Below are 206,612 nucleotides of genomic sequence, written 5' to 3'. Positions count from 1 at the left end.
CACACACACACACACACACACACACAAATGTATATAAAATTTATATAAAATGAATATGCATGTTCCTCTTGTTAATCTGCCCTCTGTCATGAGTGGCCCGGTTGGGAACTTAGAAAGTTAGAAAGAAAATCTATCTTTCAAGTCAGGCATGAGGTATACACCTGTAGTCTCAGCACTTGGGAAACTGAGGCAGAAGAATTATGAGCCAGCCTGAGATTCAGAGTGAGACTCTGTCTTAAGATGCCAAAATAAGGCCAGGCATGGTGGGACATGTCTTTAGTCCTAGGATGGGGTGCAGGATGTGGAAGTTGGGGGCAGAGGTGAGTTCCAGGCCAGCCTGGTCTACATAGCAAATTCCAGCCAACCAGGACTGCATAGTAAGATTCTGTCTGAAAGGGAAACAAAACAATAACAATAAAAAACCCAAGGGGAACAGAAAGGGAGCAGGGGAGATGGCTCAGTGTTAGCTTCAGCTGTCAACAGGACACAAACCCAAATATACACCTGGGAAGAGGGAATCTCACTGAGGAATTGCCTCCATCCGAGTGACCCGTGGGCATGTCTTGATTACTAGTTGATGTGGGGGTCCACAGCCCATTGTGGGGTACTATCTTTGGACAGGTGGACCTGGGCAGGCTGAATAAGAGTTAGCCAGTAAACAGTGTTATTCCATCACTTCTGCTTCTGTTCTTGACCTTGTTCCTACCCTGTGTTCCTGTCCTAGCTCTCTCAGTGATGGACTGTGATATGGAAATGGAATCCAGATAAACCCTTTCTTCCCAAATCGCTTTTGGTCACCACACAGTAGAAACGAGGAGCAGCCCATACAGAACTCACTGTGCCAGTGTGGTGGTCTGAATAAGAATGGGCGCCATGGACTCATATGTTTGAATGTTTGGTCTTCAGGAAGTGGCACTATTTGAGAGGAATTAGGGGATGTGGTCTTGCCTTGCTGGAGGAATTGTGTCTCTGGGTATGGGTTGTGGGGTTTCAAAAGCCCAAGCCAGTTCCAGTGTCTCCTTCTGCTGCCTTTGGATCCAGACGTAGAACTATCAGCTGCTTCCCCAGCACGTTGTCTGCCTGAGTGCCACCATGCTCCTCACTGTGACAATAGACTAAACACTGACACTCTGACACTGTAAGCCAGTCCCTGTTAAATGTTTTATAAAAGTTGCCATGGCCACACTGTCTTTTCACAACAGTGAAACAGACAGAATACTGACAAAAATGCCAAGCACGAGGAACTGAGTCTACATCACAACACCCACTTAATATCCAGGCAAGGTAGCACACATCTTGTGTTGGGGACATCTTAGTTACTTTCCTATTTTTGTGATAAAGCACTATGGCCAAGACAACTTACAAAGGAAGTAAGTTCCACTGGACTTTTGGTTGGGGGGGGGGTAGTGTCCATGATTGACAGCATGCTGTTGGCTAGAGCAGCAGAGAGTTCACATCTTCATCTAAAAGTAGGAGGCAGAGTGAGGGTGAAGGAGAGAGAGAGAGAGAGAGAGAGAGAGAGAGAGAGAGATCACTATAATTTAGTGAGTCTTTTGAAGTCTCAGAGCTTATTTACCTCCAGTGACACACCTCCTCCAACAAGGACACACCTCCTAATCCTTCCCAAATTGTTCCCAACTGAGCAGCAGGTACTCAAGTCAAACCACCACATGGGGTAGAGACTGGCATATCCAAAGGGCTCACTGAGCAGTCAGTCTAGCTGAAATAGTCTTCTACATATTCAGTGAGAGACCTTGTCTCAAAAAAATAAGATGGCAAGCTGAGAAGATGGCTCAGTGGCTAAGTTACTTGCCCTGTGTGAGGACTGGGGTTTGGATTTCCAGAACAGCCGTAAATGCTGGGGAAGGTGGAAGCTTAGTCTGTGATCCCAGCACTCAGGTGGAGGTGAAATCCCTGGAGCAAGCCAGACTGACTGTGTCAGCTGCTCTGGGTCCAATTGAAAGACTTTGCCTCAATTACTAAAGCAGTAAGAATCGAGGAAGACTTCTGATGTCAGCCTTGATCCTCCACATGCACGCACACACATGTGCTCACATATTCGTACACACCCCTCCCACCCTCAATATACACCACACACACACACACACACACACACACACACACACACACACACACAAAACCAAGGGGAGGAATGTGTCTCATGGTACAACAATTGCTTACTATAGACTTGGGTTAGTTCCTCAGTGTTATAAAATATATTTTTCCTCATCTACGGTACTGGCTGGTTTTGTGTGTCAACTTGACACAAGCTAGAATCATCAGAGAAGAAGGAGCCTTGCTTGAGGAAATGCCTCCATGAGATCCAGCTGTAAGGCAATTTCTTAATTAGTGACCAATGGAGGAGGGCCCAGCCAATGATGGGTAGTGCCATCCCTGGCCTGGTGGTCCTGGGTTCTATACGAAAGCAGGCTGAGCAAGCCATGGGAAGCAAACCAGGAAGTAACATCCCTCCATGGCCTCTGCATCAGCTCCTGCTTCCCAACCTGCTTGAGTTCCAGTCCTGACTTCCTTTGGTGATCAACAGCAATGTGGAAAGTGTAAGCTGAATAAACCCTTTCCTCCCCAACTTGCTTTTTGGTCATGGTGTTTTGTTGAAGCAATAGAAACCCTAACTAAGCAATTTGGTATCAAGGGTATTGCTGTGACTGGCCTGACCATGCTTTTGTTTGGAGGAATGTGGCATTCGGGATTTTGGATCAAAAAAGCAGTCAAATGCTTTAAGTGGGGCTTAAAGGGCCAGCCTAGTAGGAACATGGAAGACAGTGATGCTGAGGGTGATTTGAACTGTGGGGTCCTGGCTCAAGAAGTTTCAGAGAAAAGGAATCTTAGTATTCTAGAGACTGTTCTTGTGATATTTTGGTGAAGAATGTGGCTGTTTTTGCCCTTGATTGAAAAAGTCCCCCTGAGGCTAAATTGAAGAGTTTTGGATTAATTGCACTGGCAACGGAAATCTCAAAACAGCCTAGTATAGACTCTGTCCTGTGATTACTAGTGTTCTCTTCTATGAAGAGCTAGAATAACGAGGAGCAAGCTGAACAAAAATACAAAAACCTACAGATTGCAGAGAAAAGAAGCACTAGGAAGTGGAACGGAGCTAAATCCTGTGTTCAAGGAGATGAACAGATTAAAGAAAAGCCTTGTGTTAAATGAAATAAAGGGAGTGGTGACCTCTCACCCAGCTAAACTTCCAACTTGTGAAAAAGGAATTAAAGAAGAGTTTAGGTCCAGGTGTGGTGGTTCTTGCCTTTAATCCCAGCACTCAGGAGACAGAGGGAAGCAGATTCTCTGCATTCAAGGCCAGCTTGGTCTACAGGGCGAGTTCCAAGACAGCCAAGCTTAGGCAATGAAGGAAACCACTGAAAACAGAAAGCTGGTAAAGATGTCATGGAACGAGGGGCCGTGTCCCAGCCCCAGCAAGCAGAACTTTGCAGCTTCAGTCACGTGGCTCTAGCTTTAGAGTCAAAAAGAAGAGAAAGAAGCTACCTCAGCTAAGAAAAGCTGGTCAGACATGTGTCTGGGTGTCCATGTGCAGCAGAGGCCACTGTGTGAAGCTTCGAAGGTGAAGCCTGGATTGCCTCGCAGACCTCAAAGTGTTGGAGGTGCCAGAGCCCTGGATACCTGTTGAGAAGACTGCTCACAGTGAGGGGACCAGCCCAAGAAAAAGAAGTGTGTTGCAGTCAACGAAGCTGACAAGAGTTGGAGATCTGACGTCAGACATGGAGATGCAGAATTTGGAGTTTGCCCAATTGGCTTTCAGTCCAGTATCTCCTCACTGTGCACCCTTTCCTCCCTTATGGAACTGTAATATGTATCCTGTGCCACTGTATGTTGGGAGTATGTGATCTACTTTTTTACTTGGATTTTATACAGAACTACAGTTAAGAAATGGCATGAATCTCAGAGGAGACTTTGAACTTTGGACTGTTTAAACATTGTTGAGACTGTGATAGACCATGAGGAGTTTTGGATTTGGGCTGAATGCATTTCTGCATTATGATATGGCTACAAACCTACAAGGGCCAGGGTGTGGACTGTGGTGGTTTGAATAGGAACGGCCCCCATAGATTCGAGTGTTTGAATACTTGGTCCATAGAGACTGCCCCTGTTAGGAGGTGTGGCCGTTTTGGAGTGGGTATAGCCTTACTGGAGGAAGTGTGTCACTGTGGGAGCAGGTTTTCAGGTCTTAGATACTCAAGCCCTTGCTCCGAAGGCTCACAGTTCTCTTATGCTGCCTGTGGATCAAGATGTAGAACTCTTGGCTCCTTCTCCAGCACCATGTCTGCTGGCACGTCACCGTCACCATGCCTCCCATCATGGTGGTCGTGGATTGAACCTCTGATACTCTGATCCAGTCACAATTAAGTGTTTTCCTTTGTAAGAGCTGTCATGGTCAACTCTTTTCAGCAATGACAGCCTAACTAATACACCTAACATACACACTTACCTAAGATACACACACACACACAGGTATATTATTCAGCCTTAGGGAAACACAGCATTCTAATGTGGACAAACCTTTGGAATGAGGCAAACAGATTAGTAAATATTGCATGATTTCATTCACATGAGGTACCCAGAGTTGTCATATTTGTAGGCATAGATGCTGCCCTTATTAAGCATAATTCTTTTGTTTCCTTGTTTGCATAAAGCCTCAGGATATAACAGGGCTGGCTTCTAACTCACAGTCTTCCTGCCTTGCTCCAAGGGCTGAGATTACAGGCCTGTGCCCCAGGCCTGCCTTGATTCAGACCTGGACACATGGAACCCAGTGTTTTACTGAACAACTGGGTCACAGCCATACTCAGACCTGGAAGGGACCATTCATCACTAGCTCTTTGGGCGTTTTAACATACACAAGTCTCTGGGCCTCTTGGCTCCTTGTAAGGAAAGGCTCTAAAGCTGTTTCTGCACAGCGGGAGGGGAAAACCCTCTTAAGAGTGGCTCAGGCCTGGGCTGGGTCCTAGACTCCAGTTTTGCAGCTATGACCTCGGTCTTTGCATTAAGCACTTCCTGCCTTGGCGGTGGAATGTTCACACCACAGGGTAGGGGGACGCCCCCATCCCCCAGAGGCTTAGAGAAGATGCTCGGACCAACTTCAACCCTGCAGTCTTTGTTCAAACTAAAAGTTATCTCTCTACTTACTTCCCGACTTGCAGGCTTCCCGCTGTTCTCTAGTCTCTGCCTTCATTCCTTGATTTTAAACCAGGGGCCAAGTCTCTTATCTAAACTTTTGGGCTCGGACAGGGAGTTTCCCCTGATTCCACCAGGGGGCGCGCGTGAGCCTTGCAAAAACCGCACAAGAATCTCAGGGAAGAGTCTGAAGTGCAGGTAACCAGAGAGGCAGGAAAGCCTGGGACTGTAATGAGGGTCCCAAGGATGAGGCCCTGGTCCTGGAAGGTGTCTTGTCCCTCGGTTTGCTGGTCTAGAAAATGGGAGGAGGGCTACTAAGGCAAAGCTTCTCAACTTTTTTTTTTAATTAACATGATTTATTCTATTTTACAAATGTAATATTTTATTTTTCGAGAATTTCATGCAGGAGTCACTTGGACATCTTTTCTGAAAGCAGGCTTTGAGTCAGGGTCTGAGTATGGCCTGACCCATTTCTGATAGGCTCCCATGTGGTGTGCTTGCCTATGGCCCTGGGAATCATCTCCAGGGGATCTTCCAGGCCTAACCACAGATGAATTTCTGAGCTGGGCAGGAAGACCCTCTGGTCCTGAACAGCCCATCCATCTCCCTTGCCAGACACCTGTAATTCTAGAACGTAGGAGGCAGAGGCAAGATGACTATGTGAAGCTGGAGGCCAGCCTGGTCTACAAGTGAGTTCTAGGTTAGCCTAAGCTACATAGCAGGCTCTGTTTTAAAACAGAAACCAACCAGCTGGGTAGTGGCCCATGCTTTCAATCCCAGCATTGGGGAGGCAGAGGCAGGCAAATCTCTGTGAGTTCAAGCCTGGTCTACAGAGTGAGTTCCAGGACAGCCAAGAGAAACCTTGTCTTGAAAACCCAAAAACCAAACCAAACAAAACCAAAACAAACCAACCAGCCAGCCAGCCAGCCAAACAAAACCCCCAACACTCCTGCAAAGTGGCCTCCTGTGTGCGTGTGAGAGCGTGCGCGCACGCGCGCACACACACACACACAAACACGCATGCACACGCGAGCGCACGGATAAAGAAACAGGGAGAGTGGTGGTGAGCAAGCCTTCTATCAGGCAGACCCCAGCAACAGACCCTCTGCTGAAGCAGGCTATGAAAGAGGAAAGCCCTGCTAAACATAGACCAGGGAGGAATTGATTTATCAAGTAGATACAATTCTAAATTTGCACAAAACTAATAACATAGCCTCAAAGTATATAAAGCAAAAAAAAAAAAAATCATAATCAAGGGAACTAAAAGAAGAAACGAATATACCGTTCTTCCTCTGGGGGATGGGGGCGTCCCCCTACCCGGTGGTGTGAACATTCTACTGTGGGTGGTATCTGCTGGCAGCAGCCCAGATGAAAAGGAGCATGGGAGAAGAAGATTATGAGCTCTTTGCTCCCTCTCCCTCCTGCTGTCCAGTGAATTTGCCCTCCTCACAGCAGCCCCCACTTCCTGTGTCCTTCACTGATATCAGGCCAGTGTTTCCCTAGCTGATTAGGGGCCAGTGGCTCTCCAGGCTGTATTGGAACTCTGACTTGTGGAGTGAGCAACTACTGCCAGAGTCCCCAGTGAGAGTCACTGTGGGAGTCCCCCAGCTGCCGAGCAGAGCGAGGGAGACACCCAACATCAAGGACTGAGCCCCTGCTGGGCACTCGGCCTCTCAGCTAAGATTCAACAATTGTTGGCATTTCAATATAACTGACTTAATAATTTCTGTAGGGGCTGGTGAGATGGCTCAGTGGGTAAGAGCACCCGACTGCTCTTCCGAAGGTCCAGAGTTCAAGTCCCAGCAACCACATGGTGGCTCACAACCATCCGTAACGAGATCTGGCGCCCCTGGAGCGTCTGAAGACAGCTACAGTGTACTTACATATAATACATAAATATATCTTTTAAAAAAATAATTTCTGTAATATATACAAGGATGTATTCATCCCATTGTTTCTGGACCTCTAAAGAACCCTGGCGTTCCAATGATGCCCGTAAAGATATGTGAGATTTTATCACTATTTAATGTGAGAGTGGCCAGTGGAAGAACGGTATATTCATTTCTTCTTTTAGTTCCCTTGATTTTTTTTTTTTTTTGCTTTATATACTTTGAGGCTATGTTACTAGTTTTGTGCAAATTTAGAATTGTATCTACTTGATAAATCAATTCTTCCCTGGTCTATGTTTAGCAGGGCTTTCATAGCCTGCTTCAGCAGAGGGTCTGTGGCTGGGGTCTGCCTGATAGAAGGCTTGCTCACCACCACTCTCCCTGTTTCTTTATCCGCATGCTTATTACACCTCCACTATAAGCATCACATATTGTTGCTGCTTTTAACCTAATAAGACGGTGTTTGTCTTTCTAGCATAGTATTTAGTCTGCTTACATGTAATGCAGTTGCTCGTTCGTGCATTTGGCTTTGTGTCTCCGCTATTTTTCTCTTTCTCTTTCTTAACACCCTGGAATAATATAGCTGCATAAAGAAAGTGCCTTTCCAAAAGTGTTGGAGATGTGGCTCAGTTGGTAAAGTACCTGACCCACAAGGACAAGGACATGAGTTTGTATCGCCAGCATGCAAGTATGAAGGCTGCGTGCATGCGGTCACAAATCTCTGCAACCTGAGTGCTGGGTGGATCCTCAGAGCCCACAGGCCAATCAGTCTAGTCAAGATCGGTGAGTACCCAGAGCCTCCCCGCCCCCAATCAGTCTAGCCAATCAGTGAGTGCTGTGTGGATCCCCAGAGCCTGCAAGCCAATCAGTCTAGCCAATCGATGAGTGCTGGCTAGATGGAGAACTGAAGCCTTCTGATGGTGACCTCTGACCTCATCCTCCTACAGACACGCACTCACATACACTGCACACATGTGCATACGTACAAAATGGAAAGCGAAGGTGAAATACAGACCTTTCATTCAAATAACAAATGTGTCTCTAGCACAGCGCCACAATTAGCGATGAGCTGGGCTGAGAAACGGTTCCAGCCAGGACCGTGGAGATAAGAAAGGAATAAACGTCAGTGAGGAAAATATCTGGTTAATTTAAACAAATTTGTCTGTACAAAACAATAATAATAACAATGCCATGTGGAGATTGATATATAGAAAGAACTCAAATACCAGATGGTTCCAGATGACACCAGAACATGAATCAGGTGGGGTAAATAGGGTTTTCAATGGCCCGAGGTCCCTCATACCTGCATCAGTGGTGAGGATGACTGTATTCATTAATGTTAGACTTGGACGAGTCAAGGTGCACTGTGCTGCACTGGCTTTAGGACTGCCACATATAGAAAGGGACACTAACAATTAATAACACAGTGATATGATCAATATAAATACCGAACCCAAATGAAGTTTTAAGAGCATGTGTATGTGTGTGTAGAATACATTTTGACCTTTAAAATATGAAGCATAAGGAAATAATTTTTTAAAATGCTAATAAAAATCTCTTCAATTGGGACTGGAGAGGTGGCTCAGTGGTTAAGAGCACTGGCTGCTCTTCCAGAGGTCCTGTGTTCAATTTCCCAGCAACCACATGGTGGCTCACAACCATCTGTAATGAGATCTGACACCCTCTTCTGGTGTGTCTGAGGAGAACAACAGTGTACTTATATATAAAATAAATAAATAAATAAATAAATAAATAAATAAATAAATAAATAAATAAATCTTTGTTAAAAAAGTCACTTCAGTTGTTGGGTGTAAAGGGGGCTCAGTGGATAAAGCCCCTGCTTGTTAGTGTGAGGGCGCTGCTCAAACCCTCAGAGCCTCGGAGATGCCAGGTGGGCCTGGTGGTCTGCCTGTGATCCTAGGGCTCCAAGGGTGGATACAGGGGATTGCTGGGTCAAGCTGCCTAAACGAACTACCATATGGCCAAGCTGTGGGTTCACCTATAGATAAATACTCCCATATATGGGAACACGCACACACAAACACACCTGCCTGCATACCACACACCCAAACACATACATTTTTTTTTTCTGAGACAGGGATTTTGTCTGTAGGCCTTGCCACTCTGAAGACCAGGATAGCCTCAAACTCAGACATCTGCCTGCCTCTGTCTCACAGAGACAGAGGATTAAAGTGTTGAGATTAAAGGTGTGTGCCACTGCCTGACCCACACATACATTTTTTAAATTTACTTAAATTAGACAGTAAGCACACAACATTCTATTCAACATGATTCACATATGTCTACATATGCCAAATATTCTTTAGTTTCTGCTCCACAGTTAGCAAAGACAAATTTAAAGAGAAAAAATTCAGAATATAAGGCATGCATGATATGGTCTCATTTGTGTATACACACAAACACACACATGCATACTACATCATACCACACACACACATGCATACTACATCATACCACACACACACACACACACACACACACACACACACATGAGTACCACATCGTACCACACACACACACCACATTATACCATGTGCACACACACACACACTACACACACTATACACATGCACACACCACATCACACCTCACACACACACATGCATACTACATCATACCACACACACACACACACCCCACATCATAACAAACACACACACACACATGAGTACCACATCGTAACACACACACACACACACACACACACACCACATCATAACAAGCACACACACACACACAAACACACACCACACCATACCACACACACACATACCACATTATACCATGTGCACACATACACACACACTACACACACACTACACACACCACACACACACACCACATCACACACCACACATTCTGTAGGAAAAGCGCTGAAGCTTACTTGACAAAGTGCAATCCATGTTTAACTTGGCAGGATAAGAGGTGATAATTCTGAAAAAAAAAAACTGTCTATTTTTGTCGCATATGGAATCCATGTCATTTACACATTTTCATTAGATATCTATTACCTTGTAATTGCCAATCGCCAACAGATCAATGATGTTGTTGAAGAAGTAAATTGAAAATACATCATGAAAGTCTGTATATAATCAAGTGTCCTTAGCTAGGCCTGGTGGTACAGGCCTAAAACCCCAGCTACTCCAAAGGCTGAAACCGGAGGATTTTGAGTTCAAGGCCGGCCTGTGCTACAGAGTGAGTTCAAATCTAGCCTAGGCAACTTAAGGAAACTTTGTCTCAAAAAAATTTTTTTTCAATAAAAAGGAAAAGGAAAGTGAAAAGAGGGCTGAGAATGGAGCCCAGGGCTTAGAGCATGTTCCTGGTTGGGACAGCCAGCCAAACAAACAAACAAACAAACAAACAAACGTTATTCCTGGCTCCAAGTGGAACTGCCTTGTTGTGCTGGCCCACGTCTGTCACACGGTGGCGCTGCTAGTCTGCCGGCTGCTTCCAGCCCCTGGACCTTGGCAGGAAAGGGGTGGGATGTCTTAGTGAACAGATTTATGTCCTCAGCATCCTGCCGGCAGCCTCACTAGGTGGTATCTGGAGTACAGACTCAGTAAGTCAACCGTCCCCATGGGTAGCTCCCGCTGCTGTGAGTCGAATGGCTTCACATCTCCCCATGACCAGCCTGGATACCCAGGTCAAGCCTGTATGGCCTTCAGGATCTGCTCTAGAGGTACAGAGTTTAACGTCCAGCAGGAGCCCATTCCGTCGTGGCCCGTCTCACCTGTCACGGGAGTTAGCTGTAAGAGAAGGGGGTCTGTGGTGAGGTGGTTGGTCATGGCTCTCTGCCCTGACCTCAGTCTCTGAGCGAGTGGTGTCTGCTCAGGGGCTTCCACAGCTCCCTACCACCCTCAGTCAAGTTCCAATGTGCTTCTGGCAATCAGCCCATGCTCCACCCCCTCGGACCCCTTTCCTCCCTTCTGCCTGTCACTGTCCTCATTGTTTCCATTCTTGCAAACGCTCTTTCACTTCCTGTAGCATAAATACTGCGTCCTTCTAGAATTCTCTCCAGCTCCCTCCCTTCCCAACACTACACTTGATTCGGGCCATATGTTGGGCAGGGCCCCATGGGAACCCAGAGCCTGTCTGCCTGGATCATCTCCTCTCTCCTGTGCCAGGACCTGGGGCACCCAGCAGGCACTCACATGTCCCTGCACTGTGTAAGAAGGCTGGAGAGCAGTCACTGGCGGCTGCGGTTGGAATGGGGGGCATAGGGGGGAGGCTGGGGGAGCTGGGGGTGGAAGCTGGAGGACTGGGGGGGTTAGGTGGGTGGGGGGAGGGGTCCTTTAGGGAAACGAGAAGACATGATAAAGGTACTGCCAGGGCCCCTGGCAAACAGCTCTAGCTGGACCAGATTGAAGTCAACACATGAGATAGGTCCCCATCAGCCTGGTCTCTTTCTGTCACACGCTACTGTCCTCCAGACCCCGCATGTAGTCCTCCTGACTCACTGGGTGATAGCTTCCAGAAAATGTCCCTGCATTCTGTCACCTGACTTTGTATCTTTTCTCCACCCGTGTCTCCACGGTCTATCTATCTCAGGGTGGACTCCATCACCCACCTGCCATCAAGGGCTTGGTGACTCCTAGGATCCTGTGAGGTAATTCATTCCCTGTTGCTCCTTGTCAGTTCCTCAAATGACATGCTGCAGCCGTTCTTCCTGTCCCGAGTTCATTTTGCTCCCCAAGCCTGGGCAAGCCCCTCTGTTTCTAGGGGATGAGTGTAAACTCCTTCAGTTTCTGTTTATACCACCTTTCTTCCAGGAAGCCCTCTCTGATTTGGTGTCACTCCTTGGGGTTCCTGCAATCAGCTGAACCTCTTTGTCTTTGTCCTGTTGACACTATGTGGCCCTTGCTCATGGCCTGCCTTTTGATGGAAGATGGCATTTAGTCCTTGTTCTATGGCCTCTTGCCACCCCCTAGCCCCAAGTGCACTATCTTTATTGAATCCCCCAGCTTTGGGGGGTTCCCATCTCCAGCCACATGCTGGCTTACTCCCCTTCTTGGGCAATTCTTTCTCATTCCCATCTTCTAAGGCCGGACTTTCATCCTTAGACTTTCCTCCTTCTGTCTCCTGGCACTTCCTCTAGGCACCTGTATCTCAATCCCATCCGTCCCTGAAGGGCGTGAACCTGTCCCCAACCCATGGCTCAGCCTTATACCAGCTACCAGCCTCTCTACTGTAGCCCAACTGTCAGAGTACAAAGCCAGCCTGAAGCTCAGCCACTCTTCTGCTCCTCGCCGTAGACCACATCCTTTGCCCTGGGAAACAGGAACCTTGGTGTCCATTTCCCTTCCTCTTACCATCCCACAGCCAACCCATCAGGAAAGCCCGTGGCTATCTGCAGAACATGTCAGAGTCCCGCAACTTCTCACATCCCCATGGGGACTACCTAGTCCTAGATCTCTTGTTAGGTCAAGTTCAATTCCCTTCTCCCATTCTCCTGACATCCACTCTGCCCCTCTGAGGCCTGTTCTCAATGGGGAAGCCACCTGTGAGTGAGACCATGAGCCTCTCTGTTCTAGGCCTCCCCTGGGCCATCTCCCTACCTAGAATATACTGGGTCCCTCTTGGACTGCTAGATGCTCAGGAGCTGGCCTGGTCTCTACTGTTCCGTAGACAACCTTAGGGTCGTGAATGGGCCTCCCCTTGGCTTCTGACCATGTCCCCATGTCTGTAAAGATCCTGTTCCTTTCCCCTCCACCTTCCCTCACCTCTTCCTTTTAGATCATTGTTCAGTGAGGTCTCCCCGGATTAATTTAGCTACAAAGCCACTCCCCAGCACTTTCCATCTCCTCCCCGGCTCACTCATCGCCTCTGACACACTGCCCTTGTCTATGTGTTCATTATCTGTCTCCTCGCCCAGACTCTAAGTCTGGGAAGGCAGGGATTTTCTCCCCTATTGTGCTCTTCTGTGTTGGAGTCTCGGTGCTTAGAACAATATCTGACAGATGCCAGACTCTCAATAAACAGTAGCCAAACGAATAGATAACCAAATCCGCTTTCACCAGGCAGTGAAGAACAGGACGGCAGGGGCATGCCTGTGCTTACCGCCATGGCCTAGGACTCAAGTCGTAAGAAATGCTCAGTAAATATTAGTTAACTACATGCATGAGTGACTGGATAAATGGGCCAGGACACTGACTGTCGCCAAGGGCTGCCACTGGGCAAGTGTTCTGGCCTGAGCATGCAAGAGTAGACAGGCCTATCCTCTCTGGAGATGCTTGCTTCCCTGGACCAGTCAGGTGCTCTGCGATAGCAGTCCTTCAGTATGTCTCTGGTAGGATCCTCCCAGGGCTCTGGAGAATTGCTTTGCCTCTTCCCAGCAATGTAGAGAATGGCTCCAGGTAGCATGTTAACCCACACTCTGAGCTTCCAGGCCTTAGTCTGCTTCTGAGACTCCCCAGCAGACAACCTAGTGCCAGGTGTGAAGGGACATGTGGGACTCCATGGTGTTGTGTGTCATCATGTAGAGGGGACCAGTAAGGTATGTGACAGCAAGGAGGCAAAGGTCAAAAAGGAAGATGCTGCTAAACGGCTCAGTGACGAAACCTCATCGCAGGAAAGCACGGGACTAAACCACAAGCCATGAGAATGCTGAGCCTTGGATGGGAGGTGCATCTATGGGTCTATAGCTGTGTGCACTGGTAGCCTGCTGGACTCACACTTAGCCACCCCTTAATGGTGGTGACCCCATGAGAATGCTGAGCCTTGGATGGGAGGGTGCATCTATGGGTCTATAGCTGTGTGCACTGGTAGCCTGCTGGACTCACACTTAGCCACCCCTTAATGGTGGTGACCCCATGAGAATGCTGAGCCTTGGATGGGAGGTGCATCTATGGGTCTATAGCTGTGTGCACTGGTAGCCTGCTGGACTCACACTTAGCCACCCCTTAATGGTGGTGACCCCATGAGAATGCTGAGCCTTGGATGGGAGGTGCATCTATGGGTCTATAGCTGTGTGCACTGGTAGCCCGCTGGACTCACACTTAGCCACCCCTTAATGGTGGTGACCCCATGAGAATGCTGAGCCTTGGATGGGAGGTGCACCTATGGGTCTATAGCTGTGTGCACTGGTAGCCTGCTGGACTCACACTTAGCCACCCCTTAATGGTGGTGACCCCATGAGAATGCTGAGCCTTGGATGGGAGGGTGCATCTATGGGTCTATAGCTGTGTGCACTGGTAGCCTGCTGGACTCACACTTAGCCACCCCTTAATGGTGGTGACCCCATGAGAATGCTGAGCCTTGGATGGGAGGTGTATCTATGGGTCTATAGCTGTGTGCACTGGTAGCCTGCTGGACTCACACTTAGCCACCCCTTAATGGTGGTGACCCCATGAGAATGCTGAGCCTTGGATGGGAGGTGCATCTATGGGTCTATAGCTGTGTGCACTGGTAGCCCGCTGGACTCACACTTAGCCACCCCTTAATGGTGGTGACCCCATGAGAATGCTGAGCCTTGGATGGGAGGGTGTATCTATGGGTCTATAGCTGTGTGCACTGGTAGCCTGCTGGACTCACACTTAGCCATCCCTTAATGGTGGTGACCCCAGAGTGGGGAGTGAGCTTAAAGGAAAACTCATGTTGCTCAGCTTGGCAGAGCATACCTTCAATCTTAGAACCCCAGAGGCAGAGGCAGGTAGATCTCTGTGAGTTCAAGGCCAGCATGGTCCACACCTAGTGAATTCTAGGACAGCCAGGGCTACAAGACCCTGTCTTAAGCAAGCAATCAAGCAAGCAAATACACACACACACACACACACACACACACACACACACACACACACACACACACTCAAAACCAAAGAAAGAAAACTACGTTCTTCTTTTGACCTAACTTTTTTTTTAAGTTTTCATCTTTAGCCCTCTCTATGGAAGTCCCCAAATTCATAGTAATGCTCCTGCCTCAGCTTTTCTAGTTCTGGGATTACACACATGAGCCATAATAATGTTTTTAAAAATTGTCCCCATGACTATGCCAGGGCTTGGTCTCCACACATTGCTCCTGAGCTTTGAGGTGGGCAATGGTTTGGTCCTCAGGGCAAAGAAAGGAGAGCAGATCAAATGGATGGTAGCTGATTCACCAGCTGAGCGGTGAATGCCATCGGTTCTCAACCTCCAACCCCCATTGACCCAAAAGCCTCACTCTGACATTGAAGGCTCTTGTCCTCTCAAGGCTAACCAGTCTCCCAGCATCCCCACACAGACACAGGTCAGCAAACTACAACCCATGTGATCCTCACAGCTTCAACTGGTTGAAGAGAAACTCCAAAAATGTTTACTATTTTATGGCTAGATAAGAAAATAAGAAAGTCCACTTTTGGTGTCAAGTAATGGTTTGTATGTTTATTTATTTATTTGTGTGTGTGTATGTGTGTGTGTCTACATGCCTGTGTAAGGGTGACTTAAAGGCTAGAAGATGATATTGTATACCTTCCTTTTCCTTTGAGGCAGTTCTCTCACTGAACCTGGGGCTCACAGGTTCTCAGCTAAGCTGGAGGAAGCCAGCATGCCCCAGCAACCGTCCTACTTCCACTTACCTCGCACTGGAGTCACAGGCACCTGCGGGCATCTAGGGATGCCCTCTTTACTAGACGGGTGAAGGGCTGTGTGTCTGCTTCATCGCTGGGGTGCCAGAGAGCTGCTGGCAAGCAGCTCAGGGGAGACAGAACGCAATCTGAGGATCTCTGATCTAGACAGAAAGGTTCCAAGGGGCTTTAGACTGGCTGGAATGGCCAAAGTGTTGGAGCTCTCCAAAGGGAGGCTCATGCAGCGTCAGGGTCTCTCCCACTACCATCATCTCAGCGCCAAGGTGGGGAGTGGTTGTGACTAACAACGAAGGGCAGCTGGTAGCCGCAGCAGCAAGCAGGCGTGTGAGTCCAGCCTGCTAGGCAGATCCGAGGTCCAGCAATGAATGCTTCAGGAGAGAAAACTCTCCCCCAGAGTCTTACAGCTCAATAAAACAGCCACTCTCAGACAATTCTCAGTGAAATAACTTGTGTACTTCATCCACATGGATAGGAATAAACATATACATTTCAAGGATCAGGCGGGGTCCAGAGTTCGATGCTTCGCGCTGGCTCAGTCTGGGATGTTAGGCATGCTCTATTTGCATGGAAAGGACGTCAGGTGTTGTCCCTATGTGATTGATAGTTGTGGTCCTCTCAATGGGGTGTCACGCTTACCTGTTCCAGGACAGGAAGAGCTTGGCAGGAAGCTGTTTCCAAGCCTGCTGTTCTCAATGCTAAGACTCCCTGGGGTTTTAAACCTGCTCAACCTTACTAGTTCTTCTGTCTGCTGGCATGGTCCACTTGTCCCACAGACAGTGCTGGGATCTGCTGCTCGTCATTTCACATCAAACGCTCTTAACTGCTGAGCCATCCTGCCCCCAAGAGTTCTGTTTGATTGGTCCACAGTCACATCCACTCATTGGGGAGCTGCCCAAAGTTGTTCTCCAGTTACAAATGCAGAGCTGAGCAGAGTTACAAAGTCTGAAATATTTACTGCGTGGCCCCTCCAGCGTGTAACTTGCCTGCCCTGCAATGGGTCAGCTATGTGGTCTGACACTCGGAACTTTCTTTTCCGTGTGTCCAGTCTTCCAAAGGGCCACAGTAAAAGAGCATTTTAAGTCTCTCGCAACGGTGAGCAGACTCCCCACCTGGTAACACTTTGAGAGCCTCTCTCCTATGGCTGGTGATGCCCATGGCCAGTACTCTGGCTGACTCATCCCTGGGTCATTCCTTTGGCATAGTCTTCAGGCAGCATTTGCTGAATCGCACAGACGGCTACTGTTGCTCATCTGGAAACATAGCAGGCTTCTTGTGGGTTTTCCTGACTGGCTTCGGCGTGACTGCCCAGCACCACCTAGAAGAGAGCAGAGTTCTTGTTCTGGCAGGTAATCCAGCTATGTGTGGGACAGTGTGCCGTGGAGACTGCTAGCTCATGGGATTATGTCCTGGAGGGGGTCTCCAGGGGTTGCTAATCTGGGGACACCTATGACTGTCTTGGGTGGTGACCTTGATGCTTGGTGGATGAGAAAAAGGACCTTCACATTTGCACCATCCTTGCGCTGACCTATGTACAGGTTCACTGTCACTGATTATGCTGGGGTTTCCTTTCCAGGACACAAGTCCAGCTGGATCCTGGGACCTCAAGGCAGGCCTCCTGGTTCACTGTGATTTGGGGGATCTTTGAGGACCCCAGACTACCATTCTGAGCCCCTTACCCTGGAAAATACTTAAAGCCCCTAACTCTAGCTATTCCTCTCTAGCCAGCTTTTCTGGAAGGACTTGGGACTTTCCACACAGCTCTGTGGCTGAGGGCGTTCACACTGCTCTGTGGCTGAGAGTGTTCACACTGCTCTGTGGCTGAGAATGTTCACACTGCTAAGTGGCTGAGAGTGTTCACACTGCTCTGGGATTGAGAGTGTTCACACTGCTCTGGGATTGAGAGTGTTCACACTGCTCTGTGGCCAAGAGCCAGCCCTGGGATCAGCTAGTTGGGAAGGTTGGTGACTCGTCCTCCTCAGCAGCACCCCAATGACTGATTTCTTTCTTTGAGAAAATGTTGTTTTGCATGTGTATGTGCGAGTGCACACATGTATGCATGCTCGTGTGCACAGGCGCATGAAAGCCTCAGGCTGGCGGATGTCACCTGTCTCCCTCAATCAGTCTTTCCACCTTTTCTTAACTTCCTAGTTTCTTATTTAGCACAAACATCTTACTAACCCTAGAGATTTTACCATGTGGTGAGCCAGCTTGTTCCAAGGATCCTCTGTCTTTGTCCCTGGGTCCTGGGATTATAGGCAAGTCGCCTTGCCTACCTGGTTTTTCACTTAGGTTCTAAGAAGCTGAACTCCTATCCTCGTGCTTGTGTGATAAGAACCTTACCAGCTGAGCCATCTGCCTGCACAGGACTGGGGCGTCTGGGGTCCAAATTGGACCAAACTCTTCCCGCTTCACTCCTGGAGGCAGTGTCTTGCCTCTTCTGTCCTGATCCCTGGTTTTATGGGACAGTGTGGTGGGATTCCCTGAGACTGCTAACTCACAGGCCCTGCACAGGCAGCCATGGGAGCCATTGTCCTCTGAAGGAACTCACGATCTGCTCGTGACGTTTCCTTGCTTTTCTACCATCAGGGACAGGGTAGCCTGGTGTGGCTCGGGACTTGTTAGATGGTACTGGCCATGAGACTTGGGGCCTTTAAAAGAAACTCCATAATCTAGGAACAGGACGACGTGGCTCAGAGGGCTTCCAGATGTGAACTCTTGGGAATCAGAGCAGAGGCTGGTGGGACAGCTGATCATCCAGATGATTCTATCCGTCTCCACACCTTTCTACTGCCCACACCAGACAACCTCCTTTCCATGAGGCCACTGGAGAGGCGAGGGTTCAAATCCCAGCTTGACCACTTCTCAGTCGCTGAGTTGGGGCAAGGGGATGTTGGAGTTCTTATCTGTGTGGCCCTGTGTTCAGAGTCCTACTGAGAATAGAAGACCCAAGAAGAGTCAGGGAAACGAGAGATACCTGTCACAGACAGGATACTCCAGGGACGCTGTCTCAGGTCCAAGGATTCACTGCATTGTGTGCCCAATAAATCGAGGAGGAGAAAAAGGACAGCTGAGCTTCCCCCATCGTGGGCTTTGTTGGGGTTTGCTAGGGGCTCCTCTGGATGCTCTGAGCACAGGATGGACCTGCATTGAGGGTGGGGACTGGCAGAGTATGCACCATTTGGAGGTCTGCGGAGGAAATCACTGTGGGGTCGGGTGGGGTGAACAGGATGGCTCTGGAACGCAGTCTGCGGCCCTGGGGTGGGAGGGGGAGTGCCAAAGTCCATGTTGGCACACACCTGTGATCCCCACACTGCAGAAGCTGAGGCAGGAGGATGCTAAGTTCCAGCATGGCCACATAGCAATATCCTCTTCTAAACCAAAACAAAGCCCGAGAGGCTGCCGTGTGGCTGGGGTGGGAGGGTGTGGTGATTTGAATGAGGATGCCCTCATAGCACATATACGCACATGCTCAGCCCCTGAGCTGTCTGGGAAGGATTCGGAAGTATGGCCTTGTTGTGTCACTGAGAGTGGGTTTAAGATTTCAAAAGCCCACACCAGGCCAAGTCTCTCTCTCTCTCTCTCTCTCTCTCTCTCTCTCTCTGTCTGTCTCTCTCTCTCTCTCTCTCTCTCTCCTTCTGTCTCTCTTTGTCTGTCTCTGTCTCTCTCCTTCTGTCTCTTTTTGTCTGTCTCTCTCTGTCTCTGTCTGTCTCTGTCTCTTTCCTTCTGTCTCTGTCTCTGTCTCTGTCTGTCTCTGTCTCTCTCCTTCTGTCTCTCTTTGTCTCTGTCTGTCTCTGTCTCTGTCTGTCTCTGTCTCTCCTCTGTCTCTCTCTTTCTGTCTCTGTCTCTCTGTCTCAGTCTGTCTCTGTATGTCTCTGTCTTTCTCTCTCGGTCTGCCTGCTTGCCAGTGAATCAGATTGTAGCCCTCAGCCCTGTGCTTACCTACCTGCAGGCATGCTGCCTGCCGTGATGATGATAGGTTAACCCCCTGAAACTGTAAGCAAGCCCCCAATTAAATACTTCCTTTGATAAGAGTTGTCTTGGTCATAATGTCTCTTCACAAAACAGAACAGTTACTAAGACAGAGGGGGAAAGAAGTGGGGAGAGAGGGAAGGGGAAGACATAAAGAGAATGTGGGGACGAAGCCATGTTGGGCCAATTGCACACACTCCTGAGGGCTGTGCTATGGTCTTGAGAGGACAGGGTGTCCTCACTGCCCAATTTATGAATTACCCAGCAGCCCTCCAGGGCTTACCCTCACACTCCAGAGGCACTAAAGAGGAAACTGAGTCACTGAAAAGGGAGCTTGAGTGCTGAGGGTCGCTTCAGCCGGTGCGATGGAGTGGGCTTTGGACCAAGGCGGGTAGGTTGGCACCTGGTCTTGAGCTCTGCCACCTGTGCCCAGGCAGTGTCTAGACAGCAATAAGCCTGGCCAGACACCACAGCACTTGGCTCAGTGGGAGCAGGGCATCTGGGCTCCTCCTGGCCTCCCTTTGGCCTTAGGAAAGTTCAAGCAGAAAATCTGGGGCATAGAGACAACTGGAAGGATGTGGAAGCACACTATCTCAGTGTACGCATTCCCACGCCTCCTGCTTCCGGTCCTGTGAACTCCTCTTCATCCGTCACAGTCCTACCTGGCCAGCCCTGCTCCCCATGCTTTCTTGAATCTGCCGGAGCTGACCACTAGCCCTCATGTCCCTACTTCACTCTCATCTTGCTCTCAGATCGCTGAGCTCTGCGTCTTCCTTTGGGCATCTGGATTTCCTGCTGGGCCAGGCTCAGGACCTGACAGAGGCAGTACTATTTCTATGCTGGGCTGGTAGTTTGACCTTTGCAGAGGCAAGCAATGATCAAGCTTGGTGCCAGGCACATATCCTTTCTCCCTCATGCCTCCTGCAGGGCTCCCATCCCCTCACTACTCTGATTGAAGTCTCACTCCACTCTTTTCTTCCTTTACTTTTTCTTCTCCCTTCCTTTCTACCCACTTTTTTTGGGGGGGGGCGGGGTCTCATGTAATCCAGATTGGCTTCCAGTGTACCAGAGGGTGACTTTGAACTTCTGATCCTCCTGTCTCCATCTCTAAGTGCTAGGATCACCATGCTCTGTTTATAATGCAGTGCTAGGGATGGAAGCAGGACTTCTTGCAGGCTAGCTGGGCGCCCTACCAACTAAGCTACACCCACAGCCCCTATTTAACTCCTTTCTGTGCCTAAGGCAACTGTGACTGGAGCAAGATCTCTTGCTGGGCTGGCCTAACAGGCTTCATAGGGAGCTGTGGGTCTCAGACCCACATCACATGCTACCCCAACCCATCCTTCCTGCCGCTCTGAGCTCTCTGACATCTCTGTGTATCTATCTGCCTGTATTCCTCCAACATCACACGCTACAGCAGAGCTCCCTGTGCCCCGCCCAAGCCCTCTTCCTCTCCCTGCAGCAGACCAACTGCCTTCAGGTCATCCTGGACTCCCCCCCCCTTCTCTGCTGGCCTTGCAATGGCACTCAAGATCCCCTCAGGTGTCCTGAATCTATGCACTTTCCGTCAACCCCCACCCCCTGCTGGAGTTCCCAGGGTTTTTACCTTCAGTAATAGCAATGTCCTAGGTGGCGTCTCTGAGTTCACTTGTGGCAGCAGCCAAGGAGCCTCTTGGACCCATCCCTTGCCATGGGCTCCATACTTCCCGGCCCATAGAGCTCTCCATGATGCTGCTTCTGATCTTCCTCTCTTCTCCCGAGCCATCCTCTCACTTGTCCACCCACTCTAACACCCTGGCCATCATCTTGAACCTTCTACCCATCAGCCTTTGAGGTGGCTCTGCTCACTCATGCTTGATGGCCCCTTGGACTTTGCACAGCAGGACCCATCAATCCATTGCTCAGATCCGATTCCTCTGGGCCTCTATTTGCTTTCTCAATAGCATCTATCTTTGATGGAAGAGTGTGTTTCCCCTCAGCTAGATTATAAACCCACAACAGTGGGAATGCTGGCTACACCAGGCCTCGTACCAGAGCTAGGCCAAAGTCAGCACTTGTAGAATGTTGAGCCTGCAGGCCTTTCTGCTCCACCAACTGTGGTTTTACAGTTTAACCTACAGAAGTCATCAGATGGATACGAGTAGGGTACATGAAGACATTCCTCACAGTGTTGGGGATGTAGCTCAGGCAGCAGAGTGTTCACCTAGAATGCATGCAATCTTGGATTCAGTGCCTGGCGCTGAGGTGAAAACCATCGTGGTACCACGTGCCTGTGCATCCAGTACTCAAGGGGTGGAAGCCAGAAGAGGAGACATTCAAGGCCACCCTCAGTGTCACAGTGAGTTCTTCATCAGCTGGGGAGCCACATGAGATCATGTCTTTATTTTATTTATTTATTTATTTATTTATTTATTTAATGCATGAGTACACCACCATTGCTCTCTTGAGACACACCAGAAAAGGGCACCAGACCCCACAACAGATGGTTGTGAGCCACCATGTGGTTGCTGGGAATTGAACTCAGGACCTCTGCAAGAGCAGTCGGTGCTCTTAACCACTGAGCCATCTCTCCAGCCCAATCCTGTCTTTAAAAGAAGGAAGGACACTGATTGTAAGGTTGCTTGATTGCATGACAACTGGAAGTAATGCTAAGCAAGTCCAACAGTCACAGCCAAGAGCACTGATGTCACCAAAGAAAGGGAGTGTGTGGTGGCGACTCAGTTATTGCAAAGGAGCCCTGGAGAGCAAGGACTCTGGGTGCATCTGTAAACATGTCTACTTATGGGTGGAGAAAGTGCCAGAGAGTCAAGCTTTGTTCCTTGTCTGGAAAAGGAAAAGGAGCTGGGGAGGGTAGCAGCCCATGATGGAGGCACAGACACCAAGACTCACTTCCTGCCCTGGACTTCATTGTGAAAAGCTTTGTCAAGTCCTTCAGCTTCCTTGGCTAGAGAACGGGCCTCTGCTCTCCCCACTGGCTGCACCAATCTCTGGAGAGGGTCAGAGCTGGAGAGAGGGAGAAGTCATACCTTCTACTGACTGTGAGAGATGGGCCGGGCCCTAGGCTGTCTTCTCCTTCTAGCCTAATGTTAGCCCTGAAGGATGGCTGAGTTACTCCAGTCATCCAGCGGCTAAGGGCATAGTCTAGTTATGAGCTAAGGGGACTACCCTTTTAAAAAACAAACAAACAAACAAACAAACAGACATATTTTTGTTGATTATTTAGGAATTCCACATAATGCACTCTGATCATTTTTTTTTTTAAATAAGAGCTCTAATAGCCTAACTTGGCCTTGAACTCATTCTGTAGCTGAGGAGGACCTTGAACTTCCGATTCTCCTGCCTCTGTCTCCCAATTGTAGGCATTACCACCACACCTGGTTAACGTGCTGATGGGGATTGAATGTAGAACACACACACACACACACACACACACACACACACTCGTGGTCTACAAGCATGGAGAGGTCAAAGTACAAATTTCAGTTGTTTCTTTCTGCTGTGATTTCCGCAAATCAAACTCAGGTTGTCGGGCTTAGGTAGCAAGTGCTTTTTACCAAAACACTAAGCTAGCTATCTTGTTGCCAGTCTGCCCCAGTCCATTTTAGATTCCCACTAATGTGGTTAAGGCTGGCTTTGAACTCACTACCCTTCTACCTCAGTCTCCCCAGTGTTTGCTGAGCTGTAGTGAGTCCTAGAGCATCCAGGATGCCCCAGGACCGGAGAGAACTCACCTACTTGCTGGGGAAACATGGTCCCATTCCCTATACTTAACTCCCCCACCCCCTGCAGTATCCCTTCCCCAGGCACCCTTAATGAGGAGATCCAGGGAGCCTGGTGCCCACAGTAGGCTTGGGTAGGGCCTGGCCTCCCTGTAATTAAGGCAGCAGGAGGCTGGGAGCCGGGATCCTGTCATCCAAAGTGGGGAGGAGGGGAGAAGGAGCAGGAGGAACCTCCCTGTGGCCAGGCTGACCACGTCAGCAGCCACTGGCTCTCTGGGAGCCGCTAGGTAGCAGCTGGGATAGACTCAGTATGGATGCCGCTAGCTCAGCATCACCCTGGTCCAAGCCAGTGCAGGCCCATACCATGGACTTAGGGCAGAAAAAACTTGATCTGAGTCCTGTAGATGCATGTCCCCTATCCCTCTCCTCTTGATCTCTCTACCCAACTCCACAGCCATTCCTCCAAAAAAGCAGGCCAATGACGGCTCAGATCTCAGCGTTCAGCTAGGCAGAGGGCCAATGGTATCTCTTCTTCAGCAGGCAGCACTGTGTGTTGGGGAGATTGGGAAAGGGCTGCTCAAAGGGACACCCAGGCATCCCTTGGAAAGGAGGTCAGCCTCTGAACAGATGCTTCCTGCAGCCCCTGGAGCAAGCCTGCACTCCAGTTGTCCCTCTGATCCTCTGAGCTCTATCTCTGTGCTCATCTCACTGGAACCTTCTCTAGTCACGTGACAATCTGTCTGCTCCCCACCAGATACTCCCCTGTCAGCACAGGTCTCTGCTCCTGCCTCTGCATCAGCTTGGACATGGTTCACTCTACTTGCATTTCCCCTCCTGGACTCCTTGCACTGGTTTGGGCCAGGGTGATGCCAAGCTAATGAAAGCCTCTTTGTCCTTCCACTCCCTGGTGCCAAGGCTGTGACCTCTCTGGAACCCAGACCTGCCCAGGTGGTCACTCATAAGCTGTGGCCTGGACACATCTCTAAGCTGCATTGTATTTGTCTATGAAATGGGTTTCTAGCTGAAGCCACCCTTGGGAGACTTTCCTGGGAAACAGGTGGGTAAACACTCCAAAAGGTACCACAGTGGGTGGGCTTAACAACTTGTCCCCGTGTGACCACAGCTGCTCTTGTGGAAGCTATAGGCATGCTCTGCCCATCCCTGCCCCACCCTTAACACAATGGCCAGAGAGGCCTTCTTAAGGCAACTGGAATCATGTCACCAACCAGATGTCCAACTCCAGCTTCTCTGGACTCCCTCTCCCCCTCTTGCTCAGCTCTATCTATTCGTTCTAACCACTAGAACAAATCTGACGACCACCCAATGTCTCATATGCATGCCTTTCATCCTTCTCTACCCGGCTAACTGCTATGTGCCTTCTCCCCCAGGGAGCACCCATGACCATCTCTCTCATTCCAGGGAGCCCCCATTCTCTGTGCTCCAGGGGTGCGATCCTGCACGCTCCATTGCAGTAACTAGCACAGCTGGGTGCCGATGCCCCTGCAGTGGGCCAGACATTTCACCTTGCTCTCTGCTGCAGACCCAGCACAGCACGGTGTCTGGCAAGGACTGGATTCTCAAAAAAAAAATATTTAGTGACTGGATGGATGGATGAGTCAATTTCTGCATCCCACACTGCAGGAAATGTCTGAGAACAGATTTGAGTGGGAGGTTCCTGCAAGGCCTGGGAGAAGCCCCTGGGCTTTGGGGTGCTAGGCGGTGAACAGCAGACACCCTTATCCCCTCCCACGAGGAGGTCAGCCTCCCCATCCATTCGCACGGGTTTCTGAGGTCCCAGAACCAGCTTCCAGATGTTAAGCTCCGTGTCAGCCTTACCTTCTAGCTTTTCCATCTGCACAGCCGGACCAGATCCCTGCAGCCAGCAACACGGGCAGCCAGGCCAGCCGTCCCCAGCGTCTTCCTATTTTAGACATCTCGCCGCCTCGGTCCCTTCTAATGTTTCCAGGCAGGCTGCGGGGGGAGGAAAAAAAGGTTACTGCTACTTTAAATGTACTGTATGAAGGCGAGGGCTGGAAAGGGGCCTGCTTGCAGGAATACCCAGTCATCTAGTTGGAGAAGCCGCCAGATGGAATACAAAAGGAGAAGCGCAGGCGCTCATGGAGACGGCCTCGGTTCATAAATCAGGTGGGGCCACGGCCCAGGGGCCCACACGCCATGGAGCCCGACTCCCTCCTGGACCCAGGCGACTCCTACGGTAGGTGAGCCGCGCCAGCTAAGTGGCTAAGTGGCAGAGTTTGGGATTTTAGCCCACTGCTCCAGCAGACTTTGCATAGCTTTGGGAATCAGAGTTGAAATGGGTCGGGGGAGGCAGGCATCTGGGTGCCACCTGGTCTCTGGGCTTAGGGCAGGCATGGGTGCCCTGGGCCTTGGGTCATGGGGCTGAAGGGTCCCCTTAAACGTGGCACTGGCATGGTCCGGTAACCGGATAGAGTTTCTTGGCTTCTTGTACTTTGCTCTTGGCCAAGCAGGAAAGGAAGTAAGTTTATAGCCCCCTGCTCCTTGGTCTCTCAGTCCCCTAGGTCTGCCTGCTGCTGTGGCAAATTCAATTAGTGAGGTCTGCAGAGAAGCAGAAGTGAGCAGGCAACTGAATGTACCTTGTAATTAAAGGCCAGGGCTAAGCTGAGAGCTCCCAGCTTTCCTCTCTGGTACACAAGGCCCCCAGGCTGCTGCCATTGGGGAGCTATCCTTCTCAGCTCCCCTTGGGGTCCTGGGAGCCCTAAGCAAAATGCTGGAGAAAAGTTGCTGTGGTCAGCGCCCAGGCAGAGTGGGATTGCGGTCTGGAAACCACAGAATGGTTCTTCTAGGGGGGCTTCAGGAGGCTTGGGACCCCAGGGACACAGGTATTCAAGCTTACTGGCTACTTGGCTGGCCAGGCTACTGCTCATTTGGCTAGGATGCTGGCATATGGTGGCTGTCTCCCAGCAACAGAGAGAAGCAGGAGGGCAGGAGTAAAGATGAGAGGAGGAGGTGGAGGGTACAGGATGAAGGGTTTACTGGGGAGACAGGGCCCTAGGTAAGGTAAGGTACTGTAAGCCAAGGAGGTTTTCCATGGCAAACGACTTAGGCAAGTCTTCTCAGGGTTGTGGCCCTTTGGAGACCACACACTCCACTAAAATGAGATAGCTCTTCTCTCTCCAGACTCCCTTGTTCCAGCCAGGCCTGGCTGCCTGGCCCAGAGTCAAGGCCAAATTCCCTTCCTCCTACAGCAGCCCAGCTCTGTCTAGAGAGAGAAGGATTTTGCCATGCTTCAAGCTGCATCCCCCAGGGGGGCTGAGCCAGGCCCTACTGTGAACCTGGTGTCTTCAGACAGTAAGGCGACAGGGCACTGTACCCTGTGTGATCTGTGGGACACTTCATCCATGTAACAATCCGTCCTTGGAGAGGAGGGGAGGAGGAGGGAGGAGGGAGGAGGGAGGAGGGAGGAGGGAGGAGGGAGGAATACAGCTCCTGTTCTGGAAGAAATTTTGGTCTGGGACGGGAGGCCACCCATGAATCCCCAGACCTGCTTTGGAGGGATATGTTCCTGGAGGGTAGCCTGGGGACACACAGTCTGGGCTGTAAGATAGATAGGCTTGGCATTTCCAGAATTGTCCATCTCAAGCATGGCATGGCCTGGGCATGACCCATAAAGGTTCCTTCATGTTGTTCCAGGAAGGCACAGATCCGATCCAACCTGGAGAATTGTGGATGTGCGGAGTGGTTACAGGGATCAACATGGCTGGGCAGAGCCCTGGAGTTCCCTGGAGCCCCTTCCCATCCAGAGGTATCTCGGGAGCCCCTGTCTCAGTGCCCTGTGTTTGCCAACAGCAACCTCTGGGCAGGACGAGGCTGGAAACTGAACCAGTTTTTTTTATCTCAGTGGTGTGCAACCTGACCCCTGTCTTAGCCTGTTGATTTCCTGGATTCTGCTATGGCAGGGAAGTGTGTGTCTTGGATCAAGGAAAGAGGCATTGGGACAGAGGAGACTCCAGGCAAGGCCAGGAAGGGCAGAGGAAGAGCCCTTATTCTCTCTGGGATTGTTTTCAGTAGAGCTGAGCAGGGACTGACTTCCCACCAAGTCAGCCTCAGAAGTCTACAGCTGAAACTTGTTCCGGGCCAGGACAAGAAAGGAAGCCCCCTCTCCAGCTCTTGCCATACATCTGTTTATTCATTTGTCCACACTACCTCAGGTCATGAGCCGGGGTGTGGTAGGAGGATTGGGGCAAGAAGCCCAACTTTGCTGCTGCCTTTATGCAGTTCCCAGGTTAGTACAAAGCCCAGTTAGGCCTCCAAGGAAGAAGCCCGGACACCATGGAACCCCTTCCCCCGTGTCAAGGAGGGCTTTCTGAAAGAGGCAGCTCCGTGCCATTGATAGCCCCTGTGAGTGAGGATGGCCACGACACAATGCTGTAGGCGGGCCAGAAATGACAGTGGAAATCACGTCCTCACCGACCCAGAAGCTGGAAGACTAAGACCACTTCCAGGTGATCTGGTTTCTGGTTTCTGCTGAGGGCCCTTCTCCTAGCCTGTGGATGGTTCCCTTCTGTTGAGTCCACGTGGTCTTGCCTCAGTCTGGGCATATGGAGAGAAAAGACAAGTCTGGTTTTCTTCCCGTAGCGATAGTGATGCTACTGGATCAGGGAGCCTTGGTTTCTTCCTGGGAGGCTCTATGACCAAGCAGGTCGCTCAGATCCTCCATGACTCCCTCCTTGAATCATTTCTTTCCCCTGGCTTCTGGGAAAGCCACCACCCATGCCTTCCTCCTGTTTCTTGACCCTTCCCCCCTAGTACACATATGGCTTGCCTTTTAGGTCTGAGCCACAGACCTATACTTCTGTCCCTTTCCCCTGCACCAGCTCTGCTGGCCTGACCCACCTCAGGGCCTTTGCACAGGCTGTTCCTTCTGTCTGGGGCATCCCCCCTCCATCTCTTCAGTCATTTAACTCTAATTTTTTTTTGTCCTGGCTCCTGGAAAGTTGTCTTTTCTGAGAAGCCTTCATGTTTCCTGAGTTCGTTGAAACAGACCTCACTGTCTTGCTGTCTCTTGTCCAGTCTGTTCTGCTTTGTGGATTTCGTCGGTATGGGATTAACTGTGCAGCTCTCTCTAATCTCTAAGCTCTCTGAATCCCCAGAGCACATCTCTCTGCTTGGCCTTAGTGGGTGTCCAAATATGCTGTTGTGTGAGCAATGAGCTGAGTGGATGCAGCTCACCTGGGGAAAGAAGCAAAGAAAAGCATTCCAGACAGACAGAAGGGCGGTGCAAAGGTCTGAGGCGGAGGCACTCTGGAAGGTTCTCTCCTTGCAGTGATATTCTCAGCAAGCTTCTTGAAGGGTCCTGGGAACCTGATGGGAACAAAGCTGGATGTATCCAAGCTGGCTGGAACTCTAGGCTCTCCTTTCTTGAAGTTGTGTAAGACTCCCTCCCATCTGGAAGGCAGACAATGCTGAACATTGCTTCCATTCATGTTCAGGGGCTTGGTCCCTGGGCAGTGGAATCATAGCCATCAGTACTGATGTGCACAGAGGAAACAGCAGAGGTTGAGAAGTGAACCTAAGCCCGGTGTGGTGGCACATACCTTTAAGTCCCAGCACTCAGGAGGCAGAGGCAGGTGGATCTCCATGAATTTGAGGCTAGCTTAGTCCACATACTAAGTTTCAGGACAACTAGTCTCCAAATAAATACATAGATAGACTGATTAATTGATTAATAAAAACAAAAATGTGAGAGTTGCCTAGGTCTAGGTCAAGGGCAAGGATGGCTGGGGATAAGGGCAAGTCAAAGAGCTATTAGAGGCAGGAAGACCAGAGGAAGAAGAGAGCTTAGAAGCTGTGCACGGCCTGCCACCAGTGCACTGTTTTCATGGGCCTCAGTTTTTCATTTGTAAATGGGAACAAGTATCAGCCAAGGTCTATCCTTCAAAACAGCAAGTCTTTCTGGTAGTCCTCATGAGTGTCAAAGATAGGGACGAAAGAGAGGTTGTGGGCATCAGTGAGGGAAGCCCCTCCCCCTGCCACCTCTTTTTCTGGGATTCTCATGGTTCTGTTATCTCTCCCACCACACCCTGCTCTGGGCTCTCAGTGTCCCCTCAAGACACTGGTCACTACCCTGACTCCTATCTGGGATCATAGGATGTTGAGGACAGAGCCTGTCTTGCTTGCACTGTTTCCTTGTAATTTTGTGTTAGCAGCACTTCCCGAGGGCATTGTGTTCACATCACTGAATGAATGAATGAATGAATGAATGGGAGCAGCTGGACCTCTTGTTGGCCCATTGTACCCAGACATCCTCCCCTTCTTTGTTTGGTAACAGTCACTTATGGAAGTTGGTCTCCACGGTAGAATGTTCCAGTTCTAACCATCTAGATACAAATCGGCATTCTGGGTGGCCAGGCATTCCAGAACCAGTCCTTACTACTGGTTCAGCCTCAGTTTCTTGAGCAGACAAATTGGCAAGTCCAGTCCTGCTCTGTGAATTGACTTCCCAGTTGCCCGTGTACTCCCAACACAAAGTGAACATGAGTGCAGCAGGGGCCCCCTGTGGCTCTATGGCTCACACAGGTGAGTAGGACATGTGAATGTCCTGGGAGGCATCAGTTGCTTTGTGCCTCCTGGGGGTGGGACACAGGCTTATACCCCGGTTCCTCTGGTCACCAGTAATTGCTTTTGCCCAGGTCACTGAGATCCCTGTGGTGAGGAGACAGCTATGCCTCTGCTGGGTTCTGAGGATTAAAGATGAAGTAGCCACAACACATTCCCCCCAGTACTGGAGATCAAACCCTGAGCCTCAAACACACCAGACAAGCCCTCTACCACAGACAGGCCTATACCCTTAGTCACCCACCCCTTTTCCCTTTTGAGACAGGGTCTTTCTTACATTGCCTTGGTTGGCTTGGAACTAACTAGCTATGTAGACTAGGCTTTTGAACTCATGGAGATCCACCTGCCTCTGCCTCCCAAGTGCTGGGATTCTAGGTGTGTACCCACCCACTCCCAGCTTCTTTTTGTTTTTTTATTTTGGAACAGGGACTCTATAACTTATTTGTCCAGGCTTGCACTGTACTCCTTCAGTAGCTCAGGCAGGACTCAAACTTAACAATCCTCCTGCCTCAGCTTCCCAGGCAACTGGAACTGCAGGTCTGTACCACCAGGCTCAACTAACAGCACTATTTTTGGAGTACTTGCTCCGAGTCGGGTATCAGGAACAGTCTCCGCTGTGCCTGGTCTACTTGAATCCTCATAACCAACCTGCAGGCTGTTATTAGCCTATTTTATAGAAGGGGAAACTGAGGCTCAAGGGAGTTGAGGGCACACATGAAGAGCAGTAACCAAACCCAGGGAGATGGGTGTGCAGTCTGGGACTTTTCTCTGGCTGCACTGTCTGAGAGCCATTGCTGGGCTCAAGCTGCCAACCATGGGCTCTTCCATTCGCTATGGAAAATCTCCCCTTCTGGGAACTGTTTGCTGAGCCAGTTCAGGACTGAGTGTGACTATGTGACATGGCAAGAACCTGTGTCAGCTCACACAGGGGACAGCAAAAGGCAGGCACAGCTGTGACAGGATTGGACTGGTCTAAAGACAGAGCTATTTTGGGCTCAAAGCTGTCAGAAGTCTGAGGTCATGATGCCCTGGTCCCTTCTTCTGAGTCAGAGAGACTGTAGATGCTGTCCAGGGCTAGCCAAGAGTGAGGCTAATGTTAAGATCACAGATGTGCCCAGCCACCCCCCTCTGTTCATCACCTCGTTTTCTCTCAACCCTCACGCTGGAGATGAGAGGGCTTCTCAGAGAGGCTGAGCAATCTGCCTAAAGACACAAAGCTGGTACAGTCAAACCAAGAGCCATATATCTTTGTCTCTGAAACTGGGCCTATGCGGTCCTTTTCCCTGGTTGAATCTGCCACTTCAGGCTTAGGAGGCTCTAATGAAGCCTGCTCTGCCTCTCAGGTCGTTTCCTGATTCTGATACTCAACAGGCCCTGGGCTGAGACCTGGGAATCCTCAAGCCTCTTTGTCCTGATCTGTGGTAAAGCAACAATGTAGCCTCGTGTACCTGAATCAGGGAAGGGAATGCACAGTCAGCTCCTCCCGTGTGTGTGTGTGTGTGTGTGTGTGTGTGTGTGTGTGTGTGTGTATCTATTTGTCTCTTTGTGTATGTTTGTGTGCCTGTGCATGTGCGCCATGCTGTACACATGAAGGTCAAAGGATGACTTTTGTGGAGTCAGTTTTCTCCTCCTATCTTTTTTTGTTTGTTTTTTTCGAGACAGGGTTTCTCTGTGTAGCCCTGGCTGTCCTGGAACGCACTCTGTAGACCAGGCTGGCTTCGAACTCAGAAATTCACCTGCCTCTGCCTCCCAAGTGCTGGGATTAAAGGCATGCGCCACCACTGCCCGGCATTCTCTTCCTATCTTTACATGGGTTCTAGGAATCACACTCAGGTTGTCATACTTGAACTGCAAGCATCTTTATCCCCTGAGCCATCTCTCTGGCCCCAGATCCTTCCATTTCTAGGCTCAGTCTGTAAGCGGGCTTGTGGGGAATGACATGTCCCTGGGGAGGCAGGGAGGCAGAGCTGGTCCCTTTGACACAGAAAAGCACCAGGCTGTGTCCTGCATACTCAAGGATAGAACCCTTGACTTCCAATCGAGCAGTGGGGAACCCCTGACTATGGTCAGAATGATCTTTAGGCTCCAAAGGGTCCCAAGGTACACAGCTACAGATGGGACTTGTAACTCAAACCTAGGACTCCTAGACGCCGTAACAGTTTTATCAATGTGTAGAATTTCCGGGGAGGAGAGTCTTAGTGAGAGATTACCTAGACTCAGTTGGTCTGTGGGGAGACTGTCTCCATTATGTAACTGGTGAGGGTAGCCCAGCCTCAAAGTGGGTGGCACCATTCCCTGGGTTCAGGTCCTGAACTGTATCAAAGGGGGGAATGCATGTGTCCTGCCCTTGACTGTGGATGGGGCTAACTGCATCAAGTTCCTGCTATGTGGCCTCCCATAACAATAGACTCTTACCTGCTCTCTTCCCTTTTCAGCTGCTGTTAACCCTGGGTCTCCTAGCCTCTGATCCACTTTGCTCTCTCCGTTGCCCAGGAAGCCTCAGGCCAGCCTTACTGTGGCCTCTGGTCTTCCCAGCAGGGCAGGCAGACAGCAATGCTACTTGTCCTACCCACCTGTCCTGCCCACCTGACTTACTCACCTGTCCTACCCACCTGTCTTGCCCACCTGTTCTACCCACCTGTCTTGCCCACCTGTTCTACCCACCTGTCCTGCCCACCTGTCCTACCCACCTGTCCTGCCCACCTGTCCTACCCACCTGTCCTGCCCACCTGTCCTACCCACCTATCCTGCCCACCTGTCCTACCCACCTGTCCTACCCACCTGTCTTGCCCACCTGACTTACCCACCTGTCCTGCCCACCTGTCTTGCCCACCTGACTTACCCACCTGTCCTGCCCACCTGTCCTACCCACCTGTCTTGCCCACCTGTTCTACCCACCTGTCCTGCCCACCTGTCCTACCCACCTGTCCTGCCCACCTGTCCTACCCACCTATCCTGCCCACCTGTCTTACCCACTTGTCCTGCTCACCTGTCCTACCCCTCACACCTGCTATCCTCTGTGGTGCTATCAGGAAGGAAGATCAGTAAGGAAAAGAAGCCAACAACATTCTAGCACTGCCCTACAAGGGACAAGTTCTGATTCCCACCCAGGCCCTCCTTTCTGACTGGCCTCTCTAGGCCGTGAGTCCAGCCTTTCCCCACTGTCTGACCTCATTGTTTCTGCTTCCTGGATAAAGCTGTGGGCCAGCCTACCCTAGACCTTCTGAAGCCACAGTTGTGCCTTAATCTTTGAGACTGCTCTCGAGAAGTCACCCTTGGAAGCCCAGTGAGTCTGGAGTAGGTGGTAAACAGCCCTAGGAGTGTGGAAACCCAAAGGAAAGATCTGCTAAGAGCTTCCTGACAGGCATGCTGTATGATGGGAATATGGAAGCTGGGGAAGGACAAAACAGATCCATTGAAACCTCTGCCTGCTTTATAAAGGTTCAGAGAGCTACCCTGCCTCTCCCTCTTTAGCCCCACCTCACTTTAACCTTGGACACCTAGGCAGCTGCCTCCCTCCCTTCTTGGGCTCCTTCGTGTCTTCAGCTCTATGTACAGCTGGTCTGCCGTGGTGGTAGTATAAAAATCTAAACACACCGACAGGGCTCAAGGTGGGCCAGGGACTGACCCTAAGATGACACCTGACTCTGGCCTCAGTGCCACACACTCTCCCTTGCTGGTGCCACCATAATTACTCCATGTGTCCTCCTCTCCTTCGCTCTGGGTGGTCTCCATCTCAGCTCTCCCCGCTCACCTTGACTCTGGTCTGTCCCACCCGTGTGTGGACACCTCCTCCGGGAAGGCTTTCTGACGATGCCGCTTGGCTACCCTGGGCTTCCTGCTATTCTTCTAATGCTGATGAGTCTAGCTGCCACTCTGTCAGGTGCCACCTCTGGGCTGCGAGCTGCCTGGCCAGCCAGACTAAAAGCTTTGAGTCTGAGATATTGGAGTGAGAAAGAGCCGGAAGGGCCCAAACCTCTGGCCTGGTGGCAGGGGATGCTGAGAAGCGGGACACAGTGGTAAAGCAGATTCTGAATGGAAGTGGAGATGATGTCTGTGTCTTCAGGGCCTTGTGGTGGCTTTTTATGGGGTGTTTGTGATAATTCTTTCAGATGAGACCCCTATTTCAGCATGGAGGGATGGGGCTCTCATGTGTCATTCATAGTTTACGCTCCTCCCCTGGGAAGCCAGCCCAACCAACTATGGTCATAGCTTTCCTCTCGTTCTGGGATATCCCTTGGGCTATGTCTGAAAATGCTTGCAGGCAGATAGATTGCTTCATCTTTTGAAGAGGCTACCTTGTCCAGTAGAGGGACAATTTTACAGAGAAGAGGCCAATGACTAGGTTTGCCTTGCCCTCACTTGGGCAGCAGGGTGGTCTGGGTCACACTGACCCAGGAGAGCGGGGCAAAGGGGGTGGAGGGATGCTCATCCAATCTGATGGCTGTGCGGGGCAGCTGGATCACCACAAGCCAGACTTCCTGCCTGTGACCTACATTCCCCTAGCTCCTCCACGTGCAGACAGATGGGAGCAGGGCCTGTGGGAGAGGGATGGTGTCCCAGCAAAGAGGACTCTGTGGCTGCAGAAACCTTCACGTGAGCATGGGAAGGAGTATAAGAGTCTTTCTGCTTACCTCAGCCCCCGCAGGCTAATGGCAGGTCTGTCCAGAATGGCCAGACCAAGGCACCGTGGCTGCTGTAAAGGCCGAGGCACTTGTCTCCAGAGCACCCCAGGACTCACACACTGCGTGGTCTCATGTTGCCCTTTGCTATGGTGGCATCCTAGGCATGGAGCGGTATGCCTCCCTCAACACTACACAGAGGCAGTTCCTTGTTGAAGACCTACTGTGTGAAGCAACAGTAGCACAGTGGGGCATAAGTCTATTCTCACAACTGTTCATTCCTGGTACCCAGTTCTGCTTTTGGGCTCTGTGCTCTCTGCCTGGGGAACCTATGTCAGTCTTCCCCTTGAAGTCCCCCCATCCCATCCCCCCACCCCTGTGTCTCTGCCAGCCTCCATTGGGGTCCTTATCCCCCAGATCCTGCCCTAGACCAAAGGGCCTTTCTACTGTGTGATCTTACATGCCTCAGCCCCATCTCCCTCACGTGTTCTGCTCAGGGATCAAGGCCACCCTGCCATGCTCTGTGGCCTTTGCCTGCTGCTCACACCTTGGAGCCTCAACTCTCTGGCAGAGCACTTTTCCTTGAATGTGTATTGAGTAAATAGTGGATGGCTGAAAGACTTAATGCAATGAAAAGGACTTTGCAAGCTCTAAAGGGCTGCATGTGGGCCTCTTCTGATAAGCTAGCACATGGGGCGGTACTAAGCAGCCTTTGGAGCCTTCATAGAGAGAATTTAGCTTCATCCGACAGAAGTGAGGCCCACCTCAATGGTTAGAAGAAACCTGGGCTCCACAGCAAGAGAGGCTGGAGGGAGCCCTGGTGAGGAGAAGCTTCAGCCTGGAGCAGAAGCCTTTAACCTTCAACGGGTGTTCATGGTAACTGTTGGAGTCGGGTGGTGCTGACCTGTGAATTACAGACTACTTTGTTGAGTCCAGCTGGACAAAGATGTCCCCAGTCATGGCCAAATTAAGTACCCCTGTCACCAGGTGGTGGTGCTTATCAGTATCCCAACACTCAGGTGGCTATAGGACCAGGAGAGGGGCTCATGAATTACGGGATAGGTACAGAGAGGGAAGGGAAAGAGGGAGGGGGAGGAGGGAGAGAGAGAGAGAGAGAGAGAGAGAGAGAGAGAGAGAGAGCACACCACCCTCACTGTCCTAGAGTAGAAAGGGCTACAGACAGGAAGTTTGAGCAGGGAAGGACAGGGTACCAAGCTGTAGCCAGCAACAGTCTAATGGAGCTGCCTCATCCTTCAGTTGACCCTGGGCTCATTAAGATCAAGCTACGGCTGAGGGCCAAGCAAGCTGCCTGGTGAACAAAAGAGCTTGTATTTGGAGAGAGGACCATTAGCCAGGACCAAGGGAGGGTTGCAGGGCTGAGGAATGGCTGTGAGGAGCAGAAGCAAGATAAGGAACTGAGCTGGGGGGGGGGGGGGCGCGGGGGGGGGCAGAGCAGTGTCTCAGACTTCCAACCACAGCTCTACCCAGTGGAGACGGTGTTGATGTCCTGCCCTAAGGTGAGAGATGAGAGGCCACAGACCACATTCCAGGCTGGGACCAATCAGCATAGAAAGGACAAGGCAGGCTGGAGCCCCCTAACCCATGTCCATGTGCTGTGTCTCAGAAGGAACCAGGCTGTCTAGTCTGTGTGTGAGAGGGAGACTGGGAGGAGAGATGGGGTCACGAAGCTCACAGGCCCCTAGTCTGTGTATGGTCAGATGAGCTGCCAAATGCAGGTCTTGCCCATCACCCCACCTAAGACCTTCACTGGCTTTCCAGAGTCCTCAAGATTCATCTCCAGATCTTAAACAGATCTTGAATAGTCCCTAAAGGTCCTTGACAAGTCTGGGTAGCTACTTCCTCTACCTGCAAGGGTCACCAAGTCCAAGCCAGGTTTCAGTCAGGCTGAGTGGCTGACAGCTCCTTAAACAGCTCCTCCAATAATTCCTGCCTATCAATTCTGGGCCTAAAACACCTGCTTCCAGGCTGGGTGTAGTGGTGTGCGCCTTTAAACAGCACTCAGGAGGCAGAGGCAGGCGGATCCTTGAGTTTGAAGTCAGCCTGGTTGACAAAGTGAGTTCCAGGACAGCCAGGGCTATACAGAGAAACCCTGTCTCAAAACACACACACACACACACACACACACACACACACACACACACACACACACACACACAGAGAGAGACAGAGAGACAGAGAGAGACAGAGAGACAGAGAGAGACAGAGACAGAAACAGAGACACACACAGACGCAGAGAGACACAGAGAGCCTGCTTCCTCTTCACACGCAGTGCCTAACCCCACTAGCTCCTACTCTGAGTTGGTGTCCTTTTAGTACCCATATCCTCTGGGAAGCTTTCTCAGCTTAGTATCAATAGCAAGAGTGTCAATGGTGTCCACCATGTCAGGAGGCAGCTGTCCAGGGGGAGGGGTGTCTACTATGAGGCAACAGAAAGTGGTAACTGGGGTCACTGGTTAGGTGGTGAGAAAGGACAGGAGGATTTAAATGACACACAGAGAAGTGGATAAGCAGAGTCAAGGCACAGCCCGTCCTGGCCACCCGGCATGTGCAGGGCACACTGAATTTCTGTTGGCGCTTGGGAACAGACACTACCAGACAGGTCACGTGGCAACCAGATCCAGCTGGCTTTGCTGAGGTTCCTCTTAGACTGCCACAGGGACAGTCAGGTGTTCGTAGGTGGGACCCAGGGAGGCACAGCTTAGTTCACACAGGTCTCATCGGCCTTCACTGTCTGAGGAGACATGCGGAGATGTGAGATGGAGAGAGACCTCTTTTACTAACCCACCTCCCAGCAGATCAGCTTCCTTCCAACTGATGGTTTTCTTTTTTTTTTTCTTTTTTTTTTTTTAAAGATTTATTTATTTATTATATGTAAGTTCACTGTAGCTATCTTCAGACACTCCAGAAGAGGGCACCAGATCTCGGTTACGGATGGTTGTGAGCCACCATGTGGTTGCTGGGATTTGAACTCTGGACCTTCGGAAGAGCAGTCGGGTGCTCTTACCCACTGAGCCATCTCACCAGCCCGATGGTTTTCTTTTGACATGGGAGTTCTGAGCTGAATACAGTGGTGATGATCCCAGCCCTTTAGAGGCAGAAGCTGGGGATCAAGAGTCCAAGGTTTTCCTTGTCTACCTAGTTTGATGCTAGTTTGGGCTGCATAAGACTCTGTGGTAGGTTGAATAAGAATGGCCCCCATAGGTCTATAGATTTGAATGCTTAGTCACCAGGGAGTGGAACTGTTTGAAGAGATTAGAAGGATTAAAAGGTGTGGCCTTGTTGGAGGAAGTGTATCACTGGGAGGAGGCATTTAAAGTTTCAAAAGCCCATGTCAGGCCCAGTCTGTCTGTCTCCCCTCTCTCTCCCCTCCCTCTTTCTGCCTGAAGATCAGGATGTAACCCTTCGCTCTTGTTCCAGTGCTATGTTCCCCACCATGGTGACAATGGACTCACCCTCTGAAACTGTAAACGAGCCCCCACTTAAAAGCTTCCTTTTATAAGAGTTGCCTTGGTCATGGCGTCTCTCCACAGCAATAGAGCAGTGACTAAGGCAGACTCAGGCTCAAAACAAACAGACAATTTCCCACCACATCCTCCCCACAAAATGAGATGAAACAAGAGTTCTGCAGCTTGTCGGTTTAAAGAGTTGGTTTTAAACCCTGGGAATGGGGAATAATCCCAGTGCGGACAGGTCAAGAGGACTGTTGAATTCCAGGCCACGAATTCAATAAGAAAGCCTAATCCTGCTGTTCCTGTAGAGATGGAAAGGCAAACCCTACAGAGGCCTGGGTGTGGCCTCAGTCCCTAGGGAGAATGGTGACAAGCCAGTCCACCTCCTGACCCTTCTTGTGGAACCAGGCCACCCTCTGCCGGAAGGATAGTGTTGGACAAATAAGCATCTCAAAGTAGGTTTTGTTAGCATGCAGGATGACAACAGGAGACGCTGGCTTCTGAATGGGAAGTGGGTGCAGGGAGGAGGCTCTGGGCAGAAGCTGCAAGCAAAGATCAGAGCTGGGCAGCTGGGCAGCTGGGCACGCCTCATTGAGAGCCTGGTACCCAGCCAAGGATGCACTGGGTTTAGAATTAGACTCGTGGTTCTATTCCTGACTTTTCTATCTTCTCACTACATCTACTTTGGCCAAACAGACCTCTTCTGAAAAAAGAAAAAACAGTAGCAATCACTTCTGGTTGATTATAAGGGGTTAAAGTGACTTCAAGATTCTTCTTCCCCCTCCTCTTCTCTCCTTTTTCCTCCTCCTCCTCTTCCTCCTTTTCTTTCATAATGAGACAGGGTCTCTCTCTAAAGCCCTGACTGGCCTGAAACACAGTGTAAACCAGGCTGGCCTTGAACTCTGTCTGCTGTGTCTTCCTCTGCTGTGGGGTGCTGGAGATTACCGGCAGGTGCCACCACGCCTGGTTTAGGATTATTACTGAGTATGAATTCGGGAAGGTGGAGATCCCAGCTAGTCTTCTTATTCACCGTATGACCGGAAGTGAATGCCTCACCCTCTCAGCCTCAGTGTCCCCATTTGCGTACACGGCAGCCGCCACTTCCTCCACAGGATGCGATGTGTGGTAAAGTGTTAAAATAGCTAAAATCGGCTCCCATCTATGACTATCATTAGTTTTACCCACATAACAGCAGAGTCTGGGCTGCCTGAAGAAGGAGGTAATAAGTAGGAGGGAAATTAGGGCTCTCCCAGCAAATACCTGATGGATCAAGTTCCACCCAGCGCTTCCACTTAGCTGGGTGTCCACCCTTGCTTCCTGTGGCCCGGCTGCTCTCAGTACTGTTTTTCAATGCACGGAGGTAGAGTCTGTTTCAACCCTAGATGACTTTGGGTGACAAAGAAGCAACTTCAGGTGCCTTGAATCAAATCCTCTCCAGAAAGTGAAACAAACCTGGAAGTCAGAATTGCTCTGAGGCTGATAATTCTGGGAGGGCACCTCCTGGCATTAAAACTAAATTAGATCACGGTACCTCTGCTATTACTAAATAATTCCCCATGATTACACAAGGCAGCCATGACTCCTGATGGCGGTGAACTTCAGGTGACTTACTCCAAATAACCTCGAAACTTGCAGGCTCATCTGATCGCTTCTCTATAGTGTTGCAGGCAGGTAATTATGCTAATGGGCCTTAAAAAAAATCACCTTTCTAGTCTGGGATTGGAAGAGCTTGAAACAGAAATGTGAGCAGTGTATATTTCCTGCAGCAGAAGCTGGGCGCCATGTCTGATTCCTAAAGGGCCCTTTGTCAAAAGGGAGAGAAACCCCTTCTGCAGTTGGAATTAAAGTGGCTGCACTCTTCCTCTCTTCCGATCTGTATACACACTGTTGGGACTCATCACTCTAAGAAGCAGGCACACAACAGAGGCTCAGGATCTCTTAGCTAATTCAAGCTTACAGGTGTAATGTTCCAGTTTCCAGGCAGGGTTTTGGCCACAGGCTGGGACACTATCAAATTCAAGAATGATTCTGATGCTTCAGGAAAACACCAGAGGGGCAGTGCCGTCCTTGTCAGGCCTATTACTGCATGCACGTGCGAGTACTGCTTAGTGGCTTGGTTCCTGAACTTGATTGACTACAGCCAACCTTATGAAGGCATTTCCTTTTTTAAGGATTTATTTTTATTTTAAGTGCATTGGTGTTTTGCCTGCATATGTCTGTGTGAGGGTTTCAGATCCTCTGTAACTGGAATTAAGACAGTTACGAGCTGTCATGTGGGTGCTGGGAACTGAACCCAGGTTCTCTGGAAGAGCAGCCAGTGTCTTAACCACTGAGTTACCTCTCCAGCCCCATGAAGGCTTCTTGCTTGCTTGCTTTTGTTGTATTCAAGTATACTGTAGACACACCAGAAGAGGTCATTGGATCCCATTATAGATGATCATGAGCTGGGAATTGAACTCGGGACCTCTGGAAGAGTAGTCAGTCCTCTTAACTGCTGAGCCATCTCTCCAGCCTGAAGGCATTTTTCTTAATGAGGCTGCCTCCCCTCATGACTTTGGCTTTTGTGAAGTTGACATAAAACTATGCAGTACACATATCATGCACCTTTTTGTTATTATTTACCATTAGTTTGTTTAGTTCTGAGGCAGGCCTTCAGGTATCCAGGCTGGCTTCAAGCTAGTAAGATCAGATTTTTCTGCCTCCATTTCCTGAGGTCTGGAATTACTGACATGCAACACCAAGTCAAGTTTCCATGGTGCTGGGATGAACCCTAGAGCTTCTTATGTGCTAGGCAACCACTCTATCAACAGAGTCACAGGGGATAAAGTAAGCAATTGAGAATGTCTTAGCATAAGTATATAAAAATATTGCAGAGGACATCCTTACACTAAAAAGCAGTCACCGCTCATATAAACGCTTTAAATCAGGCACCCTGTATTTTGTCTGGCCGTCCTATCCACAGCCCCTCATATCTCCAGCTAGCCATGCCCTCTCCCCAGTTTGACCTCCTCCTATGGGCACATAGCCTGGCAAATTCCTATACACAAGAAGCTCCGCATGCCTCACCCCTGCTGTGCAGATATTTATCATGCACTGTGATAATTGTTTTCTGGTTGTTATTTTATTATTTGCCCTTTTCCTAAGGAGCCAACCTCATTTTCTTCTGGGGGCAAAAGAAAAGTTATGGCCACGGTCTCCTCTGCTTCTTCCTGGCCACATCTCATTCTTAAATTACCTCCAGTTTCTGCGTCTGTCTCAGGCTAACCTACTTCTTCCTCTCTGCCATTTGCATTTTTCTTTTTTCTTTTCTTTATTTCCATTTGAATTTCTGTTTACCTTATGTGTATGAGAGTTTTGTCTGCATGCTTGTCTGTGCACCACGTGCATGCCTGGTACTCCTGGAGGCCAGAAGAGGATGTCAGATTCTCTGAAATTGGAGTTATAGATGGTGGTGAGCTACCAGGTAGGTGCTGGGAATTGAACTTGAGTCCTCTGTAAGAGAATCAGTGCTCAGATCACTGAGCTGTCTCTCTAGCCCGATTTTATCTCTTGAGATGGAATCTCTTACTGAACCTGGAGCTCACAAATTGTCAATACTGACTGTCAGTGAGTTGGGTTCTGTGGATCCGCTTGCGTCTACCTCCCTAGCAACAGGATTACAGGTGCCAGCTTTTTATGTGGATCCTGGGGACTCAAATTCAGGTCTTTATGCTTGCACAGAAATTACTTTACCACCAGATCATTTCCCCAGCCTCAGAGAGAAGTTCTTCATTCTAGAAGAGGGATTGAAACATACCCTCCTGCAGAGTTTTCCCTTCAGTGGGCATCCAAATTGGACCTTTCATTTCTGGCTGAACCTCCTGGGCTGTCTTCACGCCCTGTTCCCTTCCTGGACCATCCCCAGGATAGTCTCTTGCCTTTCCCTTTAAATCTTCTTCCTTCTCCAGATTATAGATCCTCCCTGCCCAGGATCATCAGAGTCAGTGCCTCTCTAAGCAACTCAAGCTGCTGGGCATGGCATTTAGGGTCCTAGGAACCCAGCCTTTCTTCATCTTCCTGCTTGTGGCTGATGCCTGCCCAGGGGTGCTTAACTGGTGATCCTGAGCATATCAGGCTGTAACATGCTTTAGCATGGGCCGTCCCCTCATTGCCTGGTTGTAGCTTCTGCTTTAAGAGGTCACCTCCTTGGAAGGCACCCCCTACTCAGGCTAGCACTAGGGACCACAGCCCCCTCCTCTGTCTCAATAATTACTAGCTTACCAGCTTATGCTCAGTATGTAATGGGAGAGACTCCTGTATGGGCCACAGGGAAGTTTCCTGGTGGCTCTGCTGACACCATAGCCTGCCTCTTTCCCTAGTACCTGGGAGCAACTCACTGGCCTTTTCACCTTTGTCCCCAGCTCTCAGCTCAGAGCCTGCCCAGAGGGGCCCCCATATCATTGACTGAGAGAATACACAAACAGTAGGGAGAAGCTGCAGAGGCCGACTAAACTCCCACAGGATTGCTCCTCTCCAAGCCGGAACTGGCATCACTCAGCCCCTCCTCCATGCCCAGGGACTCACACCAATGTTGAATTCACAGACCCCACCAAGGCAAATGTACATTTCCACTTTATTCCTTCTCCTCCCTGCTTCCCCGTCCCTCCCCACCATGCCTGCCATCTTCCTGTAGGAGTACCGTGAACCTGAGCCTGGGTGAGTATCTGAGAATGCTTTGGACCATGGGTTTTTGCTTGTTTGTCTATTTTTTAAAAAGATTTATTTATTTATTTATTTATTTATTTATTTATTTATTTATTTATTTATTTAATGTATATGAGTAAACTGCAGCTGTACAGATGGTTGTGAGCCTTCATGCCATTGTTGGGAATTGAATTTCTCTGCTCTCTCTGGTCAATCCTGCTCACTCCAGCCCAAAGATTTTTTATTATTATAAATACTGTTAATTATTATTTATTATTATAAACACTGTTGCTGCCTTCAGACACACCAGAATAGGGCGTTTGATCTCATTACGGGTGGTTGTGAGCCACCATGTGGTTGCTAGGATTTGAACTCAGGATCTTCGGAAGAGCAGTCAGTGAGCCATCTCGCCAGCCCTTGTCTATTTTTTTTTTTTTTTTTTGAGACATGTATCCCCAGCTATCCGGGAACTCCCTCTGTAACTCAGGATGATCTTGATTTGACTTACCTGCCTCCACCTCCCAAGTGCTGGGGTCACAAGCATGCACTACTATATCCATCTTATATGATGATGTTGGATATAGAACAAGGCTTTGTGGGTGCTAGGCAAACACTCTCTACCACACCGTGTCTCCACCATACTTTGAATCCCACTTCCACTAGCAAGCATTTGACTCCCCTCCCCCGGAAGAGCCTAAGTCATAAGCTCTTTATTTTATTCAGGTATAGCACACAATACACAGAAAGATGTGGCAGCAGTTATAAGACTTAAATTTAGAACCAAACAGGCTTAGAATACTGGCTCAGCCATTTTCAGGCTGTATGCTCCTGTGCAAGTTGCTCACACTCTCTTAACTTCCATTTCCACGGGCTGGAGAGATGGCTCAGAGGGTAAGAGCACTGTCTGCTCTTCCAGAGGTCCTGAGTTCAAATCCCAGCAACCACATGGTGGCTCATAACCATGTATCATGAGGTCTGGTGCTCACTTCTGGCATGCAGGCAGAACACTGTATAATAAATAAATAAATAAATAAATAAATAAATAAATTACATAATCCAAAATGGAACCTCTTTAGAGCAGGTTGTGAGAACTGAGGGAGAGAATACACAGTCACCTGCCCAGGCATTCAGACTTGTTTGTCTCCAGCCACAGAGAGAAACGGTGGAAATTTTGGTAACCAATACTGTCCTATGATGAGAGTCAGGTTGTGGAGGTGTGCAAGTAGACCTGGGTTCATCCCTTCAGCGAACATTCACTGGGCAATACTATGTGCCAGAGCCCTTGCTGAGGGTCAGCAGTGATGCAATGGTGACCCCTGTACTCAGGATCCCCAAATACCAACCGTGGTCAGTATCGTGAAGGAACAGTGCTAGGTATAGGTGTCGGTTGAAAGCGAGGCGAGGTTGCTCTGAGGGAGTGACATTCAATGACCACTGAAAGAAGCTAATGAAGAAGCTAACCAGGCCAGGAGAGGAAAGGACAGAAGAAAGTGTTCTGAAAGCAAGCGGGAGGTTGGTGTGCAAGGGCCAGGTCTGAGGAAGGACTGCTGTTTATCTGAGAACTTTGAAATTAGCTGGAGTGGAAAAAGAGAAGCAGAGTTGGGAGGCTTCTGACCTCCTGGCTCCCAGGCCAGCCTCAAGGTGCATGCTCTTGTTCAGAAATGGGGACGTCCCTTGGAGGGTTTGCTTTTTTTACCAGCCGCACAAATACAATAGTGTGCAAAGCCCTTGAAAGCTTTTGTAGCAGGGTTAGGAGAGATCTGATTGGATCTGTGTTCTGTCAATCTTTCAAGAGGCACCAATGGGTAGGATCCACAGGGAGAACGGCACAGAGGCAGGGAAGTAGCTTGATGCTCACAGAAACCTGGGCAAAGGACCACAGTACCTGCTGTTTAAGGACAGCAGGTGAAGCCCTAGGTTCCTTCATTGGAACACTATGAGCAATCAGAATGTTATGTTCAGAAAATTAAGGGCAATCAGGTTCTGAGAGTGTTATCATTGATATGGCCAAGGAGTAAGATGGAATAGCCCAGAAAAATTAGGAGAGAAACTGGGGGAATGTGGGGAGTCAGAAGGGACCAGTACTGTCCACAGAATCACAGATTGCTAGAGGTTAGGGGAGATGAAGGCACAAGAACATCCTTTAATGTTGCCAATAGGGAGGTCACTGATGGTCTAGACAGCCATTAGAAAAAATGACAGGGCTGAGGATGTGGGTGTTGGGAGAATGTTGGCTTAACACGCACAGTACCTTAGGTTTGATTCTCAGCATATCCCACAAAGTCACGTATATACCCAAAAAACAAACAGAAAAATGAGCAGGATAGTGCACACTTGTAATCCTAGCGGTTAGCTGGGAAGGAGGCACTGTTAGGAGGGTCACCAATTCAAGGTTGTCCTTAGTCAGAGCAAGTTTGAGGCTAGCCTGTGACACATGAAACCCTTCCTTCAAAAAGAGGGTGGCAGACTATATGTTGTGTGGGATTCCTGCCTTACATAGCCATTTGCATGAGACAAAGGACCAACAGTGACTAATGTGTATGTCATCTTGGGGATATTACATTGTGCGATGGGATTTAAATCAAAGGGACTGGTTTATTAGCTTAGGAAAATCTCTCTCCAGAACCCTTGAAGTGCACAGGGCTGCTCTTTTCCAGTGACCACCCAGCTCTGTCAATGTCATGCTTCTGTCTGGATGTAGAACATGTGACTCTGGCAGACTCATCTTCTAGAGTCTGGACCATGAGCAATTCCCAGTCCTGCATGTTGCCTTGATGGAAGCTCCCAACAGGAGGACATATGTAGACTTTGCATACACAAGTACAGATGATGTATTTGGTAAATCACTTCAGACACGTCCCTGGGGAAGGAACCACGGGCTCTGTCGCCCCTACAGATGGAAGCTGGCAAGGAAAAGACAGGTCCAGATTGAGATCCCTGGGATATATGTGAGAACAGATTGGAGGGGAGCAGAGCGGCTATGGGGAGACAAAGAAGAAGGTCTGCAAGGATGGTGTGCTGTGCAGCTCGGCACCTGGGCACCTGGGAAGTGGAATGCTGGGAGGAGGAACAGGGCAAGGGTACAGAGCAGGCTCTTGACACTTCCGGCTCCCCAGACAGCCTCCAGGTGCATACTTCTGCTCAGAACTGGCTCACACCCTTGTTGTTGTTGTTTTTTAAACCAGCTTTCTACTTGCATAGTGGCCCAACTGGGTTCCTTCCACCCTCCTCTGCAAACATCTTCCTCTTAGCCAACATTCACATAATTGCTGCTTGACCTAAGAAGGGGGCTGTGCATATGGCTTCTGTGGTCTCATAGACTCATCCTAATCTCTCCTTGTGACAGGCCTCACCATATCCTGGCCGTGCAGACCCCAACAGTGAGGTTCGGATGAATGAAATGGTATGGTAGATTACACAGCTAGTAACTGGTTCAGCCCAGACTGATTGCAGCTCTCTTGACCTCAAAGTTCATGTTACTCTCAAGACGATTCATGAAGACCAAGCAGTCCATTGGGCAGGTGATGGGGTTGTTTTCCTTCTGAGAGTCTGGCGTGGTCTCAGAGTTGGATCTGCTCAACATTTATGTTCTTATGTCCTAGTTAAGTCCCTGTGCAGAGGGAGAGCCTGCAGTGGTAACCCAGAAAAGGTGAAATATGAGAAGTTGTACTAGTACTCATCTATAATCTTTGTACTAAGGAGGCTGAGGCAGGAGGATTACAAGCTTGAAACCAGCATGAACTAGAGTAGCAAAACCTTGTCTTTAAAATAAAGTCTGCCTCGAGACAAACCTGAAACTAGGTGCCACCGTCTGTCTTGTGAGAATATGGACAGTGAAGGACAGGTACTAGGGAGCTGCCTCAGGAATAGATGAGGACCCTCCACCTCACCCAGGGTCCCCATGGCAGAACTGTATCACACAAGCGTTGAAGCAGAGACTGGGAGCAGCAAGCCAGGATGACACGCTGCCTGTGCAAATCCCTTGGAGGCCTAGCCTGCACAGTGGGCTGTGTCTAGGCTGAGCAGCGCTTCAGAGGAGATGCTCTAGGAAGCTATTAGTATTCTTTGGGTTTCCTGAGTACCTCATCGCAAGCCAGGCTATGTTCATCCGTCAGCACTTAGACACGATGACATCATTAAAAGAAGGAAAGGAGAGCTAGAGAGATGGATCAGCAGTCAAGAGCACTGACTGCTCTTCCAGAGGTCCTGAGTTCAAATTCCAGCAATCACATAGTGGCTCACAACCATCTGTCATGGGATCTGATGCCCTTTTTTGGGGTATAGTTACAGTGTACTTTCATACATTAAATAAATAAATACATCTTAAAAAAAGAAGTTAGAGGAGGAAGAGGAGGAGGAAGAGGAGGAAGACTAGGAAGAGGAGGAGGGAGAGGAGGAGAAAAGTATCCCTTTGGATCAGGACTGGTTGTTTTTAGGGATTCCCATCAGGCTTTCTTTATGTTTTTTTTTTTTTTTTAAGTCTGGGGTCTAGAGTGATTGTGTAGCATTCACTCACAAGGTCCTAGGTTCAATCTCCCAAAATACCACACACACACACACACACACACACACACACACACACACACACACACACATATGAGACAGACATTTATGCACTTACCACTCCAGTCAAAAAACTAAAACCTTGCCTAAATGGGCAGCCTCTTCCTCCAACCCATCCCTTCACCCTCCGCCTCCTACCCATCCCACCACCCTCCTCCTCCCTGGGGTAAACACTTTACTGAAAGCTGCATTTATCATGCCTCTGCATGCTTCCTGCTTTTGCATCTGTGCATACTCACGTGATATATGGGTATTTGGGTTTTCGTGTTTAAAGAATCCAAATGAATGATATCATGCAATTTGTTCCTCTGCAACTTGCTGTGTCTTCTCTCTCCCTCGGAGACTCGCAGACTCTCTAGCTAGTCCCCCTCACTGCGGCAGAGACCCTCAGAGCATTCTGCAATGGGTCTATGCGGTCTGCAGATGGTCACAGGCTGCCTTGCCTTTTTTTTGGGGGGGGGGGAGACACACATTCATTAGGCGTGTCCCTCAGGGATGACCGGATAGCTGGGTGTTCTTGGTGCTTCCGGGCTGTTTTCCAGAGTGTCTGTAACCACCTTCCCTCCTGGCATGGGTGTTCTGTATCCCACTGTCTCCCCTTTGTTTGGGTGCCAATCTGACAGGAATGATGTGACACTCTCCTGACAGAGGCCTGATTCTGTGTGTCCTTGGTTACAGTAAGGCTTTCTTTGCATCTGTTTAATGGGCATTCATGTTCCTTCTGCCAGGTGCCTGATCGTACACGCTTTGAAGTCTTTTTGTAGCTCAGGATGTCCTTGAACTTCTGCTCTTCCTGCCACCACCTCCCATTTGGCTAGGATTACAGGTTTTAGCCACCACACCTAGTTTATGTGCTTCTGGGGGATCAAACACCAGGCCATCACTTTAGCAACTAAACGACACCCCCAGCCCTCTACCTTCTCTTCTGAAAATCAGTTTGTCAGAGGCCTTTGTACAGCTTGCATTTGACTCCCATACATCTTCTCATGAACCTGGCATTCACAGTTTAATTAAATGCATCCATCTTTATTTTGATGTTCTGTGGGTCTTTAAGAAATCTTGCCCTCCGATAAGTTTGTCTGTTTGCTTACTTAGAGTCAGAGGCTCACTGTGTAGTTCAGGCTCATGGCCTGGAACTATGTAATCCAAGCTGGCCTTAAACTCACCACAGTCCCAGCCTCTCGGTTCCTGGGCTTACTAATGCGAGGCACCATGCCCAGCTTGTTTTCATATTTAATCTTTTGTATACCTGACACTGATGGTGTGGAATTAGGGATTCCATTTTTCTTTTCTAATACAGACAGACATCCAATTGCTCCAGCACCATTTATAGAAGTGTCTACTCTTTCTCCACTGACCTCAAGTACCACTCCTGCCAATATTAAATTTCCATACACGTGTGAGTCTATTTTTGCAACCTCTATTCTAATCCCCCACCCTATTTATTTACCCTTACTTTAACACCACATGCACCTCTTTAGGCTCCTCCCACAACTCCGTGTGTGCAGATCCTGCCTGAGTCTTCACATCTTCATGGAAGGAACATGTAGGTAATAGTTTTGCTCACAAAGGTTTTCTCAGATATTGTCTTGGGGCTTTAAAAACTACCCCCTCCTTTTTTTTTTTTTTTTTTTTTTTTTTTTTTTTTTTTTTTTTTTTGCAAGACGAGGAGATAGATCCAGAATTGAGGTGGTTTGCCAAGGCCACATCATTGAAAAGTGTTGGGCTTTCAAAGCTGCCTGGTCCATCCAGAGCACATTACTGCACTGTATCTGACTTCACTACTTCCTTCATCAAGAAAGTTCAGAGTGATGACTTCGTGCTTTGTTGGGTCTTAGACTCCATTTCGTAGGGCCTCTTCCTAACAAGAAGTGGGGACTCTCAGTAAGGTAGACGTATGCTCCATCTGAGGCGTGTGATGGTGAGGAAAGTCGGGCCATGTTCCGAGGTCAGTTTCAAGAGCCCTCTCGGGGCGTGCACTTGGGCCCAAGGCACAGCTTGAGAGGACGCAGGCTTCCCCCTGGAATTACAGGCGTCCTCCCGCCCTCCCGCCTCGAGAGGCAGGAATGCGCAGGATCAGCTTTCAGCAGGGCCCTGGCCGTCTTTCCGGGGAGCTCCCCGGACAGGCCCTTCTTCAACGGCCGAATTAACTGGTTCTGTCTGTCCGACTGGGAGAGCAGCTCCCACTAAAAATAGCCCCGCTCAGGGCGGCCTGCTCCCCGCCCGGGCCCGCGCTACCGCCGTGGGAGTCAGAGCCGGGACGGCACGAGGAGCCCTGGGGAGCGCCCGCACGCCAGGGTCCGACCCCCGAGGCCCAGGCCGGGTGCGCAGCGCTGGCGCCACAGGTGCCGCGGAGGGAGGCAGGTCCGACGCCTGCCGAGATGGGCGCTGGGCGCTCGGCCGGCCGAGCGCTCGCCTGGGCCTCCCTGCCGCTGCTGGGGCCTCCCGCGGGCGCGCTCTGCGGGGACACGCTCTGCAGCAGAGGTAAGGCCCGGCGCGCGCCATCGCGGGCCTCCGCCTCCTCCGCGATCCTCCCCTCTAGGCTACTCGCAGTCCCCCGGGGCCAGGAGGGGCGGGCCCAGGCATCCACGGGTTTCGGGGATAGGAGCCAAGCGAACTCTTGTCAACTCACCTGCCAAAAGATCACAAAAGCCTTCGCCCCCTTCTGGTCTCAAATGTTTCCATTGCGGAAAATGGGGCGATGAAATCTGTGTGGGCCAAGGAACTTGGGGAACATCGAGCAGAACAGATTGGGATGTCCCGGAGTTTAAGTGGATGGGGGTGCTACGGTCCTTTTCTCAGGCACTGGTACCTGCCTCAAAGCCTGAAGTTGGAGATGGTGCTGGATGTATGGGAAAATTGAAGGGGTCAGCGCGCAGGGAACGATGCTTGCAGGGCGGGGGTAGTTAGAAGGTGACAGGGGAGTAAGGAAAGAGAAGCTTCGGTCATCTCTATGTCCCTGGGCTACAGCAAAGGAGGCAGGGAAGGACCTGGGAGGGCGGGCTGAGACCATGCGCGAGCTGGACCGGGCTAAGCAAGGCCAGAGGAGAGGCGTGTGGCCCCGCCTGGACCCTGGCCAAGGCCGGGCGGGGGCGAGCTCTGGCAGCCGAGGGGTTCGCCCTGCCCAGTCCGGCCCGGCGGGTGGTGGAGATGTGGGGTCGATTGACCAAACAGGTGCGCCCCCGCCCCTCCCCATCCGCCCCCGTTGGGGCCCGTGGGCGGGCAGAGCTGCGGCAGCGGGGCCTGCGATTGGCAGGGAAGGGCAGGCCGGTGGCCGGGGAGCAGAGAGCCGCGGCGCCGCGGGAGGCGGCGGAGCCGGCCGGAGCTCCATCCAGCCCGGCCCGCTCCGCTCGGCCCAGCGGGTCCCACGGAAACTTTCCTACGGCCGAACTGGCAGCCCAGTGCCCTGCGACCCGGAGACTTGGTGACTACGGGACCCTGGCCCTGGGCTTCTCCGACTGCACAGCGCTCAGCGTCCAGGCCGGCACGTAGAGGTAATGGCTGAGGACCACGGGTCAAGTTGAGGGTACCCCAACACCTGCAGTGATCCGAGCAGGGGCTTCTTGAAGACCTTGAGAGCTACAGGGCTGAGGAGGGCGCCTCAGTCTCGCTTTATTTAGTTCTCATTTCGGCTCTCCATCAGGACCTCTGAGCCTGTCAGACCCTTTAAACTTTGCTGTTTTCTGCTTCTATCCCTGTCCGCAGCCTGGTGCAGGGCTGACGCTGTCCTCTGGAAAGAAGAGTGCAGGTGTCACCAGGGAAGCGCCTTCAGCTGGGGCTAGCCATCTACAGGAGTTGGGGTTCAGGGTTCTCCAGTCTATCAATTTCAGAGGCTTCCTGTGACTCCCAAATTTAAGATCCCATCACACACACACACACACACACACACACACACACACACTCCAACTTTGGGATGTTTGTGATTATTGTTAGCCAGTGCTGTTACTAAGGACACAAGTGAACTCAGAGAGGTCTCTCCTCTTCCCTTGGCCTGCTTCCAACCCCACCCTCTACTGACAGAGCACACCTTGAGAGCATGGGGAGAGAGACCCAAGACCCAGCCTGGTGAGCACTGAAAGCTTTTGTTTGCTCAGCTTTCTCCCACCTCCTTCAGCTGCTGAGGTGGCGGCAGGGGAGTGCCCTTTAGTTTCAACTGCCAACGGTCACCAATGTCATCAATGAGAGTGAGTCGTCCTAGGAAACATTGTTCTTCCTCAATCTGAACTTTCCGTGTTCTTGACCTAAAAGACTGTGCCTCAGAATTAACCAGACCCAACACCCCGCTCCAGAATCTAAACACAGGTTCATAGTCAGCTTCCTCTGCTCATTATGAATTCGTAAACCCCCTGAGCGTAAAGGTCTGTACCTGGAGGATCTAGTGAGGCTTTTATGAAGTGAGGCATGCATGGTTCCCGGTTCCCCTCTTCTGAGAAAGGTGCACATACTGTGTTAAGGACAGAAGCAGTAGGTCCCAGATTTCAAATGGCCTCACCACTTCCCTTGTCTGCTTGTGAGTGTGTCAGAGAGTTGTGTCTTTGAAAGTGGAGGTGACAGTTATAAACACTGAGGAACAGAGAAGGACCCAGCCATCCAGCATGCAGGAGAGAAACCTGAGCCCAGCCACGGTGGGGATGCTTCAGACTCCCGGCCTCCAGTGTGCCTTCCCTGGGCTATATCTGTAGCTGGTACACATGCAGTCTCTTCAGCTCAGGTTCTCCAGGACAGGGAACTCTGGAGGCTCTGGCTTTATGACTGGACCTCTCCAGCCAGCTAGAACATTCTTGTTCAGAGTAGAATCTCTGTCCCAATACTTCTACCTACTGGATGTTTGCACAGACCTCCGGGCATCTCTTAATGGCTCAAGTATCCTCTAAGGTCCCCGAGTCTTGGCTTTCAGTGCCTTCCCTTAGGCACTCGGGGCAGGGGAACTGAGTTTGACAGTGACAACAGCACCATTTATTGTTATGTTGTACCAGGTCCTGTGCTGGGGACATTACACGTGTGTCACTGCATTAAGGGAACCCTGTGAGCTGTGTCCTTTCTTATCCTCACTTTGCATATAAAGAAATGGGTTTAGTGTGAAGCAGGGACTTACCAAAGGTCATGCAGGCAGTGATGGGGGTGCACTGCACCCCAAACTCAGCAGCAGCCCATAGAGTGTGTGCTTCTACTTTTTACTTTCTGACCCTCTTTGAATGCCTACTATGATGTGTGTGTGTGTGTGTGTGTGTGTATCCTTGTATGTGCACTTACATCCAGGCCTGTTATGTGTGCCAGGATGCTTTTATCACAAGCACCCAGGTACCTATTGAAATGCAAATTCCTCATCTCCACTCCTGACCTAGGGATCATCTCTGGGACAACTGCCCAGGCCCTCTGTATAGCCCAGCTTGAGAAGCCTCACCCTCAGGTACTCTGAGGAGGACAGAATATGTGGCCAGTGATGGAACTCAGGGGCTAGGAGGCAGGCAAGAGAGAGCAGTCCAGTGACCCTCAAAGTGTGCGTGCATAAGGGCAGACCTTTGATCTCCGCTTTCTTGAAGGATTGGCACACCTTGCTGAGACCCTTGTGCTCAGTTATTTAGTTACAGAGGTAGGGATGCTGGAGAGGTGAGTGTGACCTCTCCCTTCTCCTCATTGCAGTGTGGGTGCTGGGACCTTTCCAGCTAGAAGGTTCTGTGCATGAATCCCTGGAGGAGGGCATGATGTAGTTCTGTTTCTTGTTAAATCGGTCCTCCCTGGAGGGCATCTCTAGGGATTTGTCTCACATGGACCTTTCCAGTGTCACATTTCTGGCCCCCAAGCTCTGTAGCATACCGAGGCTTATTCTGCCTTTTAACCCTTTGATCCCCCTGAAGGCTCCGGGTAAAATTGCATGCATTTTATGGGTGAGGTCCCAGGAGTCCACAAGAGGAAGCGAATATCCAAGGCCCACATTATGGGAAGAATGAGCAGAAAGCGGAAGAACCAAGACTTGAACTCTCATCCTCTAACTATACATTCAGTCTTCTTAAGCACCGTGACTTTTTGTGGTTTTCCTGCCCACCTGGTGGTGGCTTTGATATTAGAGATCTTGTCCAGAAGATGGAGGGCCTGTGGTATAGTTCTTATCTTTAGGCTGGCAGAGTTCTTATCTTTAGGCTCCTCGGATGTCAAGGGGATAGAGGTGGAGCTGTTCAGCTAAATGGCTGTGACCTCTCCTAGCATCTCTGAGGAAGGGTACCACAATGGGTTCAGTGTCCAGTGAGGTTGCTGGCCTCAGAATCTAACAGACTTTCACACAGAGAACACTGCAAGATAGTGACTGTGAAAGTGACTGGGGTTCCTGACTTGGAGCCAAAGGGAGCTTGGGACTGGAACAAACCCAGCTGTAGTCCCCTTCCCAGGGCGAGGTAGCCTGGGCTAAGAGACCTTGGTGGCAGTGTATAGCACCTCTAGTTTCCCTCTCAAGTCATCACCTCTATCTCTTGTCAGCCTTTTCTATTTCTTTCTCTGAGCTGGTGCCCCTGCCCAGTGCTCTGACTGCTTCCATGTGGATGTGATTCCAGGCTCCTTGTACTGTGCCTGGACCGTGTGCCTGGGGTGCCCGCAGCTAGGTTTCTTGAAGCAGCCCTTGTGAGCTTCAGCTTCCTGACTCCATCCTGAATCTTCTTTCCCGTTGATAGTAAGCACCTGTGCCCCACCACAGCACCAGGGCCTAATCCCTGGGCTACAGTGTGTGGCTTTGGGCTTCCTTTCTACTTACTCCCTTCTGCTCTTTAGGCTTCCAGCACCCTGGTCTGTGCCTGAGGCTTTGGGACGATTCTTCCATCTCTATCACTGTTTGACTGCCCAGCCGGGTCTCATCACCTGAGTATGAGCCACTCCTGCTTGGAACTGGCTAACGTCTGTATCCCAGGCCAGCTGCAGGCTCCTGATTCTCCTGCCTCCGCGTCCCAAGCACTGGGATTCTAGGCATGTGCTGTCATACCTTCTGTATGCTGTGCTGAGGCTCGAACTCAGGGTTGCATGCATACGAGGCTTCCCAGCTATGTCCTAGCCCTGGCTTTTGCAGCTCCTATTAGCTTGCAGACTTGCCTGTCTCCCAAGGTGGGCACTGGACTTCTGGAGCTGACAGACCTGTGTACTTCTCATTTGAGTGTCTACAGGACCAGTGAGCTCATCTTGGACCTTTTGATGCCTGGTGACCCTCATCCAGCTTAGCCAGTGCTCTGCCAACATTTCTGGCCCAGAGCATTTTCCTTGCATCCTGTATTTTAGCACAGCCCAGCAGGAGCCTCTGTGTCTGCACATGGGCTGTGCTGACCATTGCTGAAGGACAGACAGATGCTTTGGATTCACTGACAGATGTCTGTCTCTTTATGATTATTCTGGGTCTGTTATACTGTCTCCCCCCCCCCTCCCGTGTGTGTGGTGTACTAGAGATAGAATTTGGGACCTTTCACGTGGTAGGCACATATCTGCCTCTAGACCACTGTCCCCTCCCCCACCCCAGTCCTTAAATGCTTTTCAAAAAAAGTCACTTCTGGCTTTATGGCATCTAAGATGGACAGGTCTTGAAACAGGTCTAGAAGAGCCTTCCTGCACGCTGAACTTCATGTCCCAAATGAGAGTCCAAACCACCTTTAGACTCAAGAGAGCATTTGAGGATTATGAAGGTTCCACTGGGGTTTGGGAGATTATTCTGGAGTCACAGATGTTGTCCTAGGGGCACCAAGCAGGTCACATGACTTTCTAGGGTTGTATAGCCTCCCTAGAAAGGGTTTGTCTTGTTGAAAGAAGGCTGTGGAGCCCTAGAGGCCAAAGCAGAAACAAAGCCGCAGGCAGATTTATGATGAACACAGCATTTGTTTAAACCTCCTGGCTTGTAAGGTCCATTTATCTCATGGGACTGGCTTTACCCAGGTCTCCGTCCATCTCCTGGTGACTTTCTCTGCTAAGGAAGCTGAGGCTCTGAGAAAGGGGACACATGGTTGGCTCACTCAGGCTGATAAAGGAGCCCCTTGATGCCCCACCGCACCATCTCCCCCACTCTCTTGCTTCCCTCCTGGTTCTCAGTGCTCCTCACAGGAGAGGCTGTTTGAAATACTCTGGGAGCACAACCAGAATCTGTCCTTTGAGATACCCCTGGGGGACCATTCTCTTGGCCATTTTCACGATGACGGTGAATGTGAGCAGAGGCACTAGCTGAGGTGAGACTGAGGGGTGGACAGCGCATGACTGAACTTAGAGCAGGGATTGTCGCTGTGAGGTAGAACGCTTGCCTGCATGCATGAAGCCTTGGGAGCCATCCTCCGCAGGAGATACAAAAGAAAGAAGCTGACACCCACGCAGGTGGGCCTGGTGACAAGCAGAGTGTGGCCTGAGGGAGGAAAGTCTCATCTCCTTGTGGTCATGGTGGCTGGTTGCCATGAGAAGCTGTCTTGTGGATACTGGAGGGATAGGGGGCAATGTTCCCCTTATCCCCTTGTGCAGCTAGGAACCCTTGAAGCCTCAAAGCTCTCCATATTTGCTAATGAATGTTCCCTTCGGATGCCTTCCCAGTTTATCTGCCTTTGCTCCCACAGAGCCAGTTCCCTGTGATAGAGGTGCCTCAGCTTTGACCCCCTGGAGGTGAGCTCTAGCCAGGCTCACTTATTTGAGAAGGGCCAGGGCCAGGAGAGGGCACTGGGTGAGGGGATAAGGAGAGGAACAAGTGTGGTCTTTCTCAGCATTTGCTGTGATCACATCTGACTGTCCTGGAAAATACATGACAACCGCGTCCACAAGGAAACCGTTATTTCTGGGAGCTGTGGAGACCCAGCCAGACATAGTGGAAGCTGGCAGTGGTTGGAGCGGAGACCTCAGGGCCTTTCCCGGCAGAGGGACCGCCATCAGCCATCAACACTGGCTGGCGCTACTTCCAGGAGGAGAACATTCTTAAAAGGCCCTGTCACCCCCTGATAGGAATTGGCGGGGTGTGTGAGGGATTTGTTTTTCGGTCAGGATGTGGGGAGTTAAAAATAGTCCTTGTAATCCCTTGGGTTCGAGTCACACTTGAAGCCCTGCAGAGCCCTCTGGCTCCATTATCTCCCTTGAGTGGCTCTGCGGCTGCTGCTGAAGTGGGTGGGGGCTGGGCTGCCTGCTCTCCTGAGTACACAGAGGGAAGGTGCACCCAGTGTCTGGCTGCATCCAGAATCCACGCAAGTCCCCAGCCTCATTTATCTGCGTTCTAAGGAGCCCAGGGCAAGTCACAGACTGAGGAGGGGATGGGGGTCAGGCAGACTTTTCAGCCAAGTGCTAAAGGTAGCAGGAGGGCCAGAGATGAATCTAGGCTCCAGGGGAAAAGGCTGCAGGCTAGAGAACAGCAGAAAGCTGTGTCCTGCTAGGTCAGGGAATGGGGGAGGTGGTGACAAGTCTGAGGCAGAGAAGTGTCATGAGGACCCCAAATTGGGGACCTTCAGTGATGTAATAAGGATTGGGGGTTAGGGGTTGCAAGTTCACACCTGCGACCTCAAAACTCAGGAGGCTGAGGAAAGGCACCATATGAGTCCCAGGCCAGCCTGAGTGAGAGGAGTCCCTTTTTTTAAAACAAAGCAAACCCAGAGGGATTGTGAATATGATTTCATGGACGACGGGGAGCCTTTGAGGGTCACAGAGCATGGCGGTGCCCTGATCTGTAAGGAACACAGTGCTTCTTCTGTCTTTGGTCTAGGCACTCTTCTAAGGTTGACTGTATGAAAGTCTGCTCACATCCCACATCTCCTTACATCAGGAGACCCCGTTTTCTGCTGCCTGTGAAGTCTAGGAAGAGCCAGCTTTGGGGAAAGCCGGCAGAGAAAGTTTCTCGGCTCTTTGTAGTTTTTAAAGTAGGTGGTCTAGGTTGTCCATCTCCACTCTCAGAGGTGAGAGAAGGGAAGCCAGCAGGGATGAGGCTGTATCCAGAGGCTGTTCTCTCCTGGCCTGACTCTGGGGGACCTCTGCAGGACTCTCGTGTGACAGGCTTCCAGTCTCGAAGCCCAGCTTGTTTTACTTCCCCTTCCCGGCTGGCCGCCTTCTCCAGGCTGCCTGCCCAATCCCCTCCTTCAACAGTGGTTTCTACTTCTCAGTACCTGCATGAGCTCAGCATCTTCCAGCTCAGCCGTGGCCACAGATGAGCAGGATCTGAGCGGATGCACCACCAGAAGCAGTTGGTACCCACTTATCCTTACCACTGTGATTAGAGGCCAGGCTAGCCTGAAACTTCACTAAGTTCATGTCTGAACTGGAATTCAACTCCTGCCCTCCAGGCCCCTGTTGGCCCTTGGCTGCAAGGCCTCCCTGCTTGGCAGGACCATCCTAATCTCAGCAACAGGAGCTGGGGATCCCCACCTCTGGAGGCACCTTGGTTTTGCACCGTGCCTCCTTCTGGGGCTAGAAGCCAAGACTCTGGGTTCCCAGAGAGGGCTCCTGGCGTCAGTGTGGCTTAGTCACAGGCATGAGCTCACCGCTCACCTCTGCACTGGGGAAGATGCCAAGGTTTGGGAACTTCCACTGTGAGCCTCTTACTGGTGTGTGTGTGTGTGTGTGTGTGTGTGTGTGTGTGTGTGTGTGTGTAGAACAACAAACCTGTTGGTTGGGACTTTGTACTCAGCCTATGAGCTGCAGGCCTAGGGAACCCACTGAGGCATAATAAATATTTGGGCTATGCTTTCTCATAGCTTCCCTGTAGATGGGCAGGGGCTCTATGTCAAGAAAGGGATTAGATCAGACTTGGAACCCAATGTCAACACTTGGCTGTGCCTCGTGCTGGCTGTCTGAGCCCAGGCAAGGCACCCAACCTCTCTGAGCTATACTACAAATAACTACCAGCGGCTCATACTTTCTGAGCACTTCCTACAGGCCGGACACTATGTTTCCTAAGTATCAGCTCATTGGGTCTCAAACAGACTGAGAGAAGATCTTTGGGACTTGTTCAAGGTCGCCAGGTGGAGAAGTGCCAGGGCAGGATTTGAATACAGGTCTTTGTGACGCCACAGCTTACAGCATAAGGCTGTGTCCTGTTCATCCAACAGCTGTGTGATGGCCTCACGAGGGACCGTGAAAGGAGAAATAGAGGTACCAAGCAGGGCAGGGTGAGCAGGGAGTTCCTTCTCTCAGTAGTCGCTTTCTCTGCTTCCTGCCTCTTGATACTGTCCTTGAGCAGCCAGGGTGGGAACAGAGGAGAGTGGGTCAGCCCCAAGCCCCTCTCTTGTCTGTCAGTAGCTTGCTGGCTCTGGGGACAGTTGGTGTCAATCCCTTACCTGTCTCTGTACCCAGCACTCAGGAAGGTACTGCGTTTTCCATGGACTAAGGTGTTAATTTGAGTTTGGAATGAGGTCTGTGACAGTCCTTGGGTGCTTTTTGTCCCCACAAAGGAGTCTGGGGAGTACTCAAAGGTGCCACCAGGGACTGGGAATGGAAGGTGGTCAGGGTTTGCTCCTGGATTTGCAGCTGGTGCTGACCTCACCCCTCACTTCCCTCCTCAGTAGCCATCTAGAAACTAGGGACAGCATGGCCTATTTGTGGGGTGATTGTTAGGTTCGAAGTAGACATGGAGAGAACACAGAGTACTGTGCACAGTATAAGCATGTGACTGTGATGGACACCAGGACCTCTGTCCCTGCTTGCTCTTCCCCAGGGACGTTTTTATTTTAAAGAAGATGTCTTAGCAGTTATAGGATACTCTAGCCAACGCCTCTTTCCCATACTTCCCCCCCCCCAACTTCAACCCCCAGCAAAGTTCTGGGCAGGACCATCTGAGTTTGAAAGATTTTATTTTTTAATATAATATTCATTTTCTTGTAAAGTTATACATGGGTTGGTTGGGGTAGGGTTAAGTTAGCCCAACAAAATGATCTGTGAATGTGGGTTTTCAAGGAAATGAATTTGGTGCGGAGAGAAGGGGGTTAACAAAGGTTCTTTAAGGTGCTTGAAGTTCGGGAGTCTGTGTCCACCTTTGCCCCTGTCGGCTGTGAGGGAGGGCACCATGTATGTGTGGGTTGAAGACCACCAGCTGCGAGGAAGAGGTGGGCGGAGGTTTGGCTCTCCTCTTTCTCTTTTCCGCTTTATAGAGAGAGCATGCTCTACCTGTAGAGGGCCTTGTGGTTGGTATAGACAGTGGGGCAGGGAGGTCAGGGGGCTTCCCAGAGGATGGCGGCCTTAAGCCATGCCAAGACCTGTGCTAAAACTGCAGCACGTAGGCTTGTCCAAAATCGTTTTTCCCAGTTTGCCTGGACTCAGCCACCCCTCAGCTGTGAGTGTTGGGATAAGGAGACCCCAGGACTGGCCTGACCAGGGAGACCTTGAGGAGCCTTAAATCCTGCCTCATTTTTCTGCTTGACTCCAGTCAGCCAGAGAGCCCACTTTATCTTAGGCACGCTCTGAGGACAGGAGTGGAGGGACAGGAAGGATCCTGCAGGCTCCTATGTGCTCCTGTGTGCCTGCAGGCAGGTCCATTTGACACCTCTACCTCAGTTTCCCTCAAATGGCCCCACTTTCATCACTAAGTTGTTTTGAGGCTTAGGTGAGGTAAGGCTTGCAAAGTGCTTATCAGGGCTGGCCTGGGTAATTATAAACCACCCTGGAGGGGACACACCTCAGCCCCCGCCTCTGCCAGTCCTCCTCTCTCCCGGAGTTCCTGTTTGTTGTTGACATCTGCTTCACCCACGGCTGTGATTTAGAGTATTTATATCCTTGCTGGAATTTCTCTTCGCATTGTCTACTTAATTACCTAATTGAATTAAGGCACATAATTTTGCTTCCTTTCCAGTACAGGGACAGGAAAGGGTCTGGTGACTTCTTCCTTCTAATGGAAGTGACTGTCGGTGTCATATTTGGGATGATAGGGTGCGCCCCCCACCCACCTCCCCAGGTCCGTGTCCATCTACAACAGCACAGTTCCCAGGACCTGTGAATCACAGCAGCCGTGCACCAGCATCAGTCTAGCTGAGAGCGTTGATGGGTTCAGTCACGCGTCTCTTTCAGTGCCAGTTTCCCATTTGGGCTTTCATGCTCATTCATGGATGGATCATAGAGAAGGCGCCTTATAAATACTTAAAACGAGTGACCTATGCAGATATTTGGAAAGTGCTGCTCAGTGGGGACATAAATTAAAAATCAAGCAGGCTTCAAATGGCAAGGGATCGGTGACTCCTGTCCATCCTGATGGTGTTGGTGGCTCTAGCTCCCTCTCTGCATTGTGGCTGGGGGTGGGGGTGGGGGGATGCAGGGGTTAAGTGCATTAGTCTGAAATTGTACTGGAATCCTGAGTCTCTGCTCTGCCACTTAGCACTTGTGAACTGAAGTACCACGTCACTTGGATAGAGAGCAGAGGAGAGAGCTTGAGAGCTGTTTTCCACAATGCCTGGCATGTGGAAAAGAGCCCTACTTGAGACCTTTTTTTAGCCAGGCACTTTGAAAAGTTCCCACCATGTTCTTTACCCCCAGACCCTCTTCCATTCAGCTTTTCTCCTTCTTAGCAGTTGACAGCCACAACCAAGTGAGGTCACACTGCCCCGTGCTGGCCACCCTTTGAGCTACCCTGTGTCTGCCCACAGGTCTCGTCCTTTTCTTAGGAGCGTATGCCATTTTGAAAACTTCCTATGACCCCCTCTAATGCCTTGTTCTGTCCTTGCTGGACCCGGTCCCTGCCATCGTTGTCAGCCTAGTCTGTGTTATGAATGGTTGGCTGGTAAGAAAAAGGCCACGCTGGTAGAGTGCCAATCTGCATTAGTGATTTAAAAGGCTCTGAGAAGTTCTACTGTGGCTGACTTTTGTGTATTCCAGAAATCTCCAAATCCTGACTATAGGACCTTTCCATGGAATGCCAACAAGCAGGCTCTGTAACACTCTTTTTTAAAAAGGATTTATTTTATGTGAGTACACTGTAGCTGTCTTCAGACACACCAGAAGAGGGCATCATATCTCATTACGAATGGTTGTGAGCCACCATGTGGTTGCTGGGAATTGAACTCAGGATCTCTGGAAGAGCAGTTGGTGCTCTTAACTGCTGAGCCATCTCTCCAGGCCCCCCTTCTATAACACTCTTAAAGTGGCACTGTAGGCCACTTTTATTTATATAACAGTTTGATGACATCGCCCCAGTGTGTGTGTGTGTGTGTGTGTGTGTGTGTGTGTGTGTGTGTGCAGCAACTGATTTCAGGTACACAAGGACCTGCTCCTCCATCACCATCTGAGGCCGTGGCAGGTCCTTGTACCATAGTCAGGTGCAGGAAGGGAAGGGAGAACAGGAAAGGTCCTGCTCCAGGAGAGCTTTTGTCCTGAGAGGCTCAGGTCACCTGGAATACAGAGATAAACTGCCACTTGAGCCCAAGACATGAGAATCGAGTGTCCCCTCAGGCCTGAGCACCCTAGAACTGTCCCTACTTCACCCCACCTCAGCCTCATGGGCCCACGGTGACTTTGTGGTGGTTCCCCTACAGAGGAAGGCAGCTAGGAGGGGGGAGTCTGTTTATCCACACGTGTTCTCTTGCTGACTTTCTAGGGGAAAATGCCTTTTTTTCAATTCTGCTTTTATTATTTGAAATTCTCATGGGACCAATTACCCGCCAGTGGGAATTACCTGCCATTTTTATTCTAGTGTCTATCTGCTGGAGTTCTTCCATGGAGTAATTGATTTGGGTAATTCGGTGCTGCCGAACATTGTTTTAGGAAAGAGTGCTGCCACAGAGGCAGGGATCACCTGGCAAGCCATTCTTGGTAAAGGCATTGCTGCTGACAGTTGCTGACAGAGGGGCCCGAATGGAGACCATGGATAATGCGTTTTGTTTTAGACCTGGAATTTGTATGTGGGTTGCACAGCGCTCTCTTACCCAGACCTGGGCAGGTCATCTGTGGGCAATGAGTGAAAGGCAGCTTGTCATCTCCCATGGGCTTCAGGATCATCCCTGCTGGGCACTGGCTCTGGCCTGACCCTGGCCTTGGCCCTCTCCATCTGTCTCCCAGGAGGCCTGGGAGGAGAGCTTTAAGGAAAGCATCTGTCTGGAGGGAACCTGACCTCAGTTCCTGGGCAGACCCACACGCTGGCCTTGGAACTGTGGCTGGAGGCATGGCAGTTCCTTGGAAGGGGAGGGCTGACCATTACATCTGACTCCACAGGGGCTGTGCAGGGCTTGATGCCTGGCTGCCAGTGGAGAGCTCTGGGCTAGAGGGTGCAGTTCCCCTCCAGTCTGTCCCCAGCAAATAGCCCTGCCTCCACTGTTGTTACAGATGTGGGAGGCAGAGCTGGGGTGGAAACTCCTCACTCTGTCCTCTCGAGGTCCCATGAAGGACTCCTGTGGAGGCCTTCTTCTCTCTCCCTGTCTTGCTCACTGAGGAAAAGGAGCTCTCAGGCCCACAGGTCCTGTTCCTTCTCACAGAGAGCATCCTTCCTTATGTGGCTTAGAGGCTGTGACTTTGTTCATGGGCTGTGGCCTGGGCGTGACATGGCATTGGAATACCTACCCTTTTGTTTGCTTTTGCTTTTTAGACAGGGTCCCTCTACAGAGCCCTGGCTGTTCTGGAACTCACTCTGTAAACTAGGCTGGCCTTGAATGCACAGAGATCTTCCTGCCTCTGCTTCCTGAGGGCTGGGGTTAATGGAGTTGGCCACTATGCCCAGCCGGACACCTCTACCTTTTTGATGAGGAAGTGGATAATTTTTGTAGCACAGGAGAGTCCTTTGGGTTTCCTGATGTAGGGTCCCTGCAATCTTCAGTGCTTGGGGAGGGGCAGTTTCTCTGGCTCTGTGTGACTCTCAACTGAAGTTGGCACCACGCCTGGTCACCTGAGTATGTGTCTATTCAGCTTCTGGACTGATATTACTGAACCCACAGAGACCCCTGGGAACTCGGGAATCTTTGTTGCCCTGAGACACTACTCAGTTCAGCTGTCCAACTCAGTGCTTATATGGGGGTCCACGAGGGCCTTCTGCCACTAGAGACCAAAGCCTCCCTCAGATCAGCTGACCAGACTTGACAGCATCCATCTGTCCATCTGTCTGTCTGTCTGCCTGCCTGCCTGTCTACCTCACTGCTTCACTGCTTCACTGCCTCTCTCATCTTGCTTTCACCTTCTCCCAGCTCTGTTTCTTCGTTAAGCTGTGGAGGGAAGGTACCAAACCTACCAGGAAGGGGACAAATAGACCAGATCAGGAGGCCCAGAAACACATTCAGAATAGTGATTAGATCTGGAGTTGGAGCAATGGCTTAGTAGTGAAGAGCACTTGCTGCTCTGGCAGAGGCCGTTTTGTTTTGTTTTGTTTTGTTTTTGGTTGTGGGGACATCTAGCTCAGTCCTGTCTGAACTGTACTATCTTACAAGTGCTTTTAAGCAGGCTCAGGAATGCTGCTCAGTGGGGAAAGGTGTTTACTAACAGCGTGCCAGAGACCTGGACTCCACCCCCAGCACCAGGGGGTGGGGACGTGCTTGTAAGGGCTGAAAACAGTTGAGTCAAAACTAAATAATGTAGAATGATTCTGAGTCTAACCATCGGTCCTGGAAGCCCACTGACCAAATCCTGCCATTCTCCAGATTCAGAACATAATCTGCCTGTCAGGATGGTGCGTGCCCATGTTCCTGGCACTGGGGAGGCAGAGGCAGGAGGATCACTGCAAGTTCAAGCCCAGCTCAGTTTGTGTAGTGAGCTTTACCCCATCAGGGCTTATACGGTGGGCTCTGTTTGTAAAGAGAGAGAAATGACCGGCAGTGCTACTGATGGTGGATGGCTCCCCAAAGGAGTGGCCCTGCCATTCTGAGGAGGCCAGGGGTACCTCTGAGTCCTCAGACTGTGACAGGACAGAGGTGCTATCTGGGATGACACCGCCAGCTTGTGTCCACCGAGTGTCTACTAAATGCTGATGCTATTGTGGCTCAGATCTACAGACTTTCCTGCTGGATCACACAAGGCCACACTTTAGCAAGAAACTGAGGCATTTTTGTTGTTGTTGTTAGTTTGTTTGTCCGCCCCCCCCTTTTTTTCTTAGCAAGGGTTTGCTAAGAATTGACCCGTCTTTACATTCTTTACATTGGGTAGCCTGTGGCATGGTGGTCTTGGTCATGACTTTATGAGCTCTGGTAGTTCATCCTTGGTCTCTGAAATAGTGATTAAATTCTTTGATTTAAACTGAGCCTTTTCCGGCTTAGGTGTGAAGTCCTAATAGGATAATGACTGGTTATCTTATTGACCTCTAAACCTTTGTGGGTTTGAAGTAACTTGATTTTCTCCCATGACAGGGCCCCTAGAAGGCAGGTCCCTGTTGTGTAGGAGGGCAGCTAGAAGGAGCTAAACAGGGGATCAGAATGTGAAATCAAAGTTAGCAGGGCTGTATGTACTGCGCCTGCCCCACCCTGTGTGCCAAATTTAGCATAGTCAAATATTGTAGACATCAAATCCTTTGGCTGGCCATTGTTTTGAACAAAAAACTAAAGGTCCTTCCCGCCCACCCTTGGTCGTAGCCTTCCAGACCCTTCTGCTCAGATGGGAGGCTCCTATTCTGGCTGCCTGGGCCAGCTGCTAGAGGAAGTTGCTGGATCCTGGGCCAGACTCCCCTCCCTCCTACCCTGCCCAGCTGGAGGCCTGGCTGTCACTTTCTGCCTGGTCACCTCTGCCCCCTAGGAGACCTAACAGACCAGTTAGCAAACGCTGGCCACCCCTCCCCACCTGCAGCTCCATTCCAAGGTGTTTAAATGGGTTTGTGGGCTCAGCTGAGTTTGATGCTCTTTGCTGACTTGCCCATCTGTAAGATGGGATGACAGTAGCAGCCTCTTGGCTTCTTGGATGCATGCGTAGCTGGCTAATATGTCTCAGGCCCTTACTACCACCTTCGTGGTATCCGCCATTTTTGCGGGGCAGCCTCTGCAGGCTGAGTACCTACATGGCTCCTGGTGCTTCTTGCTTTTGGAGCGACTGCTCCCATTAGCCTCTCAAGACACCTGTCAGCTCTATCTCCTCACACGGAGGGCCTACTCTGGTGCTCTCTTCTTATTCTCCAGCCCTCATCTGGAAGGTCCGTTCACACCCAGGGTGCCAGAGTCTCTGAACCCAGACTCCTCCCACTCTTGTTTCTAATTCCCTTCTGCTGATCCCTCTGAAGTCAGGTAAAACATGACCAACATGAGGAGGTGACATGATGGCCCCCTGAAGACCACTTCCTCTCTTCTGGACAGCTCCCCTCTTGCAAGTTCCCCTCCTCTCCCTTCCTGCTCCACCTCAGCCAGGGAGTCTCTCTCCTTCCTCCCCTCTGTCCTGGACTGCAAACCAGCCACTTTCCCTTGGGCACCATCTCCCATACCTCTGAGCCTGACCTTAGTGGCCCCTGGCGGATAGCTTAGCCTCAGCCCCTTCTCAGGTTACCAGTGCCCCATCTCCCTCAACAGATCCAAGGGAACTTTGCAAATCTTGTGGGCATCACTTAGGGGGACACCCTGTGTTCATCAGTTGTAGTCCCTACCACTCAGTCAATATTCAAGTGATCCGAGTTCCACTAGGATACCTCCATCCTCAGGTTCTTTCTGTAGTCCCAGGAAGCTGAGTGCCCCCACAGTTTCAGAGTTCCCTTGAAAAGCCAGCAGGGGTGGGGTGAGGGGCAGCAGAAACACAGGGCTTCTCAGTCTAGCCCCTGCCTGCAGCCAGAAGAGCTTGGCTGATCGTATTTCTTACTCCCCCCTTGGCTCCTGGGAGCATTTGCCATTATGTATGGACTCTGTATGATTTATAGTTTGATCCAGGAAGCCGAGCCTGTGTAGTGCCTGGCCTGATGAGGAGAGCGGCGTAGGTACCTCCACAATGGCGGTGACGGTGGCTGTGGTGCTGGTGGCGGTGGTGGTGGGGCTTGAAGCAGGTGGTTATAGGGCCCTATGACCTGATACAGGGCTAAGCTCTGCATTCCCAGGCTCCCATGTGGATGGCCATGTGGGTGTTGTCAGATGGTCTGGGCCTTGTGGCTCAGGGCCCCTTCTGTTTATAGTAGGGGTCTGAAGCCCCGAATCACCTCTCTGCTGGGAGATTATATTTCCCCTTCTTAGGACCAGGACTGTTAGATACATTAAGTAATGTAAATGAAAGCAAAACAGAAGCAGACAAATAATAGAGACCAGCTGCCAGTTGTTAGTGGCTTAGGAAATACCACTGCTCCCCAACTCTAGCCCCCAGGAGGGAAGCCAAATGGTCACTTGACCCCGGAGGAGCGATCATTTCACAGCAAGCATGGGACAGATAGGACTGGGAGAGTGACAGTCCTGTGGATGTGAGGGGGTAGTGGGAGAAGATAATTGCCTTACCAGGAACACTGGTCCCCATTGACTTCAACTCTTAGCGGTCTTCTTGGGGTGAGAACCACCCTGCTTCATCGAGGGCCAGGCAGTTAACTCTTGGTAAACAGGATTATGGGGTGTTCCGGCTTGTCTTCTTTCTCTACCCTGTTCCCTGGATCCCTACCCTCCACTTTATGTCCGATAGCAATTGCACCTTGAATATTCCCTTGGGAAGGCTCCCTGACCATGTGTCAAAAAGACTGACTCAGCCAGGTACACACCTGCAACCCCCCAGTATTTGAGAGGCTAAAGCAGGAGGATCATGAATTGGAAGCCAGCCCAGGCTACAGAAACCCTGTCTGAAAAACAATGGAATAAAATAAATTTAAAGACAGTGATCCTTCTCCATTTAGTCTCTGCATGAAACTTTGATTTTTCCTTGTACCTTGCACACATATATACACACTCATACACATGTCTATAATTGTACATATTTACCTAGAGATATTTCCTTTATTTACAAAACAGTAAACCAAATCCTCATGCAAATATATATATGTATACATTTATGTATATGTGTGTGTATATATATACATATACACACATATGTATATACATATATACATATACATACACATATACATACACACACACACACACACACATATATATATATATATATATATATATATATATATATCCACTACACTATATCATGCATACCATTTCTCCTTGCAGATATAACCTCAGGTTTAGCTACTTTTCCTGATTCAAGTCTAAAGTGAGTTTTCATTTGTATGAACACAGAATGATAAGAAACCCATTCATTACTTTAAAACATTTTCCTCCCCTTAGGGAAAGGAGTAGAGAGCCAGGGTAGGGAATGGGTTGAGCTGGCCATCCCATTGCCATGTATGTAGCTCAGAACTCTATGGCCCACACCAGGCTCCTTTAGTGAACCTCACTGTTATGGAACATCATTCCTTTCTGATTTCCTACAGTTTGTTTATGTGTTTCCCACCGGGATGAAAGCTCTTGAGAGTCTTTCTTTGCCTGGCTTTCTACCTGCCCAATGTCCTTAGTAAACATTCGTCAGGTGAGTTCACCTTCAGAAAGGCTAGCCCCTTGGCTAGGATGACCAGGCCAGGAGGGAGGGGTTCTCAGGACACAGAACTTGGAGTCTCCAAACCAGAAGAATGTCAGTGGGTCTCACCACCCTGCCTTAGGCATAAGTGTCTCTTTTGGGGGCACTGAGGCTGTTTCAAGTGGCATATGCCTTTAATCCCAGTTCGAGACCATCTTGGTCTACATATTGAGTTCCAGGCCTTCCAGGACTACATGAGGAAACTGTCTCAAAAAAGGCTTTGGTGTTGGAGAGATGCTTTGCACCTGGGGCCTGTCTACTTAACTTGAGCTTTGTGTGGTCCTTGCTAGGTGGGTGGCTAGCAGTTCTCAGCCTTGTTTTGCAGATGGTAATGGCTGGGCATGCCCAAGGCCAGCTCCTGATTGTCAAGCCAGAGGCCCCTCCCTGCCGTGCTAGTACACACAAATTAAACGGTGTCTGCTCGGGATTCTGAGCTATCATCCCCCAAACTACCATTGGCCAGAGTCTGGGCTAAATCAGGCATAATGTAGCCCTATGTCATGGGGCTGCGTAGTGTTTGTTTGTTCTCTCTGCTTGTCCTTTGGGGATGGAACCAAAGGTTTCAACCATGCTGGGCAAGTGTTTCTGTCACTCTGATGCACACCCAGCTCTGTTTATTTTTATTTATTAAAAAAAAAACCCGGATGATTAGTGGTGTACACTTTAATCCCAGCACTGGGGAGGAAGAGGCAGGCCTGGTCTACAGAGCAAGTTCCAGGACAGCCAGAGCTACCCAGAGAAAGCCTGTCTCGAAAAGAATTTTTAAAAGTTTTCTGAGTATAGATGTTTTGCCTTCATATATGTCTGTACAGCATGTGTGTGTGTGTGTTTGTGTGTGTGTGTGTACCTGGTTCCTGAAGAGGCCTAGGAAGGAAAGCATTAGATCTGAATTTAACAAATGTGAGCTGCCGTCTATGGTGCTGGGAACTGAACCTGGGTCTGTAGAGCAGCCAGTGGCCTTAACCACTGAGCCCTAAGCCATCTCTCCGGTCTGTTTGCCTGCCTGCCTGCCTGACTCCCCCCTCCCCTTCCCCCTTCTTCACTACGTGGTTGCTGGGAATTGAACTCAGAACCTCTGGAAGAGCTCTTAACTAGTCTTTATTTTTGAGGCAGGGTTTTTGGCATGTCATCTAAGCTTGCATCCAGCTCAAATTCTCACCACACCCTTCCTAATGCTGAATTACTGTCTGACCCTGTTGTTTATCTTCAGTGAGTATTAGTTATCTACATGACAGCAATAAGATCTTGACATTCAAATCTGGCAGTTTCTTTTAAATGGGATTTCCAGCCAGTCTGACGGCCATCAAGGGTTGTATCAGCTGGGCAGGGGTCATACTTCCCATGATTCTGTTCTTCCCTTCCTGACTCATCTCTGCTTTGATGCTTCTGAGCCAAGTGGGCTATGGGATTGGCGACCCACATCACGGTGTAGGCTCAGGAGCTGCAAACGTGGTCGTGGGTATTATAACTCAAGGCCAGATGAGTCGCCCCAGGGAGATGTCTAGATGGGCTTCAGTGGCTTTGAGAGATACTACTGTGAGTTGAAGGGCATCCATTGGCTCTGTGTGTTTAATGAGCCCCTGCCTTGTGCCAGGTGTTGGACAGTTCCAGAGGCTACAGAGAGATCCATGAGCAGGATGCGCCCTGTCCTCAGGCAGTCTGTGCTTCACGGCAGAGGGCTTCTGATCGGAATGGGGTTTGGAGAGAGCAACACCGAACAGCTTCATAGGAATGTGTCTAGCGTGCTATCCCTTGGGTAAACTCTCACAACCATATGTACATGTGTAGGGACGTCTGTGTGCTCCTCTGTATGGTAGCAGGGAAAAATAATGACTAGTATCCAGGTCGCTAATATTGGGATAATTCTTAAGGAGAGGACACTGACCAAAAAGTAAAGATGCATGGAGCCATGTATGCCCCACGGTAGAATGCACACTGTACTTCAGGATATGTGGCATGAACACCAGGCTGGACAGGCCTCAGGATAGGACTTACAGGAAGAAGTTTGGTTTCCAGTTTCTAATTTTTTTCCCAGTTCTGGGGATTAAGTGCCAGGTTCTACGCCTGGTAGGCAAGTGCTCTTTCTACCAGTGCCTACACCCCAGCCTCAGCCTGTACAGTTCAATTTGATTTTAAATAAGTCGTGGAAGATGCTAATTTTCTATACCAGAAACCAGACTTCGATGGGGATGCTGATAGTGGCAGAGGCTATGCATGGGAGGGGCAGAGAAGAGCTGTCTCCATACATATAGCTCATTTTTCTTGGGGACCTAAAATCTTTGTCAAACTAAAATCTATTAAAAGTGAAAAAAAACAGGGGCTGGAGAGATGGCTCAGTGGGTAAGAGCACACTAACTGCTCTTCCAGAGGTCCTGAGTTCAATTCCCAGCAACCACATGGTGGCGCACAACCATGTGTAATGGGATCTGATGCCCTCTTCTGGTGTGTCTGAAGAAAGTGAAAAAAACCCTGGAACTCTTTAGAAATTAAAAACACAGGGCAACACTCTCCTCAAAGTCAGGGCTGCTGGGTTGAACCCCCAAGGGTCTCCACACTTTAGCATTCTTTGGGAAGCCCCAAATTCCAGACTGATTCCAGCTTGGAGAGGAACAGGAAATTGGAATCTTACCTAAAGCTGGAACTGGGGTCCCACTGAGGTCTCCCTGGAAAGCTGTGTCTAGCGTATATTTTCCATTTGTCCTACTGGAATGCCTCACACATTCCTATGAAGCTGTTCGGTGTTGCTCTCTCCAAACCCCATTCCGATCAGAAGCCCTCTGTCATGAAGCACAGACTGCCTGAGGACAGGGCGCATCCTGCTCATGGATCTCTCTGTAGCCTCTGGAACTGTCCAACACCTGGCACAAGGCAGGGGCTCATTAAACACACAGAGCCAATGGATGCCCTTCAACTCACAGTAGTAAAAGAGAAGTAGTAAAAGAAAATTTATAAATTTTCTTCTCTCCCCTTCGGTGTTTTTGAGATGGGGTCTCACAGTGTAGTCCAGACTGACCCCAGACTACTAAGTAATGATCCTCCTGCCCTACCCAGCCTCATGAGTGAGTGTTGGAGTCACAGACTTGCACCAAATGTCCAGTTCTCCGAATAACACGTTTTATGGATCACACTGTGCCTTCTTCTGTGGTTTTTAGTGTATTGCCTGTCTGCCCTCCACAGAAGCTGAAGCTGCTCTTTCCCCTGTGGGTTGTGCAGGGGGGTGCAGCTGGTCCAGGGCTGGACAGGGCCTGGGTGGAGCCTGCAAGCAGAACCCATCCCATGAGAGGCGTTGGAGAAGGTTTCTCCATGTGCTCTCACCATTTCATGGGCATATAAAACCACGAGATAGCTGTGATTCTGTTAAGGTTCCTATTAGATAATAGTCTTCCTGCAGGTTGTACCTTTTCCTCAGTGAGATGTTTTGGAGACCTCTTCCTAATTCAGGCATGGAACTCTCTGTGGCTGTGGCTGTGGCCTAGAGTGTCGGGCAGCCTGAGGTTGATCAGCCTCCTAGTGTCTCAGGGATCTGCCTTCTGGGTCTCATCAGACTCGAGCATCAGTGTCCCACTGTCTGGAAGAGTGGCCACTGCAGGGAACTCACCAGGAATGGCCTTGACCTTAACCCTGCCCTGTGTCTGGAGTAGAAGTTGCTCTTACAACTTGAGCTTGGGCCTTTCCCCACATTATATTAATTTAAAAACAATATTTTGTGTGTGTGTGTGTGCATGCATGTGTGCATGCCATGGCATGCAGTGGGGGTCAGAACAACTTACAGGGATTGGTTCTTTCTCTCTACCATGTCGTTCTGGGGATCAAACTCAGGTTGTCGGGCTTGGCAGCAAGTGATTTACCCTCTGAACCTTTTTCCTGGCCTCGAGCCTTGCCTTTCTGGGCTCTTCTTGAGCCCTGGGAGAGTGCAGAGGAGCTCCAGTGGCAAGATTGAGACTCTGGATTAGGGATGTCCCTGGTGCTGACGGTTTCTGTGGTGCCATTTCTAGGCTCACTTGGCATCAGGGTGGTGCGGTTCGGGTGAAACCCCCATTCCAACAATTTCAAAGCAGATATTAGCTATCAAGAACACTGACTCACCTGCCAGCAAGAACATCCTTTGGCTTGCAGGAACACCTGTAGGTGCTTGGGTCTGACTGTGGGTAAGGAGGGAGATGATGAGGTAAAGTTCGGAGTGCTGGTGACTGCCTGGACGTCTGCTGAAGCCTGGGCAGCTCTGGGATACTGGGTCACATGGAGGTTAAAGAGCAGGGGCATGTGCTGGAGCAGGCAGGACTGGGGCCGTTGGAGGTATAAGTATGAAGGCCCAGGTCTCTAGGTTCCGAGGAGACCCTTAGCAGAGCTGGGTAGAAGGACCTGTGCACTTTCTCTGGACACTCTGGCTGCCTGTGGTTACAAGGGAAGCTCTAATTAGAAGCTGCTAATGGAGAGACTTGAAGCCAGACCAACTGGGCTTAGGCCTTGACTCTGTCACAGGTCAGCTGTGCTGTCTTGGGCCAGTTACATAATATCTCTAGTTCTATTTCTTAAAAATGTAGTAACTGTAGTGTCCTCCTCACGGCTGGTAGGAGGGTTGCTTGAGACACATTTGTGTTAGGCAGTTTTTGTGGAGGTGTTGTGAAGGTAACCTAATTGGGCCTGAGGTGAAGGCTAGGGTGGGCAGTGGGACCTCGGGGGAGCCCGAGATACAGCTCTGGTACAACTCATAGGGCTCAGGACAGGCTCGAGGTGTGTGCCTGGTGAGGGGGAGGGGTGTGTATGTCCCTTCCCTGGGGGAAGCGGTCTGTTGGTAAAGAACATCTGCTTAGAGATATGGGCAGGCCCCCAGGTTGGAAGGTGACCTGCTGGAATCAAGGAGGAGGAGAGCCTGACATCGCAGGGGCCAGGGACACGCTCCCTGTGCAGTGTTTGGACGAGTCCTTATGGCGCCCTTTCTCCCCAGATGATTGATGGTGCATTCCTCTTTCCACAGAGCAGACAGCACTGGGTACAGAGGGATGACTGGGCGGGCGCCGTGCAGACCGTCAGAGCCCACTCCAGCCTTCCTTGGCAATTTATCCCCTGTCAGCCTTGCTTGTTTGGGACATAAAACAAGTTCCCTGAGAAGTGGCAAGGGCTGTCCGGGCAGAGCTTCTCTGAGGGATGGTTTTGCCAGAGTCATTGAGGGGCTTTGGCAACCACGGATCAGCTATACCCATGAGCAGAGGCACAGGTCCTTGGTGCTGGGATTGTGGTAGTAGAGACAGAGACTTGCAGGTCACACAGCCAGAATCTGGTCCAGGACAAGTGCACTCCCACTCCACATGACACCTCAGGGCTCCTATCCCGAGTCCTGGGTCCCAGAGAGTCTCTGCATGGATTCCAGAGCTCTAAGCCCTGGAGCATGAGAAAGAATCCCCACCCCGCCCTCAGCCCTCACTCCCCTAACGTCTCATTACAATTACACGTCGCAATCCCTGCAATTATCCTTGTAGGCGATAAGCCGCCCTAGCATTCCCCATGCAGCGATTCTATAAGAAATCATGGCTTCCGTGTCGTGGGGTAGCTATGGATATCTCCAAATGATACAGGTTTTGCTCATCACACCTCAGAAGATGGCAGTCAAGCTCTAGATCTTGGGATTTCTGACACAAGTCAAAAAGGCGCACATCACTACAGTGTTCTTAGAGAGGGCGTGATAAGCACATTTCAGTGCTGTGTGTGTGTGTGTTTGTGTGTGTGTGGTGAGTATATGAGTGGTGTGAGTATGTGCTTGTTTGTGTTTGTTCATGCCAGGAGTGGTATGGGTACCCACGTGTCCCCGCCCTTGTGTGGGGATTAGAGGATAGCTTCGGGTATGGGTCCTCACCTCTCCTTGGCTGACTTGATGAGCATGTTTCTGGGTCTCTTCACAGTAGGTTAGTAGGCACAGGGGCCTCTGGGCATCCTCCACCTCTTGTCCCATCTCTTCATAGAGGCGCTGGGATTACAGAAGCTTGTGCTTGCATTATTGCACCCCATTCCCATGGCTTCTGGGGACCAGGACGCAGGTTCTTGGTTTTGAACAGCAAATATTTGTATGTGCCGAACCACCCCACAGCCCCCAGTCCCAGTCCCAGTCCCTAGTAGTTTATACCTTTTAAATAGGTTTTTAAATAAAGATGTCCTTAGGCATTATCAGAGGCTAACGTGGTCCACAATAGGGAGAAAGACGAAATCTTCTTCTCTGTGACTAGGGAAGTGTGTCCACAGGCTGGCACAGGCTTCTCTGGTCATCCTTATCATCAGGGACTATGTCTCATTGTCAGGTAGACCACAGTAGGTACCATATAAGCTTGCTTCATGAACCTGATGGCTAAGAGCAACACCATTGTCTTCCAGGAGCTGTGGGGACTGCTGGGGGTGGGATGGTGGTACAGCAGGGGGCCTGCATTCTGCTGACTCTTCAAGGGAGACAGTGAGAACAGGGAGAGGCTCCTCCTCCTGGAGTAACTTGGTTTCTGTCCTGGGAAGGCTTTGTGGAGATTGCATTGCATTTGGATCTTGAGGATTTGGAAATGAGAACATGGGGGTGATAAGCATATTTAATTGAGGAACTAGATCCCAGAAAGCAGCTGGCACAGAGAAGACCATAGAGAAAGCACAGAGGTCACGGGGGCCAGGTGGAGGCCCAGAGCCAGGCAGGGAAGCTTGGATCTGGACTGGCAGTCTGGGGACCAGGCTTTTTGTGTCAAGGTCACACCTTGATCTTGAAAGGACAAGAGGAACTGAGGCAGAAGGCTAGCTGAGAGATCTGGGAGTGGATCTGAGCCCCACTAAAAGTCCTCATGGGGACAAAGGCATCCCAGCTAAAGACTAAGGTGGGAGGTACTCGGGTAGGCTCTGGGTTTGAACCCCAGCTCTGCCATTCTCTGCTTCCTGGCTCAGGTACATCAGTTATTCGTGGGAGGTTTAAAGTGGAAACAGCGTACGACCTGTAGGGTTGTATGCATGCGCAGAGATGGGCACTAGAGCTCAGCGTAGAACCTGGCTCCGAGGATGCTCAGGTTTCCCTCAGCTTAGCTCACTCATTATCTGAGAGAAACAAACATGTGCCGGGTGGCATCAGGAGAGGCGAGGCCAGGCCTGAGGTATCAGACAAACACTGAGGCTGTGGCTGCACGCTTGGCATCTGAGGTCAGATCAGAGTTTTAGCAGCCATCTTCCCCAAAGCCTCCAAGGACTCCAGCTGGGACCCTTCCTGTCGACTACTCAGCTTTACTGTAGTGAGGCCCACGCTGCTCCCCATCCCAGGAAGGGTGGGAATGAAAATTCCCCCTCCTGGTAGGGGGACCTAACCCTGGGCTTCTCCTCCAGGAGGCTCAGGGTCAGGGTGGGAAAATCAGGGGCTCAGATGGGGCATTAGGAACTGCTAGGTGGGATTAGATCCCCGTCTTGCTGTGAGTGGCCCAGAGGGCTTCATGGAGGAGAAATACTGGAGACACTGGCTGTGAGTGATGGACTGTCTTTAAATCCAGGGTGTGACTCTGAGCACTGCTCACACTCTATCCTTCTGGGGTTCTTTCATTTTGGTTTTTGTTTTTGTTTTGAGCTAGGGCCTCATGTAGCCCAGGTTGGCCTCAACCTCTCCGTGTGGCCAAAGATGGCTCTGGCTTATCAGGTACTGGGGGATGGGACCAGGATCGCATGCATGCCAGGCAAGCCCCGTACCAAGTGAGCTACGTCCTCGGCCTGCAGTCCTTTATGCCCTTTTCCCACACAGTTGGCCTCGATTCTGACTTGGGGCCCCCACACCCCACAACTCTCCCTCTTCCCTGGTTGTAGCCTTCCACATTCACTTTGTGGAAGGACCTTTCTGCTGGGGGACGTCTGCCCATGGTGGATGATCAATTCGCCATGCGGAAGCATATTTGGGGGCTTTAATCTTCTTAATAAATTGCTCTCAGATTGTGCATGATTAAACCCCCGGAAAATTCATGAGCACGCTGGGAATAGAGACCTCTCCGGGAAGGTTTGACATGAGCGACACAATAAACACAGCTTCTAAATTGGGTCAGGGAAGCCTCTGAGGTCCAGCGCAGGACGTTCCCGTGGCCCTCCCCAGGCCTATAAATTAATCATGCACACAAAGAGGGCCTTGTCCGTTCTCCTCGGTGCCAGGGGTTGTGTCTCTGCCCACTGACCCCACCCCCACCCCCTTCCTTGCTGTCTGACTGCCCAGTGAGGCATTTCAGCTTCTGGCCTTTGTTATTCCTGTCTCCACAGCAAGGTGGGTGTACATTTCAGCAAGAGAGATGTAGGTTAGATAGGGGGAAGAACTTCCTGGCTGACCGCAGCGTGGTGTGAAATACAGGAATAGGTTGTACAGGTAATTCAAAGACACTCTTTCCTGTAGGAGTTGAAGACCTATCAGGCTCTACCCTATGGTGACACTCTTGGGCTACTGTCTGTGGCAGAGGCAGCCTCGGGACCTGGCCTGAAAATGCCTCTTTCTGGAACAGTTAGCACCCCTGTGGTCTAAGTGATCTGATGAATGAGACCGGACTAGCACCCTTAAACCCAAATCGTCAGTGCAGTCTAGAAGGGGACATTTGCCTGCAGGCTTCTGCAGAACTCAGCTCTGGCTTGGTGAGATGGCTCAGCGGATACAGTGCTTGCCTAGCCTGCATGGGGCGCCGAGATCTATCCAGCACTGCATAACACCAGGCTTAGTGGCATAGACCTATAATCCCAGCATCCAAAGGCTCAAGGTTTTCCTCAGCTACATAATGAATTTAAGGCTAGCTTGGCTAGCTACATAAAAGCCTATTTTTTTAAAAAAAAGAAATCTGGGGCTGGAGAGATGGCTCAGTGGTTAAGAGCACTGACTGCTTTTCCAAAGGTCCTGAGTTCAAATCCTAGCAACCACATGGTGGCTCACAAACATCCGTAATGAGATCTGATGCCCTCTTCTGGTGCATCTGAAGATAGCTACAGTGTACTTAGATACAATAATAATAAATAAATCTTTAAAAAAATCTCAGTATGCTCACCTTATATCCCATGCCCACTGCCTGTCAGAATCCTAGCCAGGTAGCTCACATGCTACCTCCTCTGGGAAGCCTTCTTGGGTTACCACCCCACCCTACCCACCCCACCCCCATGTGAACAGTTGTTAGTTACTTCTTTCTGCTTTTCTGTTTCCTCAGCCTCTGTCCCTGTCTGCCTACACCTGTGGGAACCCTCATATGCCACTAAAGTGTCAGCTTTCTAGGGACAAGCACTATAGTGGACCCCTCTTGGGGACACATAATCTCCCTTCCCAGACCATGTTAGAATTTGCCTGGGTTTTCAAGTACCAGGTCCTGGGGTTGCTCCCCCCCCCCCATTTACTTCAGGGTAGGTACTAAAAGGCTCAGCTTCCCAAGGGCAGTTGTGGGAATCCTGGAGCATTGAGATATGAGGAGAGAGAGAGAGAGGAGAGAGAGAGATCACACATGAGTACAGAAGTATGGGGCAGAGGCTGTGACTGGCCCGACTAGACCTCATTGGGTTTCATGTTGAGGTTTTGCCCCCTCTCTCTGCTAATGCCTGACACTGTAGGTCTTTGCGCGTGGTGGTGGGGGGGCGGCATTCCTTCGGCATAGGAACCCCAAGCTGAGACACTATGGCCTTGGGTAACCCCTGTGCATTGTCACCAGCCACACCTGTCCTAGCACAAGCCTAGGCATGTGTGCCATTTGGAAAGAATAATGTGCAGGTCTGGGCTGGCCGTGAAGTTGGGACTCATGGCCAGCCCCACGGGGAAGGAGGGAGGCCCTACATTGGTGGATGTGGGATGGGGAGACCCAGGAGGAAGGATCCGGGGGCTGCAGCTTTCCAGAAGCTTCTGTCAGCTTACCCTATGGAGGGGCTACCCTCTGCTGTTGCTTATGGGAGCCTCAGAGTGTTGTCCTTCCCTAGAGAGCTTCACACTGGGCTCTGGTGAAGCCATGGGGTGTGCATGTGGATGCATACCCATGCATATGCACGTGAGTGTGAATGCTAGGGTGGGCGGGTGTGTATCCGTGTATGAACATGTGGGTGTGCCTAAGTGGTGTCACGTGCCTGTGAGTGGGAGGGGGCTTGTGTGCAGAGCTGGAGCCAGGCAGAGCCTTGCTCTGGAACTGGCTGCAGACTGGCATCGATGCCTCCGGAGATCAGCAGGTGGAGAGAGAGAGCCACTGAGAGCATGTGGGTCAGGGAGGCCTCTGGGCTGTTCACTAGATGGCCCTGACTCAGTGCCTAAAAATAATACCAGATCCCACATGCTCTAGAGAACATGCCAGGCTCCTTCAGCCCTGTGAACTCACTTCAGCCTCCCGTATCCCATGAGGAAGTGGGTTCCAACTTAGTCTGGATTTATCGCCAGGGATGGTGCGTTCTAGTCGAATGTGGGGAGGCTCAAGGCTGGAGTTGACAGAATGGAGATGGGAATCCTCAGGCTTCTGAGGACCTGCGTACAGTGTGCTGGCTCCTGAAGAGCTCTGGAGATACAGGATGAAGGGAGAAACTGTTAGCCTTGCCTGCTGCAGGGAGGCTGAGAGAGGTCGGGTGGTGAGAGGCAGGCACACCAAGGATAGCTTGGTGTAATAGTGACTTCTGTGAGTGGGGGCTTTAAAGTCTGGCCTTGGTGAAGGGAAGGTGTCCTGACAGGGCAGAGTGTCTCGCGAGTGAAGACACACTACTGGGAGGCCAGTGGGGATGCCTGCAGGGCCTCAGATACATGGCACAATACAGGCTCCTCCGTGAGTCCTCTCCCGGCCGGTCCTCAGGTCAGAGGTCATACCCAGCCCTGCATCTTGCTATGTTTTTTCTCTTGTCCAGACCTCCTGCTCCTCATTCCTCTTCTCCCTTGAGCCCAAGATGTCAAAGTGTAGGAGGAGAGGAAGACAATAAAAATGAGAGGTGGTTGCCACGGAAACTATAAAGTAGAAGCAGAAACTTTACATACAGAGCAGGAGGGGGAGGGGACCAGACCCAGTGACTGACAGGGGGCAGGGACCTGTGCTGAGCAGGGGGTTGGTGGGGAAGATTGCTTGTGGTCTGAGGAGGGGGCTTTACCTTCTCCCCGGGCCTGAGCGTTTGGGTCCTCTGTCACCTGGAGAGGCCAGGGCTTCCCTGCAGGTTTTTCATAATCCTGTCTGGAGTCTGCCGTCCTGACACGCAAAAATGACGTGACCTGGGACTGGACAGTTTACAGGCGGCTTCCCACGTGTTGCCTCATCTAGTCACGTGATTGTTAGTCCTGGGAGGAAGCCTGTCTGTGGAGCAGAGTTGGGAGTCCAGCCAGTGAATCAGGGGACTTGCCCCATATAACACAAAAGGTGAGGTTGCAGCCCTCGGTTGCCAGCCCCTAATCCTTTGGGCTCTCTCTGCCTGCACTGCTCAGCTTGGAGCCTATGCTCCCTGCAACTTCCAGATCTCTTCCCTCCAGTGTGCCTCCACCCCCATCCCCAGGAAGCCACCATCTGCTTGCAGTACAGCCTCAGGGAAGCTGTCTGTCTCCGAGGCATTTCCCTACTGTAGAATGGTTGCAATTGGCCCTTTGGCTTCTAAAGGATTTTGTGAAATTGAAATGAGACCATACATTTGGACACTGGCTCCAAAGCCTTATATCTCTGCCGCATCTGAACCTAGCACTCTGCCTTGGCCTATGTGGGGCTGGTGCAGGAAGAACTGGAGTCAGACTCCTGCCTCAGAGCAAACCTTGAGAGACCCGTGGGCACCAGGACTTCTCAGCAGATAGGTGAAGGCAAGGGGTCTGCAAGACCAGTAGGGCCCTGCCCAGGAAGCCCAAATGAGGGGCTCAAGGTTCAGGTCTGAAGTGAGCCCCTGAGTGACACGTGGCTCCTGGCTTGTGCGGAATGGGAGCCAAGCGTTCGGTTTCTCCTGGGAGAGGAGCAGCGAGCCAAATGCATTATTAAATGGCAGAAAGGCGGCACTCTTGTGAAAGATAATGGGGACGTGTATTTGATGGGTTATGAATCATGGAACGAGAGAAGGAAACGGATAATTTCTGAGCTGGGGTGGTGGTGCAGAGCCTCTGGCCTGGCTTTGCTGAGCGCTCAGGGGGTTCATGATGCCCAGGGCTGAGGGGCTCCAAAGTACACAGACATGTGCACACATGTACTGAGTAGGCCTACTCACCTCCCAATTGTCATCAGTCACATGGCTTTCACCACTGGGGCCTGAAGTTGCCAGGTAGTCAGGGACCTAACCCTCAAGGAGAACCACAGATGTGCAGCAGAGACATATGTAGGATGAGTCTCTCTGTACAGCGCACTGAGGAAGGGAGTGTGCCTGGGAGAAGAGGCTGGTATGGAGCTGGCAAAGGCAGCAGTGGCTTTTGTGGAAAGGAAGGGTGATTGGGATCAGTCAGGCCACTTGAGAGGGATATGCCAGAAAAGATGCCCCAGCAGACCTGGGGTTGGCAAGAGAGTTCGACACACTCGCCCACTCTGCTTGCTGAATGCAGAATAGACTCTAGATGGGGGAGGAGGATGGCTTGTGTGTGGGGAATCACTGAGGGATATGGCAATCTCCAGAGCAAGAAGAGAAAGATGTGGTGCCGCCATGGCCCTGGGTGATTTCTGTGAAAGTGGAGAGGTTAATAGAGCTAGTCAAGATTGCAAGAGTCACATCTAGGAACCTTGCTTGAGTCACAGGGAGACTGCAGGAGAGACTGACTGATGGGGGCTGGGACAGGTGGAAGGAAGCCGTGTGTGGGGAGGCTGGTTGTAGCGATACCCAATGAGCCCTGGCTAGGATCTGACCTGGACACCCTCAGCCTTGTTGCTAAAAGACATGGATTTGCAGGCAGCCCCGCTCTCATCGCCCATGGTAGTCAACAGCTTAGTAACCTGGAGACAAAAGACAAGAGTTATCGGGGCAACACGGAGCTCTAGCAGGAGACAGGCTGTAGAAACCGAATTTCTGTTACTCACCAGCCTCCTGCCTATGACTGAGAGAGTCCTGTGTCCACCCCGGAGGGCCTTATAAGGCTTCGCTGAATAAACACTGCCTGGCAGCGAGTGAGTACTGTACTGGGCTCGTAAGTGCAGACTGTGTGACCCTGCTCATGGCATCCCCACTGGGCCTTGGTTTCTCCTGGCAAGCTTGACCTCCCTTGGGCCAGCTATGTTCATCTCACGAGGAAGGAACCCAGAGTCCATGGCCTGCTTGGCAGTGCTTGTGTGAGCCTGTGCTTCTCCCATCGGAGCTGTAAGGGGATATTTTAATCAGCCCAGGACCTGGTCAAGTCAGGGAACACAGAGACCAAGACAAAGTGGGCCAGTCAGGGTGCTTCCCGGCCTGAGCTGACCTGCTAGGCCCCTCCCTCCAAACCACTTTTGGGGAGCCTGGGGCATCAGTGGGGAGCCCTGCAAACTGTTGCAAGCTTCACTTGGCCCTTCTATGCTGTGAGGTTTAGAAACCTTGCCTGCTTGGCCATACGGGTGCTGAGGTACAGAAAATGCTGTAAATTCATTTCTGCTGAGAGCTCTACACAGAACTTAGACGGCAACAGGTGTGACCTTCAGAAGCTTCCAGGAGCCCATCTCCTCTTGCAGGAGAGTCTAGGACCCTGGGTAGTCCCCAACCCAGCATGGAGGCTTGTGTTTGTACTCTCAGTGACTGAGCAGTGAGGCAGGGTCTCCAGGAGTGTCAGGAAGTTCTCGTTCTGCAGAAGGAGACCTTGTCTAAAAGAAGGGGGAAAAATCAGTCATATTCCTGGACTGGCTAAACCAGACTCTGAGGTGGGCCTGGGCATCTGCGTTCTAACACTCTCCCCTAGGCCACCCTCAAGCCCTAGGACTGAGGAACTCGACAAGGATTTTGTCTTAGGGTGACACACCTGGAAAGGGGCGGGACACACTGACTATGTTCCTGGCTGCTGAGTAGTTGCTGTCCTGGCTGGCCTTTGAAAGAGCTCACGGGTTGCAGAGAAGAGGGGAGACTGTATATGCATAGAACCAGTGTAAGTGGACTCAGAGAGGAACACTCACAGAGCTTAGGTCAGAGGGAGCAGGTTCAGAAAGCTCTGGCATTACCTTCCAGCTTCCCGGGGAAGAGGAAGGGACCAAGGTGTTTAAGGGGCTGTGCTGAGGTGTCTGTAACCCGTATGTCCCTGGTGCAAAGTGCAAAGGGGCTCAGTGGCACTGAGGCTGCTTCAGGGCTCTTGCCTTTGTCTTCTGGGCTTTTAGAGAAGGCTAGCCAGAGGTCAGCTCTCTGCCTCAGCTTTATAGTCAAGAGGGATCTGATGGTGGGTTGGGAGCCCAAACATCTGCCTGTCTCTACCACTGGCTGCCTCCTTGTGGAGCCTGTATCCGTGGCCTGTTGCTGGGAATAGGGAGGACCCTGGGGAGTCCCCAGTCCCATGCCCTGGCTGAAGGGTGGAATAGCCATCGAGTCCCCCAAGACCCTTTTCAGCTTCCAGGTGTGGAACCTTCCCTGGGAGAAGGCGTAGTGAGTCCCTGGACTCTGAAGGTATGGCAGAAGTGGCTGGGCAAGTTGTACCTTCTCTCCTGCCTTGTGGGTGGTCCTGAGCCGTGCTTTCTTCGTGTTCATGTGTGTCAAGCGTTAATCACTAGAAGAGATTCATCTGGGGAAATGTACAAGGCTAGCCATGGGCTTGCTGGTTTCCAGGGTGACCTTGAACTTGTTTTCCTTGGCCCCAGACTTTCTGCTTCTTCCTGTTTAAGCAGGCACTGAAACTGTAGGGCCCGCCCTTCCCCTTACCCCTGGTAGAATTTCCAGGCAAAATGCTGTTCCCAGGGTGGGGGCAGGCCTTCATTGTTCTCACTCTCAAGGGGACTTGAGGGGTGAAGGAGGCAAGAAGCTACATTTAACTCCCTCCTGGTCTTACTGTGCCAGCTGTGAGCTCAGGGGCATCCCCAGGAAACAGTCGTGGTTCCTGTGAAGCTGGCCCCTGCCTCAGCACCTTCAGTGGCTCCTACCTACTTCCCTCAGACTGAACACAGACACTCTTTGTTCACAAGCCCTCAAAGTGTAGCCTGACCAACAAGGAAGCAAGAGCTGTGACCTGGAGATTTGATCAAAGACAAATGGTAAAGGAAAGGCATTCATTCATTCATTCATTCATTCATCCATTCACTAAATGCTGACTTCCAATCAATCTTACAAAGAGTCAGGAATGTACCCTGGCCTAACCAGCCCCAGGCTGCCATGGGAACATAAGCCCTCCAGCGGGACAGCCACATGTCACCTGGAAGAAAGCCTAGGTCCTGAGAAGAGAGGCAAAGTCACTTGCCCCTGGGCCTGCAGCTGCCTTTTGAGAATGCGGGCTTTGAGCCCAGCTTCCTTCTCTTGCCACATTCTTCAGACACTGAGCATTGTCTGCACTGGGAGCTGGCTGTGAAGTGGGGCTAATAAGGCCACAGCCCTTATTAAAGTTTGGAGGGAAGCAATTAGGGAATGCCCAAATACACAGATAAGAGGGTTTCAGAAGGCCCGAAAAGTTGAAGAAAATAAGCGAGCAGAAGCCTATATCCCAGGTGACTGGGCAATCCGACCTGAGCTAAGGCAGTCAGGGATTATGTGCCGGCCAGCCAGCCGAGGCAGAGCACAGTAGCTAGAGAAGATTCATCCTGGTGGGAATGAGCTGGAGGGACCAGTGTATGCCTGGAGTGGACTGAGTTGAGCTGGCCAGTGATTGAAAAAGAGGAATGGCTGGGAATGCGTGCCTATGAGATCTTAACTGCTCAGGACGCTGAGGCAGGAGGATTGTACGTTTGAGGCCAGATTGTGCTGCCTAGCCGGACAGCCTATAATTTTAGTGGGGAAATGAATAGTGGGCTGGAGTTCTTGCTCATTCATAGAGCTCTTAGGCATAGCATGTGCTAGCCCCTCACTTTCCCCCCTCTCACTGCCAAAAAATCCCCTATGATTCAGTGATGCTGGACCCTGGAAGGTATTCCTGAGTGGGCAGCCCCACACCTTCAGGCCTACCTTATGAGAGCCAGCCCTTTCATAGTTGTAGAGGGGGGACCAGAGAGGGCCTGTAATATATCTATGGTAGGCCATCCATCCAATGACAGAACTAAGCCTCAAGGGTGGATGTAATACGTGGGCTCCAGGCAGTGCAGCCTGGCCCCACCCTTATTTGCATACCTCTCCCTGTTTTCTCTCTTGATCACTCCTTCAGATATTCAGGTCTGCCCCCAGTCCCCACCTTATCCTTTGCTCCAGGCTTGGCTCTACACAGGATCCCCATTGGTGTTTCACTGACTCCTCTTCAGGGCTTGTTCCTCATGCTGTTTCCCCCTCCCAGAATACACCCTGCCTGCCGTCTTCCCTGTCAGCTCCTATATAGCCTTCTAGCTCAGTGCATACGACACCTCCCCACGGCCTTCCAGAGTTTCTCCTCATCTCACTTCTCTCTGCTCGGACGTTGAGTCTTACTCTTTACAGGGCTGCCACCATCTCTCCTAACCTTGAGTCTGCTCTGAGGCTGAGATCTGAGCTGGAGGAGCCTACAGATGAATGTGTGGTTCACTGTTCGCTGTGACTCTCCTGAGAAGTCCAGAAAGGTGAAGAACTGCCCTCAGCTCTCCCTCCCAGCAGTGGGTCTCTTATGAGCAGCATGGATAAGCTGACTCCTTATTCCGAAGCCCATGCCCTTGCACCTTCCACTTGGGCTCAGAGTCAACTACAGGGCTGGCTCAGCTGTCCCTTTCCTCGGGGTTTGCAGGGATGCAGTGAGGTCCCTCCCTTGGGAATCCAGCCCTGGTGCCAGTCCTACCAGAGTTCACAGATGATCAAGCAGGCATGCCTGAGGAAGGTGGAGTGCTCTGACCTCACAGAGACCATATGGCGCCTCCTCTGGTGGCCTGGTGGTCTACACCCATCCCTGGACAGGACCAGGAGGAAGAAGCTGGAGCCCTGGAGCCTGGGTCCTTGGTGGGGCTGAGAGGAGAGAGCCTGTGGGCTGAATTAGGGCCTACTTGGAGCTTGGCAGGTTTTTTTTTTTTTTTTTTTTTTTTGGGTCAAGGCAAGGCAGAGAAGGAGGTAGCTTCAGGCTTGGCCATCTGGGCTGACAGGAAGCACAGACTTCAAGGGTTAGGGAGCAGTGAGGGCCAGGGCTTTTGGTGGAGAGTGACTCTTAGCCTCTCTTGGGCCATAGGACTGAAGCCTGAGCTTTGGGGGTGCTTCTGAAGTGGGAGCCTGGCATCACTTGCTAGCATTCTGGTTCTTCCAGAGAATAAAGAGCAACTTGGGTAGCTGAGGGGGGGGGGGGGGTCCCCTGGGAAAGCTCCAGCCCAACGTGGGCAGGTCATTTACTCCACTCAGACTGAAGCCTGTTGCTGTGTGGGCGAACTGAGGGTAGATATCCCTAAGTGACTGGGGATTGGGTGTTGGATTTGGTGCCTGTAGATTAAACAGAGCCTTCCTTTGGGAGCCTCAGCTTCCAGGTCCAATCACCGTGCAGTTGCCTTTTGCCCCTTAGGAGAGGTATACAGTGGGCTGCTGACAGGGATAGGCAGGGATGGAGAGCAGGAGTTTAGGAAGTGGTTTAGAGCCAGGGGAATGTTTTTAGATACCCATAAAGCCTTGGGGGTGTGGATTCACCCTAGCTATGGTTGCTTCCATGAGGCTCAGGGATAGTGACAGAGGCCACACACCCTGTCAGTTTGCTCTGGTTAGACCTAGGGCCTCGTCTAGAACCCCACCCCAGTCAGTGTTGGGCAACTTGTTTGAAAGGCCCTCATATTCCTGAGGCAACCTGTCTGTGTGAGTTCCAAAGTCCAGGCCTAGCTGGTCCCTAGTTCTTTCTATATGGAGAGGGGGAGGGTTGTTCCATCCTGGGACCTTACCTGCTCTGTATCAGCCATTTCCTAGAAAGGAGGCCATTAAGTCTGTGGGTGGCTTTTGGGAGAGAAGTTGGGGGACATAGTGGGTGCTTAGGGTGCTGAAGCAGAGCCTCCTTCGGTGCATAGCCGGTGCCTTCCTACGTGCTGATGGAACCAGGCTCTGCTTCCCCGTCATGTCTCCAGCAGAGTTCTTGTTCCTGGTCCAGCCTCATTCCTGAGTAAACAGTGGATGCAGGAAACCGTCATTGCCTGTTAGATAGACAGCATCCTGAGGGGGAGGTTGTGACCTTAACTGTGAGCAGTCAGGCACCTCTTCCAGACCCTGCCTAGGCTCTGAAGAGTTAGAGGTAGACCCTGGCCTAGGAGACTGATGTATGCAGGGCTGCCTGCCTAGGGACTTCCCCTGGTCAGTGGTGCCTACCCTGGTGTAGACAGGAAACCTGACAGGTCTGAGCTCTCCAGACACCATTGTGTGGGGCCTGGGGTGGGCGCTGTGAGAAACTTGCTTCCTCTGTGCCCAGTTCTGTCCTGGAAAATGCTAGCTCTGAAGGGAAGACCTGGGCTGTTGCGTGCCCTCATGCACATAAGTCTTACTCGGCTGGGTCTTATTCCAGGTCCTGCTGCAAGCCCTGTGACCTCAGGAGCTTACTCTTTGTCTCCAACATTGTTTTGGAAAAACAGCCTGCTAGGGTCACTGGGAAACCAAATGATTGAATGTGTGAGGGATGCTGAGCGCAGGATCTGCTGTGGATGCTAAGGTGGATCAGCTACCACAGTTAGCATTAAATCCAGACTCCATCTTCCAACAGGCCCTGAGCTGTGACCGTGCCTGAGCTGTGACCCTGCAGTTTCTGATCTCCCCTCCATGTATGGTGGAGTGCCTGCATGTCTGTGTACCACATGCATGCCTGGTGTCTGAGGGAACTAGAGTTATAGATGGTTGTGTGGGCTCTCTGGATCAGAGGATACTCTTGATGGCTGGGCAGCGCTCTCCAGCTCCAAAACTTCTTCTTGGTGGCAGGGTTTCCCTCTTTGCAAAATGATCCCCTGTGAAAGCCAGGTCCCTCTGCTGTGTTCAACTGATATACCCAGTGATTTGTCCTAGCATTTCATTGTCCTAGCATTGGCATTATTAAGCTTTTGTTTTTTGGTTTTTTTGGTTTTGTTTTTCAAGACAGAGTTTCTCTGTGTAGCCCTGGCTGTCCTGGAACTCACTCTGTAGACCAGGCTGGCCTCGAACCCAGAAATCTGCCTGCCTCTGCATCCCAAGTGCTGGGATTAAAGGCATGTGCCACCACTGCCCAGCTCATTATTAAGCTTTTTGATGGTAGTTTTGGTCACATGTTCCCCTGCTGTCTCTAGCCTTCAATCTTAATCCTAGTAAGACCCAGGACTGCGAGGGGCTGGCTCCTCTTCAGAGTTGGCCCTGACCTTCTGCTCAGTGTGCTCGCCTTTTAGCTCAGCTCTAAAGCCATTGTCCTTTCTTCTTTGCGGGTGGGGTGCAATTTGCTGTTGGGTTTCTGTCCAGAAAGGAATAGATTCTTCCAGTCCATTCCTCTTAGGGCATCCCCCAAGAGCCTGGTGGCAGTCATTCTATCAGTGGGGCAAGTGGCAAAGAGCCTTTGGAGGCAGGTGGGAGTTGGCAGGTGGGAAGAGGGATGGCTGTTTTGTGATGATGAACTTGGTATTCTAGGAGTGCCTCAGGGGCTCTCCTCTCCTTCCTTTTATGTATATTTATGGTGTGCATAAGTGTGTGTGTGTGTGTGTGTGTGTACCCATGCATACCACTGCAGGTGTGGAAGTCAGAGAACTTGCAGGAGTTGGTTCTATTGCGGGGGTGGGGTAGGGGTGGGGTGGGGGGGTATTTCAGAGATCTAGTTTAGGTCTTCAAGCTTGGCAGCAATAGCCTTTACTCTGAGCCATCTGGTGGGTCTCTTGAGGGAGGGTGAAAAGGGTGGTGCGGCTGTGTGAGATCTGAATTGGGAGTCCTGTTTCCAGCCTGGCACTCACTGAGAGGGCTCATTTCTAGGCTCCATCCACATCTACTCCATGGAGCACCTTATGGAAGGCCTGCATTATTGGCTGGGGGAGTTGGAGACTACAGTCTTGCACTAGCACCCAGTAGATGGAGAGATGTGTGTCATCTCCTCACCCAGGAGTCCCTCTGGAAGCGGGCCAGGGTGGCAGTACAGGGCCAGAGTTTCTTTAGGCATCCAAGCTTCTGGATGGGGGTGGGGGGCTGGGAGGCCTATCATCTATCCATCCTAGGCAGTCCCTGAGGACTTCCCTGCTGGGTGGTGGGAGTCCTCTGCTAGTTCAGGAAACAGTCCCACTAAGGAGGTTGGCAGTTTTCAGGTGCCCTTCCTCCAGTCTGGTCTCTGCCTGTGGGGGCTGTTCTCCTTTGAGGGGAGGAGACCACAGGAGTCCTGCTCACAGGAGGAGGTTGAAGCTGCAGGCTCTGGAGAAGGATTGGTTCCAGATGCTCTTCTGGGATGCAGGAAGCAGCTTTTGTCTGCTTGGTGGTTCCAGGGTTGAGACCAGGAGGGGTGGCAGGCAGCCAGGTTTTTCCCTAGCCTCTGAGCTCCGGCCTGGCTACCAGTTTTTTCTCAACACCCAGCACAAATGTCCCCAGCATCCACCATGACCTGTAGAGGTGCAGGCATGGTGGCAGTTGGTAATGACGACTCCTTTTCCAAGGCTAGGAATTTAGCTTGTGGTTCACCGGATGACTCTGAGCCCGTGGGAGGTTTGTAGTGTTTCCTTGTAGCGGGGAAACTAAGGTATAGGGGAACTGAGAGACTGAGGGGAGATCAGGCTGAACCTTTAGAATTCTGCTGTGTGCATACTGGGGTCCTAAACTTTAGACCTGCTTCTCCATGGCTACCACACACGTCCTGACAGTCCTGATGGCTGCCTGTTGTGGGCCAGGTCAGAGCCTGATCTCCACGGGTCAGCATTGGTCAGCACTGGCCTGGCAGCCTCTGGACTGTAGGCCCCACCACAGGCTCAGAGGGAAGGTAAGTGGGTCAGGTGCATGGACACCAGAACTTTGCAGGTGGAGACTTCAGCTTCTAAAACTAGCAACGATGGCAGTGGAGATTGTTCACCACCATCACCACCCCTGCACCCCCCCCCCCCCGAAATGCTAAGATGTAGCAGGGTGACTCTGCCCACAACTGGGCCTGGAATCTGGTGACTGGGTGCAGATTATTATAGTAGTATCCCAGTAGTCCCCTGGCTGGCAACCCTGTTTCAGCTTCCTGTGGGGCTGGCCTGTGTTATGGGAAGTGGGACCAGAAGACTGGAAAGGCAGTGGACCCTTCTGCTGCTAGGTTTGGAGACCTGCCCTCCCCCTTACCCTCCAAAGTCCCAGGATGGCGCCTGGCCTCCAGCTGTGATCCAGCACCCCCATCCTCTCCACTGACCTGGAGGCCCTCCCTCCTAGACTGAGGAGCCAGGAAGGGGGCTTCCCCTGTGAGGAGAAAAACCTGGCCTGGATTGTTACCTAGGCTACCCTACCCCAATTGAGATTGCCGTAAGTTCCTCCAGTGTCTAGCCTGTCCCATTTTCCTTAAGAGTTCATGCAACAACCGTTGGCCAAGACCATATGCCCTTGTACTTTTTGTGTGATCAAGGCAAGTCACACACACACACACACACTTTAGCTCACATCTTTTAGGGCCTCAGTTTCCCCATCTGAACTTGAACTGGTAGGTGGTGTGGTCTGAATGTTGCTTTGGGGAGTGGGGAGAGAAAGGGAGGTCACCTAGGACCAGGAGGGTAGACCTAAGAGGAGGGGAAAAGGAGGCAGGCAGATTGCTGGCCATTTTAAGAGAAGGACAGAGATGAGAGCCAGCAGCAAGTAGGGTTGAGGGGGGCAATGGGTGGTCGGCGTGAGGCTGCCAGTGATTTGATTTTTGCCAAACTTCTGTTGCTTCAAATACCAAAGAGAGATGGTTGGGTTTGTAGCTATGATGCTCGGGGGAGCCATGGAAGTTTCTGGAACTGCAGAATGACTTGGAGAAAGTCTTTCAGCTTGTGGGAGTAGAGGCAGCTGGTCATTCCTTTCCCAAGCCTCAGTTTCTACTCCCACTGTAGGGTAGAGATCTTTCTGCCTTCAGAAGCTCACTAATGCTACTAAAAATGTCAGAGGGGAGGGAAAATTCAGGCACCTCTGGTGGTTTATGTGGGGGATGGGGCAAAGTGGCTTAGCAAAGCCCTCTGGTTGCACAGGTGTGCCTTGTATACTATGTGCGCTTGAAATGCACACAATAATCCTAATGATATGAAAGTCATATTTTTATCAGATGGAGACTGCCTTCTGTAAAGAGTAGCTAAGTATCTTAGGCAATAGAGACAGGCAGAACTCCGACCTGACTGAGGGGTACGTGCAAAGCTTTGTGCGGCGCTATGGTCTGCCCATGTTTCAGTCCAGTCACCCCCTTCTTCAGACTCTAATTTCAGGTGCCTAGCCTTGGTGTGTATGCATATATACATGCACCACTGCACCTGTGGCGGGATGGGGTGCTCCAGGCACCCCAAGTTGGATATGGAGTTTAGGCATGGCTGTTGGGTATATGCTGTTATTGGGGTTCTTCGGACGGGACAGGGGCACTCTCGGGCCGCTTCGCCCGGACGACTCCAGGCCAGGATTTTGCCCACACTGACTTTCCGGGCGGGTGCCAGCCCAGCCTCCCGGTCCCGGGCCCCCGCCGAGGGGCCGGCTGCTCAGGGCGGGGCGGGGGAGGCGGCGGCGGAGGAGGAGTTGGAGCTACTTTGTAGGGCAGCCTTGGTCTCGCCTGCTGCTGCACCAGAGCGCGGGAGAGAGTGCGGGGCGCCCGCCGGGCGGTCCGGAGCGGCCGATGGGGCCCGTGTGAGCGCCCAGGCCTGGCCCGGTGCCCGGCGGGCGGCAGCATGTCCGCCGGCGGCAACGCCAGGAAGAGCACCGGGAGGCCATCCTACTACTACCGGCTGCTGCGGCGTCCCCGGCTGCAGCGACAGAGGAGCCGCTCCCGCAGCCGGACCCGGCCAGCCAGGGGTAGGCGCCACCCTGACCCCAAACCCTTAGTCCCTCGCAACCCCGCACCACCAACGGATGCTTTTGAGGCTCCTGTGTCAATGGGTGATGGCTCCTTATCCGGAACTACCGTGACTGTCCCATCCCCATAGCCCCAGCTTCTGTAGGGTCCTTCCTCTTGGGGGAAAGCGGGGTCCCTAATGTTTCCCATTGTACCAGGAGCAAAGAGAAAGGGGTCGGTCTGATATGCAGTTCCTCCGTACTTCTGAGTTCCGAATCCCATCCCACTATGTATCAGTTTACTCAGCGCGCAGGCCATAGGAAAGTAGTCGAAGTGGATCCTGACTTGCCTTCACTGTCTGCTACTCAAGCTTAGCGTGCTTCCAGTCCTGTTTTGCTTCCTCGCCTTTTGGATGGAGAGCTGAGTGGGTTTCCTGGGGGGAGAGCCATGTTTGTAGGGGCCTGGAGCCACTCTGAGTGGTCCTTGGAAGGGTACTTCTTTCAAAATAGGGAGGGAGAAATGCAAGCCTTTCTTCGAGCCAGTAATAAGATCTTCAGCTAGAGAGGCCCTCATGTTTCGTGCTGACTTGTGCTGGGCTAGTAAGTAAGTAGGGTCAGGGGCTCCACACAGAGGCTCTGCCGTGGGTTGTGTAAGGTGGCTTAGGCCCACTGAAGGTGTCTGTGATGCAGAAGCTGCCTCAGTTTACATCCTAAGGTTATCTGGGGCATGGGAAGCCTGGCGCCGGCCCAGCCTCACCACAGGCAGAATGTGCCAGGCCTGCCTGGAGAGGTGTTGGTGTGGGAGTTGCCCCTTGTTTATTTTTAGGGTTGGGTCAGTGAAGCAGGCAGGCTTTAGTTTACTTCCCCCCAGAATGGAGAAGACGTTCCCGCCCCAGCGGTAGAGCCAAGCAACAATGTACAGGGTTTATTTAGGAAGTACTGAGTTCCCTGTGCACAGAGTTCAAGTTTAAGCTTTCTGACTCTGCCCACAGGTTTGTGAACTTAGTTTGAGGATTCCCCAAAGCATGTGATATCCCGGCCTTTGCTGAAGTGGCCTCTGGCTAGTTCCTGTGCCTAGTCTAGGGAACCAGAGACCCAGGTTCAAGCATGAATCACCTCATTTCCTGAGCCTTTGTTTTTCTCAGCAGTAAGAGAAGGTGCCATTGTGACAGATTCTTGCTGTGAGGATGGGTTTGGGATGAAGGTTCAGTCGTGGTTTGGCTCCCCCAGGGCCTTTCCTGCACTTCCTGTGCTCTGGCCCCTCAGGTGCCTGGCATGACGGTGCCCTCTTCTGTACCCACTGTAGAGGCTCCAGAGGAGCAGAGCTCTGCTTCCTTGTCAGCTAATGAATGAGGCCAGCGGCGATCAATGCTCAATGGATCAAACTTGCCTGAGCTTGGCTCCCAGCTGCGTCCAGCTCTGTGCTAGCCTGGAAGGAACTCACAGTTTGCTGAAAGTCGGGGGTTAGACCAGCCCTGATGGGAATTCTAGTTGGGGAAAGTAAGGAAGGTTTCAGAGAGGAGCTGACATTGATTGAGAATGTGTCTGCTAAGCTGCTGGGATTTGCTTTGCTGGGAGTGACCTACTCGGCCCTAGGTCCAAGTCCTACTTTGAGAAAACTGTCTTTCTGCCAGCTGTCTCTCTGAGCTTCAGAAATAGTGACAGTGGCAACAGGGTCCTGCCTGGGAAGCCAGAAGCCTGTGCCTGCAGCTCAGACAAGTTAGGTGTGAACTGTTGTCCTTTACCCGGCAGGCAGGAAGGGACAGCCTGTACGTATGCCAGAGAAGGAAAAGGAAAAAGCCCTTGGTGTAGTTCATCCTGTATGGGAGCAGAGGACAGCAATCCTGTAGAGCGAGTTCATCCTGCATGGGGGATAGAGACAGCAGTGTGGACCTAAGAAGGGGCCTTCAGTTGTGACCAGTTGTGGGTGTGGGCAGAGTTTCGGGTCAGGGTGCAGGGGGCCAGGGGCTCCTTGTCCTTCTTCCACTGACCCAGGGGCAGGTTGGACCAGGGAGTGCCTCCTTTTAGGAAACCGCCCTGAGGTATTGAACCATTCCCTTCTGATCTTGGTGTTAGTTTTGGCATGGCTAGGGGTTGGTCCCCTAATGGAAGCCTTACCTACAGGGCTGGTGTCAGTCCCCCAGCTCCATCTGTGCCCCACCTCACTTTTGTCCTCAGCAAGGAGGGGAAAGGAACATAGGCTCTGAGTTCAGAAACAGGAGAGTGCCCGGAGGAGTTGGTAGCTGGTTGTGGAGACCCACAGATGGCCAGGCAAAGGTGTTAGCTAAGCTACCATTCCCTACTGGGGGAGGGCTCACTGCCCTAGAGAGCATCATGTTGTTCTTGGCAAGGCTGTGAGGGACAGACAGTGTCTCCAGGATCCCAGGGTTAGGCACTGTGCGCCACTGAGAAGGATCTTCTCTTCTTGGCTTTGGTATCCTCATCTGAAGGTTGGATGGGGTGGCCCTTGCAGTTGTGTGGAAGCAGTGAGGGATGGAGACATCTAAGAATCATACTGTGCTGTGTGGTTCTGAGGCTGGCTTGTGGATTTGGGTGGCTTATCTACCAGTCAGTGTGCCTCACTTCCCCATTTACTGGCATCAGGGGAAAGAGCAGCTTTCTTAGAGAAATAGAGCTCTCCTCTAAGCTCGGCAAGCCTGTCCTGTCATTCAGGATAGCCAAGCCTCGTCACAGGGCATATGGAACCGAGTGGTGCTTGTTTCCAGACTTAGCAGGAGTGAGTCCTGCTGGCTGGAGAGACCTGGAACCCAGGGCTCTTTTCCCGGACAGTACAGTGGTTAGTGCTTGAGAAGGCTAGTCCTCGGTCTACTTTGTATGAACTGGTTGGTAATATTGGGTCCATTCCAGGCTCATACCTCTTCCCTTCTGTCAAGGGATCCTATTCTGTTGCCTCATAAGCTTGGGCACTCTGGGTGCCCACACTAATGCCCAGGGAGCTCTGGGGTTTTCTGAATGCAAGTCCTGACAGCTGTTCTATGCTAGGCCTTACCAGGTGCCAGATATTTGGCCAATACTTTCTTCTGGCACGACCAGGTTTTTTCTCAGCGTCTACATCCATCTTCACTTTCCTGGAATGCTGCTGTGTGTCCCAGCCCTACTTGGGCCTCTTTGCTTGCAAGGACTCCTAGAGTCCATCTTTGGGGTGTCAGGAGTGGGCTCTCAGGAACCCCTCAATATGCTCTGAAGAATGAAGGTATACTGAGAAGGGCTGGAGCTGACCCCTGGAGTGTGGCTTCTCACACTAAAGCCTAGAGCATAGCATTTGGGTCATCTACCCTTGGAGTCCAGATGGGTGCGCACACCATTGCCGAGCTGGGTGTGTGATTCAGGCTTACCAGCACTCCAGATGGCAGCATGGCAGTGCCTGTGTGGCCTGTCGCATTGGCTTTTCATGGGAGCAGCGGTTAGAGAGGGACCCCATCCTCCACCACTAGGAAGGCTGGGGCTGGGGCACTATGGGAGAAAGCCAAAGCCTGACCTCCAGCTCTGCCTGGCCTTGCAAGGCAGAGACCAGAGTGTGGGGTTGCGAAGAGCTGGGCTCCACCATCTGAGCTGTGTGGCCTTGGGCAGGGCTCTCTGTCTCTGGCCTATAGTTTATTCTGGTGTAAAATGAAGATGATACCAGTATGCAACCTCAGCACTGCTGTGGATCTGATGTGTTTCAGGTGAGCTCTGAGTTCACTGCTGGAGCAGACCAGGCACTCTGCAATCTGAAGCAAAGCACACGGAACACTTTTCATCCGCACCCCATAAAGGGAGTGAGCCCACCAGACCCCAAGATAGAGAAGTTGGGGCCAAAGGCCACCATAGGGTCTGTGTACCTCAGCAGGAACAGAGGGAGGGAGAGAGGATAAAAAACAAATTGGATTTCAGAGGTCTCCCCCAAGACAAGGACCAGAGCATACCATTGGTTCCCAGGGGTACTTCTAAGTACTTGGGGGCCACATGGTCCACCCAGCTCCCAGGCTCCCAGCTGGACTCAGGCATGTCCAGCTTGAAGGTTCAGACTATTGCCCCCAGGGCCTTTCGGCATCTCCTACAAGCCAGAGCCCTGCTGGCATCCGTGTGGAGCCACCATTCCTTCCAGTTGGCTTCTCTTCCTATACAGATTGTACCCACCATTGCTGCCCCTACCTGTCTGACTGGCAGGTCACATGTCTCAAGTCTCAGGACGTCAGCCCAGTTTGCCCTCTAAGTATTTCAGCGGGGATGGCTCAGTGTACAGTGGGAGGTGAGTTCCTCAGAGGCAGGCAGGTATCCTGTGCCCTACTCCATCTTTAGGCAGAGCTCTTTAGGTCCTTGGGGGAAGTCAGAGGCCCTGGCTAATCTGCTGGAATGTCAGCCATCTGGCCTTTGCTCTCCTGCCTGTCCTCATCACCTTCCCTAACTAGGTAGCCTCTTTCACCATCCGAATGTGGGTGCCGTGCTGAGGGTCTCCCCTGCTTATGTCCCATGTCTAACTCCTCAACCCTTCATTAAGGTAGGACATTGTTATTTCCATCTCCAGGCAGGGAGCCTGAACTCTGATGAAGTAAAATATGAAACTGGTGGTGGGGGCACAGAGCTGGAAAGCTCCCCTAGAACCACACCGGAAGCCCCCGCCTCTCCTTGGTTGGTGCGACTGAGCACTGGTCTGACCAGTGTGCTCTTGACCTCTGTGGGTCAGGGTAGAGCTTGAGTCCTGGGCACCTAGTTTGTTAGGTCTTTAGTTACTTCTTTGCCCACTGAGGCCCGCAGCGCACACAGTCAGGAGGAGCCTGCATTGTTCAGTGGCTGCAGGAGCGGCTGGAGCCCTTTACTTAGTTCACTCTCAACTATATCCCCAATAGGGAAACTGAGGCTCCCTCCCCGTGCCGAGGCCACTTACCAAGGTTACCTGCCAGTGTTGATAAGAGCTGCAGTTTAGAACTGGACCCTAGATCTCTTTGCATCTATTCACATGTTAGCTCTGTCTTGCTTTTTCCTGGATTAGCTCATCGCAGGAATCCTGGGCAACTGGGCTCCTTGTTGGGTCTGGTGGAAGAAAAGGGGGTGGAACCCTGTGTCTCGACTCAGACTCCTCCACATCCTGGACCACACGCGTGTTTTGCTCTAGAAATGACCTGAAGCCTTTTGACTGTTTTAAAAAGAAAAGCAGAGGCTGACACTTCTCCAGTGACTTCCTCTGGGGCCACTTGCTTAAATGTCAGGAAAGGGAGAGTATTTCCTGGTCAGGAACATTCAGAGCTTGCTGGGAGCTGAAGTCTTGTTTTCTGTTCAGGAGGTATTTAGGGAGTCAGCCCCCACCCTGCTCTGCTTTGCGGGCCCTGGCCCCGGCCCCTGGGAGGTTTGCGGGGAGGGGGCACTGAGAAGGAGCAGCTGTGATGCCTGCCCAAGTGTCAGGTACCGCTCTCAGAGTGGTGGCTGGCTATTTTTAGCTATTCTCATCCAGTAGAGGCATTTCAGCGTTTGTTCAATATTTAATTATCCATCTGAAATTGGCCCACGTGGCCTTGAGTTTGGAAGTAGGTCTGTGCTGTGATTTCCTCTGATTGCATAAATAAGGAAGCAGGAGAATCTCAACAGCCCTCTAAATAATAATAATGGGGGAAGGAGCTTGGGCCTGGTTCCTCCGTCTAGACGGGCCCTACCCATTTCAGAGGTACCGAGGGTGCCTGTGACACCCTTGGTCTGCTTGTCTGAGCAGCTCACACCTGCAGCAGCTGTGTTTTTCATTTGGGGTGGGTTCTCCTTTTTTTGCGAGCCCCGTGTTCTCTTTGACAGCTGCTGGGTACTGAATGGAAGTTTGGGGATTTTGCCTTTGGAGGTCTTGTTAGCTTTTATTTCTCTCTCCTGACAGACAGGAGAGGGCTGTCAGCACCCGAGCTGTGTGATTTCTTTTTCTGTGGCCCTTGGAGGTGAAGCTTGACATGACTGTGAAATGGAAAAGCCTAGTGAAGGCAGGCAGATGGGACTGAGAGGCTCCGTGCCCGCTCCCCGCTCCCCACTCCGGAGGCAGCAGAGGGGAGGGAGGGAGGGGCTGAGACCCTGAGAAGCTGGCAGGCCAGTGGGACTCCTTAGATTCCTGCTTGCCCCTAGGAGTAGAGGTTCAGAGATTAAAAATCAATAAATTGGCAATCTGGACTTGTTTTAGACATCATTGATTTTCTATTTATTTATACTTCTGTTTTGAGGACACTGGACTTGAATCAGGAGTGTAACTGAGGTGCTGTGTGATCTCAGACAAATCATTGGACATCTTTGGGCTCCAAAGCAGGCCTAACCTAGTTGTGACAACGTAGGATAGATATGTCACAGACTTGAGTGTATGTATTGTCATTAGCACTCGTTTGTCTCAGTCACAACTCTGTCATACTGATGTGTAAGTACAGTGTGACATCTGTGGGGACCGGAATCATCTCCATGATGTCCCCTCTCATCAGGGACTGCTACATGTGTAACCAGCACTATGTGCACATTGTGGGCAGGGGTTGCCTTGGTGATATTGTAGCCCCTGCCCTAATGATGAAGGAGTTGAACTAGGGAGGGCCATGTAACCAGGTCAGCAGATGGTATGGACAGAAAGGTTGGCAGGGCTTTGAGTAGTGAGGCAAGAGGAGTGTCCCTAGCGGCACAGGGAGCCAAGGGAAGGTTTGGAAAAGGACATGTGATGAGAACAGTGGCAGCCTCTATTCTTGAGCATGTGCCCTGTAGCAGGAGTCTATCACTGTGTTCAGTCTTGGGGCTCACAGACCCTGGAGATGAAGAAAACCAAGGCTCAGACTGGCCAAGTACACAGAAGGCCTCCCTATAGTTCTCGGGGCTGTGGTGCAGGAAGATGACTTGAAAGCTGCAGCGGGACTTGAGGGGGTTGGGGGGGGGGAGGAGAAAATGCAGGGAGCAGGAGAAAATGAGTGTCAGTGAGAACAGGCGCCCCTGGTAGCTGTCGGCCAGGAAAGGCTCCACACTGGGCCTGGACTGGCACAGAGAGAAGGATCGGAACAGTCTGGGGAGTGTGGCAACCCCAGGCTTCAAGGAAGTGTAGGGGAGGAGGAGCCAGAGGTGACAAGGGCTTGGAGGCTGGCAGGTCACTCAACCCCTTGTCTTCTAGGGTGCTGCTTGCTGTGAAGGCAGAGTAGGGGGAGATGAGTGGCGGCGCACCCCTTTGTGGAGTAGTGTTGGGCCGGACATGTTGGTCTCTGGTTTGTGAACATTAGTGCCACTATAACAGGGCCACCCTGGCATCTGCTTCTTTATTTCAATGTGTGTGTTAGTGTGTGTATGTGTGTGTGTACATTTGTGTTTTGCTGCATGTGTGTTTGTCCAACACATGTATGCTTGTTGCCTAAGGAGGCCAGAAGAGGGCATCAGATCCCCTAGAGTGCTCCAGGAGTTACAGAAGATTGTGAGTCACCATGTGGGTGCTGGGAATTGAACCTGGATCCTCAGCAAGAGCAGCAAGTGTGCTAAACCTCTGAGCCATCTCTCAGTCTCCAGGCTCTTGTGTTTTGAACTTTGCTCTTAGGAAGTAGGAGATGACAGTCACTGATTTTAGCACTTGGCTGGACAGGGTGAGAGGTCAAAGAGAGGCGAGAACACAACACCAAAGAGCTCCCTTGTTCCCCAAATTCCAAGGATGCAGAGGAGATGGCTATTTTCTTTTCCTGGCAGCCTGGAATGGGCCTTGAGGCTGCAAAGAAGAGACAGGAAGAACCTGTGTAAAGGAGAGGGTGACCTGCAGACTGAAGTGTCCAGAGGTCTTAAGAGATTAGGAAGGAAGACTCAGGGAGTGAGTGTAACACGTTGGGTAGTTAGTTAATCTGGGGAGAGCAGACAGGGTACCCAGAGATTTCTGGAAGCCTGGGAACCTCGTTGGAAGCATGGTACCTTCAGGATGAGGCATAGGCAGAAGCATGTGGTGTCAAAAGCAATTGCTTACTGTCTTGAGGAGGGGAGCATACAGAAGCCTCTGTGGTAGTCTACGGATGCTAACAGTTAGTTGTAGGGTCTCTAGTGAGGCCTGCTGGAGGTCACAGAATGAAACGAGACCCTCGCCTGTCCTGGACAGGCTCTATTCTAGGGTGGACTGTAAGGTGGTATGTCCAGAGCGTCTAAGAACTAGCTACACATATGACTCCTCCTCCTGGCCCACGACTACCCTAGGAACACTTGTGCCACCTGCTGCTCTGTGCTAAGGGTCCCTGGGTGTGATGAGTGCCCTGAACATAGAGTCCTCTACATGTCCCCGTGTCTCCTCCTAGCAGACATCCCACAGCAGAGGACAGAACCCATGCACTCTGAACCACATTTTGAACTTGGAATCAGCTTGAATCCCAATTTCATCTATTTCAAAGATGCTGAAATATCACAGTTAATGAATTACTTTTATGTTGCTGTGACCTAATTAAAATACCTAACAGAAGCAGCATAAAGGAAGGAAGGCTTTATTTTGGCTTATGGTCTCAGATGACTTTCAATCCATCACACACACACACACATACACACACACACACACACACCCTCTGAAGACATTGGCTTGTGATGGTAGGAACCTGTGTAAGCTGTTTACACCCTGGAAGAACAGAAAGTGGAGAAAACAGGCTTGAACCAGAAGTGGGAATAGCCTTCAGAGACCTGCCCCTAGTTGACCTGCTTCCCCTAGCCAAACCCTACCTCCTAAAGTCTTTATTCACACGCTTCAAAATAATGCCACCAACCAGGGCATGAGTCCGGGAGGGACAGTTCAAACCCCGTGTATCCTTCCTTTCCCCAAACCTGATCAGTCTCGCGAACTCGAAATGTGCATTTGAACATGACCAGACTCTTCCCTTTCAGCTGGAAAGTGAATGTCCTGGGAGTGTGGAGAGGGTCCCAACAGGGAGGACACTCTGAGTCTGGGGGGACCAGGACATCCCCCTTCACTTGCCTGCACCTCAGATTCTGGGATCCCTTAGGTGTGTGTCCTGCCTCACTGCCCCTCGCTGCATGGCCATGATCAGACCTGATTTCCCTTTGTTGAAGTCAGAGCGGCACCGCACGGGTACTGCTGCTCTCTGTTTCTTGGAGGCCTGTTTTTATTACATTCAGCCAGCTGGCTGTTCAAGCACTGCTGTTGAGAAAACTTGCCTTCCCCTTGGCCCTTTCTTCAGAAGTCAATTGACCATATGCACATGATCTATTCCTGGACTCCATCCGGATCCATTGATCTATACATCTTATACGTATGCTAATGCCACAGCTTGTTTGCATTAGATATTTCCAGACTCTAAACTGTGTCTTGAAACCCATTAGCAACAGAAGCCCCCAGCTCCTCCCCCGAGTCTTCTAGTTTGATTGGCAGTCTAAGTCCTCGGCTTTGCCATCTGAATGTAACGTTCTGCTTGTTAGAATCTTTGAGGGGCTTCCTTTTGACTAGGATTCCGTTGAATCTCTAGGCCACTTTGGGACAAATGGCACCTGAACAGTATTGGGTTTAGCAGCGTGGCGTTGCTGTTCATTTCTCTTTAGATTAAAAGTTAAAATCTTTCAGCCATGTGTTTTGGTTATTAATCTTGTATGTGTTTTTAAAATATGTATTTGTGTGATTTGTTTGTGTGCATGATGAAGGAGGGAGAGAGAGAGAGAGAGAGAGAGAGAGAGAGAGAGAATGAGTTGTGATTGTCGACATGTTTGAGAGGTATTAAGACCGTTTTCAGGTGTTGGTTCTCCCGCCCTGTTGCAGCAGGGTCTCTGGTTTCTGCTTTGCTGCATACTCTAGTGTAACTGGACCTTGAACTTCTGGGCAATTTTTCTCTCTCTATCTTCCATCTCGCTCGCTGTAAGAGTGCTGTGATTACAGACTCAAGCCACTGTAGCTGTTTTTTTTTTTTTTTTTTTTTTTTTTTTGGTCCTGTGGGGTCCAGCATTGAACTCAGGTTGTCACCACTTCTCCAGTCTATGAGCTAATGTTTTAAAAGATGCATGTGCGTGTCTAAGCATGTGTGTGTGTGTAAGTATGCACATGTGAGTGTGTGCATGCATGTGGGTGTGTGCATGTATGCATGTGTGTATGTTAATCACCTTGCAGGAACTAGGAGTTCACCATACTCGAAGCCTGACAAGTTAGCCTGATGAGTTTCATGAAAGCACAAAACTCCTGAATCTGAACTAGAGGACAGACGCTTGGCCTACCCTGACTTGAACTTTCCTTTCCCAATAATCCCCTTCCATCCAGTGACCAAGAACAGCTTGTAGAAGGACCTATTCTTGAACAAAAGCTGCTCTGCTCTGCGATTTTTCCAGTATAACCTCATGTCCCTAACAGGTTCTGATAAACAATCTATGAGTCAGTTGCTCCTTAGGCTAAAACTTACACAAGGGATTGAGGGTGCAGCCTTGTGATAGGATGACATCATTAAATCAGGACTTGGAGCCAGGTGTGGCAGGTGCCTGAAATCCTAGCTCTTGAGAAGTGTAGCAGGAGGATCAGGAATTTAAGGATATCCTTGGCAAGTATTGAGCTAGCCTGAGCTCTATGAGGCTCTATCTCAAAAGCAAACAAGACAAACAAGAAATTTGGAGATGATTAAAATTGAATTCCAGGTTGCTAAATACAGAAAGGGTAAGAAAGTGTGAACATCGTATAAAAATAGATATCTAGGGGCTGGAGAGATGCCTTAGCTGTTAAGAGCATTTGCTGCTCTTGCAGAGGACCTGAGTTTGACTCCTGGCACTCACAATTGCCTGTAACTCCCGCTCCAGAGGATCAGACACTTTTGGCCTCCATGGGCACCCAAACTCACATGCACTCACTGATACCCACATATACAGAATTAAAAATAAAACCTTCTAAAAATGAATGAACACACTTAGCTTTATGCTTATCTCAGCTTGCTGCGAGAGATAAACCCGCTGTATCGCACAGCCATAGCAATCTCATGTAATGATATAATTTTTAAACAAAGGTGCAAAGCATTACAGAACATTAAGTACCGAGGTGCGATTTTGAGGGAAAGAAAGAAATAGTTTCTAATGAATGAAGTGCAAAGGAGGTGAATTAGTGTTGCTGCCGCCCTTTGGCATGTCTTAATTAGGGACTTCATGCCCTAAAGTTTGCTTGCCAGTAATTTGTTTGTATTATAAGGATGAAATACAAAGAATATTGGGTTGAAGACATAGCTCAGTGGTTAAGAGCACAGGGTGCTTTTCCAGAAGTCCTGAGTTCAATTCTCAGCACACACACATGGCAGCTCACATCCATCTGTAACTCCAGTTCCAGGGACTCTGACGCCCTCTTCTGGCCTTTCAGAGCATGGCATACAAGTGGTGTACATGCCAGCAAAACATCCACACTAATAAAATAATTTTTCAAAATATGAAGGGTGTGGATGAAAAACTTTTTGCATTTAGGTGTGAAGCATGCACCTGTTTTGTGAGTTTCAGATTTTATTTTATGTGTCCCTGGGGATGAGGGTGGGGTGAACGTGTGTTACTGCACGTTATTGTTGAGATGTCTTTATCAGTCACCTCTCATTGAACCCAGAGCTCACTTATTTAGACCCTGGTTTCCGCCACTGCCCCAGTGATGGGGCTGCAGACATGGCCACCGTGCTCAGCTTTTCTGTGAGTGCTGAGGAATGGCTCCCCAGGCCTGCACAGCAAGTACTCTTTCTATTGAGTCATCTCTAGGCCTCACATGTCATTTTCTAACAAATCCACATTTAATTGCCATGCCACTGTGTTGCTGGATGGAAGCCTCTCTCCTTAGGAGGGTAGGGGAATGCACAGCCCTGCATGGGCCAGTGATCCTGGCCTTCCACCTTTTAATGTAGTTAGACTAACCCCAACCTTGACTGGTGGACATGTTGGTACCCGTGGCTGCTGTAACAAAGGGTCACTGCGTCTTAAAGCAACTGATGTGTAATCTGAGGTCTGGAGGTCAGTAGTCTGCAGTCCTTTCAGTGGGCTAATCAGAGGGTCTTTCGGCTGTGATCCTTGAGAGGACAGTGTGTTTCCTTGCCTTTTCAATTTTCTGGAGTCTGCCTACAGTTCCGGGCTCGTTACCTCACCTCTGCCTCACTGTTGCTTCCCTGGTGATGCTGTCTTTCTGTCTTTTCTCACCTTGCTTTCTCCTCTGGCTGGGCATGGTAACACTAGTCCGTAACCTAGCACTCGGGACACTGAGACGGCAGGGCCATGAGTTCAAGGTCATCTTGGGCTACTTAGCAAGATCCTGACTCAATAAACAAATTAGATAAAAAGTAAAGCCTTTGTTGTCACAGTGTGCAGCGTAGTCTTCCCTCTCAGCTCAAGGTCCTTATCATTTCTGAAGAGTTCAGATTGCTACATGGAGAAACACTTTCACAGGCTCCAGGTCTCCGGATGTGGCTTTTTGGGAGCCAGTGTTTGCCTCACAGGGGAGGGGAAGGGCTAGCAACCTCCAAGTAATACTTGACTGTAGATGGGAAGAGCATGCAGTCTGAGGCAGGAGACTAGCAGCTTGTGGTATTTTCACAAATATCTCCAGAGAACAGAACAATGGATTTCATATGCTTCCCTAACACACACAGGCACATGCACACGCACACACACAAACACACACATACCACTTACCACACATCACATATACCATGCATACTGACACCATGATGTACACACCACACATCATGCATACCACATATGTACCACACACGCCTTCCTACACAACACATGGCACAAATACACACACCATGCATATAGATATCACACACACACACACACACACACACACAGAGACCTATAACTCTTCACCCAGGCTCTCTGCTCAGTTCTCGTGCCACGGCCCAGGTGTGTCTAGCACCCACTTGAGAGCCATGCTGTTTGGGGTTTTGCCATGGCCATCTAAGCTGCTGTTAGTCTTTTTGTTTGTTTGTTTGTTTGTTTGTTTGTTTGTTTGTTTGTTTTTTCGAGACAGGGTTTCTCTGTGTAGCCCTGGCTGTCCTAGAACTCACTCTGTAGACCAGGCTGGCCTAGAACTCAGAAATCCGCCTGCCTCTGCCTCCTCGAGTGTTGGGATTAAAGGCGTGCGCCACCACGCCCGGCTCAGCTGCTGTTAGTCTTGATTTGGTCTTTTTTTTATTTTATTTTTCCTCTTCATTTCGTTTCTCTTTAGACAGAAACAGTGGGAATGGTTTGTCAGCTGTATATGTTTTACTGTTAGTGTTTAGAAGACGTCATGCTCTCTCACTGTGTGTCACCTGCCTCTACTCTCAGACCCTTGAATTCTCCAAAGAGAATCGTTCTGCTGTTTCCCTATGTGGCTGTGTGCACGTATGCCCAGGACGGAGATTGTCTTTGTTTTAGTCATGTGGACAGCAAATGCATTTTAGCCTGAAGGATCCACTGCGAGCTTCAGTTTCTGGTCTGAAATGATTTCAGATTTTCGGGCAATTGTTCAAACTATACTGACTGGCCTGGAGCAAACAGCTTCCCCTTGGCTGCTTGCATAATAGTGCTCTGCAGGGATGTCCACCAGGAACATTCTGGAAACAGAGCTACAGTTCTTACTCAAGGTGATGAGGCACACACTGGACACCAGGGTCAGGAAGAACCTTCTTTATGGTCTGGGCTGGCCCTGGGGAGGTGGAGCTAGTGGCTGATTGGCTAGTGGCCTGAAGTCTAGGGAGGTGGGGCTAGTGGCTGATTGGCTAGTGGCCTGAAGTCTAGAAAGGTGGGGCTAGTGGCTGATTGGTTGTTATCACGGAGGAAGACAGGACTAGGTCTCACAAGGCCTCTCTTGTGGTTAATTGAAACAAGATCCCTTGTGTAGCTCAGGCTAGTCCTGAACTTGAGATCCTGCCCCATCCCCACCCCAGGTAACCTATTTCTTGTCTCTTGAGAGAGGCAATTCAGAAGCTGCCAACTCAGGCTGTAATTGATGAAGTAATGCTCCCCCCCTTTTTTTGCTGAGAGGGGGGAACTTGTTGTTTTGTGGATGACTGCTGCCTTGTCTCTGTGGACTGCTTAGACAGGAAACAACCTTGTTTGATGTCACTTTGTTGTCCCGGGGTCACCCTGACAAAGATTGCCATCCTGAGAAGTTGCTTATATCCAGGACAGTAACGTGCTGACCCTCCTGTCTCTACTTCCCACGTGCTGGGATTACAGGTGTGCAGCATCACGCCCAGTTCATGGGGTGCCATGGATTGAACCTAGGGCATTGCACGCCAGGCAAACGCTCTACCAACTGAGCTACAGCCTCTGTCCCTATGTCATACTTTGTGTCAGTGCTGTGGAACTTGATGCTGGCTTTCATTGGTAGCAGGATGCCCTTGAGATCCACCCACATCGAGTGGATCGATCATGCCTTCCTTTTTCATAGCTGACTAGTATTCTGTAGTCCGCACAGTTCCTTCTGCAGTTTCTGTTTGTCCCTGACTCCCTCCCTCCCTGCTCCTAGGCTAAATCTAGAGCCTCACACCTGCTCAGAAGTGTCTACCACTGAACCACACTACTCCTCCAGCCCCAATATTCGACTTTTATTGTTGCTGCACATATTAAAATCTGTCAGAGGTCACACACAGATGCTGTCTTACAGTTTGGATGGAATTCCAGCGCTGGCCTGGCCAGACTCAGTCACGGTGTAGTGGGTTGCCTTCCCTCCTGAAGACCCTAGAGAGAAGAAGCTCACTGTAACCTGTGTCCCAGCATGGGGAGTGGAAGTTCGAGGCCAGCCTAGACTGCACAACAAGGTCCTGTCTCAAAAACAGAAACAAAAGAAACAAAAAGAAATCTGAGCCACGGCCCACTCCTGCTGCACAATGCAGCTCTCTGGGAGTGGTTGTAGGACTAATGCCCTGTCCCTTGTGGATTGCCAGCTCGTCCACTCCGCTCTCTAGATCGTGCCAGCCATGGAGGATGGTGGTCTCTCCTGTCTCTTGCCTCCTGCTGTGGCTCTAGCTCCAGTCCTTGCTCACATTCAAGGGCTCCTGAGGAGGGATTGTCCCCAGGGTAGCCTTCTGCTTCCCACTCTTTGTTCTGGAGCACATAGCCGCAGAGTCCCTCTCTGTCAGAGTGGCTCGTTCACAGGCTACAGGAATCGGATACAGGTTTCTTTGGGGGGTCATTATTCATTTTTTATGAATTATAGTTTGCTTAACCATTCCCCATTGAAGGCTGCTTGGCTGTGTCTACTTGGGGCTATTATAAAGCTTCTTTGAACTCGCTTATGAAAAAATGTTTATAAGAGGGTCACATTCTATCTTCTTTAGCAACTGGTCTTTTTTTTCCCCCACTCAACATCCTGTTCCTGTTTTATTTGTGTTAAATCTATATAAGTTTAGATTTTATGGCATGCCTTTGTGCTCCATGTAGAGTCCACTTGAGCCATGTCCTCTTCTGTGCTGTGTAGTATTCCACTGGATGACTAGTCCAAGATGCACTCATTCATGCCCTATTGCTGGACATTTATACTGTGCCTCTTCTGTGCTACGTGCTGGGCAGCTGCAAATGTCTTTTTGCAGCATATATGGGATGAACCATTTTTCTGGGCTGGACGTGTGTGTGTGTGTGTGTCCGTGTGCGCGTTTGGACTACCTATTGTCTGATCGTCCCCCCCCCCACCCCGAGCCTTTTCATGCCACCAGCAGAGATGAGTGAGCAGCTCTCTATCTCTGCCAGCAGTGGGAGTCACTGCTCATTTTAATTTCAGGACTGGCTCCTTATTAATTTATTTTAATTAGTTTCTTTTCAGCTTTGGACTGGGCTAAAGCCTATCTGAAAAGTGTGAATTGGTATCTGGCAGTTCTGATTTACATTTTTCGAATCACTGTGAGAACCCCCATTACTTCCCCAGAACCCAATCTTTCCACACCTACACCGACCCTGAGTCTCCCGACATCCATGGTCACTGTCGCCACCTCCACCTGCCTCCAACCATTAAGATCTGGACGGTGCAACCCGACAGCTGAAATTACAGGATGTTCCTCCAGCCACTGTTTCCATGGGAACAAGTAACAGTCATCCTTCATGATTAGGTGGTATCCATGGCAACCAAGCCAGCAGCATTTGAATGAAACCGATTTTATTTTATTTATTTTTTTGCGAACTCATGAAGGTTAAGATGCCTGATTCTGACCGTAGCTTCCAAGAGTCCTGGTCTCTGTGCTTAAATAGGGACATTTTCCTTTCAGTGGAGAGATTCAGGGTCCGCTCGCGCCAAGGTTCAGTTCTGTAGACTGGGAGGTTGTGTGGAGGTCATATCAAGTCTGAGATGAAGAAGGACTACTGGGTTGTCCTCTGAGGGAGACTCCAAGGTGATTGGCTCTCCCTTCTCTCAAATGGTTCTTCCTGATACTTTCTCAGTGCTGGGTGATCTTAGTGATTTGGACCTCTCTGGGATCCTGCTTTCCCTACCATGGAAAAAGCTGTGTTGCCAAGTTGGAAGCCAGAGACAGAGGTCCCTGAGCTTAATGTAAAGCTCTGAGCTGAGATCCCCAGATGTAGAGACACTGTTAGGTCCAGGGACGCAGAAGGGATGTCAGCTCCCTGATTGTTTTTCTGGAATAAAATAAAGGTTATTTTGGGGGAGGGCACTGGGAGAGTACTGTCTGCTTTTACTCAACTCACTGAACTGATGTTTAATCATGAGCTCAGAGATGGAAAGGCATTGGGCCCGAGTCACACAGCACAGACAGGATTAAATGGAGACCCCTCCCTCTAATCTCCCTTTCCTGAGGTTCTAAGTGAGAGTTCTTTTGGGGTGCACTGTTTGGAGGGACTTAGTTACCTTTGCATCTTGCAGCCTTAGTCTCCTCATCTGGAAAGGTGTAGATGCCATGGCTGTCCAATCTGTCAACACATGTTCTCAGTAGAATCAATATTGTTGGCAGTATTATATACAAGCTGGCCAAAACTGGGTCCCAAGGAGATGGAAAAATCTTATTATTTTTTATGTGTAGCACCTAAAAGAATCTACCTTTAGTATTGCAATTTTATGTGGGTGCAAGAGAGAATGGAGCCTGAGGAGATCTCTGAGGGGCAGCACACAGCAGCAAAGGCCTGTGTGCCTAGCTTGGTGCTGGCTGACATCTGGCTCCCTGAAGGCTCCCGGGGAAATCACTTGGGGTAAAATGGGAGGTTGGGCAGCCCCAGAGAAGCTTCTAGATCAGGGAAGAAGCAAGGTTCTGGGAGGTTCTGGAGGTCATCAGTCTCAGAGCTGGGTGAGGGTGCAGCCCCCATTCCCATTATCCTTGTTTCACTAGGACAGGTGCTATGTGTGTGTGTGTGAGCGAGCGAGCGAGCGCGCCTGTGTGTACATATGTGTGTGAGCGCACCTGTGTGTAAGTGCACCTCTGTGTATGTGTGTATGTGTATGCCTGTGTATATGTGTGTTCTCTGTGTGTGCATCTCTATGTGGATGTCTGTCTCTGTGTATGTGTCTGTGTGCTTATGTGTATGCCTGTATGTAAATGTGTGTGTGCACCTCTGTGAGTGTCTGTGTATATGTACGTGTGCATGTGCCCTTCCGTGTGTTTCCCACATGTGAACACATGCATCTTTGGAGGCCAGTCATTCTTTGGGGTCCTCAGCCCCTTTTATCGATCCTAGGGATCGTAAGACCTGTAGAGGAGGCTGGCTTTGCCAGCTTTTGGCCCATGGCTGAAGTGGGTGCTCTATATGGGTTAGTAGAGTTGGTGGAGGAAGGATGGTGGTCAGGATCGGGGGGAGTGGGGAGGTGACCCAGAGCTGCTGGATGCCTGGTTCAACAGGACTGGGAACACAGGTGTTCATTCTCCTTCCCACTATGAGAAATAGGGAGAGACTTAGTAGGTCTGCAAGACTCAGTGATGGAGAGTGGGCATGAGTCGTGTCTAAAATAATGGGGTACCCCCAACAGGAACAGTGGCCTCTCAGAACATGACTGTATCCCACAGAAGGCCATGTCGTCTATCACAAGGGGACAGCATGGGTGTAGGAGTGAGGGGGGCATCTCTGCCTCATGGCAAGTATGGCAGAGGCAGCACTCAGGGGTACCATCGAGAAGCACCTTAGGAACCAGGTTAAAGTGTATGTTGTCTTGGGGGAACTGAGTGGGGTAGGAGATAGTTAGCTGGAGTCTGATCACTCCAGGCTTGTGAGCTCCTATTATGACCCTTTCCCCTGTCCTTGGAAAGGTGTCTGATCACAGGAGCCTGCTTTAGCTAAAGTTTGCACCCTGAACTTAGCTCCAAGCGCCATCCATATGTCCAGTCCTTCGGCTGGTCCTGAGGCCCAGGGGCTCAGTATTTCAGGAACTATGGGCTTGGCCCAGATACACCTACTTCCTAGGGATGGGACCTGAGGTTCAGGATCTACTCTGGTGAAGTGGGGCCTCCATTGCCTGCTTGGCCTGACGTAGTGCCTCCCCCAGGACTCAGAGGTGACCGTGGAGTAAACTGTCCCAGAGTTCATAGGACATGTGCCTGATGTGGACAACACATGCCATTAGGAAGCACGTTAGGATCTTCGTCCAGGTGGAGAATGTGTGTGCTGCCACCGAGAATGAACAGGAGCCGGGGCTGGATTGGGGGAAGAGACTTGAAGGCAGACGGTGAGCGTGGGAAGAGATTTCCTAGGGAAACCTCCAGAAAGAGTGGGTGTCTCTCGACTGAGTAGCAGAGCATGGGGCGGGGAAAGTTTTAAGCAGAAACACAGCTAGGAGACATGGAGATGGCTGCCTGCCACCTGACTGGAGGAACTAGTCTGGCAGAGGTGGCCCAGGGCACGGCCTGCTTGCTCCTTGGCAAGGGCTCAGAAATAGACTGATGTAGTAGAGCGAGGGGCTAAGCTCTGTCCTTTCACACTACTGGGAACACCCCAATCAGGAGAGGAGGAAGTAGGTAGTGTGGGTAGGATGTTCCAGACCTTTGAGGCGCCTGAGTCTGTGAGCCCCTATATCCTGTGTCTACATACATCCCCTGTGATATATGTGTGGGAGGATCTATGTGACCGAATTTGTGTACACACATTTGCCAGGGAAGTCTCTTATCCCATGTCCCCGTGTGTCCCATGTGCCAGGGTGATCTTCCCTTTCTTCCTTAGGAGTCAACAGGTTTTTGCTAAACATCACACACACCAGGCTCCTTGTGGGTGCAGGGGCTGTAGAGGTGCAGTGTGGGCATTGGAAGTTGTGCCCCCACAGACACACACAGACACACACACACAGACACACAGACACACACACACACACACACACACACACACACGGCAATAATATTCCCAGACACAGTCATTTCCATAGAGCAGCAGCAAAATGACAGGCAGAGGTGTCACTAGGGAGCTCCTTCATGGCTGTCTGTCTGGTTGGTTAGGCTGGTGGGAGAATCTGGGAGAAGTCCTCTATGGGGGACCATAGAAGAGCAGGCAAAGAGATGGCAACTAAGGTCTGAGGGAGCAGGCAAGACGCAGCTGGGTTGAGCTGACTGAGGTCTTAAGAAGGCGAGTGCAGGCCTGGCTCAAATGTGTTCTCTGCTTTACCCTCAGACTGTCCCCTGAGTGTTACAAATCTGAGTGTTTCTTGACTTAGAAGCCCGGTGTGGTGGCTTTGAATTCCAGCACTTGGGAGGTAGAGACAGGTGGATCTCTGAGTTTCGAGGCAATCCTGGATTACAGAGTGAGTTCCAGGACAACCAGGGCTACACAGAGAAACCCTGTCTTCGGTGAGGAGATGAGAGGATGAGAGCAGGGAGAAGCAGCCATGGAGGCTGTAGACTCACCCCCTTCTCCTCAGCGTTGTGCAGCCACTACCACCTCAGCCCTTTACTGTCTCATCCAGCAGGCCTCCCACTTCTAAAGTGTCTGGAAAGGAAGGCCCAAATTAGAAGACAGAGGTCCCAGATTATCTTAGTTGGTGGGACCGTGGAGGCAGGCTGCCCAGAGTTCCATCAAGTATGACATTCTAGGAAGAGGCTCGTTGATCTGCACACACAACTGCAAGCTTAAGTCCAGACTCCGGAGCCTTTAAAATACACTTGTGAGGGGCTGGAGAGATGGCTCAGTGATTGAGAACAGAGATCCCTGTTTCTGTTCCCAGCACCCACATGGTAGCTTACAATTCCAGTTTGTCTTTAATTCCAGTTCCAGGGGATCCAATGCCTCTCCTGGCCTTGATGGGTGCCGGACACACGTGTGGTACACATACATACAATGCAGGCAAAGCATCTATGACATACAACAAAGATAACGAAATATTTTTTTGAATTGTCATAAAAATCCAGCACTTGGGAGATGGAGAAGGGTCAGGAGTTAAAGGTCATCTTTAGCTTCATGGCAAATTCAAGGTCAGCCAGGGCTACGTGAAATCCTGTCTCAAAATAGAATTGTAGTAAATGCATGCAATTTGCCATTTCTCTCTGTGTCTCTGCCCTTCTGTCCGTCTGTCTATCTGTCTCTCTTGCTCTTCCCTCTTTTGCTCTTTCTCTCTCTGTCCCTTTCTCCCTTCCTCCCCTCCCCCTCGTGTGTGTGTGTGTGTGTGTGTGTGTGTGTGTGTGTGTGTGTGCATGCGTGCGTGCATGTTCTGGTGTCTTCCTTGATCACTTTTGGAGGCCAGGGCTCTCACTGACCTTGGAGCTGGCTATAGCCTGACCAGCAAACTTCTGGGTCCTTCTGTCTTTGCCTTCTCAGCACCAGGATTACAAGGGCACCTGGCATTCTGTGGGCACTGGGGATCTGAACTTAGGTTCTCACGCTTGTGCATCAAGCACACTGCCAACTGAGCATCGCCTCAGCTTCGTTTAAACTCTCTTCAGTGTACAAATGTGCACTCGTTCGGCTTTCCGTCTGTAAACCCTTTCCATCTTCCTCAACAGAAACCCTACACCATGCAGCCCAACCCCCATCTTCCCAACAGTCCTGGGCAGCTCACCTTTGACCCAGTCTCTGGCTATGAATTTGACTATTGTGGGTATTTCTCATTGTTGCACTAGAGGGTCTTTGCCCTTTGGTTTCTGGCTTCTGTCACTTGGCATGATGTTTTCTGGGTTCATCCATATCATGTAAATGATGTTTTAAGGTGTTCATAGATCACCCGGAATGGGCAAATGCACTGTGTGTGCCCTGTGCCTGTTGGGAGTAGCGCTGCTGTCAGCATTTCATACAGATGTAGCATTTCATACAGATGTTTAAATCTGGTCTTCTGATCCTTTTGTGTATATAGTAGTTAACTGCCTGGGTAGTTTAGGGGTACACACTGCTACCCTTCTCCACAGTGACTACAGTGTCTGTTGTGCAGTCCTAGGAAGTGGGTGGTGGCAGAAGCTACAGTCTCTCAGAGCTTTTGAATGTGCTCACCTTCCCTCTCCTTCTTTGACAGAGTCGCCCCAAGAAAGGCCGGGCTCCCGGCGGAGCCTTCCCGGCAGCATGTCAGAGAAAAACCCCAGCATGGAGCCCTCGGCTTCAACCCCGTTCCGGGTCACGGTAACTATCTCTGCGTCACCACCGCCACTGCCACCACCATCACCACCTCGCCCTGCGGGGCTGTTCTGCGACCCCGCACCCCCCTTCCTGGAGCCTCATGGACCGGGAGAACATCCAGCCTCCCTTGCTCTAGGTATCCAATCCCTTGGCAGCTCCCTGCTCCCTGGGGGCCACAGGGGGCCCCATTCTTTGAGGGAGGGGGCAGGTAGAGGAAAGAGCCTAAGGGGCACCAGAGCTGGGAGAGGAGGCTGGATTGGAGCTGTCTGGCATGTGCACACAATGTACCCTCCACCCTTCTTTTGGTATCTTTTATAGAACAGTCTAGGGCATGTCATAATTTGATTCTGTGTTGATGGGAAGGAGAGGAATTCTGTATTCTCCAGGTGATGCTGCCTTAAAATGGACTCACACAGAACACATGTACCATAGCATAGCTGTTCAGTTGAGACAGCCGGCATGCACACCTCTCTCTTTTTTGAAACCTAAATGAGGGCTGGGGAGATGGCTCAGCCAATAAGGTTCTTCCTTTGAAAACATAATAATGTAAGTTCAATCCCTAGATCCTGTGTTTAAAATGAAGTTGCAGGTGCTGTGGCAGGAATGTGTAATCACAGAGATGGGAAAGAGAGACAGGCAGGCCCTGGGGCTCGCTGGCCGGACAGCCTAGTCTACTTTGTGAGATCTGTGTCGGTGGCTGCCTCAAAACATGTGGATGGCACCCTGAAGAATGGCACCTGGAATTGTGCCTCTACACAAGTGCCCACTCCTGTGCATGTGCATCTGTATGCTCATCTATGGACATGTGGGTTTGCGTGCATTTGTGTACCCCAAAACCTAAGTGACTTTGCAGGAGTGGACCTCAGAGACCCCCTTCCTTTCTTTCCTTTTCTCCCTCAGACAGGAGTCCCTGGCTGGTCCCGAACTCATAGAGACCCACCCACCTCTGCCTGTGAGAGCTAGGATTAAAGGTGTGCCCTGCTAGGCGCAGCTCCGTGTATTCTTGTTCTCTGCATTTACACTCAAGCACACATTTGCACAGACCTCCTTACACAGCAGATGTGATGGTTCAGTGCTGTGGCAGGCACCTGGCACTGGGTAAAGCATACATTCTGTGTTCTCCAGGGATCTCCAGTCTGCATCCATTTATCCATCCATCCAGCCAGCCAGCCAGCCAGTCAGCCAGCCAGCCAGCAAGGCTTCCCTTGTGCTTGCTCTGGGCCAGGCACCATTCTAGGGATGGGCAAAGGGTCAGAGTGCCCCAAGCCAGTGTGCGGTGTGCAGACTTCTGAAGAACCCACAGTTTTGAGTTGGTGTCACTAGGGGTGACGTGGTCTCAAGGGGATTTTATTTATTTATTTATTTATTTATTTATTTGATAGGATCACATGTAGCCCAGGCTGACCTCAGATATTATATATCGCAGATAGTGGCCTTGGACTCCTGATTCTTTTGTCTCTACTATCTGAGTGCAAGCATTACAGGTGTGTCCATGACATTTGGGCTTTGAGGTGATGTTTGAGCTAGAGGACAGATGATGAGGTGCCAGCCAGTCTTGTGGCAGGTAGGCAGACAGGCAGAAGGATACTAGGTGGAGGAGAGAGACACGGAAAGAACACAGGCCTGGCTGTCATTATGTGACTCGGGGGCTCCAGGGGAGCTGACTTGAACTGTCCCTAGAGGGTAGGAGAGGTGTCCTAAGCTCAGAAGGGTCAGTGGAAACTGGCTAGGTCGGCAGGAGTGGTGGTAGTGGATGCAGCAAAGGTGTGAATTGACATCGCACTGCTGCTGCTGCGGAGTCTGGTCATAGGGGTTAGAGTAACTGGGTAGGAGGTGAGGCTGGGCCAGGAGGAGCTTTGGCTACCAGACTGAAAGGATAGGGCCTTCCCCAGGGCTACCCATCCTCCTGCTTCTGTGTATGGTATAAAACTAGGTTCTGGGGTCCTTTCAGGATTGCAGGACCTGGGTATGTACATTTTGATACCCTTCCATAAGAGGTCATGCAGAGTGAGGGCTGAGGGTTAGCCTCTGGCAGGGAGGGCCTAGCTAGGGTCATACTCCTAGATGTACCCAGCTGCTTTCTGGGGGGCTCTACAAAGATGAGATCATTACTGTCGTTGGAGCAGAAGGTAGATGTTCCTCTTTGAATACAAAGGCTTCGGTGGGCCGGGAGAATCTCTGGGGGCCTTGGAACAATGATTGGGATTACTGTGGTCCTGCCACTGATGGAGTACACACTGTGTGGCTGGCACTATTCCCGCTGTCCTGAACCACCAGCTTTGTAATACTTCAGGCAGCCCTGTTGTTGATCGCTTCAGTACAGAGGGGGAAACTGAGGCTCGTGGGGTAAGTCATCACTCAAGCTCAGACTGATGAATAGGACCCAGGTGTGTCTGACCCCAGGGCTTGAGTGTGGCTTCCTAGGACTGGGAATGTGACTGTCGTGTGTCCTGCCAGTTCCTCTGTTTGTGGCTCCAGCATGCACACCACCATACCTTCGTGCTGCTGTAATCCGTGGCTTGGTAATTGCCAGCTGGGATTGGCGGTTTTCCTGCTGTGTCTTCACTGTTTCCCTGGGCAGAAGCCACCTGAGGGTGGAAGTCAGTGCCAGCCTGTGAGCCTGCAGCTCCCAGGAATGCACTCAGGCTGCTGCGCTCAGGTGGTTGGCAGGGTGCAGAGCACGTTCCTGAGCCATTTGTCTACCTACCCTCTAGCCACTCTGTGCTGTGTCACTAAGTGTTGCCATTTCACATACTGAGGAAAGCAGGGTTCAGGGTCGGTATCTTTGTCACATAGCCCTTGACTTATCAGGTACTGATAGGGCTGTTGGCCAGGTCAGGGTCTTGTCCTTAGGCACTTTGGTCCTTTGGCTCTGTGTAGCCATTAAAGACAGGGCTGTGAGTGGAGACTCTCTTGGCCTGGGGCTGGATGAACTGAAGTGCTTGGATACAAGAGCTGGATTCAAATCCTAGCACTTCTGAGCTATGATGTGACCGGGTTAGCCACCCAGCCTCTTAGAATCTCTATCAGTAAAGTGTGAACCAACAACCTGGCCCTGCAGCAGGTACTTAGCTGATGGGATGCACTCTGACCAACCACATCCATCCATTGGATCCACAGTCCCAACTGGGTTTCTCTTTCCGACTCTGGATTAGTACTAGGGCACAGAAGATATGGCATTTGGGGTATCGGGAGGAGAGCCTCCTCACCCCATTCCTGAACACTTATTTTCTCCGGCCTTGGCATCCTCAGCTCCAGCTTGCAGCTGCTCCCTGTAGACCCCGAGGGAGCCTGGGGAACATGGTTTTGCCTGGGGGAGGCAGGTGAGATACCACAGGCTGTAATGAACCTGCCACTGTTGCTGCCATTGCAAACCTGGGTGACAGGATGTCACCATCTTTCACAGAAGGTGCCCTGTGGGAGATTGTGTGTCAGAGTCGAAGGTCTCAAGGACTGGCAGAGGACTGGATCTGACAGAGGTCCCACCCAGCTGAGAGTGGATCTCCAGTTTGGGTTGTGTGTCCCCTCCCAGGGTTCTCACTCGTTCTGTGAGGGGCTATCCCCACGGCTGTTTCATAGCACATAGGTGGCTAAGTGGGACATGGGTGATAGCCTCTTAGAGTGTGGGGCTAGAGAGATCCTCGGTCTTTTTCTTTGTGTGAAATGAAGATGATGGCCCTGTGCTTAATATTCTAATGTGGCTTCAAGGTCTGGTGCCAGCTTTGTGACTTGAGCGAGTTGCAGGTCCTCCCTGTTCTCCTACGTGGCTTCCACTCTCAGCTGCAGTGAGCAGGGGCTGTGGCTCCCCAGGGGACCTGGGATAAAGAGCCCATGGGGAAGGGGCTGAGAGTAGGTGACCACAGTGGCCTGTTTCTCTCTGGGAGGTGTTTGGGATTCCCACCCAGGTCTGCCTTTTCTGTACTGGGAAGGGGGAAGACAAAGATGAAAGGCCATGTAGGTGGTGAGGCCTGGATTTGCAGGTGGAGGGTCAACCCAAGCCCTCCTGGGCCACAGTCTCCTAGTGTGTTCCCAGGAATCAGGCTGACCAGAGACAAGGAAATGCTGATAGCTGTGGTTCCCTGGAAGGCCCGTTGGCCATTTCCATCTCTCGGTATGGGCTCAGTCCGTCCTCCTTCCTCTGTCCACCTAGGCATTGACCTTGAGCAGTCAGGCAGGGTTGGGGTGGGAGGTGGCAGAGGGTCTAGGAAACGAAACTTGGCAGCCAGTTGATCCCTCCTTGGGAAGTTGAAAGTGGAGACTTTGAAGGTTCGGCTGAAATTAGATCTCAGGGCTATATTTTGTGAGATAGAGAAGTGTCAGAGAGGAAGGCTGGGGCGGGGCGGGGGGGGGGTGTGCTGCAGAAGCTGCAGATAAACTCAGCACTGTGTTGAGCATGGATGCTTCTAGAAGCAGGTCTTCTTGGTTCACTTTCACTAGTGTTGGGCTGTGCATAAACTGTGTTTCTGATTCAGGGACGGTTCCTGGGGTGCTGTGGGAACCCAGAATGAAGGCTCTCTGGCTGAAAGAAGATGGGAGAATTCTTACAGTGGGGACCTTTATGACTGGGTTTTAAGGGACATGCAGGAGTTTCTCAACAAAAGAGACAATAGTTAGAGGAAGATCGACCCAAACAGGAACAAACCAATGGTCCCCAGTGACGTGCTGGAAGCAGGAAGAAAAAGCTGAGGGAGAAGAAACATGAGGGGCGATAGTGGGAGCACAGAAGCCTTTGTACTTTGTACCCACTTGGGGTACCCACTTGAGGTTTTCAGCTGTTCTGTCCTCTCCCTACCGTAGTCTCCCCATGTGTGAACAGGCGTGTAGAAGGTGGGTGAGGTGGCCGAAGGGTCTACCATTCTGGCCATGTGTGCCTTCTGCAGGAGGAGGCCCTTTTCTAGAGAGGGAATGTTTTAGGTAGGTTTTGGTCAGACCACCAGATGCAGGAGTTGTTCAGGATGTGCAGGTCTAGGGGGCAGCAACAGTCTCCTGGCTGAATGAACAGGGAGCCCAGGACCATGAGGCAGACCAGACTCTTGGGATGTGTGCTCAGGCAGGGAGTTAGGGTGCCATTCAGGATGGGTTAAAGGATCAAGCCAACTGCTACTCTTATCTAAGCCTTGATCCCTGAGCTTACACGTCCTTGTGGGAGTCTGCTTGGTCAGTTACAGGAAGCACTAGCCCAGCCTGGGCAGCTTGGATAGGGACATGGAGAGGAAAGAAAGGAAACAAGCACAGCTCTGCACGCCTTCATTGCAGCTCTAGAACCTTCCAGAGTGTCCCTTGGTCTCTGCTGGGCCCTCCCTTATGACCATGAGGGTGTAAAGACTGCTTCTTGGGCTGTGTCACAGGCTCCTTACATGCTTTTTCATTCGGGGTGGCATTCTGGGTTCAGTGAAGGGGAGGTAGAATGGTGTGAGGCTTTTCCTCTCGACCTGTGCTCCAGGGAGACAGTGCTGATGTCTCCCCACAGAGCACCCGGGAGGGCCACTGCTCCCCTCTGTGGGTAAGTCACCTGTCTCCAGACCTCTTTCTTCATCTCCAAACAGGGCAGCAGTGAGGAGGGCTCCAAAGCCTGCGGGTAGGCCGTTAGCCGGTGTTTAACCCTGCTGCTTGTGTTTCAGGGTCCACCCTTCCCATACTTTGCCCAGAACCCCAGGTAGTGGGGCCTATTTCTCCCCCTTCACACTGTCCCTTACTGCCCCAAAGCAACAGCATCCCTGATAGAGCTCTGAGGTGCAGCTGGGACCAGGAGTTGGAGAGAGGTGAGTGAGTGAGAGGCTTAGGAAACCAGAGCTAGTGTTCTAAGTAGCATGGGTAGAGCTGGCCAGTCTGCAGGCTGTTTTCTCACCAGCGGGGGGCAGCAGAGGGCAGCGAGTGGACATCTGGGTGGCTCTTAGTGAGAGCTGAGGTCTTCGTTTGTACCCCTGACCACAGTGAGCCATTAAGTTATGGAGGCTGCAGGATGATCTGTGGTGACAGTAACACTGGTCAGGGGACATCCGGTTGACCAATGACAGTTGGGGCTGGCTGAGCTGGCTTGGCCCGATTTCTTCAGAGAGCTGGATCTCTACTGTGACCCTTGGGGTCATTGGAGGACCAAGGTTTGGGGCTACAGCAGGCTTGTATCAGGAGAGGCTCAGGGTGAGAGGCTAGTATGTGACCTGACAGGTAGGGTTAGGGCCCTGCAGTCACCAGGCTGGGGCTACTAAATGGTTAGACCCTGCCATACTGAACCGCCTAGAGGTTCCTTGGGCCCCTTGTTAGCTTCTCCACTACTTTGGAAGGGAATACGGGGGCATTCCAGGTGAGGTAGATGGTGGGTCAGGTCCTCTGCACGGGGTTCCAAGCTCAGCATGGCTGACTATACTGACTGTGTGGTAGAGAATCATAAACCTGTTCTTGGCAGGTCCGTGAGGCAGACTGCAGTGGTGTTCATTTCCTCCTTACAGTTCCAGGCCACGCACACTTTGCTTTCTAAGATGACTACATTGAGCAGAGGGAAGGGCCCGCTAAAGCTCCTCCCTCCAGCACTTGGATGTGGAAGGAGTCATGGACCTTAATGGCTTGCCTGTGGCCAGTCTGTGCTAGCCAGTATCATTTTTTAGTGCCCTCCTTATGGATGAGGAATGACAGACTCAGAGAGGGGGCACACTGTGCTGGGTTACACAGTTAGTAAGGGTCGGAGCTGACATCGGAATCCATGCTCCCCTCTCCCACTTTCCCTTGCTCAGCACAGGGGCAGCAGGTGCCTGAGAGATTATTTTTTTGTACCCAACCTGTGGTCCTGCAGGCCCTATCCCCTTCCTGGATCAGGAGCCTGGACAGAGGTAAGGTTCAGATGCTGCCTCCTGTTTCCACTTTCTTGCTCTCTGTGTGTATGTGTTTGTGTGTGTGTGTGCACATGTGTGTATCCATTAGTGTTTGTGTGTGTGCACATGTTGGTTGACTTTGAGGTCCCTTCTCAGCTTCTCTCCCTCTCTCTCCCTCTCTCCCCTCACTTTCTCTCCCTGAGACACAGGCTCTCTCACTATTAGCCTAGAGTTCACTGGTGTCTAGGTTCACTGGCCAATGAGCCCTGGGGATTTCTCTCTCTCTACTTTTCCAGCATGTGCCACTGACTTTTTTTTTTCTTCCTCCCATGGCTCCTAGGGATTAGATTTAGGTTCTCATCCTTGTGGGGCATATACGTTACTGACAGGCGTCTCCCAAGCCCCTTCTTTTTTTTAGACAGACCTTGGGCTCCTGGTCTTCTGCCTCCCCTCTTAAGTGCTAAGAGGACAGGCATACACCATCATGCCTGGCTTATACCATGCTGGGAATCAAGCTTAAGACTGTGTGTAGGCTGGGCCAGCACTGTACCACTGAACCACATCGCCCTCTATCCCTCATTCCCTCACATTTTCCTGCTGTGAAAACAAAGTGATCACATGGCACTGGGGTTGGATTACAGATGTAATTACATGCGAGTTCTTGGGCAGGAATTGTTTCTGAAGCCAGGAGGCCTTCTGTGGAGGTGGCAGATACTGACATCTGTTTCATACACAAGTCTAACATCTCGATGAATAAACTGCCTCTGGATTGCTTAGAGAACATCTTAGGGGAGCCACGCCCCTCCCCCGCCCTAGTGCCTTAGATGGCCTGTAGTGGGAGTGGGTGGCTCCATTTCTCTCTCCAGCCTGGCATCCGGGCATCCAGGGCCTCGCAGGACTGCCTCAGCCTCTGACTTCGGACTGTTTGATCTTTTTGCCACCTTTCCATCCCTTGCTTTGGTCTTCCTGGGCAGACATTCTCTCCCCAGCTCCAGGATGTGTCCTCATGTCCTTCCTCTCTTCCACTCTGTCACTAACGATTCACTACGTGCCTCTCTTCCACCAGCTGATCATGACCTTCTCAAGGGCAGGACTGGCATCTGATTCTTTGGAATCCTCAGCTCCTGCTGTGGGCACCTGCTAGGGGCTGGTGGAGTGAAGGGGAGTTGGGGGGGCATCAGGGAGCAAATTAATTAGATGGGGATGAAGTGAGCCCTTCCTTCTATGTCTGCGGCTACTGTGACTACCAACTCTGAGATGAAAGGTCTAGCTGGCCAACCAGCTCCTAGGAGCCCCAGAAGAACACCAGCCCTTGCCTAGACTTTGTTTCTGCCTCTGATCCTTCTGAGGCCACAACTCCCAGGTCAGTGCAACCTGCAACTGCCAGATTGTGGGAGGACAATTGCCTGTGGTGCCATCTCCAAGTGTGTCTGTTTTCCTAGTGAAAAGGCATGTAGCCACTCGGGGTGCTGCTGCCCTTGCAGTTTGGCTTTCTTGCCGCTCAAGTCAGAGATCCCCTGGGATGTTCCCCATTGGTTAGCACTTCTCCCTGCCTTGCTCCAGGGCTAGCCCAGACTGTTGGGTGTTTGGGAGGCTAGGATTATCTGACCATCTTTGGGTTAGCCACTGCTCTCAAAAGGTCTCTTTCATTTGTTATCACAGCAAATGAATTTCCACTGGTATGGGGGGGGGGGGAGCAAAAGACCTGGTGGAAGCTTCCTGAATTGCCTGTGCGGGTCAGCTCCTGTTATGTGGTTACATGGGTATGAGAATGGGGGGTCCCGCCCACTCTGCTGGGTGACTCTGCCAAGAGCATTTGCTCACCCAGAAGGGGGAAGGACTGTGAGTCCCTAGACCACCAGCCTGGCCATGGGATCTTAGCCCTGAGGCTGGAGGACCAGGTTGAGAGGCTAATGCAAGGGGAGGTACCCTGGTAGGATGGTGTTCCTGAAACTCTAGCCTAGGGTCTGCCTAGAAATGTGGCTCTCAGGCTTCCAAGCCACTTGAATGTTAAAGCCAGTGTCCACAGCTTGGGGCTTTATAGGACAGCGAGTCACTCCCTGACTGCTCTCTGTTGTCATAGCAGTGCCTGACACCTGAGAGAGGCCTGTCTGATTTCTGTACATGGATGTTTGCTCGGGCCTGGGGAGGGGGAGCAGGGGTGGGGTGAGTATCAGAGGGTCATGCTTATGTAGCCTTTCTGAGTCCTGTGTCATCCCCACCCCTTCTCCAGGCTGTTAGGTTTCTTAAGGGACCCTTGCCTTGCATATCCTCATGACATGTCCCTTCTCCAGGGTGGGTTGGTGGTGTGGAACTTGGAGGCCAGGAGGCTCTGCAGCCTTGGCAGGGGTCTATAGGAGCAGGAAGACTCACTGCTGTGCCTGTCCCACACCATATCCTGAGCCCAGAGTCTGCCTGCACTACCATTATGGCTGCTCTCAGTAGACCTGTCTGTATCTCATTGACGTCTCAAAAGCTGTCTCCTCTGGTAAGCCCACCAGAATACCCCTAAGTGGGATTCCTTAAAAAGTCTTCTTTTGTATCACAGATACTAAGTCACTTGCCAGGCTGCTGCGGCCCCTGTTCTGCGGCTTCGGCAGCCCAGTGTGGATAGGAGGCATTTAAACACATTCATTTGTGGGTAGAAGTGTCTACAGAGGAACCTGACTAAGACTTAGGGCATCGGGGAGGCCCAGCCTGGGCGGAGGGACCTAGAAGGAGGAACTGGATTCCCCAAGCAAAAGGGGACTTTAATTTCAGGAAGCCCTTTGAAGTCTTTGCTGGTCAGAGGAAGCAATAAGAGCAGGTCTGGGAAAGTGGTATCGATGGTGAGGACAGTAGGCAATAGTTACTCTCCCCCTTTACTGACCAGGGGGCAGCCATGACAGCCAGCCACTGGCTTAGGCAGTGTAGCTCTTGAAGGGTATTGTGCCCTCCTTGCTTCTTCAGGAAGACGGTGGTGAATGTCGGATGTTCTTGTGGCTGTGCCATGTGGGGACTTCCAAGTGTGCTAAGTTTTAGGACAGAAAGACATGTTTGGGGCAGGGGTTTGTTGCTCTTGACAAAGATGCAAGACCCTGACAGCCATATGTCTAGGGATGATAAAGAAGAATAAACAGGGTGTGCACAGAGACACCTCCAAAGTGAAGCTTCCCACTCAGGGCAGCGGGAAGATGGTGCTGGCAGACTTAACCTTGGGCTTTGGGGTCATTGTCTTTCTTGGCTGTGATTGGCGTTTGTGCCAATTTGTTTGTGGCTGTCTGTTAACAAGCGTGTGTGTGTGTGTGTGTGTGTGTGTGTGTGAGTCTGTGTGAGTGTATATGTGAATGTGAATGTCTGTGTGTGTGTCTGTGTGAGTGTCTGTGTGAATGTGTGTGTGTGCTGGTTGTCAGTGCTTGTGTGTACATACATGTGCATCTGTGAGCCTGGTGCTACTGAGGAGATGTTTTGCTTGCCTTCTTTTGTAGGTGTACCTTTTGTGTGGGCATCGTTGGCATGTCTGTCCTTGAACAGGAATATGGTTTCAGCCTTGTATATTTCTCCATGTGAGAATGTGTTTATGTGCAGTTTTCTGACCAGGATGTTTGTTTGAGACAGGGTCTCATTTCAGTAGCCGAGGCTGGCCTCCACCTCAGGATCCTCTGCACTTCTTCTAGTGTGCCAGTAGTCTTGGACACTCAGTATTTTAAGACAAGAGTTTATCCTTGAATGTCCCAGCCTCTTTTGGGAGACCTCATGGCCTACGGTCCTGTTCTTGTGTGGACTATGAAGGATTTTCATGTTTAAGGGAATACTGTCATGTGTCAGAGGCGGATCTGTGGCATAACGTGGCCCACAAGTGGGTGGCCATCAGAAAGGCACCAACTGTTGATCCCAGCTTAAATGCCTCTTCCTTTTCACCTGCCACCATGCCATCATTTCATTAGTGAGTCACTCCCTAGCTTGGATCACCTTTGATGGTGGAGGAGGACCGGAGGAGTGGCACATCTGAAGGACATGGCAAAGCCAGAACATGCTTTGGTACTTAGTGCCAAGCCTGGGAGAGCCAGGCAACCCAGCCGGTCACTGATCTTAACTTCACAGACTTGGCAGGTGCCAGCCCTGAGAAACGCTCATGCTCACTCCCCCAGCTCCACGTGTTCTCCATGGGAAGACTGAGGCTTGGAAAAGGACAGCCACCGGGGAGAGTCTGGAAGCTTGGTGCTGAAGCTTGGTTATTCTAGACAAGTTTGGCCACCTTCTGGGCCTTGAGTGTCTTGTTTGTAACATGTGGGTCTATTGATCTCACCTATGCACCTAGGAAATAAGTGTCTTGCCATCCCAGCGCCTGTCCCAGCCTGCCTGCCTGCCTGTGTGCCCAGCAACTCTCCTCTCCTGGGGCTGAGAGGTAGCTGTATCTGTCTGGGATCTTCCCCTACCTTATCTGTCTTGCTTACTTAGATGTGTTCTTGGCATTCAGACAGAGCCCAGAAATGGTATTGAGAGAGATGTCTGTGAAAACAGCTTCGCTTCCTGAAGCTTCCCTGTTAGGGTTTGAACTTTTAAAACTGGCATGGGTAGGACATGGGTCCACCCAGTGTGAATCCATGGAGTTCTGCCTGCATCCTGAGCAGTCTTAGTGTCCCAGGGTGAACAGATAAAGGGAGGCAGAGGTCGGCCAGGCCATTTGCACATTTTCAGTGGCCAGTCTGCAGGAGGGGGAGAAGGCGACGAAGGTTGGCCTGGGTGGAAGGTGAATGACTGGATAGATGGATGCTGAGGCTAGGAGAATGTTGCCCTTGACTGAATATTTGCTGTCTATTAGGCCTGGGTCCAGTACTTCACACTGTAGGAGATATAGCAGGTTGGAGTCCCTTGGTGACAAGGAGCTTCCAGGGTGGTGTGGCATGCACACTTGCGGTTCTCCAAAGGACAGTGCATGGGAGGATGGGATGGTCAAGAAGCTCTGAGCCTTCAAGTCACTTGTGAATCCTGCGTGTAGAGCTGTGTATGAGCTGTCTTTATAAGAAAGGAGGGCCCCACTCTGCCCACCCCACATTCCAGAACTCTCCTAGTCCTAGCTCTGCCGCATAACAACCTAGCCACTTGGAGCAAGCATCTTAATCTCTTCTAGCTTCCACTTCCCACTCTGAAACTGAAGCCCACACTCCCCCAAGGACTCTTAGCAGAGGCCTTGAGCTTCCTAGGCTGGCTCCCTCCCTGCTGAGCATTGCGCTCTGCGTTTTCACGGACAGAGCAACTTGGCAAAACAGGAGCTTGCTCAATAACTCATCATTTATCCTCCTCCTCCTCAACACTTGGAATTGATTGAAATGGGTGAATGAAGAAATCACGCATCTGGAATTCTGAAAGGGTCTGAGTGATGCTGGAGAGCTTTCCAGAGAAGAGCAGGGGTGGGCCAGATGTTAAGACAGAATGGCTCCAACTGAGGTAGAGGGTTGGGGGTGGGGGGGTGCCTGACAACTCATCCTTACAGCCAGACCACTCTGGTCTGCCCTGGGTCTTGGCCAGTGGTAAAGTGGGGACCAGCTGGGAGTGGTTATGTCCTTTTAGGTGGGGGGCATTCACAAAGAAGGCAGAGGCAAGAACTAGTAAGCAGCAGCCTGGTATAAAGCCCTGGGGCCTTAGTTGAGCCCAGTGCACAGGCACAGCTGCCTGCTGTGTTAATGGGGCCAGTGCCCCACGGGGTGGAGCCGACTCTGTCCTGGTGTCTGGTGTCTGGTGGTTGGACTGTCAGGCTGCCTGCTGCGCTTTACATTTCAGTCCCTGCTCCCTGGATGAAAGCTCAGGCCTCACCTGAGCAGCCTAGCAGCCCTGTGGCTGCACACTGTGCACATTGGGAGTCTCTGACGTTGCTTCAGAAGAGAGCACTAAAAGGGTTCAAAACTTCTAAACTGGATGTTACTCTGTGGCTCCAGGGTCATATTGCAAGCAGCTTCATTCATGGCCCTGTCCTCACTGCTAGGCAGCCTGCAGACTCCTCAGAGGCCCAGGTAGACTCCTACGTCTATTGGTCACCCACACCTTGGGACAGTTGGCTGTGTACTTGAGCCAGTCTCAGTACTAGTGACAATAAAGCATGTGGTTGCTTAAGTATTTGCTGACTTACCCTAATACCTAGCAACAATCCTTTCCTTCATCTCGTAAAGCAGCTTCCATCGTTAGCCTGTGTTACAGATAGGATACCGAGGCTCAGAAAGGGCGTGACGTTTGTACACAGGTTGTCTGATTTAGGATTGGAATCCAGATCAGACATGGTGTTGCATGCCTATAATCCCAGCACATGGAAGGAGATAAAAGGATTAGGAGTTTTGAGGCCAGCCTGGGCTACATGAAACCATGTCTCATAACCCCCCCCCCCCTTGGGGAAAAAAAACGATCCCAGAAAGTAAGTGTGAAGGTGCTATTCCCGTAATCCTACAGTTCAGGAGGCTGAGGGCCTCCACATGAGTTCAGGGCCAGCTTGGGCTACATGCTGAGACCCTTCTCAGGAAACAAATGAACAAAGAGATTTGAACCCAGGCACTTAGAAAAAGCCTGAGGTGCCCCAGGGGAGGATTAGAAAGGACAGATCCCTTGTGTGTAAGGAGAAAGAACATGTGAGAACGCAGACTCTGTGTGTGTGTGTGTGTGTGTGTGTGTGTGTGTGTGTGTATGGGGGCGGGCAGATAAAGGAGAGATTATGGAGTAGTTATTGAAAGCATGTCTAACCCTCACAGATGAGCTAGCCCTGGCATATGCTATTACAAGCTGCAGATTTTAAAATGAAACCTTTGTATTTGAGTGGGTTCCTTGTGCGGATAAATTTGGCTTTTGTTGGATATTCTGTTCTACACCCCAAACCTAAACTCTGTTCAGCTTTATGTGTCCTATCTAACACTCTCTGCATGTCTCTCCCCAGCTCACTTCACAGTGAGGTGACAAGCCTTGCCCACCAACCCTGAGACTAACTGAGGCCTGGTACAGCTCAGTTTGAGGCCTATGTGTGCCTGCTTGCACCTCTCGGCTCTTAGCCACTGGCTGTCAGTATGCTCCAACACAGCCCAAAAGTGGCTATCAGGAACTCCGTTCTACTGAAAGAAGGAACTGTTGGCTTTTTGAGGCAGGGTCTCACTACATGGCCCTGGTTGGCCAGGGACTCAAAATGTAGATCAGGCTGACCTGAAACTTACAAAGATTTGCTAACTTCTGCCCCTGGAATGTTGGGATCAATGTGCCACAACTTGTAGCTAGAAGGAACAGGAACCTTGTCTGGTGCCACTTGGTTAAAGGTTGGCTTAGGTCTTTGTTTTCTTCTCAATGCTGGCATCAAACTCTGCAGCTATCGCTCTATCCTGAGCCACCTCCCACCCTTTGCCTCGGGTCTAGCATAACTTCCTGGCTTGAAGACCAACCAGCCACTCCTCGTGAATTCTGGCTGTAGCTGATCCCAGGCAGGGACAAGAGACAAGGCTTGTCTCCTTTCATCCAGGGCCAGGGACTAACCACCTGACTCCCTAGCCCTGTGAAGGACAGTAAACTGTGAATCTGGGCAGAGCACAGGGGTGCAGCTTGGGGCCTTTGATCTTGGGAAAACCCCTTTGTCACCCTCGGTAATACAGCTTGTTGGCCATGAGGCCATGGCCTCATCCAGCTAGGATGAGGGGTGTTTATTATATGTGGGACTCTGAGCTGGGATACAAGGTCTGTAGGGCTGATTGTGGTACGGTGGGGATTAACAGGGGTTCTCAATGGTTCCTTGAGGAATCTCCCCATGGCCTCTTGAAAATGTAGACAACACTGGTCGCCCTGTCCTGTCACCCTATAGTGTCCATAGCTGTTGTGGCCCCACTGTCTAGTGTACCAAACTCTTGGAGTACTGATCTCCAAGGTCATTGCAGCTTGGGTCAGGGGAGGTAGCAGGTAGCATTGATTTTCAAAAGGAAGTTACAGATGTCTGTCATCTGGTATTTGAGCCTGGTGAGGAGAAATGCCGGAATGCTGGAAAGTGGCAAGAGTCCAACCCCTTCTTCTAGAGGGAGAATAGTCCTCCTCCTCCTCCTCTTCTTCCTCCTCCTCTTTCTCCTCCTCCTCCCCCTCCTTTACTCAGAAATAGGATCAAACTGACAATATTGCTATGGAATGGGCTCCACAACCTGTGAAATGGGCTATATGGTTCTTTGTACCCTAGAGTGCAATCTGTTCAAAAATCCAAGCCTGCTGGGAGACTCCTCAGGAAGGGCTGAGTTGGGAGAGCCCAGGATTTACATGGAGGTGTAGGCCCCTGCCTGCCTGCTGTCTCCTAGCAGCTTTGACCTCCCTTAGTCTGCATTGCCTTGCCTGTGGATTACACCTTTGGAGAAGGGTCCCTCCAATCTACCCCTTAAATCAAGAGGTTTTATTTTGCTGCACAGCATTTGAAAACCTGGATGTGGCCGGGCGTGGTGTCGCACGCCTTTAATCCCAGCACTCGGGAGGCAGAGGCAGGGGGATTTCTGAGTTCGAGGCCAGCCTGGTCTACAGAGTGAGTTCCAGGACAGCCAGGACTACACAGAGAAATCCTGTCTTGAAACAAAACAAAACAAAACAAAACAGAAAACCTGGATGTGGGTACAGGTGTATTTGGACACTACTACCTGGGAAGGTCTTTGGGTGAGGTGACATTTTAGTTGGCCTAGAAGGACATGTGGAATGCTGACAGGTGACAACAGGAACAGGTCAGCGATGGATGGGAGAGGTTGAGGAGGAAGGAAATGTAGAGGGGAAAGGGCAGGAGGAGGGATAGCTTGGGCATTGTAAAAGAGGGTGTGTCCTGTGGGAACAGCTCTGGCAATAGCTCTCAGAGCTGGGTGTCCTTGGAGGATAACCTCATCTCTCTGCAAATAACGTTTGCAGATAAGGGTTTTCTGGTGTTTTCTCTGTGTGCTGGTGACATAAGAGGATTTATTCAGCCCATTTTTGAGGTTGTCATGTCCAAGAGGTGGTGCTGCAGCACCTGACCTTCTATCAGCCCCACCCCTCCTACGATGGAAAAACTTCGAAATTCAGATCACAATGACACCAATTTCAAAATAAGTTAACACCCCTTTATGTCTGTCCTTGGGTCACCCAGAATCAAGGCCGAGTGGCTGGCTTCCAGCACCCCTTCTGTACAAGCCTTCCTCAGGGAGTTCCAGTTCTCAGCCCTTCTCCCTCAAGGCGCCTGCAGATTCTGAGCCCAGTGTCTTAGAATTCCTAATGCTAGGATTAGGAGAGAGCATGACAAAGTAACATGATGAGGAAAGGGTTTATTCAGTTCACACTTCCATATCTTAGTTCATTATTGGAGGAAGACAGGATAGGAATTCAAACAAGGTGGGAACCTGGAGGCAGGAGCTGATGCAGAAGCCATGGAGGGATGCTGCTTACTGGCTTGATCCCCTTGGCTTGCTCAGCTTGCTTTCTTATAGAACTTGGGACTACCAGCCCAGGAGTGGCCTCACTCACAATAGGTTTGTCCTTACACATCGATCCTTAAATAAGAAAATGCTCTACAGCTGGATCATATGGAGGCATTTTCTTAATTGGGAGTTTTTCCTCTCAAATGACTTACCTGTATCAAGTTTACATAAAACTAGCCAGCTCTCCCAATAAGACTCAGCTGTGGCCCCTTGAGCCCCACATCTACTCATCATCTGTCAAGTGTGTTCTGTCCAACCTGCAGGTACTGAGGCCTGGCTCCTCACCTGCCTCTTCATTAGTCCAGAAGCTCTGAGTGGGGTGAGGTGGTGAGCTGGGAATGGCTGGTGAATCCATGCATGATCTGAGACAGGTGTCCCAAAATTGCACTCAGCAAACCCTTCAACACCTTGGGCCCCTCCTTAAGGGGTCACTAGAAGATCCTGTACCTATGGGGATTATTTTTTTTTGGGGGGGGGGGTGGTTCCAAGTGTTTCAGCCTCCATCCTGACATCCAGCCATTGTCTGTCCGCCTTAGGGGTCTAGATGGTCAGAGTGCTAGTAGGCGCGCTGGCCGTTTGGAGGACCTGCTTTCCCAGCCTTAGTTTCTTTCCTTCATCTGAGTAACCGCTCCTGTCAGTCCCCCGACGGGGCGGGGTGTGAGGAATCCTCCTGGAGGTTGGGGGGTGTGGCCTGGTTGCGGAGGAAGGTGAGGTGAGGGGCTGCTGGTGGAGCAAGCCACTCAACCCGCGCAACCCCCCTCCAGCCTTGCCGCCCTTCCCTCTCAGCGTCGGGGTGGGGGGGAGTGGGGGGTGGTGGGGGGGAGTGGGCTCGGGTATCCTCGGCCACGGTCGGAGGCACTCGGCTGTGTCGCCATGGCAACGGCGGCTTAGGGGCGGGGGCGACGTGGCGGGCTGGGCCGGCCGGCGGGCGGCGCGGGGTGGGCTGGGCCGCGCTGCGCGGGCCCGGCCGTCGGCGCTCGGTCGGCGGGCGGGCGGCGGCGCGGGCCGCGAGCTGCTGGGGCCGAGCCCGGCCCGCCGTGGGCCGCGAGGGTGCGGGTCCCGGCCCGCCGCCGCCGCGCTAACCCCGCCTCCCCTTCCCCCTCTTGTCGCCCCGCGCGCAGGGCTTCCTCAGCCGCCGCCTCAAGGGCTCCATCAAGCGCACCAAGAGCCAGCCCAAACTGGACCGCAACCACAGCTTCCGCCACATCCTGCCGGGGTTCCGGAGCGCATCCGCCGCCGCCGCGGACAATGAGAGGTGAGCCCGTCGCCGCCCCGGCTGCGCCCGGAGGGCGCGGGGACAAAGCCGGAGCCGGGCAGGGCACGCTCCCGCGGGAGTGACGCCTCGCCAGCCTCCGGGAACTCCGGGAACGGGGCCCCCGTCGTGCTGGGGGACCGGGACTGCACCCTTCGTTGCTTTCACCGGCTGCACCTAGGAGGGTGCTGGAGGTCCGGGGTGAGGCCGAGCAGCAAGTGCCCTCTCGGGCATGTGGGGTCCTGCCTCGTCTGGCCGAGGTGGGCATTGTTTTCCGAGCGGTGCTGTGCCTGGAGGTAGGGACGGAAGTGGTGCCTCCACCCTCAGGACCCATCCCCGGCCTACCGAGTCCCTCGCTGTCCGATACAAAAGGCATTTTCGGCTGGGTTTTGCCCAGACCCGGCAGCGCTCGTGGCGCGGAAAAGGGTGAACATCTGGAGGGGAGGAGCAGGGGGCTGGGCCGCTTAGGGGGCACATCTGCGCTAAGTAGGGCACGTGCTCCGCTGGGGGCTGGGGCGAACCGAGCAGGCAGTGGCCAGGCGCTCGGTTGATGGGCATAACCTAAGACCCGGGAAAATGGGCCTTCCCCCTACAGTCTGGGCAGCTGCTCCCCTTCTTTACCTCCCGCTCCCAGGGGTGTCTTCTGTTCCCTGCTTCCTTCTGGGCAAGCTGAGAGCAGGTGTGGAAATTCCAGGGGGAGGTGGCTTGTGGGGCGGAGGGGAGGGGAGGAGGTTGTTGAGCCTGCTTTGGAGTCACTGGCAACGTGCAGGCTTCAGCTCGCAAGGGCAAGCCATCCTGTCCGTGCGGGGGCACTGGGCGGGCACAGCCTCTGGGGCCCTGGTTCGCCTCCTTGAGTCGTGTCAGCCACAGGCACCTTTCCACTTAGGCACAAGCAGTGATGGATTCCTGTGCCAGTTAGAACGTGTCGTGGAGGTGAAGGAGCCAGTAGGCTCCAAGGAGCCTTTTCAGCATTCAGCCCCAACATCTTAGGCTCCTGGCATCTGCCTTCCCAGGTCTGTGTCCCTTTTACCATTGGCGAGTTGGCACTTCTTGTGTGGGAGGCACAGGTTGAATGATAATGTCTTTCCTTTCCTCCTTGGTTCCAGCAAGCAAGGAATCCAAGTTATCCTAACTCCTGCCCAAGGTGGTGTGACGTTTAACTGACACCTAACATCTACCCAGGGCACCCCTCCCACATCCCAATTAGAACCACTAGACCTTCCATCAGCCTAGAGCTGTTCTTCAGTGCATCCCCACCACTGTCTGCACCTGGCTTCCCGCCCCGGCTGCCAAGCCCAGTCTAAGGCAGGACCCCCCACCCCCACCCTTTCACTGATGGCTATGGTGCCCCAGGGGACCAGGCGTTCCCTGGTAGCAAGATGCATCCAGGCCAGAGCTCGGTGCTGGGTGCAGCCACTGCGTCTTTGAAAATCTCCATTCCCATCTTTGTTATTATTGTCTGTCTGGGCGGCAGGCCACCCGGTTTGCTGCCTTCCTCTCCTCTCCGGCCCCCACCTCCGGCTGTCTCCCCCAAAGAACATGCCCTTCTCTGCGCTTTCCCTGGCAGGGGTCCGGACCCTCTGTTCTCGCATGCGGGGGCTTGTGTACGTACCCCATTTTGTGTGCATGTGGCAGTTGTCCGGGAGCAGGAGAGAAAGCAGGCAGCCCGGGTCTCTGAGTGTGTCTGCCCTCTTGAGAGCAAGCGGCATGCATGTCGTGTTTACCTTCCACCGCTGGGAAGCCGGCACCAAAAAGCCAGCAGTTGCTTGGCTAGCAACCCTAGTCAGAGTCGGGGCTTCGCTAGGATGACCTCAGAAACATCCTGTGCAGCCTGGTCTCAGGTTAGCTGTGTTACATGGAGGGGGTAGGGGGAGTCGGGTTTGAGAGAAACTACAAATCCATTTCTGGAAATGTGGACGGCTGCAAGAGGAGCTGAATGTCATTGGCAGTGGTGTGGAATTGTCTTTTTAAAATTTTCTGTAAACAATCTGTCCTAGTGGCCTCTCTGGCACCGGAAGGGAGCCCAGATTTCCCTCGAACAGTCAGGCAGACTGGGTGTGAATCCCTCTACCCAGTCTAGAAGCTGGGTTTTGCCAGGACTGGGGTCTTGTTTTGTTGCTTTGTTCAGGAATTGATCTGCTGGTTACTGTTGGGTGAGTGGGCAGATGTTTCTCTGGGGCAGTTCTGGAGTCATTATTCTTGGGAGTTGAGTGACATCAACTGTGGTGAATCCACCCCCACCCTCTAATTTCATGATCAAACCTGGGTGAGTGGACAGTGCCTCTTCATTCTTGTGGGTGTTGTGCTGCCCAAGTGCAGTAGAAGGAACAGAGCAAGGAGAGGTTGAGCCCCCTCTCCAGGCTCTCCCACTGACTGCCATGCCTCTCCTGGGATAAATACAGAGACACCAAGCAGAGAGTGGGTGGAGGGCAAGGATGGAGAGGGGTTAGGGGCTTCCAGGTTGCTACCCTCCCATGGAGATGAGCAGTTTAGGACTATCTGGTTATTCCTGTGAATGTAACTGGGTGAATCTGTCTGGTTTGTATGACTGCTAAAGAGGTGTTGTTGCATGTTAGACTGTGCGCTCTGTGACTGCTGCGTTGGACAGGTGGTTTTTTTGTTCTGGAATCCTCCACCCAGAGTCTGGAAACCAGGTGGTTCTGTGCTGGAATCTTTGGGAATCTTGGGAAGGAAGTCTGCCCTAGGTGTGGGCTGTTACTGTTTGGTTGTGAGGCTTGGGTCATGCCATCAGGGACTTGAGGGCTCAGGGCTACAGGACAGGTTTGAGCCTTTCTACTTGTTCTACTGAAAATGGCTCCAGGGGAGGGTCCTAACCGGTCTCCGTGACCCCCGGGCCTCTTCTTTGGAGGCTTTGGCCGTGAGCACCAGCGACAGGTAATCATTTCTCCTGGTAGCAGAAATGAGTGCTGGCCAGAGCGCTTTCCAGGTGAGCAGGGTGCTGGCAGAGCGCTTCCTCTTGCAGACTGGAGGTGTTGCTGCTTCATTTACAGGTTGGTTTTAATGTTGGTAAAAGCAATAAAAGATACCATGGCTCTGCCTTCCCAGAATCAAGTCGCTCGCTCATTTATTGATGCTTCTGAGCTAGGAGGTCAGCTGACATCCTTATCCCCCTTTTCTCCTGACACCGTTTCTAGGTTACTCTGGCCCCCTACTCATTCAGTAAGTGTGCCCCCACCCCACCCCCATTTTCTGTCTGTATTCCGGAAGTGGCAGAACCCTCTTCACTTTTGCCAGTAGGCCTAGTGTAGCACATAGCTTGGAAATGCGGGTGGTCAGGAGCAGCTAGGCAAGGCTGGTGTGTGTGCAGTTAGAGCTGCACTGTCCGTTCCAGGGAATTTGCAGAACTCAGTTTCCACATCTGAAAGTTACTCAGGGAGGGATTCCAGGTGTGTAGAACCAGGGAGGGGCGGTAATTGGAAGTTGGGAGTGGGGGTGGTTACAGGGACCTCCCTGGCCCTGAGTAGGCAGATATGAATTCTGTTTCCAGGGGTGAGGTCATCCGTGGAGGAAGAAACAGGAAGCAGGGTGAAGAACAGGTGGAAGACAGAGCCTATGCTGATGCTGGGCCTTTGCAGTCTCAGGGCTGGTATCCAGGCCAGGGCTTGTGCTGGTTCCTGTCCTGCTAAGCACAGGGATGGGAGGTCAGGTCCTTGTCTGCATTCCTTTTGAACTGGTCAGTGAAGAATAGGGACTGCGAGATGCAGTTTAGACAGCTACTAGGTATAATGGGCATATGTGTGTGAGCTTTGGCTTCCAAGCCATCCCTGGAACAAGTCACCCAGGCTTTGGGAGCCTTACTTTATACATCTACAAAATGAGACAATAAAAATTATGATGGAGATACTGGTATCATACATTCAATATTTAATCACACACACACACACTCCTGTCTCATTTCATGAAGTTTCCTTAGCATTTAAGACTGGGTCTCACACATTTCATAAATGTTTCTAAAATTTGATTAAGTTTAAGCATAATGTGTGAAAGAAGTTAGCCTAACTGTAGTATTTCAGCAAGTGTCGACAGGAGGAAGCCATTTTGCTTGGTAGGCCTCAGTTTTCTCATCTGTAGGCTGGACTAATAGTCACTCATGTGGTATCATTCCAGAATTCTAGAGAGCTTGTAGATGCTGCTGTTCCTGGTAGGAGGAGCTTAGTGGTAATGGAGAAGAGGGATGCTGACCTTGAACAAAGCAAAGCCAGAGGCCTGGGAAAGGGGCCTTCTTCCCAGCCATGCCTGGGAGGGAAGATCTTCCCTATGTGGTTTACCAATCTATTCTAAATGCCCATTGTTCCAGCTCCTTCTGAGCCATCCTTATTTTAAACCATCTAGCCTTTAGGTTTACTTTTTCTTTATTAATTTAAAGCCTTGTGCATTCATTTTTGTCCGCATCTCTCTCATCTTCTCTAGGCATAATGTTTTAGAGTTATTAAGCCAAAGAATATGGAGTTTGAAGTTTCTGACACACACACACCCTATATCAAAATCCTCTAATGGCTTATTTCTTGCCAGTGAGCTTTGAGAGTGACCACCTGTTGGCGTTTCTTCATACCCTTTAAGAGATGAGTTGTCTGTCATTAAAATGGACTCTGTTTTTGGAGAGGCAGGAAAAACGACATTTCTTTATTTGCATTAATTTGCTTGTTAGTGGCTGAGTGCTAGCTGCTCTCCTGAGTCAAGTGGCCAGTGGTGCTGTTTCCTCCAGACTCATCTCTTCTGTCCTTGTGTTCTGAATTTCCCACACAGCCCTTTGCAGGACTTTCAGTTGCCCTGTCAGGCCTTCCTTAACACTGGGAGGCCTTGTGTGGGTGAGCCCTCCATGTTATATGAGCTATAACGGGAAATCCATTAACTCCTGGTGAGAAAGGCTCACCTGGCTCTCATCTCTTTCCTCCTCCCCGTCTCCCTCCCCCAACATAAGAGAATCAGATCTAATTCTAAACCAATCATCATTATGAAGAAGCTTATATTTAGGGCATCTGTTCTTCAGCATAGGCAGGCAGAGAAGGGGCTGAAAGGTCCAGGGAAACTGAGGCCAGGCATGTTGTAATCAGATTCCTCCCTGTGCACCGCTTTACCTGGAGCCTCGTGAGCACAACCAGGCCTAACCAGAGCCATGGACGCAATGCTCAGCCTCGTCTCCCGAGGAGAGGGAAGCCACAGACTGCAACCTGGGTGCATGGAACAGCCAATTTATTTTTGCTTTCTCATTTTTATTGCCTTCCTTTTATATCCGCAGCTCCCTTGTGTGCCTTCTAGAGATCTGAGCTGGGTAATATTTTAAGGAATGGTGGAAATTAGCTAGTGATCAGCCCCAGGCTGCCCAGCTGAAGTTTCAGAGGCTGGGGAAGCCTTTCTTTGAACAAGCACACTTACGTCTGCATACTTTATATATTTTGCAAGTATGCACTTGTCCTCATGAAGGTGTATGTGCATGACATGTAAGCATTTTTGTATATGTATTTTAAATAAGCATATATATGTATGTATGTATATATATACACACACACACATATATATATGTATATATATATATGTATAAAACATTTGCAACCTATCAGTTTCGCATCCTGTTGGATTAGACCATCTAAAGTTTTAAGATTTTATAGGTCAAATATAGGCAAATGATTCAGTCTAAATACTACTCAGTAAGTGCTGGCTACTGTATTATCATTGTGTGTTTTCTTCTTGTGTGTTGACATATACTCTGTGGTACCCAGGTATGTAGTCTGTGTTTTCTGAGTGTGTGTGTGTGTGTATGTATGTGTATGCTCCACTGTCCTCTGTGTGTGTGTTTTCTGTGTCTGTGTGCCCATGTGCATGTTCCCGTCCACATGCAGTTCTGTCTGGGCCAGTAAACATGCTGGCTCAATTTGTGAACAAGCTGCCTAACTTCTTGGGGGTAACTTACCAAGCCCCAGCCCTTTGTCTCCCTCTCAGCCTCACTTGCTATGTAAATAGAGCCCAGGTCCTGGTGACAGCCAGCCTGGGGGGGGGGGTACCATGGGACTGCTCTCCCCCAAGTAGCCTTGCCTATTTCTAGTCCCCATATCAGAGGCTATGCAAATCGACTCTTTAATGGAATTCCTTTGCAAAATATTATTTGAACCAGAAAGTTAATTACTGGGCTCTAATTAACGGCTATTTCTGAAGACCACAGAAGCAAAGTGGAGATCATAGAGAGACTGAAAAGGCAAGAAGGGAAGCCGTGTGCCTCCCTGGTTGGCATGGTGCCTTCCCAGGCGGCAGCATAAGCCTCTCCCCAGTCTGAGTTGTCAGCCCTATTCTCTTTGCGAGTGTGAAGGACAAAATGCCCCTTCCCCAGAGGCGCGCTGGTGGTTACAGATTTCTGCTGCCCATGAGTCCAGAAGGGGCCCCCTGAACAACATCCCACTGGGTAAGAGCCTTGTGAGTGGGTGTGAGCAGCAGGCCTGGGTTGAACTGAAGCTATCCCATCCTTCGAGCCCCCGGGTGACATGCCTAACACCTGCCCTCTATGTATTCACTTGAGTTTCTTCAGTGGTACTGTCCCTTTTCCTAGTCATCCCATGCAAGGGGTACTTTCTGTTACCAGAAGCAGAGTCTAGGTAGGTGCCATGGCCAAGCTCCATCAAGAGCTTAGCTTCTTGCCCTCAAACCCCTTCAGTACGAAATTGTGGAGTCACCTGTGTGTGGTCCCGGAGTAAGGTGAGCCTGGACTTGATCATGTGCTATATCATCTGTCCCTTGGATGCTGTAGATGAGATGTCTTCCTCAGTAGCCCTTTTATTACCATCCTATGTGTCTCTTACCTAAGAAAGACTCAGAGGTGACTCTGTGATGCGTGTGACATGGAAGCTTCCCCTCCCAGCCCTGCTGGACCGACTTTCCCATTCCTCCTGAGTTAGAGAGCATCCGAGCTTTGTGGGCATGTGGCTGTCCACCTCATGTGCTGTTCTGCATGTACCCTAAACACTTTTCTTGGAACTTGGGATGCAGGTACTTGTGAAAACCATCACTTATGCACTACAAGTCCTGTCTATGCTAGGCAAGTAGTGGAGTAAGATCCCAGGAGAGGAGGAAGACAGTGTCCAACCGACACCCTTCCTGGGGACTCTGGCTAAGTGATCCCAAAACTGGAGGTGAATCCTGATTCTGGCAGTATGCCAGGAATGCTTTTGCCTGCTCAAGAGGCCTGCGTGCCTCTGGTTTCTGACAATGCTTCTGGGGCATGGGGTGGGGGTTGCTGATGTGAAGCAGCCAAACAGTGCTGTGTCCTGAATGGAAATATTTACTGTTGCCAGTGAGTAACTTGGCACATGCTGAGAGATGGGGCTGTGGACAGCCTCAAGGCCCTGCTCCTTGTGGTGTCCCCCCAAAAGGTAACCTGAGAGGCTTTGCTAACCACCTGCTGGCACTCATGGGTACCTTGGGGCTTGTGGGCAGGGGCTGTGAGTGTCACAGGCATTGGCTGTGAGTGAGTTCAGCTTTCTTATCTCTTGTGGCCCATGGTGAAATAACTGACATCTCCCACTGTTACCTGCAAGGTGAGTTGTTCTAGCATCTCAGTCTCCCTCTTCTTTTATCCAGTGGGAAACTCCCAGTAGGGAGCTGGGGTGCTCTTCATTCAGCCCTTTCTCAGCTGCCCTGGCAACTCCCCCATCTCTGTCAGCCCCTCCTGCCTGCTGTTCTGACTTGTCTTGAACAAGGAGGGTCCTGCTCGATTGTACAGTCAGCCCAGCCTGATTGTAAAAGAACACATTGGGCAGAGATATAGATGATACCAGGGTAGCACACGCCCTAATAAGATGCGACATTGTCTTAGGGAGTTTTCCTGCTGAGGGCAGTGAATTAGTGTAGCATCTCCCTGCGCCCACTGACTAAGGGGAAGTTAATTTCATGCTCTGTCTTTTTGACATTCATAATCAGAGCGTTGTATTGCAGCTGCAGATTGTTAGCACGTGAAGAATGGCCAAGCCTCAACAATTACTGTTTCTGGCTGGGGAGATTTATTAATGGATGGTTCCTGGTCCCACCCCCTGTTCCTGTTCCCTTGATGCCTTCTTTGCAGCCCCACCCCTCCCCCACCCCCAGAAGGTGGTCAGGAAACTCAGTCCCAGAAGTGGCTGGGATGGAGCTTGTCATAGATAGATGCTCCATGCAAAGGAAGAGTCGTCTGCTAAAATACAGGTTCTGGGCCCCACCCGAGTGCTGGATGCTGGATGACACTCTTGAGTTAGTGCATTTCCTCAAAGTTTGAGAACTGTTGCCAAACTTAAGAACCCCTGTAGAGGGGCAGTGATTGTGACCCGACTGTGGCTCATCTGACATGCCTGGTGCTGTTTTTGATTCCTCACAGAAAGGGGGTGGGCGATTGTTTCCCAATTCACAGATGTGTAAAACTAAAGCTCAATGTTTGAGTGGCTTCATGTCACTTTTGAGGGGGGCACCCTGCTCACAAAGTTCATTCCTTGGCCAGAGCCCAGACAGAACCAAGATTTTATTGGCATCTGGTCCTGCCAGTTGCTTTAAGGCAGTAATGCTTTTTGAAAGAATATCCCAAACCATAAGCCCTCTTGTTAGAAATAAGCTCAGGGTCAAAAACAAAACAAAACAAAACAAAAAACGAGACCAGCACTCGTGGAAGTGTCTCCACCAGGCAGACTGTGACTCTTGTCAGGAGGGCGCTTGCTCTTCTGCTGTGGTGACTTTCTCAAACTGGTATTTGCTATTGAACCCTCACTTTGTTTGGAAAGCAGAGTTGTGCCAGTGCTCTGGGCTACCTGGAGGTGCTTGGGTGAGGCCAGGCATTGAGATGCTGGCCAGCCGGTGAGTACGCTCAGAGAGGGGAGAGCAAACCTGGAGCTGTACCTGTCGCTGTCTCCAGGTCCAGTGTTGAGGCCTTGCCAGTCACTGGGCTCACTGCTTACTCCAGCTCTGGTTCTAGGTATGAAGTTGAGGTGTAGAGAAGTGACTTCACTTACCAGGATAAGCGGCAGCCATGTAATTCCAGCCTAGTTCCATTCAGTCAGAAGCTCCTGGGGTAAGATGAGCCAGGGTATTAGGGCTGGAGGGGTGTCCTGCCCTCACCAGGGAGCTCTTTTAGCACAGCCTATGTGGGGGAGTGGGCAGACTGTCCCAGCTCACCCATGAACGGTGGATGAGGGAGAGGGTAAGGGGATCTGCCTTTAGAGGCAGGGTCTTGGAATTTGTGACCCTAGCCGCCTACCTCCGGCTCTAGTCCCTACAGTTCCCACACTACCACTTGCTGAGGAGTCAGGAGCCTTTCTGAGGCCCCAGTGTCACCTGCTGTTTCCCTCCTAGCCTCAAATTCCTTGTTTTAGTAAAGCGCCCTGGCAGGGCCTGCAGTTGAAGTCATTGCTAGGCTTTGGTCGGTCGTGAATCCCCTGGAGCTTGGTGGACCATTGTAGCTGGGCAGGATGCAGATGCCTGGGACCTTGCTGTCTACACAGCAGGCTTTTCTTGGTGTTGGGATGGCCCCACCCACCACCATTGAGTAGCTACTCTAGATTGGCTCTGCTTGGTCTGTTAAGTATGTCTGTGTTTCATCTGTTTGAAGCACATGGATAGGGACCACTGCTATCCCCACCTCACAGTCCTGCTTGTCTGTAACTTCCTGGTTCCTGTCTTCTTAGGATGGCACTGGTTAACAGTAGTGGTTGGGGGTGCTGGGTAATTGGCTTTCACAGTACCCCACTCTCCAAGTCAGAACATGAATGTGACTTTGGTTGCTACCTTGGAAGATCAGGGCAGAGAATATGGTGCTGGTGAATAGTTAGCCTCTTGCTTGTTTTACTGTGGGTCTGCGAGAGGGGTGCAGAGCTGAGGGCTTGCTGAGTGGGCTGCAGGCCACAGGCCTGGTCCAGGTTACCTGAAGTGGTCTCATCTTTGCCCTATAGTCTGGATGTGTAGCTTTGGTGCTCTGAGTAGGAGTCATGAAAACCTACTCCAAGGTATTTCCCAGGCGGTGACTAGCTGCCTGCAGTGGTCTTGGTGAAATATACTGTCTCTTCAGACTAGGAGAAGGACCTGCTCTTCTGTCTGCCATACTTGGAGCCCACTGGAATGTTTCCCAAACTTAGTTCCAAAGACTTCCACATTCTTGCTGGTAGTAATGGGTTGGGGATGGGGTATTTCCTAGCCAAAAGCCATCTGGGGTTGGGGGGATGACCTCAAAATTGGTTCCAGAGGTTCCTAAATATGGGAATACACATTGTCTTCTGCAGGGGGCATTTGTTTCCTTACCTCAAGGTTAGAGCCTTTGAAAGCCCCTGCAGTGAAAACAGCAGTTTGACTTTATTTAATCTTGGGCTTCCTGCCCCCACCCCAGCCCCAGGAGCAGCTGGAGACATCTGCAGGAGTGTTCTGCAGAACATCATTTGGTAAACATTAGCTTGAGGTGTTCCCTCTCATCAGAAGCATGTTTTTAAGACGGAATTTTGGATGCATTCCCTGCCTTCAGGACCTGCAGGAGTGAGCCTTGCATAATGGCGTTGCTGGCTCAAGTGGCAGGGTGACGTGTTGGAAAAAGTTATTATAAGGTCCTCAGAGTTGTTCTTCAAAGCACTTTCCAAGTCTCGTGTGTGTGTGTGTGTGTGTGTGTGTGTGTGTATCTGTCTGTCTGTCTGTCTTCCAAGAGTTAGTGGCTTGACCAGTTCTAATCTCAGCTAGGATATTGGGAGTTGTTGTCCCTTTGTGGGATGAGCAGCTCCCACACACAAAACTGCTCTGGCTCTGGGTCTCCCATCCCCCTCAGGCCCTCTCTGTGGAAGGAAGTAGTTGGGCAGAGGCTGTCCACAGATTTGCATAATTGTACTGTCCTCTGAATAATTAATAAACCACTGTCCTTGCTGGGAGCAGAATCTGCGCCATTATGGATGGGTCTGCCAGGAAGGGTTTGTCAGGAGCTCTTGCAGAGGACCCAGTGAGTGATTCTTGGAGTCCTTGACCTTTCAAGGAGCCCCCTCTATAAGAGAAAAATGGGGACACTGAGTGTTCTGGGGAGTTGCCAGTGTTCTGCCCACATGGCCCTCAGGCCGGCCTTGCTGCTTCTGGGACCCACAATGAGAGCTCTGGCACATATGGGTCATGTGTCTGTGTCGGTCTGGTGTCTCTGTTTCTGTCCAGTCTTCTCAGATGTGTGACCGACCAGCTGTTGTGGGGATCTAGCCCCCTTTTCTGGAAGCTGAAAGGTCATGATGCTTACTAATGGCTAGGACTGAGTTTCCAAGCAGGAGGCAAGGAAGAGAGACATACCTGCGTGGCATCCTCTTCCTGAATTCCAGTCTGGAGCAGATTCCTTTCGAGATTTCCAGTTCTTTTTATTGCCTCTTTATTCCTTCTGGTATGTGATTTCTTCCTTCTTTCCATTTCTTCCCTAGAAATGAAAGTTGAGGCTTTGAACTGCCCTGACACACTCCTGGTCCTTTTTTTGCAAGCCTGGGTACACTTCCCCGACTCCCCATCTTGCAGGTGTTAAAGTGTGCTAGGCTGAGGTAATCCTATTGTGCCAGCAGGCTGGGCAGCATCCAGTGAACCAGAGGAAGGAACTTTCTTTAAGGCACCGACTCCTCAACTTGAAGTGCTAATGTGTGTCTGAATCTGCAAAAGGGAATACAGGCTGCTTTGCCTCTGCCCACATTGACTGCACAGTATCCATCTGCATATCCCTAGAATAGGATACCCTGTTCATAGGGAACAGACCACGCTATCATGCTATAGCTGAATGTGCGAGCCCTGGCACACCCCTACTCCTTTTCTGAGCTTGCAGTGTGTGTGTGTGTGTGTGTGTGTGTGTGTGTGTGTTGGGGTGTGGAAGAGTGTGAGTGTGCATACAGGAACATTCACCTCTTGGCTTTCATACCCCCCCAGGCTGTGGCAGATCAGGAATCATCCCATTTTACAGATGAACTAGAGAGGCCCAGAGAGAGTAATTACCACACCCAAAGGCATAGAGTCTGCACTTCAAATTTACATTCACCAGCTGGGCCTTAGGCTCTTTCCCTTGTAGCTATCAAGAACCATTTGCTCCCTGGATAAATATCAGTCTGTTGGCTAGGGTAGGGACCTGTTGCTTCTCCAGCTGTCTTCTCCACTTGTTTGGAGTATCTAGGGTTGGGAGATTAGCAAAATCTCCGTTTAATAGTTTTCCCACTGTGGGGTTGGCTTTGGCACCTTGTGTCACTGTGAGCACGAGGCTACCAGATGCCCTACTTATCCGGCTGTTCCTGACAATCTACCTTTTTCTTCTTGTTGCCCTGTGTTTTGGATGGGTCAGATATTTTGAAGTATCCTAAAACTATGAGGAATTTGTCTTAGACTATGGTGGTGGGAGGGAAAGGAGGAATGTCCAGCTGGCTTGTCTTCCTTCAGCCCTTTCTGAACCTAGAGGTTGGACAGGCAGCCTGAGGTGGACATGTTCTTGGCTAGGCATGGGGATTGCACCGAGGTGGAGCTATGAGTCAGGATTTGGACCAGCTGTTTCATATATCTGGAACTGGAATGGAATTTCTATCCTCACTTCGTTGAAAACAAGCCATACCAGGCCTCACTGATGAGCAGAATTCTGCTTTGACACATAGACCTGTGTCTGGACCAGACCCCATTTTCTTGTGTGATGAGACAGGTCCCCTGGGGTTTTAAGTTCTACCTGAAATTTCATATGTGATCATTCCGTCATATTGTGTTATCATTCTTTTATCTCATTATGTAGTGGATGGTGTTTGAGACCTCAGAATCCTGACAGTAGATCTGTATCAGCACCCCCAGGGTTTACCCCATCTTGTAGGAAGACATGGCCCAAGACAAGCAGGAAATGATGTTTGTGCTGACATTTCTTCCACTTAGAAAATCAATATTCTGTGGTCTGCCTAATTGCTCTGTTGCTGCTAAATGAGTCATTATGGAAGGAAAATAGCAAACGCATTGTGAGATTAATGGGAGAAAATAGTTGGCAAATGACTTTGGTTTGCTTCCGAAACTCTGAGAAGGTGTTACTATGAGAAATCTGGAGAGTCGTACAAGGCTAAGTTTCAGGCCATGGGGAGACAGCAGCTATTGGGTGGTGAGGTGCTAAAGGTCTGAGATCCCTGCTGGGCAGGACACCTCAGGGACTGGAGCCTTACAGCAGCATAGGCACTTTGATGGTCTGCTCGCGAGGGAAGGGGCACTGTTCAGTTACTTGTCAGGTATCAAGCGAGGCGGGAAGATGAAATGGTAGAAAAACTAACCTCAGCCTCTCCCCTAGCAAGGAGATACGCTGGGGTAAACATGTCTCACAGGCAAATTGCAGTCATACTTCCCAGTGGCAGTGAGTCCAGACCTGCAGAGTTTGATCAGGTGGGACTAGGGTAGAAACAGAGTTTCTAAAACATCCTGGGCAGGTACAAGAGCTTATGCCTCTCCCATGGTCTGACAGCCTAAGAAATATGCTTCTTACAAGTATGGAAACCAAGGCTGAAGACAGCTAATGAATGATACAGCCCTTAAAGACGGGCTGGCTTTAGATCTGGGCTCGTATATCCCCAGGTCCAAGGGGATGCTCCTCTGCTGCAGGAGGCTGGCACTTGCAGGTGTATCTGCAACTAGAGTCAAGAACTTCATTCCTGTAACAGGACTGGCAGTTAGCTGCCTCCGACTGTTGAACTGGGGGTCTGTAGGATGTGCCAGCAAAGTGTTGACCTCAATGTCCCCAAACCAGACTTTTCTTCCTTACTATGTCTTTGCTTCCTCTGTAATGGCAGCCTGACAGTTTTGTGATGTTATAAATTCTGAGTGTATTAAGGAGTCTTGAAAAGGCTCTGTATGTAACATGTCTCTCCCTCCCATGAGGCCTATTGGTTTACTCTCCTTTTGAGTACCCCAGCTCACCTGGGGCTGTCTGTCTGTCTGTAGAGGTGGTGGAGGCGGTGTGGTCAGCTGATCATGGTTGGAGATCTCTGGACTCCCCAGGGTTTCCGAAGTGGCAGGAGCAGATGGGGAAGAATTGACCTTTCCTGTGAGACTGATTAAGAGGCATTGAGGAAACCAGAGGCCATGCTGCCTGCCCTGTCTTTTGGAGATAGTTGAGTGTCTTCATGCTGGAGGAACTGTGCAAAGAACCCTAGCCTGGGAGGTCAGATCCTTGTGTCTGAGGTCCGCTCTGGTGTATGTATCCCCTGTAAGTTCTAAGTACTTCGGGGATCTGCTCAAGCATCAGGGTCCCAGAGAGTAGCCCTGCCTTCCTCCTCCCCCACAGTCCTGGCTTCTGGGGGATGGGGAATGATGGTGTCATATGCTGGTCTGCCTAGATGTCGAATTACCAGTCTGCAGACTAACCCAGTGCTGGGTGTGCTGGGAGCCAGGCCTCAGTGTGCCCCTGTGGGTGCAGGTAGTAGGCCAGAGCCAGGTGGGCTGCTAAGCTTTGGAAGATGTAGGAACTTGCTGGGCACGTTGGTTCCTGCTGCTGGCTAGATGCCAAGTTTCAGCCCAAACTTGGATTTGATTAGCTGTTTTTTGCCCCTTGCCAACCGTGAACTGCAGCCCTCCATGGCTGGAAGCTAAGTGTTTATGTGGTTGGTTAAAGAGCCCAGTCAGGGCTCTGTCCCACTCTCATTTCATTTCCCCCATATTCTCCTTAGTTCTTTGAGTAAACACAAGGCATTCCCTGCGGGGACTGCCCCGCCCTGCCCCGGTGTGCTACTGTGCTGCTGTAAATAGGAGGGGTGCTTAAGGGCTCCCTTCTGGTCTTGCTCCTGCCTCTTTGGAGCCAGGCCTCTCCCTCTCCTGATAAACACTGACCAAAAGCAGCTTTGGGAGGAAGTCATGGCAGGAGCCTGCAAGTGGGATCTAAAGCAGAGGCCATGGAGAATCGGTGCTTACTGGCTTGCTCTCTGGTTCACTCAACTTGCTTTTAATGTAACCAAGGCCCACATGTACCCTGCCAGGGGTGTCACTGCCCACAGAGCAGACTGAACGAGGGAAGCATCATCTTAAGTGAGGCTCCCTCTTCCCAGATGACTCTAGGGCGTCAGGCTGACAATAACTAAGCAGCACAGCCAGCTTGGCATCTCTGTGTGATGCTCTTAAGATCACACAGCAGCTCTGATCTGGGTACCAATCTCGAGTCTCTTCCTAGGCATGTTCTGGCTTTCCATCATGGCAGACAGGCCTGGGCCTGCCAGAACCCAGGAAGATGTGAAGTAGAAGGTACCTGGTCAAGGCTTCACCCAAACCACATATAATATCTCTGTGGCTTCTCTTTTGGACCATGAGAGGATTTGAGATTCTTTCTTCTCAATTTCTGTCCCAGCGAGCAATCCAGACACCGTGCTAATATGTATAGGTCCAAGTAGGCAGTGGGCTGTCCTCAGAGCCTGGTCTCAGGGTGCCCTGAGTAGCTATCTCTCTCTCACTGGCAGGTCAGAGTGGCTGAATTTCTAGTCTCTGAAGATGCCATGAGTAGTAGCAGGAACTCGGCACACAGCGAGGTCAGGGATCCTTGTTGCATTGGTGTCAGGTAGACTGCTGTGGACGCGAGTGTGTGCGCTTGTCTTCTGGAGAGCGCCAAGTGTTCGCTAGTTCATTCCTAGCATGCTGCAGTGTGTTCATAGCAGGGGCCAGAAGCTTCCTTTAAATGACAGTACTCCAGACAGGACCTGAATGCCTTTGGCAGCACTAGTTTGCTGAACTACTTGAAATTGGGGCAGGTTCAGACAGGGTAGTAGCACCTGTGCGGTCAGTGGGAGGCTTCTCGGGAACACTACATCCTTTCTAGTTCACTAAAGAAAACTGTTGTCCCCTCTGGTTGCTACCCCTGCACATGGAGTTCTGGTTTTGAGGGGGATTGTGAGTCTGCCCTTGGGTGGAGTCAGTCCAGGTGCACATGTTTCCCACCGCATTTGGAATTCATCTTCCTGTGTCAGGTTACACTGCATACACAGTCTGCAGCAGTACTCGGGACTCTAACCACCCCACGGGCCAGTCTGGTCTGCCTGGTAGGAACCCGGGTAGGGGCCTGTTTCCCTTCACTCTCTCCTCAGCTCTGCTTCCTCTGTGCCCCAGCACCCCAGCAGAAGGGGCAGGCATCCCATGTGGTCACTAGATTTCTCTGCCTCAGGAGCTTGAGGACAGAGCTGCCATGCCGCTGCTGGCCCTTGTGCTGGTAGCCCAGAGAGAGCATGTGCTGAAGTGCCCTGCCTCTAAAGGCAGACTCTTCAGCCGCCCTGGCAACAGCTCCACGCCAGCCTGTGGTGTGGCCACTGAGCGTGCCTCCTGACTGGCTGCTTTCTCTAGCTTCTCAGCGGCCGCCTCTTTCAGGTTTCAGGCAAATGGTGAAAGAAAGCTAAGGGGCCGGGGTCATCAGACTGTGTGCGGCTGCCTACAATGTGTGTGCTCATGCCCTGGCCAGGACCCCCCCCCCCCGGGGGCTTGCTTCTGTGTACACTAGGGTGCATCTGCAGAGACAACAGCTGGCTTCAGGGGCTTAACAGGCCGCTGGAGCCTCCGGACTCTTCTTGTCCTTGCTGCCCCCCACCTTGTCCCCTGGGCTCCCCTGTTTACTCATGCAGATGAGGGGGGTGTCAAACCCAGCTTTACCATTAGCCAGTAAGATGAGAATGATGGCAGTTCTCAGAGCCTCTAGAGAGGAATAGATGAGATTTACAGCAGGGTGCAGGCTGATGAGACCAGTAGGACACTGTCTTAGTTAGGGTTTTACTGCTGTGAACAGACACCATGACCAAGTTAAGTCTTATGAAAAACAACATTTAATTGGGGCTGGCTTACAGGTTCAGAGGTTCAGTCCATTATCATCAAGGTGGGAGCATGGCAGTATCCAGGCAGGCATGGCGCAGGAGGAGCCAAGAGTTCTATGTCTTCATCCAAAGGCTGCTAGTGGAAGACTGACTTCCAGGCAACTAGGGTGAGGATCTTATACCCACACCCACAGTGACACACCCATTCCAACCAGGTCACACCTATTCCAACAAGGCCACACCTTCAGATGGTGCCACTCCCTGGTCCAAGGATATACAAACCATCACATTCCACTCCCTGGTCCCCATAGACTTCTTCAAAAACATGAGTCTATGGGGGCCATACTTAAACATTGCATAATGCAAAATGCATTTAGTGCAACTTTCAAAGTCCTCATAGTCTATAGCAGTTGCAACAATGTTAAAAGTCCAAAGTTCAAGGTCTCTTCTGAGATTCATTCAACTTAATTAACTGTAATCCCCAAAGCAAGGCAGGAAACCAGCTGGGCAAACTCCAAACTCTGCATCTCCATGGCTGATGTATGTCAAAGTGGTCTTCAGATCTCCATTCCTTTTTCATCTTTTTTGACTGCAACAAACTGCTTCCTCCTGGGCTGGTTCCACTCCCTGTTAGCAGCTTTCCTCTGCATGTATCCCATGGCTCTGGCATCTTTAACATCTTTGAGTCTCCAAGGCAATTTCAATGTTACAGCTTCTTCTTTCAGTGTCTGGGATTCCACTTGATCTTTTGGACTCTTCCTAAGGACTGGCATCACTTCTCCATCTCTGTCCTCTGTAGCACTCTATGCTCAGGTTGATCCACTCCATTACGGCTGCTGTTCTTGGTGATCATCCCATGGTACTGACATCTCCAATACACTGGGGTGTTCCACTCCAACTAGGCTTCACCAATAGCCTCTCATAGGCTCTCTTCAGGGTGCCAAGCCTCAAATCCTTTGCATGACCCCTTCAATCCTGGGCCATCAACTACAGCTGAGGCTTCACCTTTTCCAATGGCCTTCCCTGTCCTCTCACAGTGCTAAGCCTCAGCTTCTCTCCATTATCCCTTCATTCCTTCACAAGCAGTACCACCTGAGTGACTCTTACACATTACCAAGTCCAGCCGCAGCATGAGGTGCAACCTTGGTTATCTCTGGAACACGGCTTCTTTGTGCTCCCAGAAAACAATTTCCAGAAGATTTCACCTCAGTGATGCTGGTCTCTTCTTAATCACTGCTAATTCCTTAGCTCCAGCTAACCAGCATCAATTTTCCCAGTAGTTCCTTCCATTCTTAACTCTAGAGCCAGAGCCACATGGCTGAAGCTGCCGAGTTCTGCTGCATACAGGAACTAGAACATGATCCCCTTGTATTATTACATTATCACCAGCTTTATGTTTACTAAATCCTTCACTGCCTAAGCTTGGCTATCCTGGTTCTTGCTCTGTAGATTGACCTTGAATGTAGAGATCAGCATGCTTGTCTCATGGGATTAAAGGTGTGTACCACCATGCCTGGATCTAATTTAGCTGGGTAGGATCTTGCCCCAAGGTCCCACTCCCTTAATCTTTATCTCCTAGAACACAAGATTTTGCTCCATTTCACTTCCTGGTACTCCTTTAATACTCAAACCATATATTTTATATTTTTCCTTTCTAAGCTTGCTATGCTTGTTCAAACTTTTCTTCATAAGACTTAACCAGAGAACAAAGTCTCTGCTGGGCTTTTTTGAAACTTCTTTTGTCAATGCAATTAATCCAAGTCTCTTTACCTTAGCCTCAGGCAAACTTTTCAGACAAGGGCAAAAAGTAGCCACATTCTTCACCAAAATACCACAAAACCAGTCTTTATGCCACATTCTGAAATTCTTTTCCTTTGAAATCTCTTGGGCCAGGTCAACACAGTTCAAATTACTCCCAGCAACAAAGTCTTCCATATTCCTACTAGGATGACCCATTAAGCCCCATTTAAAGCATTCCACTGCTTTCCAAATCCAAAGTCCCAAAATCCACATTCTTTCAAATAAAAGCATGGTCAGGCCTATCACAGCAATACCCCACTCCCAGTACCAACTTCTGTCTTAGTTAGGGTTTTACTGCTGTGAACAGACACCATGACCAAGTTAAGTCTTATGAAAAACAACATTTAATTGGGGCTGGCTTACAGGTTCAGAGGTTCAGTCCATTATCATCAAGGTGGGAGCATGGCAGTATCCAGGCAGGCATGGCGCAGGAGGAGCCAAGAGTTCTATGTCTTCATCCAAAGGCTGCTAGTGGAAGACTGACTTCCAGGCAACTAGGGTGAGGATCTTATACCCACACCCACAGTGACACACCCATTCCAACCAGGTCACACCTATTCCAACAAGGCCACACCTTCAGATGGTGCCACTCCCTGGTCCAAGGATATACAAACCATCACAGACACCATCATGTTGTGTTCCCCTCCCTTGTGTCCCCTTTATCCAGATGCCTTCTGCTCTACCCATCGTTCAAATCCCAGACCCTTTTACTTAGAGCTTGCTTCCTTGATGCCCCATGCCCAGCCTCTTTAGCTCTTCATTTGAGTCCTCCTCATTGGATCTGCTCCTCAACAGCAGGGCTTCCTCAGGACACTGTGGGAGTGCAGCCAGCCCTACAGAAGGCACTCTGCCCCAGTCTGGATAGCTGAGTTATAGGCTGTAGAGATTAGCTCCACCGAGAGGAGCTCGGGGGCCAAGTGAGGAAGGGACGTGCTCAGTGGGCTAGAGCACCTGGCCTACCGCTTTGTACTGCTCTCTGTGGCACATGTGACAAGCTGTGGCACAGTGTGACAAGTCAGCTCTCAGGAGTCAAGTGTGAGGCAGTGATAGCATTTGAGGTTTGAAAGAAATAAGTCTCTCAGCTGGCAAAGCAGGGACAGTTCACTGAGACAGACAGAGGGAATCCCGTGGGTGAGCAGAGGGCTTCAGAGGTCTAGAGCCCTTCTGTGTTCTTGAACAGGCTGCGGGAGGTGCAGAGGAAACTCAGTACTGGGAGAATGGGAACAGTTCTAAAGGCAGGAGTGGGGATAAGGAGAGGCGAAGAGACTGAGGGAGGAAGAGGATGGACCCATGGCGGGCCTCTTTGTGCCAGGTGCTTTGTTTTTGGAATCAGAAGTCTAAGAGGCAAGCTTGCTTCAGTGCTGGGTAAAGGGTGTAGAGGGCTTGCTGCACTAATCTAAGGTCCTGAGTCTAGTACAAAAGAGGCAGAAGGAACTGCCAGCCTCACAGCCTCTTAAGTCCTCTGGTGGACACAGCCTATTGAGGACTGGCTGGCATCTCCTCTCAGCTGGGTTGGGTAGGCTGTTCTCTTGACCATGGGTAAGAACTACTGAGTGTCCAAGAGGGCATGGCACAAAGAGTCCTGCAGCATCTCTAGGTCCCTGGCACTGATGACACAGATGTGCAAGTGAAGCCTTCATGTGGGCCTGGCCACTGCTGAACTAGGCCAGAGGTAGAGGTTGTTAGACCCAAATCCTTGCCCATGACCATTGTCTCTGTAGCTCCTGAAGGGCAGACCTCCCATAGACAGCCCAAGTGCCAAATACACACATTCATTGAGTACCTACTGCATGCCCATTGAGCACCTACTGCATGCCGTGCACCGTGCCAGGTGCTGGGATAATAACTCTGGCAGGGCACTTCATGCTTCCCACAGCTCCTCTGGATCTCGTTAGGAGGTTGAATCTCTCCAATTGGATATTTATTTTCTTGTTTTCCAAGTAAGGAGACTGAAATAGAGAGGAGAGTGGCTTTGAGGTAACACCCGCAGCCACCAGCAAGGAACCAAGCCCATCCTGAGCCTTGACCTCTCCCTGGGTTGAGGGTATACTCTGGGGACTGGCAGCTGTTTCTTCCCAAAACTACATACTGAGATGGAGTTTCAGGAAGCCAGGCCCACAGAGAATCCGTATCCAGGAGAGCAGGACTCCTGGGGCCACAGGAAGCACCTGCCTGGTCCTTGTCTCCACCCAGCAGGAATTGGTTGTTGGGGACAATTGTCTGTGTTTGGGGCAAGTCTGAGGTAGAAGAACAAAGAGAACCGTCACTGCCAATGCAGCTCTGACCTTGAAAACCCTGTGGAGCTTCATTTATTGGAAAGAAAGAGGGAAGAATTGGTTACCAGCTTCAAAGCAGGGCAGGCCTCCTGCAAGCAGCATCGGTGGAAACCTTGCCTTTGTGAGTTCTTGCTGTTGAATTTCTCCTTTTCAGCTTGACAGAAGTCCTGGGGATCTTTGTTTGGGTTGGCCAGAGTTGCCAGGATCACTGCTTACCTTGCCTGGACACTCAAAAGGCCTAGCCTTTAAACAAAGGTTATACAGTGAATGATTTCAGAGACCTAAACACAGGCTGAAGGTTACCAACTCATGTGTCCTGCTGTCAGAGTACCCACCTGTGGGAGGGGCCTAGGGTCGAAGTGAATTGTTTGTGCAGGCTGGGGGCAGGGCTTTTGCAAGGAAGCAATGTTGCAATCGGGATATCCTGGGCGGGTAAAGCTGGGGCTGACCTTATTTATCTGCCGTTTTAGTCTTTATCCACACACATTGGCAGGTCTTTGCTGTGTGTCAGGACCCGTTGTGACCCTAGGAGAGGGTTGGTATGTTGTGGGCCCTGCTTTGCCCATGTGACATAGGAACCCTAGCTGAGGCACTTCACAGCTGTGGTGACAATTTCAACAGTTTGTAGGGTTGTATCCTTCTGGGGTCAGAGATGGCTGCTGGGCTTTGGTGGCAGAACTTTGGGTTTGGAAGAGAAAGTTCTAAACTTGGTTTTTGTGACATTTGAAAATTTCGCATCTTTAAATGTTGGCAATTGATTCAAAATTTAAAAATGTCATGTACTGTGTGGTTAAACAAAACATGAATGTTGACCAAATACAGCCTGCCCTCCAGTAAGAATCCTTTATGGTATGGTTGGCTGGAGTCCAGGAGGCTAGACGGCACTAGGCCAGGCCTTCTCGTAGAGGGGCAGGGTAGAAACAACGGAACCCGCTACCATTTATTTAGTAGACTGTGCTTGCCCGGCTGTGAGCTGGCTTGGTCCCAGTAGTGTGCAGTGCCACCCTGAGAGCTTCTAGCCATGTTCACTGCCCCCTGGGTACTTCCCCAGCCTTACCACATAAATGAGCCCCTTTGGCCAGACAAGGGCCCAGGGAAGAAAAGTGGCTTAAGAGACACCCCAGTGATACCTGTATCTTGCTCCTAGGCAGTGGTGCAGCTACACAGCTGTGGGATGGTACTGTCCACACGTGTGGCCTTGCTGCTGTTAGCACCTGCCAACAGGGCAGGTCCTTCCTGTGCTGCTAAGGAGAACCTTCTTGGGGACCTTGTGCCCTGTGCTCTCCACCTTCCATTGTAGGTTCCTGCTTCTCTGAGCCTAGATCACCTCTGGCCTGGCTAAGGCCTGTCCGTGCCTGTAGGCATAACTTTCCCTTTTGTCTTTCTCCATTGGTTGTCACACTTTCTGTAATCTGTGTTTGACTTATAGAAGATCACCCAGTGCCTGGTCCTTCAGACTGTCCTCCAGGCTTAAGAAACTAATTATTCCTATAGTGTATGTGAAGCCTTAGGGCTAGAGCCAGAGGCAGCTGACCCTCAAGGCATCAGGTTGGTTTTACAGGCTATTCCTGGTTGTCAACTTGACTGTATCTGGAATGAACTACAATCCAGAATTGGAAGGCTCACCAGTTATTCTAATCTGGAGGCTGAGAGATAGAAGTTTCTGATCTGGATCTTGGTATGGAGGTTTTGAGGCATAGTGGCTATGAATCTCAGAAGATTAAGACAGGGAGATCTCTGTGGCACACACCTTTAATCTGGGCTACACCTTCTGCTGGAGGCCTACATAAGGATATTGGAAGAAGGAAGATTTACTCTCTCTTCTTCGACTGCTTTATGGGACTGAGCAACTGCTAGATCCTTGGACTTCCATTCACAGCTTTTGCTGACCATTGTTGGACTACAGACTGTAAGTCATCAACAAATTCCCTTACTATATAGAGACTACCCATAAGTTCTGTGATCCAGAGAACCCTGACTAATACACGGGCGGAACCCCTTACAGCCAGGTTTTCAGCCTCAGTGTGCAGAAGCAGGAGGAGTATGGAGAGCACCCCACCACTGCCCCTGTATGGCCTTGAAGGGTCTACTACCCCCAAATGCCTGTATCTGAGGCGGGGCTCCCGAGTGTTTCCCAGCCCTGCCTTCTGGGTGCTGACCTGAGGTCAGGCAGAGGTCAGGGGTGGTGAGAGCCATATTAGCCAGCCCTTAATCAGAGCACTCATCTCTGCCCTCCCATTCTCTTTCTTTATCTTCACTTAGCCTTTTTCGGTGCAGAGATAATTAAAACCAGAAGCACTCAGCAGATTCCCACCCCACCAAAACCACCTTTTCCTCTGCAGAAAGATTGCAGGGGCTCACAGAAAATACTGTCCCTGTGCCTGGACCAGGTGTCATCCTCCTGTCCTCAGCTTACTTGGTTGGAAGGCCATGCAGTTTGTGCACCCTTGCAGTGAGCATTCCTGGCTCGCCTGCAGCCCACAGCTGCTGGGCTGGGGACGTTCTCTAAGTATTCTAGTTCTAGTCTAGTCTAGGAGTGGGGTGTGTGTGTTCTGGAGCATGGCTTTGGAGCAGTTTCACAGAGTCCAAGGCAGGCAGGTTGCCTCTTTCATTTACTGGTGCAGACAGAACTCCCTCAAGGGATCCTTAGGATTGAATTATTTCTGTTTTGTTCACCTGTGCTGTGCCCTGGGGACAAGGACAGAAATCAGCTGTGGTCCCTCCCTATGTTGGTGTGGGAGCAGTACCTGGTGCTCTTAGGAGGTTTGTTTTCAACACAGCTTTACCCGGACCTTTGCTGCTCCAGAAGGAGACCAGGCCCAGGCAGAGGTGGCCTGGACTTTAGGTGGGCCATGGAGGAAGAGAGTCACAGGTTGAGGTTCCCAGGAGTGCCTGGTTTGAGCTTTGAAATGTGTGTGGATTAAGACCAGCTGGATAGGAAGTGGAGCGCTGGGCTCTGGGGGCGGGGGCTGGTGCGCTGGGGGTGGGGGTGGGGCGGGTACCTTAAATGTCTGCTTAGGCTAGGCTTTGTGGTCCTGCCTGCCCTGACTAGAGCTTCAGCAAAGTTCCTTGTCATTTGAAAAGTGGACTGGAGCCCAGCCTATTCCTAGAGTTCTCTGGAGGGTCAGCCTCCCAGCTTTGGGGGAGGGGTGAGTGTTAGGGTGCTGAGGATGGATGGTGGGTGGTGATGGATGACAGGGATAAGAAGAAGATTGATAGAAGATTCGCCTTGTGCCTGTAGCTGACCCTGGCTAGTCTCCCCACTTCCCCTTCTACTCTGGTCTTAGCATGAGAACTTCTTTCCTTTGATTATATTTGTTGTTGCTTTTTTTTTTTTTTCCGAGACAGGGTTTCTCTGTATAGATAGCTGTCCTGGAACTCACTTTGTCGACCAGGCTGGCCTCGAACTCAGAAATCCGCCTGCCTCTGCCTCCCGAGTGCTGGGATTAAAGGCATGCGCCACCCCACCCGGCTGCTTATTTTTGAATAAGGTCTCTGCAAAATTCCAGGGGCCCTCAAGCTCTCTCCACTCTCCTGTCTCTGCCTCCAAGTGCTGGGCTTGAAGGTGTGGTCACCATACCCAGCAACACTAGATGAGTCTTTAAATGCCTTTCTGTGCTCTCAGCTACACTGGTCCTGGTCCCTGCAGGAGTGGCTGCATCTGTCTCTGCTATTCCGATCTCCTCCCACACCGTCCTCTCAGCCTTGTGCTTTATCTCAGTCATGTGTTAATCCTAGCCTTGAGGTCACTCATCTTATTCCCTGTGCATTTGTACCAGGAGCCTGAGAGAATAGGCTGTATCTTGCTCCTTCATGTGCCTCTGGTACCTAGGAGAGGGGCTGGTGTGGTGTCAATGAATGAACAATTCATCTAATTTACCCCTGAGATAGACACATGCTCTCTGTATTTTACAGACCAAGAAACTGATCTCAGAGAAGTGGGTTCACTGCACACAGTAGGGTATGAGCAGAGTATCCACTGCACACAGTAGGGTATGAGCAGAGTATCGTGCTTTTAAAGCTCCTTTTTAGCCACTAGGAACCCTTCCTGTCCCCAGCCACCAGCTGGTCAGACTTGCCTCTTGAACAGATAGCAATGTGAAGGTCCCAGAAGAGGTGGCTGAGGTTTTTACCTTGGGAATGAGAGGTTGAGGCCAAGGAGGAAGTAATAAAAAGTGGGGTTTTGACCATGTCAGCAGGTTGCATCTTACGGACTTTATTGAGGCTAAGGACTGAGAACCCAGCAGAGTGGTCCCTGAAATCTCTCCTAGGTGCCAGCTGTTCTTTAGGAAAAAAACCAAAAAACAAAACAAAAAACCCCAAAGCAGTAGCAGTATTGACCATCCACCTCAGGCTCCTTGTGCTGGCTCTGGCTCCTGGCACATTTTCTGTTTCCCAGAGGAGCTCAGGCCTGGCCAGGCTTCTCAGGACAGAGAAATGTGTGTGTGTATGTGTGTGTGTATGTGTGTGTGTGGTTTGGTGTGTGTGTGTGTGTGTGTCCAGCCTTGCTGTTTACACTGCCCTCACGTCTTTTTAATCAGTCTATTTCTGGGAGTGATGACTTCATCTCCTATGATTCTCCACACAGCCATTGTAAGGCATCCATGGGAAGACTGGGCCTGGCACCATTCACATTCCCCCAATGAGCATGGTTGGGAGAGCAGTTGGTGGCCCTACTCTGACCTGCTATCTCCAAGACACTCTGCTTCGTGGGGGTCATCCTTAGATCTGGCCCACTAACCTGTAGCAAGTAGTCAGAGCAGTGATTAGGAATTGTATCCAGCCAAGGCTCCTCCTTGCTGGAAGAGACAGATGCCTGAGGTGTTCGGGTAGACCCCATCTAGGCTGTGGAAGGTATCACTGTCAGTCTGGACTTTGGTAGCCATGGGACCCAGAACCAGATCCCCCAAATAACTGCAATGAAGTGAGCAGGCACCTAACCTTTAAAACCTTTCTAGTGTTTTGTTTTGTTTTTGGGAGAACTGGAAAGCTTTGGAGCATGTAGTTCTATCACTTAACCACATTGCCGCTCCTTAAAGCCTGTGATTCAAATATGTATGAGTTTCTATGTGCCTTTATGAAGTAAATGTTTGTTAATGAAATTAATAGTATAAGCAAGATTTGAGGAGGGTGGGCAGCCAGGGGAAGGGTTATTTAAACACTCTTCAAACAATCCTGGTTCTAGCTGCAGAGCAGCACATTTGCATATGTAATGACTGCTAATTATAGGTGGCCTCAGCTGCTAACAAGCTTGCCTGGTTGCACTACTTTATTGTAGTCACCCACTCAGAATTCTCTGGCATGCTTTTCACTAAAGATAACACAACAGGAATAATAATACCTATTGGGTTTTGATCCCTTGCTATGTGCCAGACATCCTACCAAGCTCTTGGCAGGGATCATCTCGTTTAATCTGTGCAGCGCTCTGGGTCCCACAGTCTCCTGAGTATCGAAACTGAGGCTGAGGCTGAGAGCGGTGAGGCGGTGAGGCGACTCCTGGGCTCACACAGATAGGAGCCCAGAGGGTAATGCTGCCTCACAGGTAGGTGCCTGTGCTCTGAGTACTCCTCCTTCCGGGGCACTGGGTAATGCTCTCCTCTGCTGTCTCTAAGCCTTTTCTCTTTGGCTCTCTCAGAAGCCCACATATTATTAAAAAGGAAGCTGAGATTTGCCTTAGGAGGGAAGTAGGCCCCGTGTTTTCTAAAGTAAAACCAGGCCAGGCAAAAGCCCTTCTCCCTACAGTCTGGAGGGGAGGGGAGGGTGGGGGTCAGCCCCTCAGAAGCCCCTCTCCCCAGGTCCTGAAGGAGACTACCTATAGCTGGAGAAAGGAGGAGGAGGAGATCATCTCTCCTGCTGACAGGGCTAGCCTGGCCTCTGAGCTTATGATAAGGCAGTAAGCCAGTGGGAGGACACTGTCACAGGGTAGATTAACTTACATATGCTGTGTCATTTAACTAGAGGTGGCCCATAGTGGCTCATGACCAGCTGTAGCCCACAGACAGGCTGGGTCTTACCTGATGGTGTGGAATGGTGTTAGCTTCCTGGTTTCTCTTCAGTGGTTCCCAGCAAGCATGTCCACATCCCTGAACCACTCACCTTAATCATTCCTTTTGGTTGAGAGTTCTGGATCCCCTTGGAATAACGTTCGGCAGTGCTGGGCCTGTATTCCTGTCCACCTGAACCCTTTCTCCCTGGCGTGCTTTTCCTTCTCTGTGGGAGTGGTGCTGGAAGGTGGGGGTTGTAGGATTCCCATTCTAGAGGTAAGGAGCCCAGGCATCAGAGGAGGCGAGCAGGGCCACCCATCAAGCTGCTGGTGAAGCTGGCATCCATCCTGTTGTCTAGCCCATGTCACTGCTTGCCAGTTGTGTCCAGCCCCTGCTGGCCAGCAAAGAAAGCAAGAAGCCATTCTCTAGTCTAATGACTCAGAAATAGCCAACAGTGGGTCCAGGAGCCATTTTTGGTTTCTCCTTCTCCATTCCATCCCTCCAAAGCCACTGGGGACATGGGGACCTATTCATTTTAACTCAGTCATTCTCTTGAAGACAGACTGGAGCTGAATTGGGTCAATGGCTCTATTTGCTGTGCTCAGCTGTTTCCGCTGCAACACCATCACTTCTGGGTCTGCTGCTGGCTCTGTGCCACCAAGCTTGCTGATTCTGGCTCCATAACGTTCGCCATCCTCAGCAAGCCTAGCTCTGGCGGAGAGAGATACGTAAACCACTGAACGGGTGCCATTCAGGTTCCCAAAGCACATGACCTCCAGGACACAGGTGCCATGCACCCAGCGGCAGTTGGTGCAGATGGGGCTTAGTACTCTCTGGGTACAGAGTCAGACATAGGGGGCCCTAAGCATCATCACCCAGGGCATCTACCTCTTAGGGCTGTACTGACTGTCCTGCTGTAAACAGGATGTGGCATGTCAGTGGCCAGCCCTGGGCTAATTGGCTGGGATTGAGAAGTGTCCTGTGTCCCAGGCACAGAATTTAGAGGGAGTCGTTGGGCTCGGATGAGCTGGGCCTCCAACTCCCATGTAACCTATCCCAGTCCCCTGTTCCCAGCACTGCAGTGTCCCCATACTTTTGATAACCTTCTTTGGGTCAGACCCATACCTGAACTCTGTCTCTATGGTACCATAGTTTGTCATGTTGTTTTAGTCTGCACCAACTTGGGGTACCTTTCTATTAAGGTGCCAGTGTTCTGAGGGCAGAGGCAGGTGACTCCCTCATGCTTGGAACCCTAACTAGGTAGCCTGGGCAGGTTGTTCGTCTAATGGAGCTGTGCTCTCATCCGTAAATGGGGAGGTGCTTGGGGTGGGTGGCAGGTGCTCACACCTCTCTGATGCTGTCCTGATTAAATGGTCATTGGCAGCTAACAGCAGCACTGCGCGCAGTGCCTGTGGCACAGGCTCACAAAACCCTAGGAAAAAGGCAGGTCCCAAGCTGCCTTTCCATCTCCTGAAGAGGGGTGTCTGACGGACGGCAGGGCCCCGTGGAGTCCTGGGAGAGACCAAATGCCAGGTTCTTGCAGACCAGCTGTTTGGCCACATGTAGCAGCAAGGAGAGCTGTAGCTGTCCCCTGCCCTTGTCTGTTTGCCACACAGCACACAACTGCTCTTCATTAGCTCTGACTGGCCAGTGTTGGAGCAGGGCACTGTCTTTCATGGACCTAGGCAGTGATGCCAGGATGAATGACTCTTTATGGCAGCCACCAGACCTGAGAGAGTGACAGGATTCGCCCTGGTACCCCCATAGTATTGTTACTTGTGGTCCCAGAGTTGGGGATAAGGACACAGCTTAAGGGATTGGAATTTCAATAAGCGTGTTTGAACTTTGACTTGTAGCCTAGTGTAGACATAGAGTGATGGTTGGGACCCACAGTAGTGGAGTTAGGGACAGGATTTGGGGACTGAGTAACAGCTGACTTAGGGATACAAGTGAGGTACTAGTCAGACTTAAGAATGGGGTGCATTAAGCACCGACTGGTAGTAGCACAGCCATTATGAATAGATTATGGTCACCCTGTCCTTTGCCTCGTGATAACATCTAATCCTTGGCACACTGTGCATTGCTGCCCAGCACTTGGCAATGTGACAGCCAAGAAAGGGAAATACTGACCATGTCTCATGGCTTGTTCAAGTAAATTTACTCTGTATTTTCAGAGAGGTGTCACATGGGCGGGGATTTACTCCCACAAAAGCCTTTAATGGAAACATTACATTTAGGGAGCCAACATGTGTTAAAATCTCAGCGGAGGGAAAGGTTCCAGGTTTCTATGCCAGCCACAGTGATCACCACAAAGCCCTGTGTGGAGGCCTGGCAGGTGAGGGATACATTCAGGCTGGTGGGGGGCAGAGGCAGCCAGAGGCTGTGAGCTTGCTGGGCTTCTCTAGAGGAAATGGGGCTCCTAAGAGGAAGGGAATTGAGGGCTGTAGACTGCAACTTTCCCTAAGCTCCCACACAGTTCGTGGTAGGGGAGTCTGGAGACAGACAATGGGCCCTGGAGTCTTGGGGAACCCAGAACTCCAGCTCCCACTAGTAACTATCTGTGTGACCTTGGGTATCACTCCTATGCCTCTGTGCTTCAGCTTCATTTTAGGCAGGTGTTGTGTGGGTACCCATGCTTAGAGCCCTTGGAGGTGTAAGGAGATAATGTATGTAAAATACCTCGCTCTGGGCTTGGCACGGAGTAGGTGCCAGGACACATTTGTTTTTTGTTGGTGATGATAAAGCCACACATGCATGGATGTGCTCACATAAATTAACAGCTGGGGCGTGTGGAAACTGCTTCCTGGAGTCAGCCCTCCATCTAACATTAAGCTCGCATCCTGCCAGGAGCTGAGTGTAGATAGAAAGTATCTTACGAGGCCCTTGTCCTGGAACAGCCCAGCCTGGCTGGTTCCTCTGCAGGGGTCCCTCGCTGGTGCTCACCTGCATGACTTGTAGACTCATCCTGAGGTGGTCCCCAGGTTGTAGCAGCGTCTCCTCCAGAAGGGGTTACCTGTCTTTAAAGAGCAGTCCATGGGAAGAAGAGCGGCATAGGTAACTGGGCTGCTTACTGTTGCTGTGACCAAATGCATGGCACAAGCAGAGGAAGAGGTCATGGATTATGTATTATGTCTGTCATTGGGCATTGGCCCCTGGATTCTTGATAAGCTCGGCTTAGGGATAGACTCAGGCAGGGGAGTGTTGTTTGCTTCATGGCCGGTTAGAAAGCAGGTACAAGAGATGGCTCCCTCTTCTTTCTGTAGGCTGCCAGTGGGACGGTTTCCTCTCCCTCTGTGCCTCCTCCTTGGAAATATCCACCTACCCAGAGGTGCACCTCCTCAGCAGTCCCAGTCTATTCATGGTGACAACGAGGATAAGGCAGGACCTCGAAGTGCCTTCACTTTTCTGTCACACAGCAAAGGGAAGCTCTTGCTGGTGCTTTCCAGAGTCCTACAGAGACCCTTACCTGGTTGGTAAGGCCATCTTCAGATGAAGCCAGGGCCCCAAGCCCAGTGAGAAGCCTGGCCTAGAGGGGGTGTGTGGGTGTTCAGTGTGTAGTATGGAGTTCTTAGTCTTGAACCAGAGATGGATAGACCCTCAGTGAGGACCTGGAGATCAAGAAGTAACATGCAGGCCCCATAAGAACCCAGGGTAGCAGAGAGGGTATTGGCATATTCTTGTGGCTAGGGGCCAGGAAATGGGGAAGATTTACTTTAAATGGGAAGGTCCAAGCTGGCCTCTGGAAGGTAGAGTAACCAGACAGGAGGGTGTGGCCATAGGAAGGGAAGAATCTTGAATTGCTGACACAGTTATGAAGGTGAAGGCAGTGCTGAGGTAGATAGGGCCTATTCAGGAAGGCTGGGTACTCAGGACTGTTTGTTTTAAGTCTGTGTGCACCTCTAGTTTGGGTTGAGAGGGTGTGGAAGATTCAGCTTCTCCAAGGCCAGATAGCTGGTGGGAATGGGATCCCAACTTAGGACATAGTTCAGCCACTGTTCTTGTTAGCTGTGACCCCATCCTGTGACTGTCACACAGAGCAAACAGTCCTGCCCCAGGGCCCTGTTTGCTATAAGAAGATAGGACGCCTAGGAGAAGCACAAGTGGCGGCAAGAGCTCATTGTGTCCACAGTAAGCCATGCTCCGGAGCCTGGGGCAGTGGCATCTTGAATTTAAGGCCAGCTTGGGCTACAGATTGAGGTCTTATCTCAGAACAAAAATGCAAGTCCACTGTCAGGGAATGGCTTTCTGCTTGGAAGAAATCTAGGACGGCTTCCAGTTGGAGGAGCATTTGAATGACGCACATCTGCTTTCAGTTGTAGTTTGGAAGTGGCTGTCTTGCCTGCCCCATGCAGGACCATGAAACTGGCGGTAGAAGGCCCGTCTTGGAGTCACACCCTGCTGCTTAGAGCATGGACTCCATGGGCTCCATTTACACATTTCCTGTTGGCTTGGCCACTGTGAAACCAAGAGCCCTTTTCTGGTCCCATGTTCTCTGTGAGTAATTTATCACCTCTCCCCACAAGGAAATGTTACTAAGACTTGGAAACTGAGAGAGCAGACCAAGGCTGCAGCTGAATAGGAGTCTTTCCTGCTGTGTGGTCAGAGGGATGGCCAGGTGTGGCCACATGGGGTGCCATTGGGCCAGCATGTCCATGAACATGGCCAGGTCTGGGGCCCAAGTACAGCCTCTTCACCAGTCCTGCACTTGTCTCTGCAGAGGCTGCGCACAGTAGATGCTGGACAGTCTAGGTAGACTGTCAGGGACGGAACTGGGGTGGTGTTGATTATAGGGGCCATGGCCAGGGCAGGGGCCTTCCCCAGTCAGCTTCCTTCTGGTCTCGGAAGCTCTTAAAGTCCTGAGCTGTAAGCACAAGCTAGAGGAAGCTCTGGATAAGCCCTCTGGCCTGGTGGCTCTGAGGGAAAGAGAGGGTGGACCTATTGGTACTAGGGGTTTAGTAGGTGGAGCCTTTGAGGTATGGGAAAGGGCCATCCAGGCAAAAATGTCTGCTTACTGAGGGTACCTTCCCAGAGATGCCTGTTACAGTGAGGCCTGTGTGTGAGGATACACCTCCAAATGGCAGCAGTTGTACTCCAGCTTCCAGCTTCCTGCCTGCCTTTAATTCTTTCCTTGCCTTGTGGGCCCAGCCAGATACTTTTTGCAGTAGAGAAACCACCCCAAAGGGAGAATTTGTGTCTAAGACAGTTGTCTGGGGCTCAGTAGACTTCTTAACTGGAGGGCTCCTGACTATGTCCACGGCAGAGGTTGGGGACTAAACTTCCCCTCTGTACATCTGTCCCCAGTGACTGTGGTCCCCATCCTTCCCTATCCTTCCCCAAACCGTTGTATTTCTTTTTTAAAATGTCTGACTGGAAGCAGTGGAAGAGACAGGGGTGTTTGCCTGGCTGTTCTGGCTGTGTGGTGTGTGTCTGACTCGGCTCCCTCTGCAGTGTTGAGAATTCAGACTATGGTTTTGGAGCTGTGTAGTAGCTGAAAAGTGCTGTTGGGATAGACGGGAGCCTGGGGAGGGTGCAGGGACACATGGGGATGAAGCCCCAGTTCCTACGCCCCCCATTCCCTCCAAATTGTCCCCATCCTCGTCCCCCCCGCTGCTTTGGAGGGCAGCCACATGTCTCAAGCCAGTTGCAACAGAAGACAGCTGGCTTGGGAAGAGGGGGAAAGCCCTCTTGAGGCTTGGGAGAAGAGAAGGCGGGACCAGTTACTTCTGGCCTGAATAGAGTTCCTGGGAGCAATGTAGCCTGGTAGAAGTTGGGCTGCCAGAGGGTGGGGTGAGAGAATGAGAGGTCTAGGGATTCCCTCAAATCTCTGATTGCTCCAACTCCTTAATCTAGCTCTGGCTGGCAGGTCTCAGACCAGCTAGGGAAATAGATTCCAAGTGCCTATCAAACTTCTGCTTTTTGGCAGCTGCCCAGCAAGGTGTTCTAGTGTTCTGGGCTTACTGGCCTCAACTGGTAAGGTTTTTGAGGAGGGGTGGGGCTTGGGGGAGGGGGAGGACTCCAGCAAAAAAAGCAGGATGACCTCAGATCCCTGCTATGAAGAAAATGAAGCAGGGTGATAATGGCTGAGGGGGAGGAGGTGGGGAGAGCCCTCCCCTCCCAACACTGATCTTTTGATCTGAGACCAGCATCCAGCTGGAGCTGCCCGGCATTGGCTAGCACAAAGGCCAGGGGCGGGACTCCAGAGGGCAGAGCCAGCACTCCAGGGGAGGTGCTTGTGGGACCTCTGGGCCAATGTTCCTGGCTTCCTGGAGTGGCTCCTGCTAGTCCTGCACCCACCGCAGGCCCTGGAAGGCTCCTGCCGCTGGCCAGGAGAAGCCGCTTACTTTCAAGAACCCTTCCGACTTCTTGGGACCTGGAGGCTACTGTGTGGAAGACTGTAATTTTCCTTGTTCTCTGGGGAACCCGGAAATCTCTAGATGTTGTCGCCTCTGTGTGCTTAAGACATTTTGAGAGTTTCAACGTGGTGGACACAGACATAGTGTGTGCTCTGTGGTAAGGGGGAACCCCAAAGGGTTCACCTCTTAAATGTCCACCCTGGCCACCTGGGTCTGTACCACCCTTGGGAATGGGCCTCTGTGGCCTTGGACTCCTCAGTGACAACCTTGGCAAGATCCTGTGCTGGTCTGGAGGTGCCACTCTCTGGAGGCCCAGCCATCCTCGGAAGCCTCATCTGGCTGCTGGGCCTCAGATGCCCAGGTCAGCAGAGAGGCCTACACTCCTACCGTTGCCAAGGTCTGTGACTGGATGTGTAGGGAAGGAGGAAGAGGACACAGGTTCTTGCTCCCTGTCCTGTACATTCAGCCAGGTGTGGGGTGTGGGGTGGGGCTGGAGGTTTTTCCTTGAAGGTGTGGCCGTAGGAGGAATGGTCAGCAGACACTGCAAAGGTGAACTGAGGCCTAACCCAGATCTCTCTATATACTGCCTGATTCTGGCAGAGAGCACTGGAGAATAGGCGTGGGGCTGGGGTTGCTGGGTAGATGGTTCTCATGCCTTAAGAGCCAAGCCCTGCCCTCGGGGAACAAGGACCAGGAAACCAGCAGGTGAAGCTTGGGGCACCTGCAAGTTGGGTGCCCTATGCCCTGGCTCTTGATCCTGGTCCAGAGAAGCTTCAGGTTGGGAAGGCAACCTCTGAAAAAAGGGATTTTGACCAGCTTCTTCCAAGGCTTTCAGCGAAGCTACACACTCCCCCAGCCCCTCTGGCTCTCCCTGCCGTAGCTTCTTGGAGACAGATTTAAAAGTCTTAGTCTGTCTCTGTGGTCACTGTTGGAGGAGAGAAGCTTTACTTGTGAAACTTGTTCTGATGCAAACACTAACAAGAAGTCAAAGGGTTTTCAGAGCAGAGACTCTCCTTTACCTACTTGCGCAAAGAACATCAGAACCTAAGACAAAAGTTTGCTTCACTCCTTTTCCGTAGGCTGAGGGTTAGGACTGACTTTCTCTGAGCACTCTGGCCTGCAGTGCCCTTTTCTCCAGCAGCTAGATGGAGCTTCCACGTGTGTATCTCCTCCCCCAGGACCAAGCCACCAAGCTTCTGCAGCTCTGAAGTGTGCCTTCTCGCCTGAGGGTGGTGTGGGCTCTGCATTTTTTGGCTTTCTGGGTTTGGTTCCTTGGCTACTCTGGGAACTGATTTGCATATGGTGGTTCATAAATAGAGTTTACATCATATTAAGCACTCTCTCAGGACAGATGTGACAACCATGGCCCACGGACACACACAGCTTCCCTTATAGAAGACATAGGTACAAATAAGTAAGCTGTACCTGGCTGCAAGCCTGGGGCTGCTTTGTTTAGCACCTGTATCCCAGTGCCTAAAACAGGACCTGGCACACAGCTAAGACCTAGTAAATATTTGTTGGCGAATGCACAAGATGCTCTGAAATGAGCCTGGTGTTTGCTGAGGAGTGATGGAGGAGGCAGGGCAGGACCTGGCATGGGCTGAGTCCAGGAAGGAGAGTGAATTCCAACAGGACAAGAACAGTCTATTTTGAAAATGGGAAGAATAAGAACTTTTATCACAGGTACATCACAGGTACAGCATCCTCAAGACAGGTAGGGACCCAAGAACCTCCGTCTTGCTGGGTAAGGCCAGCATAGGCACACACTATTAAAGAGTAAAGGGTTTTAGAGCAGACTTCAGCCCCTCTGGCTTGGGGAGGGGTCAGAGCTTGCCTGGTCCTACTGCAGTTATCCAGGAATCACCAGGTTCAGGTTTCTGTTGTCGTTTTAGTTTGATTGTATTTAATGTGTGTGAGTGTTTTATCACATAGTATGTGAGTGAATGTCTGTGCACCATGTGCCTGGTGTACACAGTGGTCAGATCCATTGGAACTGCAGTTACAGATGGTTGTGAGTAACCATGTGGGTACTGGGTGTCGAATCTGGGTCCTCTGTAAGAGCACTGGACGACTGAGCTCTTAGCCACTGAGCCAGTTCTCTCGCCCCCATTGGAAGAGTCTTTTGCCTTCCTAGTGAGCTTTCAGACTTCCTTGTGGAGTGGGGAAGTCTAGTACAGAGAGGCTACTGGCTCTCTGGGCTCCTATAGAGGGGCCTTTTAGGCCTGAGGTTCTCTGAGGCATGCAGCTATTCCTCCCACTTGAGATAGGAGTCTGGGAGGATGTGGCGCAGAGCTGGAATTAGGAGCACTCTGGGGTATTTAAAGCTCCATGTGGATGACATCACCACAGGGAAGCATCTTCTTCCAAACCCAGAGCCCTGAAGAGACTGGAGGACAGTTAGGACAAAGGGACATGTGGAGAATGAGGGTCCCTGGTGTGGGCAAAGGCCTGATGTTGGCTATAGCGACCCAAAGACCTCTGGTGGTCAGAAGCCTGATGTGTTGACTAGAACAAGGGAGCAGGAAGCGGGGAAGCTTGGTGGCTGTCTTAAATGACTCCTACCTGTGTCCTTCAGGTGATGTAACTCTACTCAGTGGTCTGACCTTGGCAGACTACCCCCGAGTGTCAACAACAAATGTCCCTCCCCTGCCCTCCTATCATTGCTCTCCAGCTGGTTCTCTAGCTGCAAGGACACTACTGCCCCTGCCCCTCACCCACATTCTTTACTTCCATGCTTCCCCCTGGATCCCAGTCCTCCATTTGGGCCTGCTACGTCTGTGCTCTCTGCAGAGGTCTTCCAGCTGAACTGGAGGTCTTTACAGACTTTGATTGCTAGCTCCTTTACCTCTGTCCCAAGGCCTTGCTGGCTCTGGGGAGAGTGTAGGATGTGTTTGATTGGTTGTGCAGGGTGAGGGACAGCCTGTAGCCTAGTGGGCAACAGGCCCTGGTAGGTTCTCAGTGTCTGTAGAGTGAATAACAGATATCTGAGTCTTTGGGATCTATTTGCTTGGTCCAGTGCCTTTCTACATAATGCTTGACCATTGTTTTTACCTGTGTTGTCTTCCGGTGGGGCTGTATTATTTAATTTTATACACGAGGAAACTGAGTCATTGGAACGTGAAGGGCTTGCAGTTTCTAAGGAAGAAATGGCCAGAGTTGTGGCTGAACCATAAAGGCCCCCACCAGCGAGTCAAATGCTGGGTCTCCTGTTACGGTTCAGGAATCAGCCACAGACTGAGGAGGAATGGAGGCCTTCCTGCTACCTTGGATCTGCCCTACATGAAAATCAGAGGCATTAGGCTCCAAGAAGCTGCAGACCTCAAGCTCAGCAGGCCTTGGGGTGTTTGTGTTGAAGGGCCCCCTGGCTGTGAGGGAGGCTCTATGCCCAACAGCTCTAGGCTGTGCTCCTGTGGCTTACGAAGGGAAGCGCTTTATATGTACAAACTAGTCGATCTAAGACCAAAAGTCAGGTATGAGATAGGCTCCACCTGGGGAAGTGAAGTCCTGTCCTGCCCCACCCCCCAAAGCCCCAGGCTTAGAGCTCCTTCCCCTCTGCCTACTCACTGGGCCTCAGTTGGACTGGACACCAAGCAGGCTGTTTGCTGCTTCAAAGGATTTGGCTTTCTTGTCTCCAGGGAAAGGCAGTTATTGTAGTCATCCTGCAAGGGGGTCCCTGAAAATTCTCTCCCAAGGGGGGAATGCCTTGCCCCAGTCACTGCCCTGGAAGCTTGTCCCTGACCTGTCTCCCAACATGCCCAGCTCCTTCAGCCAAGCTGGAGACTGGCCTATGCTAGGTGTTCAGTGATTGCTGGGCTTGTTCTGTGTCCTGGGAAGTAAATGCTGTTTTGAAATAGTCCATTTTACAAAGGAGAAAACCGAGGGAGACTCAGAGGTGTGTTACCTGTTTGAGAGCACGTGGGATCAAGTGGCACAGCTCAGGCTCGAGTGCAGACAGCTGCAGACCCTTGGGCTTCTATCCAGACCCTGTACCAACAGTGAAGTTAGGTCCTCAGGACCGAGCCCTGTGCTGTAGAGCTGAGGCTTCCTTCCACCTGGCCATTTAACCCAGACACTCAGGGCCAGAGTGGCTCACCCTTCTTGGCTACCTTCTCAGATCAGGTCTCAGGGTCCAGACAGTCAAGCATCTTTCCCTCCTCCTGCACAAGAGCACCCCGCCCCCCTTCCGTGGCTCTACTCCATCCCCGTGGGCGACTCTGTGTCTGACTCTTGGGCTAAGACACTGGCTCTCACCTCTTGCTCTGTCCACACAACCTGTCTGTGGAGTAACTGGGGGTCTGTGAGGATGCCCACGCATCTGCAGAACCTGCAGCCCATCCCCTTCCCTTTCGTGACTCTCTGCTCAGCATTTGTCTCCTTTTGGGTCTAATGTAAGATAGAAGAAGTAGCAGAAGAGACTTCAGGATTTTACGGCTCAACCTGAAAGCCCAGTGGCTGGGCACTTTAGAAATACGACTTAGTGCCATCCTTTCTTAGTAGAAGAGAAAGGTACTGAAGGCTGTGGTCTCATGGGACCTAAGGTTGGGACAGGAGAGAGTTGGTCTTTCGGAAGGGAGCTGCTGCAGGGCCGGGGACCTCTGCTCACTGTGACCTGCGACCTGCGAGCTGATGTCTGACGTCTGCGGTGGGGTCCTGGAGAAGCTTCCTCTTGACCTCAGAGTGTTCATTTGGGAGTTGGGATGCTGCTGCTGCCTTCTGGGGGGAGCAAAGCAGGCAATGCTAGGAGTGCTGTCTTGTGCTAAGTAGAGTTCTCAGAACTGGCAGTGTTCCCTCCCATTTATAGTCTCTGCACGAGAATTAGTTTTACTGTTTCTGTTTCATATGCTTTGGAACCTTTAAGTGAAATTTAGATTGTGACTCTTACAAATGTTGCCTGAAGTCTCGGTTAGAAGCCTAAGGCTGCTAATCTGATCATGACTCATGGGCTATTATTTCACTTTTCCTGCTTCCTGTAAAGAAAAAGGGATCTGTGCCTTTAAGTTCTTGCAGACCGGATTGGGACACTGGCCCTTTAAGAGAACATTACAGAGAGTTGGAACTTGGCTTTTTGTTTAACTAGTCATGATTGGTCCCAGTGGGTAGGATTAGAGTGCTGTGTCTGGAACTAGAGCACAGAGCTGGACTGACTGAGGCTAGCAGGGAACAGCCAGTGGCTAGATGGCTACTCTAGCCTTTGTTCACTTGGTGAGTGGCCTTAGCAGAGGCTGAGCTGAAGGGAGCCATTTAATCCCCCTGGGCCCAGAGAGGCCTGGATGGGTTGGGGCTGCTACCAGTACTAGATGGTTTGATTGTCACAGGTGCCCGGCCTGAGAGGGACTCAAGTTTCTAGTAATGGCAGCTCCACCCAGATAGTTACTACTACTAGCCCAGAACTTGGAAGCAGTTAGGGTAGGTCTGGCTTGAGCAGGAGACCAACAAGGGGCTGGGGTGGGGTGGGGTGGGCCTGCTGCTGCTGCTGCTACTACTGCTGCAGCTGCTTTTAGTTTAGGGATGAGGGCAGCAGTGCTGCTGCTTTCTGCAGGCCCCATGGCCTGTGAACAGGGAATGCCAGGAACTGCTTGGAGCATTCTGATCCCTGAGGAGTCTGGCCTTTGCTCTGGTTGTCCAGCTGGGCTGGGTGGAGCTGTGCTTGCTCACACTTGGACCTTACCATCTCCCCTCCAGCAGACTTGCTCCTCTGCCTGGCTCCTGTGTTTTGTCTAGTGCTGAGTTTGTTGGCTGCAGCTGGAGAGGTTGTCAGAAACCAGATCCTGTTGCTGTCTTAGTCTTCAGTGGGAGCCTTCTCATCTCTCACTTGTTACCATGCTAGGGGCAGGTAAGACTGCCTGCAAGATACCCTTCTCTCTGTGTTCCAGATAGGATCACCAGGTGACAGGGCAGGGACCTGTTATTCCCTGCAGTTCCTGTAGTTACTTGATAGTTGGTACATTTCAGCACACGGCTTCTGTAGGGTTGGTGAGAACCTGATGCATCAGCAGACAAGCAGAGAAGAGTCGGGATTGGAGCTCACTTACCCACGCCTCCCCTGCCCTGCTGGTGCCTGTGTACTGTGACACTGGCTAAAGCCACTTTTCAGTGTGAATTGGAGAGGCCTGTGGAAATGGTAGGATCTGTGTTTGTTCCTTCCTTCCTTCCTTCCTTCCTTTTTCTCTTGTTCTTGCAAAAGCATCTTGCTCTGTAGCCTATATTCTAGGCTAGTCTGAAACTCCTGCCTTGGCCTTCTGAGTGCAAGGATCACAAATGTGTGCCACTGTGTGTGAACAGGGCTCAGACAGGAAATGTGTACCCACCAGGAGTGGCTCGCCGTGAGCACAGGTGGGCTGCCCCATAGAGTGGTTACTGGAAGGGTTGAGCTGGCCCAGCTGCTGGCCAGGTATACACCTTCCTGCTTTAAGGGAATTGGCTTGATCTGCTGGGATACCTTGGACCAGGTGACAAATGGCCATGTAAGTGTATCCATTCCCTAGTGTGGGAAAAAAGAGGGACTGTGACGGCCATCTCCAAGCCTTTGTTTGCTTAACCATGGTCAGGTATATAAGAGTCAAAAGGAATGTGAAGCCATTGCCTTGGTGTACTTCTTAGGCATGTGGCTTAGCAGCAAATGGCTTTGTAGGGACTTGAGAGCACCCTGCTTTTCTTTGACATGGTTTTTCCCTCTGAGTTTCTAGTCTTGATTGTAGTGTAGGAGCATGGCTTGCTGATAGCTGCCCTCTTACTGATTTGCTACCAGTGAGTGCTCCTGGATGCCTCTTCCTAGAGTTTGAGGTGTGCTAGCTCTGTCCTCTGGGGGTCTGCAGGCTCAGGGATGATATAAGGGAGGCATTCCACTATTGTAGTCTCTGCTCAGAACGGGTAGGTGCCAGTGCAGTTTAACCATAGGATAGCCCATTTGATAGGTGAGAAGGCTGGCCCACATTTCCTTCATTCTGCTCCTCCCCCATCATGTCTGCTGCGTCTTTCTCCTCGAGGCTGTTGGCAGAACTTGTGTGGCCACAAAGTCTTCCATCCCTGGTGATGGCTAGACTTGAAGAGGCGCCTGCTTGGAACTGGTGGCTGGAGTCTCAGTGTATGTGCGTATTCCAAGATGTGTCCTCCATGAATAGAAATCTTTACGATGTCTGTCCAAGGTGACCTGTCCTTTTCAGCCTATTTTGATAGGTGGCAGCGTCGGGGAGTGGGGGAGCAGAGCTGGTGACGTTGTCTGGAAAAGAAGCTTTTTTTAGGATCCTTGGTGGAGGAACAGGGAGGAAAGATCTGGACCAAGTAGAGAAAGGTTTTTGGAAATGTCAGTGGGCCAGGGGAAACCAGGAGCATCAGAGAAGTGCTGGAGAAGCGGACAGGTGTAAGCAGGGCGTAGAGGCCTCAGGGCTGACCACGGACCGGGAACACACTGTTGGCTAACTTGTTCAGCAACAACAGGGCCCAAATGGTAACCGTTGGCTTATTAGTTTGGCCCAGGTCATGGTGTTTTGCTTATGGGTTTTTGTTGTTGAACTTTTTATGTGGTAGAGCCTGGCCTTGGGCTCCTGGTCCCTCTGCCTCTGCCTCTGCCTCTGCCTCTGCCTCCCAAGTTCTAGGATTGCTTGTGCTTCCTTGCCCAAATCTGATTTGCATGAGATCAGTACATTTAGCCAGTTATCAGAAGTATGGCCCAATGGTTTGGAGAGAGCAGCAGTCCTCAGCTTAACTGTCACTCTAATGCAAGCAACCAACCACATGGAATGGCACCTGGGTCTTGGGTAGAGAAGATGAGGAGGAGGATGCTGTCTGCATCCCCATAGTCCATCATAAGGGAGGGAAGGCCTCCCAGATGTGAAGGATTGCAGATTGGGTTAGTCAAGGTGCTAAGCTACTTTCTATGAAATGGGAATACTCCCCTTTTAGTTGATTTTTATTTTTTGATTATTCTCTACGAGCGTCCTTATTTCCAGGGCCACAGAGGCTGCTCTTGAAAGTATTTGTAGCAGGGTTGGGAGGCAATCAGGAACCATCCAACACCAGACTAAAGGGACACCTAGGTGTCACTGGGCATACCTGTGGTCCCCTGAGCTCACTCACAGAGTTAAGAACAGTCCGAGGAGATGGTGGCAGCAGGACGACAAGCTGAGGTGTCTGGGGTCACAGCCCTAAGTGTCTGCTGTGCCATGCATGGATATTGGACTCTGCCTGGGGACACAGGTGGAGACACTTTCCCTGGGGAGACAGAGGCAGGCTGAAAGGTTGGAAATGCCCTACTCGCTGGTCTCCGAGTGGCAGACCAAGCCTGGTCCTTTCCCCGGGTAACTAGGGAGGGTGCAGAGCTTAAGTAGCAGGGGCCACTGGGCCTCAGCTCTCCTTGGGATTGCTCTGCTCCTCCTGTTCTGTGAGTGTTCTTGGCTTCTCTTAAAATTCAGGGCACTTCACTGCTCTACTGAGGTTTATGAATGTTTAAAAACTTCTTTGTGGTCCCCAAAGTAATTTGACAAGTCTGACAGCTATTGATTAAAAACCCAAAATTATTCAGGCTGCAGGATGATGGGGGGATTAGATGGAAAGGTTTCTGTTTTTGCCCCATCCCCACGATCAAGGCAGTAAGCTGTGAAGGCAAATGTGATCTCAGAGGTCTGCAGCCTCCGCTGGGTATGCTGAGTCCTGGGAAGGGTAGGATGGAGTCTGTTGGCTCCACTGGCCTAAGTCCCCACCAGGCAGCAGGGAGGCTTTACTGCAGCACTGGTGCTGATAGAAGCAAGAGCGTATCCCCAGGAGTGGTGACCATCTCCTGTGTTTACTTGTGGGGGGTGATTAGCTCAGCACATAAGGAAAACAACCCAGAGAAGAGCCTTGTTTAGGGTTTGTAGGCCCTGAGGGAAAACTGATTGACCTGAGGATTCAGCTCAGTTAAGGGTGGAATTAAAAGGGGAACCCAGAGCTCCTTGGCCTGGTTCTCTGCCTTGCTGTGTGAGATGGGAGGCACAGACACTAGGCTGACAGGGTGACTAGACCACCACTTCCACAGCTTTCTGTTTGGACTTGTGAAGCCATGCCTTGTCTGAATCTTGGTGTGTGGCAGTTACCACTGAGCTTGGGCTCACTGGGCCTGTTTGAAGCCCTGCTGTGCTGTCTGCTTAGGAAGCCACCTTCTGTGTGTGGTTGTTGGAGAAGGTTGTGAGATGGTATGTGTACTGGGATAAGCACGTCAGCATCCTTTGGACACTGTTGGTGCCCGGCCTTAGTTGCTTTGTAGCCAGTCATGGACTGTCCTGTTTGGTTGCATTCTCTTTACATTCTCAGCCCTGTGGTGAGATCTTAGGAGTAGTGTGGAAGCAGAAGGCCAGGGCCCAGTATGTATCTAAAGGGAGGTTCCTGATGACAGCTACTTCAAGTCCTGGGCTTGAAGAACCCAGGCCTGAGAGGGACAATTTCTTCCAGGCTTTCTTCCCAGGAAATTCCCCAGGCTGACTGGCCAGCCCCTCTGCCTTTTTAGGATGTTGTTTGTTATCCCAGGACCCAGGCAGCCACCAGGCAGCTGAATTCTCCTCCCTTCCCGCCCCCCCCCCCCCCCCCCCACACACACACACATGGGATTTCTGCTGGATCAGACCTCAGCAGCTAGCTGGTTCTCAGGCCTGACAGAGCTGGGAAGAGATGTCCCCAACAAGGCTTATGTCCAGCCCTGGATTCCCAGGAGGTCAGTGCCCTTGTCCTGACACACTCCAGGACTGTAGCCTGGGCCTGCCTGCAGATAGAGGCCTGCAGAGAGTCTGCTGGGCTCTCTCACTCCAGAACTGGTCAGGCTTCTAGTCTTTAAGTGGGCATCAACTCTGGAGACATAACTTAGGAGGCAGAGACAGGTGGATTTCTGAGTTTGAGGTCAGCCTGATGTACAGAGTGAGTTCCAGGACAGCCAGGGCTACACAGAGAAATCCTGTCTTGAAAAATCAGGAAAAAAAAAATTTTTTTTTAAAGGCATCCTTGGAGTTTAGTCAGCTGGCCCTTTTCCTCAGATGAGGAAGGAAGGAAGTTGCGTGGTTAGGGATGCATAGGTAACAGCTTGGGAAATGCCAGAAGGGTAGCCCAGCCTGGAATTGTCTTCACTCATTTCCTGAAGCCTGCGTGGTTGAGAGGTGGGTAAAGAGAGGGGATGGCCACAAGTGACCGATGGCGGTTCCTGGCACTGGCTTGTTCTCATGAGCACGCCCCCTGTACTGTCTCAGTTGACTTTAGAGTGACCTCCATGAGCGTTGTGTCTGTCCCCTACTGATAGATGGGAAGCAGGTCTAGCAGGTGGAACAACTTAGGCACTTAGAGCGTTGTTAGGTGTGGACGGGGCTTGCTGCTACAGCTGGCAACTGACCCTCAAGCCCAGCTGTGCTGCCCGCTGGCATCCAGTAGTGTTCCTTCACGTAGGCATGTTTGCCCCCAGGCTCACTTCCTGCCTGTCTGCCCAGTTACCCGCTAATGCAGGTGCTGCTCCGCCATGTGAGTATTTCATGTGCATGCATAAGTGGACGCCACATGTGTGTCTGGTGCCAGCAGGGGTCAGAAGAGGGCACTGCATTTCCTGAAACTGAAGTGACAGATGATTGTGAGCTGCCTGCCATGTGAGTGCTGGGAATTGAGCCCAGGTCCTCTGGAATTGCAGCCAATGATCTTCACCTCTGACGCATCTCTCCCGTCCCTGTCAATGTCTTAAAGGGTCTCCTGGCCCGCTCCTGACCTCTCACTACCCCATTTGCAGACAGCCTGCCTGCACTGAGCTGGCTTCTCTCCATCCCAGTTATGCCCTGGGCCACACCACACACAACTGCTTTCTCTGTCCCTTTTAGGTTTGGAGGTGACCTTGAGCCCCCCTCTTTACTCAACAGTCTTACTGTAAACCCACCCACCCCATAGCCAATGAGCCTACTCCTGGTCAAGTGACCTTCTCAATTATTAAAAGTTTCGTTTTTCATTTTTGGGACCCCCTCCTTCATTGAAATAATGGGAAACTTCTGTGTTTTTAACCTTTTAAGAGAAAAAGATCAGAGTTGAAAAACAGCTTGTGGGCTGGCGTGCAGGCTATCGGATAAGACTGTGCCCCAGGAGCCAGACAATGCCCCCTTGTTCCTGCTTCTGGACCTTACAATAAGCTGCTGTTGGGGCTGGTTCTGCCTCCAACAGCAGCTCCCCCTTGCCTGTGCCTACGTTTCCTGGACTGTGGAATGAGTGGCTCACAAATAGTATTGAGCCCCACCTCTGGCCTTTGCCCTCCCTAGTGCCCAATGGCTTCTGTGGAGTGAGTGAAAGGCCAGGCTGGGGCCGTCGCATATACTAACAGAGTCAGCCTTGGGCTCCTCTGAGCTATAGTAGGATCTCCCACAAGAAGTTAGGCAAGTTATTTCTCTTGTATAGGGTGACAAGGCCATGGTGAGAATTAGAGGGAGACAGGCAGGCATTGTGCCGTGGATAGGCCACAGGCAACGTGGATGTGGGCTGCTTGCCTAGAGAGATTAGAGACAACATGGGCTGGGCGTGAAATGATAGGATTTTGTTAGAAGTGAAGGAAGAGTGGTAGCAGATGTCTTGTTCATTTGCCAAAGTGATTTTTGATGTGTGCCGGCTATTAGCTTGGGACCTATGGGGCTTGATTAGCACAGGGGCTGTGAGGGGAGAGAGGAGGAAATGGACTGAGCCATATTAGGTAGAAGAGCAAATTCAGTAGACTGTTCCAGGTGGGGATGGCTGTTGAGTCACTCCCTTCTTCTTCCCTGAAGGCTGTAGGCCCTGGTCAGACCTGCTTAGCAGCAAAGTTCAGTGTAGATCTTATGTGGTCCGGCTGGCCCATGAGCGACTGAAGATCTGCTTCCCAGGAAGTGTGTGACTCTATTTCATGGAATGTACATTGACTAGGCTCTGTTCCTAGAGCTACTGTGGGGCTACAAAACTTGCCAAGTTTGAAAAGGTCTCAAAAGGACCAGGTGGATGGACCAAAATAATGCCACAGAAGATTCAGTGAGCCCCATAGGGTCTTCTCTTTGATAAAGCGTATTCAGATGGGGGGCTTCAGGGAAAATTTAGGAATTAGCCTTGAACAGGCAAAGAGTATCTTGCTCACCCACTTTTGAATCATATTTAACACCTCTCCTAGTGAATGGCCCCTTCAACAGCATCTGAACTGAGGAGGTCTGTTCTTCTCTTAGCTGATCTGACCTACATCAGATATGGCTGAACTTGGCTGCTGGGGTCTTGGGGACTTTGGCCCAAGAACTCTGAGGCATTGAACACTAGGGCTAAGATAAGACAAACACAGCCTACCCACAGGAAGTCCCCTACCTGGCAAAGGAACTACAACGTGATAAATTTCCCAACATGGCCTGGCAGATGTCCCTGCTCACTCAGGGGATCTGGGAAACACTTGATGGAAGAAAGGGCTTGAAGCTGGATGTTGAACTTGGTTGAACCAAGGCAGAATAGTCAGGCATTGGAAGCCTGCTGAGGACATATGGCAGGAGTCCCTGGGGTGAGGCAGGCCAGTGAGCAGTGGGCCTGTACAGGCGGGACAGGCAGAGGGATGCTAGCCAGCAGCCCAGAGTGTGGGACCAGGGCTGGAATGGAAGCTTGTGGTTTTTAGGGAGACACCTCTTAACCTCCATCACAACTCAAAGACCTAGGAAGTGAGTCCCCATCTTGTTCTTCATTGTGTGCCCAGTCCTGTTGTTTTCTTCTTGGGACAAGAGTCCCTCCTTTCTCAGATAAGGAAATGGACAAGAGAACATTACAAGGGTGGGAATCTTGGCCTCTGTTTCTTTGTAGGCTGAGGTCAGCATTGTCCCTTGGGCTTTTGAAGACTCTGAGGTGATGTATGTAATGTGGCTGGTAGCCCAGGGTTAAGGCTTTTCCTAGGGTGCTGGCTCTTCTCTTGTGAAGGTAGGCATATGGATTGAGACCTTGGCCTGTTATAGACACCTAAGTTTTTTTTAATACAGTGTAGTTGCACAGTGTCTTAGGGTTTCTATTGCTGTGAAGAGACACCATGACCATGGCAACTCTTATAAAGGACATTTAATTGGGGCTGGCTTACAGGCTCAGAGGTTCAGTCTGTTGTCACCATGGGAGGGGAAAACATGGCAGCATCTGGGCAGGCATGGTGCTGGAGGAGCTGAGAAGATCTACATCTTGTTTTGAAGGCAAACGGGAGAAGACTGAGTTCTTCAGGCAGCTAAGAGGAGGATTTCAAAACCTACCCTCACAGTGACACACTTCTTCCACCAAGGCCACACCTCCTAATCCAGCAAGGCCACACCTCCTAACAGTACCACTCCTGTGAGCCAAGCATATTCAAACCACCACACACAGTATTCCTGTTGTTTTGAAATGTTCAGACCTGGACTGTGGAGTTGGTCCTCAGGTGCAGGCCCAGTTGGAGGCTGGAGTTGATCCCCAGGTCAATGTCCCACTTGGAGTCATTTTGCCTCCCCTAGAGTCACTTTGCCAGGACTAAGGCTCGGATCCCCATCAACTATACAGAGGTCAGGGAAGCAAGTCACCACGAGCCTGAGCTAGACGGCCATGCCACTGGCAGCTTTCTGGCTTCACCCAGCTTGGTCAGCCAGGAGTGGGGAGTGGCAGAGGCCCTGAGAACCGGAGTGAGCAGGTCTTCCTGTGGGAAGCCTCTGACAGATCAAACAGCTTCCTGAGCCCACCTTCTCCTTCTGGGAAGTAGGTGGGTAGCTGAAGCTCTTGGTAGGGGTATGTGAGGTGACCCAGCTAGGTGTCCAGCCTGGGCTAGTGGGGCATATTTAAGCACACCTTTCACCTGAGCATTCCAATGGGGACGCTGTGACTACTCACTAACCCCTTAGAGCCAGGGTAATTTGGGGATGCGAATTTCCTCCCTGACTCAGATCAACTTCTTGATCAGCCTGGCATGTCAGAGGCTGGATGCGAGAGAGAATTGGCCCAACTCTGTGTGTAGTGGAAGGCATGGTAGGATAATAGACTTGGCTTGGACTGATGTGACAAGCGCCCAGAGGTGCTGCAGACATAGGGCAGGGCTGGCTTCCTGGAGAGGTTGCTCTGAATCCATGAGATGGTCCTGCTAGATCTAGGACATGATTGAATGAGCATTTCTCTTACTAAATGTCTATTCATTTTACCAATTGTCCCTGCAGCCATACCCTCGTTGGTTGCAGCACCCAGCTTTTTCTAGGCCTGTGTGGAGTAAGACCTGAGATCAGTATGTGTCAGAAACCTGGAGGGCAGAGGGTGGCAGACTGACGCCAAGCTCAGAGGAAAGGAAGTACAGATTTATGGTCATTTGAGTCTTGCGAGCACCAACCAGGGCCCTGCTACACAGGAGCAGGTGGCCAGGGAGGCCTTGGAGATGTAACCTCTGCTCCGGGCTTCCCTTTGGGGAGATAGGCAAGCCAGGACTGCTCAGGTATAGCCAGTTGGGCTGGACTAGTTTAGAAGCCTTAAGGGCCCTGAGCTTCCCTTCAGCTCTGTTTCCCCAGGAATCGGCCCAGCACAGGGAACAAAAGAGAGAGGGGAGTAAAGGTTTTACAACCACTGAGTCTAGCCCTGGTTGTTTAGAGTCTGGCCTGTTGGGCTCCTCTGGCTCTGGGTTCATTTGAGCAGGCATAGGGTGGTGAAGCATGCCTTACACTCCTGTCTCCAGCACCAGAGGGTGATCCCAGCTCTCCAGCTCTTCCCTTTTCTTGACCAGACTCCTCCTCATCATATCTGGCTCCCAGCTGGGTTAGAAAGCACCCTGACTTCACCTTGCTGCTTTACAACCTGGCTATCAGACCAAAGGGGTGCTGGGTCTTGGCTCTTTCTTAGGCCAACTGACTTCCCCAGCATCTGAGACAGGAGGTATCCTCCCTTGAGTTAGGAGTTACAGGGTTTCTGAGGTTGGCTGCTCACAGCAGTGGTCAGTGCTGGAGTGAGGGGTTGGAGCCAGGATTCAGGTTTAGAAAAGCCCATCTAAGCCACGAGAGTTGCATGGCAGGGCAGGTAGATCATGGTTCACCTTTGTAATATGGGGCATCCCAGGAGAGGATGACAAGATGGACCTGTTAGGTCCAGGACAGAAACAAATGTCCATTTCTCTTCCGAGCCCCAGTTGCCTTCTCAGGAACATGCTGGTGGACTGCAGGAGCCTGGCACCCTCTGGTCCTGGGCGAAAGGGCATGGCAGGCTGATCCAGGCACACTTACTGCTGTGCAGCCAGTGGGCCTGGCCAGGTCACCCCTCTCCCCCCAGGGGGAGTACTGAAGGAACATGAAGTGTACTTTTGGCCAACTTTAACCTGCCTCAGCTCCCTTCTGGGTCTGCCCATCTCTTCAGAGCCCCCAGGAAGCTACCTTTTTACTGGTTGGAGAGTCTCTGTGGAAAGGTTGAGTGGGTCTCCTGGGGTTGCCTGGATGGCTCTTCATGCAAGGGTCTGGGGAAGTGGAGATGGCTTACTTGGGGCTGCATAAGAGATGTACAGCGTTTCCAGGGCCAAGCCTAGCAAGAGCCAGTCTGAGCCTGTCTTTACCTGTTACTAGGTGGTATATAGACCCTAACCTAGAGTCAGTGTTTCTGGTGCTGTATAGAACACTGAGGCCCCTGCTATCCAGAGGCTATGGGAGAACCCCTGCCTATTGTGGGGCTGGCAGGATGGGGCAGTGTATGAGAAAGGGCTTTGCTGGCAGTGACAAAGGCCTGGACAGAGGGCAGAGTAGTAGGAAAGGCCCCAGAAGACTACAAGGTCACAGCTCTTTCCTGCAGGTTTGTGGGGCCACTTTAGCGCCTGGCCAGATCCTGCCCCTAACCCAAGTAGACACAGACTCCTCAACAGCTTCTCTCTGACAAAGGAGTGCCTTACTCAGACTGCAATGTGGAGGGTAAAGGAGCTGTCACATTCCTCTGGACTTGTCTGTTGCAAGACTGCATGTGGGGGTTGGGAGGAAGGGTTTTTCTGGGAGCACTGGAGGCAAAGGCAAGACAAAGGGATAGATGGACACCTGTTTGATGCAGGTATTCTCAGGCCCTGTGTGATATCCCTGCTAACCACCTCCTCAGGTCCCATCTGATGCCAAGGCTGAAGGAGTCTCGGTCACACGAGTCCCTGCTCAGCCCCAGCAGCGCAGTGGAGGCCCTGGACCTCAGCATGGAGGAGGAGGTGATTATCAAGCCTGTGCACAGCAGCATCCTGGGTCAGGACTACTGCTTCGAGGTGGGTGTCTACCACAGCTCTCCCTACTCAGATCGGCCAGGCCTGCTCCGCAGACTCCTGGAGAGCTCTATGACTCTGGCAGGGTACAAGCTTTTGGAAACAGTCTACAATTTGCTCCAAGTTATATACTGTCCTCACCCCCAATAATTATACTTTGGGGGAACCTTCTGGTAGAGGAATGAGCCAGTAATGACAACCCAGTGGGGTCTAATTTGGCATCTACCATATTCTATGACCCTTTATCCTTCTGGGTTAAGACTCAGGCCGTGTCACACTGGCTCTGGATTCAAGTGTCCATATCTGGGACAGCCTGAGAGGGTTGGGGTCTACTCTCGTCTCAGCAAAGGCTGCTACAGAATGATCACACCTACTAGTGCCTAGATGTGGGTCTGCTTTCTCCAGTGGAACCTGCATTTTGCTGGGAGTAGCCTGGTCAGTGAAGGCAATTCTGGCCGAATTCCTCACACCAGGAAAACATTGGGGTTGCAGCTGGGAAGTGAAGAGGATTCACACCAGCAGTGGAGGGTGAAGGTCAGCTCTCTTTTCTCTAGATTAGCACTTGTTTGCTTTTTATGATGTTGTTGTCATTGTTGGTAAGCAAAGGAAACCCCAGGAGGGGTCTGTTTAGGATAAATCTGACCCTTGCTTATCTTCTGGAACCTATGGTCTGCCTTAGGGAGACTGTGCTTGGGTATGTGTGCACTCTGACTCTTAACAGGCACACCATTCTGCCTCTCTTAGGAGAGGGAGGCCAGGGGTGAGGAAGCATCCCCAAAGCCCATAGCAGAAGCCTCGCTACTTTCCCACTGCTGACCTGCTGGGACACAGTGGGGTCCAGTGTGCCACCTGTGGTTCATGGGGTTTCTGGCAGCTCCTCCTTGCCTCTTCCTGTGGCTGCTAGGCTGCTATGCAGTCATGGTGGCCTCGTGCTTTCTGTAGCTGTCCAGCCTTGTGGTCCCTTCCCCTCTAACACCATCTTGTTTGACAGGTGACAACATCATCAGGAAGCAAGTGTTTTTCCTGCCGGTCAGCCGCTGAACGAGACAAGTGGATGGAGAACCTGAGGCGAGCAGTGCACCCCAACAAGGTATAGACCTGTACCTGCTCCTGTGGGGCATGAAAGAGGAGGCCAAACCCAGACTCTAGGGAACAGGTGTGACTCCTGAGTAGGGGCAGGGGCAACTCGAGGGAACAGGTGTGACTCCTGAGTAGGGGCAGGGGCAAGTGGGCCCGGGACCAATTGGAGTTGCTGAGCTATGACAGCTGTTAGGTACTTCTGACAGCTGGGTTTCCCTTTAGAAGTGGGGTCCTCAGAACCACTTCCTCCTAGCCAACCACAGTATTTCTGTTCTAGCTCCAACATTCACACCCTTCTTCACATGGTGCCCCTTGTGTCCTCTTACATTCTACTGTCCCTGGACTTTTCCATCTGCTTGGAGCCCTGACTGCAATCCAGGCTGTTAGGGCTCCTGTGTCTTACCTTCCCAGATGACTGTGGGTCTAAGTTAAGTCCTGGTTACCATGACATCACTAAAGAAGAGGTCTCAGCAGCAGTCATCTCTAAAGTTGCTTTGTAGACCAGGAGGCTGAGGAACTGGTGCCACCACCTGTAAGGGGGAAGCACTGTGCTGGCTTCCTTCCCCTGTCTCACCCGGAGGCAGGGCTACTTTAGTACTGCTTTCTGGGAGAGCAAGCCTGGGCCCAGGGGGGCTTACATTGGTGAGCCAGCTAGTGATCAGGAAGCAGGACGAGTTGAAGCCACATACATCTCACCACTCAGTTCCTCCTGGAATTTGGAGGAATCCTAGGCTCTGGGCTGGCCAGGTAGATAGGTAACAGCCGCAGCTGACCACTCCAGACCCCTCTTATGCAGGACAACAGCCGGCGTGTGGAGCATATCCTGAAGCTGTGGGTGATTGAGGCCAAGGATCTGCCGGCCAAGAAGAAGTATCTGTGTGAACTGTGCCTGGACGATGTACTATATGCCCGTACCACAAGCAAGCTCAAGACGGACAATGTCTTCTGGGGAGAGCACTTTGAGTTCCATAACCTGCCGCCTCTACGCACAGTCACTGTCCACCTGTATCGGGAGACTGACAAGAAGAAGAAAAAGGAACGCAACAGCTACCTGGGCCTGGTGAGCCTGCCTGCCGCCTCTGTGGCTGGGCGGCAGTTTGTGGAGAAGTGGTACCCAGTGGTGACACCCAATCCCAAGGGTGGCAAAGGCCCTGGGCCCATGATCCGAATCAAAGCACGCTACCAGACCGTCACCATCTTGCCTATGGAGATGTACAAGGAGTTTGCTGAGCACATCACTAACCACTACTTGGGGCTGTGTGCAGCCCTGGAGCCCATCCTCAGTGCCAAGACCAAGGAGGAGATGGCGTCGGCTCTGGTGCACATCCTGCAGAGCACAGGCAAAGTGAAGGTGAGTGTGGCACTCTGCTGCAGGAAGACCGGGCTGTCCACTCTTGATGGATCTGGGTTGTTATGATCTGCTTCATTTCAGAGGACTTGGGTACATCCATTTCAGCCACATGGGCTCCCTAAAATTGAGCCTTGTGCCATGAGTTGGGGCAACTTTGTACTCTACCAGTAGCAGTGCCGAGCCCTGAAGGCACTTTGCACGGGGAATAGACCAGAACTAGTTAGTGCTGAGTGGGCTCCCCTGCTGTGCTTATGCTGGTGTGTACCTGGACTCTTCCAGCATGTAAGCCCAAACCCACATACCAGTGAGATACCGGTTGGCAGCTATTCCCAACAGATGAGCTACCTTCAGAGCCCTGGTCTCAACCCACGCCTTCACATGGAACTTTACATACAGGTACACGAGTATGCACACTTCCAAAGTATGCACGGCCAGACATGGTCCTGGTGACTGTAGAAATAGGGATTAGAAAGCTGTGCAGTCGGGCTCTGCTTCAGAGCCAGAGGTACCCAGCTACTGCTACCACCTTTCAGTGCCTGCCACTCTTGATCATGGTCCAGAAAGGACACAGCTTGGCTCCACCTAACTGGTCTAGAGAACGGAATATCTCCAGGAGGCTCACCATTTCAGTAGTGCATGGTTCTAACGGGCTTTGCTAGTGTGGTGAGATGCTTTCCAGTCACCACTCATTGTCCCTTGGGGATTGCTGTCCACAAAGAGTCAGAGGAAAGGACTTGAGCTCTACTAGCCCCCACACTGTGGGAGACTTGAGGTAACGGGCCAGGGAATGATAGAGTTTTGAGAACGAAGGCTTGTATGAGAACGGGAGTGGAGGGTCACCCTGAGGTAATGTCCTAAGCCCTCAGCCTGTGTAGTCAGGGAGGCCCAAGAGGGGAACTGGGTTTGGATGCTCAGTGGGCAGAGCTCAGTGGTCTAAGACTCCATGAACTGTTGATCAACTCTTAACCTCTTCCTAGAGGCCCTGGCAGGGGGAGGCCATGGTTGGAAGCCCCTTGTCCTCTGCATCCTCCATTGGCTGCTGGACTGACTGGCCCTGCAGAAGGACAGGGAGGGAAAAGGACTTCCTTAGGGAGAGTGCTGCCTTCTTCCATGTCTTCAGGACCCTCTTCCCCATATGCCTGCCTTCAGGCTGGCTGGGTAGGTTGCCAGCTAGGCCAACTCTTGAAATACTGCATGGTTTTTGTTGTTATAGTCTGGTTTTTACATTTTTTAAATTCTATATGTACAGGTGCTTTGCTTTGCCTTCATGTATGTCTGTGTACCACATACATGCCTGCTTCCCACAGAGGTCAGAAGAGGGAGTAGAGTTACAGGCGATTGTGAGCCACCGTGTGGGTGCTGGGAATCAAAGCTGCCTCTGAAGAGCTGCCAGTGCTCTGATTTGCTGACCCAGCTCTCCAGCCCATACAGCCGGGCTCGGCTTTGCTGGTGGTGGTGGGCTAGAGATTCTGGGGAGTTTGGAGAGAGTAAGCTGGAAGGTTTAACCTTCCCTGCTGCTGAGTCTTTTTAGCTCCTAGTCCCAAGGGCTGCTGTGGCTTGGGAAGCTGATATATGAAGTAGCCAAGAGGCACACAGAGAATGAAGGGCTAGGAAGTAACTGATATCTCTGGGTTATTGCCTCAGGAACAATCTAGAACTAGCAGGGCATTCTTGAACCAGATAGAACTCATGCTGAAGACTCTGCCCTCCCAATGTAGCTGCACCCTGAGGGCCCCAGACCTGAGTCCTGGCACCTCCTGCCCACTCCTCAGGTCCTGTTGGTCTAAGCTGGGTGCTCTTCCAGTTCCCATCCTAGGACTCCCCTCTCAGTGAACTTTCTGTGATCTTGGACGCAGAATGTGACCCCAGATCGTTGTGGGGCCTTGGGCAGGTTGTCTATCTGCTCTGTGCCTTGCTTTCTCTCTTCTGCTGCCCACCTCTTAGGATTCATGTCTTACCCCAGTGCTGAGGTCCAGAGCTATCACAGAACTTCAGGAAGATGATGGCTTTGAATAGAAGCCATGGTGCTGCTTCAGCAGGGATGGGTCCTTACCTCTGATTGTATTTCCAAGATGTGCACCAGGGGGGTCAACCATAGCTTCCTCTTGGACCCACCTATCTCTCAGCCCTTCCTTTTGTTGGTCATCTGGCCTCCTGGATTAAGGTCTTAATTCTGTATTTCAAAGGATCTTCAAAAGTTGGGCACATTGAAATGAGTTTTGAGAACTCCAGAAACCCTGCCCATGCTAGACTGCTGGGCGTGAGAGGAAGGGAGCTCCCATCCTGTCAGGTACCACAGCCAGAGGGAAGGTGCGGCCGAGCTCCTCTGCCAGTGTTTTCCCGTGGTCAGTCTGGGCTGTCCAGCAGCCAAGGACAGTGATGGTTCTGCCAGCTCAGCTCAGTTCAGTTCCACTCTGCTCCCTTTCTGCCTCCCTAGGACTTTCTAACAGACCTGATGATGTCAGAGGTGGACCGCTGTGGGGACAATGAGCACCTCATCTTCCGGGAGAACACACTGGCCACCAAGGCCATCGAGGAATACCTCAAACTTGTGGGCCAGAAGTACCTGCAGGACGCACTAGGTAGTGGGGACATTACAGGGCCAGCAGGTGGCAAGGGCTGGGCAGTGCTCATCAGACCCTCACTGCCTTCTCCATGCTCATCCACCCGCCCACAGGTGAGTTCATCAAAGCTCTGTATGAGTCAGATGAAAATTGTGAAGTGGACCCAAGCAAGTGCTCATCCGCTGACCTCCCTGAGCACCAGGGCAACCTCAAGATGTGCTGCGAGCTGGCCTTCTGCAAGATCATCAACTCCTACTGGTTAGTGCCACCTGTTAGGAGCTGTGTGCTCCTTTTTTGGCCTAAGCCCTCCCTTCCATTCATCTTGACTATCTTTTTTTTTTGTCTGAATGCCCCCACCCCTGCCCTGGGTGCTAGCATCTGACTCCACTGAGTTGTTGGACGGCCAGGTTCCTGTCACGCCCCTTTTTGAGTTCTTAAATATAGGAAAGCACTCAAGAATACCTGTAAGATGTGTGTGTGTGTGTGTGTGTGTGTGTGTGAGAGAGAGAGAGAGAGAGAGAGAGAGTGTGTGTGTGTGTGTGTGTGTGTGTGTGTGTGTAAAACCTGGAAATGGCAGTTTCTCTGTACCTACAACTGGTGAGCACCCTGCACATGCAGAGGCCAATGTCAGTGCACCAGTGCAACATGGAGCTAGAGCCCTGGTGTCCTGGCACCTGCTCCAGTGGCTCCTCATCTGTCTGTCCCTGAAGATTATCACACTTGTATCAACTGAGCGAGCACTAGCTACTCCTCTGACTGAAACGGAACAGAGAAGAAAGGGGTGGTATTACAGTAGAAATGAGCTACTTGTTTGGGGCCACAGATGGGGCTGGAATTCGTTCCTGGGAAGCTTCTCTTAAGGCCAGTTTCCTAGGCACCTGCTGCATTTGTGACACCTTGCTGGCCTGGTGCTTAGCATACACGGGACTGTCCCTGTAGGCTGTGCTGCCAGCCACAGTGCTGGGTTTGTGTCCACATGAGAGAAGCTACTTAGGTGCCAGTACCATCATCTCAGCTCAGAGCTATGCTCATCCTGCCCAAGCCACTCCAAAGCCATATCTCCACATTTGTCTGGTTCTTTCTCCCATGCCGTCTCCTTTGGTCTTACATAGTCTGGCCCTACATGTCACCTAATCGTCCATACCCTTGCAGCCAGGAGCATTAGCTCAGAGGTGCCACAGGAAGTGCTTGCCTTTCCCAGTAGATAGGCAAAGGCAGGCCTCCTGGGTAAACAGTGACCTTAGGAAGGGGTCAGTGGCCAGTGCTTGTGGTAGTGCTCACTTGTCCTGCTCCCTCAGCTTGTTTTGTATGGGATGCTTCTCTGGGGTAAGGGGACAATTGTAGAGCCTTGAGCACCCTTGGAACACACTGTCATCTCCCCACTAAGCTGTATTCTCAACCTTTGCTCTCCATTCCATTGGAAGGCCTTCTGTGATAGGAGTCTCTCTCTCTCTTCCTTCTGTCATCTAGAAGAGACTTCTCTCCTGGACAAGACCATCAGTAGACATCACCTGGCCAGCGCCAGGCCTGAGGACTGCCTACCCCCATTTCACTAGGCAGCCTTGCTGACTCTACCTCATTTATTGCCCCATGCCCTGCCTGCTGGCCTCAGGACAGAGTCAGTAGTAGACTAGGTCCAAGGAGCACTGGGGTCTGGTATGCCTTGGGGTGAAAAGGTAGGAAACTCACCTAAAGTGGGTATTCAGTGGAGCCAAGAACTCTGTGCTAATGCCTTCTTAACTGTCACCCCAGGAAAGTTTCTGTTTTTCTCCCCAGCTAGTTCATGACAGACTGTGTTCTCACTAGCTGGGGATACTCCCCGTTCAGTCATTATGACCTCTGTGGAAAACTCAGATTCCTATGACGTCATTCAGGCAGAGGGATGAGTCTTGATAGCCAGAAATAGGAGCCCAAGGAACAGCAATCTGTCTGCCCTGTGGCTTTCTTCATGCCTCTAGACCCAGAAGCCTATTGCTGGAGCAGAAAGATGTGTTCCCCTTGGGAGGATGAGCGCTATTGCAGTGGCATTCTTGCTACTTATATTGGCATGGAGCCAGTTCCACCCACCTCCATGCTCAGCACACTTGGACCCTTCACTGAGAGTCTACCCTGTCTGTTGAGCAGCCTCTCTGCCCACCCTGGCTGGCTATTTCCTTAAGTGTCTGAGATTTCGTGGCTGCAGAGCCCTGAGCTCATTCCACCATCAACATGGAGCTGTGGTTGGAACTCGGGGTTCCATGTGACTCAAACAGATCTGACCCCCAGGCCCATCTTTGTTCCTATGCAGCGTCTTCCCACGGGAGCTTAAGGAGGTGTTTGCCTCATGGCGGCAGGAATGTAGCAGCCGAGGCCGGCCAGATATCAGTGAACGGCTCATCAGTGCCTCCCTCTTCCTTCGCTTCCTGTGCCCTGCCATCATGTCACCCTCGCTCTTCAACCTGCTTCAGGAGTATCCTGACGACCGCACGGCTCGCACCCTCACGCTCATCGCCAAAGTCACCCAGAACCTGGCCAACTTTGCCAAGTGAGTGTTGTGTCCCGTGGGATTGAAGTACACAGGAACAGAAACTTGGTGCATGTGTGGCCTTGGCCTGGGCTAGTGCAGTAGGCCTTGGTTTTGTTTCTGTCCCCCTCAGTCTCTCCACCGCCACTTACCTCAGAATAAAACCTCCCCCACAGCCACCCTCCCAGTGGTGCAGTACCGTTTGGTGTGCTTCTTTGGGTTTCAGAGGTGGGAAGAGAAGATATTTTTTCCTTCTGCTTTTTTGAATTAACATATTATCATAATATGCCATAAGGATTCTCATATGTCGTTTAGCACCAAGCTCCACTTTGCAATGAATGGCTGATTTCCTGAGTAGCTGGGCACTTGGGTTAATGCTGCCAAGATGATTGCCTGTAAAGCACTTCTGGTGGTTTTGTAGAAGTTTTTTTGTTTGTTTAAGATTTAATCATTTTATGTGTGAGTTTTTGCCTGCATGTCTGTCTGTATACCACATGAGTGCTTAGTGCCCACAGAGGTCAGAAGAGGGCATCAGACTCCCAGAAACTACATTAGGGATGGCTGTGAAGTACCATGTGGATGCTGGAAATTGAATCTGGGCCTTCTGCAAGAGCAGCAAGTGCTCTCAACCACTGAGCCATCTCTCTGAACCCCTTGGCTGCCATTATAGACAGAGTAGATAAAGTGGCAGGGTTGGGTAGTCTTGTCATTAATTCATAGTTGGATTGAGCCCTTTCCTAGGTCTGTCTGAGCTGGGCCCTGACTGTAGACATGAGTCAGGTGGGAGGCAAGTCCAGTAGAGAGAAGGGTGGGGCCAAAACGAATGACAGAGTGTCAGGGGAGCAAAGGCTTGTGGGGAGAAAAAACAGGAAGGCCAGTCATCTAGCTCAGATAAGGAACAGAGGCTGGCATGATGGCAAGGGCCTGGTACCAAAGGAGTCTAGGAGAGATGAGAAGTAACCCATGGGGGCCACAGGAACCTGGAGGCCACATGGTGCAGAGATGGACCACACAACACGGCCCTTACCTCTTCTGGATCCTGAAAAGGATCTCCACTGAACAAGGTATGGCTGATAAGAGAGACTGAGGACGGCTATAGCCAGGTTTCAGTTAAAAATGATAGGCATGGGAGAGGGGAGGCAGTGGCCTAGGGACAGATAGTAGGTGACTAGAAGATCAAGTCAGCAGGCCTTGTCATTTGGAGATGAAGAAGGGGAGCTGTCAGCACTGCCAGGCCTCTGACTTGTCCAGTGGATCATGGTCTCTTCCCTGAGAAAGGGGAATCCGGAGGAGGGCACTGGTCTTGGGGGTGTCCCTGTTGACTAAAACCTCAGTAGAGACCTGAGCCAAGTGTGGATCTGAAATTGACCTGTGTGCTGGGCTTGCAAATCTGGAGGAGAAGAGGCAGGGGCCCATAACGGGCAGTGTTAGAGGAAACACGGGAAACTGTAGTGACTTCAGTTCTGAAGAGGGCAGAGTGGTCTTGGCCTTGAGAAGAAGGCCCTAGTGACTCAGAACCTTGATTGGCAGCAGCCATGGTGAGGAAGGAGAGGAGATCTGACTCAGGTAAGGGCCTCCTCACCTTGGCCACCCTCTTCTCTCCAGGTTTGGCAGCAAGGAAGAATACATGTCCTTCATGAACCAGTTCCTGGAGCACGAGTGGACCAACATGCAGCGCTTCCTGTTGGAGATCTCCAACCCCGAGACCCTTTCCAACACAGCAGGCTTCGAGGGCTACATAGACCTGGGCCGGGAGCTCTCCAGCCTGCACTCCCTGCTCTGGGAAGCTGTCAGCCAGCTTGATCAGGTGCCTGTTGCCTGGGTTAGATGGTATATCTGCTAGGTTGGAGGCCCTACACCTGCGTGACAGATCAGCTTGTAGTGGGGCTCTCTCTGGATGTTCACTCCCCAGCACTGGTCATAGCCGTTAGCTCTGGGTACTGGGTCCAGGTCTACCCCTGTGTGCTCAGCTCTGATAGCCCAGGAACACAGTGATGCTCATTCCTTACGCAAGCGGGAGAGGAGAGGGTCTGACTGAGTTGCTTTACTGAAAGAGCCCTTGCTCTTGGTTTGTAGCTACTGAGAAAGAAAGGATACTGAGGTCTTCCGTGTGACAGATCAGACTTGGGAACCTCTGTAGAGCAGGACTTAGAGCTCAGTGGCATGTACAAGGCCCCACGAGTTTGGTCCTAAATTCAGGAAAGAAAAGAAACTGTTTCATAATTGCCATTAGCTGTCAGTGGACAGGATTAGTCCCTGCATGCCTGACACTGCTTCAGTTACCTGGTCCAAGAAACCCTTCCCTAGCCTGGAGCCCTGCTGATCTCAGTGGCTGTAGCCCACTGTGTCCTGCCAGGAACGACTTCTTAACTCACCTTGCTTTCCAGGGCGCTAGGGAATCACTTTACAGAAGTGATGATTGCTGACCCCAGGCTGGACCCCGCCTCTTGTCCATCCTGGAGGTGATAGCTTTGCCATCTTATAGACACATCCTCACATTCAGGCATGAGGACATGTGGGTTTCTGTCTTTTCAGTTTGTTTTCCAGTGAGAACTTAGCTGTACATGGTTGTTGTACCCCTCATCCACATTGTGAGTGTCTTCCCATGTCACGTTACTCACCACTACCTCTGGCTTTTTAGTGCAGTGGAGTATCCTGTAGTGGGAACACTGTGTATCTCACCCACTTCTCGCTGCCACTCTTGCTGTTGAAATTGCAGGAATGCAGTTTTGCTCATGACTTCCTCCCTCCCTATGTTCCTGAGCCAGTATGCTGGTCACTGTCCCATGGGTCTCAGAACCAGGCAGGAAGTACAGAAAATGATCAGTGTTGTCACACAGGCAATAGGGTGTGACAAGAATGTGAGATGGAACTGTTGCCCCCACGGCTCTGCCATGGGGTTGCCAGCTCTTTCTTTCAGGGCTTTCCACTGCATGGTAGTGTCTGCTCCTTCAGCTCAGCTGGATCCTCTACACATCTGTGCTGGGACACGGAGGTTCAGAAGGCACTAGGCCTTCCTCTCTTGGGCCTAGGCACTGTCCTTTCTTAGACCAGCACCTTGCATCTGTTCTGTATCTGGCCTCTATAGGCTCAGGCATCAGAGGGGGCTAGCCCACCTCCTTGATGAAGTAGGTAATTTGAGGGGCTACCATAGATGCCTCTTGGGTAGGGAAATGTAGGCTGAGAGATTGGGGGCTATGACAAAGCAGATTTGCAGCACTCTCTTGCTGGGTCTGACCCATGGGGGTCAGGGCTCTGAGTTTCTGTGACATAAGTGACAACTGCCTGTTTCCATTCTTGTAGAGTGTTGTGTCGAAGCTGGGACCTCTGCCTCGTATCCTGAGGGATGTCCACACAGCACTGAACACTCCTGGCAGTGGGCAGCTCCCTGGCACCAATGACCTGGCCTCCACCCCAGGCTCCGGCGGCAGCAGCAGCAGCGTCTCTGCTGGGCTTCAGAAGATGGTGATTGAGAATGACCTCTCTGGGTAAGAGCTACGGGCTGGGCTGGGCGGGGTAGGGTATGCGTGCAGACCCGGCGTAGCCGAGCTGTGCTAGCAAGGAAATGATGCCCATACAAACACTCACAAGAAGCCTGATGAGACCCAGAGTGTGTGGAGCAAGCTTAAGAGATGAGCTCCATTTGAGATAAATGAGAGCAGGCTTCTTGAATGAGGAATGCTGCTGCTTTTTGGGAAAGGTGCATGTCTAGGAAAGACATTCTTGGGTTCAGGGTCGATCCCAAGCAGAGGGCTGAGAAAGCCTGTGTTTAGGGATAATTACTGACCCCAATCCCTGATGTTTCCTCGGGACCTGTGCTTCTTAAAAATACCCCTTCTTGCTGTGCGTGGTGGTGCATTCCTTTAATGCCAGTACTTGGGAGGCAGGGGCAAGAGGATTGCTGTGAGGGAGGGAGGTTATGACCTGCAGCACAGATTCAGACCTGCCTGCTTGTCTCGTGTCCTTGACAACTCCTCTGATACCCTGTTTTTTGCCAGGAATGTCAGCCCCCGCCTGCCACTCAAAAAGGGTGGCATAAGGAGGCAGGGCAGGGGAGGGGAGGTTTCACTAGGCCCCCACTAGAGTTACCAGGCTGGCTAGGAACAGAAGAGGAGGCAGAGGGAGCCTCGGTAACTGTGAAAATGGGGATAGAGTTCAGAACCCAGGGATAGCAGAGAGATACCAAGCTATGTTTAGGGTGGGCTTAGATTTAACCATGGGGCACTTCTAGACCCTGACAGCCATTGTCCCAAGATGCTTCTGCAGGTCCCTAGAGAGCAGTCCTGTTGGACCAGCTACCTCACCAGTGATCCTGGGACTCTTAGCCCCTCTGCCACCCAGCCATGTCTGCAGCCCTGCCTGAGGCTGCCAGGCCTGCAGATGGTGGTGCTGTTGGTCTGGACTCACGGTTTTTCCCTTCTTTCCCTGTGTGTGCTTGTCTCCCTGCAGTCTGATAGATTTCACCCGGTTACCGTCTCCAACCCCCGAAAACAAGGACTTATTTTTTGTCACAAGGTCCTCCGGGGTCCAGCCTTCACCTGCCCGCAGCTCAAGCTACTCAGAAGCCAATGAACCTGACATGCAGATGGCCAACGGCAGCAAGAGCCTGTCCATGGTGGACCTCCAGGACGCCCGCACGCTGGATGGGGAGGCAGGTTCCCCAGTGGGCCCAGACGCCCTACCTGCTGACGGGCAGGTGCCTGCGACTCAGCTGCTGGCTGGGTGGCCAGCCCGGGCAGCCCCAGTGAGCCTGGCAGGATTGGCCACAGTGCGACGGGCAGTGCCAACACCAACCACACCAGGCACCTCCGAGGGTGCACCAGGCCGGCCCCAGTTGTTGGCCCCACTCTCCTTCCAGAATCCTGTGTACCAGATGGCGGCCGGCCTGCCACTGTCACCCCGTGGCCTTGGTGACTCAGGCTCTGAAGGCCACAGCTCCCTGAGCTCTCACAGCAACAGTGAAGAGCTGGCAGCTGCTGCCAAACTAGGAAGTTTCAGCACTGCTGCAGAGGAGCTGGCAAGGCGGCCTGGGGAACTGGCACGGAGGCAGATGTCACTGACTGAGAAGGGTGGGCAGCCCACAGTGCCGAGGCAAAATAGTGCCGGTCCCCAGCGGAGGATTGACCAGCCGCCACCACCACCACCACCGCCGCCTCCTGCCCCCCGGGGCAGGACACCTCCTACCCTGCTGAGCACCCTACAGTACCCACGACCCTCAAGTGGAACCCTGGCATCAGCATCCCCGGACTGGGCTGGCCCTGGCACCCGGCTGCGGCAACAGTCCTCCTCCTCCAAGGGAGACAGCCCAGAGCTGAAGCCCCGCGCCATGCACAAGCAGGTCAGCACTATGGGCAGGGCTCTCGTAGGATTCACAGTCTGTCATGCTCTGCCTTGGTCATTTCACCTCACTTGCACCCAGCTGTCATCCCATGCTGAATGGGGCTACATCCCCCCCCCCCCCATCCACTGGCCCACCATATGAACTCCTTTTTCTGAATTCAGGACCTCTAAGGCCTCAAGCAAAGCCAGGCTCCTTTACCAGTTCCCCAGGGATAGGCCAGGCAGGCAACAAGGACTGTTTCTTTTCATCTCTAGTGTGGCCTAGTGAAGTTCCCAAACCCCGAGGCCACCTGGCCTGCCCTGGCCTCACTCCTGAAGCACTCACATAGGCTGAACCTGCTCCTGACATAGCTACCACCTGGGCTTTCATCTGGCTCTGGCTGCTGTCTAGAAGGCTCATGTCCTTGAGTAGGCACTCCGGCAGCAGAGGTCCTTCCCTTCCCACCTGTGGCTCCCTAGTGGCCATCCCTACCTTACCATCTCTGCCTCTTCACAGCCCCTCACAGCTGTGTTTCATCGTAGGGCCCTTCACCCGTCAGTCCCAATGCCCTGGACCGCACGGCCGCTTGGCTCTTGACCATGAACGCGCAGTTGTTAGAAGACGAGGGTCTGGGCCCAGATCCCCCCCACAGGGATAGGCTAAGGAGTAAGGAGGAACTCAGCCAAGCAGAAAAGGTAAAACTGAACCTAGACCTGGACCTGGGCTGGGAGGGCGGGGAGGGCTGCCTCCACCAGTGCTGGTGATGGGTATCTCTCCAGAGCCCTTAGTGGAGCGACACCACTCCTTCCTGTCCTGTAATGCCACTCCCCTGCCCATGTGGAGACTGGAAGGAAAGCAGCAAGACCTTAGCATGGACCCAAGGTTCCCCTTATAGGCTGCACATCACTTACCTGGAGAGGGCTTGTATGCAGCCTTGGGACACAGGTTGAAGAGATCCCCTTGCTGCTAGACATTTAATGAGCTGAGGCTTGGAAACAAGATGCCAGGGGGCCACTAGAGACCCTTGGAGAGCCTTGGGAATAAGGAGCCAGAGGCAGAGGTCCCATGACTGATAGGCGAGCCACCCACCCAGGCCCCTCCCTGGGTTTAGGCCTCCCTAGAGCTTAGGAGGAATAGCATAGTTGTTGAAGCCATATTGCCAGTGGGGTGGACGTTCCTGCAGTTCCCAGTCTCACCTCACCATGTATCCATGTTTCTGGGGCAATAGTGTGCTTCAGCTGCCCTCCCCAGTCCTGAGTACTCATGCCAGCTGCTCTGGATCCATGGTGGTCCCTACCTTTCCCTGTATACCAAACCCCAGGCAGATGGATGTGTTAGAGCAGCCCACCGAAAACACTTCCCCCTTACCCTGGAATCCTAGGACAGCTGATGCAGCCTCATGAGCAGCCCCTTGGTCAGGGTGGCAGTGTCCCCTGTCCCCTACTTGGAGGGAACCCATCTCCATGCTGCATTTGCTACCTGCCACCATTCCTGGTTCACTGCATCCACCTGCTTTCCCCAGTATGTGAAGGGAACCTGGGGACATGGAACATGGTGCCACCAGAGCCATGATGAGGAAGAGAGCAAGGAGGCCTAGCTTCCTTCAGACTCCTTCCTCCTCCCCTCTCCCCAGAGACTGAGTCACATCTGGAGATCCCAAGACACCTGTTTTGCTTCCTCCCCTCCCCCTCGCTCCCACTGCCACCCACACTACACCCCACTCCTGTGCTCGGGTAGCGCCTGGGAGCCTGGGGGCTCATTTCATTGGGCAGTTGCTTCTCATGTGACCTGTCTGAGCCTCATGTCCTTCCTGCAGTGCCACCAGCTCTCAGGGCACTGTCAATGTTCTCCATACATCCAGGGCTTCCTCTAAAGAGTTCAATGTTGTTACAGATGGCTCAGCAGTTAAGAGAATGTGTTGCTCTTACAGCAGAGGACTAGGGTCCAGTTCCCAGCACACACACGGTAGCTAACAGCCACCTGAAACTCCAGTTCCAGGGGATCTGACACCCTCTTCACTTAGCCATGCATATACCCACATGTAGGCAAAACACTCATGAATTTAAAAAAAAAAAGTCTAAAATTTTAAAAAAAGCAAGTTCAAGTTAAACCCTCAGTCTTTGAGCCTTGGGTTGAGTCTTCACCCTGCTCCTGATGCACAGGTTGGACTGGGAGAGGAGGGGGCAGGCCTTTGGCAGCCACAGAGTTGAATCTTATCCTTGTTAGCTTGTAGCTAGCCTGTGCTCTGCTCAGGCTGATGAGGCTATGCTCTCTCCTGGGTGCTGGCCCATGGCTCGTTGCCCTGCTGGCAGGATCTGGCAGTGCTACAAGACAAGCTACGGATCTCCACCAAGAAGCTGGAGGAGTATGAGACCCTATTCAAGTGCCAGGAGGAGACGACGCAGAAGCTGGTGCTGGAGTATCAGGCTCGGCTGGAAGAAGGTGAGGAGCGGCTGCGGCGGCAGCAGGAAGACAAGGATATCCAGATGAAAGGCATCATCAGCAGGTGAGCAGGCTGCCCATTTGTCCATGGGGTCTCTGGGACAAGAGGAAAGCCGGTGCCCGGCAGTGGCGGTGGGGGAAGGGAAGCTCCTGTAAGAAGTTGAGTCATCCTGCCAAGTTCTAGGGGAATTGGAAAATGATTTGAGATGCTAAGCAAGACAGCGAGGAAGCCATTGAGGGCAGGAAAAAGGACAGCACATCTGGATGTGTGGGTAGGGAGGAGTTTGGGCTGGGAAGAGGGGCGTAGCTATGCCAGTATGGTGAGTGGGGTCTGTTGAGTTTCCAGGGTCTGGTTTGTCTGAAGAGTTTCTGAGGTCAGTTGGTTCCAGTAGCAAGCTTTCTTCCCTCTATCTCTGCCCCGATGGGGCGGGCATGCTTGGAGTCTGCACACAGGCAGTACAGTATCTAAGCCACTCACTGTGTCCCAGTCCTGGAGCATCTACCTCACAGCAGTGTGTAAGGAGTGTGAGTGATAGCCTGATCCTTGGCTGAGACCCGGGACTGAGCAGGTGTGAGGTAGGCAGGGAATTCCCCCTTAGCCTTCTGTTTTGTCCACAGCACAAACCCTTCCCAGATCACCTGTTCTGCCTGCCTGGTGGCTGTGTCCTGTCCTGAGCTTCTGTTCATTACAGATGATTAGCAGAGCAGAACCCAGGTGGCTGGACGCCTGCCAGCTGCTTGGCACCCCTCTCTGTTCTTGGCTCCCCTGGTGCCTGGCCATCTCCTCTTCCCTGTGTCCGGGAATGTGACATCATCAGGACAGTTGGGTCTAACACGTCCTTGCTGCTCCTTTGCCTGCGTGCTTGTGTTATTGTGTCGGCTTCTGAGATAGCCCTACTGAGCTATCTGATCATGATTCTCCAGGGTTATTTCTGTTGGTCTTGCTTCATTGACACCTTCTAGTCCTGGATGGGTGTTCTTTTAGGATTATCACATACCATTAACAAACTGTCCTTTTTAATTACACTCTTTCCTCCATCTTATTTCTAGTGTAGATATTCTTTCTCTGGTGATAGCACACTGTATCATTTTCTGTCCTATATACTTTTAAACCATTGTTTGGTCCATTTCTACTTCTATGACAAAATATCAGCACCAGGTGATTATAAACAAGAGAAATGTACTGCTCACCGTTCTGAAGGTTGCCATGTCTAAGATCAGGGTGTCAACAGATTTAGTGTAGCTCTCCTTCATAGACATACCTTGGTGCCATGTCCTTAGAGGCGAGCTCCTTCCAGCTTCTTTGGTAAGGGCACTAACCCTGCTCTTGAAGGCAGAAATATCTTGTGACCCATCACTTCCCAGAGGACAACTGGTAGCACCGTAGAGGTTAAGTTTCAGTGTACATGTATTTGAGTGTGGACACCAACTTTAAGAGCGTAGTAGCCATCGTTGTGCACAAAGTTTATTTTACACGTTCCTATTGTTTGGTCTGTTTATTATCCAACAACTTCTGCCTTTTAATTGGAGCGTTGAAGTCATTTACTTTTAATATGATTATTTTAAGCCTGTTAATCTTATAGCTATTTTCCTGTTTATATGTAGCATTAGCATCTTTTTCTTTCTTTCTTCTTGCGTTCCTTGGACTGTATCTTAGTCCTCAGCATCTCTGTTGGCTTCCTTGCTGTGTGGCCCCAGTGCTTTGGGTCTTCCTCAACGGGCAGGTGGGAACCGTGCCGGGCTGTGCAGGCCACATGATCTTGCTGCTCCTTTTCACCTGCTCTCACAGCAGAGCTGGGTGATGTCAGGGCTTACAGAGGAGGCAGTGGCTTGATGTGACCCCTCCCTGGCTGCAGTGGCAAGAACATTGCCCTGTCTTTGTTTTTTGTTGTTTTGTTTGTTTTACAGTCTCCTTTTTCTCTCGCTGTTTTTAAGGTACTTCTCCTGGGCTAGAGCTTTGCTCATTGTTGGAATGCTTTCCTGGCGGGCACAGACCCTTGGTTGGATCCATAACACTAAATTTTTTTTAATGTTATCTACTACTGGGGCATATATGTATGTGTGTGGAGGGCTAGGTGTGTAGGCATGTGTAGATAGGCCATAGGACAGCTTCGTGTGTGTGTGTGTGTGTGTGTGTGTGTGTGTGTGTGTGTCTGTCTGTCTGTGTGTATGTGTGGTTGTATAGTTATGTAGGGGTGGGGGAGAGTGTAGCCATAGGACAGCTTCATGTATGTGTGTGTGTGTGCATGTGTGTATGATTCTATGGTTGTATAGTTATGTAGTGTCTGTGGGGGGTGTAGGTCAGAGGACAGCTTCATGTGTGTGTGTATGTGGTTGTATAGTTATGTAGGTGTCTGGGGGGGTGTAGGTCAGAGGACAGCTTTGTGTGTGTGTGTGTGTGTGTGGTTGTATAGTTATGTAGGTGTCTGTGGGGCTGTAGGTCAGAGGACATCATCCAGGAGGCTTCCCTCCATCGTGGGTTCTGGAGATGAAGCTCGAGTCTCTACACCTCTTCATAGTGCTCCTTTCATTAAATGTTGTCAACAGTCTCACTTTCCAGGTTGACTGTGACACACCTGTTGTGGTTCTCTTGGGTTGGCTGGACTGAGATCTGTAGGTGGATGGCTCTGCTTCCTACTTCTTCCTCTAGGGCTCCCGTCACCTGCCCTCAGGTACAGTGGGCTGCTCTGTACTGTCTCCCATTTCGCTGTTCCTTCATTGTTTTCTTCTTCCTTCTCTTTCTCCCTTTTATCTTATTTTATATGGATGGGTGATTTGCCTGCGTGCAGGTCTGTCTCGGATCTCCTGAGCTGGAGTTAGAGGCGCTTGAGCTGCCATGTGTGTGCCTGGAACTGAACTCAGGTCCTTTGTGAGAACAAAAGGTATTCACAACCACAGTGCTATCTCTTCACCCCCCACAGTTGTTTTCTTTTTCTATTGTTCTCTGAGTTTTACTTTATATACATTTTTATATTCCTGGGTGAGGATTGAACTCAGGGCCTTGGGCAAGCTAGACAGTTGTCTGTCACTGTTACACCCCAACCTTTGTACTTGAGACAGTCTGTTAGTAAATTTCCCAAGCTCTCCCTGAACTTGCCTACAACCCAAAAAGTCTTGAACTTGCTGTCATCCTCCTGCATCAATTTCCCAGATAGCTAGGGTTACAGGCCTGTGCCTAGGCCTGGTTCACATGTGATCTAAATGGCAGACCAACGTTTCTGTGGTGCCAGTGCCTGCAGTCAGCCCTTGCTCCTTCAGGTCTCTAGAGTTTCACTGTGGTTTAAACCTCTTCTACTTTCCTCGTGGTTAAGACTGTCTCTTGGGCATGTAGAATGTCCCTTCAGTGCTGCCTCACAGCGTCACCTACTTCCCATCCTACGTCTCAGCTGTTCTCACTGATTTGTCTTCTGGTTGTAGATTTTATTTCTTTATATCTCTGCGTCCTTGGCAGCTCTGATGGGATGCCTGGCACGTTGGAGCTTTGCTTGGGTGGGACCTGAAGGCCTCAGACTTGGTCTCATCTGGCCATTCCACGGTGCAGCTGCCTTCCCAGAATTCTTCATGGCCCCCTATGGCCCATTCCCTCCCCCAACCCTCCCATCTAGCCTGTGGGATGCTCCCAGGTAGAATTTGGAAGAATTGGGATTCCTACAGAGACTTGGGGTGAATTGGTAGGGTCCACCTTTATCTGGAGCTCCTGTAGGTCCTCCACCTTGTCCTTCCTGACTTCCCTCATCACTTTGATACCAGCACCCTACTACAGCTGCTGTGCAGGCTATAGTTACAACCTAGTGTGAAGTTCCTGGTTGTGAGCCTCTGAAACTTGTGCCTTCACAAAGTCCATACCACCTCAGGAAACATGGTAGAAGTGGGTCTAGAGCCTTCACCATATCCTCTGCCACAGATCCTATAACATGACATTCCTTGGGTCTTAGAAGTGCACTGGAATGGAAATAGCCCCAGAGAGCAGAGTTGCAGAGGGAGAGTTGAGGTCAAGACAGGGTAGCCCAGCCATGCCACTGCTTGGGGACAGTTCTAGATAGGATGGTTTCCCACAGGCCCCACAGTACACTTCCTCCTCCTAGTGCTCCTGACTCTGTGTTTCTGTTCACAGGTTGATGTCAGTGGAAGAAGAACTGAAGAAGGATCATGCAGAGATGCAAGCAGCTGTAGATTCCAAACAGAAGATCATCGATGCCCAGGTTGGGGCTCTGGCTATAGTGTTACAGAGTTTGGGGTAGTGCGAGTGTGACTAGCTTCTCTGGCATCCTTGGTTACACCTCAGTGTAAACCATGGACCAGGAACCAAGGTCTCTGGGCTCTGAGGATGCTAACCAGGGACTTATGGGAGTGGAGTAGGTAGGACTAGGAAGGTGAAAGGCGGCTAGGCAGAAGGGCTCTGGTCCCAAAGCCCCTTCACTCACGGCTGTGTCCCTTCCTCTGAATGCCCCAAGAATTGGCAGGTTTGGTTAGAGTATAAGCTACATAGCCTAGGAAGGAGCTCTGGGTATATGACACGCATGAGAGGAAAGGCTCTGCCTTCGAGCTCAGGTGCTATAGCTCCGCTTTAGCTTTGTATAGGTAGGAGGCAAATTATAAGGCCCCAGTCTGTGATAGCACAGAACCTGCCCAGCTACTCCACAGCCTGGGCCTAACACACTTTTCTGGCCTACTGTGGTGCTCCCTGCTGGCTACTGCTGACTAGAGCCCACCTCAAGCACCACTAATGCCCTCTTTGCCCACAGGAAAAGCGCATTGCCTCGTTGGATGCTGCCAATGCCCGCCTCATGAGTGCCCTCACACAGCTGAAAGAGAGGTACAGCATGCAAGCCCGTAACGGCGTCTCCCCCACCAACCCCACCAAATTGCAGATTACTGAGAACGGCGAGTTCAGAAACAGCAGCAATTGTTAACCTGCCTGAGGAGAGGGGGACTGTGGTGGCCCGGGACAGGGTCTCCGTCAGGAGACTCCCACAGTTGCAGGCTAGCCTGCAGTGGAGGGGGCGTAAGACTGATGGAGCGTGAGACTGAGGGCACAGTGGCCCCCTTCTCTTCGCCCACCTGAACAGTGGGTGTGGGTAGAAGCAGCGGAGACTGCACTGGGGAGTGGGGCCAGCCTGCAGGGAGGCCTGCCGAATGTGTCTCTGGTTGTTGAATTTGGTATATGGCACCTTCTCCTCTCTGAGCAGCCAGGTGCATGTACCCTTCCTTACCCTTTCCCATGGAGGAAGCTACCTGGAAAGGGCTCAAGGAAGGTTTAGGGGCCACTGCTGTGGGTTTCCCATGGCCCCCGGGACCTGATGGAGTAGTTAACAGGCAGAGTGGCCCCTGTTCATCTCTGCCCTGAGCCCCTGCCACTGCATGCAGCTGGTCAGGGACCCTTCCAGGGGGTGAGGAACTGAAGAAAAGAACCTCGGTCCTATGCCCATCCCAGGCGTGACACCCTCCACACTCCTTCCCTTCCTTCCTTGCATTGCCAAACAGACAGCACTGCACTTTCTCCGCTGGGCCCTCATACCCGTGGGAGGAGCCATAGCTTCCCACACTTCACATGTGGGCCTGGCTCATGCTCTTGGAACTCCGGAAGCCAGAGAGCTGGGCGGAGGTGGCCAGGTTGCACCATGCGTTGTAGCTGCCTTCTCCAGGGTCCCAGTGTGGCCTGCACAGTGGCCCTGTGGGGAGAGGCCAGCCAGTGCTCACCCTGCAAAGGTGATGTCTCTTCTCTGATAGTTTAAAAGAAAGAATTCTAAAGCCTGCCAGCCCTGAGAAGGTGGATAACTGTGATTTTTTTTCCTTTCACAGTATGCATTAGAAACAAAAGCCCGCTTGCTCGCTTGCTGGAACACAGGGGCCTTTTAAATTGAGCGAGCGCACTGCATGGGAAATAGCGGCCCTGGAGGATGTTAGACTTGCTCCCTCTCCAAGACAGCAGCAGCCTGCACCAGGCCCCGTGTGCAGTCGCCTCTCCTCACCCTCCCAGCCCCAGCCAAGGACCCAGGCACTGCAGGCAGGGAGGGGCATCCCCCACAGCTGGGGCTGGTTTTCCCCAGCTCTAGGCTGTTCTGTAGCATATCTGTCCTCCCCCCCCCCCTTTGTGGGACAGAGAAGGGCAGGAGCTTGGGTCTTTCTTGGGTCCCCATCTGTTCCCATCACACTCTAGATTCCAAGCCCTGGTTCTGAGTCACCTAGGGCAGGAGCTAGGCTTTGCCCAGGCAGCAGAATGGGGCTAGGCAAGCTGCAATTAATGCTCCTAGAGTCCTCACTAGAAAGCGTGGACGTCCTGAGGTGTGGCCTAGCTAGGCTGCGCCCTGTCCTCAGTCCACGATGGACAGGCAAGGGTAAAAGAACCCAGTTAGGCTGCAGACCAATGCTGGGAGAGGGTGTGGCTATCAAGGGTCAGAGACCTCAGGAAGGAAGGAGGTGGGGCTGAGGGCCTGCCACTGCCTCTTCCTGCCCCACTCCTGTCCACACCCCTGCTCCCATGCATTTCAGCAGGGGTGGCCTCTTGGGCAGGGCCTGGCCTGGCCTGGCCTGGGTCTTGCCCTTCCACTGCCCAGGGAGCCCTGTTTTCCTCCTCACCCACACTCTCGCCCATGCCTCGTAAAGTGACCTCTGTCTGAGCGCCTCCTAGCAATATGGGGAGGTCCCCAGGCCTGGACAGGAGAGCGCAGGGCCAGATGCAATGGCCCCTCTGGCGGGGTTGTTAGCTCTCAGGCCGAGAGCCTTATTTACCTAGTGCAAAAACTGTAAAAGTGTACAGACTCTCCACAGATTTTTATCTTAATTGCAAGTCTGCAATATTTTTTTTTGTAAATTTTTTTTTTTTTTGTAAATGTTCTTGGTGTTTGACTGTAATGGAACTATTTCACCCAAGGGATGTACATAGTCCTTTAGTCCTGGTGCTGCGAGGGCTGGCCAGGACACTGCTCTCACGGTTGATATTAGAGCCTAGAGAACGGTGCTGGGCAGGACGAAGAGCTTTGCAGTCTAGGTGTCTGTCTGTTTGTTTCTTGCCCGGGGCATTGATTCGTTGGCTTTCAAGCATGCTGTTTGGGTGGGAGGTTGATGGGGCAAATGCCCCAGTGGGGCCAGTAAAGCATCCTCCTGCCCACAGCAATGGCTTGGGGCGGCTGAGCTCTGCTTACAGCAAGGGCTGGAGTTGCCAGAGGCCCTGCTCTGGGATGACCCTGGCCACTGACACCCAAGATCTGCTGGAGAGAGTGGCCCCACCCTTGCCAACACAGATACCTGACCTTTTTGTTCAACTTGTGTGTTAGGGTGAAGGAAACTGCCAAACTTCCTCTGAGTGAAGACCTCTGACTGCCCCGGAGTGGGGGTGGGGACCAGGGCCAGAGCTCAACGTGTACCCCAGCACCTGCCTGAGGGACACTCCTCCCTCATACTCATAGGTCTGGGAGCCAGACTGTCCAGGGAACCAGCCCCTCTTTTCTATATACTCAGCCACAAGGCTACCCGTCCCCCCACTGTGCCCAGCTCCCCCTTTTGTAAGTATGTGAAAAGGAAAAAAATGCAAAGGTTGGATCGGCCGGAGCCCTTCCCTCCAGTCGAGACTTTTAACCCTGTAATAATGTACAGAGAAGTTGTTGGTGTTCGAAGACTCCATGTGGCTGTGCAATTTCTGTACATTTGCAATTAGAAATATTAAAGATTTATTTAGCTATTTTAAGCCTGACTAGCCTTTCTTCATCTGTGTCCTGGCTTGTTTTCCTACAGGTTACTAGATCTTGAGCTAATACTGTTGTTCTAGTCATGACCCCTACCTGGGTGACCTGGGACTGCCCCTCCTCTCTATGGAAAGCCCTGTACTTGGGAGTGGAGCAGCTGACCTCTTAAAGGCCCTCCCAACCTGCAGAGGCTGGGAGCCCCAGTGATTCCTGGGAGCTCCGAGTTGCCATGCTTCCTGCTGCAGAGGTTCTAGGTCAACCCTGTTAATCTGCAACCTGAGGAGAGAAGAGCTGAGCTCTGCTCTGCCCAGGGTTACCAGTGAGGGGAGGCTAAGGCTGGCTGGCCCCACGCATCTAGTGCTTGATTTTTAGGGTCCGATTTTCCTGAGCTGGAAATGAACTCAGTGAGAGCACGTCAGCCGTACCTGCTGTTCCCCAGCTGTTTGTCCCGCATCTGTCAGGGTTTGGGATCCTGTCTTCTGATGTGCGATAACCCTGGGTTGAACATGAACAGTTCAGCCTTACAAGGACAAGAACACACAGAGGCCCAGAGCAAACTGGCACAAAAGCACCTCCAGACCCCTAAAAAATAGAAAAGGAAAGCAGTTGGAGGGTTTTTAGGCCTTCTAATAAGCAAGGACCATCAAGCATTCACCCTCGTGAGAACAGATCTGTCAGATTGCAAATGAGAAATTGCCTACACTTGACTACACCGAAACATAAAGAAAATGCCTACCCAGAGGCCAGTTTAGGCTACAGTGAGAAATGTATAAAAAAAACAAGCAGATAACACCACCAGGATTTTTTTTTTTTAAAGAAACGAGTCTTGCAGTTAAATGAGGACTCCTGATCACATGCGATTTGTCTCCTCCCCAAACATCATTGTACTGACAAGATTAATGTGGGAGGAGATCCGAGGAGATAAGAAAATTGCTTAACTGTCAACTGGAAGCTGACAGGAAAGGTTTGCTTGCCCAGATCCTACCCAGAGGCTTAGGTGGGAGCCCCCAAGCATAGACAACCATATAGTCAGAGCCAGGACACCTGCCCCGCAGAGCCCTGAAAGGACTGTACTATATTCTGGCTGTCATTCTCTGGAGAAATGGAACCCAGTGGATTCTGGCCTGGGGACACCAGCCACAGGGCTGAAAGGGGGAAGTGAGCCTGGCCTCAGTCCTTCTGCTCATTTTAGAGAGGTTTTCTCAATGAGAAGACTGAGTCACAGTGCTTCTGTTGCAAAAGAAGCCTGGGCTGTGTGCGCACACCCATAGAGCACGTGTAGCCCAGGACCCTGAGGCCACTGAAGAAAGCTTGCCATCTGCTAGGTAGCAAGGAACCAGGGCGGATGACACGCGGACCCAGGGTTGGAAGACTGTGGAGAAAGGGACTGGAAAGTACAGATTAACATAGGCCCTCTTTAGAGGCAGCAGGGACCCTTGCCATACCCTCTGCTCCGTGTAAATGCTCCCCCCCCCCATACACACACACACACACACACACACACACACACTGCACTTTCACCAGAACCATGTGCCCGCTTGGTATCGCCACTTGATTTCATTCACAGCAAACTTGGTTTGTCTGAAATAGAATAGAGTTCTTGAGCTTGAAGCCTCTAAAACTTGTTCCTTTCCTCATTTTTCAGCACCCCCCCCCCCATGTTACAACTCTTCTACTGTTTGTTCAAGCCAAGGGCTAAGTGCGACTCCCTTTAAACATGAATTCTTGATTCTCAGGCCTTAGCGGAAGTGCACAGATTTAGAATGACATTGCTGAGCCATTCTGAGTGACGAGCAGGCTCTCAATCAGTGTGCCCCATTCTTTTAAAGAACAGCCAATAAATCCCACCACAGGCCAACGCGCCCCACCCACTGTCAGTGGCAGTTTGCTCCAGGGAGAGGGAAGGGAAACTTCAGTGTTCTGCTTTCTCTTCCTTTGTGCTGTTTGAATATTTTACAGCCAGTTTTATTTCTCGTTTGGATACGGAGGAGCCATTTAAAAATAAATAAAACATACCCAATATAATGAAACGCTGTGCAGCCATTAAATTTGTAGAAGAATAATAAGTGACATTGAAAGATGTAAATAATGTATTAAGTGTAAGCACTGATAAAGGAATTATATGTCCAGGAGGATTCTGGTTTAGCTTTTAGAGCATGTTCACAGAAACACCTGGGCTGGGAAATGGTAATTGGTAGGTTAGAGCTTGAGTTTGGACATGCATGAGAGTGGGCTTTGAGCCTTAATGGCTATTGATTGGCAACGTGGTCTTAGCATCATGGGAAAGCGCTCCATTCTTAGTTTTCTTGCTGTAAAATGAAGAAGGTAGTGCCTGTACTACAGGGACGTCTTCAGGGAGGATTGCAGTTGAGGAACAAACAAGTGGTCTTTATTAGGACTCTAGGAGGATCGAGGAGCATTTCCAAGGACGGGAGAAACGGAGATGGCTCCGTGGTTAACTGTGCATCCTGCCCTTGTAGGGGACCTCGATTTGGTTCCTAGCACCCACATCGAGCAGCTCGCAAACGCTTTTAAGCACGTGGCTTAAAATAAGATCTTTAAAAAGAATAATTTCACAATAAAACCTAAAGTCACACTTGGGATCATCAAAGAGAGAAATGCCAAGATGGGGATCAGATGCTGACCTAGGGATGCTGAGTGTGGTCCTCTGGGCTTACGTATACATTTTTTCCCTCAACATGTTTTTGTGTTTATGATGAAAACCCAATTAAAAAATACCTGGAGCTCAGTGGTAGAGGGCTTGCCTTGCACTGAAAAGAGTCAGTACAATCTCTAAAAGTGAAGCATTAAACACCCCCCCCCCATCACTTCCTTAGTGGGGAAGGAAGCAAGAGGTGGTGAAGAAATGGCAGAAAAGAAGCTCATTGGACTTCCTGAGGGACACGGACAAGAAAACAAAACAAAATGGGATTTTCTTAAAATTTCCCATCCCCAAAATGGTCTTTGCTTAGGGAAGTGGCTGAACACAAAATAAAGATACAAGACAGATGCTGCTTTCCCCAGCAGCTGGCAGGAGGGAAGGCGTGGTTGGTGTTGGCGGGAGAGAGGTGGGTATACAGGGCTTCTCAAACCCGACCAACCCAGTGAGCATCACACCGTCTGGATTGAGTAGTTACCAGACCTGTGACCAAGGTGGATTGTCTGCTGGTCCGCGGCACACCGAAATCCTGAGCTATGGCTATGTTACACGGCTGAATTCATAGGAAGATGGTCATGTCTTCCACATACATGCTTAGAATTGACTGCTGTCTTTGTGACTCCTGGTTGTCATTTATTTCTGAGTGTCTTGAAATATCCAGAAGACAAACAGCCCTTCAAAGGTCCAGCTACTCAGAAACCACCTGCTCCTCTGGGGACCAAGGTCTGCCCTTCTGCCTGTCCTTTCCCCCAGCCAAAAGGTTGGCACCGAGGCCCTGAGGGCTAGAGAAGGGCCCTGCAGTTACAGGGGGAGCCCACACATTGCTGATGTGTGAAGATTGGCTTTGCCCACAGAGAGACCCATGAGGTCAGGGGACTCCACACTCTTCAAGTCTGGAGGGAGAAGGCCTCAGTCTCAGAAAGGTCTCTTACAAAATGTTCACAGCTTTTACCCTTTCATGACAGAAAGTAGCAATTGTGTGAAAGCAGACTTTTTTTTTTTTGACAACCAAGACTTACAAATATAAGATGAACATATGTTTAGTGTTGTTTTTTTTTTTTTTAATTCACTAATCAATGAAGAATCCAGTCAGTTGTCACAGCCAATTCAGAGGAGAATTCAAAGAGCTGTGCGTACAGACAATTGGTAATTTCAATAAAACAAATCTTACAAATAGATGCAAAGTCAGTCTGTCTCCAGGGCACTCCAGCAGACACCATTTATTCTGCAGGACAAAGATCACAGAGTGTTATCTTTTCAGAATTTACACCAAAGGAGTTCAAGGCCAAGGAAAAGCAGGTTACAGATTCCGGAGACTTGTAACTCACCTTGCCGATGTTGAAATCTCATGTATTTTCCTAAAACCAGCTTTAAAAATAAAAAACAAAAACAAAACAGAAGTTGGGGGCTGGAGGGCTTAAAAGCACACACTGCTCTGGCAAAGGACTTAAGTTCAATTTAAGCACTCATACCAGGAGGCTCACAACCACCTGTAAACTCCAGCTCCAGGGACTCTGCTGCCCTCTTCTGGCCCCCATGAGTACTGCTCTCATGTGCACATACTCTCACACAGACACTTACTTCTACATATAACTTAAAACTTTTAGGGCTGGTGAGATGGCTCAGTGGGTAAGAGCACCTGACTGCTCTTCCGAAGGTCCAGAGTTCAAATCCCAGCAACCACATGGTGGCTCACAACCATCCGTAACGAGATCTGATGCCCTCTTCTGGAGTGTCTGAGGACAGCTACAGTGTACTTACATATAATAAATAAATAAATCTTAAAAAAAAAAAAACTTTTAAATACTAAGCAGGATGAAGTCATGTTGAAAGGGGTCCACTGCCTACAAAGCCTTCTCAGTATAGACAAATCTATTGTTTATAGCTATCAAGATAGCTTTGTTCTTGCCCATACAACCTAATTTCTATTTTATAATTTCAAGACAAAGTCACTATGCATGCAGCTAAGGCTGACCTCAAACTTGAGATCCCCCAACTCCTCCTTCCCAAATTCTTGAATTTCAAATGTGTGCCACTGTGCATGGCCCAGACTAGTATAGTAAAGGCAAAATTAGAACCGTGATACATACTAATCAATTTTAAAAAGATCTTTAATGTTTATTTTTAAAAACAAAATATGAGTGTGGGTGACTGCCTGCATGTATATATGTGTACAGCATACATGCTTAGTGCCCACAGAGGTCAGATGAGGGTGTGGGTCCCTGGGAACAGGAGTTACACATGGTTTTGAGCTGTCATATAATGCTGGGA

The 206,612-nt window shown here is 51.1% G+C and overlaps 1 protein-coding gene and 2 long non-coding RNA genes across 15 annotated transcripts; 1 reads left to right on the top strand and 2 right to left on the bottom strand.

Moving 5' to 3' along the window:
- Positions 1–9,991: 9,991 nt before the first annotated feature.
- On the bottom strand, positions 9,992–25,354 carry LOC110309229 (uncharacterized). The gene is made up of 3 exons (XR_003838416.2): positions 25,144–25,354; positions 15,611–16,934; positions 9,992–10,807 (listed from the first exon to the last, which is right to left on the bottom strand). It is a non-coding gene; the product is annotated as an uncharacterized LOC110309229 (long non-coding RNA).
- Positions 25,355–25,401: 47 nt separating this feature from the next.
- Positions 25,402–201,684, top strand: Dab2ip (DAB2 interacting protein). 13 transcript variants are annotated; one of them, XM_021181787.3, is made up of 17 exons: positions 90,271–90,508; positions 111,795–111,898; positions 129,245–129,378; positions 178,587–178,740; positions 179,729–179,827; positions 180,614–181,168; positions 183,606–183,750; positions 183,846–183,990; positions 186,020–186,256; positions 187,841–188,042; positions 189,539–189,723; positions 190,685–191,573; positions 192,098–192,250; positions 193,868–194,061; positions 198,112–198,199; positions 198,743–198,813; positions 199,800–201,684. In XM_021181787.3, exons 1-17 carry the CDS (start codon positions 90,385–90,387, stop codon positions 199,807–199,809), a joined length of 3,489 nt encoding a protein of 1,162 aa, XP_021037446.2. In that variant the 5' UTR covers positions 90,271–90,384; the 3' UTR covers positions 199,810–201,684. The 13 variants fall into 13 exon arrangements, with proteins under 13 accessions (XP_029340505.1, XP_029340492.1, XP_021037429.1 ...); XM_029484645.2 differs by lacking the exon at positions 90,271–90,508 and adding an exon at positions 25,402–25,522 and having other exon boundaries at positions 198,743–201,684; XM_029484632.2 differs by lacking the exon at positions 90,271–90,508 and adding an exon at positions 49,339–49,726 and having other exon boundaries at positions 198,743–201,684.
- On the bottom strand, positions 129,372–131,387 carry LOC147005938 (uncharacterized). Its single transcript, XR_015046546.1, has 3 exons — positions 130,988–131,387; positions 129,997–130,281; positions 129,372–129,665 (listed from the first exon to the last, which is right to left on the bottom strand). It is a non-coding gene; the product is annotated as an uncharacterized LOC147005938 (long non-coding RNA).
- Positions 201,685–206,612: the final 4,928 nt, after the last annotated feature.

Source organism: Mus caroli, unplaced genomic scaffold, assembly GCF_978045245.1.
Source record: "Mus caroli unplaced genomic scaffold, Mus_caroli_1 scaffold_2, whole genome shotgun sequence".
Taxonomy (NCBI): domain Eukaryota; kingdom Metazoa; phylum Chordata; class Mammalia; order Rodentia; family Muridae; genus Mus; species Mus caroli.
Note: the sequence above shows the minus strand (reverse complement) of the source record. Positions and strands in the feature narration are given on the sequence as shown.

Coding starts and splice junctions, on each gene's coding strand:
- Dab2ip (XM_029484627.2), top strand. CDS start 90,385: ATGTCCGCCGGCGGCAACGCCAGGAAGAGCACCGGGAGGCCATCCTAC. Junction 129,379..178,586: donor GCCGCCGCGGACAATGAGAG/GTGAGCCCGTCG, acceptor CCACCTCCTCAG/GTCCCATCTGATGCCAAGGC. Junction 188,043..189,538: donor CTGTCAGCCAGCTTGATCAG/GTGCCTGTTGCC, acceptor CCATTCTTGTAG/AGTGTTGTGTCGAAGCTGGG.